We start from the raw sequence: 251,128 nt of genomic DNA, 5'->3' as shown, positions 1-251,128 counted from the left end.
GTGACATTCAAGATTGAGACATAAATCTCAAATCTCTTTTATGTCTAAAAAGACATTATATCTCAGTCAAAAATTGAGATATAAAAGTAGCTACAATGTGTGAATAAATAAACCTATAGGCCTACCGACCACTTCTGAATGCCACTGGGACATTAATGGTTAGATCAAAATATAAATATATAAATACATATCGACCAAACCCAAATCAACTTAGTTTAAGTTCTTTTAAAAATCAACCCCTCAACATGGTGGAATCCTTGGTCGAAGGAGAACATGTTCTCCCAATATTCATGTTAAATTAGCAGATGATTGTTCACTAATGTTTTCTGTTGCACAAGGTTTTTATACATTTATATTGTATTTATTTAATTAAGATTTTTGTATGTTATAATAATAATTATTTACTATTTATTTATAAAATGAGTTGTAGAACAACCATATTGTGTGGATAAGGCAAATGTATAAAATATAAACTATATAAATTATAATAATTAAATCCTTTTATTTATTTAATTTTGTCTCCCCAGTGCTACATATACTATGATACATCCTTAGCCCCAAATGTACTGATAATATAAAAACTGTATTAACCACCCTTAAATCACTGGCAAAGTGGTATAAAAAAGGGTCACCTTCAATTATTATTTCAATTTCAGTCTCTCTAAAAATAGATTGTTTATTTATTAGGCTGAAATGTTTGAGCTTGTGTGGTGGTATGTTTGAAGTTGGAACTCTGGCTCTCACATATACTCTTTTTCTCACTCTGTGCTGATGATGAGGGGCTTCTTTTCTGTGAAGTGTGCTGAACACGGCATGTTTCATTGTTTCAGCGTAATCCTCACAGACTCAGCGCCAGGGTATAAGAGCTGGGAGCACGGTCAGACGCAAACACTCTCAGAGTGAACCCTGGGTACGGACACACACACTCACTGAACACAGGTAAGAAGAATATCCACTCACACATACACATTCAACTATAACCTAACAGCTTGGAGAGTATAATGATTTGCATTACCATAATCAACACCAACACACTTCCCTTTGTCCCTACCACTTTTATTTCCCCCAAAGACCCCTATGTTTTATATAGTTTTTTGTCTTTTTCATTTCCTAAAACACTTCATCCCTATCTTCCATCAAATATTTTAGTGGTCAGCCCTGACATTTCTTTAAATTTCATTTCTCTAAATCTCATTTTTTTCTCTCTCATTTCTGAGCTATATAACATTTATATGAATATTCCTTGTTTTACTTCTCTGTCATTAATTTTACCCCAGGCGCCATGTCTTCCAGTGGAGAAAAAAAGACTGCCTCCCAGACCGACGGCAAGGCAGCTCAGAGCAAGAAGTCTGAGATGGGCATGATGTCCTACAAGGTAAGGCTTTCAGATAAGCATACACATGTGAATGTCTGCTTGGACATCGATTTATAAAATGATAATAATAGGTTTCTCTCTTTCCATTAGATGTATGTGTTCGACCAGGAGAACTTCCAGGGACGCATGATTGAGATTAACGCTGAGTGCATGAATGTTTGTGAAATGGGCATGGAAAGAGTTCGCTCACTACGTGTGGAGTGTGGCCCGTAAGCATCTCTGCATCTATATTAAACATGCATGATTTAGAAACAATAACATATCTCACTCACCTCTTTATGCGCTCTCTGCAGTTTTGTGGGCTTTGAGCAGATGAACTTCTGTGGTGAGATGTACATCCTGGAGAAGGGTGAGTATCCTCGTTGGGATTCTTGGAGCAACTGCCAGAAGAACGACTACCTGCTTTCCTTCAGACCCGTCAGAATGGTGTGTAAATGCTCTCACAACTTTAGGCCCATTACTTGAATGCTTTCACAATGCGTTTATTGCATTTTCTCCTGCAGGACCCTGAGAAGCACAAGATCTGCCTGTATGAGGTGGGCGAGTACAAGGGCCGCAAGATGGAGATCATGGATGATGACGTTCCTAGTCTGTTCTCTTACGGATTCACCGACAGAGTTGGCAGTATCATGGTCAGCTGTGGAACGTAAGTGCACAGTATCTTTAGCCCCTGATGCTTCATTTGATGAAACCTCTGTGCATTTGTGGTGATCCCAAAAACTTGTCAGTACTGACAAACATGGCTGTCAAGAACTTATTAAACTGTAAACTAGAAGCAATACTTAAAAGAGATAATATAGATAGATATAACATTGCACAACAAGATGCTTAAATGCATAATTGAGATACTATTTTGAAAGTTTTAATGTTTTAGTCTTTTTTGTCATTTTTATTAGTTTTTTATGTCTAGTTTTTATTAATTTTTTATTTCATCTATTATTTATTTCATCTAGTTATTTTAGTACATCAGGTTACTAAATGAAAAAGAGTAATTTTGTCTTGGCAACTAGCCGAAATAATATAATTATACTGTAAAAGTATTTTTTTTTATTTATGAAAATCTTATTTTAATCAATTTTGTGTATGATAATAACCCTGATTTAAATATATAAATGAGTTTACGTAGTGTATTATCAAGGGTGTGCAAACTAAAAAAAGCAACATAAAAGTATTTTATTTATTTTTTATTCAATGTTTTTTTATGGTTTTAGCTTATATTTATAGTATCCATTTTCATTTTAGTTAATATAAAAAAATATATAATGTATATCATTGCTCTTTTGTTGTTTATGATTACTTCCATTGTCCTGATTTGTAAGTCGTTTTGGATAAAAGCGTCTGCTAAATGACTAAATGTCTAAATGTAGTTAAAGTTTTCGTAATTTAATTGTGTTTTGTCATTTTAATTATTATTTTTTTTAATGTCTAAAAGTCTTTATTAATTTTATTTTAGTACTAACTAAATTAAAAAGAAAAATTTCGCCTTTGAAACTAGCTGAAATAAAATAACTTTAAATTTGAATAACCCTGTTTTTAGTTTATAATTGAGCTTATGCATAGTACAATATCAAGGGTGCACAAACTAGCCTCTTTGTTTTCTTCAGCTGGGTGGGCTATCAGTACCCTGGATACCGTGGCAGCCAGTTCCTGCTGGAGAAGGGTGAATACAGACACTTTAACGAGTATGGCGCCCGTTGCCCTCAGTTTCAGTCTGTAAGGCGTATCCGTGACATGCAGTGGCACCCACACGGCTGTTACACCATGGCCAGCAAGTGAGGCCCAGACCAGGAGAGGAAGAGGAGAGGTGGAGCAGAGGGAGAGGGGCACAAGAGGAAGGAGAGGAGGAGAGACATCTGAGAGGCTGCATGTTCCCTGTGTTGCTGTTATGAAGGGGCAGATGTTTTCGGGGGGACAGACTCCCTGGCTCACATTGCAGTCTGTGTCTGTCGAGCTGTTAAAGCCCAGCGGTGCTGTGATTCTCCCAGGCCTCTGGGTGTCTCTGTTTGGGACGGAGACACCAATAAAAACACTTCCCTCTTCCTACCTAGTTCCTCTCCTCTCTTTCTCTCCTGCATGGCTTCTTTTTTTTTCATCATTTATTAAATTTTTTTGTCATCTGTTCTTTCCCCGGCTCACATCCCCCTTTCCCCAGGAGGATGGAAAGAGAGAGGGAGAGATAAAGGGATGAGGAGAGGAAAGCTCCTATAAATCTCCCTTTGCCTGCTGTACAGAATCCTGGTCATCTTTTGAATAAAATGCTAAAAGCTTGATACCAAACTTTTGTCTTCGTGAATCTGTCATATAATCGTGGCTGTCAATATAAATCATGAGACTCACAATGAAACTTGCAGTAATAGGAAGAGAAATATGGTGCATTTGTGAAATATAATTTCAGTTTACATGTTTACATAATAACAAAAGATGATGATTGTAACATGATTGTAAAGCACACTGTGCAGAAGAAAAAAATCCCTACTTTCTCTCTGTTCTTATGTGCGTTCATAAATTGTATTAATTTGTATGTGTTATATTTGGCAGTTGGCATAAGACGTTATATTACTAATAACAGTGGTATATGAGAAGTTTAATATCACAGAAAAAAAGTAAAATACTGTATGCCTTTTTCAAAGCTGCTGTGTCTAAAAAGGTGGCATGCTATTTAGATCATGGAGCCACCGGTGGACCCCGTTCATTACTGCATCTAACTGATATAAATATATACTGGAATAGACTGAGGGGAAAATAACGTTTTTGAATTAGTGTTCCCATGAACAGCATGTGAGCTGAATGTTGGCGGTATATCCGTGCATCCATCTGGACTGCTCTGAGTTTACATCACTGATCTATATAGGCTAAATATAACAAATAAAAGTTCATTTGTTTAAATAAATAGGCCTATAGGCGAATAAAACCGCAGTAACACTATTGATGTAGCATGGTCAAAAAATATTAAATCTGTTAGTCTCTGCTAGTCATCACTGGGCATTTTTTAGTTTAGTATAGTCTTCGATATAATAAAGTTTATCACTGTCTGACATTATTCTGAAAATGTTCCTGGAAAGACATGCACGTGATACCACCCTGTCATCAGTTTGAACGGCCAAATCACAGTTGTGATGGCTAAAGAGAGAGAAAAGTAGCCTATACATACTGTAGGCTATTTTACAGAGTGCCTTCTATAGGCTTTCCTCTAATTAGAAACAACGTTTTAAGGACGCTCATGTTGTGAGCTTAAAATAGCTTACATACGTACACCCATGTAGTTCTTTTAAATACACTGAAAACAAGTGCACTTCTGTCATCAAGCAGGAGGCCTCACATTACAACTCGACTCTACATGAAAGACACGTCAGACCATCAAACGTCCAAGGGACCAATGCTGTAAGTGTGCACAAACAAAGAAAACTGAAAAAAGAAAAAGTCTGTCAGTGCAATTCAACAATCCTTCAGTCAGACGATACCAAAGAAGTAAACTGGACACGTCAAATTACCATATCTGAAAGACCAAAAAAAAAAAGTTCTCATGGGTATTGTAATTTTCAAGAAAACGAGGCATAAACAAGTAATTAACAAACTACTGTATTCCAAAGGTTTTTATTAAAAAACACACACACTTTACAAATTCAATACACTCGTAATCAGACAAATATATTTTTGAAACAGTACATTTACAACATTACTCTATTGAAATGAGACACTGCTCTTTTGCTCAATAATTCTTATTTAATAAATAAAATGAATTTTTTTATTTTTTTTTTTACAAATTGTATCTCTTGTGGCATAGGCTATCGAAGACATTCCGATTGCCGCACCATATGTCCCTCTTAGAGTCTCATAATGAAAATAAAGTCTCTCTGTGTGGCTTTCGTCAGCGTGACATCATCCTCACAAACTCTGAAAAATTGAGTGAGGAAGAACAAAACAAAAAAGTAAACAGTAGTTTACAGTAGTTGGAGCAAGTTATTTTATTACTTTACCTTCAAAATCAACAAGTCCGTCCCCGTTGAGGTCAGCATCACGAAGTATATCGTCAATATCCCTGGAATTTAGCTGCTCCCCCATCAGCTTCTTCATGGCTTCTCTCAGTTCTGTGATGCTGATTTGCCCATCTCCATTAGAGTCAAACTGCACAGCAGTAAATTGTCAGTAAGGCCACTGACGGCTGCAATCAGCACAGTGGTACATGTAAGTGTGTGTGTTTACCTCTTTAAAGGCATCTCTCAGCTCCTTGACTCCAATCATGTCTGCTGTCTCTGCCAGCATTTTGGGGCCCATGAGCTCCACAAAGTCTTCAAAGTCAATTTTACCCCCACCTAAAAAATACAATACAGGAATATATGACTTCAAATATATATTTTTTTCTCTTTAATGAAATACAAATGTTTAATATCCATTATCAAAATTTTACATTTTAAAAATCCCATATTTTAAACATGGTCTCAGTGTTTAAACTATAACACAATACGATAATGTTTGGATGAAGGGACACAGATCATAAATGCTCTCTGAAGGATGATGTAACTCACTTATTTGTTGACTCAGTTCAATGAGTTCCATCTCTGTTGGCATGTATCCCATCGTCCGCATGCATTCACCCAGGTCCCTGCAGTTGATGTAGCCCTTGTTCCTATCAAACTCCTTAAAGGCTTCTCTTAGTTCTGCATGAACACAAGGATGGAGGTGATGAAATGCATGAACAGGTTGTTTTCCAATCTGACTCTTATGTGAGGTGTGTGGTTTCTGTGAATACCTTCTATCTCTTCTGGCCGCAGTTCCCTATCCTGTTAAATGAAGACATAAGAAAGATGTTAATCATAGATGCATTTGAAGACATGTCTACGGTGGCCGAGAGAGCTCAACGCGCTGCAATTTAAGAAAACAGTTGCAGTTGCAACTGTTGACAACACGCAACAAGTTGCAGTGTGTTGAACTTATTCGGCAACCGTACATGTCTCTATTTGACATTATCTCAGAATCTGAATCATCAAATAGACTCAAACAAAACGCATGGGTGTGGATGTGCATATGAGAAAGTTTGGCAAAATGCGTATTTGAGGACTAGTAATGTAGTGAAATGGGTAGTCACTAGATTACACTGTGAAAGTTGTCTTGCAACAGCTAAAAGATAAGGAGATTTGGGGGTTTAACTTGAACGCAGGAGAACCCAGAGAAAGACGCAACACATTGTGATGAGAGCGGATGGGGTTAAATATAGTGCCATACATGATTCTCTTTTCCATTTACAGCTTTGTGTACAATACCCAATACCTTATAGCACACACACACACACACACATTCGTATAAACCGGAGGATTACATATGCCACAAATCCAGTGCTAAATCCTTTAGTTAACTGAGTATCCTCACATGTCTTTTTAATACAAAGCATTGTTAAAATGTATCATTCATCTCAACAAGAGACATTTTTATGGATAAAATCATATATTTATATATAAATATTACATAAAATATCAGTGTTGAAAAGAGTTGTGCTGCTTAATTTTTAATTCATATAGATATACTTTTTTGTAAGAATAAAATGTCAAAATATGGGTGAAATAATATTATGTTGTCATTCATTCAGCATAACAGATATGTTTATGTAAAAATGAAGGAGCCCCTCAGATTTGAGGACCAGAAGCAACTGTGTATCTATGAATGTATGTATTTATATGTGACTCTGAAGACTGGAATAATTCCTGCTGAAAATTTCCTGACCTTGGTTAGTATAAGAGATAAAATCATACTTTTCCCCAACTACTGAGTGGTAGCTTAGTTGTATTGCAGCCAATAGGCTTTAACAACAAACCTGCAAACAGCTTTTTTTAACCACTTTGAGGTTGCATAAAGAATTGTATTTCTTTCAACTATCCGCATGATCTTTTACAACACACTAGAAGAGAGAGTGAAATGTGGATGATTCACAATGATAATGAGAAAACTGCTGAAATAGCTCAGATGATCTTTTGGATGAATGCAAGGGGAGAATGTAGATGCTAAAAACTGTGTTTTCAATTTTTCAAAGTACATACGAGCTGTGACTTTGCGAAGCCCTGTCTTAGGAAGATGCATGCTGGTCCAACGATGTTATGCAGCATGGTGCAGTTTTGGACTAGTGCATTCAGAGGCCCCTTAAACTCAGAAGTTACTTCATTTTCTCCATCTGCTGCTCCGAGTGGGCAGGGCCCTGGCACCACTGGCCCAACCCCTTTACCCTCTGCCACACCCTTAGAGTGGGGCCACATTTTACTTGAGACATAGTCTAATTAAGCACAGTTTAGTCAATTTGTTTGTCACGTCCTTAAACTACTGAAGTATTATAATTTTACTGAAATAGTGATTACTATCTTTACAATATATCTAAGTTTTGAAGTATGCTTCCTCTCCCACTCATTTCAATAATATAATTAACACAAACACACAGTTCCCTGATATATAGGCCCTGACCTTTAAATATGTTTATCTTACCTTCTTCATTTTGCTTTTCATTGATGGTTTAGTGCAATTTCCCATGCTTTAGTCCTCAGTGAAGATTCCCACCTCTCCTCTTCTGCCCTTTTTATGTAATTAATTTATCGAGTGGACTGACAATACAACACTCACCTGCTTCCAGATTAAGCTACTTAAAGTTCACATTGTTTAGTTTCTAAAAACTAATGTATCTATAAATCTTTACATTCTTTCTCATCTCAGACCCTTCTCTTATAACTATCAGACAAAGCAAAATACAAATAACACTAATGTTTCATATTTTTACCTATTCGTGTCATCTTCATATCTTGCTTAATCAATCTCTACGTCTCTCCCTCTCTTCCCTATCCACTCACTTTCCTAACAGATAGCGGTCCTTGCGAAGGATTTCATTTGCAAGCTAAAAGAGAGGGATGCAGAGTAGGAGGGGGCGGTAAGGGAGGGTGAGAATTAGACGAGAAGATGAGAAGCTTTTTTAATCCACTTCTCTATTTCAGATTAAAGTCAGAGAGCCATGGGATGATGTACAGAGAGTGAGAAAAAGAGAACAAGGATATTCGAGGAGAAGCAAACAAGTGCAAGAAAGAGCAGTGGTCGATTAATCTGCGACATTTATTCATTTTGCTAATATTTTTCAGTGACTAATATTTTTCTTTTTCAGAGAGTTTGAAGTACATATTGTGCAAAATAAGTGTGCATTTAATTCACAATGTATTGCTAAGCATTGAAATAACATTAAATTATAACATTTAAAAAATTATGTTGTATATATGCTTTGATGTGGCAAAATAATGATGACATTATTTTAAACAAAGAAAACAAAGAAAATTCTCTTATCAAATAATATTGTGTGACTGTTCATACAGACTCCCTTTGTGTTGATATGTTCCAGCACAAGATGCTAATCTCAAAATCAGGCTTTTTTTCACCATTATTAGAGCAAAACAAAGACAAACCAAATACTAAGACATTCTGAAACTCACGTTAATTTTTTCAGCAGAACAATTTATTTAAATTTTTGTAGTATAAATTGCGTTAATTTTTCTTAGTTGTCTCAGATATTACAGGTAGGCCATTAAGAAAGTGTTCTTAGCTTCTTAGTAAAATTATTATGACGAAGATTACAGAGAAATAGGAATGAAGAATACAGGAGGTTTAAAAAAAGAAATTGATTATGTCTTTTCATTACTGAGGTTGAAGTTGTGTGCACGTGTGATAATCCTGGACTAATCAGAACACACCTTTGGGCAGATGAACAGAGAACCGCTCTTTAATCCGCACTCATATTTTAGTAAATCCCAGTGACATTGCCCTGCGTTTCCAGCCTGTCAGAACTATAATCTACTCTAATCCACACACATACATGTTCAAGTATTAAAATGTTTTTCTGTGCCAACATTATGGTTTGCTGTTTTTAAAAAAGATCAACAAATAGATTAACGCTATTATTTATTGTATAATAATAACCATCATGATGCAAGTGTGGTGTGTATGAGGAGGAATTTGTTTAACTCTGCATTTTTGGGCCAACATGACAGATTAGAATCAAATCAGACGAGGTCACTCTATGAGCAGCAGAGCATTGTGTTCACAGTGTGTGTAGTGACAGAGAGACATGTCAGGACAATTTGGTTTGTTTTAGATCAAGGGTCTTAAAAGTAGTGGCCACTAGGAGGTACTGTCAGTCAGCAAAAAAAAATTTAAATATTATTTTATTTTAATAAAATAATAAAACCCGTTTTTATATATTTTATATATTTAATTTGGCAAACAATAAGTTGCATTTATAACACACATCACAAATGGGTCTTTACATGTACATGAAAATCTAAATATGAATTTATGTTTTAGAAAGTGGATGTCTCGCTATCATCTTTTTGGGGGGTCCATGGCATCAAATAGTTTCAAAGCTCCTTTCCTAAACTACTATCATTAAAGCTGTGTTAATAGCATGGTTATATATAAAAAAAGAAAAAACACCTTCATTTGTTGCCACATTTCAACTAGCCCGAGATGATAAAAAAATCCTAGCTATCAACCTCTCTGTAGTTTGAGAGTCTTGTTTTTGTTGTCTGACATATGTGTAGTGGGGACTTAATTTATTATTAAATCGATTTCGGTGGAGGGTAACATATCCAGTTCAAATCTCCAGCTTTATTCACTGACTTAAAGATAACCAGATATCAGACTAGTCAAACTAAACTATGTGTTAACTCTTATATCAAACAATACCCATTCTCAGGTGACTAATGGATAACTAATGGATAGAGTTTCAGTGAATGCTCTAATGATAATTACCGTGCAAATGTTCATTTTTAATACAATATAACCTATAATAATTCATTTTTTTATTTGTACTTTTGATTTCATGTAGGTATAAGCAATAAAAGATGTTAATACACAGCTTAGGCAATGACTCAGTGAATGCATCATACTAAATTAGTGTGTAGCTATCTATGTCTCCAAGCAAATTAAATAATTATGACAATACAAGCAATGATCCCTCTTCCAGAAAGGTGAGTGGGCAAGATTGGGTTTCTAGTGTGCTCACTGCTGGTGATTCAAGCTCAATATCAAGTGATTAGCACTGGATGCAAGTGTAGGAATGCAACACCACAAGGCTAAGATCAGGTCATGAGCCGATGAACCACAAAAGGACAGATGTGCTTGTTAGGACAGCTCCTTAACCTGTTATCTCATGCCTGAAAGTCACCTAACCACCTATCTGCTAATGAAGTTAAGTCCCTCTGGGACACCCAGAACATTAACATCATATATTTAAAAAGCATATACTGTAGAAAAAAATCATATACTGTTTTCCCAGGCAAACAAAAAAATTTACTTCATTTGTTAACATCTAAATTAACTGGTTTCATTCAATAAAAAATATGACTGAATAGTAAACTAAATTATAGTATCATTAAGACTGAAATATGAAATAAAATTAAATAACCAAAACATGTAAACAAAAGATAGAAATGCTGTAACTAACTGAAGAAAGTATAACTAAAACTCCAGTAAGTTTAACTTAAAATTTTTTTTTTAAAAATTACTAAATGACTAAAATAAAACTTATATAACACTAATAACACTAAAATAGCACTGTTTACTTAATCAGCCTGACTTTGCTCCAGTGAAATTATTTTAAATGATAGTTTGACTTGGAAAACATCAGTTAAACTACACCTAGATAACACGATGCTGTATTTTTAAAAACATTTGTACATTGCATTCACAATTAGAATCATCCAAGCGTACCATACAGGTGAAATTTACAGCTAAAAGGAGGTTGTGTTTTCTCTGTTGCGTCTCCACAATGCAGTACACATTAGACTTTCATCCAGTGTTGAGTGTTTTAAATATTTGATGAAAACATATTTTTTCTCTGGCTTTTGCATCAATGTAATTTTATTAACCAGGGTGTTCTCTTGTTAGTTTAAAACGATTAGATCGTTTTATGTTTTTAGACTGTCCAGCACTTTGGTCAGCAGCTGCAGTTTTAAATGCACTTTAGAAATAAAAAATGCCTTGCCTTGCCTTGCCTAGTAATATATCATGATGGATATGATACCATTTAATCAAAATAAATGTTGGGTCTGACTCTGAGCTTCCAGAATTTCAAGTTTGTGATCAACAGTTCCTCTTACAGTGAGTGTCACTTAGAATAGAAAAGAAATGAGTTGGCGGAGCTCAACAAGGGATCGTCCGTTTCATGTATCAACAAAGTTACCTAACAGAGCAGGCACAAGGAATACCCATGAGACTAAAGACCTGCTATGGGCCTTCAGTAGTCTGATGTATACCACTCGAGTTCTATTAAGTATATAAGAAATTTTGGTTGTAATATCACAACAAAGAATGTGAAAAAAAGAAGGTCGTTTTGGATCACAGTGAGACAGCTATAGGTAGAAGGGCAGGAAATGGCAGCATCTTTATGTGATATGAATTGTGCCCAGCTTGTGTACTCTTACTTGGCCAAAAACAGAATCCACGATGGTTCTGAGGTCGAGTTCCTCCTTTTCCTTCGGTTCCCCAGTCTTAGCAGGCTCCTCCTCTTCTTCCTCCTCACCATCTCCACTTCTGCTGGGTGGATGGAGGGGCTGATTCTTTCTCTGTCCCATTTTAGGTCTTAAATTACTGTTAAATACCTCCACAACACCCATTTCAACTTGCTTCCTTTGTTTCTCCACCTTCTTCTTGATTGCGGCCTGGACCTGTCAGAAGACACAGGAGATCAGCCATCCTAAACCAAGCTGATGATTAATCAGCAACCGGGGACATTTACATTGCTAATTATAACAATAATTGCATGGGAGTGAAGGACACATAAGGTTTGATCGGAGTAGTGAAGAGTGAAATAAGAGTAGTCAAGATGGACACTTCTGACCTCTCGAAGTAGAACAGATAGTTCAAGACGTTATTGACACTCGCTGTGTTGCTGATAAACATGATATGTTGCTTTTATATGAAAACAAATATGATGTACAAGACGAGATAGTGTGACCAGCCCTTCAGCTAATCAAATTTGACTGTGATGTTGACGATAGAAAAAACATGCTTCACAACAAATCATTATACTAATCATCCAGTAAAATTACATATTAAACTTTAATCTTAACAGTTAAGCGTAATTACAGTCTAAATCTGCACTGCTAAAATAATGATTGTTTTCAAAAAGGTTTACTGAACAATGTCTTCTATTGGTTGGAGAAACAGATGGCCCCACCCCCAAATTTATGTCATTTTGCCAGACTGGTCAGAGCGCTAAAAAAAAAAATAATAACCCCGGGCCAATGCTCTGATGGTGTCAGAGTGTACACTTTTCATGGAAATCATTCTACCAATGGTTTAGGTATAATTGTTTGTGCATATTAACCTGGGATAAAGTAAAACATTACAAAAATGACTCACGTTGCCTTTTAAGCAGATTATATTAAGAAATTAATATTTTAAAGACAAATGTCTATAAAATGCAAATAGAAGCACATGCATACACATCCCATACCTGTTTGGCTGTTCTCTCCGGTGGAGCACTCATGCCGCTCGTACTATCTGCCCCTCCTGCTGATCCTTCTCGAATAATCATGAACATCCCTGCAACAATGGCACGCTCTCTCTTTCTCTTCCTCTTCTTTCTCTCTCTCTCTCTCTCTCTCTCACACACACACACAGTAAGACAACACCTTATTTACCCCTCCCAGTATGAGCCTATCTGAAGATTCTTCCGTGCAATTACAATTGTTACTCTCCTGTGAATTTTTCAGAACAGTTTTCAGTAACTCAAGCTGAATGAGGAAGACGTGGCAAATGTGGTAATTGTTCTTTAAAAACCAAAAGAAATCAATTTGAACCTCTTTCTGCTTTTTCACATCTTTCAGTCTATACTGATCCCTCTCTCTCTCTCTCTCTCTCTCTCTCTCTCTGTCAGATTCTAGCATCTGCTCCTCTCTACAAGTCCACAGAATGTCATCCTTCTCCCTGCCCATGTGTGTTTTATCCAGGAGGGCAAAGAAAGACTGAAGGATACCGTGTCTGCTTTTTGGCCTTCTAACATTCAGGAGGTGACACTCTATCCATCTGATACCTCTCTCCTTATCTTTCGTTTGCCCTTTTCTGTCTGAGATGCAGACTGTCTAAAGTGCATTGGATTGGTAAGATAAGGGGTTTCTGTATCAGCAGTAAAAAAGCAACAAAGGATATATGAAATCTCTCTCTAACACACACACACACACGCACAAACACACATTGTTTATGTGGTTTACGGGGGCTCTCCATAGGACAAATGGTTTTATACTGTACAAACTGTATTTTCTATTTCCTAAACCAAACCCTACCCATCACAGAAAAGTACTGGCATATTTTGAATATCCCATAAACCATGTATTCAAGCTCTCTCTCTCTCTCTCTCTCTCTCTCTCTCTCTCTCTCTCACACACACACACACACACAAACAACCTATACAATGTATCTGCTGTGCTTATAGAAATAGACTATCAGCTATTTTTAAAAGCTATTTTATTTATCTGTCACATTACCAAAAATTATGATGAAGATTAACAGAAAATTAAGACTTTGGAATCTATAAATTAAGTATTTAAACAAAAACAAAAAAAAAGCAAATAGGTGCTCTGAATCTCTGTGAAACTGCTTTGACACATTGTATAATGCGATATAGAAATAGAGGTGAATTGACTTGATTAAATTATTTTTACATTTATTTTAGTATTATTATTGTAGAACAAACATCAAAAATAATCCATGGTTGTTTGTGCAGTGATCTCTGTTTCAGTCATCCTGAAATCTAAACCTGGATCTGTTTTTATCTGATGCCACAACAATCAGCCTCTATTTCTTATGATTCTGTTACTGAAGTAATGTGGAAGCTTACTTTTAAACAAGCTTTCGACATGTCTAAGCAGAAACGTTTCATAGGTGAAAATTTCATTAAAGTTGCATACATGTGACTGAAATGTGTCTGACTGAAATGTTAATTTACACTAGAACCTTTAAATGCGTTTAACTTAAAATTCCTAAAATGCAATTAATTTGGGATTATGCCAGGTTATGTGGTGTGGCAGTAATAGGATTTATATATATATAAATCTGCAATCTAATTGCAGATTTGTATGGGACATAAACCATGGTGACCTCATTGCAGACAGTTTATATGCCCACATTTGTGGTCCCAGCCTTATTTAAACATTAATCTGATCGGATCAGTACATTGAAATGTATTTCCCAACACAACCACTCTGCTCAATTTACCTTAAACTTAATATTTAAGCAGATTCAATGATTATAGCATGAAATCTTTTCTCTTTCTGTCAACTCCACCTGATGTATAATTTATGGATAAAGAGCTACACTCAGCCAGGGAGGAAGAGAAAGCTCAGTAATGGAAAATGAAAGAGAAGTAAAAAACAGGAGTATTTGTACATCAGACATGATGAACACAGGGTGAGGGGAGAAGAGAGGATGCAATTTACTGACGACAATACCGAAATGTAAAACTGCAGGATTGAGTAACAACTCCTTCTGTATTTTACAAAGATATCTAATTGCAATCTATCAAATGTTAGGGAAAACATATGAGGAGAGAGGGATATAAAGGGAGAAATAGAGACTGAAAGGGTAGGGAAAGGGGTAATTGGATATAAATAACAAATAAGAGAAATTAGATCTTGTAAAGAAGACGGGATCTATTCCTTATTGATGATCAGTCATATTCAATGCCGTATGAGCACATTTTGTGCTGCTGCTAACCATATAATGTTTTCTGTTATAGGACCCTGCTATAATAATCTGTTTGATAAAGTTTATACTACAAATACTGTTGAAGCCTGCTATAAAGGATTTCATATAATTCATTTTTATCCATTTCTCTTATTGAAGACAACCATGCACATTTCATAAATAGAGTACAAAGACTTCAAGTACGTATCTGTCCCAAAAAACAAGATTTTAGTGTGTGCAACTCCAAAGCTCTTGACATTTTTTGGCAGTATGAAATGAAAATTATAAAATTTTATCATTTATAATGTGATGCACTGATATTGTATAATTAAAAAAATAATAATATTGAATTTTAATTGCTAATAATAATAATAATAATAATAATAATAATAATAATAATAATAGCAGTGTCCGACGGTTTGCATCAGGGCAGGACTGGGACACAATTTTAGGCCGGGAAATCTCACACTCATCCAGGCCACACAGAAGAAAAGGGGCCAAAATGGTACCTTTTGGGGGACAATTATCTAATTCTAATTAATTTCAGTTTTGTTCCTTTTATATGAAAATAAATAGGATGAACGACACTCAAAATGCTTGCTATTTGATTCTATTTGAAAGTTTATTTATCATCCATTTTTACCTTAATACAAGCATGTATTTTAGATTTTTATAGAAATATGACAATCACATTTCCCACACAGAGATCGTATTGTCATTGTGTTTGGGAAAATTCGTGCATAATTAAAATACATAATTACATGGAACCATATAAAAAATGTTTAAAAAAAAAACACACACAAACACAATACATTTTAGAAGAAAACGCAGCATCACAGTTATCTGAGCCAAAAAACATTAAGTGGTGTCTTCAGTCAGTCGTTTCCCATTATGCTTTTGGTCGCTCGACTGCATGAAATGACACATCCGCCTCGCCGTCGCGAGAGTTTTTTGGCGCACGTCGGTCGTAACTCGTAATCTTTCTGGCAGATTTTGCTCAAACCTAACGGTTGTTTAATTCATGTGTTATCAGTTCTGTTTTGTCATTGGTTATTGACTTGATAGTTCTCAGGTGCGTCTTGTTTGCTCATTAGTCTCATATAGCCCTCATGTTACCTTTGTCTGTGTAACCTCTGTTGGTAAATCCTTGTTCATGGTTTGAGACAAATCAAGTCTAGTCTTTGTGTTTGTGTGTGCGTGCGTGTGTGTGTGTGTGTGTGTGTGTGTGTGTGTGTGTTGTTTTTAATAAAATGCAAATGGGTTCTACTACAACTTGCCTTCAATGGCAAAAATAAAACTTTCGAAGCACTGTTTTATGTCCTTTTCATAGAAAGCACCATACACAGTTTCTTAAAGATATGACAAAAATAATAACAACTGATTGGATTATTTTCTTTTGTGTCATGTTCAGGGCTAGAGATTATATCTTGCCCCAGACATGCTTGACAGATGAACTGTCTCGTTTAGATGAATTAAACATCAGAGGGCAGTCCAACTCTCTCAAGATCACTTCTCCTGCTGATTCATTACTATGAGAGCAGTAAATGTGCTCATGTACTGCATGCTTTCTAGTTTTTGAGTTAATCTCTCTTGTTACAATTCAGATAATCCCTCTGTACAAAAACAGAGAAAAAAAGATTTTACTCAACACAGCTAGACATCGTTTCAAATATAGTGCAAAAGCTGGTGGATCTCTTTGTTCTCTCTTTTTTTTCTCTGCCATAGTATATTTTGATTATATGTTTCCCATGTTGCACTTTTATTGTCTACCTCATCCAGTAATATAAATTATTACACCAATATGTAATGCGGCTGCTGCACAAATGACCCTGGTTGTGGAGTAAACAAGCACTCTTATCTGAATGTTTTTCTGTTGGACTTGTGTAGGCCCAAGGTGTTTTTTCACTTTCTCTTCTGTTAAAAGCAGTTAAATTATTAGGCAGTGTCTTGTGCACAATGTGCAATTACACAAATAAAACAATGTTTTTTCCCCCTGATTTTTTATGTAGTGACAACTGAGACATGCTCTGGGTATATATTTTTCTTTCTTGGTTTTATTCCCTGATGTAATGTATGTTGCAAAGTGAATGAAAGTAAAAGTTTTACGCAAGTTCATTTCATTCTTACCGGAAAGAGTTCCATGTATTTATTTAAAATCAACACTTCTTTTATAAAGAATACTGCTTTCCCACATAATGCAGTGAAGCAGACCGTGCATAGAATGAATAATCGATTCTCGAAGCATCAATATCAACCGATTCAGCACCACCGCCATGGACAGCACCTGGTAACGTCGCAGTACTGTAGTAGTAACGTCCACATACTGTACATTATTGTTTCTCCACTATGCCCTGCCTTTCTGATTTTACAAAGCTCATCATTCTGATTGGCCAGCTATCCAGTGTGTTGTGATTGGCCGAATGCCTCAAGCGTGTGACGGAAATGTTACGCCCCTTGTCATGCTGTGATGCATGTTGCGGTCAGAACACCGGTGTCACAAGACAAAAACAATAAAACCAATTACAAAAGAGCCATTTGTTGCATTCAGTGGTGACATAATTACGGATTATAATGACTTGTACTGTTTTTTTATGCATTGTGTTGCATCGCTCCACGTAAATATAAAACTAACACAAATGTCTGCATTTGTGATCAGAGAAATGACAAACAACAAGCTCTACTCTACTCTACACTACTCAAAACTCGCATTTGAATCATCAGTGGCAAATCCTTTAAATTTGTAAAAGTACTTACAGACTGTGTTTCAGAACATCTGGCTTTGTAGTCTTCTCTCCCAGGATCAGTAAACAGTCCTCCATAAAATGTGCTGCTCACACCTGAATATTTGGGTTGAACAGTTCTGGAACAGTGTTGTAAATACAACTAACTACTGATTTCTAGTTGTGTCCTCTTTCGGAAACAAAGTATTTTCACTTTAACAACGAAACAGCATCTCCAAAACATGGCACCGGCGGCAACTGCGAGAACCAAAGTTACGCCTTCTGTCATTGCATGAATATTTGGGTGGTGTTATGCAAATCTTCCCACATCGTGACATAGACGTGTGGGGGCATGTTTAAACGAGGCGTTTTAGGAGGGCGAGGATGAATCTCTCTCATCTATTCATGGACAGCTTGTAACACTCCAAAGAGAATTATATAGAATTATAGAATATAGTTAGAAACACGCCTAGAACAGCTATACCTTTAGCTAAACATATACCTTTAGAGTCTTTGTAGTGAGCTAAGAGACAAACGCAGCACAAAACTGATGTAAAGAATTTGACTCCGTAGCTATATTTCCCTCTTAGTCTTTCTGAAGCATGGCATAAATGTGCCATAGCCTTAATACATTATCACCAATTCCGAAAGGAAAATAAAATGTATTTACGCTGGGCTCCAAAAGTCTAATATCAGTGAAAATGCTCAGTTTGTATTTTATTTAATACAAAAGATTTCATTACAAATTATTTTTATCAGAATAACCCAGTCAAAAGTCGAGTTGCAAAAATTCATTTACATGAATTTCAGAATATCCTAAAATTCAGTTTGTTTCAAAGGAAGAAGTACTCTTGACTAGATGCATGAACTCCAGGGCCCGTATTCATAAAGAATCCTCTCAGAAAACTCTTAATTTAGCTTAAAAACTTTTACGTAGGAGTCTTAGCTTAAGAGCGATTCGGAACCATAGACAGTAAAAGAAGATTTTTAGCACTTCCGTTTCTGACGCGCAGACTCAAACTAAGCTTGATGACATCAGCAACCTGTCTGACAGATGTAAATCTTCTAGTAGCTGTGCGTGAAAACTGCCATCGTTAATCTTGCAGAGACGGCGAGCTTGAGCGGGGAGTTCTTTGGCGTGAGTGAGCAGGATTAAGTATTCTGATTAATTATTTTGTATAGTATTTTAAAATGTAACGCCAGTACGCCATATTAAGTTTGCCTGCGAGCTTCTCCTCCTGTCTGTACGGTAATTTCTCTACTGTGCGACAGAGAGTCGAGTGGTTATGACGCAATCGTTAGCCTATTTTTACAAAAACTGTTTCTACGGGGCCATAATGTAACATAAAAGGTAATGGAGCCCTTTATACATTGTCGTGTATCATTAGAAATAAATAATGGACAAACGGAGTTTTTAAATGACTCAGATGTAAAGTTATTCGCTGTCAAAGTGACGCCAAAATGAATGGGAGTCAATTGGATGCTAACGCAAGTGAAATTCTGCTACAAGATGGCGGCACGCGGCCGACTTCAACTTCCTTCCCGCCTGTTTGGGACCAATCTGAGAGCAACTCTGAGTAAGGAAAAGACAAAAACTTTCATCTTAGTGAGGAGGCGGGGTTGACCCCGTTGCTATGCATGACACAATCTTTTGAAGACTGTGATTGGTTGGTTGTCCAAGAAGGAAAAAAAGAGTGATTTTAAGTATAGGGTCTACTCTAATTCTCACTTTGAATTTACATGCGTAATTTTTCCTATTTGACCGTTCTCTCTCTCACACACACACACACACACACAAACACACACACACACACACACATTATATGTGTGTATAAATCCTTTTTTTATTTACCATGCTTTTAATTTCCTATAAGGTATTTGATTGGCTTAGAATGATAAAAATTGTTCCACTCTTTCCAATTACAGTGATTGCTGTCCTGTTTAAGTGGCGGTTTGAATGTTGGTTTTAATGTATTGTTGGGGATTGCCCCACTGAATGCTGGTTAATATTTATTGACCGCTGCAGAACTCTTGTCAAGGAGTCGGAGTCATCATATTCATTTTGATGATTTATTGCACAAGATGTGACCTAACACACATGTTCGTGTATTTGAGGTAGTTTCTGAAATAAATAAAACAACAGATATAAATACTCATTGTTCACATATTACCAATAACTCAACATATAACAAACTCTATAATAAAAAACTGTCAAATGCGCTGATATGTAGAATATTAACTGAGAAATGTATCACCAATATATCTGTGAGAATAATCTGCTTAGTAAAATTACAACAACGAAATATAAAACATATATAGAAATGAGAATGTATCATTAATACAGAAGTTAGTAATAATAGCTGCTGGAAGGTATTATCACCATGAAATGTTACACTTCAATGTAATAAAATTGTTAACATGAACAATGCACGCTAGCGGGCTAAACCGCTCGTTAAACAGGATCAAATTACACTCAAAAAGATCGCTAAACATCAATAACATCATAAACACTGTTAAAGTTAACACGATTGTGGTATACTGTAATAATCTAGGTAATTACCAATATATACTGAAGTAACTTACTTTATCACACACTTTCCTTGCACATAAACGCTGCACCTGAGTGAGAGCGCGCGGCGCGACTGCCGTGCTGAAGCAACAGTGAATAACCGGTCACGCTTCAACCGTACATACTATGAATACTGCACTACGTTATTTACGCAAGTCATTACTGAAATATAACACAGATCGCAACTCTTAAACTTAAAAGGAAAGAATTCACAACATGTATCAAACATGGAATCAAAACCAAGAAGTGCGAGAAAGCCAAACTGGACAGAGGAACAGTGTTTACTGTTAGCCCAGTTAGTGGATGAACACAAGGCCATTCTTAAAGGAAAATTTGGGCCGGGTGTCACAGCAAGGGACAAGAAGCAGACATGGGAGCGTATAGCACAAACTATTAATGGTTCATTCCCCTGCTTGTGCGCACCTATAAGCCTGCTATATTCATAAATGCAGTTTTTTGAGCCTGCAGGGTGGGAATGTCCAGTGGAAACGAAATGAACTGCGACACAATAAGATGTTCTGGAAGTGCTGTAATTGTTTGTGTGATCACTCTGCTTACAGAAGGTTGTGACGGACCCAAATCATCACTATTGCATTGTTGCATTTTCCCAGTTGCCAAATATCGTAATGCAGTGATTACTTTAATTTCTGGTGCTATGGCATTTCTGCGCTGTGTCGGAGATGTTAGCACGTCTCTAATAAGATCAGTCACAAACACGACCCCTGCATGATCTAATCTATAGCGTCATCCATTGTCTGCAACACATTTCTTCTGCCTCTTCGTCTTTCTGCCATTTTCTCCCCTGCTAAAGAAACTCTTAAGCCTCTTAAAAGTCCTCATCTGTGCTGCTAACAAGTTTGACCTTAAGACCTCTTTTAAGGGTTAAGATGCTTTCTGAATTCCTTTTTTCTTTACTAGGATTTTTTCTTTAATTTTAAGAGTAAAAGCCCACATGTCTAAGAATTTTCTTAGATTTTTGTCACTAGGAGCTACTTTTTGCATTAAGATTCTTTATGAATACGGGCCCATATTTTAAAAACCTGATGACTGTGTGTTTTTATCTCCCCCTAGTGGAGGATCAAATTCAATGCTTACTTGCATTCCAGCACTAATAGTTATGTTGAAATTAAGGCATTCCCTTCATTTCACAGTATATAAACACAAACCAAAGAGAAAATAAGCGAAAATAATGAGAGGTAACAGAAGTGGAGGAAAAAACAGCTTGGGAAAAACCAGACTCAGGTGGAACAGATCTCCTGAGGCCTAAGTAAACGAACATGGCGTAATACTGATCGAGGTGGGAAAGGAAGAGTTGTTTATCCAGCAGGTTGATACATGAAGGTATGCTAAATGTCTCAATATAAAATACTAGTTAATCACTCATAAAATAATCTTCTTCAAATTCATAAAAAGAACAGTTCTATTAGCTGACAATCAGAACATTTATGCTGAGTCTATGTGTCCGTTATGACACACTATGTCTGAAGACCGAACTTGATTTTGATAAATACTGAAGAAAATATATCACTTAAATTGCATCAATATTGAACTAGTGGTAATTTGCTATTATTAGAAGCTATCTCTAATATAATCCCCAGATTTAGTAGTAACCTAACTTAAACACCAACTAAGCCAAGATTTAGGGTTACATTATTTTACATCACTGAACTGAAAGTCCTAATGCATTTAGTTGGGTTCAGTGATGTTGATTTATTTAGTATGTTTCTCTTATAGATGTACTTAACATTTTCCACTCTAATAATACTGTACAGACTGGAAAGCATTACATATCAAAAGCACCAGAGAAAGTGCAATTCACTGGTTAAACACTGAAAACAAATTCCATTTTGTTTTGAAAATTCGGTATTGTGCAAGTTCCACTGACCAAATATAAGATTGGAAATTAGTTTGAGTGTGTCAGAGACAGAACCAAAACATCTCAACAAAATAATTCAGATCAAGGACCTGCTGCCTGAGATTTCACAACTTTCCACTGGAGGTTATTTGAGATCACAAATGAAATATAAAATATAAAATAGTGATTTATAAAAAAATTCTAAAACAAGCTAAATTAACTTGAATTCAAATCAGCATTAAGACTTAACTTTTCAGAAAATATCTTGAATTATTATTTCAAATGATTAATTTTTTTTTCAATTCAATAATTTCAATTAAAGTGACATGACATGTAGCCAAGTTTGATCTCCCATACTCGGGATTTGTGCTCTGCATTTAATTCAACCATGTGCACACTCACAGCAGTTGGGAATAAACACACACACACTGGGGGCAGCCATTTTTTTCTCCGGCACCCAGGGGTCTCACCTCAGTCGTGGCACTGAGGGTGGAAGAGAGTGCTGGTCATTAACTTACCACTCCTACAATTCCTGCCAGTACCCAGACTCGAAACTGCAACCTTTGAGTTTCAACTCTGACTCTCTAACCATTAGTCTCCTCCAAGTCTACTCTTAATTCAAGATATATTCTTTGAAAACAAAGATGAATCTTTTCTTAATTCATTTTTGTTAGAATTTTCTTATATAAAAGATCTTAAAATGTTTTACTGGAAAAGTTACAATATACTGATCAAGAAATGATTTGTTGCAGTACAGAAAAAGGTCTTAAAATAGGATGAAACAGAACAGGCTTTTGTACAGTACAAGAAATATAAACATAAATGTGGAATGTTTTAATGAAAATCCCCCCACCCCTTCAAAAAAAGCATAAACTTTAGCCATTCTATGTATTCATGTATTTATTCACAACTTGGAGCCCAAGACCGGTTTCCCACTGAAGCTAAGCAGGGCTGAGCCTGGTCAGTACCTGGATGGGAGACCTCCTGAGAAAACTAGGTTGCAGCTGAAAGAGGTGCTAGTGAGGCCAGCAGGGGGTGCTCACCCTGTGGTCTGTGTGGGTCCTAGCGCCCCAGTGTGGTGATGGGGACACTATAATGTCAACAAGCACCGTCCTTCGGATGAGACGTTAAACCGAGGTCCTGACTCTCTGTGGTCAGTAAAAATCCCAGGATGTCTTTCGAAAAGAGTAGAGGTGTGACCTCGGCATCCTGGCTAAATTCGCCCATTGGCCTCTGACCATCATGGCCTCCTAACAATCCCCATATCTGCTGATTGGCTTCATCACTCTGTCTCCTCTCCACCAGTGAGCTGGTGTGTGGTGGGGGTTCTGGCGCACTATGGCTGCCGTCGCATCATCCAGGTGGATGCTGCACACTGGTGGTGGATGAGGAGATACCCCTGACAATGTAAGTGCTTTGAGTGCCTAGAAAAGCGCTATATAAATGTAATGAATTATTATTATTATTTATTTATCTCTTAACAGTTGATCAGAATGGTTCAGACTGCAAAGACATGTTGACTGGACAGTCACTGGCTTTTCCACACTGTGATGATGTTATCAGTGAGAATGAAGCAATGAAAGATGCTGACATGGTAAAAAGAGAAAGACAACATGTTATACTGAATGTAAGTACAACTTCTGTTTGTTGGAACAGTTGTAAACGTCATATGGGGAAGATTCCAGATCGGCCCGTCTGAGCTCTCGTTTTCTCAAAGGCAGAGCAGGACACCCAGGGCTTGGTTTACACCAGTCTATGGTTTACACTTATCGAAATAACTAGCCACTGGGGGACCATAGGCAGGCTAGGTGAACTCATATTAATGTTAAAAAAACCTCATCAAGTGAAATTTTCATGTCATGGGACCTTTAATACTAAGTTAATGACTTGGTGTATTGAATGGTACATAAAAATATGATTGCAAGGTTTATCTAAAGCAAGTGCATGATAACTAAATTCATTTATATGTGACACATAGAAAGGTGATGCAAATTTCCCAATATCATAATTAAGCAAAAAAGTCTCATTAAAAGATTTAAGAGCTTTATTGGTTTATTAATGCCTTTTCAATTCAATTTGTAAGTTATAATATGTTCAAAAATACTCAAATAATTATGAATGCAAAGGACAGGGTGACAAACAATAAAGCTTTAATGTTCTTTGGGACAATATGTATTCATAAGAAGACCCAGTTCTCCCTGTTGACCTGAAACAGCACAAATATGCTCACTCTATCCCTCGATTTTGAAGATCAAACTCAATTTTTTTAAAGACATAAAAAATATATGAAACATACATTTTACATGACTTCTATTTAATATATTGTTTTGAAAATTTTACTTAAATTATTTAGAGAAGTCTGGTGTTGAGATATTTGTTCATAAATGAATGAATTATTCCAATGGTAGCCGTCACAGTCAGGAATAACAGGGCACACAACACAGAATAAAACCCTGGCAACCTAGAAACAAAGACAAGAATAGACTGTAATGTGTTATGACTTGACTTTACAGAATATAATGCCATATATATACAGTACAGACCAAAAGTTTGGACACACCTTCTCATTCAAAGAGTTTTCTTTATTTTTATGACTATGAAAATTGTAGAGTCGCACTGAAGGCATCAAGGGCTATTTGACCAAGAAGGAGAGTGATGGGGTGCTCATGAAAATAAAGAAAACTCTTTGAATGAGAAGGTGTGTCCAAACTTTTGGTCTGTACTGTGTGTGTGTGTATATATATATATATATATATATATAATAACTTGTTTTGATTATCACCTTTTCTTGCTTTCACAGATATAGCCAGTAAAGTACATCTCTCTGCTCACAATATATAGAAGTCCTCCAAGAGAAGCAAGTACTGTGAAAAGGGAAGAAATTATCTCTTTAGAAGCTATAAAATGGTTCCTCATTTTTACTTGTCCACCATAAATATTGTATTACTATATCATTGTTATAGATATAAGTATAGAAGTATACTACATAACATACCTTCATTGCAAAAGATGCCAGAGATCCACAATACCACCAAGAAAATTGAATACATCTCTACGCTATTCTGGCTAAAGAAATAGTGGAGGGACACATTTTTTTATATTTTATATATGACTTGTTTGTACAGGTTCATTCAAGTTATGATTATCTTTGACAACTTGCCAAGTTAGATTTTTTTTTTTTTACATTACATATGTATGATTTTTAATGAAATAAAAGAATGAAGTTTGTGAAGTTCTTACTGTGCACGAAATGTCCTTTCAAACTCAGGTGGTCCAGTAACAGTGGGCGGCATAATTTTATGTTTCATCCTTGACCACCCCACACGTCTTGCCTGAAACGCTACAGAAATTCAACCACTATTATTATTCGTTTTACCACAGACTTTGCTACAAAGTAGACTTATAATTATGTATCTTTAATATCACTTAAAGTGTAGTATTGCCTTGATAATCATAAACATTTATAACCTTTTTGATTTATGATTTATTAACTGTTATCTTGAAATACTTCACTTTGGCCTTAATCAAATGTTATTTTAGTAAACCTTGACCTGATTACACAATGGTAGGGTTTTGGCAGGGTTTGTGAAAAACAAGAGATCATTATGTTCTACGGAGATCTGTCATTGTCATCTTTCCAGCATTTAAAATGTATCTTATTTACCCATTTATCAAATGTAACACATTATAGTTGAATCCTAAATAAAAAGTTTTTACAGCCTGATGCTTAAAAAAATACCTTCAACAAAGGCTATAGGCTATATTAAATCAAAATAGTTCTTTAAAAAAGTACAAATGGATTAAATAAACATAGAAACTGATCAGAATAAACTATCATATGACATCAAAGATTGATCTTTCCAAAGTAAATGTAGTAAATTTACTGTAGTAAATGTCAAACAAACAAAAACACTTTGCTGAACCTTTGAGATTTTAAAAGTGTATATTTTTTAAAGTACTGGATTGAACAGAGCAGTTAGCAGTGCAGTGACTGAACGCTTGTAATTTTAGATGGAGCAGAAGAAGATGAGTTTAACTTACCCAGGTGGAGAGCAGACAGTAACGAGACTGCTGCGAGGAGAACTGGCAGATCCGAAGACATATTTGTGCTGATATGGTCTGATACAACTCCTGTTTAGACAACGCCTCGCCACAAAGTTGTGAAATTAGGTCTGTTAACGTTACCTAAATCCGCCAATATACTGCACCTTCTGTTTTGAAGATCAGGAAGTACCGGTCTAATGTTTACACTGGGTGTATCGTGTCATACTACGCATACAGGTTCTCCAGCTATTCCACCGTTCAAGTCAAATAACAGTAACGTTAGCCTACAAGTTGGGAATGACGTATGTCTCGTGTGCTTTTGAACTAAAGCCCCACAAAAGTTCGATACAACTAAATTTACAAAACTACACACTACTTTTTTAGGTAGTCTCTCCTTTTCCATAGGCAGGAGTGGAAGTTTCGAGTGCCCCCCCCCCCCCCCCCCAAAAAAAAAAAAACCCCCACTGGCGCTGCGTGTTCAGCTCCTCCAGCTTCCACCCCACTTCCCTTTAACTCCCGTAACCTTATTTACCTCCAAATCTACTTACCCTGTCTCACACTATACTCATCCACATCTTCTACCTTTCTCTACAAGCCTAAATACATATTAATCCTATATTCTCTTCATTAAACCAGTATTATTCAAAAACTGAAACAACACATTAACCATACTATTTCCTATATCTGAGTCAAATATATTCTTTAATGTTAACTCTTTCCCTTCATTCTTCCATAATTCTTCTCTTAACACTTCTCTTTCTTCATCATACCCATTACAATTAATAATCACATGTTCTACAGTTTCACTCTGTCCACATTTCTCACACAAACCTGTTGGATGCTTAGATATTAAGTGTAATGTTTTATTCAAACCGGTATGTCCCACCCTTAGTCTTGTAATTATACTTTCCTCCCTTCTATTTCTCCCTCTTTTTCTACCTTTTCCCACTTTCTTTTGTATTGCATATAAATGTCTCCCTTTACTCTCATTATCCCAATATTGTTGCCTCTTTTTACTCATTTTCTCTTTTATTACTGATTTAATTTCTTTTAAACTATGTTGTAACTCAATGTCTACCATCTCTTCATCTACTGCTTGTTTAGCTAATTTATCTGCTTCCTCATTGTCTTTAATTCCCACATGCGCTGGGACCCACATAAACTGTACCTCTATTTTAATTTGGTTCAATTCAAAGAGATTTTGAAGAATTTCCATGATTAAATCTGGTCTTGATTCTGACTTTTGATTATCAATACTAATTATTGCTGAATAAGAATCTGAACATATGACTGCATTTTGAATTTTCCTTTCCTTAATTATTTGTACTCCTAGCAGAATAGCCATCAACTCACCTGTATACACCGACAAATGATCACTAATTCTAGCTTTTTTCTTCACCATTAACTTTGGCACATTGACTGCCACTCCTATTCTACTTCCTTTTTTTAGAAGCATCTGTGTATATCTGTATATTATCTCCATACTTTATTCTTAAATACTCATTTGCTCTCATAACTTCCATCTCATTATTTCCTTCATTCTGTCTTATCTTCAGTAATGTTAAATCTACTACCGGCTGAGGAATAATCCATATAGGAGTATGCATATATGTTACTCTTGGTACACATCTATAATTGTCTATCCCCATCTCCTTAATATCTTCTTCTACCACCCACCCAAAACTCTTATGTTTCTTCATTCCTTGTTCCCAACATTTTCCTAATATTTTCCTTGTTGGATGTACCTCATTCTGACTATTAAGATTTGTCCAATACACAGCCATTAACTGTTGTCTTCTAATATTAAGCGGCATTTCATTTATCTCTATTTGCATTGCTGCTATAGGTGTTGTTGGATATGCTCCACAGCAAATTCTCAATGCCTGTGCTTGAATTCTATCCAATTTCTCTAACTGTGACTTTGCTGCCAACCCATATGCTATACTTCCATAATCTAGTACAGATCTTATCATTGCTATATAAACTGTTTGAAGTGCCCCTCTATCTGCTCCCCACTCTTGTCCTGCCATACATTTCATTATATTTAACACTCTTTTACACCTATTCACTATCTTATCAATATGTTCTTTCCATGTAAGTCTAGTATCTAGCCACATTCCCAAGAATCTAACTGATGTTACTCGTGCCATATTCCTGTTATATATCCTTAACTTCCATTCATTACCTACTTTCTTGTTGGAAAATATTATAACTTGTGACTTCTCCACCGATAGCTTAAATCCCCACTTATATGACCATTTAACTACCTCATCCACAGCCTTCTGCATTTTCCCCATAATGAACTTATTGTTTCTCCCTCTGAACCACAAAGCCCCATCATCTGCAAACAGTGATCTACCAACACTCCTATCCACCTTACTAAATATATCATTTATCATTATTATAAAAAGTACTGGACTTATCACACTTCCCTGAGGAGTACCATTTTCTATTATTCCTGGAGATGATATAGTATCTCCTACTCTCACCCTTATTACTCTTTGCTTAAGAAAGTCATTAACCCAATTAAACATTCTTCCCCCTACCCCCATCTCTTCCAACTTAATCATCAGACCCTCCCTCCATAACATATCATAGGCTTTTTCAATATCAAGAAACACAGCAATTACTGATTCTTTATTTGACAGAGCTTTCTTTATTTCCGCTTCCAAACACATAACCGGATCCATAGTTCCTCTTCCTACCCTGAATCCACTTTGAAAAGGTGTTAATTTTCCTTCTTTTTCCAAAAAATATACTAACCTATCCATTATCATTCTCTCCATCACTTTACCTACATGAGAAGTAAGGGCTATTGGCCTATAGCTAGCCGGATTACTTGGATCCTTCCCTGGTTTCTTTATTGGCAATATCAATGCTTCTTTCCAACTTTGCGGTAGCACCCCCATTTCCCACACTTTATTATAGAATTCTAACATTACTCTCAACGATTCCTCACTTAACTGCTTGATCATATAATAGCTGATTTTATCTTGCCCTGGAGTAGTTTCTCTCATTCTCCTCAGCGCTCGCTTTAGTTCCGACATTTCAAACGGGACATCCATCATATCATCTCTTTTCTGTCTTTTTCCCAATAGATGAGGATGCTCTCGTAATACTTCCTCCCTCTCCCTCTTAAACTCTTCAGTCAGATTTTCCGTACTGTTTACTTTTATAAATGTATTACAAAACATTTCTGCTTTCTCACAGTTTTCTATTGCTGTAACTTCCCCTTCATTTAAAACAGGATATTCCATATCTTTCCTTATTCCATTCATCCTTCTGATCATACTCCATACTTCTCCTATTGGTGTACTTCTCCCTATTCTATCACAGAAATTTCTCCAATGTTGTCTTTTTGCCCTTCTTACCACCTCTTTAACCTTTGCTTGTTCTCTCTTATATTCGATTAAATCTGTATAATTATGCATTCTTCTTGCCTTCTTGTATGCTCTCCTTTTCCTTCTAATAGCTTCATCACACTCCTTATTCCACCATGGTACCATTTTTGTCTTTCTTCTTCCTTTACCCTTAGGAATATTACTTACTGCTGCGTTTTTCATAACTCCTATAATTTTCTCATTTATAGCTTCTATATCATCTACCCTTCTTATTTCATTTATGTCTAAACCCTCCTCCAGTGGCGGATGCAGAACGTGACAGATGGGTGGGCCTAGATTAAGTCGAGGTGGGCCTGAATTTATGGGTGTTCCGAAATCAAGGCTGGGTTTCCCGATAACGGTTGTTTCTTAGCGCGAAGACTCTAAAGGGGGCCACACACCGGACGCGCAGCTCAGCGCCGCGCCGCGCCACGTCTAGGACAACGCTCACCTGAAAATCCGATAACATCAGCAATTTTCTGATTTCTGTAAATAAATATAAAACTAAATGTATATTGCAGCACATGGTAAAGTCCGTATATACATTAACTACGATTTGAGACACATAAATGTAAACACGGTCCTGAGCCGTTGCTGGGCATTATATTATATATTTATTTACAGAAATCAGAAAATTGCTGATGTTATCGGATTTTCAGGTGAGCGTTGTCCTAGACGTGGCGCGGCGCGGCGCTGAGCTGCGCGTCCGGTGTGTGGCCCTCTTTAGGAAGCTGATATATCTTCTTATGTGCGATGTTACCGGGTGCTGTCCGTGGCGATGGTGCTGAATTGGTTGATATCGATGGCTCGAGAATCAATTATTCTCTCGTGCAGGGGCTTTTTATGTAAGAAAGCGGTGTTCTTTATAAAAGAAGCGCTTCAGAAATAGTTGAAATTTCATTTATTAGGACTCATGGGATATTATAAAAAATAATCCAAACTATAATAGCCTAGCCTACATATTTTTAAATTGTATCATATATTGCTGCCATAATAACCCATAATAACCCAATAAACCCAATTTGTATGTGCTTTCGTCTCTTTCCCATTTTTGTTCGCTGAGGTGGAGCTGCGATTAAATTTTGTTCTTGTAAATACTTTACAGCATTTCAATAATAATAAAAGTGTACATCTTACGTATGGTGCTCGGCAGTGATCAAAAAGGATTTTAACAGTGTATTTTGAATTTCTTCTTGTAAACTCAGAGATGTGGATTCAGACGGCAATTAAATCACCACACGACCTGTTTGTCAAAAAACAGTAGGTACTAATTTGGACAGGGATTTTTATTGCGGGTTGGGTGAGAAAAGACACTGATATTATGGATTCGGACGGCACTAAAATCACCGACTTACTGCTGTAAATGTTTAAAATACCGTATGAGCCCATGAGAAACAATATTAGCATCTGAATAGGACTTGACTGACAGTAGCCTATGCTTTCACTGACCTTTAAAAGCGCTTTTTAATTAAATTAAATTAATTAAATGTTAATTAAATTTGTTTTTATTAATTAATTAATAATTCCCATTTTTTTTTGTTGTGGTGAAGCTGCAATGAAATATTGTTCTTGTAAATACTTTCCAGCATTTCAGTAAAAAAAAAAAAAAGTGTAGCCTAAATAATAAGGTTTCGGGAAACGCTGAAACCTTGAGTCCTCTGACGTTACAAGGTGCTGTAGCCATTAAAGAAAACGTATTTAGGTTAATATATATGTTCAATATTATAATATACGTTTTTATTTATTTAATCTATGGTTATGAAAAGTGAACACTGAACAGCATTATAAGAGGCGCAATATGACATGGTCAGACATGATTATGACCACTTCATAGGTTTGTTTTGTAGAAAGACTTTCTTTAAAGTGAATTTCGTTTTGTATAAATTGTATCTTAATTTTAATCAATTTTTCATCAACCAATTGCAGATATAAAAACAAGCAAATATAACAGACAATAATCATGGAGGCGCCTGCGCGGTCACTTGCATTGCACGTTAACTGGAGCGCATCTCATCCTAACTTAACGAAACTCAGTGTATGCCTCACACAGACATGAGAAATACATCAAATGCACAAAGCTTGAAATGTCTTTAAACGAAATAATTCAAAACGAAAAAAAAAATTAAGGTTATAACATGGTGTTATTCAAAAAACGTTTTCCACTTGTCTAGTTCAGGGTGCTTGCAAGAAAAGTTCTCAAAGTGATTATAGCTGAAAGCTGCTCGGGAATTCTTTTCTCATTAGAATCATACTGTAACGCAATGAAACATTCAAACTGCTTTATAATGGTAAAAAAAAATGTTTATTAGCCTACTTATTTTGTAATTTAAATTTAATCTACTGTCAAAACTGAGCTAAATACATAAGCCTATATAACATAGGCTATGGCTACCGAGCCAGGAACATATAATTCACAAAAAGGCAACATTGTGATAGTGCATAGGGAAGATCAATTAGAGAGCACGTAGCTCTAACAAAATAACAAAAAAACAACCACAACATAACACTCTATTCATTGAACATTTAAAGTAATGACATGTTAACTGAACGAATATTTAGGCCCTGAACAAGAGGCTGAGGTCAACCCCCACTACACGTTTAGCTTTCTAAAAAAGCAACATTATTTGAGCTCAGAGGCTCAAAGTAGCCTACTTAATAGTCTCATCCTGCTATCAAGCCACGGCCTACATGTAAAGAAAACCATGGCCTATACCTTACCCGGCTACACAAGGCGGAGTCGCCTGGGTTTTGAATTAAAGATGCTTATGATCTCGTCATAATCCAGTGTTTCTGTCAGTTCTCTTTCAAAGGATAACAGGGTCAAATTGTTCAAGCGTTCAGTCACCATTGATGCTCTCAACCGAGTGTTGATCCTGTGAGTAGCGGAGAAAAGTCTTTCAACACTGCAGGACGTCATGGGTAGTGTGATGATGGCCCTTAACAGACGGTTCATTCCGGGGAAAATATCAGCAGCGCAGGCATCCAACAATTCAATTAGTGAGGGCATTTTGTCTTTGTCAGCTTTGCCCTTGATGAATTGGGTAAAAAAGGCAAATTCCGCATCACAGACTGTTATCCCATACAAGCTGCAAGGAGATTTGATCAGTTCTTGTGTGCCAAAAGTGGTGGATCCTGGGATGAGGGCAGCTGAAGCTCGCATTATTCCGTAGGTGTCGTCTTTAAATCGGCTGTTCAATTCAGCCATCTCGTTATCCAGAATACAGTTCCAGAGTGCTCTCAGATCACCATTATTTTTGATAGCGGATGTTTTTCCCAATGTTGTGGTGACAATAGACTGACTAAACTTTGCAGGCAGCTTTCGCTCACGAGACATTATCAGATCCCAGCATGCTATCTCGTATTTATCCATCAACTCCTCTGTCAATCTGAGAACTTTGTCAAAGTCACCATCTGAATCATCTCGAAAAGTGGCAAGGGTGGCTTTCAATGTTTCAATTAAGGAGATGCAGTCTGTCACGCAGATTGCTGGACTTTGCAGCCCCTTTGTGGCAAAATCGCTGCACTGAAACAACTTGCAAAACACAACAAGCATGAAAATGAACTTTTTTGTTTGCATCTGTTGTAATAGGTTATCTGCATCTAGTTTTGTCTGTCCACTTGTCTCAGAATACTCAGCAAGAGTCTCAAGTAACACGTCTAGCATTTCTAAAACTTTATGAACAGATCCTGATTTAGAGCTCCACCTGGTGTCACATGACCTTTCCAGTTCCTTACATGGGCGTTCTGGATGCATTTCCTTCTGAAGTTCCACAAACCGAGCGTGCCTCTGGGCCCCAGTGAAGAAGTTGTGTATCTGATTGCTGACAGTGAAAAAAGTACTGACGTGTCCAGATGATTCCGCAGCAGCACAAAGCTCTAAATTCAGTCTGTGGGAATTACAGTGTACATACACAGCTTTGGGAAATGTCTTTTTCAAGATAGATTGAACGCCTCCTCTGTGCCCAGACATGACCGATGCCCCATCAAAACAGAACCCGACACAGAGAGAAGGGTCCAAACCAAGTGGTTCTAGAATTTCAAGGATCCTCTGCGATATTCCTTGAGCAGACAGGTCAGCTGTTTTGACAAAGCCCAGCGCTCGTTCTTTGATTGTCCCACTATGGATAAATCGAACACAGACAGCAACTAGCTCGCGTTTCGAAACATCTTTAAACTCATCTGCAAGTATGGCAAAATATGTGGGCCTAGGCTGTTCTTGCATCTCCGTTTTTATCTTCCTGAGTAGAAGTGAAGCGGCAGCCTCAAGCAGCTCGTCCTGAATGTGGTGGGACATGAGTGTAGCATTTCGTGGCAGTTCAACAAGTTTTTTTTTTATTTCTGGGTCGTACTTCGATATAAACTCGAATAGCTCCAAAAAATTCCCCTTGTTTAACGCTTCCTGAGTTTCCCGGTGCCCTCTCAGGGGTATCTCCATTTTGGCACACTGCATGACAACATCCAGCACAACTTTGACGTGCTGTCGATTACGTTCAATGAACGAAATGGAATCTCCGTGCATCTGATTTAATACAGTACCGCTGCCTTGTTGCGCATGACTTTGTTTGTAGGAGAGTAATTTTACAAGTGCAGAAGCATGTAGCTTGCTAGACTGATGCTTCTCACAGACCTGGCCGATACGTTTCCAATTTTTGAAACCCTCTTTAGTAAAAGTCCCCTCAGTGTGCTGTTCAGGAAAATGCCGACAGGCTTTACAAAAAATCAGGTCTTTCGACTGGCTATATTCAATCCAGTTGAACCTTTCATACCACTTGGCGTTGAAGCTTCGATATTTCCCATCAATTATGGTACTCGGGAATGCCTGTAGATGAGGTTGGGTAGCAGGTTCCCCCAGAGCTGACAGATCCGACGGTGCAATTAAGTGTAGCATTGATCGTAGATTAGCCATAGGCAGATCTGCTTGCCGGTTAGCATCAGTGGAGGTCGTCGGTTCGGAGTTAATCTCCGCTCCATTCTCAGAGCCAGTGGTTGTTCCATTACGATCCACAGATTGGTCCTCCAAATAATTATTAATCTCAATACGAGGTTTTTTAAAAAAATGAGTGAGAGTAACTTGTTTGGCCATACTAAGAAAAATCAAGATACCGTACACTTCTAGCGAACGTTATAACCGTTGGTTGTTCGCGTCATAGATGGTTCGCGCCAGATTACAATAGAGCGCGCTACGATGTTGCATTGACCAATGAAAACAAGTCACCAACACACTTAAATATTAAATAGTTATCAGGCTTACTTATAATTTTACTGTTTTAACATAACATGTTATAGATGAAATACACCACATAAAGTAGTATCCATATTTAACAATACAGAGTAGTATTTTATTTATTTTTTTATTTCTGATTGGGCGGGCCAGCTGTCAATGTGGGCGGGCCCAGGCCCGTCCAGGCCCGCCCACAGCTCCGCGCCTGCCCTCCTCCACCCTTTTCACATATTCAGTCCAGTTAGCTTTTTCATACTTCCATCTCCCTTCTCTTCTCTCACTTCTTTCTACACAATTATTCATATTGGTACACATTTCAATCAAAATAGGAAAGTGGTCACTACCTATAGTACATTTCCTTAATACCCTCCAGTTAATTATTCCCCCTAACCTACTTTTTACAAGAGATAAATCCAACACCGCTTCTTGACCTGTTCTCATGTCTACTCGTGTACCTCCCCTATCATTCATACAGATCAAATTCATCTCATCCATCAATTCTTCAACCACCTTCCCATTTCTGTCAGTTACACTTCCTCCCCACATACTACTATGGGCATTGAAGTCCCCACACCATATCACCCTCTCTCTACTTTGCCCTTCTATCTCCAGCATATCTTCCAATGTCATTTGTCTACATGGATTATAAAAATTTATTATTACAACACTCTTATCATCCTTCCATACCTCCACCACCACATATTCCATTTCTCTTCCTTTCCCCACCATTCTATACTGTATTTCAGATTTAATGAAAGTAACACACCCACCACCATTTCCCTCTTCCCGATCTCTTCTCACAGAAACATACCCTTTAATTACAAAATCAAATTTAGGTTTCAGCCAATACTCTTGTACACATATCACATCTGGCTTTTCCTCCATCTTATTTAGATAACCCTTAAATTCCAGTCCATTAGCCACCAAACTCCTAGCATTCCATTGTAAAATTACTAACATCAAAATTATTGTCCATCCCATGATTCTTGACTAGGCTGTACTTCTAAAGTTAGACCATCTCTAACCATTTCCCATGTTAGCCCTTTGATATCCAGGAACCGCTCTGCTGCTCTCACTATTATCTGTATCTTTTCTGTTCTTCTTTCAGTCTGCGCTGAACAATTTATGACCTCTGCCATGAATAACACAAAACTCTTTTTACTTACTGTCATTGTGTCATCCGATTTTTCCCTTTCCTTTTCTTCATTTCTGATTTGATCTTTCCACATCTCCTTCTCCTCACTCTCTTTCTTTTTCCTTGAGTCTACTTTTTTAACTGCTTCCGCATATGACAGCTTATTTCCATCTCTTTCCTTCTGAATTTCTACTGCTCTCTTTCTCACTTTACATCCTCCATATGCCACATTATGGGCTCCTCCACAATTACAACATTTTGCCTCCACACCTCTTCCACATTTTCCGTACTCATGTTCTTCCCCACAGTGTGCACATCTCTTTTTGGCTCTGCATACACTCGCAATATGACCATATCTCTGGCAGTTATAGCATCTCAGCGGAGCACGCACATATTCTCTCACCCGAAAGCTAACATATCCAATCATCACTTTACTTGGTAGCATTCCTCCACTTTCAAAACGCAACATTACAGAAAGACTTTCTTCCTTATTCCCTTCCCTATTCCTTTGCAATCGTTTTGCTTCAATTACATTTCCTCCTTTAATATTTATCATCAACTCTACCATAGTGACATCCAATGCTACCCCTGTAATTACTCCACATACCCATGATTTTCCACCTGTTTGATTACAACTTGAAATCACTTGTTTACACACAACCTTCATTTTCATCACCTTATCCCTCTGCTCCTCATTATCACAAATCACCAATAATGCTCCATCCTGAAGTACTCTTGCACCCCTAATCTCTCCTGATTGTTTCCTCAACTCCTTTGTTAACTCAATTGGGTTTACCCCTTTTACTCCTTGTCCCTCTTTAAATCTTACAATCATTTTTACTTCCTCTCTCCTTTCACTTATTACCCCCCTTTCACTATCCTCATCTGTACCTACTGAATCATCTTCATTATCTTTCTTCCTCTTATTATTTGCTTTTTCAACACTTTTTATTCTCCCTCCGTCCACTTGTGTCCAACCCATCTCATCACTTTCATCTTCAATCTCTTATTCATCAATTCTAGCTCTTGTTTCTGATCCAGCCTCCTCTTTTTTCTTTTTCCTCGATTTCCCCATCGTATTCTTCTTATTTCAGCAATTTTTATACTTAAAGCAATTCAGTATAATTTATTTCAAACACTCACGACGGTTGCAAACACAAGTTAGTCTAACTTCCGTTTCCGGTCCGTTCTTGCCGCCCTCTTCCACCTTCATCAGCACCCTATGGTCAGCACTGGGCGCGATAAAGCGACGGTTGCGTTGCGAATCATTTGAATTTGGCTTCAGTACGTCATAGGTAGAGCGAGGCAGCAGTTTACTGTTGGGGATTTTTGCATAGACAGTAAAGAAAAGCATCGTGGTGACATTGTCAGAGTGTTTTAGCAGGGTTTTGTCCACATTAGCTAAAAAAAAATATATTTTTTCTCGGGTTTCCAACCCTAGTTTTGAAGAAGACTCAAATCAGTGAATCATTTTTGACTAGTTGATAGAAAAGTATCGTCCAAATGAACCGATTCGTTCAAATGATTCGGATTTTCTTACGCTATTTCTTTTACTATGTGGAGCACCAATTATTTTACTGTCTATGTGGAGCACCAATGGAAATCTGTGCTGATGATGTCAGACTGTTCGCCGGGAACTGTCATCTCTGCCCTGCTGAAGCTTCCGTGACAGGAAAATACAGAAGCAGAATATTATCTCTCTGATAAACAACAGAGGAAGCGCAATCATGGACAGCGATGATGACAACATAGAGGAAATGGTGGAAGGTACGACAAACGTTGCGTGAATTTGTTTTTGTCGTCTTCTCGGGTGTCGGGCTGCACTGTCTCATTCCGCCGAGGATTAGCCTACCGATAGCTTTCCTTCGTACAAAAGCTAAAGCACCTAAAGCCCGTAAGCTTTGGAATTTTTAAATCCTCCAGATGACAGTGAGTGTTACTTCGGCTTTTGACTACAATTCTACAATTCTGTCTGAAGTCTCATCATGAACTGAGATAGTATAAAAACTGGAAGAATAAACGTTGTTAGACTAATTGATTTCTCTTGAAATATCTTTCATTTTATTTCATTCTCTGACACTCTGTACTATATATAATCTTTATGGTAGCATGTAAATGTTCTATATATAAGTTAGATTTGCAATTGGATGAACATTAGTGTGGTTGAAGCCACGTGGTTAAAACGTGGGGTGCTGCTGATACAAAAGTTGTAAAATGCACATTCTTAGCTCTGGTATAACCACTATACCCAGGTCCTCCGTCAATTTGTGTACTATTACTTTGTTTTAAAAGTTTTTGCTAAATGTCAAGTATCTTAACAGCTGATTTTATCAACATGGTCCATTAAATTGGTTTTATTGTTGGGTAGTGAGTGGTTACTTATTCATCAGTATATTACTTGGCTTATCTCTGATTAGGACCACTGGATGAGGATGACCAGCCTCATGGTTTCTGCACTGTGACTTACTCCTCCAGCGACAGATTTGAGGGACACTTTGTTCATGGGGAGAAAAATGGAAAAGGAAAATTCTTCTTTTTTGATGGCAGGTTTGAGACTTTATGTTGGCACCATTGATAAGCATATTATAGATTTCCAGCATATGTTTTAATAATGGAATTTTATTCACTGTTGATTAGACTGAGATTTCATAATTTAACTCTCAAGGCAGGGTTTTCGTTTTATTCATATGAATGGATTGCAAGATAGGTCTTGGCGAACTAGTTTTGCTATGCTGCTGCTACTGCTGACATTAGTAAAAGGTTACTGTTGAAACATCCTCAATATTATAGGCATTGGGATACATGATGTTGCAAGGTAAACTGTAGCAGATCTAGACATGTGGTGCTGGGGAGGAGGAAGAATAATGAAAATTCCCAATGCCCACAGTACTGATCTGTACCAGGTCGAGATGGAAATAAATAAGATATAGATGGGAAAATTAGATTGATTGACTGCACTTCCATATTAGGTGCATCAATCAGCTGCTCCAAGGAATTTTATGATTGAACTATGTATATATAATTTAGAATCATATCACTGGAGTCACGTTCATTCAAATGCACATGCAGACACATGCACCATCAACAGTCAGAGATGTCATTAACTTGCTTATTTTCTTTTTCCCCAATTTATTCGCTTCTTTGGGGTCTTATTTTTTTATACCCTTACATACTAAAAAGCTAATTTTGATTATTTTGATTATAGCAGATAAAGGTGATTATATTTCACCGAAATAACACATTTTTTATTTCCTTTATAGTAGGTTGGAGGGTTTCTATGTGGATGATGCTTTGCAGGGCCAGGGCATTTATACTTACGAGGATGGGGGAGCATTACATGGGACTTACGTAGATGGCGAGCTCAGTGGACCTGCTCAAGAGTTCAATCCAGAAGGTCAGCTGGTCTTCAGGGGCCAGTACAAGGACAACATTCACTATGGCATGTGCTGGATCTACTACCCGGTGTGTTTTACACAACATCAAGCACTTATCACAAGTTAAACTCAATCAACAGCATTTTGCACCAACATATTGAACTCTGATCATGGACAGTCTATTGAAAATGTCCAGGTTTATGTGTAAGTTATATTTTATTCTCTGCCATCTAAAGGATGGTGCCTGTGTGGTTGGGCAAGTGAATGAAGATGGAGAGATGACTGGAAAGTCTGTGGCTTATGTTTATCCTGATGGGCGTACAGCTCTGTATGGCTCCTTTGTTGATGGAGAACTGATTGAGGCCCAACTTGCCACTCTTACCACCCAAGAGAACAGCCGACCACACTTCACTGTTGATCCAGATAGTATGTTCATTTTTATTTTTTTAGTTTTATTTGCAAGACTTCATTTAAAGCAATGTAAAAGACCCAGATCAGTAAAAGTTGCTTGCTATCATATTTGTTGTAGATTAATCTTTCTTTTTCTTGTAGGTCCTGTTTACTGCTACGATAAATCCACCTTGTCATGTATCGCTGGTCATAAACTGTTGCCTGACCCCTACGAAAGTCAACGGTTGGTGCATGCTGTCATCCACCATGTAAACCTCAATCTATAAAATCTCGTTTTGAACAGAAAACATATATTTGTTTTTTCCAGTGACGGATTGTCCTGCTATTACGTTGGGGAGATTCTGTTGGTTCTCTAGGCTTAATACAGTATTTATCATGTCATCATTTTGTTGATGCAAGCTGAAAGGTGGTTTTCTTTATGTTTAACAGTGTGTATGTTGGACAGTCACTTATTTCCGGAGCTGGAGAAGGGCTGTTTACAAAAATTGAGGCTGAGGCTAACACAGTGATGGCTTTTTATAATGGTGTTCGCATTACACATATAGAGGTTTGTCTGTTTGCATTTTACATTATTCAAGGCCAGAATGTAATGATGTTTTTAATTTTTTAAGGATGCACTGTTCTAAATTGTTTTTCTTTAAATCTGTTTGTATTTAATTGAACAGGTGGACAGTCGTGACTGGTCCCTGAATGGGAACACTATTTCATTGGATGAGGACACTGTGATTGATGTTCCGGAACCTTTCAATCTGACGAAGAATTATTGTGCATCTCTAGGTCACAAGGCCAATCACTCCTTCACTCCCAATTGCAAATATGATCCGTGAGTGTAAATGTATATTTTAGAAATATACAGAAGCATCTTGCTTTTGTTTCATAGTAGCATTTTGTTGGATATTTCAATATAAAAAATCTTATTGTTATTTTTAATTCTTATTCTTATGGTTTTTACCTGTCAAGGTACATCCATCCTCGTTTTGGGCAAATAAAATGCATCCGAACAATCCGTGCTGTGGAGAAAGATGAAGAACTCACCGTTGCATATGGTTATGACCATGAGCCATCAGGGAAGTCTGGTCCAGAGGCACCAGAATGGTATAGAAAGCAACTGCTGGAGTTTCAGCAGAGGGAGTATGGAAAAGATGCTGAAGAGACCTGCTAAGACTCCTCTCACCAAAGCTGTCCTGAAAAAACATGATCTCCCATCCCAGCCTTTAGCTACCACCAGAAACTCTAACTTTGTTCTTTAACCTTCTTGCAGCTAATGCCAACATCTAATCACTCTTGAACTGATTTCTGGCATTCTCATCAGTTTACAAGGATTGTAAATGTGAAACCCTCACTCAGATCACTGAGCAAACTGTGGAAGGACTAGTATGTGTGTCAGTTGCTGACTGATTTAGTTGCACTACAAGAATACAGAGACTGAAAAATAGGAAGTGATTTTAAATGAATTTTGATGGAAATCCATAAAGTGGAGTTGAGTTTTAAAGACTTTTGTCACTATTTCTCGACTTGATGTATACAACCTCTTTCCCACAACTTGTGAAAACTATGCAGTATTAAACCAGTATAGTCTCTAGAATTATTGTTGTTTAAACCATTTTATTGGATTATTATTATTATTATTTTTGCATGTACGAACAGCTACAGTTACGTTTAAATAGGCTCAGTATTACACTGTCAAAACTGTTTATTTATATGATTTTTTTTCCAAGAAAAACTGAAAAATGTACACCACTAAAAGAAAGTTAAGCAAGGTGTATATGTTGGGAAAAGACTGAACAGAATGTACAGTATTTGAGAAAAAGGCACAAAGTTAAGAAAAATCTTTCTACTGAACTGAACTTCAGCCTTTGATATGCAAAAGCTATAGACAAAGATTTATCAATAAAAACTCCAGCATAGAGCACAATTTTACGAATGTTTTCTGGTGTTCTCAGCTACAATATAATGATAAAGTTTAGAAAATACGAATCGCATTTCTCTAAGCCAGAATGGAGTAATGATTAAGTAATTGTGTCAACACTGTAAATATCCACAGTGTGGGGGCGTGGTCATCGTGCTGCACCTGCGCGCGCGTCAGGTAAATGAGTGACGCTGGGTTTCACCGCTTTTTTCCAAACATAAGCGGCCCGGAAGTGACGGGAAAAACGGCATAGGTAAATTCTACATTCAATCTAATGTATAGGACTTATACACCACTTTATACGTATAAGCATAGCTTAATTATAGCGTTTAGTTAAATTTAGTTGTGTAAAGTGGTTTTGTAGTTTCAGAATCAACGCACAAAACGTGGGAAGCGGTCGTGACGGTTTCTAGTCAGTAAGTTAGATGTTTGAAAGGATACAGCTCCGTTCAGAGACAAAACAGTGAAGATTTACTCGTTTTTAAATGATAGCCTAAATACATTCCCTTCTCTTTGATACTTTTCTCTCCGCTGAAGGCCTGAGATGGACCGTTACAGGTATTTCATCTTCAATCAGAAGAGTGTGGTTGTCCTCGGCATCCTTCAGGTGGCGTGCTCGGGGCTTTGCGTGGTTTGCGGCTTTATGGACGCAGTCTTCCGCAAGAGCACTACTCTGAGTGAAACTAGAGCTCCACTCTGGGCTGGACTGGTAAAAACCTTAAAACTATTTAAATGCCTTCTCCGTGCACCATCCTAGTTCGACAGTTAGCAAATTGGGACAATCTCAAAGTCACTTAGAAATAATATGGCACTTATGTTTCAAGAATAAAATTCACTCCTGTATCCCATATTAAAACAGACCACATTTATCTATTTTATCATGTTAACATGATACTTGTTAACATGCACTGTTACTTGCAGTGATGCTGTCAAACTTAATAATGCAGATTTTTTTATAATGGAAGATTCTACACAATAATAATAAAGAGGGTTAGGCCTAGGTGTCACACTTGACCTGTATTCATCCTGTTGTAGCATCTTTGTGCACTGAGAGATGGTGATTCTACTGGGCCCCTAACAGGATGGGTGTTAGAAAAAATAAGAGATTGTACGAAAAATACTTATGCATTCAATAACAAAGTTATTGCATTCCCCTGAAAAACTGTGCATGCTTTCACAAATGCCCTGAAATATAGTTTTTCCTACCACCTCATATTATGTCCATTACAAAGGTTTTCGAGCAAAAAAAGCAAAAAAGTTTCTTAAGGGAATGCAAAAGTTTTGTGAGAAAAATACAAAAGCATTGAAATGTTTTTTTACCCATCTCATTTTACCATCATCCTTGAGGGGCTCCATATGATTCTGTAAAGCTCATTTCACTTTTTCCTCTTCTTTCAGATTATGGCTTCCCCTGGTGTGCTTGCTCTCTTTGCATCCCAGAAAAAAAACCCAATTTTGGTAGTTTCTTATTTCTCTAATCCAAAGTTTTTTTCCTAACTTTCTACCTGTTGATATTAACAAGCTCTCATTAATACCTTTAGGTAAATGTCATGATCGCATCATCTGTGATGTCGCTTTTTGCTGTATTGATTGTCTTCGTTTATTCTTGCGTCACTCTAATCTATGGCGAAGAGGATGATGAGATCTTCCATCCCCATCCTATCCCTGAAGTGGTACAGTCAAACCCAATCATGTTTACTTTCCCATCTGTTATACTCTCAGCTTAAAATATTGAAGTATTTGATAAAGCTGTGTCCTGTGTAGAGGGTTGTCCTCAGCCGGATGGTGAAAGGAGCAAACAGCATCCTTCTGGTGGCCTGCATGGGGTCCTTGCTCTTTTCTTCTCTCATTGCATATGTTGGCTGCCGCAGTCTGCCACTTTGTGGCTGCTTCGACTCCTCAAATGGCATGGTGGGTGTGATCTGTTGTAACATAAGAAAACTTCGGTATTTTAAAGTTAGTATACAGAAAACAATATTGAGCTGTTAATTACTGCATGGTTGTGTATTTTACAGGAGTTTCTAGTTCCTCAGAATGACCCTGTTATTCCAACTGAACTTGTATGCTCTTGGCAAGGTACGTGAGAGATGTGTTGTTGGAGTGGGTTTGTAAACAGAGATAAGAAAATCATATTTCATAAGTCATCTGCTATACGAGCCACAATGTTTGCCATTATGATGATGTTAGTGAGGATGTGGCTGACTAATGAGATTTTATTTTGCCTCATGCAGATGATGAGCGAATCTTTAACTCCCCCATGTCATTCATGGATCGCTGTCCTGAACAGGAACCGCAAGACCTCTCCATGCTTCCACCATATAGCAGACTAGCTTAGTAATTGATTAGTTTTTTGGTGTGTGTGTGTGCCTGGGGAAAATATGAAATATTGTGAAATATAGTTCATTAATTTTTCCCATAAATATTTCATCAAGCCTGCTTGTTTCAAATCAACTTAAATGTATTCTTGATGTTAAAGTTATCAGTGCCATATTTTATATTATCTTCCAGTGTGTGTGTGTGTGTGTTTTCTTAAGGCACATGCCTTGGCTTTATATTTTTACATGATAGACTGATATATTTGCACACATAAACCTGTATGTATATATTTTTACAATAAACAATTCTGTTTAAATCTTTATGAATTTACAAACCATTGCATTTCAGTGGATGTTCAGTAAGGCATAATGTACATCCAACCGGTTGTTATCGCAGAATAACCCTGAACAGAGTGATCAGGACCCTGACGTGAAGTGTGCTTTGTGTAATCCTTCTTATTACACGGCTACTTACCACATAAGTAAATAATTAGATGCAATAATTAGAAGCTTCTGTTAAGACAGCAGTTGTGAGCAAGTGGCAAAACCAAACTATACGTACATTTAAGGGAAAAGATGCAGTCATACAACTTATTGCACAAATAAGTAATTAACATAAGGCGATAAAAGATTTAAGACGAAAATGTTTTAAAATCTTACCAGTTTGTTAGTTTTCTTATAATCCATTAAAGCGTATAAAACAATCGTAGCAAAATGGCAGCAGTTCCGTTTGTATGAAACGAGAGAGTGAGTCCGCGATACCAGGATGACATAATTAAATAATTGTGCACCATTTTAAACAGAGTTTAAATATTTTATTAGCTAAACAAACGCAAAGCTTCCACCAAGAAAAAACAGTTCCTAGCAAGAGTATAGCGCCGACTTCAGTTACCTGGATGAGCCTTTGTTATAGCTTTTACCGGTTGTTATCGAGGGATAACATATCTTGGAATGTTGCAACTGACCAATCAAAATCAAGTATTCCACAGAGCCGTGTAATAAGAAGATTATATAACATCACAAGGGACAGTATCATTATTGCAGTGTCATTACTTTAAAGTTTCTAGTTTCTGAACATTATTGAGTTTCCATATGCACTCTTTAATGAGACAAAGCACAATACCCATCAGCTGAAATTCATAGATGTGGTACTTTTATTTTTAGTAAAACACTGAAACAGTTCAAACCAAAACCGCAACAAGCATTGCTTTCTTTTACACTTCTTTGATTATAGTGGATTGATGCCGTGTTTATTTTCTCAAAACTATTTCACTCCAACTCACTGACCAACATTAAAGTCATGAGTTATATCAGACAAATGACAAGTAAAGATATGTTGTGCATGCTTGAGTTCTGGCACTGATTGCAAGGTGTTATTTTATCAACTGCTGACTCCTGAAACTATGAATTGGCTCATACATTTGGTTGCAAATATGCATAATTATCCCAAGAATAATTATCAATTACATACAATAAAAATGTAACACTTAATCTTCCATATATTTCCTGCATTTGGAATTTTCAAGCTGTAACATTTTTGAGGATTTTTTAGATCTGATAATATTTTACATTGTTTACAGTGTTATTAATGTGTTCATGAAGACAGAAAAAATACAGAATTAAATTCTGAAGGACACTTGAAATGGTGAAAAGAGAAAAATCTTTACAGACAACAATGAAGAGAATCCAGACCAAAAGTGTGTTTTTATCAAGACCAATTCAGCATGAACCTACAAAAATCATGAATGATCATGATGTTTGTCAGATAAATAAGATATCAACCAGCACCCAGGGTCAAAACATTAAGCACAAATAGACAAGTCTTAATATGCATTTAAACATTTAAAAAGCCATCATCAACCATGCACAATACCCTCAACAAATCACATGCTCCCCTACTATTGTACCCGCATCAAACAATGCAAAGCATAACCTAACCAAGCCCTTTACCATCCTACTTAAAAAAAATAAAAATAATCAGAAATTATATGCAAAACCAATTTTTGGCAATTTCCCTTAAAAGAAATAAAGAATGTCATGCCTGAGCTTCTGTCATGCACTCCACAGGACCAGCTGTGGTTACATAATGACATGAGTGAATATTCCCTGTTATGGATTCAACTGCACTCTGCATATCAGTGTTGGAAAGAGGATAGCCAAAGGGAAAGACAATTTAGTCATTAGCAGATCTATGTATTTGTACTGACAGATTACACACTGAAACAGAAATTGATATCAAACCTTCTAATCAGATTTATGCCATGCACAGAGCAATGCCATGAATAATATGAGGTACTCATACTAATCTGCGATTATACACTACAGATCACTTTCATTTTGCCTAACAAAGCAGTACTACACACAAAACCTGACTGTAGACACTGAAGTAAATATTGTCAGCAAATTCTTGTCCCTTTTTACCTAACTTACCTACATCTCAACATGATTCACAGGAAGGACTGGTTATCATGCATAACCCAGATGTTTTTACAATAGATTTTATTCAGATGAATGACTGCTAGGAAAAAATAAATTGGCAAAAATAAAACGATGGCGGTGGACTAGGACTGGCTTTTTTAGAAAGGCAAGGATATCAGCTTTATTTTTCTTTACAATTCATCTCTCGTTTTGTGTAAAACCTATTAGCAGCACAAATAAATAACCTGCATTTAGCATGTGTGGCTTACGTAGAATGAGAGAACATACAAACAGATTCCCCTGGGAGACTGAAGTGATTTAACAGAACAGTTTATCTAATTGTGGCAAAAAAATTCACCAATTCACCTACAGGATTGCATAACTGGCTAAAACTAGTAGGCAAATGTAGTGAGTGTTTGGCAGTGGCATACGATATGAGCTAGACAGAATGACACATAACGGATAAGCTTGTAAATGTAAGACAGATGGGCCTACATGCAACTTCTGAAAGTTTGAGTGGTGGAAGAATGTTTTTTCCCTTTAAAATTGCCAGATTCTGCACATCAGATACAAAAAGAAATCTTGAGAATACATGTTCCTGTGTCCACAACCCTGGACCTTCACAGATAACACAAAAGCACCTCTGAATCTGCTTCTTTAAAAGGTGCTTTTCCTTTGTCACCTCCATCCTGTAAAGTGGTGACTCTTTCATTACCTCAACATCCACAGCCCCAAGTTCCCCTGTCCTCTTCGTCCTGCCTCCTGAGAGTGACAGTATCTCCTGAACTGCACGGTGGTTGGCTTAACACCAGCGGCTTCTGAGATTTCAGCTTGTGCGCCACTGTCATAAAAATGGCTTCCACGTGGTCACTATTATTCCGACCGCCGTCATCGTTTCCATAGGGGTTCTTGGCAGAGGTCTCGAACAGAGGCATCGAGTGTGCATCGGCAAACTGCTGTGCTACATCTGTGCTTACTTGAGCAGCATGGCGCAGGTCGCATTTGTTGCCAACCAAGATCCTGGGCACCTCTTGACCCAGGGCATGCTGACGGCACTCCTCGATCCACAATGGAAGGCTTCGGAAACTAGCGGCATTGGTGACGTCATAGACAAACACCACAGCGTGGACGTTACGGTAGTAGTGCTGCACCATACTCTTTCGGAAGCGCTCCTGGCCTGCGGTGTCCCACAACTGGACCTGGAAGAAGGGAGAGCTATTAGCAGTCAACTTATATCATACCATACCATACATATTAGTTCTTTCAACATTGCAGGAGAATGTGTGTTCATACATAAATGACAAACACAGTGAGGTATTATGATGAAAGTGTGGGGGTTGTGTGCATGTGAGTTTTTGGAAATGTAAATTTAGTTACATACTAAGGCTTACTATGACCAATGCAATGGTGTACAACAATAAGGAGCCTAACCCTGCATTACACCGGCCATTTCTTCAACCTTATAAAGCTTATTGTATATGTAGATTTTCAACGAGATCAAAACTGAAAAACATATTGTACACAATCTAGTACATGCATTCTGCCCACTTATTAATAGTTCATATTCACAACTGATGTTTACACACATTTTAAGTATTCTGCTATATTGCTATAAAAATATTACTGATTTAATTATTTACATGGCAGGCTTTCAGAATTTCGTCTTTCCTTTTAGCCATATAAATAACAACATCTAACCAACATGCATAGTTTTCTCACTTTGTGCCTCTGAATAAAACCATACTCGATGGACCATGGGGTATCACAGCCAAATGTATCAAATATGGTATAAAACACAAACTTTTTCATATGTCTTTAATCTAAAGTTTCAATAAACTGTTCTATTTTAAAATATTCTGGCTATTATTTCATGTGTCAGGATTTACAGGATGACATAAACACACATTGGAGTCATTTTACAATATAACCTCCTAAAATCAGAAGCATCCTCACCTTGATTTTCTCTCCGTCTATTTCAATAACCTTTTCCCGAAAATCCACCCCGATGGTGGCCTCAGTCTTGTCTGGAAACTTGCCCGCACAGAATCTATAGGTGAGGCAAGTCTTGCCAACTCCAGAGTCTCCGATCACGATGATCTTAAAGATTCGGGTCCGTGGGGGAGGCAGAGATGAGCAGGTCAAAGATGAGCTAAATTCAAAGGAGGACTCGATATCTGCCATGCTGGCTTCCTGTAGACAAACAAGTGCCTCTAGGAATGGCACAGTGCAAATGTACTGATGCTAACGGGTCAAACAAATGACTCAAACGCAGGCTGTTTATCATCCGGTCCTTCACCTCAAGCTTCATGTACAAAAATCAGAGATTCAAACGCCGGGGGCTGTATTTGACGTGTTGACCGGTAGTCTCCGCATTTTGCTGATGCATTCCTGGCGGAGTCTTCCTACACTGTTTGGGTCTGTACGTACGACGTTGACACAACTGTAATCTCGCGATAAGTCACATAACACTGAGCGCGTTATGGTTGGTAACGTTACTTCCAAACAATACACAGAAAAGGCCATTAACAAAACTGAAACTTACCACTGCAAACGGAGCACACACACACACACACACACACACACACACACACTCTAACTAAATAAATATGGAAGTCATTATATTCTAACATATTATGTTGTATAATAAAGGGAGGATGGAAGTTTTTACTGCTTTCCAGTGATAGTTGTGCTTTTAATATGACAGGAGAATTGCACTAAAAATATTTTAGTCGAGTTTGTTTACTGATTTGTTCCCTTAAAAGCTTTGTTAAAACACCGGTTCGTTCACGAAATAAACCTCACTATAATAGTCATGTGTGACTTAAAGTAAACAGTGCAATGACACTTATCAAAGTCCAACTCTAGATTTACTTTAGTGGACGACTGCGGAAAATGTTGGTAAGTTCTCATACTGTGTGACTGCTTTAAAACAGCAGTAACACTCATTATAAATATATATTTTCAGTATGTTCGTAAATTTGTATGTATTATACATATGTAATTGTGTCAGTGAATGGTAATGTGCAGAATTAAATGATGTTTTGTCAGTTTTCTCAGTGTCTGGAGATCATGTAGATTTAATGTGCTGCTGATAAACAGGTACATCAAGGTGTTGAGCTGGAAACGCCTCCCTCAGGACTTGAGAGAGAGTTTAATACTCTTTTTAATTCTGATGCTCTGCAATTTCTCTCTGAACTCATCTCTGTCTTCCAAGCAGAGGTTGACAAGGTAGGCTATGGGAAACCACTTGAATTTACATATCATTTATATTAGGTTTTAACCCCATAAAGCCTATTAAGGAAACCCAAATTACTTATTTAGGCTAGCCATAACAATGTTTGCTTGTTTGTTTGTTTATTTTTTGGACGAGTATTCATCAAAAGACGTCATCATCTCTCCTTTGCAAGGTTTTGAATCTACGAGTTCTCCGGAAAGTTCAGTTGGATCTGACTGGAGAGTTGCCAGGCTTTCTAAAGTACACAGCTCACATCCGAAATGATCCCAGCTGGAGAGTGAGTCCAGTTCCAGACCGATTACACTGCAGACATGTAGACGTTGGTGACCTTTCACCCTGTGATGCACAACGACTCATCAAAGGACTCAAATCTACTGCCCAAGGGTTACAGGTAGGACTTAGTTGTGCAAATAAGATGACATACACTGACATTTCTGGTTGTAATAGTATTATTGTTCTTTTCTGTTGTAGATCGATTTTGATGATGGGAACTGTCCAACATATCGCAATCAAATAAAGGGCATTTACAATGTTTATCAGGCTGTGCACAACAGGTTTCAGGGTGAGTCTTATGATTCTAACGTCTGCTAATTGTTTTGTCAGAAGTGTAATTAATTAAATATTCTTTATCAAAAGAATCCCATTAGAGATATATTCCTTTTGTATAGATGTACCACCCATTTCTCAGGCTCCAGTGCTGATGCTCCGCCCTCGAGCATGGAACATGGTGGAGCACAATATGATGGTATAGATCTGTAGTGAGCTGGTCTTATGCATTTTTGTTTGTTTGCCCTAACCATGTGTTGGTTTGTTTGTAATGGTCTAGTTTCACATTTCACCTTATAATGATTTAATGATCTATTGTAAGGTTTTGCTTGTTTTAAATCTCATTTTATTTTAAAGGAGTGGCTATAAGTGATTATAATTTTATTAAATTTTTTAGCTCTCTTAATAATAACATTTCATAATAAAACTCTTGACATTTATGTTATTGCTCTTTACTCTTAATTTATGTCAGTAGTTGTCTCATTTGTGTCTGATTATATAGCTCCAAATTGTTTGGAGAAACATCTGATTGAGACTAAAATGCTTTAACTGTAAATGAGCTAATCCTGAGTAGTAAAATATCCTTTTTGGTAGTTTGAAGCAAATGAACATCTGTTTCTCTGTAGGTGAATGGTCGAGAGGTTCCAGGTCCACTGTTTGATTTTGGTCTGCTGATGTTTCATAATGCAAAACTACTTCTTCAAAACCAGAGTGGCCCTTTTTTCTACTTGTCCAAGGTCAGTGTCAGATCACGTTACTCTGTTTACCAGAACAGAACGTCAATGTAGAATCAAACATATTCTAAAGACTCTTCATGTTTTGTTGTGCAGGTTGAAAGCTACATGGAGGCCAGACTCTGGAGTCAGATTTTTTTCTGGACTGAGAAGAAGGTGCGAGTGTTGACAGAGATTACACACAATCCTGCTGCAGTTTTGACTGGCATGAATTTGATTTCTAATGTATTCTGAAATGTTTTGTAGCTTGGCCTGCCAGCGGGCTGTATAAAGGCCACCGTGTTGATCGAGTGTGTCCTGGCATCGTTCGAGATGGAGGAGATTTTGTACGAGCTCAAGGAGCACTCTGCTGGTCTAAACTGTGGCATCTGGGATTACTCCGCTTCCTTTGTCAACAAATTCGGTCAGCGCATACATTTTCTGTGATTTTGACTAGTAGTAGTTTGACTCAGTCAAATTCCTTGTTAGTGACGATGGTTTGATTTCTAGGTCATCGAGCTGATTTCCTCCTCCCTGATCGCAGTAAGTATGTGGATATGGAGAAGCGGTTCCTGCACAGCTACATGGATCTTCTGGTGCAGACGTGTCACCGCAGGGGTGCCCTAGCAACAGGTGGCATGGCAGCATTGCTGTTGCCTAGAGAAAAAGAGAGTGACCTCTACAAGACTGTACTCAGAACTGTCACCAGGCAAGACACAACCAGAGCAAATGAAAGCTGTGATTTGAATCCAACCCATATTCGCAATCAAAATATAGTGGCACATGCTTTGTAAATCCTAAAATGGCATAAAACATTCAATAAACTTAATTGTTTTTGCATTTAATCTAAATATCATACATTTTCATTAATGCTGTAATAAGGCGGCATCACTATTGCTATCGACAAAATTTAGGGTTGGGGATTTGAACAACTCCATGACCCTAAGTATTAAAATTTGACCTGTAGTTCTGCACCAATATATATTATGAACTTTAAATCTTGCACCATTCTGGCTGACAAATGTTGCCTTACATACAATAAAAGTAGCCCATGTTCAAACGCTTTGCTAACTTTCCCATTATGTTATGACAACATTATACATGATTAATATATTACAAGAAAAACTTTCTATGAATGAAGTTATAAATAACATTTTAATGCAAATGTTTTGATTATGAAAGACCAGATGACTTTGAACAAATGTTCTATTAATGTTACTGGAAAAATGTTTGTAACTTTGAGAGAAGTGGTATGGTGCATGGGTATGCACCAAATTCACCACAGATTGTACTTTAGTTAATTGACTGACAAGTTTTTCTTGGCTCACTGTCATCTTAGTCATTTTTTCATATTTATATTATTGACCAAATCAAAGACATACATCCATACAGCTCAACCATGTATGGTTCTGTATTTATTTTCCATACAAATGCTCATTCTTGTTTTGTTTTAGACTTAAATTACTGGAGATCAAGGCAGGAGTTGATGGGTTCATGGTCTACGACATGGACCTGATTGAGCCCATGCAAAAAGTAAGTGTCTCATTTCGGTCTAGTCATTGATAGACTAACCCCATCACAGCACTTGCATATATACATATGAAAACGTATTTTCTCTCTCGCACACAGCTGTTTCAGCTTCACTCTCATGGTCAGAATCAACTCCTGCAGCTGCGTGAAGACATCACTGTGACCCCTGAAGACTTGCTCACTATGCCTCCAGTCAGTTGAACTCCATCACTGCAAATCATATCAACATTTTAACGTGTGGTGAGTGAAAATGCTGTGGCCTTTGTATTGTGTGCTTTATATCTCTGTAGGGAGGAGTAACACTTTACGGACTGAGGTATAACATTGCTGTAGGAATCCTCTTCATTGAAGCCTGGCTTTCAGGTGCAAAACTTTTTCACATATATGATCTTTTAAACAACACTTTTATGTTATGTGATGAATGGAGGTTTTTTTAATATTAACTTTGTACCACAGGTAGAGGTCATTTCTTCTATCTGGGGAAGGTTGAGGACTCGGCAACAGCAGAGATATCCAGATCTCAGGTTGGTCCATAACACTGTCCAGCTCTCATGCTGCAATGCAATATTATCTCTTACTTTAAAAGGCTGTTTGTCAGGTTTGGCAGTGGATCCGGCACCAAGTGAGACTGGAGGATGATGGGGCAGCAGTGACCCGAGCTCTTGTCAGCAGTTTGGCTGAAGGTTTGACAGAAGATCTGAAGGCAGCCATATATTGCCAAACAAGCAGGTAGAGAATGCCGTACAGACAATTCATATATTGATAGAGAAAACATTTGTTGCAATGTGCACTTCAACAAGAAATAGTGACCAGAAAATGAAGTGGGATTCCCACAACAAAAGACCATGCATTACAGTGGTTACAGGATGTCCTTGGAAACGGTATTTAGAAATCATTGTTCAATATATTAGAAAATACCTCAATTACAATATATAAAAAATTTGAACATATTTCCTCCTTTTATAATATAAAAATACAAAATATCTGAGTAGTAGTTTACATTGTAAATCTGTTACAGAGCTGTGGGACCTCTGTGATTGCTCAAGAACACACATTGAGAAATACCGACCTTTTCTCTATTTCCACTCTTTTTAGGGACAAAAAGAGGTTGATGACTGCTGTGTCCATGTTTATAGAAATAGTGCAGAAGAATGATTTCCCAGAGTTCCTCACCACATACCTTAACCTGGACCACACTTTCCTCAGCTCTCAGAGCCAACATGAGAACGGACAGACAGACACGGTGCCCAAAGCCAGACTCTAGCCTGCCGAAATGAATTACTTCTACATCACAAGCAAAATAATACAATCATGAACGCTTTTTGTCTTAAGATTTGTTAACTCACAAACTCTCTATACCAAATTTTAGACAAATAATTATGAAGATGGTTTATGAGAGTAAAAAAAAAAAAAAAAAAAGGACAGGAAATTTACTTCAGTTTACCTATAGCACAGTGATTCTCAACCAGGATACCTCAAGATGACTTAAAGCCAAAATATACCAATAAGGCAAAACCAAATTCTGGTGTTCTGTATTTAAGAGATGACACTGTCACATCTTAGTGTACAACCACATGTGGAAATTAAAGAACAAAAAGAGAAGTACATCGGAGTCATGTTATTTAGTTTTATTTGTAACTGTGTGAGTGTCAAATGATTAGACGTTCTCAGAATTCAGACAGAGCTATGTTTGATGGAGTCTTGTATTATGGTGGAAAAAAAAAAAAGTTTGAAACCAGCAGAGGAACCTAAACAATGAGTGGGAGGAATAAAAAGCCAAACAAACCCAACAGAAACACAGTCACAGTAAAGGTCCTACAGGTCATACAGAAGCCACTGCCACCTTGAAGAAATTCACTGAAAAACCAATAGGCAGCACAGGATGAAAGAGGGAAAAATAATAATAATAATAAAAAAAGAGATGCACATCTGCCTCTCCTCAGCAACCGAGGTGACCTTTCAATCGACTGTGTTAGCTTATTAGCTGAACATCAGTGTCTCCTCCCAACAGACATGGAGGGTTTCGACTGTTGGCTCCCCCTGGTGGCTGATCCTGGAACTGTTAAATCACTGCCAGACACTCCCCACACCCCCAACTCCCCTTCCAAGGAAACCTGGCAACAGGTGCCGTCATCTGCATCTAAAGGTTCGCCCCACAGGTTTGGCACACAACCACGCAAGTAAAACCAGGACCAAAAGTATTGCTCCTCCTGATATTATTCGGCTCTTTAATATTGTCTTATATAAATTACTCTTAAAAACATGAGAAGCGAGATGCATGTGTCTGATAAACAGGAATTAGGCCCAATGAGTTCACTGTGACCATCTTGATCAATCTTTCGCTTTAATACCCTTTATTCTGTTCTAGCATAAGAGATGCCATTGGCCGTATTTAAAAAAAACAAAGACAAAAGCAAAACAACAAGATAGAAAGGAAAAAAATAGTAAAACGGGTTTTCCCCTATTGCTCACTTGCTTCTGTGAGTGGAAGTGAAGGCAGAAGGTAACCATGGTCTCATTAGTGCAGTAGAGTCTCAACCTCAGTGGGGCGTCTGGTCTCAAAATGCTGACGGCCATAAAACGGCCACCCTGCTCCCTTCCTGAAGTGCTCACATCTCATTGGGCATCTCCTCGTGGTCGCAGGAGGACAGGTCTCCATTGGTGGTCACCGCAGTGTTGTCTTGGTAACCGGGGGGCATGAAGGCTAAAGCATAGGGATAGATACCATGGCAAGACGCACGGTACGATTCAAGATTTTTCTCCTGCTGCGAACCCAGACTGCCATCCCTCAAAGCCTGGAGCACCTCGGTACACGTCTAATATTCACACATACAAATATGAGATATGTAGCATCATGTGTTTCATGAGAAATATCACTAATTTTACAGAGTTCTGTTTATGGTGTAATTACCTGAATGGTTCTGCCTGTTAGGGACTCGTTCAAAGAGGTAGCCAGCTCAGCAGCCGTCCCGTCAGAGGAGGGGTCCAGAAAGACCATCATCTTAGCAGCTGCATACAACAAAAAGGCAGATGCTAAATGAAAGCTAAAAAAATTCAGCAGCACACTCATACTAAAAAGGTTTCACAGCAACAAAGCAATTCATTTCTGGTCACATGAGCAAAAGTGGCCGTTGGTGTAGTTCAAATTTATGAGCAGAGTTGTGATTGAACAATCACCAAAGAGTGACGGTCTGATACAGGAACCCACTGGAAACACCAAAGAACAAACAACAGCACAATGAGACTGTGACATCCAGTGATTTAACTGTTGCAGGTATGAACAATACTTTAATGGTGGAACAATTTAATCTCTTGATTAAATATCTCGTTTGGGTAATATTTTATGCCAAAATATCTATTAAAAATGCACATTGCAAAATATGCTACTGTGCAATTTTATTTAATTGCATTAAAGTATATAAATAAAGATAAACATAAAAGGCAAAAAATCGTATTTTTTTACTCTATTATTGTATTTAACTGATCAAAAATTCTATAACAAATGTTGTGAAATATTACTACAATTTAAATGTTTTCTAATTTAATTTATTGAAATAAATATTCTCTCTCTCTCTCTCTCTCTATATATATATATATATATATATATATATATATATATATATTTGTTTTTTTAGTAGTTTGTGTGCTTTGGGAATCATATTTTTTTCCAAGCAAAGACAAAATGCTGCATTTATCTTTGTGAAACTGAAATAATACACTAAAATAATATACTAATATAGCACTTGCATATTATTGCTCTTTTGTTGGTTTTGATCGCTTCTCTTGTACTCATTTGTAAGTAATTTGGATAAAAGCGTCTGCTAAATGGCAAAATTTTTATATAATGTAAATGTAAATAACAAAACTCAACTGAAATTTTAAAACAAGCCCCAAATCAAATAAATAAAAATAAAAGACATCCCTTGATATAAACAAACTAAGGCTTTGTCTGTGCTCTTTCCATTTAAAATTAGAGGCAATCACTGCATTTTAATCATGATCCAAACAAAGATGCTGCATACATGCAACATGAGAAGTTACATTGTATAATTTCAAATTTTGAAGCAAAAACAAAAAAAATATCTGCATGAAAAAATAAGGCAGATAAGCTGAATGAGACGCAGATTCACTCTCTGCCAGCAGGTGGCACTTTTTTTTGCTGTAAACAAAGCAGCGCTGCACTTATGAACTTTAATATCCATTATACAGAGGCAAGATGAAAAGTAAAAATACCATCTAAACTTTTCTAAAGACAGTAAGTTCCCCTCAGACATAAATTCATGAATCGCATTTTGTTTAGCATCTCAACCGATTTGAATCACATATTTTAATCGATTTTCAACCAGCTCGCGGTTCATTATTACATACCTATCAGCTATCGATGATATCGAGAGGATTTGGTGTTTGCAAATAATGAATTAAATTATTACCATTACTAGGGCTGTCGCAGTTAAGAAGTTTCTCCTGCGGTTATTATGGGTGGCTCAATAGCGCGATATGCGGTATTACCGCCGTTTTTTTTTTTTTTTAAGATACCTAATTTATCCTGATTTTGCTGCATACAAAGCTCTATCGTTGAGTTATAAAGCATATATTGTTGCTTTTTTAACTTACAGAGAGACACGTTTTAAAACATTTTTGTTTATTGTTAAATGCCAAACAGCAACAAGAACATTCGTTTTCCAATAATTTTTTTTAAAGAAATCAAAGAATTCTAACATGTATTACACGTATTTGCGCGTGACTGCAGCAGAAATCTAGACTGATTATCGCGCCACCACTGGTCCACCAGGACAGTGGATTCGCGTTGGAGTCTATGCACTCCTCAAGCAGAAAGCGTGTGAGCTCGTTATCTGCTCACGCTCTCTTGGGTATGGGCACTGACGCGGAGGTTGTCCGTGACTTCAGGCCTGTTACTTTTACGGCTGTATTTTACAGATTTCGCAAAGGTTTCAGCTACTCCTAACTGTCGGCCAGTCTCAGCTGTTCTTTTTGATGTTGCTCCGCGATCTGATGCTTAAGGGGACAGCTGCGCTGGATGACAGGGGACACTCTAAAACGCTTACTGTGAAAAACGGTATAAATAAATATTAACAGACCAAACTCACTAAAAATCATACTAATAAAGTATACCATCTATAAAAAATCAGATGAGCCCTGAATATGAATGCAAATCGTTTAATAACACGTTAAGCCTTTTTCTCTATATTCGCTGGCTCGCCCTTTTCCTTGGGTTGAAAGCCAAAATGTTCCCAAACTGGTGACGTAACATTAGGTTTTGGGACGAGATTGAGCGCCTTCCATCGATTCAGCCGACCTATTCAAAACAAACGAAGCACCATAAAGGTACAAAGACTCGCGAGAAAGAGACAGTCGTAACCATACTGTATCATTAATTTATTTAACATTGAATGCACAGTGACAAATTGAAAAAACAAGAAGGCCACAGCCTCATAAAAAAAAAAAAAACTGAACACTGCGGTTTCTGCGGTTGCTATCTTTCCTCTGCGGTTTGCTTGTCAATAGCGCGGTATTACAATATTGCGGTTATCGCGACAGCCCTAACCATTACTATTATTATTACGGTACTTTTATTATTAAATTTATAGGTCTACTACAATTCATCTCCCCTGCAATAATTTCATAGCTCATTACCACACAACTGATGTGCAGATAATAAATTATTAAATTAGCTTACTCCTCTGCTTCAACTGTGTGATACCCTCACAAGGGGCGACCAAAATGTCTGACAAGTTGCACGAGCCAAAATTCGGTTCAAAATCAAACAAAGATCGCACAGTGTATGTCCGGCTTTAGACAGAGCTGTTACCAAACAGCAATGAAAAACAATGAAAAGGGAGAATGTGAGCGCTGTGTGTGGCCATTCTCAGCACCGTCAAAATAAAAGTGTGCCTCGAACACATTGGCCAAACAGAAAAACTTATTGGCCGATGCTGATATTTGAAAAAAACTAAATTTTGGCCTTGGTTATACATCATCGACCACTAGTCTATAGTAGTTTCCAAAATTCATTAACATCATAAAGTGGGTACCTGCAACTCTGTGTGGTATTGAGTTTGCATGTTTGCTCAGGAAGTTCTTGTTGAAAGTCTTGGGGTCACTCTCTCCGAACAGTTTTGTGATCTCCTGCTTCAGAACTGTCTGCACAGCCTTCGACATGTCCTTACTGTCCGACACTGAAAACAGATACAAATCTAAGTGTTCTTGTATGTTTTTTGTCCCATGTGAGAAAAGTAAATTAGTATTTACTTTATGTACCTCCTTTGAAGAATCGCACTAAACACTGGTGGAGCCAGGGGTGGTCAGGGTCCAATGAGTAAGCTCTCTTCACCGATTGCAGCATCAAAAGATACTTCTCTACAAACCCAAACACACATTATGAGTTTTAAATCACACATCCTAACATTATGAATCACTATGTTAAAGTTCATAAGTACGCTCACCTTTCCTGAGGTAGATCTCAAAGGCCAGCAGGTGTGTCTCTATTTTATTCTTTACTAAGTTCTTCAGAGGAGTCAGAAACTTAACTGCTTCTTCTAGAGGATTCTCAACCTACAGACAGAAAGAAGCACATTCTGATGAACAATCCAAATACTTTATTCTCTAAATATATGTGGCTTTGTCAACATATGCACCTTTGCCAGTTTTTCTGGTATGAGCTCCTCTTTAGGTCCTCCAATCTCCTCCTCATCCTCTTCTTTTTTCTTCTTTTGGTTCTTTAGCTGTTTCTCCTTCTCAGCATTTTTCTTTTCCTCCTCTAACTGGGCTTTCTTTTGGGCACGTCTCTGTTTGTTGCGCAATTTCTTCAGCTCCTTGTCTGTTAGGTTGGCTACAGAATAAACAATTGTTAATAAAACAAAACTCACCTCACTTTTCTGTTATTCTTTTTTCAAAAATCAGGGATGGACCTTTAAAGTTTGAATGTGTTTTGTATACATGACTAGAGATGTACCGATTGCAATTTTCTTGGCCGATTCGGATTTTCAATTTTTTTTTTAAGTGTGACCTGCCGATAGCGATTTTTGCTGATTGCAATTAATTATTTTTTGAACATACAAATTTGAAATGTTGCAATAAGAAAAATGCAATGATACTTTTAAATAAGAAACCAAACCACCAGTAGGTGGCGGCCAAAGACCAAAGTTTTAATAAGCGAGTCATTCATTCAGTCATTCATTCAATTGATTCATTCAAAAACAACTCAAATGACTCTTTATGAATGGGTTACTGAATCACTGACTCACTCAATTCATTCAAAAACATGGATTCATTCAGTAACGAAACTACAGTTCTGCTGTGGCTTTAATTTGTAATTATTTTAGTTTGTGAAACAGAGCAAAACCAGTCATCATTGTCTAAATGTAATTCACTTAATTTGAACTTTTAACTATTATTGTAGAAAATTAATGTCACATTGCAATCCTGCTGATATTCCGAGGAAACATCTTTGTAGTGTAATGTTGTTTACCTATATCATTATAATATATATATATATATATATTTTTACTGCAATATGCTCAGTATGTTATGCGAGTTACTTTGTGTGTGCGATTACGCTCATTTGTTTTGATTAATGCACAAGTCTGTCTCTCTCACTCAGACAGGCTGAGCAAACCTTATCAGTCGCTGTTTACACTCTTGCACTGAATGAAATAAAATCTGAATAATTCTCACGTGAAATTTTTTGGTGGCCAAGTTTCAACACTTACCCAGTTATTTTTGTTACTAATGTTATATAATCAAACTGTTTATTCTGTCAGGCAAGTGAAATTCTCTCTCACTTGCCACTTTAAAAAAAACTACTTGTCCCAGCCAAACGTTAATTGAGCCCTTTGGTTCCCCCACGTTTTACTTTGGTCCTGCACGCATTACAAATTGCGAACATTGTGTCTTCTTCACTCACAGTTAAGAACTTCTATGGTAACAAAATATTATCATGTGGATGTGAGCGTAGTTGTGGCATCAAAATGGACCGGCTCAGAATCAGCAAGATGTGAGACTGACCGACCGGTTACCGGTCCGGGCCGATAATGCAGAAAATCGGCTGATTCCGGTCCCTGGCCGGTCAATCGGTGCATCTCTATGCATGATGATACCATTGTCAGCCTGTGACTCCTTGTTGTCATCGGAGAGTGGATTATCATGAAGGCTGAGGTACATGTCGATGGCTGTACGTGCTGCCTTGAAGTAGAAAGGGTGCATGCGCAACACATCCTCTAGTTTGAGCAAATCCACGTAAGAACGCAACGTCATTTTCCGCATACAGTATGTGTGGAAGTCAAACTGGTCATCTGTTATTTCCACAAAATGCTGTGAGTGACAAAAGAAAGTGTCCAAATATTTCAGTGTTTGGTAAATCCATTCTACTTTGAACTCTAAACTAGCATTGTGCTAACCTACAGATTTAGCATTGAGGTATTTTACCCTTATGTCAGTTTGCTTACTACAGTTGAAATAAACATCTGATAGTGTCTAATTCTGCAAGACTTACCCTCTCAATTTCATGGCACTTCTTCAGCGCCTCTCCATATTTGTTCAAGGACTTGTAGGCCAGAGCACATTCTGTCTGGAACCACATGCACTGCATCTCATTCAGATTCTCTACTGCAGAAGTTCCTTCCTGAAGGTGATAAAGATTGGATACACTCAGACTGACACTCTAGCAGACCAATCACAGTGCCTGCGATCCGCGTAGAATTGACACGCGGTTCGATTTTTGGAGAGGTGCATGTCAGGCTACAGTGTAGGTTTGATGCAGAAGTATAAATTGGGCTTGAGTTTTTGCACATTAGACTTCGAAACACTGAGTCGGTACTTTGCATGACTTTTCAATGCAGGAAATTTTCATTTGAAAGTGAACTAATCCTTTAAGTGTGTTCCCACAAGTGTATGACCTTCGCTATACTAACCCGTGTGAACTTAGAACACATTTCTTCAGCGTCTTTGATAAGTCCAGCCTTGAGCAAATACTTGGCACACTTGGAGTTGATGAAGCGGTCAGCAGTGTCCAGAGCCTGGGCCTCATCCATCCAGCGAGCTGCTTCACGGATGTTACCTGCATGCTTTCAAGAGAACAAGGCATGGAACATAAACTCAGGTTCTCTCAAGTCTATCTTTTTTTGTTTTAGTTTTATGTTTCAATGACCTGAGCTGAGTGTGTTTACCTTGTATATCTTCGCCTTGATGAGGAAGAGCTCTATGAGGGTGGGGGTGCTTTCAATGGCTGTGTTGATGTATTCGAGGGCAAGAGTCTGTTTGTCGATATAGTTGAAATGCTGGGCCAGGAAATACTGAACCCACAGTAAAGTAGTGGGCGGCTCTGTTTTCCCATCATCTACAAATTCAGCATCACACGTCCTCAGTGAGAACTTTGGCACCATTACTGCAACTGCTATGTCATTAAAATCTGTTTACATGTACTCACCATTTTGGTTGAACATTTTACAAGCTCTCAAACTTTTTTCATAGCCCACAACTAATTCCTCAATTATAGCTACCTGCAGAAGACAGGAAAATGATATAAAAATGAGGTGTCTTTTCTTATATGTTTAAGTCCAGAAGAAACCTCTACACAATTTCCTGGTCACATCGCCCCATCTCACCTTGTCTTTAAGGTGGTAGAGTGATTTCAGTGTGGTAAAGACAGGCGGGCATCCTTTGCTGAAGTTCAACCTCAGGAAGCGATCCAAACACTCTCTAAACTTCTCACCTGCGAGAGCCAAATGCGGTCACATACACAGACACATTATGAGAGCATAACAGCCCTTTTGATTTGACAAGACTGGAGCTGACCTGTGAGGAAGTTGAGAGGAAGTCTTCTTGGCACCAGGCCTTTAGGATACTTAACCCAGGCATCTTCATAGATTTTCTGCTTCTCCTCGACACTCTCTGAAAGCAGCATGACACAGAATAAGGGATTAGTAGAAATTAAACTCATCCGAGATTTGTGTCCAGATAAATGTATATTTACTTGGTTTGAGTGCTTTTTCTAGCCCTTGATAATAGCTCCAGTTCTCAGGGTTTCTCTCCAGCAGTCGGTGGTAGACCTCCGTAGCTTCACCAGCCCGATCTAGCTTGAGAAGCAGCTCTCCTGCACACATATACATATGTTGCTTTAAAGAAACTACAACAGCAGACGATAATGAAGTTCACGCCACACAAAGATTTTAATGCAGAAAATATACAATTAATATTAAAATTCGGTTATTTTGTTTAAATAAAAAAATAAAAAAAACTACCTCAGGTCAGCATTTTTTTTTTCAGACACATGAAAACTGGCAGTACAGACATACAAATTTTTATAAAAGAGAACCATTTTAAATAAATGCTATTCATATACTAATTTTATCCTACAAACGTACCAGTTTGCACACAAACATTCAGCAGCAAAAAACTCTTTTCAATGTTAAAAATAATAAATGTTTCTTGAGCACCAAATCAGTAAATGCAGCTTTGGTGAGCATTAGAGTCTTTCAAAAACATTATAAAATATTACCCACCCCGAACCTTTGAGCGGTAGCTAAATAAATAAATAACATTTAAATGGTGTAAGCAAATGTAGCATCACAATACAAAATGTTCAGCATTAAAATAGGAATATTCATTCTGAGATTTGTTAAGATTTAACAGTGTTATTAAATGAGTGTTTGTTTTAAATATCAAGCAAGCATTAGATTTAAAAAAACAAAAAAAGAGAGCATCCATCAATAATCATGCATTCAGATGGAAAAAACAGAAATCCTCTAATTTCTGCTGATAACCAATATATACATATATGCGTATAAAAAAAACACCTCGTGTCTCCTCTACAGCCAGTTTGTCACAGATCTGTTTTTCATAGTTGGTCAGGTGATCGAGGGCTTCTTTGTTTAACCCGGCCTCCCTCAACAGCTGATTCTGATAAAGCAACAGCTCACTGTATTCGTAATCCACTTTATCTGGAGATGTCTGAAAGACAATGAACAACGAAACTCAGTGGCATCAAAAACAAACCCTTGGTGGTATCCACTACTGGGCTATCTGCAACAATAAACTTGGTGTAGATTACAACTGACAGGAAGCAGTGCAAAAAATACCTGTTGTGTTTTGCGGAATTCCTCCACGATCTTAGCCGCCATCTCATAATCTTCCAGAAGGTGGTACGCGATGGCATAACCGATCCAGGACGCTCTTTGAGCCGGCCGCAACTGCAGTAACTGGTACCTAGTCTCCTGTGATAGAGAAAATGTTACAAATGATATTATGACCATAAAAATGAGTGAAAGGATGACTTAAGTTTTGGAATAAAAACTGTATTTTAACTGGCCTGTTCCATGGAACATTATTTCCTAACAGATGGAAGCACTTGCATTCAAAATAACTTACCCTGTAACCTTCGAGGTCTCTCATTTGGATCTGCAGCAGTGAGAGATCTCTGAGGATTTGCAGATTGTCTTTGTCCCATTTAAGAGCATTCCTGTAGCACTTGATGGCCTCGTCGTACTTCTTATCCGAGCGCTGAAGCAAACCATACACGTGCCAACCTGAAGAAGAGTTAAGGACTGGAAACAGCACTGTGCCTAGAGCTGTACGATTTGGCGGGAAAATAATCTAATTACTGTTTTTCTAATAATCTAATAATCAAACATACTATTTTATCTTCGGCTGCGATTTACAGTCGTGGCCAAAAGTTTTGAGAATTACATAAATATTGGAAATTGGAAAAGTTGCTGCTTAAGATTTTATAATAGCAATTTGCATATACTCCAGAATGTTATGAAGAGTGATCAGATGAATTGCATAGTCCTTCTTTGCCATAAAAAATTAACTTAATCCCCAAAAAAACCTTTCCACTGCATTTCATTGCTGTCATTAAAGGACCTGCTGAGATCATTTCAGTAATCGTCTTGTTAACTCAGGTGAGAATGTTGACGAGCACAAGGCTGGAGATCATTATGTCAGGCTGATTGGGTTAGAATGGCAGACTTGACTTGTTAAAAGTAGGGTGATGCTTGAAATCATTGTTCTTCCATTGTTAACCATGGTGACCTGCAAAGAAACGCATGCAGCCATCATGGCGTTGCATAAAAATGGCTTCACAGGCAAGGATATTGTGGCTACTAAGATTGCACCTAAATCAACAATTTATAGGATCATCAAGAACTTCAAGGAAAGAGGTTCAATTCTTGTAAAGAAGGCTTCAGGGCGTCCAAGAAAGTCCAGCAAGCGCCAGGATGGTCTCCTAAAGAGGATTCAGCTTCAGATCGGAGTGCCACCAGTGCAGAGCTTGCTCAGGAATGGCAGCAGGCAGGTGTGAGCGCATCTGCACGCACAGTGAGGCGAAGACTTTTGGAAGATGGCCTGGTGTCAAGAAGGGCAGCAAAGAAGCCACTTCTCTCCAAAAAAAAACATCAGGGACAGATTGATCTTCTGCAGAAAGTATAGTGAATGGACTGCTGAGGACTGGGGCAAAGTCATATTCTCCGATGAAGCCCCTTTCCGATTGTTTGGGGCATCTGGAAAAAGGCTTGTCCGGAGAAGAAAAGGTGAGCGCTACCATCAGTCCTGTGTCATGCCAACAGTAAAACATCCTGACACCATTCATGTTTGGGGTTGCTTCTCATCCAAGGGAGTGGGCTCACTCACAATTCTGCCCAAAAACACAGCCATGAATAAAGAATGATACCAAAACACCCTCCAACAGCAACTTCTTACAACAATCCAACAACAGTTTGGTGAAGAACAATGCATTTTCCAGCACGATGGAGCACCGTGCCATAAGGCAAAAGTGATAACTAAGTGTCTCGGGGACCAGAATGTTGAAATTTTGGGTCCATGGCCTGGAAACTCCCCAGATCTTAATCCCATTGAGAACTTGTGGTCAGTTCTCAAGAGGCGGGTGGACAAACAAAAACCCACTAATTCTGACAAACTCCAAGAAGTGATTATGAAAGAATGGGTTGCTATCAGTCAGGATTTGGCCCAGAAGTTGATTGAGAGCATGCCCAGTCGAATTGCAAAGGTCCTGAAAAAGAAGGGCCAACACTGCAAATACTGACTCTTTGCATAAATATCATGTAATTGTCGATAAAAGCCTTTGAAATGTATGAAGTGCTTGTAATTATATTTCAGTACATCATAGAAACAACTGAAACAAAGATCTAAAAGCAGTTTAGCAGCAAACTTTTTGAAAACTAATATTTATGTAATTCTCAAAACTTTTGGCCACGACTGTAAAGGGGACATTGGATGCAAAATTCACTTTTACATGGTTTTTGCATTTAAATGTGTCTTGGCAGTGTGTGGACACAAGCACCATACAATAATAAAAATCCATTCACTCCTTGTTTTTTTAATCCCCAAGAAACCAAAACAGTCTCAATTATCAAGCGGTTTCGATTTTCTAAGCAGTATGACGGTAAAGCACCACTAGACTATAATTAACTATAAATGTTCTGTAAAAACAATGAACAGCTGCTTTCAGCCTGATGTCACCATGATGCAAACATGAAATATTATACACACAGTAGTAGTTCTTTACAGGTTTTCATTTGATTGCGCTGCTTTTCAATTGTTTTTTCTATACAAAAATGGATGTGTTTGGCTGTTACGCTCATGTCTCATGCATTAAACAGCTTTCTAAAAACACGGCGCTCAAGTTAAAAGATGTTCAACTCCCATCTTCCTGCAGTTTTTCCTATTCCACTGCCCGCGTTGCATCTTTGTCAAGGTGCATTGTGTGTGAATGGTACCTAATGATAAATTTACAGAGCGCTTCCCACGTGAGAGGTTAATCATGCGTGCCGACATGCTGTTAACATGTTTGCTGTTTACTGTTAACATTGGCATATTGTTATCTGTGCCATACAGTTGACAGACATCTGAAATTAAGAGTAAAAAAATACCTTAAACTGGGAGTCAATGAGTAACAGTGGAGTACAAGTGTTAATGTGTGCACAGAAACGACTGCTTATTTTGACAAAACTGTTTATGAATCTACTAACAGAGGAAAAACTGTTAAGGATACAGACATGACTTTTCAGATCATTTCGTAAGCCACGTCGCACTAGCTCATATGCCTCCTCCTTTCGGCCCAAGCAGTTCAGAGTCAGTCCTTTCATTGCAAGGGTCTCTGTGGGATGGAAAAAAAAAGATCATTATGTGCCCAACAAATTGAATTAGTCAAAATGTTGAAAAACTATAGCAATGAATGTCTGAGGAAGGTCTAACCTCCATGTTCAGCGAACTTTGGGTTGGACAGGATCTGTTTGCAAAACTTGAGCCCATTTCTGTATTGCTTGTGTTCGTAGCATCTCTGCAAGACATAAAATGGAAAAACCATGCTGATAATAACAACACTTTCACTGCACATTAGGCAAAGTTAAGTAGGGTTAAGGTGCATGGATAACAATGTACATCTTCCGAACACTTCAAATCACATTCAAACCACACAGAAATAAGTGAGGCACATCACGATTCCAAATATAAAATTAGGAAACTCAGCACCTCAGCACTCTGTAAAAGACGACACAAAGGCAAAAATAGTTCATGAACTCCAGCAAAGACTTGAGCTGGATAAACAAGATATCAATGCCAGAAAATAATCTGATGCATCTTTTGTTGCAAGTTTCCCCTTGAAGGTCTGCTGCTTAAGGCTGGAATACACTACATGACTTTTAAAATATGAACAGATTTAAAAATACTGGGCACCATACACTTACCGACTTTGCAAACAGTCACAGAAGAGAAACTGGCCAAGACAGAGGATCACACACTACCAGACTTTCAAGTCAAAACATGTCTGATATCCTCCACCTGAATGGAATCATTGTCTGAAGCTAAAAAGAAGAGTCTGACTACCGTAGACTGTGATTTTCTGTCAACCCCAATCGGCAGACTGGCTCTGACTTTCAGTAACTAGCGTCAATTTCAGACTGTAAATTGGGGGAAAGATTGTGTGTAGTGTATTCCAGCCTTTTCTCATGTAACTCTTATTAAAGTAGTTCTCAATGCTGCTGAAACGCCTGTGGCAGGCAAAAAAAAAAAAAGGCTAAGATGGTGAGATGTTGATTACAAAATTCCAATCTACTTTGGTCACCACAACAGTTTAGACATCCCAGGAGAGCTGTCTGCCAAATATTAACATAACAGTAACATGAAGGAATGCCCTCTGGCATAATCATGGTTAATGGACAGACCTCTTTAAGCTCTGCTGTTGGCATTGTTATCATGACTGAAAAGTAATGTGAGAGTCTAAGAAAATTAGATCAAAATAAGGTCTTCTAGCAACTCAAGCTCCCTCACTGTGACAGAACAAAAAGATATGTTAGAAAACACAAATAAACCATCGTCAGATGACTTTTTTGTCTAACTCTGTATCCTGGAATAACAAAAATCAGGACTGTCTCACAATCAGTAAAACAACCATTTGGGGCTGTTTCTTGAGTGCTGAGTCACTACAACCTAAAAACTACTTCTTAAAGCACAAAGATTTTCATGACAATAAAAGTTCATCATCTGGATGTTTAAAACTATTTCTATTTGTTCTCTGTCAGAGTAGTCATCAGAGTAGAAAGCAGAACTGCCCAGAAACATGAACATAAATGTTGTCTAGGCAGACAGCTAACCAGGTTTTGAGACACAGCCAACCTGTCAAGCAAGTCAGTTTCCCACAGCACATTCTCTTTTGGTTTCTGTGTGAATCTTAAAGGGTAAGTTCACCTGAGAATGAAAATTTGTCCATCTTCTACTCACCCTCGAGGCATAATAGGTGTGTATGACTTTCCTCTTTCAGAATAATCTAATCAGAGTTATATTAAAAGTTGTCCTTGCTCTTCCAAGCCTTTCAATGGGGGTAAGCGGGTGTTTGTTCTCAACAGTTCAGAATATGTGAAATAAAGTGCACACGTGTGTAATAAAACGTCCCTCACACAGCTCCGGGAGGTGAATAAAGGCCCCATGTAGGCAATCCATGCATTTTTGTAAGATAAATATCTAGATTTCAAACGTAATAAATTTTTTTTTCCTCACTTCTGCTGACTGTGGGGAACTGGAAGACATGCAGGCGGAGGTAATAGCTCGTAAGCGCTGCATGGTTAGTGATGAGCGTGGAGAGAGAACAAAAAAAAACCGCCAGTCACGAAATAGAAGCACAAAACGAGGATTTGTAAAGAAAAAAGTCGAAGGATTTCGAAATAAGCCAAGAGGAGACCTACAGAGGAGACCTGGTCCTACATTTCCCAGAGGTGCGTGCGACGCATTCGTCTTCCAACTTCCGCATCCCACAGTCAGCAGATGTTAGAAAAGTGTTTATTACGTTTGAAATCTGGATATTTATCTGACGAAAACATATGGATTTGCTACAGGGAGCCTTGATTCACCCCCCAGAGCCGTGTGAGAGACGTTTATGTTTTTACAGATGCACACACTTTATTTCACGTCTTCTGAACTGTTGACAACAAACACCCGCTTACCCCCACTGAAAGACTTGGAAGACCAAGGACAACTTTTAATATAACTCTGATTAGATTATTCTGAAAGAGGAAAGTCACACACACCTAAGATCCCTGGAGGGTGAGAAGTTTAATTCAAGGGTGAACTAACCATTTAAAAGGAAACTTGATTCTTAATCTATTAAACCTGTATTTTGTGGATTAATCTTATTAAAAACCCTGTGAAATCACAGTTTTGCAGCTTTTGGTAAATGCATTTGCTACACGGTATTGTGTCTACTATGTTGTGGTACTATGTTGACAAATTTAAGGTTCAACCATTATTAAATATCAGTAACAGTAACACTGTTAAACACAATATATCCAGTATATCAAGTACATAATATCAATATTAATTGATTCATCTTGCATTACACCTACTTCTGTCCAATCAAAAACATGTCCCTCCCTCGACACGACTAAGAAATCCTGATTCATGAACTAAAATTTATATTTTCAAATGTGTATATAATGTACTTATGGTTAATGTTAGTGCATGATTTCTCCAGTTAGGATCTGACAGCAGATTTGAGGGGTAGCGTTCGGGTACTAATTAAAATGTCTATGCACAATAATGGTGTATTTAAAATCGTGTTTTTCCAATAAAGCTTGCATAACAAATCTGTAAACGACACACTGCCTTCGTATGTTTCATACTCTGCTTTTATTTTGAGGTTAGGGTTGCTTTAAATGGATCAACTTTCATCTCGTTCACTTGTACTGTGACTAATCGATTCAACCCCGTGTTTTGACATTACTTACTGCACGAAACCCTCTAACAACACCTTAATTAGCATTGTTTAATGTTTATTCCGTCCAAACAGCTATCAAATCACCGATCTTTAGCCGTTCTGTGTCGGGCAAGTTCATCTGCTCTCAAAGTGCGTGAACGTGCACGAGCTAATAGTCATGTTACGAGTATTAAAGCAATACTAATGCTCTCTGTTAGCTTGCAGAGACTCTCGGTATGTTTCTCTTTAGGTCAGTGGAGAGAGGTCCTGGCTAAAATAGGAAGGGGGTTGACACACGCTGCGTTCTATTATTAACAGTCCAGCGTTCGTTTGCAGATATATTTCCACAACTTACCAATATTCTCTTAAAGAGAGCGTTCTCCTTCGGCGGCAGAGTTACCGAGGGCATGCTTCGTCTTCTTCTCAAGTACTGATCACCGTTACTTTGTTCTGATCATGAATCGGAATCCGCGATCCTCTGCCCGGATTGTCTGCCGTATCGTAGTAGCTCCCCGAACTTCGCTGTCTGGGGCTTCTCGCCTTCACGTGGTGACAGCAGGCCCCCCTTCAGATCCAAAATGGCGACGCTGCTTCTCCCCGGGTCAAGCGGTGAACTGCGCATGCGCCGAGTGTGCGCTGTTTCCGAGGTGGATGAAGCAGTGAAAATTAACTTTTTGTATGTATGTATATATATATATATATATATATATATATATATATATATATATATATATATATATATATATATATATATATATATATATATTATACATTTGTAAAGTCTTGTGGGAGCAATGCTTCTGAAGCAATATGTTAAAGACAGCATATTTATAGGAGATATAAACACAACTGTACTAATGAACATACATGAATGAATGTACTTATTAACTGATGAAACAGCTACTTATAAAAGCCAATCGATGACAAATATGTATAAACCGTAGTAAAACTTGGAGTATTTGTGGAAATTACTGTTAAAAAATAAAGTAAAGGAGGTTATGTGGCTTTACATGGTATATATTCAGTTTAAAGTGTGTTAGAGAGATATCATTTAGAGATTATTCATGTTGTTCTGTTCAACAGAAAACAAGAGAAAAATTTAATTGTATATACACAAATATTTTTGAGTGGAAAATTTAAAAGGATTTTTTGATTTTATAGATTCAGGATAATTGTAATATATTAATGTTAGGTAAAAAATTTTTTGCCTGAATGCACTGTAAGTCGCTTTAGATAAAAGCGTCTGCTAAATGCATTTATTTATTTATTTATTTAATGTATTATTCAAATAAGAAACAAAGATGATAAATGTATTTTTTCATAGACATTTTTTATTGTTTTGGAGTTTTTAATTTATCTTTGTCCAGGAGACCAAAGACTAAAGCATCTATTTAGAGAACATTGTCAATAAAAAAATAAAACCTTTAATGTTTTTCAAGAATATGGAGTTTTTGATTAATTATTGAATGGTTGTATGTTCACTCGCGTGTGTTTCATTCGTTCGTGATCGATTACTCTACTTGCCACTAGGCCAGCCGTTCCAGGAGCCAGGGAAACTAATCGAGCAAGGATCGCATTTTGTCTTGGAGAGAAACGCTGTCAAAATGCCTCTTGGTCGGTTATTGTTGCGGACTTCAACTGTCAATAAGAGTGAGTAGTACAACAATGCGGATTATATTTGACGTACATTATAGTCTCAGTACATTTCCTCGGTACAATTGTTTATTAGCCTCATGTAAGTTAGCAAAGCAAGATGGCCTGACCTTGCTTAGCATAGCAACACAGCAGCTCATACATTAGTTTGATCGCACGTACGAGTTACTTATATGTTACAGGCATTTATTTACAGTTTTAGTAAACATTTGTAATCTCCATATATTATGTTTTAATTACCATTTTCAGTGTTTGTGATTTACATCCAATGACACTTAAAATATTTTTTTAAATATCTTAATAATTGTTACATTAATACTTATTACATCTAAAAAAAAAAAATTTGAATATTGTGCATAATAACATTTTAAATATTTGGAAAACTGCCACCAGTGGGTTAATAAATGAATTCATATACAAACTATCAAGTTAAAAGTATCCAAAACTGTCCAATAAATCAAGCATTGTTTTAATTATAAACGCTCTCTTTTCAGTGGTTAGCAGAAATTCCTTTATAGCTTCCAAACCGGATCCGTCCAAGCCAAACATGCTGAGAGTAGGCCTGGCATTTGGGAGCACTGCTGTCTTGTGGGCATTGGTAACTCACTTTGAATGATCTCTCCAACATATGCACAAACTTCTTTTTTTATTTTTCTAAACACACTCTCTGTTCCCCACCAGCTGTTTAAACAGCACCGCACTGATGTGCATGAGTACAAAACACGGAACGGGTTACAGTAATTCTCCAGGACATGTGAGTAAAACCATTATCATATTTTTAGTCAGTGTTTGTGTCATTTGCACATTTTGTTAAGAGATGCCATGCTAATGATGTAATGGTAACTGTTTGTGTCCTTTGTAGGGCAACGATTGCTCTGTGCTTTGTGGATCTTCTGTTTTTCCTGTTTCCTCTGCTTTTGAATGATGTACAATAATGTTTATTAAAGATGTGTATATACAACTTGCCTCTAGTCACTCTCTCTTGACTCCAGCAAACATGAGTTGCCGAGATATAAATATTGTTAAATATACAGTTAATCTTTGTTCCCTTTAATTTAGACTAATGATGTGGTTTATAAGCAAAACAATTACAGAATCATTCTTGAACTTTGTCTATCCTAATTAATAAAATACAACTTTCAAATCAGATTTTGAAGCCAACATTCAGTGTCGACAAACCAGTGATGTTCCAAGATTAAATTTTTAATATTTAAGAGACAGGTTTATGTATTTAGGAGAAACAAGTTGACGATTTGAGTAAAAAGATTACATTAGGAATTTCTGGCATTACCTTCATACAGTGGAGAGCATGCATGGACACAAAACAGTGAGTATGTTAGGTGTAAATCATTGGCCAGAGAGCTCTGGAGAATGTCCTGTCTTATTAATCACTGCAGCTTTTCCCCACACAGAAAAACATACTGTATATACATACTATTAAACAGAATAGTATAAAAATTCGACTACAGCTAACAGGTTGTTACACAGAAACCATTCTGCAAATCCAGTCATGAAACCTAGAAAACAACTGTTAGAAATGTTTCCTATTAGGTTGCCACACAAACACCCTGTAAAAGTTACTGCAACGTAAGATTTGGGATAGAAATAAACGGGAACCACTAACAGAAAAATGTAGTGTAGCCTATTGTAATTTCTGGCACCATGAAAAATCTATGAAAACTGGGATCGTCCTGTGGCACTTTAATTTAATTAAGATGTTTTTTGCAACGTAAGTAGCATAAATTAAACAAATAATACAGGTAAAAACGACTATTTGAGTGAATATAAAGACACTTGCTTAGAAGGCAGTGCCAGGGACTCCCAGCAGAGGGAGGATTTAGTCGAGCGGTTCTTCCTCCCCTCATGTCCCCTCCTCTCCTTCAGCTGTCTCCGCTCTTCAGTCATTCATTGCTCCTCCGTCGGACTCTCAGTTTGGACGATGTTTGGGTGCAGAGCAGCCTGGCAGAGGTGTTTGCCTCTAGCGCGACAGTCCCTGTCCCGCGCACACCTCGACAGAGATGGTGAGCACCATCTTATCCGTCTCATAAAGTTTCATTTTTCCTAGAAATCATGTATTTTTCCAGTGCGTTTTTGGCTTTCGCGATCTGTTAATTGTGATATTTCACACATTCCGATGTTGTCTACAATGAAAATGTGCTTGAGCGGGATGATACTGTACAAAAACGACATGTTTTGGGACAGGTTACATTTAGTTTCGGGTTAAGGGGACATGAAGGTCAGTCTCAACATCGGATCCTGTTGGTGCTCCACATTTTTTAAATGGCTTTCGAGAAGACGCTCACGTTTTTAGGTTCCTCCAGAGGTTTCACGCCTACTATACTCAAACATATTCGCATTCATCTGCAGGGAACACCATGTACACTTCTCAAACCGCAGCCTGGCACCAAGAACACAAAAATGTAGCCATCTTGGCCATTGCAGATCTGCACTAATAGTCATTTTGCAGAGCTTTATTTTTGAAGAAAAAAAAATACCTTGACCATTCCTGTGCATTTTAAACATTGTGAAAAGTTAGTTGTGGACTCTTGGACGTGATTCGATTAATGTTTGCTCTTTCAAATTCATTCTGTCGTCACTAAATGGATTATGAAACACAAAATTGCGTAATAGGGAATCGGGTGAAATTTGACATCATGGTGTAAGCACTCGTACTGCTTGACTTGTGACCTTCAATGTTCTCAGGGTGCTATAGTATGTTTCCACGAACAGCTCACGTGGTTGTTTACGTGGTCGAGCTATAGACGCAGGCAGTGGCTGCTGTATACATTTAATCCTCGAAATTTACTCTATTTTCATGCTACTAGTACTTTTAAGATACTAGTATCCATTCTATTAGTTACTAATATTAGTTTTAAGCTACATACAGACATCAACTATTCAGGTCTGACTAGTATGTATTGCAGTGGTGACAAGTACTTATTAGATACTAGTAATTAACAAAAAGGCTAAAGTTTTGTGTGCTAGCTCATGCTTTAAAAAAAATTCACTTATGTGTTTTTCGCTCATGGATTTGAGTTTTTCTACCTTAGGCTTCTAAACATTTGCATTTCTTATTACATTTTATTTAGCACTGGCCTTTCAATCTCACAAACCCCGGCAGTTCCTTTATGTACCCTTGGGGGTTAGTAATAGACCCCTGTTGGGAAACCCTGGTTGTTTTAATAAACGTGCAAACATTCTTGAAGCCAAACATTTGTCTGCCCTGACAGTGCTGTGTTTGATTGTATTGGATAACTGAATGTGAAAATCTAGGTTAGGATGTTTGTAGTTAATGAGAATATGACATGAAAATGTTGAAATAAGCATCGATATAATCACACTGTCTTTCCTGTTCAATAAATAGCTCCTCAAATAGCCATGAGAGGATGGACGACATGCCTACACTTATGGCCTTTTATTGTAATTCTAGTTCACTCAGCCGTTCCAGATTTGCTGGTTATTTGGAGTAAAAAGTTCATGGGTTTCAACAGACATGAGGTTGAGTAAATGTTCTAAATGGTGAACTTTGAATATAGTGTTGTAAAATATATATATATATATATATTATTGGACAACTTGTGGAATGAAATAAATGTAATTGACTGCAAACAGAGCATTTTTGGTAACTAAACATTTTTTTTTAGTTAATTTCTTCATTTTTTTTACTCTGCATCCACACCACTAGATGTCAGTATAAGACTAAGATGACTACCTTCTTTTCATTTTGTGTGATATAAGAGTTTACTTTCATAATTTATCTCTTATTTGCTGTTGTTAAATGGTATTATGTAAATATAGGAATTATATCGGCCAGTTTCATCCTAAACTAAATATTGTCATCAGCCTTTGACATTGAAAAAGTTATGTTGGTTCCTAGCAGTCTAACCGAGCACATATCCTTTTCTGTTTGCTTCACCCATTGACTCATGGGAAAGATTAACAAATTAGCTGGTATAAATAACACTGAGGTGTCTAGAAGCTGTTTAATCTAGCTGGGCACAAGTGATTGGATTATCTTAAGAAGAGTATTGAAGTTACTACTTAACAAATCTACAAAGTTTGTGTCAGAGTGATCTTTGCCCTCCTGTCCTGATTGGACTGCACTGATGGTTTTCTAAATTTAAGTTGCTCCCTGCCCTCTAACTTCTTTTAGGACAAGGAACTGTCAGCACTGAGGAGAATTTTGATAGTCATGGAAGCATAGTATATAAAGCGAAATATTTGGTGATATAAAAGCAATCATCTAGGTAAGGAAATAATGCGTACATCTTTTTATGTATTGAGGAATCAATTGACTGATGTGTATACGTTTATATAAACCCTTAACTGTTGCAGTAACACTCGAGTCCACTTAGTAATTCACATGCTGAGTATAAAATGCTGTTCACTTAAGATTATCTTCACCATGTTTCTGATTCATGGAAATGCAAAAACACATGATTTCTTACATAGTTGCCTCACACATCCAGAATCTTGGTCTTACTCCTCTGTTCTCTGTGCAGTAGTTCCACGGAGGCTCATGTCGTCGGTTCCTGGTGGCTCTGGTCAGAATATCTTTTATGTCGTCCTCTGCGGTGGAGCCTTCGCAGGTGCCTTGGCATATGTAAGTCTGATTAAAACTCAAACCATTGATGTTATAGTTTGATGTCAGGTCACTTGTTGAATTAATTAATGTCTTTCTTGAATTCTGTGATAGGCTTACAAAACAGTTTCAGCAGACCAAGCACGTTTTGTTGATCGTGTTTCTGAAATTAATGCTCGTCCCAAGTCTGACTGGAAACCCAAAGCATGGCCCCCTAAGGGTAAGTCTCACCTATGGTCTGGTTAAACAGTGTTAATGTTGTTATTTAGTCACTTTTACTCACATCTTGTGGTCAGCACCGTAATGCCAGACAGCTAATTAAATAACTGTCAAATCCAAGCGTTTCTGACACTTCTGCATCTGAGCCAAAAATATTAAACGGTCTTATCTAAATAACAGCAGCATTAAAAAGCTGTCTAATTTAAGTATTATAAAAAAAGGGATATTATGTGTTGTAATGCGGTCTGATATGAGGGGGTTTGTACAGCAGCTTCAGGATTTAATAACATTTCATATTCGCAGTGTGCCATCATTTAATATTTTTGTTGTTGTTGTTGTTTTTTAGGTGGGGAGAATGGCGATGGTGAGTTCATGAGTGATCTTTTTATGTCATAATCTGTCCACGAAGTGCAATAATATATAACTTTATGATATTTAAATGGACTAATTATAGTTCTGTTTCTTAAATATCTGAGTAGCATCTGTTTGTTTTAAAACCAGTAGGATGCATTTAGTGAATTGTGTTAAAATTAACTTATGCTTTAACTTGCATGATCTGAACTCTGCATAAAAAGTATTTTTGGGTGTTATTTCCGTGTAAACTCAAACTCTATTATAGCTTTGGTTTCAGAAAGGTCAAAGGGTAACTAAATAATGACGCCTGCTACTTTTCAGTCTCCTCCCATTCAGTCCCATTCCTCCCTGATTGTTAGCTGATAACACTGGACAAAAAATGATTATTGGCAAATAGGTCATGATCAGTTCTGATTAATGTTTGCTATATGCCATGGGATTGTTTTTACAAAGACCCTCTAATGATGCTATAATGGGCAGATATTGGTAGAATTATGGCTAAACTGCAATGCCAAATGCTTGTTTATAAAGACCCTAGATGTTCCACAGACTGGAACTGAAAAGTGAGCTAAACAAGTGCGCTAAAAAGCTAAAAAAAAAAAAGTGAGCTAAATTTTAATGAAACCGCATTCCTGTAGAGTGTGGTACTTACAATGCCAAGGTTCAATTCGTGAGGGAAATTAAGAGCTGATAAAATGGATACCTTGCATGCAATCACTTTGAATAAAGGCATCTCCAAAATGCATAAATGTAAATATAAGATTGGGTTAAGTAGTTGTTCTCATGTTACCCTTCTCTAACACACCAAGAGACCCTGATCCTATTTGTCAGAAATCCTGTTAATCAGAACTGGGTGCCTTTCTCTTTGACACTGTCACTTTCCTCTTAAATAAACTCCATCTGCACCCCTGTGCACTCCCATTCTCTCACAAAACCCTTTTTCCCAAATTACTTACCTGGGATTCTCTATTAATGACTGCAGTCAGGTCCAGTTTGATACTGTGGTCTTTCAAATGCCATAAAATAAAAAAAACTAAGAAATCATAATATTGAACAACGAACTCAAAACCTTACCTAATCTCTTTCCTAATGTTCCTGTTCTCTTTGTTCTGACTCTTTCCAGAATAAACTAATTTGGACAATGGGGCTGGTGACCTATAGTCTTCATTCAGAACTTTTTGGATGATTCTCTCCTGAGCTGATTTCCTTATGATTCCTGTTTTTTCCATTGAACTGATATTTTTCATTCAATTGTCTTTCAAACACTCATTTAAAAGTTAACTGTGGTGTAATACAGTAGAAATTGAAAGACATGTAAAAGAATACTTCCCTGTTCCCTCTGTGAGTTAACTATTTAAACACGCACTACAAAGCCCCTTTGGTTGTTATTCAGTTTTGCTGGAATTCACAGAGTTGCTGGTACTGCTAACTTTGAACAGATGGTAAGGCTCAACCATCTTTGTATTCCCTCACCTCACCTGTCCTCCCAGCCCCTTTCTCCCTGTTGTTTCTCTTCAGTTTTTCTTTTCACCCTCCCTCCTCATTCTTGGGTTTTGCATGCTGCCTGCAGTGATCGGGTTATGTGTGATTTTATATTCCCTGTTTACCCATTTGTGGGAGCTCTCAGGAGGTTTGTAAGATGGATGCTGTGGGTGAGAGAATTTGAAGGCTTGGCAGCAAGTGTAAATGCTTTAAATATGGATGTTCTTAGCTGCACTTATGTTCTTAGGTAACTAGCATAAATTAAATCCAGTTAAATTAATACTATTATAATATACCTACAAACTAAATAAATTACCATTAATATTTATATAATAAAAAAAAATATTTTAGTAATAATTATAGTTTCTCACATTAGTAAAAACCATTATTAATTTTTATATTGTTTTATATTTCTTCTGGAAATAATTGCAGTTAGTACAGTTCTCAAAAGATTTATTAATGAATATTAGGAAAGTAATATTATAGTTATTGGTGATTATAGTACCACCTTACAAAAACTGTCAAGGTATAACACTCCTGAATCAAAAGTTATATTTTCCACGATCTATAATAACGTCTTTGTATTCATAAATGAAAAATCTGTTTTTAGAATTTTATTTCAGTGGAATACTTAATTTCAGTATATAATTTATTTATTTCAGTGTAATATGTAATAAATGGTAATAATTATTTATTTTTATGATAAAAATGATAATAAATTATGAGAAAAAAAGTTATTCTCTAATTTATAAAAACATCATGTTAGTAGTATTTGAACTTAGTTACTTTATGACAGGATGATTTGAATTACTGCACCATGCTAATTTTTTAAAATTTTTATAATTAAATAATTATAAAATAATGCATTTTTATTTTTTATTTTGATCGCAAAATATGCTTTTTAAAAATAAAAATAAGAAACGTATAGTCCTAAAATGGGTTTAATTTTTTTTTTTTTATATAATTTCGTATAATCTCAACCCAGTCATTTTTATGTGAGATTTAAAAGTAAGTATGAGTGTGCTAAAGATGCCTTATTTTTCTTTCTTCTCTGTTGTATGTTTAGAAGAAGCTGGCGCAGAGGAAGGTGAGGTGGCAGAAACTGTAGAGAGTGCAGCTGAGGAGGATGTTCCTGCTGAGGCACCTGAGGTCTTGCTGGAAGCAGCTGAGGCCACTAGAGGGAAGACAGGAACTCTTGAGACGGTTGTGGAGAAGGTGGCCGAGAAGGTCGCAGAGACTGCAGAGGTGGTAGCTGAGGTGGCCGGGCTCGTTGCTGAGACAGCAGAGGAGGTGGCAGCAGTGGCAGAGGAAGTGCAGAAGGTAGCAGAGGAAGTAGAAGCAGCAGCAGAGGCTGTCGAAGCTCCTGTTATCCAAGCTGAAGAGCCGGCGTCAGAGAGCGACGGTACGCCACCAGCCTCCAAAGATGAGGCAGAAGCAGAGGCCTCTGGTACAGAGTCCTAAATGGCTCACTGGTACTCAAACACTCACCCACATACACACACAAGATATGGAAGACTCAAATGTTTTGTATATCCGAACCTGTTAACCTTACATCCAAAGAAGAACATAATTAGGCACATAAAATTTAGAGATATTTTATTGCTTGAATCCTGCAGGTCTCTCTATCGATCTTAATTTTTCTTCCCTAACAAGTAGATTCCTTAGTCATAAACTGAAGTTTTAAGGTGCTCGCAGACACATGAGCTAAATTATAGTGTTATGTAGTTATCTGTATCGTCCTCATCATATTGTATTTCCTTTGGTTGCATCAGTGTTATACAACAGGATTTGATGGTTGCTTTGCAACACAGCTTATTGTGTATATTTTTGCTATATTCCTGGATTTTGCTGGAAATATTTGAAAATTATATAAATACATTTTAACTTGAAAAAGTTATAAATTATAAGTTTTTCAAGTGTAGATTACTGTAGAAACCACTGTGAGAATTCAAAGTTGCTGCTTTTTGTTACACGTGACCAAACATTTCAATAGACACACTTCAGACCGTCTACTCGTGTTCTTATAATTTCTTACTCTTATCTTTACTCCCAAATCTGAGCTAGCCTCCTTTAGCCTCTGTTCTGACTTACTTCCTATTTGAGAAACAACTGCATGCAAAGACACCAAAAAGCAAATGTTCTTCTGTACGTAGTTATTTGTTGTTTTATAATAACAGTAATAGTTCAGTTATGAAATTTTGGATTTGTCAGAAAGTATTTCTCTGCCAGATATCACTTAGTTGTTACAAGCCAGTTAATATTGTGAAACTGTGAGTGTTTTGCTTCCCAGCATCTAGGTCAGTTGTGTTTCTGTATTAGTTTTCCCTTTGTACTCCTCTGTATGACTGAACTGAGAGAACTTACTAAGACGGTCAAGTGTGTGTGTTCAATGAATTTGCTCATTTACTTGGAAAAATGCAGTCATGTAATAAAATGGATTCAAAGCCATTTAATAAAATTAATAAAATGAAATTGATAAAAATCAAAAAGATATTCTGTGTTTAATTTTTTTTTTCCAGAAAACACAACAAACTGAAATATTACATCATAAATACTGACAAGTTCATCCTCTGTTTTTAAAGGTAATGTTTTAAAATGCTGAATTTAGTGCAAAAGTCATTGGTGTTCTTGTGATAGTTATTCTTGTGGTGTGTCCCTTTCTAGGTGATATTTGGCAGTTAAGCCTTCATGTATGTTCTGAATGAATGGAAACCCCTAAATGAAGCTGCATGCTGTGAACATGCATAATGATACTCGCTGAAAATCTCTTACATTCTGTCAAATACAAAGATACACATAGATCATACCTGAATGTGCTAAACTTTGCTTCAGCTACTTAAGCATGTTTCTCTGTTGTTATAACTATCACTATCCTGATTTTTTTTTTTTTTTTAAATATAGTACAATATATATTTTATAATTGAAATTTGATAGTTTTATCAAATTTGATGTTCGGAAACGTAAACCTTTCTATTGTATAATAATTGTATTTTAAAATATATTATGTAATGTTTCACAATATAAATTTTTACTGTTCTCAAATCAAATAAATGCAGTCTTTATGAGTACAAAAGACTTCTTTCCAAGACATTAAGAACTCTTACTGACCCCAAAACTTTGAAATTTACTGTATATTGATATGAGATTTTCATTCTTGTTTTGTCTTTTTCTCAGTTGGGAGCAGTCAGATGTTCTGGGATAGTAAACCGATTCCCTGATAAAGAATTAGTGATGTGCCTTGCCTTCCCCTTTCCCTATTTCCTTGACCCAATGGATTTCAGTAATCCTTACACTGGGCCCAGAATGCTGTTTTTCTTCTGACTCATCCCAAAGTACAACTCTCTTTCCACTTACATGCTTTCCACTGGAGAGTGGTTACTACATGTGAACTTTCACTTCACTCCGATGTGCCACATACAAGTTTGTGACCTATCTTTATACACTTTTTAAATCGAACTCCACTCTTTTTGAGTCAACATTGGAGCCTATATTGTAGTGAACCCTACCTCAAACAACACATTAATTGGAGATGTCTTGGATTTGCCATGTCAATAGTTACAATACCAGCAGGGCTAAACATTAACCACAAACATTGTCATTTCTGCATGCTGACCACCAGTGTCTTTTGGTTAGACTTCAGGTTCTCCTCTATCTTCAATATATGCTATTTTTCATTTGCATTATTTATGAGTTAACACTTTTTTTTTTTGTACCTCTCTACTGCAGCTTGAAAAGACAGTGTTCTCCTTTAACCAGTATTATTGTAACCAACTACATTACCAATGTGACATGAATAAGTCAAAAAACAACTGACAAACAGATTACTTGTATCAATATTATCAATACAACAATAAGCCATGTTACAAGTCGCATTCCAGTATTATTTTTTAAAGGCTGACATTACAATATTAACCAAAAGGTAAACCCCACTGCTGCATCATTTGCCGTAGTTTCCTGTTCTTTCATAGTTTTTCACCATCACCAAACCTATTTTGAAAAAGTTACACTTTCTTTGATGTTACAGTTTTGATGCTCATTTGATTTTAAGATTTTAGAATGTTAGACAGACATACTATATCGAGCCAGAAGGAAAATTAAGGTCAGAAAAAAAACTTACCTAACAATTTTGTCTCTTATTTCCTTCATGTTTCAAAAGGGACCTTTATAATGTGAATATGAGAAGATATTGTAAAGTATGGTTCAGTATAAAGGAAGTGTTCACAGGTTCTTTTTCGTTTTTGTTTTAAGGGTTGGATGTAATACACATTCATGTGCTCTCTTTGAAGTTTCACCTTTCACTGTAGGCCCTAACTAGGTTTTTTTTCAACTGTGAATTTGTCAAAGAAAAATAAAGAGTTGAAAAACATTTCCGTGTGATCAGGGGCAGATTTAGTGAATTGGGGCCCTATACATTTGTACACATTTACCCAGATAAACCTCGAAACTTTGTTTTGATGCTTGCTGAAGAAATAGTTGTATCCAGTGTTTCTACATTTTCCATGCACATGTTATGATGGATTTCTGTCATGAAATAGCAATTGATTTACGGTCGAGATAAACCTCACAATTGAGCCTTTAAGCCGTTATTTTTTTTTTTTTTTTTTTTCAGTCAGAAGTATAAATTACTATTTTAATTTAAAATGGGGTTATGTGGTGGATTGGTCTGAACAAAAATTTCAGACTGAATTAATGAAAATGAAACTGAAAAAAAGTAATGACTATACAAGCCTAAGGATTATATGAACCAAAAATAGTAACTGCTTATGTGTCGTCTACTTGGAACCTATTTCTAAATGAGTAAATTGCTTTTAAAACAAAAATTTTTATAATAGCCTATGCAATGTTGCTCAATATTTAATTACAGCTTCAGATGCATAATATTTTCATTCCTACGAGCAGGATACACAAGAAGCTTGTTCAACGCTAAATGTGCATCTCGTGTATGAAAAGCATTTTATGAGGCCATTGGCTTTTGGGGTCCCAAAGCAGTCACCGACCTTTGACAAATGGGTAAGTCCAGCCTATTTTATTATCAAGCGCTTAGGTGCAGGTTTCTCTGTTAATAAGTTGCAAGATTGGATTTGGAAATTACCCTATTTTAGTAAATTCTTCAGGATAGTAATAAAGATTTTAATTTGAGGTTACGAATGTACAGATTGCCATTTCAATGTCTGTACTTCATTATTTATATTATATCCTTCATAAACATTTGCTAATTTAAGCATAGTATTAGGATATAATTGATTGTGATAGTATTATAAATAGGTTATGTCATGATCACTAGCCTATTTTTTGTTTTTAAATTGAGCTAGCTATCGTCTTCGCGCACTCGCGCCTGACAAGGGTGTGTGTGACGTCACTTCCGGTTGCTGCGCAGTTCGTCAGTCTGTCGGTCTGTTGGATCCTGAGGCCCGAAACCAGCAACGCTCAACATTACCTACTACACCAACGCAGCCTGACAAATTTGATTTCTTTTTATATTTTACATTGACCAAATAGGCTTCTGTGTATCGCCTGTGTGCGTGCTTTTTATCAGCGTGCAGTTTACGCACGTTGACCCGCTTTATCGTCAGCCAGATAATCTGTCATTAGCATGATTAGCATGCTAACCTTATGACAGAGTGCACTTGACTGTCTTGAGGTGCACCAAACGACAAGAAATCGCCACAAACGGTGAGAAATATACTATTTTCCCATGCATACATACATACATACATACATACATTTGAGGTTAAAGTTAATTAATTTAGATGTAATTAGAAGGCATGTGGGACGCGGCTGTTTATACAGCAGGCGTTTGTTTATCGATCTAATAATTCGTGTCAGATACAGTTTTTGCAAAAGGTAATAATTTCTTTGTGATTTCCTTTCTTTGCATGGTTGCTACTTAAAATTTGATGCACTCCTTTTTTTAAATAAGTTGATTCCATGTTATTGCTGGAGAATGGTGGCGCTATTTGAATGTCAATAATAACTAGAGTCTATCAGTCTTGTGTCAGTGTTTACATTTTGTTATACTTGATGGAAAATTGTGATAAAGGGCAACATAGTTGAGAAAAATATATGCAAAGACGGGGCATAAAATCGGCACAACCCTTAGTGTTTTTTCTATTGAGAAAAAAACTAAAACAGCGAATATGACTGGGCTGAGATCACTTTTGCGAACAGGATACAGGCCTCTTCCGTTTTCTTGTTTTGTTTCTGCGTGAGTGTGTGTGCATCTGTTTTTGCCTGAAGCTCCGCTTGTGATCTTTCAAGAAATTTGCCCTGCAATAAAAGGCAGACGATATCAGTACCCTCTTGGCCTAATGGTTTATCTGAACAGTGTGTTGAGGGAAGTTCTGAATATTTTCAGAGATAAGCACAATGTGTTTCACACTGTATTTACCAGTGGGGGTTTTTGTTTTTCATCCCTCAGGCTGAGGTCACTCAAGGTCATCAGTAGGGACGAAGTGGATAAGTGCGGTTCTGACACAGAGGAATGAGTCATGACCACTGTGGTGATTGTAGATGGTGGAGGGAATATATTGGAGTATGTCACTGGAGATGAGGAAGCTCAGCAGGTGAAGTCTGCACTTGTACAACATATAAACTGTCATAATAGAACTGCAACTGAGCTAAAATCTACATTTCAAGGAAATGTAAAATGTTTTTTTTTTACCAGCAGGTTTGTCATGATGGGATGGAGGCTGATGAAGAGAAGGACTGTCCTGCAGTTATAGTGGAGCAAGTGAATAGCGCTGATGTGGAGCAGTGTTATGCTGCTCAGGTGTTAGTCTATGATGATCAGAATACCTACCTAGTGCAGGATGTGGCTGAGGAACAAGTCGTGGAGACTGAGTTGCAGGAGATGGCAGCAGGTAAGCAAAAATTTTCACAGTTGTCAGACGGTTTTATTTCCACGCAAGGAAAATGTTGTATTTTGCATTTGCATGAAAGAGCAATCAGTGAGGTCAACCTGTGGCACTTGCTTTTGTGTGCGCGCGTGTGTGTGTGTGTAACTAAACAATAAACCTAAGCTTGAAAACCCAGAAAAGCATGATTGCATTGATTTTGAATCGACATGTTTACCACCAAACATGATTTCCAAGTATGCCCTATTTTTTATTTTAGCAGCAGGAACAGCTAAAGAGGGACATCTTGTGGCGTTTTTGTGGAAATAATAAAAGATACAAATTAGAAAAACAAAAGCATATCTTATAATTTGTAGGATAAGTACACTTGAAACACTTGGGAAAAGGGGAAATGGGTTATACAAACGCTAATCTGGATGTAAACAAAGTTTTCTAATACTTGTGTTTGTTCTCTGTGCTCAAAGACGCTAAATAATTGACTGCTCAGAATAGTAAGTACCTTTTTAAAACGCAGGCTCATATATAGTTGCATTGTCTTCATTGTAACCAAAGACGGAGAAATATGGTTAAATATTGCTATAATATTGGCGAGGAGATTATTGCAGCTGGGATGAGTACTCAGTTTAAATGTATCTAAACCATGATCTAAACACCAGTTCGCTTCTCTCGGCAAAGCTAGTAAACAATCAAAAAAGAAAAAGAAAACCTCGCTCATCACGTGATTTGAGGTAATGCGCGCTCCCGCCTGGTGTGAAGGATGCCAAAGCGTTTGACGACCAGGAAGTGAAGAAAAGCTGTCGTTTAACCCGTGCGCCAAGTAATACGAAGTATTTTCTTGCTATATTGTTTTAGTGAGACTTTTATTCTGTGTTTGTAGAGTAATATTTGCTATTGGTGTTGTGTGTATTTAAAATGGTTCGTTTACTCTGTTATAATTAATTCTTAGCGGATTGATGCTGATTGTTGGATCAAGGAAGTGTGTTTGTTTTCTTTTTTTGCGTCTTAGACACGCTGAGTCTTATAGTGTTTATAACGGGGCTCACTGTTTAACAGGGTTTCGTTGTAGAGCTTGAGGTTTTCAATGTTTTGTAGCAGCCGTTTATTTTTTTCTTGGCTTTGTTTAAATCAGCTAAAGGTTCTTCTCTTTATTGATGTCTTTTCTAGATTTAACGAAGACGATAATGAATGACAAATTTGTTGCGGTATATTTTGAAGTATAACGGGTGCGGGATTTCATTTTTAAATTAAAATCGTCATGGAAGAAAATTTAATTGACAGCTTTTGGTTTCCTTACTCGAGATTGTTTCAGTAAACTTATGTAACGTGTGGTTTTATAATGTCTCGCTATATTTTCTTTAAGGTAGAAAACGTCAAGTACTTTCGCTTGGAACAATATATCAAATATATGATTAAAAATACGCTTTTCCTTTTCGAAGTTTAGGGCGGAAATGTAGTTATATGCGTTGTAGGTCGTTGAGTGACAGGACTCCTGGCCAATGAGCGCTTAGTATTGTTTCGGAAGCTGCAGTGTAGCCAATGAACACATCGAAATAGACACATATTTTTCTTTACCGCCAATTTATTAGTTTATGTACTGGAACATGTTTATGAACGCAGAATGCTCTTTTAATCAGAAGCAAACTCAAGTTCAAATTTTCTATATCAGTTTTTGGTCTTTAAGAAATAGCAAAAGGATTTCTTGCTTTAGAATAGTGTATTTAAATTATTATATTTATTATATTAAATTGTGCAAAAAAATATTTTTTTCTCTTTCTTAGTGGAGGTCTCTGTGCATGATAAAACTATTGAAGCAGCTGAAGCTTTGCTGCACATGGATTCACCAGCCAGCTTGCAGGGGGATCGCAGCACAGGTGAGATTTACATCTACACATGCACTGCATGCTGCAATACAGGCTGAACTTAAGTTACTACTACTTACTCTGAATATCAAATTTGTATGAAGAGTAAAATTAACAGTAGATGTCAATCTCTGCAGAGGAGCTATTATCTGAGATGGAGGTGGAAGTGACATCAGAGGATATGGGACCTGTTGCCAAGGATATTGTTGTCCTGCAGGAGACTGATTTACTGAAGAAGAAAAAGAGAGGTGAACCACATTTCCTATTACTCAAAAAAATGAACTACAGATATGTTTGGAAACTAATGCATGATTATAGTACAATTGCTTTGCTTAAAGTTCGCTTTCACCTCAATTTCTTAATTACATTACCTAAGCGGAAAAGTTAGCTAAGCATAGTTTAAAAACTGTGTAATTTTCTAGAAGAGATTCATTTGTTTGCTGTGATCTTCTTCAGCAGGACGAAAACCCAGAACGCCAAGGAGTTTCTGTGATGGTTCTCTGGATGTGGTCTATAAGAGGAAATCAAAAGACAGCAAGGGTGAGTGTTTCTGTTTGTTTATTTGTGCAAGAGAATTTTATTTTCTGGTGCCATAAATTTTAAGTCCGTCTCTTACAGGCTCAACTACTTACCTGTGGGAGTTCCTGTTGGACCTTCTGCAGGACAAGGAAACCTGTCCAAAGTACATTAAGTGGACTCAGAAAGATAAGGGCATATTCAAGCTTGTGGACTCCAAAGCGGTGTCTAAATTATGGGGGAGACATAAGAATAAACCTGACATGAACTATGAGACAATGGGGAGAGCACTCCGGTAATGTCTGTTGTTAAATTAAATTATTTGTAAACTTGAAAATGTGCTTGGAATCTTGATTTATCTTTTTTTCTACTTCTTTGCTTTTATTTATTTATTGTAGGTATTACTATCAAAGGGGCATTTTATCAAAAGTGGAAGGCCAAAGACTTGTGTATCAGTTTAAGGAGATGCCCAAAGACATTGTTTTCATAGATGATGACAACATGGATGACAGCATTGATGAAGGAAAGAGAGAGAGCCCAGCTGCATCCAATCGCAGCAATCCAAAAGGCAAAGGGACGCTGGTCTCTCCCTCTTCTGCTGCACCTAAAATCATCAATCTAAGCTCAGGACAAGATGCCTTTATGACTGTGCAGCAGTCGCCAGACAACATAGCAACATCCTCTGGGTATTATATCAAAATGTCTTTTTATTCATTGCTAATTGCTTCTTTCATACGGCCCTATAGTGTTTAAACTTTACCCCTAACCTTTACACGTATCCAAATGCTTTTTTGGTTGTTTTCAGGACAATGAGGCTTGCCATGCAGGTTCCTGTACTCATGACAACACAGGGTCAGAAAATCTCCACAGTAACTGTCAACTCTCCCACCGTCCGCTCGCCGATCTTCCCTGTGCCCAACTCAGTTGCTGGGGCTAACAGCGCAGGCAAAGTGGTTCTCCAGGCCGTTCCAACGCTAGTGCCTGCTCGTGGCCAAAGCGGAGAAAGAATCACCTTGCAGCTCATCACCCTTCCCACCATGCCTGGCAAACCCGGCACTCCCATCACTCTGAGTACATTCTCCCCTTTCACTGTGTCTACCAGCAACGCCCAAGTCCTGAAGCTCGCCGTCCCCTCCAACATCACCACCACTGCCTCCACAGCTCCTGTAACAGTGGTGACCTCGCAGCCGGGAGTGAACGTGGTGCCGAACGTACAGCCAGCGATGTCTTTACAGGATGTGACTATTATTAAGGTTGAATCTCCTGAGGTATCTGTGGATCAGACAGTTAACAGGGCTGCAGAGAACACACCGAGCACACAGATGAACCCCACGACCACACAGAGCTGAGTAAACATCACTGGAACCAACATCAGCGCTTGTGAAACAGATGCACATAAAACAAGTGATGTGAAGAGTGGCTGGCTCTTATGTGAAACTGAAGAAACCAGCACTACAGCTCAGATGCTTGTTCATGTCCAACACTATAACCCACGGTGGTTTGTCTAGCCTGAGCCTGGATTAGATGTCAGATGGCCTTTCTTCCTTCTTTCATTTCTTAAATGTATCTATTCAAATCACTCTTTGTTATAGCATACCATCTGTGCTGTGATGCTGTAGGAACGAACCTCACTTGGTGCTAAAGACTGAAAGGAAGTCATATGGGTGAAGAGAAACAGCCAAGATTTTGATCACCTGGTAATTTGGAGCATAAAAGAATCTGTGCATAGACATACCATTGCGGTAGTTATTGATAATAAAACAAGCAGCCTTAGGTCAGCTTTTTTCTCCTAAATCATTACTGAAAGTAATTGATTGCGCTTTTTGTGTAAATATGAGATTTTTTTTTTTTTTACCAGGTTTTTTTTTTTTTTACAGTTTAAAGGAAACTTTTCTGAAGGACATTCAAATGTTTTTCCTGTCATTTCAGATTTTTTAAATAATTTTCTTTGTGCATTTATCATTGTATGTTTTCATGTATCATGCATTCACTGCTTTGTATTTTGCAGATCTTTTTTTTCACATGTACAAAAATGGGAAAGAATGTCTTATACAGTATATTGAATATTCAATATATGAAGCATATATTTTGTTGTATTCTTACCCTAAAAATGTATCCAAGTAGATTTAAATATAGAGAAATATACAAACAACTGGTTCAGTTTTTTTTTATTATTATTATTTTACTAGAAATGACAGTAAATGTGATCTTGATTGATAGATTTTAAAAACCTCTATCCAGTCATTACCATGACACATGGAAAAATCATGGAAGCTTATTGGTCTAAATGTGGGAAACTTGTCTTCATGGTGTGAAGTTTGATCTTAGTCATTTCAGTTCAATTTTGGTCCAGTATGAAACCATATTTCACAACCCAAAGAATCTACAATCCTGCACACAAACCTTCCCTACATATACAGTTTGATGTTCTACTGTAGAGACTTTATTAGTCTCTGTGGAATGTACTAGGATTACTGCAGAGCTATACCGCTTTTAAGCTTTACCGAATTTTTCAGACTATTAAGTCGCACCTGCGTATAAGTCGCATCAGTCCAAAAATATGCCATGATGACAAAAAAACAAAAACAAAACATAAGTCGCACTGGACTACAAGTCGCATTTATTTAGAACCAAGGACCAAGAGAAAACATTACCATCAACAGCCGCGAGAGGGCGCTCTACGCTACTCCAAGGTAGGCTACAGGAGCACTGAGCAGTATAGAGCGCCCTCTGGCGGCTGTAGCCGGTAATGTTTTCTCTTGGTTCTTTTCTTTCCGTTTATTTCTCTTGATACATGTCAAATTAATTTAGATAAATAAGTCGGCACCTGACTATAAGTCGCAGGACCAGCCAAACTATGAAAAAAAGTGTGACTTATAGTCCGGGAAATACGGGTAAAGCTATATTTCAGAGGGATCCAGACGAGAATAGATTGGCTTTGAAGGATGACAGTCTTTGCATTCAGATTATGAAAGATTTCACCATTAAAGGATGGATTTAGAAGGCTGCAAGAATAATTTAAATAATTGTAAAAAAAAATGACAATGTTTAAAATACAAAAGTTGTGTAGGTCATTAAAACAAAAATCCACGCTATGTAACTTTTCGCCATCTAGAGGTTGAAGCATTAAACTACAGGTTACATGCGGAGGAACATCTGTTAATTATGTTAGTTGTGCTTCGACTCCTCTCCGCTAGACTGTTCGGATGAATCTGATCGTTTGAGGACCATGGTTACAAATGATTGTGAGTGTCACTAACATCGAAACTCTTGAAAGAAAGATGGATATCAGAGAAATATATCGTATGAGAAAGTAAGCAGCTTATGAGCCTCTTTTATTTACTTGTGAAAACTTTTTTTAATATAACGTTACAAAGGTTAGACAACGCTGACATTTGATACGAGTTTATATCCGGTTAAGGTAAAACGATGGACGCGTATTTATAGGCTAATGACTCGAAAACATTGTTTCGTAAACCTAGCAAGTGCACACCAAAGGGGATGCTAGGCAAAATATGTTGTTCCATGTGTTATGAGCACTGTGGCTTTTTACTTGTAAACTCTTTAGTTCGAGGTTTTGTTGTTATGGCTTCATGCTCCCAGGGCAAATAACAGCTTGTAGTAGCAGCACCCTGCTGTTTTAACTTTTTTGATAAACATGACTGAAGTATGCAGTTTATACGTGTATTTAAATCGAATTCATGTTTTTCTACCCTTTACCCTGCAAGCAAATAAAGATGAAACGAGACAAATATATTCTTATAGTTGAAATCAAAGCAGATTTTTTAAACCAGTACACTTTTGCTTATCATTATAGAAAGAGATCACACAATTTGAATACACTGTGATATATTTTGATTACCGGTCAGTGGCAAACATATCAATGATTACAGTGTTACTAAAAGAAAAAAAGTAAAGTCAATATAAATATAAAATATTTACACTTGTGCAGCCTTTTAATCGAGAATGTGCATCTTCCTGAGATCATCCTTTAGCACTTAAATTACAATATATTGCACAACCTCTTCTTAAACAATTAGAGTATAATAATAGTGAATCTCCTTCAATGATATTAAGAATAGAAGTGCATTAAGACCTACATCAGCAAGTAAAAATAAGGTATGTGTAAATAAAATAAGTTACAATCATTGAAATAATGCATTCAGACAAACACACACACAATAGGAATGTCCTAAGCTATTCTGGATATTATTGGATATGAAGGCTGGGAGCATTAATGATTGACAGCTACATGAGCCTATGAGGCCGCTGACTAAAGCTTAAGTCACACACCAGTGACAAATGATCAGAGGGATAATGATACGACGGAAGCCGGTCCGGCCCGATCTGCTCTTCGTTCGGTATCCTCAGCACAGCATCCACCTGGAAAGCTCTTTCCGAGTACCAAATGTAGTCCAAAGTAGAGCGGCTCTCTCCGCTGGGCCGGATCTTCCAGCTGGTGTAAGGCGGCTCTGTGTTCCCGTCCTCACTCAGACACTTATAAGCGCTGTCTAACCCCAGAGAAGAAGACAGAAAGCGCCTGTACACTTCCTCACTTGGTTCTGCATTAAAATCCCCACATACCACCAACGGAATACCCTCTTCGCTTTCCCAAACCCTGGTCCGGTTTTCATCATCCATCTCTGTGTGTGACCGTGTGGTTAGGTCCCAGAGCTGCTGGAGGAGATGAGCCCCCTGTGCGCTACGAAACGACTCCCAGCCGGTCCGAGCTTTCAGGTGTGTTACTGCCACACAGAAGACTTGACCTGTGAGCCTGCAGCGAAGTGTAGCCACGACGGCCACCTGGTTGGTTTTGAGCATCATGACAGAGAGTCTAAGGTGAGTAGTGTGGAGCAGCTGGAAGCGATGTCGGTGGAAAAACAGAGCACAGCCATCAGGGCCATTGTTATTGTGAACGTCTAGGCAGGGGGAGCATGGCTTGGGGCAGAAGCTGCTCTGGTAGCCCAAGCTGGCGAGCACAGGCTGGAAGGTGTCAAAATAATGGTCCACTTCCTGTAGACACAGTACATCTGGCCTGTAGGTAAGGATCTCTTCCAGTATAAGATACTTCCTCTCTGACCAGTTCAATGCCTCCATCGGACAGCGCACAAAACAGTCCTTGCCTTCGCCCAGAGCTGCAGATACACAAGAAAAATAAAAAATTGTTTACATCAATGTACTGAGCACAATATGGTAGCACTGCAGTTAAAGGTGATGTCTTTAGTCCTAGATTCATATAAAGATACATTTATTAAAAAAAAAAAAAAAAAGGATTTTACAAAATGTAAAGCCTAATACAGTTTATTAGCTTCAGAGATTTTTAAATCAATCATTTAAAAATTATTACATAATTTGACTCTCATTCTAAACACACATGTGTCACGTGTGCTGATTGTAAAGTGCACGACAAAGAGGGAAGCTCCAAAATAAGTATTTACTATAAATTCATGAGTAAGCAACACAGAAATATCACTGGAGCGAGACAGCACAACAATAGAATACAGAATAGACAGCAGAAAACTGAACAACACAGGGAGTATATATATACTGGGTAAATTAACAAGTAACCAAGGCAACTAATGACAAAAACAGAAACTAGGGAGATGAGAACTAAACAGGGCAGGAGAACATGCTTTTAGAGAAAAGTTTTTTTTTCTGTTTTACAATATTTGTTTTACAATATATACAGTGGCAATATAAAGGTATATTATTTAATTTAGAGAAAACATATCACGTTTATTTTTCTCACACAGTGTAATGAGTCTTTACACATGCAAATACGTATATAGCTGACAATTAGGAAGCTGGTAGTATTAAAAAGCATAAAACCCCTGTATTAAGTTACCCCTGTGAGTCAACGATGAATCAAATACATGACATAAGCAGACAGACTCTGTACCTTGTGCTAAGATGTTCCACTGCATGATGCGGATGGGTGTGTTCTGCAGTGAGCAGGCTCTGGTCATAACAAAGTCTCGGTGCATTCGAGGAGGCCTGTTCCTTAAAACCTCCTCGCATTCACGCAGCAGAGCGTCCGGGTCAGCCTGCTCATACTCATAGTCGTCAGCATCCACGTGTGGGTCTGTCAGCGCAGCGCTGCTCAGAGTCTGGGCCAGAGTACTGAAGAGTCTACTGCTGCTGCTGCTTCCCATCTGACACACTGCACACACACATCACAAAACATGAATACACAGAAATTTTTTAAAAACTTTACAGATTTATAATGATTATTGGATGTTTATTAATATATATATATATATACATATATGTTTGCGTGTGTGTGTGTGTGTTTGTGTATAGCAAGTCAAAACAGAAAAGGTTTTTCCATGTTTTTAATTTTTGCAGTTCACTTTAAGTGAATTTTACAAATATTGCACATAAAATCAAATGAGGGCATAAAAGCTGCATGTAAAATACGTATGAGATTTAAAGCCATTATATGCCTTCAGGTTCTTTTTTTAAAAAAAGTCTTATATTAATCTACTTCATGCTTCTTTTAATTATATTGTCCGATTAGACCTTATTTTAATTTCTGTTGATGCTGTTCACAAGGTGAAATGATTGTGTATTCTAGACATGGCTGTCACTTGTGCACAGTATGAAAGATGACACAACATACTTTATACAGAAGAAACAACAGCCAGTGAAGATGTAAATAGTAGCGGTACAGCATACTGTGTATGAAAATGTAAACAATAGTATGACAGCACATGGTAGCTGTTTAAAGTGCAAATGAATTAGGTCTTAAGTACTGTCTGTTGTTAATGTCTATTACTAAAATAAAGTATAATAAAATAAAAAATAAAAACTAGAAAGAACAACAAACTTGTGAATCTAGAAACAACATTATTTGGTTATTATTTGATACCTCACAGCGTATTGTGAGTGTAATGTTGAAAAGTATTTCTCCCTTTAAAGCACTGATAAGTTCACAAGGGACATGTCTCTTATGCTTCAGCATCTGTCTGGGCTTGTTCTGAGTCTTTAGAAGAGGTTTAACCAGATATGAATCACCTATTAACATTCTTGCATGAGTGTGTGCATGTTTCTTGACTTTGATTAACCTCTTTAGCCTCTCAATTTAATAGTGAAGTGACATTCAGCCAAGTATGGTGACCCATACTCAGAATTTGTGCTCTGCATTTAACCCATCCGAAATGCACACACACAGAGCAGTGAACACACACACACTGTGAGCACACACCCGGAGCAGTGGGCAGCCATTTATGCTGCGGCACCTGGGGAGCAGTTGGGGGTTCGATGCCTTGCTCAAGGGCACCTAAGTCGTGGTATTGAAGGTGGAGAGAGAACTGTACATGCACTCCCCCCACCCACAATTCCTGCCGGCCCGGGACTCGAACTCACAACCTTTCGATTGGGAGTCCGACATTAGGCCACGACTTCCCTGTAACCTTGATGGATACAAAGATGTGTGAATGCTAGTTTACCGCTATGTAAATTATTCATCATGTTAGCAGACAATGGGTTAACTGCAGCCATGGAAACTGCTGTGTACTGTCTGTCATGACAACTCACAGATGCAATATCGAGAACAAACAGTGCCACAGGAAACACTCATTTCCTTGTGGACAGAAAACAGGAACCTTTATTAGTGCTGTTTGCATTAGAAAACACTGTTACTATTGCTTATACTTATTATATATAAACCTTATACTAACTTGTTCTAGACATGAATGACAACTCATATTACTCAAAATAATAATAGATAACTCATATTCTAGTAACTGCACAACCATACTAAAACCCCTCAGAACACATTAGAAATAACCAAAACCAGTAGGAATTTTGCATTCCTGTCATCTTAATTTTACATTTACATTAATGTTCAAACTTTTTACAAATAAATTAAGGAAGGGGGGGGGCAATAAATATATTTTATTTTAAATGTAAAATAAAGATATGTTGCAAAAGAAAATGTGTTCAACAAAAATATTAAGCATCACAACATTGAAAATGAAAAGAAAAGCAAATCTACATATTAGAATGATTTCTGAAGGATCATGTGACACTTAAGACAGGAGTAATAATGCTGAAAATTATGCACTGCTATCAAAGATAAAAATATATATTTTAAAAAATCTATTAAAATAGAAAACAGTTATTTTAAATTGTAATACTATTTCACATTATTACTGTTTTTTGATTTATTTCGATCAAATAAATGCATCCCTCTTGAGCATGAGATATCTTTAATAAACATTAAAAAACTGTCAAACATTTGAACGTTAGTTTAAATAAAATGAATATTTAGGAGTAAATCGGATCATATAAATTTTGACTTAAATGTTTATTGCCAGACACAGCTTTTGATTTATTAATCTTACGCAAATCATCTGATTCCATCTTGTTCCACTTCTGTTGTCTCCTATACCTCCTCAAGAATACTACATCCACTGCATCCAAGAACTCTACATCCAGCCTCTCTCTCTTTCAATTTGTCTTTGGTTATGTCGTCATTAATTTAAAAAGAAGAATCTCAAAACTGACAAGTAAAGATTTTCCATTTATTGAAGTGCTGAATACTCAAGGCTAGTCACTGCTTTGTAATCATTTAAACCACAGAGTACCCATGCAATTTAAACCAACCAGTTTTATAAGTCACATGCAACTCTTAGCATCATATTTGTCATCTTGTCTAAGTTTAAACTCACCATCTCTAGACATTCACTTTTATTTAATCAATGACTCTTCATGGATTATAGCCTGTATGATCACTTCTCAAACATTTAGATCTTATATACATTTAAAAAATGTAAAGTTTTTTTTTAAATACCTCTTATTATATCCTGTATGTCTCTGATGCAGGTGAACTAAAGTCACAAACTTTGAGGGACTTCAGGACTAATCCAGTGTTGATCCAGTGTCCGGTCAGTAGGTTAGTGTACGACAGAGAGATAACACTAACATTCACCCATTGAGCTCTTATGCATTCGTATGTGAAGATTCTGGGTGCTGTTGATGTGATAGTGTGTTTGTATCTATGTGCGTTTTCCTGCACAAAGGGGTTCCTGAATGAACCAGTGTGTCTGTACTTCCCCTACCATTCATTCTGCACAATGACTCATTTACAAAAGTCACGAGAGGGATTCGAATCATGCCAGTGCATAACATGTGCACACACACATGGTTATACACAGTGAAGAGAACAATTCAGCCCTAATTTAATATATGGTTTAAGAAGACAGTGTGGCTTATTAGTCTGGAATGTAATAAAGCTCACAATTTTTCACTAACTCTTTACAATAAAGTTCATTCATTGTATATTATGATCCTGAACAAAACTGATCTTGAACATAACTAAATAATTTCTGAATAATCTAATATTCAATGTCTGGGTACAGTTTTTTTTTAAGAAATTAAAACTTTTATTCAATGCGGCTTTAAATAAAGATCAAAATTGACAATCAGTTCTATTTTAAATAAATGTTGTAAAACTTTCATCAAAGAATCCTGAACAAAATTGATCTTAGCTACTACAAAATTACTAACCAGCACTATTAATAATAATAATATTATATAAACATATATATATACACAGTTATTTTAACTGCCTTTGTGAACATGAGAGACTTCTTTCTTACTGACCCTAAACTATAAAATATTAAAAATATTAAATCATTTTATGCATCATGAAAAATCATAAAGTAACAATGAATAATAGTATTTTAATAAATCAATATTTAGCTAGACTAACAAATGCTGTAAGGAATATTGTTAATTTTTAATTGCATTAATAACTATTGTAAAAAAAATTATAAACTCAAAACCATCACCATCACCCAAAACCAACAAACAAAATAGTCCATTTGGAGCATGAGATTATAAGGCCTTATTACACAACTGACACACATCACTGAACTCTCTCCCTAAGCTCTGACATTTAGCACTTCATTTGACACAGAAGTTTATGAAGCGAAACTTCATATTTGCCTGTTCAGACTTGTATACATACTTCAATCTAGAGATGTAATATTAGGCTTCAGTCTTCTGTTGTTTAATGACAGTTTATTGCATTTTTTTAAGTATCGTGAAGGTGTTTTGTGTTTGCATGAATGACTCTGTGCACCTTGTGATGAGCTTTGATTCTTCAAGTGGCTTTCTCTTTTACCACCTGCATTATTATGGTGGTTGTCAGTGTGTTAAATATACAAATAGATTTTAATAGAAGTGTGTTTTGTTGAATTTACTGGCTTACATTCAGATTTTTCTTGTTTGTAAATTACAGTTTTATACTTTAAAATTTATTCCACAGCAGAGGACGAGTTGGTAAATCTATAAGATAGCATATTTAAATCAGATAACATAGAAAAAGGTTCAGTTTGGGGATTGAACCGTTAGGGGGCTATTCAAAGTGTGTACTGTTCACTGACCTTTAGCAGGACTATCAAGTTACCTTGAAGGCACATTAGAATAGATCTAAGTAGAGAACACCGAACTAACCCAAGCAAACAATGTTAAGAAAAACTAAATATAATAATGTATGAAAATTACCCTAACCTTCAGAACTGATTTTCTCAAAACAGTATGAAATTCTAATGACTCTAGTAGTTTGGTTGTTCCTAACTAGAAATATAAATATTAGATGAAAGGCCCACACTAAATAAGAAATGATGCCTTGACAAATAAATGAATACAATTTTAGTTGAAGTACTAAAATTACTAAAGCTGAAATAAAAATAAATTAAAGCTGAATAGAAATGTTTTTTAAAAAAACTAAAGAATTACAAATGCACATAATGTAAACTAAAATTAAAAAAATAAAATATAAAAATAAAGCTTAATTCCAAAATAAATATTATAATAGTATAAATGGTTTGAGAATTAAAAATAAATAAATAAAAACAAATTGAACAAAAAAGATAATAAAAATCCCTTTAAATAAACAAAATCAGAAAACACAGTTATTAGGGATCTGCTATGGGAAACTGCAATATGTTTCCACACCTCAAAGGGTGAATGACAAGTCATCACTCTCCCTCTTAGTTACTGTACACGAGCCATCTGTTATAGCACGAGAAACACCCTAAAAACTGAATTTGACTCGAAGACTGTCTCAGAATGTTCCGAGTCAACTATCTAGGTAAAGAGCAGGGGCGTCACTAGACCCTTTTTTCATTTTTTTATCGCTTCAGTCCCCTTTAAAAAAAACTCATTTGAAACGGCGGCAAGCTGCGTCAAGTTTCGGCTCCTCCCCTTATTTGAGTCTGCTTGGAGTTAGCGCATTTTTCAATCTTCAGTGGCGCCGACCAGAGCGAACATCAGAGAGCACAAGGTGTGTGTCGTGTGTGCGTGCATTTATTGATAGATTGCTATGATATTACATCTGCATCGGTGCAGTCCTTTGTCATAAATGCATTGCAGTTTACATAATGTAATGTTACTGGAGCATTGGGAGCAACACGGGACGGTTCGGTTTCTCATCCAATACCAATACGTTTCGCTGCGTTCACCTTCAGCCTATCACACAGTGTGATAGTTGTTTTTTATTCCTACAAAAATGAAGCGATTAACACCCATGAAAACATACTTTAGAAAACGATCATGATTTATTTTATTTATTTACTTTTTAAACTTTAAAACATATTATTTTGTATTTTGGCATTACATTATGCTGCCATGCACAGAAATGATTAAAGACACACATCATTATCTGAAAGCACAATATGGCCCAGAGAGAGAACATCATTATTATTTTGGAGTTTTTTTGTTTTGTATTAATAAATATAGTTTTGTATTAAGTAATAATGAATCAGGAGGAGTGTACATACATATATTAGAGTAAGAGTAAAAGGGATTTGTGATTTTTTTAAAGTACTTGATTTATAGAAGTGGCAAATTGATAATTCATGTTGTTATTTTTAATAAATAGAAATAAATATAGAACAGATTAATCATATTGCCAATAGACAGTTACATTAAAACACGTTTAGCTGGTTAGTTAAATGATTTGAAATTAAATAGATTTTCACGGGGTGACTTGGTGAATAACCAACCGTATTGTTGATTACAAAGGCTAAAAAGCTTAAAAAATAAAATAATTTATATTTCATTGTTGATGGACTTAGTTACCTAGCTTTCCTGGTAGCTTTGTCTGAGAAAATGATTCATAAATCAACCTATCAGTTGACCCTATGTTTACTTTCTTCACTGACAGACAAAAATAAAAAGCCTATATCAGTCAAAGCTCAGCTTTCATCATACCCTCATTGGGGGCTGAGCCCCCCTAAAATGAAAATCCTAGAATCGCCCCTGGTAAAGAGCTCAACTCGGTTAATAAAACACAACCATGATCTTAGTAAGGCAAAAGAATATGCGATGAAATCTTAAATTACCTTGTAAAGAACCGAGCAGGAGGGGTGATGAGTTGGACCTGGTTGGAGGAGGATGAATTACGCTGGTGTGGAAGAGTCGTGACCTCGGAAGGCAGCTGTTCTTCAGCGGACCGTGTTTCTTTGGATGTGCCCCCAGTGATGATAGACAGACTGCGGCCAGTTCTCGGCGAAGCAGCGATGAACAGCGCCTGGTCGGATACATTGTTCGTCTTCGGTTGACAGTCCTTCGAAACAGCAGTTTAAACTGATAACCCAAACTTTGGCTTTAAGTATGGCTAACGAAGAAATACGTTTTTTACGATTTTTGGGCACTACTTAGACATGTTTCGTTGTCTATATGGAAAAAAGCCGGTATAAGTGTCATCATATTCCAGGGTGACACGTGTACTATATCTTGATAGGGGAGTTCAGTAGATTAGGTTTTTATGCACGAATAAAATTCCATAAAATATTAAGTTATTCTGTATATGAAATATTAAGACTACATCTGGGATGCCAACATTTCAAACAAATCCAAAACGTATATGGAAAAAATACAAAATAGCAATATGTTTTTGCGAGATATTCACCTACACGACAGTGAATGGTTTATTCCTTCCGTCAACGAAAGGACATCCATCCAGTGCTTCTTTTGAAATAAAATCCGGACAATGGGAGGGGCTTGGCGCTTATTCCCGCCAATTAGAGTCGAACGTTCTAAGACGTATGGAAATTACAATATCACGTCATCATTGACGTACATTGTATGATTTTCCAAGCTCAAACGCACATTCCTTATTTGGTTAAATGATTTTCTAGTAATCCTGGTATATAAGAAATAATCGTAGCCTCTTAGAGACGTCTATGACTGAACAGACATAATTACATCTTAAAGAAAGGCTGTCGTTCTGTTAAAATAGGTACATTTTAAAAGTGTGTGCACTGTATATGTATTGATATTGTACGTTATATGAGGGACAGATTGCTGTATGATACAAATAATGCATAAGCATAGTAACATTACATAACATGTACTGATCACATGAGTGTTCACAAGCTCAACAACTGCTCTACACTTTTGTGTAAATAGTGGTTCTCTTACGAGAGCTCTCTCGTACTGCGTCTTAGCTAAGACGCTACGGGAAAAGTCTCTTTTCACGAAATACTGAAGCAAAAAATTATCCTTAATTTTGTATTTTTGTAAAGCGCATTTGCAGCAGTACACAGCCATAGGCGAGACGGCTCGTTCGCTCATTGGCTTGTTCTGCGGCAACTGCACAGCCTATCGAGCGCGGGCTGATGCAACATCAGACTTCGCGCCCTTCTTGCCACTTCCCGCCGAAACGGGTGTGGCCCAACCTATAAAAGGAGCTCGAAAAGGCTGACTCACCTGATTTTTCATCTCTTCAGCGAAGCTCACGCATCGCTGGATCACGGAGGAAGCAAGCGCCGTCTGAGAAAGCACATCAGCAGGACGAGCCATTCTGAAGCTGCTGGCATCGCCGCCTTCCACTGCCGTTCCTGCGCCTATATCCTTTCAATTCTGTTATATCCAAGCTGTTCTTTATGTGTGTGTGTGTGTTCGCCCTGCGACACACACTCGTAAAAGAGCTCGCGTCTTTTTTAAGATGCCTTCCTGCGGCTCGTCAGAGCCCCACTCAGCGAGGGAGACCGGTACGTCATCTGTGTCTCCTGCCTGGGTGAAGATCATGCAGCGCTCGCGCTCGCTGACGGCGGATGCCCCCACTGCGAGCTGTTGCCATGGTGACTCTGAGGACTCGCCTGGCCTTTTTCTCTGAGCCTGCATTCTCCGCTGCGCTGAGGCGCCGTAAAAGCATCGCTTCCAGCGGATTCCGGAACCGTCTTCAGCTCAACCGAGCTCGCCGGTTCGCCCTGCTTCACCGCCCCCCCCCCTGCATCGCTTCCCGGTGGGCAGCGCCCGCTGTTTGCCGGCGCGTCGTCCGAGGAAGTCGATCTCAGGGCCGCGTCGGGGGAAGAGGACACACGCTCTCTGCTAGCTTCGGGCAGTGAGGGCTGGGCGAGCTCCGACGATCTCGCGCCTTCTGCTCAGAAGCCCAGCAGACGAGCTGACATCGAGAAGGAGCCGGGGCGAATGCTTGTGTTGGCCGCGATGAGTCTCGGCCGCGAGTGGTTTGCACCAGCGCCCCCCCTCTCGTTCCCGGCTGGATGGTATTTCCCTTTCGGATGAGCGTACTTCTCAAAGCCCGCCTCATTTCTTCCTGAGCTTCACGAAGAGGTGGCGAAGGCTTGGAACGCTCCATATTCAGCGCGAACTCGTTCGTCTGTCTCACTAGCATTCTCCACACTGATGATGCTAAAAACAGGAACTACCACTCACTTCCGCCGGTGGAACAGGCGATAGCGACGCACCTTTGTCCACCCTCTGCTGGACGGCGGCAAAAGCGGTGTTGCCATCTAAAGCCTGCTGTGTGACGCTGCATCGGCACTACTAACGATGGCTGCTTCATCGAAGCGCAGGTGTACGAGTTCCGCTGTGGCCGAGCTCTCACCCAAGCGCGCCGCTGTTTCAGTTCCAGGAATTGTGACTGTCTCAGCGTTTTCTGCAATGCGCAAGCCTGCACAGTTGCCCGCTTGCCTGCACACAAAAGCCGTTATCACAACAGCTTCAGCAACGCAGCTCGAGACCCCCGTTCTCGGTCTACCGGCCGTCGCCCCGCCCCGCGGGGACCGCGGCAGAGGATTACAGTGAGGCCGGGAGCCCCGAAGCCATCCTAGGAAAGCCATCTACGCATGCTGCATGACGCTGCGTCGGCACTACACACGATGGCTGCTTCATCGAAGCGCCGGTGTACGAGTTCCGCTTTGGCCGGGCTCTCACCTAAGTGTGCCGCTGTTTCAGTTCCAGAGATTGTGACTGTTTCAGCGTTTTTTGCAATGCGCAAGCCTGTACGGTTGCCCGCTTGCCTGCACACGAAAACCGTTATCACGGCTACCCAGATATTTCCCGAAAAAGGTGTAATTTCTGGTGTCCCGGCCACGGCCGATGGTGCTATAAATGTAGTGACGATGCCCACTGCTCAGTGCCCATCTCCACATATAAGCACAGCCCTTCACACAGGGCTCGCGCCCATAAAAGCGACTCAAGTCGATCACGCGCACTACATAGTAGACGTGCCCACTCCTCAGTGCCCACAATCACTATGTCACACGCGTCATGTGGTTTCTGTAAAAACGAAACCCGTGCACGTTCGTCCGGCCACGGCCGATGGTGCTATAAATGTAGTGACGATGCCCACTCCTCAGTGCCCATCTCCACATGTAAGCACAGCCCTGCACACAGGGCCTGCGCCCATAAAAGCGACTCAAGTCGATCGCGCACACTGCATAGTAAGCATGCCCACCCCTCAGTGCCCACAATTACTATGTCACACGCGTCATGTGGTTTCTGTAAAAAACAAAACCCGTGCACGCTCGTCCGGCCATGGCCGATGGTGCTATAAATGCAGTGACGATGCCCACTCCTCAGTGCCCATCTCCACATGTAAGCACAGCCCTGCACACAGGGCTCGCGCACATAAGATCGACACAGATCGGTCGAGCGCGCCGCATAGTAAACGTGCTTACTCCCCAGTGCCCACATACACTATGTCACATACGGCGCGTGGCTTCTGTAAAAACGAGGCCCGTGCACGTACGCTCTGCACAGGCAGACAGCGAGTTGAAAGTGGTAAATGTGCACATATGCAGCCCACAGTTACTCGCAGACATATCGAGTCCCACGGGACCTGCTCAGCCTTCCCCCAGTCGGTTTAGCGCCGGGACGGGGTCGAGGAGGAGCGATCTGCCCGCTGTGATCAGCGCGCTCCCCGCCTCAAATGCGCAGCACACCCGAGCGCCGCCGTTGCCCGGTCAACAGAGCGCGCTTCGCATCCAGCCCTTAGCCATTCATGCAGATGCATGGTCAGCGCTTCCAGGGGTTTCAGATTGGGTGCTAGGCATTATAAAGAGAGGCTACTCGCTACAGTTTTTTTCGACGCCCTCCGCGCTTTTCGGCACGCATCGAAACTACGGTCAAAACATAAGTAGCACACATACTTCGGGCCGAAATATCAAAACTGTTGAGCAAAGGGGCTGTAGAGCCTGTGTCTCAAGCTCAAAGCGAGGGGGGGGGGCTGTACAGCAGATACTTTCTGGTGCCCAAGAGAGACGGGGGTCTCAGGCCCATACTGGATCTAAGACAGCTGAACATTTTGAAACTGCGTTTCATCAATGCCTACGACCAGGAAACTCCTCACGCAGATTCGCAGAGGGGACTGGTTCATGTCAATAGATCTGAGGGACGCGTATTTTCAAATACAGATAGCGTCAAACCACAGGCGATATTTGAGATTCGCCTTCGAGGGCCAGGCATACCAGTTTACAGTCCTCCGTGGCTCCTCGTACGTTTACGAGGTGCATGGATGCATCGCTCGCTCCTCTCAGACTCAGAGGCATACGAGTGCTGAATTATTTGGACGACTGGCTGGTTCTGGCCCAATGAGCGGAGCTCGTGGACCACAGGGCCGTTTTACTCGATCACCTCGAGAAGCTCGGCCTCAGTGTCAATTGGGCGAAGAGTTCGCTGAACCCCAGTCAGACGATCCTGTTTCTGGGTATAGTTCTGAGCTCGTGTTCCATGACGGTGCGGCTGTCACCACAGCGCGCGATGGGCATTCAGCGCGCAGCGAGTTCTTTCCGCTGCGACGCGACCGTGTCGCTCAAACACTGTCAAAAGATGCTGGGTCTCATGGCCTCAGCATCTCCGGTTCTGCGGCTGGGCCTGCTCCGCATGCGCCCCCTGCAGTTCTGGCTGAAGGCTCGGGTGCCGCGCAGAGCGTGGGCGTCTGGCCGGCTGCATTTCAAGGTCGATCAGAGCTGTGTTGCGGCTCTAGCACCTTGGACAGCGAACGGCTGGTACCGATCAGGTGTAAGCCTGGGGACTTCTCCAAGTGTGAAAATGGTGTCGACGGACGCCTCCACTTCGGGATGGGGAGCGCTGCTCGAAGGCAGACCGTCTCACTGAGAGCAGTGCATGTGCCTGGACTGCAGAATCTGGGTCCAGACAGGCTGTCCAGAGGCAATGTTCCTACGGGCGAATGGTCTCTACACCCGCAAACAGTCCGGCTGTTGTGGGAGAGTTTTGGCATGGCGGAGGTGGACCTCTTTGCGTCCCACGAAAACGCTCACTGCCCCGCGTTCTTTTCCAAGAACGAAAGCGCGCTGTCATGGAGATGGCCGTGCTGCCCGCTTTATGCGTTCCCTCCCGTCTCCCTCCTTCCGCAGGTGATAGAACGGGTGAGAGAAACGAGATGTTCAATACTGCTTGTAGCACCTCTTTGGAAGAACCAACCATGGTTCCCAGATTTGATGCAGTTAGCAGATGTCGCCCGTGGCCGGTACCGTTGAGGAGGGACCTCCTCTCGCAGGCCAGGGGCTCGATTTGGCACCCTCAACCGGAGTTGTGGTCCCTCCATGTGTGGGCGCTCAACGGTTACCCGCTGATCTCGCAGTGGGAGTGCTAAATACCATCACTCAGGCTAGAGCTCCGTCGACACGACGTCTGTATGCCTCGAAGTGGTCTGTGTTCTCCAGCTGGTGCACAGCTCGAGGTTATTCACCCCTTAGTTGTGAGGTGACGGAGGTCCTCTCCTTCCTACAGGAGCTGTTGGATAAGGGCAGAGCCCCATCCATGCTCAAAGTTTATGTGGCGGCCATCGCGGCGTTTTCTGAAACGGCGTCCGGTCAGTCAATAGGAAGGAACGATTTAGTCATCCGGTTCCTCAGAGGAGCTAGGAGGCTGAATCCTCCCAGACCTCCGTCAGTCCCTATGTGGGACCTCGCGGCGGTTTTGGAGGCCTTGAAGGGTCCCCCTTTTGAGCCTATCCAATCGGTTAGCCTTCAGCATCTGTCGTTCAAGACAGTATTCTTGTTGGCTCTCGCTTCTGTGAAGCGTGAGGGTGATTTGCACGCGCTCTCGGTGAGCCAGTCGTGCTTGGAGTTTGGGCCCAATGACTCAAGGGTCATACTCAAACCTAGGCACGGTTATGTGCCGAAATCCCTCAACACACCGTTTCGGGCTCAGGTTATTGCCCTGTCTGCCCTGCCGGTGTCAGGGGAGGATGGAGACTCGAGTCTTCTTTGCCCTGTCAGGGTTTTAAGAGCTTATGTGTCTCGCTCTGCTGCCTTTCGGCAGACGGGATCTCCTTGCAGGATATATGTATGGCGGCAGGTTGGGCCTCGCCGTCTACATTTATCAGGTTCTATAACCTGGAGGTCCCCGCCTTGCAAGCAAGGCTGTTGTGGGTATAGTCGAATCAGGGCCCTGAGGGGAATTCTGAGTTCACGAGCGCTATGTGCTGCCGACTGTTATATGGGCAGTATTGCGTAAGACCCGCATTGCCACATTGGTCAGGCCTTGCCTCGGCTGTGTGATGTCATATTGCCGCATCTACGGATGCTGCTAGATATAGGACGGAGGGCTTTTTCCCTTTTCTGTCCTGGACTCTCTGTGAGTCCCTCAGCTGACTGTGCACTGTAAATCCTGGGCGTTGCTTCAGGTTTATCGGTGTGTGATCCCTGCGCGCACAGCGTTTTACATTGGGTTCCCGTAGCGTCTTAGTGGGGTACGAGCCTGGGGACTTCTCCAAGTGTGAAAATGGTGTCGACGGACGCCTCCACTTCGGGATGGGGAGCGCTGCTCGAAGGCAGACCGTCTCACTGAGAGCAGTGCATGTGCCTGGACTGCAGAATCTGGGTCCAGACAGGCTGTCCAGAGGCAATGTTCCTACGGGCGAATGGTCTCTACACCCGCAAACAGTCCGGCTGTTGTGGGAGAGTTTTGGCATGGCGGAGGTGGACCTCTTTGCGTCCCACGAAAACGCTCACTGCCCCGCGTTCTTTTCCAAGAACGAAAGCGCGCTGTCATGGAGATGGCCGTGCTGCCCGCTTTATGCGTTCCCTCCCGTCTCCCTCCTTCCGCAGGTGATAGAACGGGTGAGAGAAACGAGATGTTCAATACTGCTTGTAGCACCTCTTTGGAAGAACCAACCATGGTTCCCAGATTTGATGCAGTTAGCAGATGTCGCCCGTGGCCGGTACCGTTGAGGAGGGACCTCCTCTCGCAGGCCAGGGGCTCGATTTGGCACCCTCAACCGGAGTTGTGGTCCCTCCATGTGTGGGCGCTCAACGGTTACCCGCTGATCTCGCAGTGGGAGTGCTAAATACCATCACTCAGGCTAGAGCTCCGTCGACACGACGTCTGTATGCCTCGAAGTGGTCTGTGTTCTCCAGCTGGTGCACAGCTCGAGGTTATTCACCCCTTAGTTGTGAGGTGACGGAGGTCCTCTCCTTCCTACAGGAGCTGTTGGATAAGGGCAGAGCCCCATCCATGCTCAAAGTTTATGTGGCGGCCATCGCGGCGTTTTCTGAAACGGCGTCCGGTCAGTCAATAGGAAGGAACGATTTAGTCATCCGGTTCCTCAGAGGAGCTAGGAGGCTGAATCCTCCCAGACCTCCGTCAGTCCCTATGTGGGACCTCGCGGCGGTTTTGGAGGCCTTGAAGGGTCCCCCTTTTGAGCCTATCCAATCGGTTAGCCTTCAGCATCTGTCGTTCAAGACAGTATTCTTGTTGGCTCTCGCTTCTGTGAAGCGTGAGGGTGATTTGCACGCGCTCTCGGTGAGCCAGTCGTGCTTGGAGTTTGGGCCCAATGACTCAAGGGTCATACTCAAACCTAGGCACGGTTATGTGCCGAAATCCCTCAACACACCGTTTCGGGCTCAGGTTATTGCCCTGTCTGCCCTGCCGGTGTCAGGGGAGGATGGAGACTCGAGTCTTCTTTGCCCTGTCAGGGTTTTAAGAGCTTATGTGTCTCGCTCTGCTGCCTTTCGGCAGACGGGATCTCCTTGCAGGATATATGTATGGCGGCAGGTTGGGCCTCGCCGTCTACATTTATCAGGTTCTATAACCTGGAGGTCCCCGCCTTGCAAGCAAGGCTGTTGTGGGTATAGTCGAATCAGGGCCCTGAGGGGAATTCTGAGTTCACGAGCGCTATGCGCTGCCGACTGTTATATGGGCAGTATTGCGTAAGACCCGCATTGCCACATTGGTCAGGCCTTGCCTCGGCTGTGTGATGTCATATTGCCGCATCTACGGATGCTGCTAGATATAGGACGGAGGGCTTTTTCCCTTTTCTGTCCTGGACTCTCTGTGAGTCCCTCAGCTGACTGTGCACTGTAAATCCTGGGCGTTGCTTCAGGTTTATTGGTGTGTGATCCCTGCGCGCACAGCGTTTTACATTGGGTTCCCGTAGCGTCTTAGTTAAGACGCAGTACGAGAGAGCTCTCGTAAGAGAACGTACTTGGTTACTAAACGTAACCTCGGTTCTCTCTAGAAGAGCGAACGAGTACTGCGTTCTCTGCCGTGCGCACGATTCACACTGGTTCGCTTCGGCGATGAAATAAATCAGGTGAGTCAGCCTTTTCGAGCTCCTTTTATAGGTTGGGCCACACCCGTTTCGGCGGGAAGTGGCAAGAAGGGCGCGAAGCGTCCTTATTGGTCTGATGTTGCATCAGCCCGCGCTCGATAGGCTGTGCAGTTGCCGCAGAATAAGCCAATGAGCGAACGAGCCGTCTCGCCTATGGCTGTGTACTGCTGCAAATGCGCTTTACAAAAATACAAAATTAAGGATAATTTTTTGCTTCAGTATTTCGTGAAAAGAGACTTTTCCCGTAGCGTCTTAGCTAAGACGCAGTACTCGTTCGCTCTTCTAGAGAGAACCGAGGTTACGTTTAGTAACCGAGTACGTTTTACCCATTAACCTATATTGATTAGATGATTACAGCAGCTGTGATTGGCTGCTATTTTTGGACAAAATTATACCTGGAAAGGAGGGTTTCACAGATGTCCAATAACAGCATGTTTCAACAAGACAAGGTCTATTAAACCTTTGAACCATAATACAAGATTAGATTATGGGAATAGTAAATAAACAATAGAAATGGGGGGGTCATTGACAGAACAATCTTGTAGAAGATCAAAAGTCATTTGTGACTAACAACATAGTGTACAACGTGGCTATAAGTCCCTTGGGGTAAAAGGTCTTTCTGATTATTGGGGGCCTAAGACTGAGGTAAAAGTTGCAAAATACTTGAAGTGAGAAAGTATTTTCCTTTAATTTATAAGGAATAAATTTGAGTGTTGAGTGTCGTTTATTTCTTGTAAGTCTGTTCATCTTTCTACATGTTCCTTGCCTTGTTTTGCTCTAATACTGTTGTGGTGGATCTGTAAACACAGGGCTAATGGGGACTATTTGATATAATATGAAGCAAATAGAATGCTCAATCAGGGTGATTCAGAACTGGTTATCATATTCACTTCATCAAAATATTTCATGTGGAAAATAAAATCTGTTGATTGATTTTATGTGAAAGGCATTTATTCAATTAAAATATTAAATTTTATTCTTGAACAAATCTGATGAGCAAATAACACATCTGATGAGTGTTATTTTAGTATTATTTATATACGGCAGTATTATATATTATATATATATATTTTTATATTTAAAATTTATTATTTATATTTTCATATAAAATGTTTGTAAATACAGGTTATTGGGGGCCATTTTTATAAAATGTATACAAAACAAATAAAACGTTCAATCAGGATGATCCAGAATTGGTCTCATTTCAAGCAGCCTGATCTGCAAAAATGAGGAATCCTGTGAAAAGACTGTCTGTCCAGTATGGATCAAAAAACAGTCCATTTTGTTCTGAATAAAAGATCTGAAGCCAGACCTGGTCTCCTTTTTGCAGTCTAAGTATTGTTGATCCTGAGGCCACATCATAGTTTCCTGTGTTGGCATCAAATGTTTTGATCTTGTACTGGCCATTCTGGACAAGCCCGATTGCCAGATGTTTGTTTGCCATCGTGATGTCATATGTGAAGTAATACACACCAGGAATCGAACAGTTAAACTTGCCACTGGTGACATTGTAATGGTTACCCTCGTTCATTAAAATACGTTTAAAACGAATGGGCGTGTGTTCCTTGGGATAGCTCTTGGTTACCGCTACTGAGAAAGCAGATCGTGCCTCTGCTCCACAGTCACAGCCTCCAGCAGCGCCCGTTTCCCCCACATCTCCCATCTCTCCTTTAATCCCAGGAACTCCAGACACACCAGGTGCCCCTCGTACCCCCTTAAGGCCCCGTGGTCCTGCCTTCCCAACAAGTCCTGGGCGTCCTTGTGGTCCATATTTTCCAGGGTTCCCAGGACGACCCTGTTCACCTGACATTTGAGAATAAAATTCACAAATGTATTTAGTGTATTTAAATTAGTTTTTATTTATTTTGCAGACAGATTGTATCATGTATTATGAAACAACTTGCCCATTTTATTTTCATTTTTTGTCCAAATGTGATTTCATATATATTAAAAAAAACAATTTTTAATGACAACATACTTTAATATAATATTCAATAGAAATAACGTATATTTTAATATTTTGAATGTTATTTTTCATAAATGGCATTATAACTGCAACAGACATGTTCATATGCTTTACCTTTGTCTCCCTTCTCTCCCCTGTCACCATCCTTCCTATCCTGACCATCAGCACCTGGCATCCCCATCTTGCCTACGTTACCACTGGGACCTGCTGCACCTGGACTCCCTTGAGGACCCTTAGGGCCCGGCAAACTGCAGCTAAGCTGTGATGAATAGATAGTAAAGTTGCGTCCCTTCTTGGACGAGTCTGCAGTCAGCACAGAGAACAGAGACAGCAGGCAAACAGCCAGTAACTGATGCATGATACAGCTGTGCCTGCAAACAGAGCAGATGGGGCCAGATTTTTTGTTGTAGGGAATTTCCATGAATTTCCTGTATATATACATATACAGAAGTCATTCACAGAGATAAGCACCATAAATCACATTATATACATGCAGGTTATAACTTGACTTAGGTCTATTGGTGAACAGTTTTATTTAGGTAGTAAATGTAAGTAACAACCACAGAACACATTTATACAACACATTTAAAGCATGCATTAGAAAAACAATCCTCACCCGAGGAATGAGAAGTCTAGCAGCTCTTTTGGCAAAGTCAAAATCAGAATATAAACAAGATTTTGAATCGCGTTGTGTCTTACATGTCCTCCACACAACTTTGCAAGCAAACACCCAGTTTTAGCATGGACATGCTCTGCCAGATAGTTCATCCATGATGTAACTGAACAAACTGGGGGAGGGGATTCGTTTGAAAATTCATCAGACTGTTAAACTGTAGTTCTGCAGCCAACAAATCAATTAAAAAACAGCTTTATATTATACAAACTACAGCCATGTGAAATGTGCTCGTTTACATCAAACTCACTCTTAACATTTCTGTGTATTTGCAATGATTTGGATTACATGTTGCTTAGAAAAAACCATAAGACGAAACATAGCCATGTTCAGGTTTGAATATGTTTAATGTCAACCACTAGTCAGATTATTTTCATTATGAGTCTATTTTAATAACTTGAACATATTTGACAATTGAATATATCTGTTAAATCAAAACAGATGATTCACCAAACATAACCCATTTGTGATTTATGGGGGACTTTATTATCAAAAGACTAATAAAACCATGTACTGTAAAAAAAAAATAAAAAAAAAAACACACGTTATGAAAACATTGAGAAAATACAGCTGATTTATTTTCTACTATAATCTGCACAGATTTATATAAAGTATAAAGATGTTAAAACAGAAGGATCTAACAGACTGTCATGTTAATAATATGGAATGTTTCCCATTATTTGCTCAACAGTGGTCTTTTCGTAACACATTCAACAGTAAGATTTTACAAAAACTGTGACTATGCCATCGCTTTAGCTGGTCACAAAACACATTTATTTTTTCATTCACTTCCCCAAGAAAGGGGCCATGGGGTCATCGGGCCGGTAACGTTTCATGTGGAAGGCTTCCATCTCCTCCTCTGTGGGTTCATGCACTTCTTTTAAGCTGTTGTACGGCCGCTTCCTCTCGTCGAGCTGCATAATTACAGCCACCTGCTTCAGCCTCTGCTCCTCCGCACTCAATGCCTGCACAAAAAGACACAATATTTTCTTTTACAACAGGCTTTGTAGAACACAGATATGAAGATACAAATTTGTGTGGCAGGAACGGCTCATCCACCTTCTTCAGCTTTTCTGTCTTTTTTGCTTCGTCGTCCTCGTCACTGCTGTCAGAATCTCTATGTTTCTTGCTCTTTTTCTTCTTTTTCTTGTCTTTCATTTTTTCCTGGTGCATCTGTGCATAAAAAACATATTAGTGTAATACAATCATCTACCTTCCATGTTCTTCCATTGAAATCATATCACAAAAAATAAAAGTTGCTGTAAAATGTACCTGTAAAAGAGTCTTTGGTTCTTTACTCGTTTGGGCCTCCTCTCCATCATCTTCAAATGGAATACAAGAATTGCTCTGAAAAAAAGGAGACAATTTGTTTTTAGAAGAGATTTGTGTTGGATAAATATATAAGAATAGATAAATGTAAAAAACAACTTGTGCATTGTATTATAATAAAATAAAACAAGAAAATTAATAATATTAAATAAATGCTTTGATAGATAATAAAAAAAATAAAAAAAACAGATTTTTGCTGCCTGTATTAGTAAGCCATGCATCACATTATTTGCCAGTGCAGTGGATAAATTTGTTTCGCACCACTACTTTCTTGCCAGCTTCTCCTGTACAGTAACTTTGCTTCACCATCGAGTGGCAGCATTTGTAACCCCAAAGGCCATCTTTCCAATACGATCCCCAGATACACTGCAAAACCAAAGGAACACATCTTTAACATTCATAAAACTAATCTATTATTATTATGCAACTTGTCAGGTTATGTAGCACTTCCATTAGTGCCAGCAATCTAACCGTGTGGTTATTAATGAGCACATCCTCCTCGTATTTGGAACAGGCCACAGCCTTCTCCTGTCCTTTCAACACAGCCCCGTGACGAGAATACTCCACATACTCCTCTGTCTGAGCCAGCAGAAGCTCTCGTGGAGGGGCGTCCAAGTGTTCCTGCCCACCATACTGCAGAAAAGTGCGACATGAAGCCATCAGTACACCGAGCAGGGGATGAAGGACGTTTTGCTGCATGTAAAAAAAAAAAAAAGAAGATTCTACACCGTACCCTTTCCAAAATACTCTCTTTCTGTTTCTCTTTGAATTCATCCTTTTTGACTCTGTAGGACTGATGCAGAAGCTCCAGCTTGGTGGGATCTGCCTGGAGGTGCACTTCAGATCCCTTCTCATAGGCTTCCCAAGCAAAGACTTCAGAGAAGACACACAAAACAATGTTAGACCAACAGGAACTGAGAGTCTGGAGCCCACATTTAACGTCAGGTAGAAAGGAGTTTATGTAGGAGTTGACAAAGACTACTCACGCTGTGTCTGGGCCATGGAAATGGTGTCTCCAGAGTAGCGCACAAAGTTGTCTCCAGCATAGCCCACCCTGCCAAACCAAACACATCCTTTTAAAGACAGACAGAGACAACTACAGATAGAGACACTCAAAGACTGTGTGATTCAGTGTGATGACTTGAAATGTAGTAAGCATAAGAACATCCGCTTTCTTGGCATTTAGCAGGCTTTGTTCATCTACTTAATTAGATCAACTTATGCCTTGATTAGTAGTGAACAATGTGTGTTGTAACCCCTACTTAGTACACATTCTGCAAGCTTTCTGCAAGAAGCCTGTAACTTCCCAACGTTTCCCTTGATTGCATGCACAGAAAATGAGAAAAGCACCTACTCTTCTGGAGTCTTTCCAGCGTTGGAGTATGGGTTCTCTCTCATAGCTCGAGTCTTGGGATCGTAGTATGCTGAATTTGGATCCAGATTCCTGAGATACTGTAAAATAAGTTGGGAAAAACATGATACAGCAGACTGTGGTAAAAATATTCATGTGTAATCTTATGCTACTGTAAATCCTGATGATAAAGACCATAGGATTTTATAAGTGTGACTTTATTAACGCAGCTGCCAATCAATCAATCAATCAATAAAATGCACATATTTCTAGAAAAACAAGTAGCGTCATGCCTTTAAGTAACATTGATTGGTTTGCAAAAGCTCGAGTTATTTTCACCTTAGCGATGTCCTCCCGGATTCTCAAATTTCTAACTGTGATTCGTCTCTTGGAATCAAAGTTTTGTCCAGGCATGTCAAAGTCATCAACATATTTGTCGTCATCCTCATCTTCACTGCTGTGGTCCTGGACAGGGTGAGGAAAAAACTTGAATTGAGTGAGTGAAGTGGCTTTATGATTTGAGTTTTATTTTATAGTCTACAAATTGCATAAAGATTCATCTGAATATAACAGTTACCTGTGCTGCATCATCGATAAGATGCCTCCTCGAGTTCTAGATAAAAGACATACTGTTTAGTAACACCAAGGTAATACATAATAGGTTGTGACAAACATATACCATTTTTAGAAATCGCACAGCTAGAAGAGGAATCTAGAAAAATACCAAGAAAAAGATTTCATTTTGAATACTTACAGCTTGATCTATTAATTTACCAGAAGCTAACTCCTCCTGGAGTTTCTGAGCTTTGAGAGTACGCTTAGCCTGTTACAAAAAAAATATTTAAATTAGACATGCTTTACCTATACAGTAAAAAATCCTTCCAACAAAATGACAGTGATCACATGTCAAAAGTGGTCTTCGCTGAGAATAGCTTAGCTGTATAATAAAATAAACATAAATACACATAAATATCCAACAACATGACTTACCAGATCAACTTTTGCATATTCCTCTACAATTCGCGTGTGCTCATCAGGATCATAGCCATTCCAGCGATCTCTCTTTCCATCATAATCCATTGAGAGCTGGATCTGTTCATGCTCATCTGGTGCCAAGCCTGTGCCAGAAAACTTTGCTCCAACTTTTCTGGGTCTCTATCAAAATCATTTTTTTGCACACATTGTAATCAAAAATTAAAATGCAGGTTTTATTTCTAAAATCAATAACGATCAAAAGTTTGGGGTCCGTAAGATTTTTGAATGTTTCTAAAAGGAGTCTCTTATGCGAATCATGGCTGCATTTCTTTGATCAAAAAAACAACAACAACAAAAAAAAAAACAAGAGTAAACATTTTTTGTACAAATATTTACAATTTAAATAACATTTAAATTTTCTATATTAAAGTATTTTCAAATTGTCATTTATTCCTGTGATGGAAAAGCTGAAGTTTCAGCATCACTACTCCAGTCTTCAGTGTCACATGATCCTTTAGAAATCATTCTAATATGCTGATTTGGTGCTGATTTCTTATTATTATCAATGCTGATATATATATAGAGGTGGGTAGTAACGAGTTAAATTTACTTCGTTACATTTACTTGAGCAATTTTTTGGGGTAACTAATACTTTTCGGAGTATATTTAAAGATGGATACTTTATACTCTTACTTGAGTACATTTTGGGGAAAAATCTGTACTTTTACTTCGTTACTGTGGGCGACGCTGCTCTCGTTACTTTATCTTAATGCAATAAATGTTATAAATGCTTCAGTTTATTCCAAACGCGCCGTCTACTTTTCTCTGGGCAATGAGCGATTCCCACTCGCGAATGATTCATTCTTTTGAGTCAATTCTGTTCAAAGGCTTGATCAAACCAATTGGCAAAAGGGTGAATTGGTTCATGAATCAGTTTGAATGATTCGTTCAGTTCCCTGCCGCACGCGCTGAGCGTCTGAAGCGGTTCACTCGGAGTTGTAACGTTTAACATCAGCAGCGTTGAAAACATGGCTGGAACTGCACTGAATTGAAAGCAAATCTGCAAAGGTTATTATTTGCTTGCGATGGAGATCCTTATTAGATGAACACCGCGTGTGCTGTCTACTGTTTAACAGGTAATAACTTGGGCTACATTCGATTACAGTGCACAATACCTCTGACATTAGTTTGTTGTACGTGTGTGGCTTATAACAGAGGGGAACCAAGTTGAATGCAGCTTCCAAAAGACAAAAAATAGCCGATTAAGATTTTATTAATTTTAATACAATCACACGGTGCGAGTACGTTCAGCAAGTCATATCATCAGCTGCTAAATTCAGATCTGTGATTGCTTGCTGGCGCTGAGCCAGAGATAGATGCGTTTATACAGCGCTGCGCATTATAACCAATCACACAAGATTCTTTTGAGCTTATTAAAGCATTGGCCAATCAGAGGTGTTCAGATGAGTCATCGCTGAAATACCGGTGCTTCCTTCACTCGCTCACTGACTGAATACCTCTTTCTGGCAAATTCTCTCACCAGAAACAACAAAGTGCAGATGTGTGTACGAATCTTTAATTAAGATATTGATTTCACAGTGTTAACAGTTTCAGTGATTTTAATGGGAGTTTCTGAGAGTGATTGAACTCTAGACTGTCAGTGAAAATTATCTTTAATAATGTAAATGTTATTTGCTCTCTTTCTGAACAATGAAAGATTAGTAGCAATATTTATATCACATTAACTTTCAATGTTAAATTCACATTTAATATAAAGTCAGTCTTATTAAAAATATGTTATGGCATGACACCTATATCTGTTACTTAAGTAAACAGACAGGGTTTTATAATAAATTAGATAAATTGGAGTAAAGGCTGATGAAATATATACATTTATACACGCACACATACATTACATACATTTTATCTATATATCTAAATAAAAATAGGCTCAGTATATATCACCCAAAGTAACTAGTAACTAACTACTTGAGTAGATTTTTTATCCGATACTCTTTTACTCTTACTCAAGTAACTATTTAAGACTAGTACTTTTACTTTAACTTGAGTAAATATTTCTAGAAGTACTTTTACTTTTACTTGAGTACAGTTTTTGGGTACTCTACCCACCTCTGTATATATGTATATATATATATAGTAAATTCTTTGCTGAATAAAAAGTGCAAAAGAACAGCATTTATTTGAAACAGTAATCTTTTATAACATTAATGAATTTACTGTCACTTTTGATCAATATAATGCATCCGTGCAGAATAAAAGCATTACTTTCTTTAAAATATAACTTACTGAGTCCAAACCTTTGAACAGTAGTATATACTGCACAGTATTAGATCAAAATAGTATGATCGTATAATAGAAAGAACATTAATAACATACAACAACGCCATCATAACACATTTTATGAACTAGTTACCTCCATACAGTCCTTCTTCTTATGAGTCATGGCACCACAGTTTTCACATGCTCCTTTTCTGTATTTTGTGCTGACTGATTTCTAGTTGACAGGGAGGCAATGAAAAAGGGTTTAGACACTAAATCACTTTTTATAACATATGACTATTTGGGTAGAGGTAGTGCTTACTTCTTGAACACCTCTTTTGTACCAATCTCCGATGGGTGTAAACTGTTTCTCGTTCTCTGTCTGGGGTCTCTGGTGCTTGAGGGTGGGTCTCTTTGATGGGTCGATGTACCAAGGAACAGATGAGATGTACTGGGGAATATGAGGGTTGATATCCCTGGTAACAAAATATTACGATCAGGGGAATCGTTACGGCATATATGATAAAAACATTAATACCTTTTTTTATTACAGTATTTATATTTATGAATGAACAGTTATGTGTTATGTTCGTCTGCTCAACATACTTTCCCTCCTCGTCAACTTCAGCCGGAGCATTTCCTAACTTTCTCTGTTCTTCCAGCTCTTTTTTCTTCCTCCAGTCTTCTCGGGTCATTTTCTTCGGCTCTTCGAGATCTACGATCCCCTCCGACACTTTAACGTTGCCCTCCTCCTTTGACATCATCTTCAGCTAACCTTACACCTAACAGTTACATACAAAGAGATCACGATCGGAGATTCAAGACATCAATTCGAAACAAATCATTCGGAATGTGAAACACACACACAAACACAGAAATCTAACGATAATAATTATCATTATTACATTAAAAAAATGATAAAATAAATAAATAAATAAAAATCTGCTGACAGAGTAGAAATGCATAATTAACATAGAAACCAGACGGTTACGATATCTTAACGTTAAGTATTATTTACAGCAACTTTTGTATTTGACGTTGATTTAACTTGAAAAGTGATAGCCAGTATCGCTCATACGTCAGGTTTTAAGTAAATAAGCTACTTATTTACCTGCTGTTTGGTGAAATTAAAAAAAGCGATCATAAATGTTTTCCACCTTGATCTGTAGGACGCTCGAGAGTTGTTTACAAGCGTGTTACACGGGGACGACTTCCGGGTGACGTCTTCTTCGCTATGACGTCCTGCATGTATTTGTCTGAGTGTCGCCCTCAGCTGGACTGAAGAACGTAGATTGACTTCAATTCAATTCAATTCAATTCAAGTTTATTTGTATAGCGCTTTTTACAATACAAATCGTTACAAAGCAACTTTACAGAAAATTATGTTTCTACAATATTTAGTAGTAGCTAGTAGTTTGTGCACGTTTGACAGGATTTTAGAAAAATAAAAATAATAATAATAATACAAGAGGTAGTCAGCTAGATGATGAACTATCAATATTATTAATTAATAGTAATTATATGATGCAGTCACACATGTAGCAATAATTGTTAGTTCTGTTTGTTGATTCAAGGTTAGCGTCATCTGGGGTCCTCTGAGGGTCAGCATCATCTCTTCTCAGGTGTTCTGGATCCAGACTGGAGCTTGTGTAACTCCTAGTACATCCCGTGGCAAAACATAGAAACAAAATAGAGACATCATTAGCATAGCTGCTGAAACTGAAGTAAAATTAGTTTAACCCAAGCTAAAGAATAAAAATGCAGATGCAACTACACTCACAATTTAAGAGATACATTATTCGAATGCTTGGCGAAAGAGATGCGTTTTTAATCTAGATTTAAACAGAGAGAGTGTGTCTGAACCCCGAACATTATCAGGAAGGCTATTCCAGAGTTTGGGAGCCAAATGTGAAAAAGCTCTACCTCCTTTAGTGGACTTTGCTATCCTAGGAACTACCAAAAGTCCAGCGTTTTGTGACCTTAGGGTGCGTGATGGGTTGTAGCGTGGTAGAAGGCTAGTTAGGTACGCAGGAGCTAAACCATTTAGGGCCTTATAGGTAAGTAATGATAATTTGTAACTGATACGGAACTTAATAGGTAGCCAGTGCAGAGACTGTAAAATTGGGGTAATATGATCATATTTTCTTGACCTGGTAAGGACCTATTTTGGACTACCAGTAGCTTGTTTATTGACGAAGCAGGACAACCACCTAGAAGTGCATTACAATAGTCCAGTCTAGAGGTCATGAATGCATGAACTAGCTTTTCTGCATCAGAAACAGATAACATGTTTCGTAGCTTGGCAATGTTTCTAAGATGGAAGAATGCAGTTTTTGTAACATTGGAAATATGATTTTCAAAAGACAAATTGCTGTCTAATATAACACCCAGATTTCTGACTGTAGAGGAAGTAACAGTACATCCGTCTAGTTGCAGATTGTAATCTACAAGATTCTGTGTGGTGTTTTTTGGTCCAATAATTAATATCTCTGTCTTATCCGAATTTAATTGGAGAAAATTATTTGTCATCCAATCTTTTACATTTTTAACACACTCTGTTAGCTTAGATAATTGGGAAGTTTCATCTGGTCTCGTTGAGATATATAGCTGAGTATCATCAGCATAACAGTGGAAGCTAATTCCGTATTTTCTAATAATATTACCAAAGGGCAACATGTATATTGAAAATAGAAGGGGACCTAGGACGGATCCTTGTGGCACTCCATATTTTACTGATGATAAATGAGATGACACCCCATTTAAGTAAACAAAATGGTAGCGATCGGACAGGTAGGATCTAAACCATCTTTGTACCTTCGGCTACAGGTAACAGCTCTTTTAGTAATTTAGTGGGTACAGGATCTAATAAACATGTTGTTGGTTTAGATACAGTGATAAGTTTATTTAGCTCTTCCTGTCCTATATTTGTAAAGCACTGCAGTTTATCTTTGGGTGCGATGGATGAAACTGAAGTGTTAGACGCTGTAGAATCTACATTCGCTATTGTATTTCTAATGTTATCTATTTTATCAGTGAAGAAATTCATAAAGTCATTACTATTTAACGTTGGTGGAATATTTGAATCAGGTGGCGTCTGGTAATTTGTTAATTTAGCCACTGTGCTAAATAAAAACCTTGGATTGTTTTGGTTATTTTCAATGAGTTTGTGGAAATGCTCTGCCCTAGCAGTTTTTAGAGCCTGTCTATAGCTGGACATACTGTTTTTCCATGCAATTTTAAAAACTTCCAAGTTAGTTTTTCTCCATTTGCGTTCAAGACTACGAGTTACTTGTTTGAGAGAGTGAGTATTACTGTTATACCATGGCACAATACGTTTTTCTCTAACCTTTTTCAATTTGATGGGGGCAACAGCTTCTAATGTATTAGAGAAAATAGTGCCCATGTTGTCAGTAATTTCGTCTAATTCATGTGTATTTTTGGGTACAAATAGCAGTTGAGATAGATCAGGCAGGTTATTTGCGAATCTGTCTTTGGTGGCTGGAACAATAGTTCTGCCCAGACGGTAACGCTGAGACATATAGTTAATATCAGTTATACGCAGCATGCACGACACAAGGAAATGGTCTGTAATATCATCACTTTGGGGTACAATATCTATAGCAGTAAGATCGATTCCATGCGATATAATTAGATCTAGTGTATGATTAAAACGATGAGTGGGCCCGGTGACATTTTGCTTGACTCCAAAGGAGTTTATTAGGTCAGTAAACGCAAGTCCTAATGTATCATTTGCATTATCAACGTGAATATTAAAATCTCCCATGATTAGCGCCTTATCAACTGTAACTAGAAGGTCTGAGAGGAAATCTGCAAATTCTTTTAGGAATTCTGTATACGGCCCTGGTGGTCTATACACAGTAGCCAGAGCAAGAGATACATTAGACTTCTTTTGCATGTCTGACAGTGTAACATTTAGCAGAAGTATTTCAAAAGAGTTAAACCTGTATCCTGTTTTCTGGGTAACATTGAGAATATCACTATATATTGTTGCAACACCTACGCCACGACCAGTCTGACGGGGCTCATGCTTATAACAGTAGTTTGGTGGAGTAGACTCATTTAGACCAAAATAATCATTTGGTTTTAGCCAGGTTTCAGTCAAGCAGAGTACATCAAAACTATTATCTGTGATCATTTCATTTACAATAACTGCTTTGGGTGTGAGTGATCTAATATTTATGAGCCCAAACTTTAAAAATTGTTTTTGTTCATTTACTTTACATTTTTCTGGTTTAATTATGATAAGATTTTTTCTAGATCCTACATTATATTTTGACCTCACTATTCGGGGAACAGACACAGTCTTAATAGTTTTTACAGCGCACGTACTTTTATCATTTAAGCGGGTGGAACAAAACTCATCATAATAGTTATTAGAGAATTGTCTTACTAGTCACATGGAGCGAAGTGTCCTGGAGACTTCTAGACTCTTATGCTGGATTGAAGGATTACTGTGGCCAAGACTGGAAATTTACAGCCGGACCCTCACACTTCTAGTGAACTGAGCAGTGGGAGTTATTTCAGAAACCTGTTTGAGGAAGTTTAACATTTTCACATGGTACTATTTATTCTTCATTATTACAAATGCTGTATAAGGGTATAAGAAATCCATGCTATTCCTCCGTGGATGAGAACAGCCCATATTACCAAATTACACTTTTTTATTTAGCTTAAAAGAATTTAGCAGATTAGTGATTTAGCACTTACTCTTATCCAAAGTGAAATACAAATGTGGAAATCACAATGGGTATGGATACAGATAAACATAAAAATAAAGTAACACCAGAAAAAAAACCCAACCTACAAAATAATGCAGAATCTTACCACATTGTTTGTAGATTTTAGGTCTTTTTAAAAAGAATTTTTTTTGGTTGAGAGTGATTTGAAATTACTACTAGAAGCACATAAACTTGTCTGTACGTACACACACTCAAATAGTAAAAAATTAATTTAAATTAAAAATTTTAAATTAATATAATGTACCATAATGTTTAGTATCATGCACAGTATTTGAACACATGATGTTTCTTGTGAATAATGGAGAATCAGCAAGGCTGTGAACTCATCAGGAGAATGCAGAGATGGCACTTTGTTAACTCAATACTAAACTCTCCCACCCATTTAAATATAACCCTGGTGCAGTAACTGAAACTCTGTTGGACAGAGATAGGAAATTGTGAGCTATTGACTAATAGTCCATTGTCTGGTCAGACAATGATAGTGGTTTCCTGAGCTGTTACTCACATGAGATGACAGAAATACAGACACCCTAATGACAAAATTCAATACAGATAGATAGTTTTCGGACATTTGAAATTGTTAATTTCGTCATTTTTTCCTGTTATGCTGTCATATATTAAGTGTGATGGTTTATACAGACTCATTGCATGTGTGTGTAACGTTATTGAAAGCATCAATGTTTCAATGTTAGACAGTTAGACATTCTTAATTCAATGCTTAGATATTGATCACTAAATAATGACTCGTTGAAAACAAGCAAAACAAAGGGACAGTTGCTGTGCAGTGCTAACACTGAAGTCTTATTTTTTTTCTTCCATTTGTAGCTTCAGTAATGTTTTTTTCCTCTGTAAGTCATTGCTTGGTGCTCAGAGAGCGTCGTGGCCACCGGTGAGTTTGTGGAAGAGCTCCTGGTTCAGTGTGTCACTTTGCTGTTGGGAGCGAGTGGACATGAAGATGTATCCTCCAATGTACTCGTGCACAACCTTACAGTCTGCGTTCACGCAGCTGAATGCTATGTTAATGTTTCCGTCGAATTCAATCGCCATCTAGAATAGAGACAGGTGTTGATGATATAAATGACTGAATTTCTAAGTGAAAAGTGTATTATATAAGATGTGTCATAGCACATACACTACCATTCAAAAAGTTTTTAAAGCCGTAGGTAAGATGTTTCTCACCAAGGCTGCGTTTATTTGATCAAAAATACAGTAAAAACTAATTTTATGAAATATTATTACAATTTATAATTACTGTCTTTATTTTTTATTTTTTTTAATATATTTAATTTTTTTTATTTATTCCTGTAAGGTCAAAGCTGAATTTTCAGCATCATTACTCCAGTCTTCATTGTCACATTATCCATCAGAAAAAATCTGAATATGATTCATTGGTGCTCAAGAAACAATTCTTCTAATTATCAATGTTAAAAAACAGTTGAGCTGCTTCCTATTTGTTGAGTATGTTTTACTGACCCAAACTTTTGAACAGTACGTCAGGGACAAATTGCGTAGGGCAAGAATAAAGGCTCCTTCATTTAAATGAAATGTATCACACAGTTATTATCATTTTTATCATACTTTTATTGAAACCTACCTGTCGTATATCCCAATTGACATTCCACTGTCTCATATTATTATAACGCCAAGTCTTCACCACATCTCCGATTCCCAGGTCTATACGGATCAGACGGTTGTTAGCGATGCCCAGAACTTCGTCCTTACGACTGCCCTTAAACCTGAGAAACAACTGTACTGTGAAGCTTGATCACCTTCGATTACTATTATAAAATAATCTTTTGTGTTTCCACATACCATAGTATACCTGCTACAAGTGCATGTAAGCTTGTTTAAAAGGTACATCATGAGCTGACCATGTTTTTGTGCCTCTAGGGTTAGTCTTTTTACCTGACCATGAAGTAGGAAGTTCCAAAATCAGGCAGAGCTTGCCAGATCTGCAGGAACCTCAAGATGGCAGACGTCAAAGAGAGCTGGGCGACATTCTGATAGGCCTCCAGGATACGAGGGGTTAACTGAAAAGAACAAGAAGAGGTGAAGGCTTCACAAACACTGAATAGATGAAGTGAAACAAACATTGCAATGCATTGTACAATATGAAATAACTTACAAGTTTCATGGTCACTCTACCTGTTTGGGCTTGTATTTCTTATGGTATCTGGGTGAGACGAGGCCGAGTGTGTTGATGCTGTCGTCAGTTTGTGCAACAGGAGCTGCAGAGTTGGAACGCTGCATTGAAAGGAACGTCTGGATGTTCTTTACTTCATTCTGATACGAGATGTCCAATAACTTCAGGCCTTTGGATGCCAGCTTACAGGCGGCCATCCACTGAGAATACTGCTTCTCCTGATTCAGTATAGGGCAGGTGGGAACAGAAAAATGATTTTTGTTAAAAATAGACAATTTGTTTTTAATCTTGAATCCTTTTTTTTGGGTCAGATTATTACTTTTTTAAAAGAAATTAATACTTTCGTTCAACAAGGATGCATTAAAAGTATCAACAGTGGCATTAAATACTTTTACATTGCAACAAAAATGTCTATATATCGAATATTTCTGTTTATCAAGGAATACTAAAAATGTATCATGGTTTCCACATAAAATATTAAGCATCACAATATATTTGCAATACTAAAAAAAGCAGGAGATCAACATTTTAGAATGATTTTTGAAAGATCATGTGACACTGAAGACTGGAATAATATTTGCTTAAAATTCAGAATTTCCATAACAGGAATACATTATTTTTAAAAGATATATTAAAATATAGGTCCAACTTTATTTTAAGTGCCCTTAACTACTATGAACTAACATCAAAACATAAGTACAATGTATTTACTGTGTTCATATTCTTTTGCAAAGCACTTTTGCTGCTATTGAAGTGGAATATTAATATAAAGTGGGACCAAAGTATAAAACAACTATCTGAAAATGAAATAACATTTCACGGTATTACAGTTTTTGCTGTTTTTTGATCAAATAAATGCTTTTTCATTTTTCATTTACAAAATGAATGTTACCGACAATTACATACATTTTCACATCGCAAGTAGATTTCATTCATGCCTTCTGGTGCAGGAATGAGGAGTCTGATACAGAACTTCTGGCCTGCTACACTGACATCTGGGGCAACCTCACAGCCTAAAGAGAAGCAGATGTGTTTCAGATAACATTGCCTAGACTGATGAGTGTGTACTTTGGTTTCTGCCTTGATTGAGGTGTGAAAGCATATTCACATGTTGTGCAAGCACAGTGCAGAAATGACTCAATGAAACATACATATATGCATACATAAGGACCAAAGCAAAATCTTTTTTTTTTCCATAAGACTTGAAGTATTACTTATCCAACTTAGTTTTTGTTCTCTTTTTCTACTGCAGCATGTTCAGTTCACTCAATCACTTTTATCTGATTCTCTCATGTAGCAACATTTCAATATTGGGTTAAAATAAAATAAAATAAAAATGACCTTTCAGGTTCAGCTGTTGAATGGGCTCTCCAAAGCGGTCCTCATTGCTTTTATAATAGGAGATCGATGTGTCCTGAAATTTGCACCAGTATTGCTTATAACCCTTGAGAGTTAGTCTCTTAGGCCTGCAGGGTGGAAAATAATTAATTATCAAATGATTATGCACTTAAATTTTTTTTTTTTTTTTTTAAGTTGTTAATAAAACAAAGATTTTTGGAGTACATTTTACAAGAAAAAACTATTTTTACTATTTTTCTGCTTAAAATGTTCAAATCATATCCAAATTGTTTCTGAAATTGACTAGGGATTTATGAGTGAAAACTGATTCTAAACCAACAAAAAAAAAAAAAAAGGAAAGAACCTTACCGAAAAATTTTCAAATAGTCATTCAGCTCTGGAGCGGTCAGGTTTTCCTGTGAAAGTAAATCCGATTTTTACTGAAAGTACTTCTGATACCTTTGAATCTGTCTCTGCATCTCGGCAATTCAGTCTCCATGTCCCTTTTTTCTGCTCTGTTAATACAGAGAATGTGTCTCTCACCAGCATGTCTGTGCTGTTGCTATCTCCCACCATCTTGACCTCCAGGGATTTCAGGGCAGACTCCAAGTCATCCGTCCCTTGACAGGAAGAGACCATGTCCTGAGACAAGGACAGTTTTCCTATGTGGTACTGAATAAGAAAGTGGGAAAGAGAGGTAAATGCCTTAGTGTATAATCCTTTAATGCTAACATTAATTTTACTGATCTGTTTTATAGTTTTCACGGCAGTATTATTTGTTAGGTTTTCTACCTGCAGGGCGCCAAACAGCATCATTTCCTCTTCTGTGCAGTCTATGTCCTCCAAAAGTATAGCCCAGCGAGCTTGTTCATACAACTGCGTCAAACGCACTGCATCATACTACAGCAAAGAGAGAATCGATTTTAATTTCTTGACTCTTAGAAAACTTTGTCCTTTGTCCACACATGGCCGAACCAAACAGCCCTACCTTGGGATCCATATCATGGAAAGTGTAGTATTTGAAACGAAGCCATAGTTTGTCATTCTCTTGTATTCCCTGCTGCATTAGTGAACGAGATGAATCCAGCCACCTCAAGGAAACAGAAGAGCATTTATATTAAGGATGAAATGTGGATTATGATTTTTTTTAAAGTCTGTGTTTGTTTCTCTGCTGTACCTGGTGTGAATGTGTGTTTTGTCCACCACACTGGCTGGCCGGTAGAGTTTAGCGATGGCTTCAGGAGCAGGTGAGGGCAAGCTGACAGAAAGCATTTTATACACAGCCTCGGTCTTCGGAGAGTCAGCAAAATGAGCCGGCATGCCATTGTACAGAGCTTGAACAGAGCCTACGCCCAGATAAAATCCACTTTAAACTAAAATACTGTGACCACAGTGATAACTGTGTGTTATTATTATTACATTTAGGCCTACATGTATGCCGTTCCAGTTTGGAACTGGAAAATTCAAAACTCACCTTTGAAATCAAAGGAATAAACTACATTTTAAAATGTATTAAAACAGTTTTTTTAAATTGAAACAAAAAAAAATTAGTTTTTACTGTATGTTCAGTAAAAATATATTTTTGATCAAGTCGATGCAGCCTTGATGTGCACGCACTCTTGCTGACTCCAGTGACTTTTATTAAAAGCTTCTTTAATGTGTTATTTTGCACACCTGCGGTTAGAGGAACATCTGTAAGATCATACAGTTCTTCTGAAGAATCTTTGTCTTTCTTTTTCTTTTTCTCCTCAACAGGGCGGAGCAAGGAGAGCTCCTCTGGGTGACGTAAATCTGAAAGCAAGAAAGATTCGTTTTGGAAGTGGAAACCTGAAACTTAGTAACAGATTGCATATAGAGGGGGTGCTGGATTCAGTCTTGATCCTTCACTTACTGAGAACCCTGCAGATGCCCATGACTGTGCGAAATACAGGACTGGAGAAACAGGCTCGCATTTTCAGCGTCACCCCGTTCGGCAAGCCCAGTCGCAGAGCCTTGTGCTGTGGGGTGAAGACGAGGCGAGCGTCTGCGTGGACCCCACATTTGTCCAGTGTCCAACCGGTCCTCAGCAACCACTGCTGCTTCTGCTCCCACCACAGAGCATGATCGGACCAGTCCTTCTTCAGATCTAGAAATAAGACACAGGAACATTTCACAGGGTGAATAAAGATTTAGGAACCATACTTAATTCTAATCAGTTAACACAAATATGGGAAAAATTGTTGTGTTGTTGACAAAAAAAAAATGAAATGGATCTTTTTATTAGCAAATATAATATAAAAGCATCTTGAGCATGACTCACTGGTCTGCTCAACTAATTTGAGAATAACTCCTCCAATGTGCAGGTCAGAGGTCACACTGATTTGGATGGGCGGGGCATCAGGACCAAGATCCTCCACTGTGACTGTAAGGTCCCACGCTGCCATTCTACAGCAGAGAGATCCCACAAATATGGTAAAAATGAGGTTTAATCAAACATAAGCTAATTGAACATCGTGTACTAGAAGTATCAAATTATTATCCTAGTTAAGTTTAGAAGCTGATACTTCCCGTTTCTATGAATCACATGGAACCACATTTCCTCTTTTGGTCAAGCATCTAATCCATGAGTGCATGTAATGGGGTGTGTTGGGTTATATTGGGCGTGTGTGGGATAATTCTGAATACTTAACTGAAACTAAAAACTGGAATGGAGCCAAACTCAAGAAACATAATAAAATAATACTGAACAACTCAACTTCATGTCTTTTTAAACTGTGACATAAATGTAATTTAAACCCCACAATAAAATATGTTTACGTAGACACAATAACACCTAGACACCTTTAGATAATATACAGTTTATATAAATAAAATGCTTTAGATGTAATTCAAAAACCTTAATATTGAATTATATTGTAAACTTCTATTTTAAATGATCAACCATTTGTTCATGATTACGAATTAAAGTGACTTATTTAAGTTAAACTGTTATCATTTTAAATTACTCATTATTAATAGCTAAAAAATTAAATGAAAAAAAAAAAAGAATTTTGTTACCTTTTCTCGTTTCTCTGGATTAGCTGATGATAGTGTCTCCCTCTTGTGCGGTCAGTTAAATGCTGGTAGGTCTTTTTAAGAGATACACAGACAATCACACACTAATATGGACAAGACCACTCTGCTGCCTAAAATCAGTTGTGGTTTTTCGTGGTATGTCAGAGCTGACACAAAGGGTGTTCCTCTTTTGTTAGCTTCCGTGTTACAGATCTGTGTTGTTTTCACACTAAATGTGCTTTTGCACGAGACAACAAAAACTCAGGCACTTAGAATCATATGATCGTTATAAATACTGCAGAGACAGCTGAGTGTAGGAATTATGTACTGATGTTTTCACAGTGTTAAATGGTGCTATACTCAAATTATTGATTTTATTAGTTGAAACAATATAAAAGAGAGGCACTTTTTATTTAGAAAACATCACACAAAAGAAGAAAAAAGAAAGATGTAAACTTAAAAATCCCATTTTATCTTCATCTAAATACGTTTTATATTAACTGAGAGTAAAGATTTGTATGAATTATGAAATATTATTGAATTTTAAAATTATTGTCTTCTATTATAATATATTTTTAAAACGTAATTGATTCCTGTGATGGAAAAGCTGAATTTTCAGAAACCATTACTCCAGTCTTCACGATATAACTAATACCAATAAAAAAAAGTTTAAGAAACTAAAAATACTGACCAGCAAATAAATTCGTATAAATTTGAATCCAAAACCAGGACGTTCATAAAACGTCATGGTCAATTGTGTCAAACCCAAATTATTAGCAATGAGACATCTTGACTAAAACATAGCTCTTTCGCCGTTTTGCCGCTAGATGTCAGTAAAGGCTGAATGATGTTGATCCGGGACAGTCCAAATAATAGAAGCGCTTGCGATTGAGTTCATGGACCCCTGCATCATACGGTTGAGTATTAACTTCACTATTGAGATTTAAAGAAAAATCTGTAAAACTGCTTATTACAACTAACTCCAAATCGAAACAAATATAAAATAAAGGCGCAGACGGAAGACATTCGTGCTTTAAACTTTAAATCTGCCAGCTGTCAAGACAGACCAGACTATGGCGTTTCAAGTGTCAAACTTGCTGCTCGTGTTTCGCTCTCTAAAAGCGTTGGGTTGATATCCAGCGCTGGAGACAGATGACCGAGTCATCTCAGTTTCATCAGCAGACTTGCACATCGCTTCTCTCATGCTCTCTGCTGCGCGGGCACAGGCTCTGAGAGTATCAAAGTGCTGCCCTCCCCGGGGGTCTTACGTAGCCTAAAGCAGACAGGTGGCAGAAGGTTTCGCCGCGTCACCAGGGTTGTTGTAGGCACCGTGGGGGTCTCGGCTGCGGTACTGGCCTCACTGAGCACGAGCACGAGCACGCTGCACGCCATGAGCGCGCGTCCCGAGCTGAACCTGGATTCTGAGAGCAGCGACTGGAAAGAGGCGAAGAGTGAGTCCCTTCAGTCCCTAGAGAGTGTCCCGCTGTCCAGCACACACTTCACTGACAGAGAACCAGAAATATAATTTAACTGGAATAATTAAGAAATATATATTTCTGCCATCAGGCTGATCTGACTCTTCTGTCACTTCGAGACTCTAATTTTCAAATAACTGTACACTGTCTATCTGTCTGTCTATCTATCTATCTATCTATCTATCTATCTATCTATCTATCTATCTATCTATCTATCTATCTATCAGAATCTTTTAATTTATCAATCAATATCATCAGACTGAGCCCTGACATTTCTAAATAAAAATAAAATGACTAGTTTTTCTTTTTATTCATTCCTCATATTTATTTTTGGTAGAAAAGCTTTGCTCCATGGATAAGGAGAAGAGGAGGGAAATGTACAGGATTGATTTAATACCTCTGCAGAAGATTTCCATCTGTAGTCCCTCAGGTGAACAAAACGGACTAAAACACAAATCATGTATAGAAATCCGAAAAGTGAGTCTTTTTGTTTAAATCCTAAAACTATGAACAGATTGTTGTATGAAGAGCAACTTTTATAGGGGTTGCTTGGTGTACTGTCTGTCACATGTTAACATTACTGTGTGCTTCCTCTTCAGTGACTCCTCTTGTAAGCCTCGGTACAAAGTCAGTGAAGAGCTGAATAAGAAAATATCCCTCTTCAGTGGTGACATCACAAAGCTGGAGATCAACGCAGTCGCCAACACAGGTGAAAATTAAAGTACAGGAAAACTCATAGTCTACATTACCTGGTCTGCCAAACCATTTGATTGTTTCCCAAGAGCGCTTTTGCCCAGCCATATATCATAAATTTAAAACATAGATTCAGCAGTTTATTGTTAAGATTGTAAGCCCTTGTACAGAGCAAAAAACAAACAAACAAAAAATTCTCATCTATATTGCTCTTTTTTTCCAGTACTATTTTAATAAAAGTTGCCATTTAGAAAGAGCAGAAATCATCAGCAGTCCTCATCTGTAGACGTCTTGTCACTAGGTGGAGATAGAGCTTACTGTCTGTGTAGTATCCAGTCGGTCCCTATGTAGACACACCTGAAGGTTTCATAACATTCATCTGCATTTGCCAGTTCGTTCTTGGCAGTTACAGAACAAAGTGACTTTCAGGAACTTCCAAGCTTTTCACATTTGCATCCTTTAAATAGCTAAAGAGACCAGTCAAGCACTAAAATGACAGACTAAAAACTCTCTCAGTTGCATCTTAGTGAAGCTGCACCTGCAAGCTCTAGTCGGAATTGCTATATTTAATTTTGCCAAAGGAAACAAGGTTGTGAGAGACAGATTTACAGCATATTCAGTGGGCTATACTGTTGTGTACTTTGTTGTCAGTTGTTCAATACTGAAGTACATCATTCCAAAATATTGGTGGTAAAAAATTAGCTGTGAACTAAGACTTTAGGACTATCAGTCTTGTTTTCAGTCATGTTAAAATAAATATGTCGTCTGCCCTGACTAAGGTCCATTTTAGGACAGGAAATGAATCATTTTGATAATTAATATACTGCTGTTAGAGACAGCATATTCTAGGTATTTAGCATATTGACATTAGCATATTCATACAGTGTTAGTAGAGTGCTCAGGTTTATTATTTCTCCATCATCAGCTCTAAGCTGCCATAAAGCAAAGCAATGACTGGTTAATGTTTTAGCAATCATATTACTGCAGAACCTTATGCTTAGCTAGTCGGCCTAATGGAGCTCATTGAAACCGTATGTAGAGAGATCATTTTCAGACTTGTTCAGGGCATGAGCAGAAAGAGAAGAAGTGGGTGAGGAGAAAAAGAAGCTGAAAAGGCAAAGGACTAAGAGTGTGCATGGAGAGAAAGAGAGGAGTTTGTCAGAGAGGGCATTGATTCATCTCTGCCAGTTGACGCATTGATCGACTTGCCGTAGGTCCTGGTGTAAAAGCGTGATGATTAACAGACTGTCATGTGGTCATTAATTTAGAGGTTCGAGTGAACTTCCCAGGGACTGCTAAGTGTGCATCTCACTTACCCAAGTGAGTGCAAGCATGTCGTTTAATAGATTTTGCAGGTATAACAACTAACTGAGACTTGTCATGGCACTTGTATACTGTTGTTGTTCTCTTGTTGGTCTGATTGCTTCTATTGTTCTCATTTGTAAGTCACTTTGGATAAAAGCATCTGCTAAATTATTAAATGTAAATGTAACCAAAGACTATAGAATACCCAAGATGTGTCACTTGTATAGTTTTTTGTTTAGAATGGGGGAAAATGCAATGCTCAATATGGCCACTCTATTAATAAAAGCCCCACCTTTTGAGTAAAAGATGCCATCACTAATCGTTAAAGTCATCGGGTCACTGTAGCGGCCGTCAGAAATCCCAGTTGCTATAGAAACAGTCGGCATTCTGCAACACACACTTAGGACTGCGCATGTGGACTAGCTGGCTAGCTAGCCTGAAAAATAAGCTTCTTCTTTTTAAAATGCAAATAAACAACATTTATGAGACAGCTGTTGTCAGATTTAATTGGTGATTTCAAATATGAAATTTAATTGTAAGCCTAGTGAACAGTTTTGAAGAATTTTATGTAAGCCCATTCAAAGAAATAGGAGTTGCACTCGCATGCCTGAGAGGCGTTTCAAAGATTACCGGTGAGTGAAATGACTTGCCTGAGTCCAGTTCACTCAGAAAATATATGGGCCTAGTTTTAAGAATGATGTCATTGTACAAAGGCCTATTTATTACAGTTTTAACAAACTAATTTAATGTGATGCATACTTGTCGGTCATACATAAATGAAAGATTTCTGCACAAAAACTGCATCTATTAAATTTTATTTCAATGTGAAGAAAATGTGAAGAATATTATGCATGTACTGTTCAAAGAAAACCACCATTACCTTTTTTTATAGTGTTATAATTCTGGGATAATGCATTTTACCAGTCATCTTACAAATGTTACAGTGCAGTGATTTTTTTGATTCTATTTATCTTTACATTTTAATCTGCAGACGCAGCCAACCAGGGTGAGCAAGATTTTTGGCAAAGGGGCCATATTGGGTTTTAAATGGAGGGTGCAATTATCTTAGATGATGCAATCCTCTTGTATTCTAAAAGCTAAGAATAGTCTATGTACTCATCTTAATAAATGACACACAATTTTCTGAAGTATGTCTTGCTAATGGGGCCATTCAATAAAAAATAGACAATTTTCACTAGGCATTATTCAATGTTTATTTGACTTCCCTCTACTTTCCTGAGAGTTTATGATACATATTTACAAAATATTAAACTAAGAGCCTTAGCCTCTTAGAAACATTATAGCTATCCTAGGTGTGTTTCACAGAGGAATTGTTATCAAGAGAAAAGTGTCATGCTTGTGTGCATATTATAGAAAACTGTCATGAAAAAACATAATTTTAAGTTAGGTGCTGAGCAGTTGCCCGGATCCAACAAGTGTCACATAATGTAGTGTTTCATAACCCTGGTCCTGAATCCCTCCATTGACTGTATGTTTTGTAAGCCTTATCTGACATTCCCATTTTAAGTCCTTGAGTCTTTACTAAAGCGTGGGTGTCTTGAATGCAGGTGTGTTTGATTAGGGAGACATCCAAAATGTGCAGTGTTGGATGTAATCCACAACCAGGGTTGGGTAACAGGCCTGTGCTTTATTGAAAGGTATCACTGATTAGCAAGTAGCACCAAGCAACAGCTTTCCTTTCAACAGAATATAGCACTGGAGACCAATCATCTCCAACAGGCAGTTAGATGTTTGCTGGCACCTTTCAAAGTAGAGTGAGAGAACACGCTCATAGTTGCCATATTGGGTGAACGGAGTAAATTATTGGGCAAGTTGTGCAGGTTTAAATCTCTGATTGAGTATTTTGGTTTAGATCCTTTGTTGAATGCTTGTGGAGGCTTGTTAGGTGCTACTGAGCGATAAAAGAGCTTTCTAATGACAATATTTCAGGGTAATTTACCTGGATTAAACCACGTCGAGGGCCAAAGTTTGCCCGTGTGTTTGCTAGACTCTTACGGTGGTCAGAATTGAACAACCGTTGAACTGAGCAAAAACGTACAAACTTTGAGAACTCAGTCAGTGGGGAGAGTGATGGAGAGGTGGGCTGGAGTGGGGAGGACTGTTTGTCTGTTGTTCTCAATAAAGATTGGATTTACAATAACATTGCTTCCACCCCTGTCCTCTCTCTCCTCCCTCTCACAGCATTTTACAGCTCTTGGCTCCTGGATCTGCCCTATAAAACACTGTAAACATAAAATCCACAAGCACTTAGAAACTGTCCTTCCCAGAGCAGGGGTGGAGGGAGGGATAAACATCCTTTTTACGTCAATCCACCCATCCGTCTAGTTAGTGCGAGAGGATATACTGTCCTGTATTGGTTTATTAAGTTGCATTACATTGTGAACAATGTATTGTGATTAGGTTTGGAAGAAAAACCACATGCCCTTTGTCTGTTTTAAAACTGAAAAGTATACAAAAAGAATTCATATATATATAGTTATTGTTATTATTATTAGGGTAAGGTTATGATGTAGGATCATTACCTTGAAACAGAAACAGTGTTGTTTTATGAAGATTATTTGGAGTGTTGCCTCACAATGTTTGCTCATGGGAGAAATTGCATTCACCCTCCATGTTTATTCATATTCTGCTGGGTATTAAAAACAAGTGTCAGTGTTTGGAGTTACAGATAAGCGATATTGCAGACACCGATACAGAAACGATCCCAGATAAGAGTGACACCATGCAGTATAGATTAAAATGGAACTAAGAGTTTGTAATAAATCTCTTAAAAATAGAAAAAATTTAACTGGATGGATTTGATTGAATTTCTGTATTATAAAAAGCAGCAAAAGAAAGTGGAGGGCACTGTGGATGGGCTTAAGGTTACTAGTTATTTAAAAAACTATGGAAACTATTAACTATTTGACTGACTATGGAATAATCTAGAAAGCCCCAAGATCTGTGGCACAGAACTCTATCTTTACCCTTAGCCCGAAAAAAATAGCCCCACAGACAGGGGCTGGCTGAGGATGAGAATGAAGGGACTAATGCTGCATTTCTGCCTGCGCAGTTTAGCCTTCACTGCCGGGAAAGACGGTATTCATAATTCACACTGATATGTCTTCCTTTCACAGAAAGCTAGTGATATTCACACAGCTTTAGCAGGGAGTGTGGATAGCGCCACACAGCCATGTGTAAAATGTGTAGACATCTCTGAAAATGCAGCTTATTTGTCAAAGAGCATAAGCCATCAAATCTGTTATCTGTTACAAATGAAGCTCAGCATCCTTAGCTGGTGGTTCAGACCCCTCTCACCACCATAGGCGAATTTAAAATGAGTTCACACTGAGAAATCTCACATCTCTCAACATATGCCACATTGTTGCTAATTGGAAATCAAGCTTGTTGGAGGGAAATTGTCACACATGCAACCCTAATAAATTAATTCTGTCTGCGTCAGTGCAATGGCTTTTCTTTTATAAAGCGTTTTAGCCAATTTAATTTGGTTTGTTGAATACTGCGGCACTTTGAAAGAAGAAAAAAGGTTTAAACATATAGATATAAATTGAATGAGAACTGTTCATATATTTTGGAACGTCCAAAATTCCCAAATGTAGATTGAATTGATTGTGATTGAATTCTGTTTGATGCCCAAGGCTTTGGAATCAGCTTTCAGTTACTGGACCTTTAATGATTAATGATTTAGGAAAAAAAAAAGAAAAAAAAAAAGATCTAAGCATGTTTGCAGAATGGCAGCCTCATAGCAGTTATTTTAGGCCTTGTTAAAAGCCTCCCACCTATACCATTCTCTCACAATCAATCGCCACTTTAGCTCCAATGAAGGAATGTGAAATTGGCGGTCTCCTCTTAGTCTAATTAGTCTAATTGACCCAATGTGGTAAATGCAGGGAAAAGAGGCATGTGGTTCATCAGGGACAACGTCTGAGAGCTGCAGCTGCTGTTTGGATAGGTGCAATTGCTTAGTGTAATCGCAATTCTCAGTTTGGTTTCGCTAGAGACAATGTGAAAGACGCTGTGAAGACTCAGGTGTACATTCTCAGGATTTGATTTACCAGTAATTGGAACTTGTCAGACTCTCAAGTTAATTGTTGGGTATAGTGAAGTTGGCCTTTTTAACTGGTAATTTTAGTGACAAAATCTAATTTCAGATACTCTTTACCTTTTGTGGATCATTATCAGGGGCGTCGGACTGGGGGTAAAACCAGTACTGATTACTAGAGAGGGCCCTTGAAAAGTCTGGAATATATATTTTCGGGGGGGGGGGGGGGGGTTAGGACTCATTATAGATACTGTAACTGTGGATTCCTCTATATGTCAATGTCTACAACTGTCTTCAGCTGTCCTCATGCATAATACTACTCAATAATTTGATGTTGCTGTGAACTGTAAATCGCTATGAAAGAAAGTGCTGTTTTCCAATTATCTAGAATTATATTAATCTGAGAAATGGGTTGCGGAACAGGAGCAAATAACTAATTGAACTATGTTGTCTGAGAAACTGTGCTGAGGACACAGCATGTGCTTTTACGCACACATTAAGCTATTGAAGAGCTTGTGTTTAAAGGCCATTCTTTCCTGGATACTGTATACCACTCTTCCCCCCTCATTATATTGATCTTTACATTGCTTACACAGGCATTACTACGCTCTCCAGATTGGAGGCATGTTTGCTCTTAAATAGACACTAGGAAATTGGATAATAATTTTTTTCTTATTCACTTTTCCAGCGGACGAGCGTGCACCATATATGCCTATTAATGCCACGATGGTGATTTTATCTAAATTGTTTAGCTTTACAAGGTATTTTGTCGCATACATGATGTGTGAATTTGTTATTATTTTAAAAGTACATGGAAAATGTTTTCTTGAAATATAAATGATATATTTCTATAGCTTCTCATTGACTTCATACACACTTACAATGTATTTCATCACAACCTTTAATAATACATATATCAATGAAAAAGATAACAAGCTTTATTTACTATTCATCATGATGTATATCTGTATCTATAAGGAGAGAAAGATGTGATTTACATAGACTACTTTTTGAATAGTTCACTTTTAAAATGCTTCAGAAAAGGCTGGAAAATTGCAGATCCGGTACGGATATCCATTTAGTGTTCCTAACTTGCTACTCTCCTTGCTAATGCTGCATTTAAGTCACACAAAGTCACTGTGAAAAAAAGATTGGATTGTCTTTAATCAGTTAAAGACCTTTGTTCTCTCTCTTCCTTCTTTGCCCACACAAAAGATGCAGAGGTTCACAGTGTTACTTGTTTTATAAATCCCTGATTTCTGTTTTTCCTGCACTTCTGGGGTGTAGATACACACACTGTTTCACACACAAAGATTGTAAAGAGATGACACGTAAATGTTGTCGGATTTTTTTCTAGTTATCTTATCTACTAGATTTAGTGTCCTTGATATTTTCTGGTATGTTCTGTATCAACAAGCCCTGCCCTAAATTGACTGCATTATCTATGTCAGCCTGTCAGTTTGGGTTCGTTCATCAGTTAGTTTTGCCCCCATCATGATTGTCTTAAAGTGCCTCTTTCTATTTAGTTTTAAATGACCTTTTTTTTTTAAGTCATTTCTTTTTGTCATAATTAAAATACATGTCTGTTTTTAAGCAGGTAAAACTACTGAGGTTATAAATTTAGTTTGACTGTTCTTGAAACCTTCAAGTGGTGAAGGGACAATGTTGTTTTTTCTTTTTCCTTTTTCAGACATAAGATATCCACTTTTTCACTCTCTTATTTTTTTTTGACAAATTTTCTTTGTGAACATGAAACCTTTTTCTGCGCCTTCATCTCTTTCCTTTTGTCTCCTTCTACCCCACTTTTCTCACTCTCATTAAAAGAAAAGAAACCCAGTAGCAATTTGAGGTCTTCCATTGTCAAAACCATTATCACCATTGTCAGCTCTCTTGGTTGGGAACAAAGTCCTCGTGCTGCGTGCAAAAGAAATAGAGAGAATAAAGGAAAAGCCCATAAAAAGAGGGAGAGAGAACTGAGAATTTGAATTTGAATAACACACCCCAAAAATATTTATTTTTCTTGTTGTCGTTATCAGTATTCCCCAGAATGGAAAGACATTAGTTTTCCCCAGTGCATATATACGCAGTAAAGTCTATTTAAATCTATATGAACCTGGTCCCAGAACTCATCATCATCATGCTAACCTTTAAAATTAGCTAGTTATATGACACTGATAATCACTGGTACTAAGATGCAAGAACAGCTTCAATTATCATCTGAATATTGGATGAAATCAACACCAAGAGTAGTATCCCTGGCACCTTCTGACTATTGGTATTTTAAGCATGTTCCAGAGGGGTTTCAACCATTAAGAACATTGTTTTGAAAACAGACTAAAGGAGGCACAAAGGGTACTTTGGAATAGGGGTGTGCCGAATGGAAACCTGCTCCATTCACGTATCAGGAGGTGTTCCTTTCTGAACATTTTTACGTAACCATGTTATTGTTTTGCATCATTTATGTAGAGTTTCTGCAGAACAGTCCATATAGTTTTTTAACACCTGATTTTGAATAGTAAATCATATTCATTCTTGTACATGGAGTAACATCACTAAATTACCAATTTCACTTAGCAGAATTCAGATTTTGGTTTTAAGTGTCTTCACATTAAAAAGCACTCCAGTGGTGTGAAATCTATGCTATTTTAAGTATAAATATTTAGACTTAAAAAAAATCTAGTCCTCTATCCAGTTATAAATTTTTGTGTATGATAGATGGGGGGGGAATGGTCCCCTTAGAATCGGCACACCCCTACTTTAGAACTTAGGGAAAAGAACCCTTACCCAACTGCTTTACCTGATAACAGAAACAGGATCGGCAGGGGGCTATAAAAAAGGCTATCACGTGTATGAATAATCTATGTCTGGTATTCCCCTTTCTCTGTACCCTCGATTTGTTCCATAGCCTGGATTTCCTGTGTGGTTCAGGGTGCTCCTATATAGGGTTGCATTATTAGAGGGAAAGATAGTATGAATGTATGTCATATCCTCAACTTTTGCCTTGGGCTGCAAAGGCTGTTGGGCAGACATTGGTGTCATTTGAAAGCCATGAGCTCTGATTTCTAAGATGGACGTGTCTTTTATAGTTCCAGACTCAACATAGTCATCAAAATGTTTGCTGGCACCTCGTGATCCAACAACATCTCTGCCGTATATAGAATGGTCACCTGGCGCAGGGTAACCCGCACGGTGTCCGTACCAGCAGAAGATGGCAAAAATTAAGAACAAAGAAACCAGTGCTGTTGCACCTCCAATAATTCCAGCAAGTGGTAGGGCTGACAGTTGGTCAGTTCCTTGATCACTGTCCTGGTCTGAAATAGACTGCTCTTGGGGATCTGTCTCTGTTTTGGCACAAGCAGGGTGCTCATGCTCTGAGTTTGTGTTTATGTTTAAATCCCCAGTTGCTGTAAAAGAGGTTCTTTTACCATTGTTTCCAGATAGAGGCACCAAGCAGATAATGTAACTTGACTGGGGCTGTAGTTGCGTAAGTAAATACTCACGGCGATCCCCTGGCACAAGTGTTTCTGTGATTGACCCCATTGCGGGACTGTTGCCTAGTCGCAACCAGGAAAGTCTGAAGGAGGGGACTAGCTGTGAAGCCTGCCAAGTAATGTGGACAGTCTCTGGTGTGAGAGGTTTTACACTGATTAGTAATGATTTACCTGTAACCCCATTTCCACCTCCAAGACTGTCCTGGCTAATATCGGAATACTTGTGTCCTGGTCGTTTGAATCTGAGGGTAAAGAGTGAACCCTGCGGAAGTGGAGGGGTTGTTGTAGCTGGTGCCTGTGTTGGAAAATAGCCTTTCTCCTTTGGTCCATCATTTCCAACCATTCCTCCCGCAGAATCTGCGCTGACATCGCAATCTTCCAATTGACTTGTAAGGTCCCTTAGTGTCATGCCTCTTAGTTTCTCTGGTCCATGGCAAGTTAAACCTCGCACAGTCACAGATGAACCTCGCTCATGCAACCAGTCATGAAGCCAGCGGAGGTTACAGCCACAGTACCAGGGATTTCCTCTGACAAGTAATTGTGAAAGGCTGTCCAGGTCCTTGAATAAACCTCTCGGAAGAGTCGTCAAATTGTTACCTGATAGGTCCAGTTTCTGTAGCCTTCGCATGCCATCCAAGGAGCTTCGAGGCATGTGAGCTATGGCATTGTCCTGTAGATAAAGTCGAAGGAGATGCATACTTGGAAGGTTTAATGGTGGTGCCTGGAGCGAATTACGAACCAGAGAGAGCTCTGTGAGGTTAGACAGCCGGGAGAACGTATCATCTGCAATACGTTGATTTGCCAGCAGATTTCCATCAAGGAAGAGACGTCTTAGAGAGGAGAGACCTCGAAATGCATGTGTTGGAATAGTTGAAATGCGATTGTCGTCTAAGCGGAGTTCCTCAAGTGATGCAGGGAGTCCTGATGGTATACTCGAGAGGTGGTTTCGTGACAAAAAAAGAAGACGCAGCCTTGGATTGTTTGCAAATGCTTTGTCTTCTATGCTTACGGTTGAAACAGAATTGTCATCCATGTGAAGCTTCTCCAGCAGGGGTAGCCGTGCAAGAGCGGAACGGGGTAAAGTTCGTATATTGTTGTCCTGTAGATGAAGTTCTCGTAGTGATGGAGGCAGATGTGTTGGAAAATCGTCAAGTTCATTATCATAAAGGTAAACTACTCTCACAGTCAGTCGTCGCTCTAAAGTTGTTGGTAACCCAGCATTGTCTATACGGTTGTTTTGCAGATACAGCACAGCTGCTGTTAATGGTAATGGTGGGATGATACTCAAGCCACGGTCATTGCAGTAAATGAAGCCATCATCACACCTGCAAGCTGAGGGGCATGGCACATCTCCCTGAAGCTCCGCCTCCCCGAGAGCTGCCTCAGCGGCGGCAGCTGTGGCTGCAGCAAACTCGAGGACTTCAACCAATAATGTTAGGCATAGGAGAAGTAGGAACAACCAATCACGGAGTTCAACTAGGCTCTCTGTGGCCATAATTCCAGGCAATGTACCCCACTCTCTCTGCAGAGGTAATTTAACCCAATGTCTCAAGTCAGTATTCTTGGTCAGTGTAGTTTTGAAAATGCAGGTTTTTCTTGCCCTTCTTTACTTGCAATCACAAGCCCTGTGGGAAATATAGAAAATATTTTGTCTAAGAATTTTTCAAAATAGAGAGGTTACATTTGGTTTAGAGTTCAGTGCAATTATCCAAATATCTGTTATACAAAAAATGTTATGAATTTTACAGGAATTATGCTTAAATGTGAAAAACATTGCAAGGTGGTAAAAGGTTAGTAAGCAAGATCAGAGAAAATCAGTCAAGCTGAATGGCTTTCTATTTAACCTTACAGAACAACTGACAGATAGGGATCATTAGACATAACATTAGAATAAAAAAGGATTGGAAGACAATGGCAAATGGATTGCGGTGGAGCTATATTGATAAATAGTGTGGAAAGCATTGAATGTAACGATTACATTGCCACATTATACACTGAAAATTGTAGGTGTGAGGTGGTTGTTCTGAACTTATATTAAAATGTTATTGACATTTGAGTTCCTAGAAAAACAATTACAGGTTTATACCTGGATTGACCTTAAGTCTTATTATAAATCAAATGTTACAGTGAACTGTGTTTGAATAAATTACTAATAAAAAAATTTCTGAAGTTTTTGAAAGTTCACGGTCGGGTCAGATAGAGTCCTCGTTTTCGGTCTGATTTGCAATTGAGATTTAGATGAAAACCACAGACGTTTACAACAAATTGACATGCATAATGGATGCTGGTTGTTATTGTTTTGAAAATAGCATGAATTATTCAGAGAGTCTACATAGAATACCCAACAGAGATTTCACTCTGTTTAACTAATCATTGACTATATGTCTGGGGATTGTGAATTTCCTGTGTATGTACTGTCTACAAGGTTTGTCTGTGACTCTTATCAATGTTAAACAGAGGAAGGAATTTTAGCAAGAAATTCTTTTTAATTTGTTTTAATGATAATAATTGAATATCTAGCCTGTAGATTAAGGTCTTTAATGTATCAAAAGGAAAAAATATAAATTCAGTATTATTTCTACAAAAAAAACCTGTCACACTTGTATTCCAGGAAAAAAAATTGTTTTAATTACATTGTAGTTGTGTAATTTCCAGCTTGTCGCATATTTTCTTTTTGTAAAGAAAATTGTTTTTTGCCCATTAAAATGTTTATGCACAATTTTGAGACATTAACATACTCCGATGTGACTAATTCAAAATGTACTTGTTTTTGTGTGTATTTATGTGTGAAGGGATGGTGTGCATTGCTCTCTTCTGGGTACTCATTCTTTTGCTGCCTGCCATCCTATGGGATTGAACTCAAGGTTGTTTGTGTTGCAGGCCAGGCCAGATAGGAGTTGGTTGGCTGACTCTTGGTTACAAACAGTGCTAGCATAGCACCCATGAAAAAAATGGATAATTGAGGTTAAGAGAGGGAAATTTGGAAGAAAATAGACTGCTTGTATTGGAATTTATTTCATTTTATTGGAAACACTTTCATCTTTTTGCTTTGACTACAGTAGTCAACATTTGAAGTGGATCAAAAAAGTTAATCAAAGTTGTCCTAAGACAAGAAAGGGTATTGTTTTGGGACAACTTTGATGAAAGGTTTTGATCCTCTCCAAATGTTTACTACCGTACAGACAATGTTTATAACAATCTAGTTAGACGAATCTATTTTTCTTATGTTTTTTTTTTGTTTTTTAAATCAGATATCATTGTTGTCACTCTGGCCTCGTTTACACTGCCAGTTAAATGTGACCCAATTCTGAGTTTTGCTCATACTGTATGTGACACAGATCGGATCTGTTCTATGACAGTGTAAACAGGAAAAAAGCGCATGCATTCAGATATTTTGAGATTGGTTTCAGGCCCCATTCATATCTGGAAATAAATCAGATATAAATCAGAGATATGTGCCAATGCGACTGTCATGTAAACAGGCAGATCTGATTTTCTGAGGCATTGCATTCTGTACGTCATTGAAACTGCAACAATTTAGTACTTCTCCGCAGTTTAACGACGTCATATGTGATCTCAGCTGTCAAATGACTGTAAATACACACAGGCTATTTTGAGCTACAAAAAAAATAAAATAAAAAATAATAATAATTATTTGCACATTTTCTCCGCTCGCTTCTCGGGCTGAATGTCATCCGAGGTGCGAGCATATAATGGCGCTTCTGACAGCGCACGATCCCAATAAATACACAAATATACAGAATTACAGTATTTCAGAACTCACGCAGACATAATCTGCTCTGTCTTAAGTGAACGCTTGGGGAACTGTTGGGGGAAAACATCTGATGTGTAACATTATATTAGATCCATGCATTACGGTATAGGACATCTGTATCATTATCACAATGTTAATCTAACAATAAAAGAGGGCATCGCTCGCTGCACTTCATTGAACTGCTTTCGTAGTTTTACTAATCAATTTATTTGTAATGACACACGTTATTTTTACATTTGATCGTTTTTTTGTACATGAATGCTTTAGTTTAGATATAAAATGATAAAGGTAATGCATTTTTTGTATCTTTCTAGGCTACTTGTACTGTTTTTTTTTTGCATCTCTTCTTATTTATAATAGCAAAGATAATTTAAAAATAGCTGTATTGTAATAACATGCCTTTATGCTAAAGTCATTTTTTTTATACGTTTAGCAAAAGCTAGTATAAAATAGCAACTTTCTGTGAAAGTGCATAATTGTTGTGTTTGGGGCTGTCAGAGTGACCGCGAGAAGCTCCATCTCTAATTGCTGCACAGTTTGAAACGTGTGTAGGCAAGTCTACCTTCTCTCTGTTCTTCATCTCTTGTCTGTTTCTCTATCCTTCATTCAAATGTTTCTATGATCTGAAGGTTTTCATCATGGCCATCACCATAACCGCCCACTGTGCATCTGTTATCTCTTATAATCTCTTCTTATACTCTTCTTTAATCGTACTGTTTTTTCCCCCCTTTTCCTTTATATCCTGCTGATCCTCCTGTGACAATCTTGAATTTTCATTCTGCCTAAATCTGCTTTTTTGATCCTTCTCTTGAGTCTTTATTTCTTTATTTTCGTTTCGTGTCTACTTCAATTCTGTTGTCAATATGAAATGATTTTGTTCTGCCGCATAATCTTTTTTTATCCAGCCACACAACTATTTACACATTTTCATGCTGTATTCATATTGTATTATTTACAACAGAAATAAAAATGACCGTTCTTACCATCTAGCAAGTATCCCACATTATCCTTTGGATGGTAGTTCTTAGCAATTTAAAGAGTTTCAACAGTGACAATTGTCCTCTTAATTCAAGATAAGAAATTGATCAAGGGCTGAAGGTCCTTCAGCTTAAGTGACCAATGAAAATTGCATTTACTATAGGATTCCTATGAATTGTAGGCACTGAAATAAGAAAAACCCTGGGAATTTTTTCCAGTGTCAATCAATAGAAGCAGCCAAAAATTTCATCACTTCTGTACAACAAGAGTATATCCGAAGCGATGATGTGTATTGAAGTTGAAGTGTGTCCCTTCAAAATTGACATCATGATGATTGTGTTTTCTTGAATGAGGATTGACAGAACACGGGGATGTTGTAATCCCTCATCTTTGAGACCGTGTTACCTGTGAAGAAAAAAAATTGCAGTGAATTAGAGTGCCAGAACAGGAAAGAATACTTTTATATTCAGTGTGTCATTTTCTCTTTAAACTTGGCTCGACCTAAAAAGAACTATATTTCAAAGAATATCAACTCTGAAAATGGTGAAGTCAAGTTCAGTGTGCAGAATTAAGTGGAAAATCTCTTTTACATACTTCTCTAAGCCATAGCCAGGACCAAAATTGCAGAAGTCAAGGCACACACATGTTGTTGCAAACTGGGTCACATTGTTGACATGACTGATGTAGGGCAAGAAATGATGGGTGACTATTCTGACTCTGTATTAGGTAAAGACTGACCACCAGATTTTTCCTACCAGATTTTTGAGACCAAGTTTTTTTTAGGTGAGTCTGAAATTATACAGTGTATTTTTTCATAGATTTAGATCGCTTTGAGTGTTTGCAGTTTATGTGTTCTAAAACTACTGCTTTGGGACTGAGACTCTGAACCAGCAACTGTTAACTCTCTTTGTATCATAGTGTGCTGAATCTGTTTAAATTCCCAAGCTTGACGTTGTTGATTTGTGTTTGTGATGTTAAAAGTCTCCTCTGGGTCCCACTGGCTCCCAGTCTAATTGCCTTTTCACGGTCCATTCAGAGATTGGGAGTGATCAGAAACATTATTGCAGAAATTTAATGCACCATGTGGATGTAGCAGCCTGGTGAAGATGGATCATCAGAGGCCCATAGTACCACGTGTGTGAGGAGACAGGGAGCATTTCCAAAGCACACAGCCTAATGTAAAGGGAATTGAGGAGAGAAGGAGTAATAAAGACAAAGAAGGCTAATTAAAATCAATGAACGTATAGGGGAATTTTCGCCAATCAATGCTCTTAGATGGTCGAAAAAACCTAATGCATACTGAGGCAGATGCCTTAAATGTCTAGCGGGTGTAAAACCATACAAATACACAGCACGTTTCCCTTCCCTGTTCACCTTTCTCACTTTGCCTCTCTCTCGTTTGGTATAATTTGACAGTCACATTAGGGAAGAGATTATGATGAGAAATTATAAGAGGTTATATCAGTGCTGCTGTCATGCTCGCACTGACCTCCATCCCTAGACGTGCTTGAGTAAATGCTGAAAATGGACAGTAATAATGTTCACCTGGAGTAGGGTGGTGCAGTTCCACTGTTCCAGGTTTGTTAATATTGCTGATGGTACAGATGTCCTCCATCTTAAAGTTATTAGAATGATGGCAGATCTGTGCTTTTATTTGTATGCCCTTGCATGTTTGAGGGTGATTGCATGTGTTCATGTGCATGCATATGTGTACAAGCTCGTGTCAAACATTTTTACCATCCTGTGCACGTAACCTGTCCATCTATGCCTTTCAATTTCTCATTTGCGGAGAAAGGGAGAGAGAATGGAAAAGAGAGAGAAGGGCAGATGGAGGAGGAAAGGTAAGAAGGAAGATTGATGAACCTATTGGAATCAAATTTGGTGGCAGAAATGACTGTCAGGCCCAGTATCCAGAACAACACATATTCACAGCACTGACACAAAAACAGACTCGCTGGGCTTTGTCTTAGGATCACGAAGGAGCATGAAATCTTAATGGTTTCTCTTGTTCCTCACACAGCTTTGTCATAAAATATTACTCAAGTACATCATGAAAAATTGATTCCCCAGCAAATCCAGTTTATCATTAATTCACAACAAGCACTGATAAATAACGTTGTTGTATTGGCAGGCTAACAATGTAAAGAAATGTAGAGCTTTGTGTTAGTGCTGCATTTGTTTACACTACAAAAATACGTCGACGTGCGTGAAATGCGTCGACGCGTCACACTGTTTACATCTCGGTAATGGCATACTGGGAATGGAGAAAGTTGCATTCTATCACAAAAACAGAGACCACTGTTATCAAAAGTATGGGAATACTTTAAACAGAGGCCAAATAAAATGGCCCTTTGTTCCCTTTGTAAAACCGATATGGTGTACAATGGCAGCACAGCTGCAATGCATGAGCACCTCAGAGGAAAACATCCTGGCGCTCTCCGGTGTTACGGTTTAACTGGTTACCGTGTGATCTGGTGACCAACTTCCTGGTTCAGGTCTCTGCTGCAGATGTGATGGAACAAACTGATGTGATATTATTAAGGGTCTAATAAACGCAGACTTGCTCATTGCATGATTCTGATATTCTTGTAAAGATTACAAGTTATTGGTATGATCACCCGTAGCGGCTGAAGTAAGGACAAAATAAAAAATTAAGTCTTTTTTGGCGCGTAACGTTGTTACGGGAAAGGATGAAGCTGATTGGTTAGTTCTTGTCACATGACCCGCGGTGCGCTTGCGGCATTCTGAAAAGTTAAGATGTTTTTAACTCTAACTCGATGCATACCGCGTGCCTACATTGGAAATAACAAACTTGAGGGCGCAAAAGACGCGATATGTGAATGGCCCCTTAAAAGACAGCGCGCCGCAAGACAACAGTCACAAACCACCGAGCTACCCCGAATCAGCTCCAGATCTCTGGAAACCATGCTAAACCATAGCAGAACCCTGACTACATTTTATGGTTTGTGATGCTAAAGAACATTTCATGACGTCTCAGACAACTGTAAATTTGTGGCTACTGTGGTTTAATTATAAGCTCTATCGTAAACTCATATTTACCATAGTAAAATTATTTTCTTTGCCTCTTTATTTTTGTATACTGTAAAAACTAAAACCACATTGGTTGAAAATGAATAAAGGTTGAAATATTATATTCAAAGTTGTACTTATATTTTTTGTAAAGTTATCCAAAGTATTCATTAGCTAATCAAAAAAAGAACATTAGATTAATTATTTATTGTAATATAAATAATCGTTAGAGTAGTCAACTAATCGAAAAAATAATCGTTAGATTAGTCGACAGAAAAAATAATCGTTAGTTGAAGCTCTACTTTGTGTTACTGTATGGTCCCTTGCACATAAGAGCAGTAAACTTGGTTAATATGACATGATTGGTATAGGGCCATTATGGTATTTTACGGAACAGTGAGTGACTGTATGTGACTTACATTGGGGCTATGAAGATAGACGCCTTAACAGCAGAGCATTTGCCGGAGGGCATAATTGTGTGTCAGGATATTTTTCAGTTCCCATATCAGCACATGCCTGTGAAACTAGTGCACTAGGCCTCCAGTCTACAGTGTTGTAATGATAGTCCACAGCGCAGTTCCCTTTTAAAAAAGGTTTGTCAATGGGACTCTAAATATATATATATAAGTGCTAGAGATGTTTTGTCAGTGGCATACAAACACCTTGATGAGGTGCCAAGGTACCCTTCTTCTTTCTTTTTCTTTTTTTGCAGTCCACTGATGTTTCAGATCTTTAACTGCCAGTGGCTCTGCAAAGCTGAAAGGTAATATGTGTGTGTGTGTGTGTGTGTGTGTGTATTTTGCTCTCTTAAGATCTGATGATAATTAGCTAAAGGTAATCAGGGGTAATTCAGCAACGGGAGTGAAAATGGCAGGAGACGAAGGGATGTGACCAGCCTCTCAACACACACCCACACACTGCTGCCTTTTAGTATGAACAACCAGGAGCAAAGAGAGAGAGAAGCAGGGATGAAGGGTAAGTGTGACAGGGATGCGTCGATGAGCAGAGAGGGGAACGCACCTTGTTTGTTCCCATATCCCCATTTTCCCTTCTTATTCCAATGTGCTTTCTCTCTCTCTCTCTTGGCTCCAGTCCTCTTGGATGTTCACCAGTGCATTTACTGTAATCTGTGAACCATTAATGCATAAATGCCTATACTGATTTATGTCCTTATTAAATTCAGTGTTTGTGCACTGAACAGAGCCAGTAGCTTGTGAATGTGATAAAGATGCACTAAAGTGGCACAGAGTGAGAGAGCAAGAGAGAGAACTAAACCATTAAAATAACAAAACCTTGAATGTATATTCAAAGGCTAAAGGCTTATTTAAAAAGCATACCTAAAGCTGGTCGCATCATAGTCATAGTCAAAGTATGATAGGAATGCAGAGACAAAGACAGATAGTGGAACTTAAACTAAGGCATTCATGTTTATATTTATGGGTTTTTCTGTGACATGAAAATATTCAATATTCAAATTATATTTCAGTTTATGCTGATGTGTTTTGAGTGACATGCCACTGTTTTCAGAATTCTTTGCCTTTATGCATGATGCCAAGATGTCAGCATGACTGTACTGTAATTCATAAGGTGCAAAGAAAATACATGAATGAACTTGAATGCCTATGAAGTGGAGAATGAATTAGCTTTATTTACCTTTTCTTAATCATGAAAGATTGAGTCAAATGTGGCACCTTGATGGGGGTGCATTTGGATTTGTACATCTGCACCTGCAACATATGAATGAACCTCTATTCCTAATTTAAACTCTGAAAGTGTAAGCTGCAAATCTCATCTGTCAATAAAATGTGTACTAAGCAGTCATCTCAATAATAATTTGAATGGGCAAGACTTAATTTTCCTGACTGTGAAGTTTATCAGAGCATTTTAAGATCCTTGGTTTGATGAGAAATATGCTCCTGTATTGTTTGTTTATTGTTTTCTGAAAACACAAAATAAGATTATGGTTATGAATCACCTTATATATTACATTTTGCTACTGAAATTATTTATATATTTTTTTAATCTTCTTTCTACATTTCACCACTCATCTTTTTCTCTCTCGTGGTCCCTATGAACAGGTACATGCTAAATCACATTTTTATTCACCAGTCTTTTAGTCTATTTTCCTCTTTCAGATTCATCCTTCTTTTATTCTTTAGAGGAAGTGGTATTATTGCCATCAAATTTCTAAGATTGCTTTGTATAATGTTAACTTTTCTTGAGGTGAGAATATCATCAATAAGGTAAATATATGACATACATTTGTCATTGTCGCTACCTCCAGCCATTTTCCTTTCTGTCTTCTCATTTGTTTACATTAATTCATTTTGTTTCCAAATCTCCCTTCCCATTTGAGATCCCAATGTTTTTATACCAATATACAATCCACCCTTCAAGCTAGATGAGATGGGCTTTTATTAGAATTATACTTAAACAGTGACATAAATACGTAAATCACTTTCTGTTGAAGTAACACTGATGCAATTCAACTAGCTCCACTTTCTCTTTCAAATAGCATTTCTCTCTTGCATGACCATGTCACTCCTATTTCTCCTTTTCCCTTTCCTTCTCTTTATCTTATGCTGCCAGTTTTTTTGTAAATAATGCAGTCACTGGAAATAAGCAGACAATTTAAGTGCTGTATACTTTACTGCTCGCTTTCTCTCTGCCTTGAAGCACGCGCACACACACACACACATAGACACAGACAATCACATACAAACAACCAATCATACCTCTTTTGCTGTCCCTCAGCCAGTGCTTATATACATCAAACAAACACTCAAAATCAGAGCATGCACACAGGAAGAAAGTAATTAGGTTTGTCTGAATTTGACTTAATGTGGGTAAATTTCTCTTATCAGTATTTCACATAACAAGAAAGAGCAAAATGTCATAATAAACATCCCCCACTGTGTGGTGAATAAAAAGTGCCACTTTTTATATAAAGACAATTCATGCATTTAGGTCAGTGAACAAAGTTGCCCACATGTTTGACAAACCCCACTCAACGAGCAGAGAGTGAAACGAACCATGTTCAGAAACTATCTCTACTAAGCTGAGCAGTGTTTGGCTTCCTATGGGAGGCCTGTGCACTTGTTTTTTTTATAGCACATTTAGAGCCAAACTGCAAGGCACCATGCTGTGCGTGAACACATACAGGCATTTATCCGTTCTTCCTGCACTACACTGTATCATTTTAAGTAACTGAGCACAAATACAAAAAAGTTGTAGCTCTACTTGAATGGGTCTCTCTGCATGTAAATTATAAATGAGCTGTAATGATTTAACACGCTTGTGTTTGATAAGCTATGTAAATTCAATGAAGGCTGCAGGGTTTAAATGGACATGCTTTCAATCAAAGCACAGTCTATATGCATGCTTTATGTCAGTTGTGGCATAGAACACAAGAACTCAATTTATTAACATGCACCATGCTAAAAGCAGCACTTCAAAACTAGTTGCATTATCAAAGACTGTTTCAGAGCTTGCAGCTTGTTTTTGCATGGAATAATAAAATCCATCTATTCAGACTGTTCCGGGACCCTTTCAGACCTTGTCCAATTATCTAGAGCCACATTCACTTAATTCATAGCGCCTCCATTTCATTGATTCTAGAGCTATACAAGCAACTCTTTGAGACCCATTTTACCTATAAACTCTGCCTGCCCCAGACACAATCTCCTCTATCATACTTTCTTTCAGACAACGCTGTCTTTTCTTGACTTGTTCACGGCAGGCGAGACACATCTAGAGATCTGTGTCTAACAGAAGAGCATTTTATTGAGGCAAAATAAAAAATTACTTTGTGTCAATGACCAAAACGGCCACATTGATTAATAAATGACACTGACGTAGGTCCTGTGTCTATGACAACTGGCCTGGCAGAGGATAAGACAAAACACTTATTGTTGTGTGACTGCTGTTCCCTCTCCAGAGAGCAAGAGTAGTCTGACTGCATTTCCACCCTTAAAAAGGGCCTTACTAAGAGCTCAGAGCTCTCTTGAGCTGTGCATCAATCTCCTTACTGTAATATATAATGAATCAATAACTTACAAGTTATGATTCAGCTGGAGTCTTTTATAAGATTGGAGTAAGTGGATTAAAAGAAGAGTATTGGTGTCATAACCTTGTTCAGATTTCTCAGATTTTCCAGAAGTGGTTTGATTGTGGTCATTGATGTTGTGTAGACATTCAGTTTCTGGCATCATGAAAAGAAAGTGCTTAATAAAAGGGGCAAAACTGAAAATACTTGATGTAGTGCAACATGTTTGACATGTTATGCTCGTGTTGCCTATATTAAAAGGGAATGAGAGGGATTATTTAAAATGTGAATCACCAAATGTACCACTGTTTATTTAATTTGTATCTTTGTTGTATTTATTTGTCATATTGTTTGTAATGGTTTTTATTTTATCACTGACGGTTTACTTGCTTTCAATAATTTTCTGAAGATTTGTTTTACTTTCATTAGTTAATCTACTATTAGTTTTTGCTGTAGCACCAAAATTGTTGTAGAGAATTATGACAATTCAGTGGTTTGTTAATAATGGTAACAAGCATTATTTTCAGCAAAAAAACATTATATCTTAATATGTTTTGTTAATTTTTGAAAAAATATTATTGATATTTCATGATGATGAGCATATTACCCATCCCTAACCACAGATAAATTGTACAGAATAATTCTCACCAAAAATTGTACAGATACTTTTCAACGAGTCAGATCACCACCATGCATGTATGCATTGCAAGCAGCAATAATTTTCAAAAGCTGCAAAGCACAATTTGTAACTGTGTTATTGAGAGCACTGAGAAAAAGCTCCAGATTACAAGTGTTTGGTAATGCTAGGGAGTCTGGGGAATCAAGAGTGAGATTATTACAGCTGCCAGGCTAGAAAACATGAGTGAACACTTTATTATTGCAGTTTTAGAAGTACTTGCATATTAAATGGCTACTCTAACACCATCCCAAAGAACTGCGTGATTGTTCCTGCTCTGAATGTAGAGTCAGGGTGAGACAAAGTGTTACTTGTGTGTTGTTCGCCATTTTGTTCTACAAACAACAACAACAACAAAATTTGTGGTACCCAATATCTGATAGAATATAAGTTGCTCTAGCAACAGTAATGCTCAGTCTGTCGGCCAGCCTCAGACCATTCACCAGTAAGAGGCACATCTCACTTTTTCCTCTATTTTCTACTACCATGCAGTTTTTGTGTGCAATGTGTCTTAGATGTTTTGATGCAAACCACAGTGGCTTTGACAAAACAATTAATTAGAAAGCCTGTTGTAAATGATTTATAGTGAACTAGCTGCATTAAAAATTACCATGTAGAAAGCTAATAGCTTGTGTCTAATTGTCTGTGTATTCAATTTTTCACTATTGTTAACAATCATTTACCTGTATTGTAAGCGACTTACACCTGTGTTCCTATAAATTTTTTGGCCGATATATGTAAACATATATAGAAAAGTCAGTTGTGAAGCTGCTTTATCCTTATTGTAATTTGTAGTGCTGTTTTTGTCATGCAACCCACTGCAGAGTGACCCCACTGACACACACGCCACTCTCACTGGCCCAACTGTGAATTATAAAACAACTAGAGCCTGCTGCCAATGATTTTTACAAATATTTTAAGCTGTATCTGCAGTGAAAACAAAAACAAATCACTATACCTGAAAATACAGAGAATTTATATCTTAAACTTTGTGTTTGGTTTCTTAAATGTAAATTATGTTACGATCACATTTTCTCATATGTTTGTTTTGTTTATTTTCAGATGGTTGCAAAAAAAAACAAAAAAACTTTTAGACCATAACCAGATTTAATCTCTTGTGAGTTTTTTCTTACTGAGCTGTGTTGCTCTCTGCCTCTTGCTCTCTTTCATTGCTCATCTGCATTGACCACCATGTTAATCTGCGTTGGAGTTCATATACTCTGTAGTCTGTGTAATCTGCCATGTGTAAATGGAGTTGGGTATGAAGTACTGTGCTAATCCCAAATGTCTCACTCTTGATGTGGTTCATGTGGTGTTTTTGTGACCAAAAGATGGACTTTGGTGGATCACATGAGCTGCTTGAATTTGACAATTTTCTTTCATTAATGTTTATTTTTTTGATGGATAGATAATTTTTATGCAATAAAAATATTAATGCATAGCTCAAAGGTGCTCTTTTAAAAGAAAAATAGAGTAAGCATAGTTGTGGTGGTATTCTTATAATTAAAATTATTTTAGGTTTGATGGGCTTGTGTTTGATGTGGGGTGTGTGTGTGTGTGTGTGTGCATGATGCAGGCCTTGCTTGCTTTTCTCATGCAGTGTAAAGGCCTTTCTATATGGAGCATGTAAAAGCTAAGCGAATATCGGACGTGATGATGCACTGCAATAAAACAATAGATATCTATGGATGCTTCAACATAGACTGCGAACATTCGTGCACCGACAATGCGATTTTTATTCTAACCAGTCTGACGAATCTTTTCATTTTCGCAAAGCGAAAACACAGGCCATCCAATGAGATTTGATCTAGGATCACGTGACCGGAGCAGCTGCTGTTGCATAAAAAGGCAAGAGTGGTGGCGCTTTTTTGAAAACCAGTGTAAACAAACACAGAAGAAGAGTATCCTGGATAAGAGAAGAGAGTGGATGCTGAGTGCTTGTTATCGTTAGTATTTGAGAACAGATTTATTCTCACATGTTCTTTATACAGAGTAACATTTCTATTAATTGGCCACTGAATTATGTGATACGTTGAGCACTGTCCGTTTTCTTCATCATGTGTGAGACTTATAAGTCAGAGCATGTTTTCTCTTTTGAAATATGAAAGCAAATAGACATATGATAATGACGATATATTTTCTGTATGTGCTTTGTATGCAGTTCATGGTATTTTTATAGCAATAGAGAATGTTTATGACAAATATTAGCAGGGTAGTGTTATTAAACATATAAAGAGTGGATGTGTGCTTATTAATCAAATAAACTAGACCTATAGATCACTTTAATTACAAGCACTCGATGGTGGTTTAAAGTGGATAAGAAAATACATAAAAAAATTACATAGATTTTCAAGCGTAGCTTGATGCTAATTGTACTTCAGATTATATTTTAAGATGTAGTCTATTCTTGTAAGCATTATAGATAGTTGGTTCCTGGTGTGGAACCTTGTTTATCTTAATTTAATTCTGTATATTGAGCAGCAGATGATGTTGAATCCATTTACAAAATACATATCTATAAGGAAAAATGGGTCGGCGCAGGTGTGAATTAGCAGAAGACGAACAATCGTTTCGGGTTCAGTTTGAAAGCACCGTTGGTTCGCCTCGCTTTTCCGCATCACGCTCAGTGTGGAAAGGCCTTAAAGCATGTTTGTTACATACTGTTTTGGCATGGCTATGGTGACATTGCTGGGGACTCTACAAAACCCCCACTGTTTCCTGGCTGTCATCAACAGGGCAGGGAAATAAAAGATGAGAAATAAAGAAATATGATAAAATATAGAAGTATTGCCTCCATGATAACACACAGACAGACACACACACACACAAAGAGAGAGAGAGAGAGAGACACGCTCCCTCCCTCACTGCACTTACAGAAATCAAGATGATTTCCCTGAAGATTTACAGAAGAGTGCCTTTGGCTTTCATAAATAAGATGCAACCCAAAACTGCTTTTCCCTCTTTATTTTTCTGTCTTTCTTTCTTTGCACAGATGTCTTATTGAAAGTCTAGATAGACATAAAAGAAGGCCTTTACTGTGAACGTTAAATTTAAACAACAGGATATATCCATAGAAAAACTGTAACTGTAAGTAAAACTGTAAGTAAGTCATAGCTCAAGCATCATGTTCTCATTTACAACCTTTATAAAATGCGATCTGATTTACCTATCAGTTGAAATCATTCGGTGTAGGACAGTGTCCGTTATCTGTGCCATAACAATGTATTTTAAATGCCAATAATATTAGATGTTCTACTGTATTGCATTGTCTTTATGTCGATTATGGGAGAATACAGTGCAAATACACGCACAGAGACGGATGCACTAACAGTTATAGTCCTGAACTCCTGTGCAAACTCTGCACCAGGTTTTAAAGTACAAAAACAAATGCAAATCTTTACCAGATGGTATAGTTGCAGTATTTAAATAGCTATCACAAGCAAACAAGCGCATTACGGCACTATACACAGTCGCACGCGTTTAATAACAGGTCATTAAAATATATGAATGAGAGTCCCAATGCAAGATCTTATTTCAAAGCGCCTGCATTTAAATCCATGTGGCATCCGCCTCAGCCTGATAAAATAGGCGCTTAAGAGCAGACAATGAACGAAAATTAGAGGGCTACGCATTCAGCCAGAATATATCAGTATCTGAACAGCGCTTATAATGTGTATAAAAACATATTTATTTTGCCTCATTTCAGTTGAGGTCAGAGTAGAGCAGACCAGAAAATAAATGTACCTCAGCAATCTCAGACTGACCGTTGGTAACAAGTAGCTCAGATGAAGAATTGTTTAGAGCAACATACCTCAGTCTGGGTAAACGGCATCTTTCCTTCGTTTAAATTCTGCGAAATATTTATTGTTTTGTTTTCTAGGGCACGTTTTCTTTCCCCCAAAGGTCTTGACTTGTCCAGTTCTCTGTGTTTTTAACCGCCTCAATCTTCAGTCAGTGAGGCGCGCTGTGACCGTCGCGCGCGCTCGGACTCTCTCTCTCCTGTCACTCAGGGCGACGCGCCTCGCGCGCTCTCCCTTTCGCGCCACTCCACCCCTTCATCTCCTCAGCGGAGTAACGTGTGTTTTTGTTTTGTTTGACATAGATCATTTTACGAGCAAAACAACATCCTTCCTTCAACAGGATATTGTCTTATATATTACATTAAGGCCTATGTAAAATGTCGAAATATTATGCGAACAGTAAATGTGTGTATGTTAGGGTATAGCCTATATAAATTAATATCCGACTGTTCTATGAACATTAATTTTTAATAACTAAATATAAAAACCCTTAACAGTAAGGTTCAAACTTTAATTTTCACCACATCTGACAAAGATACACTTGAGATAATACATTTTCATCAGGTAGTCTAAAAGTTAGCTATTGCATTTTCTTTAGCAGGCATCTTGGTGTTTGATCACTCACATGCATAAACCATGTAACCTTGGATTTCTAAATAAAATCACCAGCCAACTGGTATCTTGAATAATTTTATGCACTCACTAAAGCCAGTTTTTATTCCCATTAGCTGCTTGCAGAGTATTATCAATGTATAATTAATGAAATGTTTAATTTTTTTATTGAAACTTTGATTCACCTTTTCAATAATGTGATTGTGTACAGCATTATCAGTGTTGTTGTTGTTTTTTTTTGTGGTTTTGACATAAAATTTTAATGCTGTAGTTTGTAGTTTGCTGTAAGGGTTTCCCGACTTCAAGTGACTGTAAGGCAGTGTGCATGTCCTGAGCTATCAGTGCACTGAACTATGAGTTGGATTGACTTTGACTTGCATGTAATTGTATAGAGTAAATAAAATGTTTATGAAGCTGTCCACCTGAGAGGAGTTTTGTGTAATGTACAGTAGATGTTTGTGTGTTTATGAATGCGATAGTGCACAAGCCAACGTGTCTGCAGGGTTCTGGAGTGTCAGACATTAAGGACATCTGTTCAGACATACACAACGTCTCTCTCTCACTGGTTTCACCACCTCTCCTTGGTGCCAGGCTATTTCAGAAACAGACTTCCGTTCCAAACATTTGACCATCACCTTTTCTGAATAATCACGCTTGATGTGGTATGACTAATAAATGCATGCAGTAAATACTTATTTACAATACTTTAGTTTTTATTATATTATATAAGGCTGTCGATGTTAATTGGGTGTGATTAAAATAATGCATTAAAATGTTTAATGCATTTAACACACCCCACCATGGCCCAAACTGGTTTGTCATCTTATTGTTCATTGCAGACAGTTTCTAACGAGCATGATGCAGGACAAAGACTAACTGCACGAGGGAGGGTGTCAGAATGAAGTTATATGCCCCTAAAATTCAAGATGTGAGTGCAAAACGTGGCCCTGTATGTTTTTTTATTTTTATTTTTTATATTTATATCATATGATATAACAATATCACAAGTGCTGGTTTTTTTTTTCTTGAATATCTACATGATTGCAAAAGTGATATTATACAATAGTTCAGCAATCAAAGTTAATATTGTGTTTAAATTTTAGGCACAGTATTGTCTTTATTGTCTGTTTTTCTAATTTTCACCAACGAAAATCCATGAATACATACATATTATCATTATTTACGCAATGTTGAATCAAAATTATCTTTTTTTTTAAGTTTATTTTTGTGATGTCTATTCAACATTGCAATTGGAATGGCTTTTCTTTTCAATTAATTTAATTGGCACACTATATAATAAATACTTTACAGCTCTATATTATGTTATACTTTTAAACTTTTTTTTTTTTACTTATGATTTTCAAGCCATTAAAAATGTTTAATCATGTTTAAACCTTTTTCAGAAAAAAATAATGAATTCATTCTAAAACGCAAAAACCCACTCTCAATTGGTCTCTGTCTTGTGTATTGTTGAGCAAACTCATGCTGTGCTGTTTTCTTGAAGGAAAAAATACTTTTTTTTCACTTTTGTTCTTTTCATCTTTTCATTTAATGTTTTCATATTCTTGATCCCTCTATACCTCCCGGCTTCTATATCTCTTGTTCTCTGTTTGCCTCTCCTCCATGTCCATCTCTCCTCTTACCCCCAACCTTCTGTTGAACTTTTTTTGATTCTCAACTACTCATCCAGTTGTTTTTCTTTTTTCTAATCTCTCTCTGTGATCCTAATGCACACGTAAACTCTCATCATTGCCGTACATTTAAAACTCTTTTGAACCAGGAGAAACTGCTGTATCTGTTAGGAGAACACAAGATCCGCTGTGTGTTTGCTGCTCAATATGTGTCTGCCTATCACTAGAAAGAGAAAACACTCAACCTGCCCTGATCTGGTGTGTCCAGCACATGTAGATTATGTTATGCCATATTACTGTATTATATTACTTAGATGTATAATTTGCCTCTGTAAATCTAATACTTTATCTAATTTTATTTCTAACATATACACTTACATACACTAACTATTTTTGCACTACATGCTTAATACTTTTTATATATTTTTATTATTACTATTATTCTTTTTCTTTCTGTTAATACATATGTGCACTATTTGTAAGCAGCCCAGCTGCAACTGCTTTGGCAATACAAATGTACAGTTTTTGTCATGCCAATAAAGCTCACTTAAATTAAATTGAAAATATTGCCTCTTGCTGTGTGCTTTGCAGTGTCGAATTGACACTAAGAATGAGCACAGTATTTTTGTTTACAATCCCAACCTCTGTATTGATGTTCATGGACATTGTTTTCGTAGATCCACTTCATCCTGCCTGAAAGCAATTGTTACAGTTCTGAATAAGAAGATTGCATTTTGTGAACATTCCCACATACAATCTCATCAAGTCAGTATGCCTCACAGAGTCGTGTGTGTGTGTGTGTGTGTGTGTGTGTGTGCGTGTGCGTGTGTGTGTGGGTGTGTGTGTGTGTGTGTGAACATTATCATCTCTATGGTACTACTGTCACCCTTCCCCTGGGTAAGACACTGCACACAGGGTTTAAGCAGATGGCAAATCTCTCTCCCTGGGGTATCAACTTACAGCCTTCGCTCATTCTTTCTTCCACTGTTTTGCTCTCTGTGCATATCTGATCCCTATTTTTCTTCTCACTGGTATTTTTTTATCTGACAGACAGAACTGAGAGGGACATCCACTTGCAAATGACATCTGTCCTGCCCTGTCTCTCCTGTCTCTCTCATCTCGTCTGTCTCCATCTTTCCTCCTTTGCCCTCCCTGTGTAATTAACTAGGTTTCAGTAACAAACCTTTGGGCTTTGGGGTTGCTATGGTTACCTCTCTCTCTCTCTCTCTCTCTCTCTCTCTCCTTACTGATTTCTATTTGTCAGTCTATCTCCGTTGTTAAATTGTGTGTGTGCATGTTTGTCCTTTCTTCAGAGGCTGTGTCTATTTGTTTGAAAAAAATGTGTTTGTCTTGGCCTACATTAACTCCATCTGGTAAATTATTTGTTGGCTCATAAGCTCATCACTTATCATGCGGTTTAATGTCCATGTGCAGAGGTGTAATGAATTTTAAATGGGAAAAAATAATCAGCAATCTTATTGCTCATTTGTGTTTTAACTTCACTGTCTGATCATGAAACAATGTTGTCTCAGTGCTGCATTGTTGTGCAACTGCCTTGTACCCGATGCAAATTTTTCAGTATATTTATATTTCATTCAGGTCTCGTAATGAAAAATTAGCTCTGCATCTACAAGTTTAATTTGTACAACTGGATAAAGGCTTTTGTTTCACCTATGACACAGGTTCAAGAACCTGGTTTTTATTGAATTGATGGAAATGTCAATTAGCACTTTGAATGACCAGGCTCACGACTTTATTTTGCTTAGTTTACTAAGCAAGCAGAAAACTGTAAGGGACATAAAGCACATCTATGCAGTCTGACAAAGGAGCTTATCCTCTATCTGAATGAATTATTGCACATTTAAAGGGTTCATATAGTGAAAAATATTATATTATACACTACCATCTCTTAAAACAAATTCATATTTTTTGTTGGCAAGAACACAGTAAATAACACAGTAAAGATATTTATAATTATTGCAGAACAACTGATGATATTAAGAAATTTAGTTGTGCACCAAATCAGCTTTACCACCACAGGAATTCACAAGTTTTTTTACACTGATTTTTGGTTAAATGAACTTTTTTTCAAGAACATAACGTTTTTGATTGGTAGTGTATTAATATAGAGTTCTTGAATTAATTCTCATACTTCTAACCTCTGATTGAATTTGTATCGTCAGCCACCAGCAAGACATTAACTTGGTTTTAAGTTGCTGTTTTTTCTTGCTGTAATGTCTCTGACATCTTCCCTGAAGAGTGCTCGGTTTTCTTTTTGTTGTTTCAGCTAACAAGACACTTCTGGGTGGTGAAGGAGGTGAGTCAATTCTCCCCCCCCCCTCTTTTTCAGAGGCTGAATGAGACAAATCTAGACACAGCTCAAGAGGGAAAAGACATTAGAGGAGAGAAGCATTGGAGAGGTGAGAGGAATTAGAAGGTGAAAGAGAGCAAGTGAGAATCAGCAGGTGGAAACAAAGGTGAGAGAGCGAGAACGTATGTGTGTGATGGGAACTGTTGTCAGCCTGAGGCTTAGCACTTTTCAGAATTTGAACAGACGATCTCTGATAGCTCCTTGAGTGAGAACAGAGGCACTATTTGAGGAGCAAAAGAGCGATTAGAGAACCAGTGAGATGAAATGAGTGCTAAACTCTTAAACCTTCTCTGATAGAGCTGCCCTTCCCTCCCAATGCGCACACAGACATGCCCCAACATCGACTAGAGAAAAACAATTCATCAACAGATTATGAATAAAACGTTGGAATTAAAGAGAGACTGTGCTTTTTTAAAACTGTTTGCTTACTGTGATTTATTAAGAAGTATTTTGATCTGACAAGATGGTACATCATCTCAGGAATACAGTAAAGCCTTCAGATTTCTCCCATCTATCTGTACATACACAAATACACCAAACAGTGAGCTTCTTCGGCATTGCAGCTTGACAAACAGTTAAGTCTTAACTAATATTTAAAGGACAGAAAAGTACCATGCTGCCATGATGTTTTGGATATGGTGTCATGGTAATTCTATGTATTTTTGTATGTTTCATGATAGATTTTGTAGTATTGTTTGTAAGTACAATCAGGAAAATGCTGTCATTGTTAGACATCGAACATATAAACTACAGCCCATCAAATAAGTTGTTTTCTCCAGAGGATCTGTAAACATCTGCAATTATTTCCGATTGCACTTTTAGTCATTAGTTATGGGCCTGTAATGTTCCGGCTCCCGAGAGGCTCTAAATAACAAATGTGTTACATGAAACAACTGTTTTTCCAATAGACTGTGCACAGTATGAAACCACCTCTAACCTTAAATAGCAACAGTAGAAACAATCTCATATCAGCACACCCTTTTCAACCAGGCTAGCTGCTAAACCATCTTGACGGTATTAAAGGGATCATATGACATTGCTAAAAAGAACATTATTTGGTGTATTTGGTGTAATGCAATGTGTTTATGCGGTTTAATTTTCAAAAAACACATTATTTACCACATACTGTACATTATTGTATCGCCTCTATGCCCCGCCCTTCTGAAATGCATACATTTTTACAAAGCTCATTGTTCTGAAAAAAGCAAGGTGTGCTCTGATTGGCCAGTTATCCAGTGCGTTGTGATTTGCCGAATGCCTTAAGCGTGTGACGGAAATGTTACGCCCCTTAACATACTGTGCCATCTCCCAGACCAGCAGCTTGAAACTCAGTCCAGCTGCTCTGCTCGTGCACATCCCATCATCAGTTCTCTTTTAGCAGTTCAGTCAATGTACTGTTAGACTAAGAAGATCCAGTTAAATAGAAAGATTTGTTTGCGATCCGGACATCACTAGACGAGACAAAACCAATAAAACCCATTACAAACTAGGCATTTGTTGCATCCAGTGGGGCCATAATTACTGATTATAATAACTTATACTGTTGCGTATAGTGCTGCGTAAACATAAAGCCATGTCTGCATTTGTTATCGGAGAAACAACAAACAACAAGCGCTACTCTACACTGCTCAAAACTTGTGTTTGAATCATCATTGGCAAATAATTTAAATATAAAAAACTTACTTACAGGCTGTGAGTCACAAGCGCCAGACTGTACTTGCAAAGTTGGAACTGCCCCACTTTATAGAAACAGCCACACTGTAGGCTACTAACAGCGAGAATAAAAGTTATGCCTTCTTTCTTTGCATAAACATTTGTGCGGTGCTATGCAAATCTTCCCACATTGTGATGTAGACATGTGGAGGTGTGTTAGAACGAGCCATTTTAGGAGGGAGTGGACAAGTCCTAACTTCTTTGCAACTTTACAGATCTTCTCTATGCAAAAAAGGAAAAAAGGAAAAATGTAAATTACATCATATGACCCCTCATATGAGAACTCAAAATTCTCTTATCACTTACACGCACTAATGTCATTCCAAACTTAAATTCATTCCTTTCTTCTGTAGAACACAAAAAATTTGTGACCCTGGAGCACAAAACGTACTCGGTTACTAAACGTAACCTCGGTTCTCTCTAGAAGAGCGAACGAGTACTGCGTCTTAGCTAAGACGCTACGGGAAAAGTCTCTTTTCACGAAATACTGAAGCAAAAAATTATCCTTAATTTTGTATTTTTGTAAAGCGCATTTGCAGCAGTACACAGCCATAGGCGAGACGGCTCGTTCGCTCATTGGCTTGTTCTGCGGCAACTGCACAGCCTATCGAGCGCGGGCTGATGCAACATCAGACCAATAAGGGCGCTTCGCGCCCTTCTTGCCACTTCCCGCCGAAACGGGTGTGGCCCAACCTATAAAAGGAGCTCGAAAAGGCTGACTCACCTGATTTATTTCATCGCCGAAGCGAACCAGAGTGAATCGTGCGCACGGCAGAGAACGCAGTACTCGTTCGCTCTTCTAGAGAGAACCGAGGTTACGTTTAGTAACCGAGTACGTTCTCTTACGAGAGCTCTCTCGTACTGCGTCTTAGCTAAGACGCTACGGGAACCCAATGTAAAACGCCGTGCGCGCAGGGATCACACACCAATAAACCTGAAGCAACGCCCAGGATTTACAGTGCACAGTCACCTGAGGGACTCACAGAGAGTCCAGGACAGAAAAGGGAAAAAGCCCTCCGTCCCATATCTAGCAGCATCCGTAGATGCGGCAATATGACGTCACACAGCCGAGGCAAGGCCTGACCAATGTGGCAATGCGGGTCTTACGCAATACTGCCCATATAACAGTCGGCAGCGCATAGCGCTCGTGAACTCAGAATTCCCCTCAGGGCCCTGATTCGCCTATACCGACAGCAGCCTTGCTTGCAAGGCGGGAACCTCCAGGTTATAGAACCTGATAAATGTAGACGGCGAGGCCCAACCTGCCGCCATACATATATCCTGCAAGGAGATCCCAGTAGACCACGCCCACGACGAGGCGATGCCTCTTGTGGAGTGTGCTCTGACACCCAACGGGCACTGAAGGCCCCTGGAAGCGTAAGCTAACGCTATGGCGTCAACTATCCATCTGGATAGAGTCTGTCTCGAAACAGCCATTCCCTTGGAACGCCCACCGAACGAGACAAATAGCTGCTCCGTCTGCCGAAAGGCAGCAGAGCGAGACACATAAGCTCTTAAAACCCTGACAGGGCAAAGAAGACTCGAGTCTCCATCCTCCCCTGACACCGGCAGGGCAGACAGGGCAATAACCTGAGCCCGAAACGGTGTGTTGAGGGATTTCGGCACATAACCGTGCCTAGGTTTGAGTATGACTCTTGAGTCATTGGGCCCAAACTCCAAGCACGACTGGCTCACCGAGAGCGCGTGCAAATCACCCACACACTTCACAGAAGCGAGAGCCAACAAGAATACTGTCTTGAACGACAGATGCTGAAGGCTAATCGATTGGATAGGCTTGAAAGGGGGACCTTTCAAGGCCTCCAAAACCGCCGCGAGGTCCCACATAGGGACTGACGGAGGTCTGGGAGGATTCAGCCTCCTAGCTCCTCTGAGGAACCGGATGACTAAATCATTCCTTCCTATTGACTGACCGGACGCCGTTTCAGAAAACGCCGCGATGGCAGCCACATAAACTTTGAGCGTGGATGGGGCTCTGCCCTTATCCAACAGCTCCTGAAGGAAGGAGAGGACCTCCGTCACCTCACAACTAAGGGGTGAATAACCTCGAGCTGTGCACCAGCTGGAGAACACCGACGACTTCGAGGCATACAGACGTCGTGTCGACGGAGCTCTAGCCTGAGTGATGGTATTTAGCACTCTCACTGCGAGATCAGCGGGTAACCATTGAGTGCCCATACATAGAGGGACCACAACTCCGGTTGAGGGTGCCAAATCGAGCCCCTGGCCTGCGAGAGGAGGTCTCTCCTCAATGGTACCGGCCACGGGGCGACATCTGCTAACTGCATCAAATCTGGGAACCATGGTTGGTTCTTCCAAAGAGGTGCTACAAGCAGTATTGAACATCTCGTTTCTCTCACCCGTTCTATCACCTGCGGAAGGAGGGAGACGGGAGGGAACGCATAAAGCGGGCAGCACGGCCATCTCCGTGACAGCGCGCTTTCGTTCTTGGAAAAGAACGCGGGGCAGTGAGCGTCTTCGTGGGACGCAAAGAGGTCCACCTCCGCCATGCCAAATCTCTGCCACAACAGCCGGACTGTTTGCGGGTGTAGAGACCATTCGCCCGTAGGAACATTGCCTCTGGACAGCCTGTCTGGACCCAGATTCTGCAGTCCAGGCACATGCACTGCTCTCAGCGAGCACACGTTGCGCTGAGCCCAAATCAGGAGGCGTTCCGTCAGCCTGCACAGGTTTCGGGACCCGAGACCGACCTGGCGATTTATGTAGGACACCACGGACATGTTGTCCGAACGGACTATGACGTGGTGATCCTTGATATGGGGACAAAAGCGCGTCAGCGCGTTCTCCACTGCCAGCATTTCCAGGCAGTTGATATGATGGAGCTTTTCCCATTCTGACCATAGGCCAAAGGACGGTCTGCCTTCGAGCAGCGCTCCCCATCCCGAAGTGGAGGCGTCCGTCGACACCATTTTCACACTCGGGGAAGTCCCCAGGCTTACACCTGATCGGTACCAGCCGTTCGCTGTCCAAGGTGCTAGAGCCGCAACACAGCTCTGATCGACCTTGAAATGCAGCCGGCCAGACGCCCACGCTCTGCGCGGCACCCGAGCCTTCAGCCAGAACTGCAGGGGGCGCATGCGGAGCAGGCCCAGCCGCAGAACCGGAGATGCTGAGGCCATGAAACCCAGCATCTTTTGACAGTGTTTGAGCGACACAGTCGCGCCACAGCGGAAAGAACTCGCTGCACGCTGAATGCCCATCGCGCGCTGTGGTGACAGCCGCGCCGTCATGGAACACGAGTTCAGAACTATACCCAGAAACAGGATCGTCTGACTGGGGTTCAGCGAACTCTTCACCCAATTGACACTGAGGCCGAGCTTCTCGAGGTGATCGAGTAAAACGGCTCTGTGGTCCATGAGCTCCGCTCATGATCGGGCCAGAACCAGCCAGTCGTCCAAATAATTCAGCACTCGTGTGCCTCTGAGTCTAAGAGGAGCGAGCGCTGCATCCATGCACCTCGTAAACGTACGAGGAGCTACGGACAAGCCGAATGGCAGGACTGCAAACTGGTATGCCTGGCCCTCGAAGGCGAATCTCAAATATCGCCTGTGGTTTGACGCTATCTGTATTTGAAAATACGCGTCCTTCAGATCTATTGACATGAACCAGTCCCCTCTGCGAATCTGCGCGAGGAGCTTCCTGGTCGTGAGCATTTTGAAACTGCGTTTCATCAATGCCTGTTCAGCTGTCTTAGATCCAGTATGGGCCGGAGACCCCCGTCTCTCTTGGGCACCAGAAAGTATCTGCTGTACAGCCCCCCCTCGCTTTGAGACACAGGCTCTACAGCCCCTTTGCTCAACAGTTTTGATATTTCGGCCCGAAGTATGTGTGCTACTTCTGTTTTGACCGTAGTTTCGACGCGCGCTGAAAAGCACGGTGGGCGTCGAGAAAACTGTAGCGTGTAGCCTCTCTTTATAATGCCTAGCACCCAATCCGAAACCCCTGGAAGCACTGACCATGCATTTGCATGAATGGCTAAGGGCTGGATGCGAAACGCGCTCTGTTGACTGGGCAACGGCAGCGCTCGAGTGTGCTGCGCATCTGAGGCGGGGAGCGCGCTGATCACAGCGGGCAGATCGCTCTTCCTCGACCCCGTTCCGGCGCTTAACCGACTGGAGGGAGGCTGAGCGGGTCCCGTGGGACTCGATATATCTGCGAGTAACCGTGGGCTGCATGTGTGCACTTTTACCACTTTAAACTCGCTGTCTGCCTGTGCAGAATGTACGTGCACGGGCCTCGTTTTTACAGAAGCCCCGCGCCGTATGTGACATAGTGTATGTGGGCACTGGGAAGTGGGCACGTTTACTATGCGGCGCGCTCGACCGATCTGTGTCGATCTTATGTGCGCTAGCCCTGTGTGCAGGGCTGTGCTTATATGTGGAGATGGGCACTGGGTAGTGGGCATCGTCACTGCATTTATAGCACCATCGGCCGTGGCCGGACGAGCATGCACGGGTTTCGTTTTTACAGAAACCACATGACGCGTGTGACATAGTAATTGTGGGCACTGAGGGGTGGGCACGTTTACTATGCAGTGTGCGCGACCGACTTGAGTCGACATTATGGGCGCAGGCCCTGTGTGCAGGGCTGTGCTTACATGTGGAGATGGGCACTGAGGAGTGGGCATCGTCACTACATTTATAGCACCATCGGCCGTGGCCGGACGAACGTGCACGGGTTTCGTTTTTACAGAAAACACATGACGCGTGTGACATAGTGATTGTGGGCACTGAGGAGTGGGCACGTCTACTATGTAGTGCGCGTGATCGACTTGAGTCGCTTTTATAGGCGCGAGCCCTGTGTGAAGGGCTGTGCTTATATGTGGAGATGGGCACTAAGCAGTGGGCATCGTCACTACATTTATAGCACCATCGGCCGTGGCCGGGACACCAGAAATTACACCTTTTTCGGGAAATATCTGGGTAGCCGTGATAACGGTTTTCGTGTGCAGGCAAGCGGGCAACCGTACAGGCTTGCGCATTGCAAACAACGCTGAAACAGTCACAATCTCTGGAAACTGAAACAGCGGCGCGCTTAGGTGAGAGCCCGGCCGCAGCGGAACTCGTACACTGGCGCTTCGATGAAGCAGCCATCGTGTGTAGTGCCGACGCAGCGTCATGCAGCATGCGTAGATGGCTTTCCCAGGATGGCTTCGGGGCTCCCGGCCTCACCGTAATCCTCTGCCGCGGTCCCCGCGGCGCGGGGCGACGGCCAGTAGAGCGAGAACGGGGGTCTCGAGCTGCGTTGCTGAAGCTGTTGTGATAACGGCTTTTGTGTGCAGGCAAGCGGGCAACTGTGCAGGCTTGCGCATTGCAGAAAACGCTGAGACAGTCACAATTCCTGGAACTGAAACAGCGGCGCGCTTGGGTGAGAGCTCGGCCACAGCGGAACTCGTACACCTGCGCTTCGATGAAGCAGCCATCGTTAGTAGCGCCGACGCAGCGTCACACAGGAGGCTTTAGATGGCAACACCGCTTTTGCCGCCGTCCAGCAGAGGGCGGACAAAGGTGCGTCGCTATCGCCTGTTCCACCGGCGGAAGTGAGTGGTAGTTCCTGTTTTTAGCATCATCAGTGTGGAGAATGCTAGTGAGACAGACGAACGAGTTCGTGCTGAATATGGAGCGTTCCAAGCCTTCGCCACCTCTTCGTGAAGCTCAGGAAGAAATGAGGCGGGCTTTGAGAAGTACGCTCATCCGAAAGGGAAATACCATCCAGCCGGGAACGAGAGGGGGGGGGGCGCTGGTGCAAACCACTCGCGGCCGAGACTCATCGCGGCCAACACGATCATTCGCCCCGGCTCCTTCTCGATGTCAGCTCGTCTGCTGGGCTTCTGAGCAGAAGGCGCGAGATCCTCGGAGCTCGCCCAGCCCTCACTGCCCGAAGCTAGCAGAGAGCGCGTGTCCTCTTCCCCCGACGCGGCCCTGAGATCGACTTCCTCGGACGACGCGCCGGCAAACAGCGGGCGCTGCCCACCGGGAAGCGATGCAGGGGGGGCCGGTGAAGCAGGGCGAACCGGCGAGCTCGGTTGAGCTGAAGACGGTTCCGGAATCCGCTGGAAGCGATGCTTTTACGGCGCCTCAGCGCAGCGGAGAATGCAGGCTCAGAGAAAAAGGCCAGGCGAGTCCTCAGAGTCACCATGGCAACAGCTCGCAGTGGGGGCATCCGCCGTCAGCGAGCGAGCGCTGCATGATCTTCACCCAGGCAGGAGACACAGATGACGTACCGGTCTCCCTCGCTGAGTGGGGCTCTGACGAGCCGCAGGAAGGCATCTTAAAAAAGACGCGAGCTCTTTTACGAGTGTGTGTCGCAGGGCGAACACACACACACATAAAGAACAGCTTGTATATAACAGGATTGAAAGGATATAGGCGCCGGATAGCGCAGCAGGAACGGCAATGGAAGGCGGCGATGCCAGCAGCTTCAGAATGGCTCGTCCTGCTGATGTGCTTTCTCAGACGGCGCTTGCTTCCTCCGTGATCCAGCGATGCGTGAGCTTCGCTGAAGAGATGAAAAATCAGGTGAGTCAGCCTTTTCGAGCTCCTTTTATAGGTTGGGCCACACCCGTTTCGGCGGGAAGTGGCAAGAAGGGCGCGAAGCGCCCTTATTGGTCTGATGTTGCATCAGCCCGCGCTCGATAGGCTGTGCAGTTGCCGCAGAACAAGCCAATGAGCGAACGAGCCGTCTCGCCTATGGCTGTGTACTGCTGCAAATGCGCTTTACAAAAATACAAAATTAAGGATAATTTTTTGCTTCAGTATTTCGTGAAAAGAGACTTTTCCCGTAGCGTCTTAGCTAAGACGCAGTACGAGAGAGCTCTCGTAAGAGAACCAGTCTTAAGTAGCACAGGTATATTTGTAGCAATAGCCAAAAATAAATTGGATGGGTCAAAATGATTGATTTTTATTTTATGCCCAAAATCATTAGGATATTAAGTAAAGATCATGTTCCATTAAGATATTTTGTAAATTTCCTACTGTAAATGTTTTAAAACTTAATTTTTGATTAGTAATATGCATTGCTAAGAACTACATTTGAACTCTCATTTTTTTGTGTCCTAAGTTTTTCAAAAATTGACCCTTATGACTGGTTTTGTGCTCCAGGGTCAAAATTTCCCTACATCTTATACAATGCAAATCAAACCTTGTTTGGACCCCAGTGCTCTTCAGAAGATTGTCATTTGTGTTCCATAGAAGAAAGTCATACATGTTTGGAAATAAATGGAGGCAAGTAAATGATGACACAATTTTCATTTTTGGGTGAGCTATTCCTTTAGGACAGCATTTAAAAATAAAACACACTTCTCTGGAATGCTTTTTCCTAACTGGCTCTTTTTCTTTTCACACAAATAAAATAGGGTAATATGTGATAAAAAAAAAAACATTTAATTTATTTGGTACCAAGATAATGTTATCACAAAGTGATAGTAAGAAAGATAGATAAAAAAGTAAAGATTCTTGTAAATTAAATTATGAACCTTTTAAAAATAAACTGCAATATTTCACACAACAAACAGACTAGCTGTCATATGTGACACTATAAATGAGTGTTGATTGGAAATGCAAATACTGTCAATAGCTATGATAATTGTACATATTTAATTTTGTTTTCATAATGTCAAACTTATTACACACCTGAAATGTGTTATGCCAAATCTAATGTACATTACCATTCAGAAGTTGTTTTTTTTTTGTTTGTTTTTTTTTTTTTTTTAATAAATCAATTCAGTTTTATTCAGAATGGATGCATTAAATTGATCACAAGGTGACAGTTAATACATTTATCATATTAAAATATAATATTTGAATAGAAATGCTATTCATTTTGAATTTACTGTTAATCAAAGAATATATCACAGTTTCTACAAGGAATATTAAGCAGCACAACTGTTTTCAACATTAATAATAATAAATGTTTACTGATTAGCAAATCAGCATATTAGAATGATTTCTGATGGATCATCTGATGCTGAAGACGCTTTTGTGAGAATAAGATACTTCTTTTGAAAACGTTAAAAAATATAACCCACTCTAGACTTTTGAATAGAAATGATAGTGTAGATACCCTGTCTGTTTGAGAGGTGTGTGTGCATTTTGAAAATTTACGGTAGTAGTCTGCTATGCAAATAAATAGTAATGTCCAACTGTTGACTCAGTATTTGCGCGTATGCATGTGAATGTAAGCGTGTGCAGCTCTTGCTCTCTGCCCGTGTTAAGTGCCTGCCCGTTAGCTAATCAATACCAGTGATAAATCTGCACTTGAGAATCCTACTCATCAGAACCTCATCTCACACATAAACACAAATTCAGAAGTGTGCACTGCTGTATATTGACCTGTTTTTTTATGCAGTTCCTCAAACACAAATGGCAGATGCGATTGATTTAGCCTTGACCTTCACCTCCCTTATTTTAAACCTCACTGTCAGTTCGTGCCTCTGTGTGTCTTCCATCTCCCTTTCACTCTCTCTGTTTTGCTCCTCACCCATCCTTCTGTCTCTCTGCCCTACACCATCACCTCTTCTCCTCACTCCTAACACTCAACACCTCTTTTCTCTTTATTTCTGTTGTCAGTATGCAAACACATTGGTTTCCTCACACTCGCACTCCCTCCCTCTCTTTTTGTTGGCTCCACTCCTGAGGTTCGTTAAGGCAAACCTGGGTGATAATTAGGCAGGGACAAACTATACATCAGAGAGGACACAGCCTCAGAGCATTGCATATAGAAAGAGAGATGAGGGGTTAGCCTCTGCCTGTTTTCTGTTTAAAGCAGGAAAAGCACTAAAGCTGAGAGTGCAAGAACAAGAGGATGTATTTAAAACAACAGAAGAGAGAATTAAGAAAAGATGGATGAGTTAGGATGTGTCATATAGTGGTATATAGTTTGTTTTGGATACTGTTTTAAAAACTTTAGCACCATTCGTTCTCAGTCAGCATTTTTGATGCACTGCTAAAACCATATAAATTAAAGGGATAGTTCTCCCCAAAATTTGAATGTATTTATTAATTCATTACTCACCCTCAAGTCGTTCCAAACCTGTAAGACATTTGTTTGTTTTCTTCTGGAACACAATTTAGGGTCTTGCGGTATGAGGGTGAGAAATTAACGACAGAATTTTCATTTTTTGGTGAACTAAGTATTTTTTTTTCTTTTTCAGTGTTAATATCTAAAAACCCTTAAAAAATTGAAATTATAAGACGACTTTTTTCAGATAATATATCTTAAATTGTTTATTTTTATTACCTCACTGGCGAATTGTTTAGAGCATAAACCTCACTAAAGAAACTGAAAGGAAGAAACATGGTAAAGGAAAGTGCATAAGGAAGGAAAAAGAGAGGCTGTGAGCGATGGAAATAATTCATGCTGGATTTTCTACTTTCATGGTCAAATGGATCATACTTGGAAATGGCACACATAACTATAGGCGATCAAAATTTTCTGTTCATTACAGCGGGAGACATCAGATGCTCAGAGCTGAGAGAGCTCCAGATTGTAATAAAGGACACAGTAACATTAGAGTCTCTTTGGGGGTTTTGTTGCATTTGTGGTTTAATGTTGCGTTTTGGCATATGGCTTCTGTTTGGGAGATTTCTTTGCCCTGTCTTTAGCAACCTGGAAAGCCACCCATGGATAAGTATTAATTGATTGTTTTATTTTTTGAGAGAATGTGTTTGCTCTGTCTTCCACTTGGCACTGAGCGTAATGTTGGTATTCTGGTTGAAAACACAGCACGCTGGGCAAGTGTTTAGAGAGAGATAGTGCTTTGGTGTCTAGGGATTTGTGACATGGGCAAGCAGATGTGCCAGATCCAATCAAATGCTCTTACTAATGGCTGCCATGGTGACCAGCTCAGCCAATAAAAGGGTGTGTTTCAATAACACTTGTTAGTGCTGCTCAGTCCAGGACAAACTGATTTAATGCTAAATTGAACCGTTAACGAATGCTTTTGTATGCAGGAATTTTGTGTGTGCTGCAGATGCATTTATGTTTGCATGCATGTGGTTAGATGTTGCATGGGGTTGCATCTGAAGAGCACACGTGAATGAGGAAAAAATATTAATATAGGAACATATTATGTTTTTCCGTGTCACAACCCCCCTGTCAGGTAAGCAAGAAGCCAATTAGCACCTGCTAACAAGATGTCTGTGTAATATAAAAAGTGTGTGTGCACGCGTGTTTCAGTAACACAGGAAGGCAAACTATTCCCAACAGGCATACCTTGTCGCCACATTCACATCTTTTGCCTTATTCCTTCCTCTCATCCTCCTTTCCTCCGCTCCAAAGCCCTGACTACAACTTCCCTCCATCTGTCCCTCTGTCTCTCTCTCTTTTTTCCTCATCTTTCTACTCACTTCACTATCTCTATGGTATTTCTCTATATATATTCCCTATCTTTCTATCTTTTTATCACTCTATCTCTCGCTCCTATGGATTCTGAGCACATATCAGCAAAAGTGCCAGGGTGCTGAAAACCCTCCAGTTAAACTGTTATGGTCCTCAGATTGCTGCCTTCAGTGCTATAAGAAATCAGATTTTTTTGTGTGTCCTCAAATGATAAATGGGGGTTGGGTCTGTTAAAAACAAAACAAAAAACTGAAAACAAAAAACAAAATAATATGCATTACAGTGTTTATCTAGTGGAGATTAATTTTACTATGGATCTTCTAATTTTGGTTATCTGGACTTTCAGTGAAGTCAAACATAAGTCAAACAATTCATTCTTCAAAAAAATATTGTAATTTGTCTTATGGGTTTGGGACGACAGTGCAAACATTTAATTTTTAGAGTTAATTGACAGTGTTTCTCCAGGGGAGAGTGGGGTAAGATGTGTCTCTGGGTAAACTGTATCGCCCCCACCTTAATTAAGTGAACTGCATAATTGTTGTCTATTATGCAATATTTTTAGGAAAAGCTATGCAATGTTAAAACATATTTATCCAGGTTTAGAAATATATATTGTGCATGTTGGTAAACTGCAATGAAAAAAAATATTTGGCTATATATATATATATATATATATATATATATATATAGTGTAAATGAGAAACGTATATAATCATAACCTAACCCTAACAGAAAAGGCATATAAACATCAGTCTGAAATGTTTTGAACTCTGATGTAGGATGATGAATTCAGAATCATTTGGTAGAATTAAACCTGGTCAACTTTTCCAGTACACTGGATGGATAAGGGGAAGAGCAAACCTTGCTTGTGTTATGCTTTATCGCTTCAAAGTCAGAGCCATACTTTTGTAGAAACTAAACTAAACATAAAGTACATTTTTTTTCAAGGTTTTTCATTTCCAGTCTTAGGATTGTAAGCAGGTGCTGTGCAACCTCTGTAGGGAAATGTTAAGCAGTCGCGTACATGTTGCATGCTGCCATATGAATAAATGAATAAACCATCAACACAAACCTTTTTGCCTATCACCCCCCCCCCATCCATCTCCCTCTCTTTCACTCTTCCAGAGAGTGTTCTGTAATTACGTAGTCAGACAGTGTTTACAGAAGCAAGCGCACTTTAATTTATTCGCACACTTAGCAGTAATTTCCTTGTCTAATTTATGATCCCCCCCACCGTACCTTGCTGTTCAGAGACAGAGATGCACACGCTGCTGATTCTCCAGCCACCAACCCCCCATCCCAACAACACTCACACATACATACATTTGCCTCACACTCTAGCCTATCCTCTTTGTTAAAATGTACTTTATCTTTAGTTAATTTTTCTCTCCAAGTTTGTGTTTTTCTTTCTCATCACTCTCTTTGTACTGTACTGTAGGGGAATTTACAGTTAAAACCCAAGGACCAGATATGTCGCAATGAAGACCAGGAGTCAGAGATGAGTTCAATTAATAATAATAATTTTACTTGAAGAAAATAGTTTGCAATTTCATCAGCAGAAGTCAACTTCAATACTCACGACGGAGTTCGTAGGCCGCTCCCTACAACTCAAAATCAACCACAGTTATACCCTGACAAAGGATACTAATTGCGTCAATACATAAGTCAACAAAATTCTGATTGGTTCCAAAACCTAGATAAACTCTCCAAAGACGTATATTATTTTTTACCCACTTTTATAGAGCATCATGAAGATGTGGGTTAGAATACATTCCCTATGTCTCTCTAACTAGATTTTTATATTTTCTTTCTTACATTTGTATATGCAAAACTGGCTGATACAAATACTTGGGTGTTCAGCCAATCCCCAAGTGTCATATCTGGGTTTTAAATATGGCTCAGGTCACTCCTTTAGTGGAAATCTTTGAGATTTTTTCACCCATTATGTCATCTAACAGATTATGAACACAATGATAATTTAGAAAAGTAATAGCAAACCTCTCCTCAACATGATTTAAGATTTGAGTTGTCAAGAAGAGTTTAAAGGGATAGTTCACCTCAAAATTAAAATTCTGTCATCATTTACTCACCCTCATGTTGTTCATATCTCATATCTCTTTACAATACATCAATAAAACTCAGCAAAAATGTATTTTAAAATGCCTTGATCTTTGTGGCGAGTCCCTCGTTACTTCCACTAAGACCGGTCAGTGGGTGTGGTTGGAGGGCTCAACAACAGAATTGTGTACACCTGTTCCTTGCCTATAAAGTTTCAACTCTGTTTGGTGTGGTTTGGACTCCCGGGTGTTTGGTTTTGCTTTGTTTTATTTTTATGTTATGATTAGTTTAGCGGGGTTCTGTCAGACGCTTGGACCATTCGTTTGTTTGACGGAATAGTGTTTTGGTTTGTTAATTTCTTACTTATCAATAAATATCTTTGTTGCAACCACCCAACCTGACTATGTCCTCCTCATTTTTCTCGGCTTTGAGCCGGTCGTGACATCTTGGATCTTTTAATTTTTTGTTACCTGGCCTTTCAATGAACTACAGGTAACTACAGGTTTCATTAAAAAATTATTGTAATTTGTCTTATGTATTTGGGATGACAGTGCAAACATGCTTTTTTTTTTTACTTTTTAAGCATTTACTGTAAATACTTTATTCTGTCCCAGCGTAATATCCAGAGACAATTATAAGTATAGCTTATGCTGTAAATACTATGTTTCCGTGGTGCAATGAAAACTCCCCTATTGTTGTTCTACACAACAACACTCACTCAACCAATGGCATGAGTTGGGGGTGGGGCTATCATATTGTACAATCAATGATTGATGAGGGCGTATTTGGAAACCTTTTTTGAAAACAAAGTTTGTTTTTGCAGTTCCGTTTGGTGGCACAGAAATTATATGTGGAAAGCATTCCTAACTACAGGCAAAAGCCCCTCAATAAAATCTGAGATTTGAGAGTTTGTATAGAGTATTGTCATGTTTTGACTGCCTGAGCTGCAGTTTGCACACGTGCTTGCACATCTGTTGCTTGTTGAATGAGGATAGTTTGTGTCTTATAAGAAAACAGAAGTATAGTAATAACACATGTGCTCCCAGGTTGAGGGGCTGACTAGAAACCCAGTGGATCTCATGGGTGTGTGAAAGGCAGAATGTGCATCTCCTGTTAGTCCCTAAGTCCACCTGTGTACCAATACATTCTTGACTAGGGACGCAACCATACAAAACAACCATTGCTAGGGAGGAGAAAGAGAAAAGAGAAGCATATTTATCAATACATACACATACACATACTCTTCCTGAGCCTTCATTTCCCTTTGTGGCCAATTAACTCTAATTAAAATGCACACAGGCCAATGGAACACCCACCCTTCTCTCCTATTATCCAACTAATCCCTTTTCTCTATCTCTCCCACTCTATCCATTGTTTGCTCATAGACTGGATGAAAAACAAGGTTCAATTACTTAATTATACTTATTAAACAATCCAGTGAAATATACTGTACGTTTACAATAACCTTAAATTCCAGACTGTTATTTGGAATTAATTTTGGGCCGCAGCTTTCTCAAAATTAAAGCATTTTCTTGTGAAAACTGATCAGATGAATGAAAAATGAAAGGAGAGAAAACTACTTGCGGGCCGTCGTGCTTGATTGGCCGGTGACTGCTGGTTCATTGTAACTCAACTGTCAAGCAGATCTGAATTTGAGAAAAAGGAGAGAAACACACAAAGTGAGTCAAACACCTTCAGACCTTTCAGATGATAAGCAGTCCGTATTAGCTGGCTGCCTTTTTTAAATTGACGCACCTGCTTCCCTGATGCAGAATGGGGATATAGTTGTGCATGGTGACTATTTCTCCAGGGAGTTTGGTGGGAGAGTCCAGGGCCTCCCTTTGTGCACGTGAACAGTGAGTGAACAGCGAGACTAGCAGAAAGACAGACAACCTTTCACTGAGAGGGAGAGAGAGGAGGAAAGAGAAAGTGAGCAGGCAGGAGGAAGGAGGGAAGAAGGGGGAACAAACAGAGGAGTGATTTAGAGCTCGATAATAGCAAGGTTGGAGTAGATTCATCGATACGTTATGGGTGTTGTCAGGTTTTGGTATAGGAGCTGTGTGGGCAGAAAGAACAGTGTGTTTTCACAGGATCAGGAAGCTATGAAGAAATAAAATGCTTTCGAAGAGGCTGTACGACCACATGCACACTGATACTGTGACCCAGCATTTATTAGAGTACAAAGCCACAAAAAGTAGTGAAATACGATACATAAATAATCTTAAATAATAATAATAAAATAATTAATAAAATTAATAATTCAATAAAATATGCAACGCGTAAATAAAAACAAGGGGCAATAAAATACTAATACAGTAATTTATATAAAAAATTAGCTATTTAAATATGAATGTATTTTTAAATAAATTAATAAATATAAATTCTTGGTTTGTTGTTTTAGTATTTTGTTGGCCCTTATTAATTTTAGATACAGCTATGTATGATTATTATTAAAAAACACCAAATCACTTGTTGCTGAATAAATTATATATAGTTTTATCATTTATATATAAAATAAATCAAATAAATTAAATTAAATAAATGTATAATTTATGCATTTAGCAGATGCTTTTTATCCAAAGCGACTTACAGTGCATTACAGTGCAACACGTGTTCCCTGGGAATCGAACCCACAACCTTGCGCTGCTAACATACAAGTGTTTCTTTATATGTATGTCAGGTTTCAACACAAATGTTAAATAATAATAATAAAAAAAGTAATTTCTTTATTTTTAATTTTGCGTTGAAACCCTGACATGCATAAGTACACAGACACACTACTTGTTGTATGAAAGGTAACTCATCCAATTAACAGCTTTAATTATCCATTTCAGTAAACATTGTTTAACTACAAAGTTCTGAATCTATTGTGCTACACTCTAACTCTAACACTACATTGTAAGAGTGCTTGTGTGGGTTTGTTTTAGAGAGCAAACAGGAGCGACAGAGGAAGAGTTGAGCAGTGCGATATCTGAACCTCCCACCAGGTTTTCGCAGTTTGCTTTAACCTCCAGCTGCACCTGTGTCTGCAGTGATTATGTCATCCTGTCTCTCTTTCTGGATTCTACACCCGCTTTAGCAGATCATGCTCTGCCACAAACATGACAACACTTTTTGATACTGTACTTCCAGTCAAACATATGCCCAATGTTCTCTGTCGTTTTTTTTCCTTTCCTATCCATTGTTTCCTATTGCACTTCATACGCGAGTGTCAGCAAGTCAGGATGTGTTTCAGTGTGAGTTATGTCTCTGCCCAGCTTGATGTATGATGGTGCTGCTGGACTAAACAAACAGAGGTGGATCGATGCTGTAAACACTGCGGAGTGCAGCGGTAAATAAACGCAGCCGGACAGCACGCAGCGCAGAGAGGTGTCGTGGAGGGATGTGGGGGGTGGATAGATGAGCGAAAGAGGAGTGGGAGTGTAACTGATGGTGAGCTGCTGGACGTCCAAAGGACAAGCGGGGCAAAGGGGAGAGAGTGAGGACATGCCACAGATGTGACACACGAGGACACGAGACATTGAGAGGACAGATGGATGAATGTTTTAGACAGAAAAGGAGGACAAGGGAAATGGACATGATGTCTAAGGTTGAGCTGAGTGTCAATGGGACGAGGAAACAGGAAATTGAGATGAGAGGGTGCAGGGTCGAGACAAGTGGGGCTTTAGTAATTGAGAAATAGACAGATGGCAGAGATGGGACCAACAAAAAGAAAGTGCAGTTTGTGCAAGTGAAGAGGAGAGCTAATCGAAATCTAGACATAATGAATAAACGAGTTTGTGACACATGAGGGGTTCTTCAGCTTTCTCCTATAAAGGCATTACTAAAGCAAATACTGTTATTATTATTATTTTAATTTGGTAGCATTTAGGTGTAAAACAATTGCAGTCTAGACATATTTAATTGACACATCTAGTTATACAGACTTAGAAAACTGCATTTCATTTAAACACTTACATTTTAGATTTAAAAGTAAAAAAAAATCTACTTTGGAATGCATAAAATCGATAAATTTGATGCTTTGAGCTGTTTCCTGATATTAACGTATACCATGGAAACCATAGCATCTGCCAACATTTATTAGTATCAGTAAACAGTGGTAACATGCCAGTAAAAAGATTGTGTAATCATTTACACAGTTTGAAGCTGATTCCATATGAACTCTTATATTTATTTTTAATAATTGCAGTCACTATGGTATAGTGCCAGAAACTGTGGTTACCATGGTAAGATATTAAACCCTCTCAATGCACATCACCCTCATCAGTACAGCAGTTACTGTGAAGAGATATCTTTATGTTGTGAGAAGAAACAAGCCAAAAGACCCTCCCAAGAGCAATCTGTTTTTTTTTCTTTCTTTCTGTGAGTAGATCACACTGAAATACAAAGGCCAAGTTCTGTTAAAACCAATATCTCTAAAATTGATATGAAATATCAATACTAACACAACTATGAAATGTAACTTTTTTTGCTTTTGAGGGTAAACTGGGTAATTTATAGTGCTTTGACAGGTTCAAAAAATATATATTTTTGCATTTAGTAGACCTAAATTCCAAATTATACATTTTCGTTTACTATAATTTCAGAATTATTAATACTATAAATTCAGGGTTTTGACCTTTTTAAACTAATGATTTAAATTAAAAGATGGAAATCTGACCATATATTTAGATGAATCAGTTGTCTCAATATAACAATCTAACTGCACAGATGTGCACACTAAACAAAGTGAATTTTCTCTTGTCCATTTAAGTTACAGAAAGGAAGTATTTGCATTTTAAAAATATATTTCAAAGAAAGATTGGATTTAAAAAAAATGAAGAAGAAGAAGTCTCTTATGCCCCAGGGCTATATTTGATCAAAAATACAATAAAACATTTGAAATATTATTACAATTTAAAATAACTTTTTCCCATTCTAATATAAATAGATTTTTTTTATAGATTTTTTTTCCTGTGATGGTATTGTAAATGTAATTATTGTCACTTTTGATAAATGTAATGAATACTTGCTTAATGGAAAAAATCTTTGAACAGTATCATGAACAAATTTGTGTTTTAGAAACAAAAACAGATAGATAAAAGGGAGGTGTAAAAACAAGAAGTTATAGTTATGAAACACATTCAAATATTTTTTTGATATTTTTGTATGACTTCTGTCTGTTTTTGGCTTTACAGATATTATTCACAACGTGGGGCCAATAGTCCATGAGAGAGAGATGAGAAACTGTTATTATAACTGTCTGCAAACAGCAACTAAGAACCACCTGCAGACTGTGGTGAGGGTCTCAACACACACACTCATAATAGATTCAGACGTGATGTCTCGGCTACTTGAATATGATGCATAGCTACTTGTATGCAATTTTAACGGCCCACCGCAATGATAAACTCTCACCTTATCACTCATATCTCACAGCTGCGTCATGGTATGAGAATCCAGTCATAACATAGCGCATAACTCGCACTCCACTAGTGCTAACAATTTTATAAGAATCTACTAAAACAGTTGAGAGTCGTTTCAGCTTTATTTCTTTCAGAGATTGATTTATTGAAGACAGGTTATTGCATGTATAAAATATTTTAACAATGCACCAGCAAAGATAAAAATACACACAGGCACAGCTTATATCTACTGTTCAGGTTCTTAGGAAGGAGTGAGTGAGTGCATCATAACATATCATGGGGACTTCCTGTTTATCTTTATTGAACTGGTGTTCACTGTAAAAAAAGAACTTTAACCAAGTGTTGTGTTCTTAAGAATAGACAAAACAAACAGATAGCTCATAATTTATACCCTCATGTCATTTCCTGTGATATTTTTGTTGTATTTTTTACTGTATATACTTTTATTGTGTTTATCAGTATTTTAAGATTTAAGAATTTTGTTATGTGCTTTTGTCATTTTTATTCATCTTTGTATTGCTATGTATACGTAATACCATTTTATTCCAGTTATAGTTTTAGTAATTTTAGTACTTCACCTTATTTCAGGTTGGTTTGCCAAGCCAACATTTCCGATTTTCGTTTAATTTTTCTAATACTTGTATTTTATTTCAAACTGGTCATTTTAGCCCTGTATCATTTTTCCATGGAACACAAAAGTTGTTGTTGTGGTAAATGTTCTGGCTGCTCTTCCGTGTGTTGTAAGGGCATGGAGACAGGTGATAATTGAGCTCAAATGTGAACTTAAAAGTATCGTTACAAATACTTTGATAGCTTTTGAACAGAATGCAGCAAATGCAACAGTCTTATTTTGTTATTTTAATGCTCAATATCCCCCCAATCCCCACTAACTTTCATTGTATAGAAAAGTGTCAGCCAGGACTCAGCAATTTAGATCATTTTATGTTCCACAGAAGAAAGTAAGTCATTCAAGGTTTGGGAGAACATGGAGGAGAGTAAATGACAGAAAATGCATTCCCTTATTTGATTTCAAAGTGCTATCCATATGAGCTGGGGTTTGCAAGACACAAAGTGGTTCCTTTGCAGCAAATGCTTTTAAAAACACTAACAATCGTCTGTGACTCGATCCATTTGTTTTAAAGTAAAGCTTTTGTTTTTAAGGCCCTTAATTCTGGGACACAACTGACTCGTTGTCATTAGTAATGGATTGTATCTTTAATGGGTTGTAATTAATCAATTTTCAATCACCTTCCCTTGTAAAAGCTGTTGTTTTGTTGTGGTTTTGTACTAATAGGTGCAACAATAAGCGCTTTGTAAACCTTAATTTATTTTATAATAATACAACACATTTATTTAAAGAAGCATTGACTGGTTCATACATGGACAATAAAACTATTCTTCACTCTTTTAATTACATAACACTGAAGTCTTTATTTCTTTTTATGTCTTTTATGGTGATGTCTAGGCTTTTCCCTTCATCTCTACTGGAGTGTACAGTAGGGCAATCACAGCGTTTTTTGTTTTTTTCTCATTCGATGTTTATGTTTCATCTTTAATTGCTTTGTCTTACATCAATTATTTATATTTATATGCCCTTTGTATTCATAGTCTATAACTGACTGTATGTAATTGAAAACAGGTTGGTTGATTTAGAGTTTTCAATGGGCTCATTTATTATTAAAACTGGATCATTCATTAACCGCATTTATGAGCGTACTTCATTCCCTGTGTTTATGATGCTCTATCAAACCTAATCAATGGTACGTTTATGAACCTCAGCTATGCCGTGACCTACGTGCTCATGCATGTGTTCTTACTTGTGGTTTTTGTAGTAGGAACCTCATTTGAGGAATTCTGGGAGTGGATATCACTTGCAGTAGTATGAGGGATTTTCAGATTAAGGGTGGATTTAGACGGTCAGATTAGGAGAGATCAGGTGCGAGAGCATGTCACTGTGATTATAATCCCCCTTCTTAGCTATACGTGTCAAGATTAAACTCAGAAATGAACCGGCAAACAGCTTCAGTTCGAAAACAGCCACCATCAGTAATACATTTTCAAGTCTTTAAGCAGAAAATATGGTGTCATGCATCGGCAGAATTGTGAGTTCTCACAAGGTGTGAATATGGTGATGTCTGATGCCTCTTGGTTAATTATAAAAATTACACCATTGCAATCCAAGTAATGTGTATATGTATAATAATATCAAGGTTTTTTAAATTTACTTTGTGCTGGGGCTGTCAGTTTAATTCACCAATGCCTGAAAAACAGAAATGTGATGGCCAAAATCTGTCTGCACATGCATAGATTTAAAGAACATTTCAAATATTTATTAATAAGATAATATTTTCACCTTTTGTAAATGTTTATTCAGTGCTTTCATCTGCCACAATAATGTCTTTGAAATATCTATTTGGGTGCCATTAATTGTGATTATTTTAGTTTGTCAATCAGCGTATTTTATTTAAGCCCTTTTTAATCATCATAATTTAAACGTTAATCGATTGAAAGTCCTAGTATAAATGATGTGCATTGTGTTCATGGGTTGGATGATGTGTGTGCTGCAGGATATCCCCCGATCAAGCAGTCGAAGTTGCTCTGAGAACAGTGAGAGAATACCTGGAGCAAAAACCACGAGAAGGTGTGTGTGTGTGTGTCCTTTCCCTGTTGGTGTTCTTTTCTTGCCATTGTTGTAACTGTTCAAAGAGGAACACACCGTAGCAAACAGATGGTGGCTGCGTAGGGAGTTACTTTTCTGAGTCAGCATGCACACGCACACAAATATAACCTTGCAGTTTTAATTGGTTCCTAACGGATCTTGTGTAGGCTTCACATAACAGCACAAATACAACAAATCAACAAACATATTGACACAATCTCTGGCCCCTGTGACTCAGTGTGAGTCCAGAGTAAATTTAACAGGAAATGAGCCATCAGGGTGTCTTTGACAAAACTTTTGCACATCTCATACTGCAGTCTCTCTCTCTCTCTCTTGCTTCCCTGGTCACATCTGGGTCTTTTTCCCCCTCTGTCATCTCTCACTGATCTGTCTTTCCTGTCCTGAGCTTTCATCCCACTCTGCGCTGCGTGCTTAGTTGCTCTTCATTACAGTTTGCATATATTTTTGTGAGGGGTAATGAAAAAATAACGGCAAAAGGTCACATAAAAGAAGGCGGTGCCTTCACGTCGATGTGATTGGCTGATTACCCTGTCAATTTGATAACGCCCACCTATCATGATCGCAGCCAGTCTGTGAATAGACCTGAATGCGTCAGGCTAGTATGGACTGACTAATTAATTACAGAGTGAACAACTCACCCACTTGGACAAAACCACTCATGTCTGGATCAAAATCAACTTGAAATGATGATGAAGACATGTGAGTGAGCCATTTTTTAGTGAACACTTAGCTTAGTAAAATTAAATTTGCACATCCATTTAACCTTTATTTCACCTGCGGTGTTTACTGAGGATTTGTTCTTTTGTTTTGGAAAGAAGGCAACTAGTAATAATAACAAACAGCACAAAATATGCACTTTTTTAAAACAAAAACTTGACTTTGATATAATTTAGTGTTACATTCTGTGTTATTGTTAATATAGTATGCAAATATAAACAAACAAAATATTATAGTATTATTTTCTCATTGATAGTGTATGGTAAATAGTTTGCCATATGCTTTTAGCCCAGAAACCAAACCAAAGATTTAACCTCGTCATTTCTGTAGTGCATTTACATATGTGCATGTTTATAATGTTACAATTGCTTTGGCAGTGTAAAGCTTCATTTTGAATCATAATCAGACAGACGAAGCGACACAGGATGAGTGAGCCAGAAAAGGGAATGAAAAAAGACAATGCTTCGAGACTAAAGAGAGAAAAATGAGAGTGAGAGAGATTTCAGTGGCAGAGTAGGAGTGCTAGCTGGATGCAATGATGTGTTACAGGAACATGATTAGAAGCAGGAACAGCCCACCTGCCCTCACCACTGTTGTCATGGAGATGGAGGTTCTAGGATGCTGGCACGGATCTCGATGTATTCTTTTTATGTTGTTGCTTGCCATGAAGCATTTGGGACTGGAGCTGGGGTTCTGTCAAGGACAGTTAGGTCACTGGCACTGTGCCTCTCCGGCTAGAAAGACTCAGATAGTAGAATATGCTAAGTGATTGCACCCAAGTGGTCTTTTTCAGAAGACTGAGAAGGTTACAGGTGAAAAATGAAATGTGAATTGGATAAATGAACATTTTTCTTCAGTTATATGGAATAAAAGTGCAATTCACGCCACAGAAAATAATCTCAGTTTAAAAAACAAACACTTTAACAGAAATTCACTTGTAATGGAGTTCTAGAAGATGTGCAGTTGTTGTTGTTTTTTGTTATTTAGTTTCATAATCACTTTTATTTCATTTTCCTATATTCACATTTGTATTATTAGGATTAAGTTTTTGATATATTATCACAGGTACATTCTTCTCAAGTATTGTCGGTTTCTGCAGTAGCAGAATCAGAGCTTGAATGTGAGATTCTCTGTGGTCATTTATTTTTTATTTCCTGTCTCTTTTTCTGTTTTAATCTGCTGTCAGCTGGACTGGGTGATCTTCTGTGTGTTTCTGAAGTCTGACAAAGAGCTCTATGAAACAGTGTTGCCTGCATGCTTCCCACAAGGTCTTTCATCACACACATGCACACTAACAGATACACATGCTTGTTGGGTTTTCATGTTTTATTGGGACTTTCCATAGATGTGACTTTTATACTGTACAGACTGTATACTCCATCCCCTAAAACTAACCCTGACAGAAAACTTCCAGCATTTTTACATTTCAAACATAAAAACAAAAAGCACATCATTTAGTATGATTTAAAATCTGTTTTCCAGAACCAAAAATTGTCTCCACAAGGTCAAAAAAGTTATATTTTACTATCCTTTTACTATCCAATGTAAGGTTTACCTAGACCACAGATCTCTCTCTCTCTCTCTCTCTCTCTCTCTCACCCTTATACTTTTAATGAAGTCTTCCAAACATTATTCATTAACTTTTGCATTTTAACATTGATTTGATTTCTTTACGAAATAGCAGACATTTATAACTGTTTAAAATTCATAACCACCCTTGATCATTTATGCTTTCTAAGCAAACCGTACTCAGTGGTTGTGCACTTTATCAATATGTACATTTCACAAATCTTAATAATTTGAGTATTTTTCACCTCAAAGTCTTTCATCTATCCCTCCCGCAGTGAGCAGACAAGTCATTGGTGATGCTGACTGTGACGTCGATGTATTAGTGTTTGTTTTTTCTGTGTTCTGGGACACAGGGTGCAACTAGTGCAATTTAAAGTTGTTCTTATGTGATAGCTGTACGTGTGTAGCTTGCGCTGATAACAGACCAACACTGACTACATTAGTATTTTTAATAGAAGAAGTGTATACCTTGTTAAAATAAATAAATTAAAAACCAGCAGACTGACTAATTTGGTTTTTCATATCACTAAATATTAAACACCCTCAGCCATATTGACTGGTACTATTATTTGCACCTTTTTTAAAATGTAGCATGAATTGCTGCATGAATGTTGCATGAGCGATCCTTGCTCTAATAATCACAGTTTTGATATTATTGAGATCTCAAACAGTAGCCAAACTCCTAACAGTAGTGTTCATGCAAATGTCTGGTACTGTATGTGTGTGTGCTGTGCTCTGTTAGACCTGTTTTTTCACCTCCAGGGTTACCGCCAAAGAGCAAATTATGAGAGGATGGCATAGTTGCTGTGGAAACGCCACACAATCTGCTTTTCCGTCACATCACTGTCTCGCTTTTACCTGATGCAGCCCCTACAAACAACAACAACAACAACAGCTGCCTGACACCTGATTTATTCATCTCACCAAACCAGTGCTCCACGGAATTCAGTGATTGCTATTAGCTTCCTGTGGGGAGTCATATTGCTATTGTATTTGTGTTAATATTAATAACAATGTGGGATTACAAGTGGTAGTTCACCCCAAAAATTACACATGGATAGCATTTCTTTCTCCCGTTTTTCTTATTTTACATTTTTTTTGTCTGTACTGTGGAAGTGAGTGGGGTCCAAGTGAGTGGGGCATGACCATTTATGTCTCAAATTCTGTTTCTTTCAAATCTATTTATGACTTACTCTTATTATTACTCCTTCCTGGAACAATTTTCCACAGTTGTATGATTTGCACTAAATTAGCTTTGAAATTATAAAATGTATCATATGTGAATATTGTTTATAGAGTTATAGAATAAAAATTGAATGAAGGCAAAGGAAGAAAAGGAGCATGTCAATGGTTGTAACACAACCTTTAATGAAAGTGCACTATTTGTACTTCTTCAGTGTACTTTCTGTCTTCCAGTATGATAAAAGACCCTCATTAAAGTCAACTCCTCTCTCTGAACTAATGGCTGGGGCTGCTCTTAATGCAGCTTTCATTAATTACACCGTAAGCCTTCAAGTTTATTGTATTATGTCAGCAATTTGATTTAGAATAGATGAAATCTTTTAAAGTATTGATGCAAATTGATTGTCAAATTCCCCGAGAAGAACTCTTAATTGTTTTGTGACATTTTTCTCCCACTCGTTTCGTACGATACGTTTCAAGCATCTTTCATAGCACTTTCCAAAAAAAGATGAGTCTTCTTTCATCTCAACATGCTGCTATATCTGTGAAAGAAAGGAGAGTGTGAGGGAGGCAGATGAAAAAGAGAGAGAGGGAAAAATGAGTTTAATAAATTCATCTGAAGCAATTTTCATTTTTTAATAAGCGACATTCAGCTCAGATACTGTCATCAGGCGAGCTTCTCCAAATAGAGAGCGGAGGAGTAAAGAGAGAGAGAGGAAGAGCTCAGCAGAGTAATTATCTTAAATCCAGACTTCATCACCGTCCCATCAGCACTTCTCTCTTCCTTTTCTCCCTCTTGCAATCCAGCTCTGTGTCCCTCTCTAGATCTTTGTAAAGTGGTGGCTATTTAATTTGCTGGATTGGCACAGTGAAAGCACCAGTGTGGGGCTGCTACTGAAATAGTAACCCTTCAGTGATGATTACACTGGAGTGCGTCGTATACGCCAGCAGCAGAAACACGCCGAGATGAGAGCTCCTCTTCTCTTTTTTGCTACTCTCTCGCCTTATCTCTCTTTCCCATGCCCTCGTGCACTGGTTTTCGATGATCCTATCATGTCTCTCTCTCTGGTTCCCTCCAGCTGTGTATCGCCAGACTCATAACCCCAGATTCTGCCAGTTAAACGGAGCTCGCTATCACTCGCAGCCCTGCCATTTCATCCTGGTGCTCTGCCGCAGTTTATAGCCACTTCAGTCTGGTTTAATCTTGTAGGTGCAGCCATGGCTTTTTGAGCCAAGTGGATTTGAATGTGACTTCCCAAATAGTTTATTTATTTATTTTTATTATTAAGTTACCAGGTTAAAAAAAAGAAAAAAAAAACCTGGGCCTATGTCTCTACATTTTGGTCTAACCAAGTTGTAGTTGCTTAGCTTTTTTTTTTTATCCACCCTCATGTTGATCCAAAAGCACAGGATTTTTTTTCTTTCCTCATTGAACTCAAAAGTTCATTAAAATGTCAACGCTAATGCATTCCAGACAATGAGAAGTTGCATTTTTGTTCAGTTTATTTAATATAATCCTGCATAAATGTGTGTGTGTGTGTGTGTACAAGCAGCATGCTCTGTTCTCGCCCCTCTGGCCTGAGCTGGCTGTGTAGTTCATCATTAACATTTACTTTTTTTTAAAACATTCTTAAAATTCAATATACTTGTTTGGCTGCTATTTTGGTCTTTGAGATATTGCAAAAGTTTTATACTTAGTTCAGCACCTTTGGTCTTGACCGTTCCCTGCTTAGTCAAGTAACAAAGTTGTAAATGAGTGATGACAATTTATAGATCAAACTGGAAGGCTAGTTCACCATGAGATCCCTTTGGAACTTCTTAAGGGTTTTTAAGAATCCCTGTTTTTGATTTATGAGTGCAGTAAGGTCTGTGGGTAGCATTACTTGAAGAGATTTTTACATTTTGTTCTATAAATTATACACAGTCACATAACTCTGTAAGCTGCTAGATAAGGATCAGAAAGTGACTCATAAAGGTTGAATTTCTTTCAGTATTTAACACTACAAACTGAAACTCTACCACAAATGCACATACTGTTTTGGGACGAGCTCCATCAAAATAAAAATTAATAAAGAGCATTTTTAAGAGAGTGAACTTGGTTATCAGGAAACTCATTCCTCATTCTCAACTCAAGCTACATTCAGACCATATTTTTAGTTTATTAACCCACATTTAGTTTATTTTTTAGTAGGAAAAAAAACAGTATGGTTTTTTTTTTTATGCTCCTGGCTAGTTTAAATGTTATTGTTAAATCATATGTTTACTTAAGGTATCAATGGCATTATATGTGTTCGATACTTATAATATAATACAATATCATTACGACACCAAAGGCAAAAAGTGTAGATGAAATGCTCTAGAATAGTTCTAGTGTAAAATGCAGTGTGATTGTGTGATTACAGCCCCCACAAGCTCCAGGGCCTCTATGTATATATGAAGACAGCAAGCTACTAAGTTGCTAAAAAAAAAAAATTGTTATTTGCATTTTGATCATGCATTGAGAGAACAGATACCGCATCACATCGAGAGAGCGGGTGAGCAGGTAAATGAGAGCGAGCGAGAGTGCTGAAAGCGTCGGATGGGGTCAGCAGGAGTTGGTTGCTGATGTTTATGGATGCTGGAGGAGACGCTGGCGTGGGGGGCTGCTTGTGAAATGAAAATGGATCTTTAGCAGAACCCAGGACACTCTGCTGCCCCTCAAGATCAATTCACTGATTTACTAGCTGAAAGCCTGTCAGCTTTAAACTCGGGTAGAGGAGAGGATGTGGGGGTGACGGAGCCTTGAAGGAGCGATCAGGACTTTCAGTAGAGTCACATATGAAGTTTCAAATGCACTAGAATTTGCTCACATCTCAGAGGAGCAGCATGAAGGTGGTTTTAGGTGGCAGCTCTTTTGTGCATAAATGAATCCTTTAATTAAATACGCTGTTTACTTTTGTTCTTCTCCAGTAAGCACTGCGGCTGCAAAACACATTGTGAGGGAATTATTTTTCGTGAAGTGTCAGTGAAGCTTCATCTCCTGCAGAGCGTCTGCAGCCTGTGTGTGTGTCTGTGTATCTACTAAAATATTAAAGATGTTTACTGTATTGTATGAGAGAGGTGATATCATCTCTCTGTCAGACAAATGTGTAGGATATATTTAATTTAATATTCCTAATATAATATTTAACAATTGCAAGTCCCCAGAGCACATGGAGTAGTTAAAATAACATTATAGTTTGTTTACAGCATTACTCTGCAGCAACATGGTGCTGAGCTTTATTTTCTCAATAGTATTCACCTAAAGAAATGTTCTTAATAATAACTGCTTTTCACACAGAATGCGTTGTTTCCACCAGACATGCAGCGCAACTGAACAGAAAAAAAGTTTGTTTAAATTCCTGTTCACATCCAAATTAACTATTAGCTACAAGCATCTCAAAACACCTGTCTGGAAGTTTGAAGTATATCTAGTAAGCGCTTGATTAGCTGCTTCAGGTGTGTTTGATCAGGGTTTGAACTAGGGGTCTCCAAACTCGGTCCTGGAGGGCCGGTGTCCTGCAGAGTATAGCTCCAACTTTCCCCAACACACCTGCCTGGAGGTTTCTAGTATGCTTAGTAAGACCATGATTAGCTGGTTCAGGTGTGTTTAATTAGGGTTGGAGACCCATGATAAACTCTCCAGTTTGGTGACCCCTGCTCTAGGCTACTTTAACTTTGAGTGCTGCTTGGCTGTCTGTGTCTTTGTTGTCTATCGGCCAGAGAAAAAAATTTGTGATTTGTGAAAAAAAGTGATCATAGCCTACTATTTTGATTTAGGCTATATCAATAAAAGGCATTGTGTCAGTTGCTGTGTACAAACCATAAATGTTGCATTTGCTATTAAAAAAATACTAGATTACTAGTTAGATGGAGCATGAGTGCTTAGCGTGATAATGGAACAGCGGGACATTTGTGGGCAATATATGATTGCCTATTCGCTCCATTATAAAATGATCCATTGTTTCTTTATCCTGTTTGGTTCTATTTTTGTCATAGATCTTGTATTTGTACAATGCTCTGAGTCTGCCCATACTGAATGCACTACCACCAGTGATGGATCGTTTCAAGCATTCGCAATTATTTTGACTCGCTTGCATTTTTTCCATGCCATTCTTCTCTGGTTTTGAGGCTAACCTTGTTTTGCATAATTGAGCTACCTTACCAGCTTTCATGGTATGCACTTTATATAGCCTACATTCGTTAGGAAGTTTATGCTAATGTTTTTCTTAAAATGTTAGTTGTGCTGTCATTATGTTGGATTTGGCCTAAAGCAGTATTCACTAAGTGCCTTGTTTCACCAGGAAAAAATGCATGTCAGATTGCTAGACTAAATAAGAAAAATACTAGAAGAAAAATAAGTTTCAGTTAAGAATGTAAATCGTGTGTGTGTGTGTGTGTGTGTGTGTGTGTGTTGTTCATATCCAAATATGATTTAAATAGAGGGTGTGTGTGCATGTGTGAGTGGACAGTGTCTGAGTGCTCTCCTCTCACCTACCTTGATTTTATTTTATTTTTATTTTGAATGTTTAATGTATTAAAAGGGCCAGGGTAATGAATTATAATCTTTAATGCAGAGAGCGATCGATACCTCCACAAAATAAATCAGCTTTTTACTGAGAGCGTCAAAGCCTTTAATACACTGGGGGAGAAACAAGTGAGAGAGGGAGAGGGGGAGAGCGCACCAGGGAGGGGAGCATGACAGGAGCTGTTGATGGAAGGAGAAAGCAGGAACGAATGGGGTTAGATGACAGTGCTTCAGAAAGATACTATCACCGGTGACCATATTTCAGATGATCCCCACAAAGTCTTAGTATCTTCAACAAACTCCAGGGAGTAAGGAGGTCGCATCTCATCTTGTAATAGCTGTATACGATCTGTTGCATATAAATATGTGGTGGCTTTGTTTTAAGGACTCTATTGCAGCAGCAAACAGCCCATGAGATCTCATAATTATCATTCTCCTCTCAAACTCTCTGGGGGTCTTCTAATTTTAGCCGAAATTCTAACAACTTCACAATTGCTTTTCTTTGTTCAGCTGAAAAAATAGTGTTTTTTGCATCTTTGAGACAATTAATTTATTTAAAGTGCATCGTCTAAACATTCTGAATGCAGAATCTTTAAGACATTCCCTGAAATGTTGTCTATTGGATGACAATCTCTAAACTGTGCATCGTGGTGCTCAGTATATCATCAATTCATCGACGAAAAGGTCTGCGGACTGACGCATTTTGATTAATGTTGCCATGACAACTGCATAATTCATGAATTGTATTAGCGTTCCATTTGTCGTTTTTGAGTTATGATTCACCCCAGCCAAGGATTGTCAAAAAAAAAAAATCTTTAGCCACACCCACGTTGTTTTAAGACCCCCATCATCTTCTGCCTCCTTCCTAAATGTCAAAGTCTCCAAAGTGTCAGCTTTTTTTCCAAACGAGACAGCATGAATTAATCTGCTCTCATAAATATCTTTTTAGCATCAGCTTGTATAAGACACTCTCATAATTATACAGACAAAAAGGCACCAGCACACCAACCACTGGGCATTACAGTGTCTCATCTGGGTGAGGATAAGAACTACAACCCCATCCACTTTATAAATAAGTACAATAATTTAGTATAATATTTCATAAAAGTCATGATATTCGCATCTCTATAAATATATGGAGTATTTTAATGATGGATGCATCATACATATGTGTTTAAATTCATTTAATTGTTTTCCCACAATAAATGTATTGGACCAATACATATAGTAAGTGTATACTATATGCTTTATGGGTATTTTGTATATAAAATGTTTAAAAACCAAGACATAAAGTTAAATGAGCATTAACAAATTGTGATTGCTTTATGCTTGTTTGTTTTCTGTGTCTTGTGGCTTGTCAAAACTGGAGTGAAAATCTAAAGGAGAGAGACAAAAGATGTAGTTAATGTTTTTGGGCATTCTTAAAATAAATCAAGACAGATCCAATAATTAAAAGGAACTGAATTAGTCTTGCTATATATTCAAACTAATTTAAAGCAAACATTACTTTTCTTGAAATGTAGTATTTTATCCATCAAAAATATTAATTAGCCCCCAAATACGTTCAAATTAAATGTATTAATATAAACTGTTTTTATATTGATTTAATATAGTTTTGAAAGACGATCTTTATCCTTATTACAATTGAACCCATTATTTAATTTCTGGACTGTATTTTAGTTTACCTTGAGTAGTTTGATTATGTTTAAATTGTAAGCGCAATTTCCAATAACCTAATGTGTCTAGCTTCTACAAGTGTACAGATGAATCAATGACAAAAATATCCACCAGTTCAAAACCACTGCTGAAGACTGACCTTCTGTTCCAGATGATACACGGCTGACATCAGAGTGTGCAGGAGAGATGTTCTCCTCACTATCAACTAAAACACACATACAGATATTATACTCAACAAAAAAACTAATGCAAATGCATGTTATATACAACCTTAAGGAAATTTCATTTCCTTCTACCCTATCTAGTTCATATCTTCTACCCTTCTTACCTCTCCCCTCTGAACTAGGGCTGTCCTGGCTGGGTGTAGGGCTGCCGTCATGTTCCCAGAGGGCCGTGGCACCTGTTTGGGAAGAGCGCAGACGGATGCGAGGCTGTACGCGCTGGTCTCCTGGGCTGAAGGACTGTGATGTTCCTCCTCTGCCCCTGCCGAGAGCCCAGCCGTGCCGGGAGCCCAGCTTGCGCCGACCACTCCGCAGATTATGTTTGGGTTGGTCTTCTTCAGCCAGAGATGAGATTCTCCTTAATGAACTCGGAGAGACTGGAGCACTGATGGGATCCTGCTCATGAACTGAGGGGTGAAACAGTGAAGAGAGTACTTTGTAAAAGACAACATATTTTTATTCTCTTTCTGTTGAGGTGAAGGTATTTATGGATGAATCTTGCAAACCTAACGATTAAGGGTTTTTTTGCACTGTGACATTATTTTCAAAATTATAACGCACATTATCCCCCCAAATTCTCATTATTCTAAATTGAAAAATATGAAATAATATAAATATATACTATATAAACAATTAAAAAAAACAAATACAATAAATGAAATATCTTATTTAAATGAACACATTCTTAATACTGTATTTGTTGTGCTGCCTTTAATTTATGCTGAAAAGATATGCTGTTTACAAAAAAATGTAATCCAGATACATTACCATATGAGAATTTGAGGTGAAATGTGCTTTGTTGTCAAGAAAAAAGTTACAAAGCAAAAATAAATAAAAAACTACAAATACAAAGAAAATAAAAATAAATAAAGGAGCTAAAATAATTTTTAAAACAATTTTTTATGACTTTCACACATAAACTGGTATGATACTGATTTAAATATATGGAATATTTATATATTTTTCAAAATACAGAACTTTTTTTATGAAAACAACAAAGGAAAATGGAAGCATACTGGATCTATTCTAAAAATGACAAATTACCTTATTTGCTCAAAATAAAACGGCAATATACACCTATATTATGTATCTACAATATACACCTGTATTACAGTATTTATATTACTATAAATCTCGTATCAGTAGATTTAGTATTATCATATCTAGTATACTAGTATTTATATTACCATAAATCTCAATGCTGCATGCACTCTGTGCAGTATTCATTTGATCTGCAAATTCCATTCCACTGTTCCACATAAACACTGAATTACTACGTCTGGTTGTGATCCAAGGGAATGGCATAATGTGGAAGGGTAACAGCATCATTCATTGTTATGGGCTTTTGGGGACCTTTTTGTGTTTTACAGAGTCCAAGGAACCCTGCAGCCTTTACTTACTGGCACTCTCTTACGCTCTGTGGTACAATACATCTAATGTTATTACACCAGCCATACAGCTCTGCAGTCTCACCAGGTGCTGAAGCTGAAGAGATGGGAGCACCGTCTACAGGATCCACGAGGTTCTCTATACTGCCAGCAGCAATAAACTGAGCACGGCCTTCTTTGCTTCCACCTTTAGGTTTTATCAGCTTCTTCATGCGGTCTGCTATCCAGTTTGACTTCCTGAAGACACAAGAGAATTAGCAGGTGACTGAAAAGTGGCGAGTATGATTCAGATAAGTGAAGAACGACAGGATGTCAAGATGAAAGAGAGCATACAGTGAATAAAGCAACAAGTCCATGGTGAAAAGGTCTGCTAGAGACAGATGTTAAAGCCTGACTAACTTTGGTTGTTTGGGTGGACTCATGACAGGCAGACCAGGCTCCAAAACACGATACTGATCCATTATCTTATCCACCAGCTTCTGCTTCTCCCTGCGCAGCTCGTTGAGCTTGTCACTGAGGTGGAGAGCGATGGACAGATGGGAGAGAACAACATGATGCAGGAGGTACACAGCTGAACGGTCTACATGGTGCATGTGGAAGAAGTGGATAAAAGTGAGCTGCAAATGTGTGTTTGTTCTTACAGGTACTCTCTCTGTTGGTTGTGGTGCTGGTCTCGGCTCTCCAGGTTGCTCTCCAGTAGGGCCTTGTTATCTTTGGCCAGATTCTGGTTCTGCTCTACGAGATGTCGGTTCTCCTCCTCCAAGTTCACCTTCAACTGGGTTAGGAGCTATAGCAAACATACAAATAAATCATAATGAATCATACTATAAATAAAAATAATTATTAAACTTTTTTTGTAGTTAACGTGATTAATCGGTATAACTTTTGGTATAATGAAATGCATAATAAAACCACAAACTTTGAACCTGTTAATAAAGTTATTAAAAATATTAAATTATGCGATAAAATAAATTATACACAACAAAATTTAAAATCTCTAATAATTTGACATTTAAAGACATCTCATGAATATACAGTACAGACCAAAAGTTTGGACACATTACTATTTTTAATGTTTTTGAAAGAAGTTTCTTCTGCTCATCAAGCCTGCATTTATTTGATAAAAAATACAGAAAAAAACAGTGATATTGTGAAATATTATTACAACTTAAAATAATAGTTTTCTATTTGAATATACTTTAAAAAAATAATTTATTCCTGTGATGCAAAGCTGAATTTTCAGCATCATTACTCCAGCCTTCAGTGTCACATGTAACATCCAGTCTATCTCATGATCATTTAGAAATCATTCTAATATTCTGATTTATTATGAGTGTTGGAAACAGTTCTGCTGTCTCATATATTTGATAAATAAAAGGTTAAAAAGAACTGCATTTATTAAAAAAAAAAAATTATTCTGATAATATATATTCTAATAATATATTTTCTTTACTATCACTTTTTATCAATTTAACACATCCTTGATGAATAAAAGTATTGATTTTATTTAAAAATAAATAAATAAATTACTGACCCAAAATTACTGAGCAGTAGTGTATATTGTTATTACAAAATATTTATATTTGAAAAACATAGCTTCTTTTTTTTTTTTTTTTTACTTTTTATTCATCAAAGTATCCTAAAAAAGTATCACATGTTCTGAAAAAATATTAAGCAGCAGAACTGTTTCCAACTTTGATAATGAATCATCATATTAGAATAATTTCTAAAGGATCATGTGATAATGATCCGAAAAATTCAGCTTTGCATCACAGAAATAAATGATAATTTAAAGTATAATAAATTTAAAAACAATTATTTTAAATTGTAATAATATATCACAATATTAAATTTTTTTCTGTATTTTTGATCGAATAAATGCAGGCTTGATGAGCAGAAGAAACTTCTTTCAAAAACATTAAAAATAGTAATGTTTCCAAACTTTTGGTCTGCACTGTATATATAATTTATACTGTATATATTCAGACACAACTGTCATAATTTGCATTGTGCTCAGACCTGGTACTGGCTGCTGAGACGGACACTGTTGAGATCCAGCTGCTGGTTCTGCTCTTTAAGAGCGCTGAGTTCTCCCTCCAGTCTGGTCCGCTCAAGCTGAGCCGTACTCAACTCTGCCCGCAGAACTGAACTCTGAGCCAGCAGCTCGGACTGCATCTGAACCCACTCCTTCTGCAGGTTCTGATATCTACAGATCGAACAGGTCAATTAAACTAAACTACACATCTAATGAAGGTCATATTTTACTCCCAAAAGAAATAAAGAAGGTTTAAAGAAAGCTTAATGCTAATGGTTTTTGGCATTTGTGATTATATTATGTAAATGATTTAAAGTACATCTTATGTAGGCTTCATTGTCTTTTTTCTTCTTGCTTAATATTTCTCTGGATTCTGAAGTTAAGCCCAGACATGCTTTTGTGAGTCCGTCTATACAACCATTTGTCCATTCATCTAGACGAGTGAACAAAGCGTCAATCTACACTAGCACAGTTATCTAACTAACTGAACATACTGAATAAAAGTAAACTGCCTCCTGCTGGGTTATGTAAAAATTTGTATTTTATCCCGTTCACCAAGGCAACCAGCTTTACAAATATTTTTCACAGGTCGTCAAGCCATGGCAACAACTATTGCACACTGGGCTATGAAATGACTCATGGTCTTGTGAGACTTTGGTGGGGCTTACTGTCACCACAGTGAGTGAGGAGCAGTTTGTGGTGGGTGGTATCATCACTTCCTCTCTCATTCCTATGAATCTGCTACGCTGTAACTGTAACAAGCCAGTGTTGTGGTCACCGCAATTATGACTTTTTCTCACCTTTCATTGTCCATTTTCAGTCTCTCCAGCTCTTTCTGGCTCTCCACCTGCCCTTGTGTCACTTTCTCCATTTTTTGTCTCTCCACACGTATCGATTCCTCTGCCTCCTCCAACTTTGCTTTTTGCTCCAACAGCTCCTTATATCTAGACAAGTACGGTATATATAACATTTTATGCATTTTACAATGGAAGATATTTATACAAGATTATTTTGTTTATTTCGTCTACTGTAAATTCATGTTTTAATTTCATGTGATGTTAAACTAATATGGAACAACAATTACTTTAACAACAATAAACCAAAACTATAGTTATGTTTATATTTACATCATTTTTATTAAAACCAAAGTCTTAAGTTTTTTTTATTATTATGTGTAAAAGTTTTATGTGTAATAAAAAAAAAGTGTGGATGTGGTGTGTTACTGTATGTTTCATTTTAGGGATATTAGTTAATACTTTATTTGGAATCTACATTTGTTATCTAAATAATCTAAATAATTATTTATTTGATTATATATAAATGATTAATTATTTAATATTAAATAAATAATTCAATTAAACTTGTCTAAGACACTGTACCTGGCCTCAGTGTCTTTATATTGAGCTTCTAGACTGCGACTGCTGCTTTTCAGTTGACTGTGTTTGGCCAACAACTCTTCTAACTCCGCCTCCTGTCTCTGTTGCAGAGCTGTCAGTCTCTCATGATCCCGCCTTGCAGCCTCTAGACGCATCACTGACTCCTCCTTCTCCTTGAGCCACACCCTTGATTCTGCCTCCAGAGCCACACAGCGCAGTTCGCTCTCAGTGCAACGTGTCAACACTGCCGCATGTTCGGAGCTCAGAGATGCCTGTTCCACCTGAGTGAGAGGAAATAGGGTCAAATAAAGAAGATACAGTGGGTATCGAAAATAATCAATCACTTTTAAAATAATCACATTTTGCTGCAGCCAGACACAGTTTTTGCTTGATCTAGCTGTATTTACTTATAACATCCAAGTGAAAGATATAACACCAACATGTCAGAAAAAAGAAAAAAACTGATTCACTGAGTTGGAAAAATGATCACCCTCTTGTGTCAATATTCAGTTGAGGCCCCTTTTGCTTTAATTAAAGTCTGTTGGCATATGTCTCTAAAAACTTTGATGCTGGCCGTTTGTGGAGTCATTCCACAGATTTTCAATGGGGTTTAAGTCTGAGCTCTGACTTGGTCATGCAAGGACATTCACCTTTTTCTCCTTCAACCACTGTGTGCTCAGTTCTGCTGTGTGCTTTGGGTCATTGTCATGTCGGAAGATAAATCTTCTTCCCACTGACAATATATCCTTCACTTGGATGTTATAAGTAACGCTGAGTAAATGCAGCTGGATAAAATAAAAACTTCATTTCAGGCTGCAAAGCACCAAAATGTGATTATTTTAAGCTGGGGGGTGATTCTTTTATATTCCCACTGTATAATGAGAGTGTGGTCATTCAGGTCGAAAATAATCTGTTTATGAAAAGCCTGTATAATTTAAAGTGGTGTAGTTTTATGCTCCATCAATGGTATGATTGAAATCCACCCACTACAGATCTAATATAGATTGAAACAAATGTCAGTTTCTAAAATACCCTGGTCTTTATTTCAGTGTCAAGGGCCCTTTTAGAGACCAGCAACCCACACTCAATCAAGCACTCACCTGTAGTTTGGTGTTGAGGGCCTGTAATTTAGCACAGTTCTCTTGCAGCGAGATGGAGTGGCGCTGCAGGGCGTCCAACTGCTCTCTGAGCTGAGCACAGGCTGACTGAGACTGAGTCAGCTGAGACAGCAACACCTCCCGCTCTCGCTGCAGCACTGCATTCTGGGAAACAACCAGAGGCATGGAGTTCAGCATAAAATGTTGATAGCCATTCAATTTGAATGTAATCAGAATCCCTGGACAGCGTTAATGATGTTTAAATAAAGACATACAAGAAGTTGCCTTGCGGGGCCCAAAACTTAATAACATTTCAGTGTGTTTTGCCTTTTATCTCACCTCCCTTTCTGTGTTTATCAGTCTTTGACTCAACGCCTCCTGGCTGCCAGTGCCAATCTCTGCCGTTGTGTGTGGTTGTTTGTTCCTTGTGTTTTCTGAATCTTCTGCTGCATAGATAGAGTCTGTAGGCCCCAAGCTCTGGTTTTGGTTAACCTTATCTACAATACTGACAGTGGCCTCCTGGGAGCTTTCTGACAGCAGTGGAGACTGTCTGTTTGATTCACAACCCTCAATCCACTGTGTGTGCGAGTCAGGAGGTGAAAAAGAAACCTCTGGAGGTGATTGTTGCTGTTGTGTAGCTGCCATTTCAAGCTTGGTCTCCAGCTCTTCAAGTGTTCGGTTTAGCTGTGCGATTTGATTGGATAACTCTCGGGACTGGGCACTCTCATTAGCCAGATCCTGGATGTGAGTGAGATATTTAAGTTAGACAACTGCTGTACCTTACTAGCTTTATCCAGAACCAAACATGTGACTCTTAAGGAAAACCTGAGCAATAACAGCTTTCATTAATCTCACAAATATGCATTTTCAGCACAGCTGTCCAGGGAGGGGAAATCTAATTGCATTGAGGATTTTTAGATAAAAAAAAAGCAGCTAGAAAACAATTTTCTGGTTGAATGGAAATATTCAAAGAGGCCCATTTTGCAAGATCTCAGCTCGGTGGGACCTCGAGGCAAACATAACTGCAGAAATATGGTGTACTGAAGCGCTATAGTAATTGCTTTTATCATTCAGATATTGCTAACAAACACGCTGAATACTGCACAGACCTTTGTTAGAGAGTCAATCTGGACCTTTTTCTCAGTGTTGAGTGTACAGAGCTGCAGATTCTCCTTCTGCAGCTCCTCGAACTGGGCAGATGTCTCTTTGAGCTGAGAAATCTCCTGACACATGCGTCTGTGGGCACATGACAGATGTAGTGGATGATACACATAATGTTCTTATGCCATACTATTTATTTCATAAGATCAGTAATAAGGACTTTGACAAAGGGATCTGTGAGAATTAAATAGTTCACAAAATGAAAATATATTCATTAAATTCTCGTCATTGTGTTGTTTCATTTGTTGTTCCAAAGAGATTAAAAACACCAAAAAGGCATCATAAAAATTTCATAAAGGTGATCCATACAACTAGTGCACTATATTCCAGGTTTTCTGAAGCAGTATGATGTGTAAGCAACAGATAAATACGAACCCATGCTGTTAGAGACTTAAAGCTGCAGTGGAAGATTATCAGTAGTGAGTAACTACTTGAACTTATATATAGTGCACAAGTCATACGGACTACATTCACTGTGTCTGGTCATTTTTGGAGCTTGTTAGAACAAGGTCACTCTGATATGACAAGACATGACATTCATCGACAAGTTACATTGGTAAGATTTTTCAAATAAATCTCTTGTGATAGCCGATGCTGCATTTATTTGTTTAAAAAAACAGTAAAATAGTAATATTGTGAACTGTTTTCTAATATGCTGTTTTGATGATAAAGAAACATTTATTTTTATTATCAATGTTCAAAATAGTTGTGCTGATTAATATTTTGTGGAAACTTTAATATATAAATTTCATTGATAAACAGAAAGATAAAAAGAACAGCATTTATTGGAAATATATATATTTTTTGTAACAGTGTAAAGGTTTTTACTATCATGACATGAAAGTGAGTAAATAATGAAACAATACTGTTTTTTGGTTACATATTTCAAGTGCTGAGGTCCTTTTGCCTGTACCTGTTTTGTGCCTCTAGGCTGCAGGCTCGCTGGTTTCCATGCTCTAGAGCAGATGTTGTGCTTTCCAGCTGCTGTCTAAGTCTGATCATTTCTCGCTCTCGTTGTCGTAGCTCACGCCGCTGACTGTCCAGCTCTGCCTGACACGACTCCTTCTCCTGTTCGAGTCGCATGACTTCAAGCAGCGCTTCTTCCCGTCCTCGAGTCAAAGACTCCATCTCCATGCCAGATTCTTGCAGCTCAGTTTGTAGCTCCTCTTCATGCCGCCTGGCAGACTCTAAGGTCCGTCCCAATCTTTCCAGGTCTGCCTTAAGGTTTTGGTTGGTCAGCTCCAACTGATCACCCTATAACATATAGTTTGTTTAGCTCAGTCAATAAATAGAAAACATTAACTACTCTTCAGATTTGAAGGAATAGTTGACCTAAAATTTTTAATTCTGCATTAATTTACTTAATGCCTGTATCTATATATGCTGTTAATACTCCTTGAAATACACAAGGAATTTTTTACATTTCTCTTTTCCATTTAATGGAAGTGAATGCAGAATAGAGTGTACAAAGGCAAAGAAAAGCTGTCACTTCAGATCAATTTAATGCCTCCTTGCTGAATAAAAGTATTAATTTCTTTCAAAGCAAACGTCTTACTGACATAAAAGTAATCTATATGACTTGTATGCTAAATTGAAAAGCTTTTGAAGCTTGTATATGTATTTTATTTGAAATTTAAATGGTTTCTGCACTGAAAATATTCCTTTTAACACAACTTTCAAATCAACATATACGGTATAAAGTTGGCATATCATGTCCAGTCATGAGACAAGAACCAATGGCATTACTGACGTTAAACATGGCACGAGGCATCTTGATGCTCCAAAGTTTGAATATGCAAATGAGAATTAAGAGATGTAAATTTGTAACTAACATTTTTGACTGTTTCTCACACAGATCCATTTAATATAGCACATATGGACTAATGCATTCATATTAACTACTTTTATGGTGTTTTTTTATCTTTTGGGGGCTTTAGTTCTTCAGTTCTCATTCACTTTAACTGTATGTATTTTCCTCTGCTTTCCACAAAAGAGAGCATGTGATTTTGGACAACATGAGGGTGAGTAGATGATAACAGAACTTCACATTTTCTGTGAACTACCACTTTCAAGAGCAATTATCATCTATTGGTGTCTCATTACTGTTACCCATTCTGATTCTCTGCCCACTGTGGTTTTTGATATCTACTCATTGTTGCAGCATAATTTTAATGTAGGCACTATTAATCTCAATGTTTCCCCAGCCATGTAATCCATATCTTGTAGCACAGCAAAAGGGCGAACAATTAACCCGCCTCACCTTGCGTACTGCAGCCCTGAGCGAGTCTACAGTGCCTCTGAGTGTCTCTCTCTCCCTCTCCAAGGCTGTCCTCTCTCCCTCTAATTGAGCTATCACTGTGGCCTGCATCTTCTGAAACTCCACCTGACTGCGCAGATGCATCACTTCCTCCTCCTGCTGCATAGATTCACCCTGCAGAACCTGACAAATAAACATATTAAGTGGTTATTAAGCACACGCTTTTATCCAAAGCCTATCAAAGTGAAATGCTGTGCTTAAAGGCACAATGGTGATGATTCAAAGATCATTCCTTGAGGAAATCAGGCTGGCATCTCTTCAATTACAATTCCAGATCATTATGCCATATGATACAGTGGAAAAAGTTGTCACTGTGAGAAATAGTCCTTGTTTTACACGGGTCTAGTAAACATATTGAATGTCTCTCTTAATTGCTAGTGGCAGGGAGTTGCGTTTTTACTTGGTGAGTCATTGGCGTTATCGACTGGACCGTTATCTGGCTTTGACTGGACGTTGAAGGAGTTTGTGCAATGATGTAGTAATTAGGTTTTTCTGTGTCTTTACCTCTATTTGTTTCCTAGCCTCCATGAGGCACTCTGCTGCCTTCTTCAGCCGCTGATTCTCAGCCTCCAGGAAAACTAGTTTATGTTCAGCCTCCAAGACCTTCTTACTCTGTTCTGCCAGTTTGGAGCGCAAATCCTGGGCTAAAGTGGTCTGTCTGTCAGCCTCTTCCAGGGCCTGCTGAAGCTGGTTATGCAGGGCGAGGGTTTCCTGGGAGAATTTATCTTCTTCTGTCTTCTGGGATTCTGTGCTGTACGTCTGAGATGCCTCTTCTGTGATGTCTTTCTTCCTTTCAATTTCTTTCTCACCCTCAGCCTCTCCTCTCTCTTTGTTGTTCATTTCATCTATAACCTTCTTTTTTCTCTCGCTGAGGATTACGACGCTCCCCTCTCCCCCCTCTCCATCTTCTCTCTGGGCTTTTATTACGTCTTCTTTTCCATCTTGTTTCTCTCCTCTCGTGTCATTTCCCTCGCATTCCCCTCTTGGGATTATTGGCTTTTTCCCTTCTTTTCCCTCAGAGGCTGTTCTATTTTCCTCTAGGTCTTTCCGTTGCTGTTTTGTCCTCAGCTCTTCAAGATTTATCTTCAAGCTGCTATTTTCATTCTTCAGACACTCCATCTAACAGTTGAAAGAGAAATGACAGGCCCTGATTCAAAGAGTTGAGACGAGGACAAAATGACAGTAGATAAAACACTTAGAATAACTGTCTTTAAATCCATCTAAAGGGCCCAACCTCCTTGAGGGTGCTTTGAAGCTTTTGTGAGAGTTGGTCCATGCTTCTCTGGAGCTCTTCAGTCATGTCAGGGGAGATGACCTGCTGAGCCTACAAGAGAGACGGGAAACCTGACAATTTACAAGAATCCATTTGTAGCCTGAGTATTATAATGTCAAAGCATCCACTGACCTCTCGTTCGGCTTGCAGGAGCTCCAGTCGTCTCTTCAGTTCAGCATTCTCATTTTCAGCTCCTAGAAGCCTCAGAGAGGAAGCCTCGTTTACCTCCTCACTGAGAGGCTTCAGATCTAAACGATAGTAAGAGAAACACATGCACATGTTATTTCATGTTATGCCTTATTGTTCCTTTACAACAAGGCAAAAGTCACTCTCCAAAACCTTCATCATCTCTGTAACTGCTGAGGCCACTGCAACTTTAAAGAAGCAGCTGATCACTTATACTGATCTTATCCTTGAGCTCTTAACCACCCCGCACCTTTAAACTAATGCACTTTCCACACAACAACTCGTATAAAAAAAACACTTCTTCTCTGCATTTCTCCTCTTCTCTCTTCTCGCTTTCTAATCCAGTTTTCAAAAAAACTGGCATTGTATATTATGAATATTGTTGGCTCCTTGACAAACTACTTTTTTTTCTTTCTTTTTTCTTTTTACATCACTCTAGACAAAAGCATCTGCTAAATGCGTATGTGACCCTGGACCACAAAACCTAAGTGGCATCATCTGAAAGCTGAATAAATATGCTTTCCATTGATGTATGGTTTATTAGGATCAGACAATATTTGGCCGAGATACATCTATTTGAAAATCTGGAATCTGAGGATGAAAAAAAAATCTAAATACTGAGAAAACTGCCTTTGAAGTTGCCCAAATGAAGTTCTTAGCAATGCATATTACTACGTAATCAAAAAATGATATTTTATATATTTATGGTAGGAAATTAAAAAAATATTTTCATGGAACATAATTTTTACTCAATATCCTAATGATTTTTGGCATAAAATAATTTTCAATAATCGATCATTTTGACCGTTTTTTTGGCTATTTCTAAAAATATACCCCAGTGTCTTGACACTGGTTTTGTGCTCCAGGGTACATGTTATTAAATGAATAGTTCAACCCCCAAAAAATATTCTGCCATAATTTACAATCATGTCATTCCAAACCCATAAGACTTTGGTTAATCTTTGAAACACAAATTAAGATATTTTAATGCATTCTTAAAGCTTTTTGTTCTTCCATTGAAGGTTTAGGTAAATAAAATTTAGAAAGGTGTCGCAAAATGAACCCATATGAGTTTAATCTTAATCTAGCCTTGTGAAGAGATATGATATTCTAGGTTTCGTTTACTTGTACTTTCAGTTGAGGGAAATACCTCTCAGTATTCATTAAAATACCTTCGACCAAAGTCTTATGGGTTTGGAATAACATGAGGGTGAGTAAATGATCACAGAGTTTTCATTTTTGGATGAGCTATTCCTTTAAGGATTAGTTTACTCAAAAATGAAATTTCTGATGTCAACTCATGAGAAGCAGGGAAGGATGTTGCTGCTTCTCTTTACCACACAATGAAAATACGGATGAACATTGTCAAGCTTCAAAAAGATGAAAAAATCAACATGAAAGTGTTATTTATAAAAATCTTTGGAGCTTAGCACTGTCTGCTACCCTTCGTGTTCATTGTATGGAAAGAGTTTCCAGAACAATGCTAATATTTTCCATTTGTGCTTTACAGAATAAAAAAACAACATACAGGTTTGGAAATATATAGGTGTGAGTGAACCTTGACATAATTTGTATTTCTTGGTGAATTATCCTTTAAGATTGGGTGCTTGTGATAGGGAGAAATGTAAATGTATGCATAAATGTATATTCTTCAACACGACAGCTTGCTCTGCATATACATGATTGATATACATATGCATGAAGTCATGAAATCAACCATCTACCGAAGGCAGCGGAGTCAAATATCAAATATCAGAGTATCAAATCATACATAAAACTTACCAATCTCAGGCATGTTAATTTCCTGAACGTCCTCATCTGACTCTAGCTCTGAGTGGAGGAAATGCTGATGTGTCACATTTTGACTGACACCCACAGAATGAACCTGACGCTTGAGATCCACCTGCAGACTCATATTCATCTCCAACAGCTCGTCTACCCTCTGTCTCTCTACATCTCGCTCCTACATAAATGTAATTACATAACCATAAAGATTATGGCTATACATCATACGTTTTAGAAGATTGCAATTCCTTCATATAACTTTCATACATTTTAAAGTAAATTTGAGAAGTTTTCTTCCAGCCCAACTTAATAAATCAAAATTGAGCTCCATAGTGTCAAATGGAAACATGGCAATTAAACACCATGAGTTCATATAGTTATTCATACACCCTCCATATCCACAAGCTTCTGCCTGAGAAGAAGATTCTCCTTCTCCAGTTCCCGCAGAGCAGTGCACCGTGCTCGAGAGTCAGCCAGCTGCTCATCCAGAAGTGCCTTGTTTTCTTGCAGCGAGGCGCAGTACTGCTGCTGCTCCTGTAGGCCCAGAGAAAATCACTGTTCAAGAAACCATTCACTGACTTTCATGCTGTTCCAGACCCAAACCTGACTTACCTTTTCTGTGATGTTTTTTCAGAATGTTCACGCTGCAAACCAGGGACTCTTTATGCATCATGTTTTATGACTGATAACTTAATTTTGAAGCTTTTATTATACAAATTTGATCATTACTAATTAATCAATTAATTAATTAATCTAATATTACTTCAAAATGAAAGCACTCCACTTTGTTAATCCAAATGCAGATAATACACTACCATTGAAATATTTGGGATTTTTTTAAAGCTGTATTTATTGGCTTTTTTATGCCTTTTTTATACAGGAAAGCAATGGATGAAGAGAGGGGAGCAGGATTGGCAAAGGACCTCGAGGCGGGAATCAAACTTGAGTCGCTGTGTATACGGCGATGCAATAACCACATGGCTATTGATACCAACAAGATTTTTTTTCCACAAGAATATTAAGTAGCACAATACATTTTTTGGCAGTAAAAAAAGAAGGGGGAATAATAAGAAATCTTGAGCATGAAATCAACATATTAGAATTATTTCTGAAATATGTGAAGACTGGAGTAATGGCTGCTGATAATTATTTTTAATTGTAATATTCACAATGTTACTGTTTCTACTGTATTTTGATCAAATAAATGTATTATAAATGGAAGTGTCATGCAGGTTTCCTTTTGAGTTCAACTGAAGAAAGTGAGTCTTATGGGTTTGGAACGACATGAGGGTGAGTATATGTATATATCTATTCCTTTAAAAGTAACTTCCTACAATTTAATTTACCTTTATATTCTTTTCTTGCAACTTTCATTTCTCACAACTGATCATTTGCCAGAATACAAGTAGCACAAAATATTACTCCATTTCCAAATTATAGCCCTCCACTTTGTCATTCCTAATTGCAAAACATGATGATTCAACGTGATGTATATCTCCTCCTCTACCTTCAGCTGTGTGCGGTACAGCTCCATGCTGCGGAGCCGATGTGTGCAGTTTTTCAGCTCCGCCTGTAGTTGCTCTACTCTGCCTGCACGCTCACGCAGACAGTCCAGCTCATCCTTCAGACCCCGACTCGCTCGCGCTTCCACCTGCAACGCTCGGTTCTGAGCCAACCAACCATAAGATGGTAGGTCAGTGTCCATTCACATTTATTAATGATCATTATAAAGTGTCTATTATAAGTATAGTGAGCTCACTTCCTTCTGTAGTTTCTTTATTTCTTCCTCCATAGTTTGCATTTCTTGCTTGCAATCCACTAGTTGATCACCTTTATCCTCCCTTTAAGACATCATCATGTGTAAATACATTTAAAGGTGGAGTGTGTGATTTCCGTGTGTCTAGTGTAACATAACAAAATTATAAAAATAATGACTGTTAAACCAATTTTATGTCAGGCTACTTGTGAAGTCCAAACAAAAAAGTGCTGTATTGATATTTTTAACAGTGCTAAAATAACACATGTTACTTTTCATAATTATAATAATAACAGTGACTTGAATAAATTGACGGTTTGAGGACAGAAAGATTGTTTTTGAAACTCTTATGCTCTTCAAGTCTGCATTTATTTGATCACAAATACAGTAAAAACCTTGGTACTGTATATTGTCCACAAATAAAGCATCATGTATGCATTAGCAAATAAACTCACAGTTCCTGTTTGAGTCGGCGCAGTTTGGCTTTGCTGTCTGCCAGCTGCACAGCCAGTCCTTCAGGAAGTCGGTCTCCAAACCCACTCGACATGGTTATATGGGCTGTAGATGATTCCTGCTGCTGACAAAGCTCGGCTATCCTCTGAAAATCAAACAGAGAAACCAAGGCTGAAGAACACCCTTTCTGAACACAACTGTGAATGAATCATATCTAGCCTCACCTACTGTACTTGCACCTGAAAATGTCAGACTGCTAAAATAAATTCTTCTCCCACCTCCAAATGTGTGTCTCGTTGGGCTAGCAGGTTCTGGATCTGTCTGGCCATGGAGCAGAAGAGAGTCTGCAGCTCAGCTCCATTCAGCCCACACATGTCTCCAAATTCCAAAGGAAGCACTGCGTTCGGGTCCTGGGTCACCTGGAACAGGATAGATCATTTGCACACTACACAAATGGCATTAGATTGAAAGTATGTTCGGGATATGTTGAAAATGCACTGACCTCTTGTATGCAAAGTGCAAGCTCTGCTTGTGTATCAATGTGCAAGCACTGAATTTGCTGAATGAACGTTTCTTTCCTTTCACACTGGTGACAATGAGTCATAGGAACAGAGAGAAATGAATCACACACTGCAAGCATCAATATGTTTACATTAGTAACAATTCACTCTAATCAATTAACAGAGCCGAAACTGTCCATTAAAGTTATTAAAAGTGTTTACAGTGTTTTGTTACCTGTACTGCACAGCCAAGCAATAAGAGTAGCAGTCGTCTGAGCTCTGCAACAGCGCCCTCTATTGACAAGGAAACCAACATAACACCAACGCAGCATATTTACTTAAAAATGTGGACTTTTTAACATTTCGTTTGTTTCATAATAATTAGAGAGAATTTTTTTCCTCTTTTCAAATGACAGGCCCGCACCTGTCAGGGGATCTCGACCTAAAACAGCAACATTTGGTAGCGGCATCAGCACCAGCTGCTGTAGATTCTCCTTAAAGAGAAACGCGTGAAAGAAATGACAAGCATTAAAACCTCATTGGTGCTCTGCTGTCACCCCAGACAATGCACAAGTAAGAGGTTTAAGTATGACACGCATTAGAGCATAGAAGAAAAGTTATTCATATGCAGTCATGGCCAAAAGAAAACAATAATGATTGTGGAAAATAGGCTTATTAATCTGCTGCAACTGATATCTCATTCAGTATGACTAATGATCTTGTTATAGCACTGCTAATGCTTTTAAAAAGGACTTACTGTGTACTGTGGCAGTACCATGGTACAGTGATATTTAGGATGGCATTTATTGATTACCAAATGTACATACAGTGGTATTTACACAATTCCAAAAAGTACCAACCGTGGTATTTTTTCATAAGTGTATGTAGAAGTTCACCATCACTGTAAAATGCTTCATTCTTGTAAAAAAACATTCTGGTTTTGTTTAAGTTTTCCATCTACATTCTCATACATGAAGGTGTACCTATCGAAAGGTTACTGCCCCAGAGTATAATACTTACATTTCATTCCAGCCTTATTTCAAATAATGAAAAGGATTTTAAATAGTTCTGTTAACTAAAACTAGAACTGCTTAGTAAACACAATAACTGTGTTTAGTAATCAACACTGCTTCACATAATATTCCTATTATTTTTTCACAGAAATGTATGCATCACCTGCCTATATTTAGTGTAATTTAGTGTAATAGTTTCCTCAAAGAAATCCAACTACTGTGCAGTCTTTTTGCAGCAGGTTCTTTTTTTTTTTTGCTCTCATCTAATTTTTTTTTTTTACAAATTGTCATTTACAAATGCTTTGTGTGAAAAAGCAGCACAAAAAACGTCCACAGTTAGGACATTTGAAACAAGAAGTGAAACCACAGAAGCATAAAAAAAACAAACGTGCTAACTTGGTCCACAGCTACATTACATTTACATTTATTCATTTAGCAGACGCTTTTATCCAAAAGAGCTACAGGGGAGTACATACTCTTCAGCGAGTTAGTGGATTGTCCATTCATACAATATTTACCTGATCTTTACCATCAGGTGCTGGCAGCATTTCGATTTTATTCAGGGCAACATTATGTATTTGATTATGTATTTGTGGAATATACATACACAGATATTTCTCATGTTTACACAGTGATTTGACTGATCTTTTCATTCAATACCTGATAGTATGATCTCAAGTGTCGATTAAGGATGGAAAAGTTCTGCACCCTGAGAATCTTGTCATCACCCACATTGTGGTAGATTTGTTCTGCCTTTGGATTGGGATCACTGATTAAAAAAATAATAAAAACATGTCGCCATTAGCTAAGTCCCTGCTGAACTAGCAATGAATCGTCAGCTTTTTTATTCAAGCTACATTATTCAAAACAAAACAGATTACTTAAATTTTTTAGATGTTCACTTTTTGAGTCTGTCTTACATGATCCTCATGATCTCATTGAGGTAGACTCCATTGGTAAGCTTCAGGTACTGCCTCACGGCATTCTGGGAGATGGAGTTTACTTCCATATATTCCTGAGAGAGTGATCCATTCTCCTCCTCACCAACAATACCCTCAAATAGATGAACCTTACAGACAATGAAAACAATGCCCTGCTCCCATCAAGATGCATTATAAAAACTGATGTCTGAATATAAGATCTGTTCTGTGTTGTAGAGCTTTATTATTCCTGTCTATATGAAGTTTGCTAACGTTATTGGGCGGTTGTCCAAATCCCCTTAAGCAAATTGAAAGTTTCATTTTGACTCTACATTCTAAAGAAATCATTGAGGTATTTTAAGATATCCCTTGCTGTTTAAAATAGCTCTGTTTTAAAACATGGTGGTTGTTTTTAGCTGGTTCAAGCTGGTCAATAGCTCCAAAAACCAGACTGCAAACTTAGTATACTCTTAGCTTTCTTTTGGAACATGTTAGTCAGTTCGGTCCAAGTTGATAGACCATCGTGGACCAACAACTAGCTGACCAAACTTTGTTGGTTCAAGATGGTCTATCAGCTTGGACCAAACTAGCTAAAATGTTCCACAACAAAGCTAAGAGTGTACTAAGTTTTCAGCAGATAAAAGCATGTGTTGACCACTTTTTATTTTTTATTTGTTAATGTTCGATGATTTTACTGTACTTAACATGAATTGATCAAAAATAACTTCTGAAAATTATTTACATTAGCAGAATACGTCTGAACTGGTTTTTAAAGTTTACAAAACTTTTTATCTTACAAAATGAAGATTATCAAAGAACTTTAATTGTTTTTGCTTACCACCTACCCATGTAACAAGTGCACTTCCCATAAATTCTTCTAACATTTCCGTAACTTCTACGTCCATCTTCATGTACTGTACCTGATCTGATTTATTCCTCAAAACACAACGGATTATTTAAATAATAGACTTTACGAGTTCACTCATTATTACCGTAATTCTCTTGACAACAGACTGTCGAGATAAAACTGTTTAACTGTTAACATGTTTGCTTTCTGTGCCTTTTTCCTTCCTTCATTAGTCACACTTCGAAACCACACCGGATCTAAAGTTGCATTGGGTCTGTTGTTCCCCTCTGCGCGTTCTCATGTCAGCATGACGCCCGTGACGCGTGTTTCCACTTTGAACAGAGAGAGACCGCAACTGAAGGGTTGTGTCTAAAAACCTCATAGGCTGCCTATCTAGATTGCATATTTTTTTGCTACATCGATTCATAACTCTCCAGATATACGTTTGTCCAAAAATGCAGTTCGCGCCTCATTACACTTTGAGACACCGCCTATATAGGTGTGTGTGCAGCACAGGAAAATGAAATCTATTCATGTCAATGGAAGTCATCGAAGGTGCTCCTAAAATAAACGATGTAGGTTATAAGCAAGTGCATCTATGCATGGTTTGCAAGGTGACATGGGTGAGATTTTTATCGAACTTGAGAGTGACAGAAAAAGAAAATATAGTTTTTGCCGCTCTCTTATGGTGAAACGGTATAATGTGCTGTCAGGTACTAATATTAACATCTGTTACACCTTTACTGCTTCTTTAAATAAAAAAAATAATAATTATATAATTAATATATATATATATATATATATATATATATATATATATATATATATATATATATATATATATTATCGTCATATATATAAATTATAATATAATAATATAATATGATAATAATAAATTATTATCGTCAACACAATTTTAATATATGCCTATTTGTGTGTGTGTGTGTGTGTAAAAATTCCTGGAATGGCCAATCCACTGAAACAAGTTAAAATTAAATAAGAAATTATTATGATCACTAGTGCAAAACGAACTGCTTTTAATAAACAACTAGGGGCATGACACCGTTGTATTTCTTGTGTTGGTCTAATGTTGTGTATGGGTGCTTTAGCAGCAGTCATAGTATTAACGATCATCAAAGGGATAAAGAGATTTCAGGTGTCCGAACAGCCTGCCGCATTCAGTCAGCGTAGGCTAATCCTTTTCATTTCTCTTTCACTGGCTCTTTGTCTCTCTCACTGCACAGGCAAAAGAAGAGGAAATGTATTTAACACTACACCCTTTCACAAGGGAAGTTAAGATCAGGCTATGTGTGAGGTAAGAAGTGTCCAAATGAAAAAACACATTTCATCGCAAAAGAGAAAAACAAGCACTTGATGAACATCCACGAGATACAATGACCACATGACTTCATAGATCAGTTAAAAACTCAAATCTTTATTTTTCGCTTGTATCTTTTGCAATTTCAACTCTTGATTTTTGTCTATTTAAGCAAAGCATGAAGCAGCAAAACATCTACAGACCGAATGTGATTAAATGTTCTATTTCATTGCCTTCATTTCCTTGGAATTTTCAGCTTTTACTCTTCTTTATACATCTTCACTTTATATATAATTGTCAAAGGGGAATTTTGGTAGTGTCAGGTTTTGCATTAACAGTTTCCAGCGTTTTGAAAGGTTACTGTTTTTTTCCTAAAATGTTTGGGTAACTTGGTGACTTCATTTAACAATATAATGAAGTAACAATGTTACACTTCAATTATTATAATGTATGCCCTTTGGATGATGATAATCAAGGACAGTTAACCCTCATGTGCACATAAGCACACATTATAAACAATAACACTTGGTCTTTTAGACTGTGACTGGCTTTTCTTCCTCTGGCTGTGTGTCCGGGGTCGTAGCAGATGCGTCGCTCACCTGAGTGAACTGGAGGAGCTTTTTCACCTTTTCTTTAGTCTCCAGCAATGTCTCCTTCACTCCTTTCTCCAGGATGTATCCATCTGTCTCGATCTCCACATTCTCCTGTCCAATCACACCCTCCATTGCAGTCTGCAGATAGCGCAGACTCACCAGAATGGCCATCTGAAGGTCCAAGAGATATAGAGATCATAGGTCAAGCTCCTTTAAGACATTTTCCTCAGGTTTTCTCAAATGCCTCTTAAAGAGTCTTCCTAAAGTAATGGTTCAGCCCTAAATGAAAATTCTGTAATTTATAAACTCACATTGTCATTGTGAACCTGTTTGAATTTCTTTCTTCTGCGCAACACTAAAGATGGTATGCTGAAGAACACAGGGGTCCAAAACAGTAACAAAACAAATAAATGCTGAGACATTTAAAAAAAAAAAATCTCATTTTGTGTCCCACAAAAGAAAGAAATTCAAACAGGTTTATGAAGTTGTAAATAATAACCAAATTTGCATTTTTATTGGTTTTAATCCTTTTCAAAACATTTTGTTTCACTTGTATTCACAGTATTATAACTTTTATGTGGCCGGAACAACAACAAACTACAATGGAATTTGTGAAGTAAAAACTTAGGTAGTATGCCACATTAAATATCACACTTTGTAGATAGCAACACAAACCTAGTTTTATTTCCTGGTTCCGGCAGCATTGATTTGTTGTCTATTGAATTAGTGCATGAGAAGTAATGAATCATGCAGTTAGTGTTACAAAAGCTGTGACTGTTATAAAAGCTGAGAGCGTGATGTGGTTTTGGGTGGGAGTTATTTTAATGCTCAAATAATGAATATTGACACCTTTGAGTTCACAACCATACTGCCAGCCGTTCCAGAAGCGTGTCGATATTAACTGAGTGTGTGAACAGTTCGATGTGTTGAGCACATTAGATTATACAATGTGTTATTCAAGGTTTAAAATCATGTGGTTATTTGGGGAAGTCCTCACAAAACATTCATTATGATCCTCTGATGCATTTGACACATATTAAGCCTAAAACATATGTGATAATTTGTTTAAATATCGGATAGTTCAATTACTCTAATATTTAGAAGCTCAGTCTTAAAGGAGATGTATGTAATAATTTTTCTATTTGTCTATTTATACCTTTTTTAAAACATTATTTTGTAGGAATACTGTATTCCATTAGGTGACTAAACATTGCTGATATCACCCAACAGAGATCTTTTGTTATGTCAGTTTGTAAGTTGCCATGTGTTTTGCACTTTATGAGTAAAATAAGTTCTGTCGTTATCGTAATTCGAAAAACATGTCTTGCATTGTTATTCAACATTAATTACAACATTCATTTTTAAGCTGTTGCTTACTAATTTACCATCAATCAGCTCATACCTGGAGAAGGAAATCAAACAGAACACAAGGGCCGATGGTGTTCATTAAACCCATGTAGTAGCTGACAAGGGCCTGGCGGCAACCTCGGCTATACAGGTTCAGCTCTTCAGTCTGGTACTCATAGTTGTAATGGACAGAGTTGTCCCGGAGACTGGACTGGATGCAGGGCCGGGGGGAGGCAGGGTTACAGCAGCTGAATGGGACCCCATCCAACAGATATCGGCCGTCTACGTTACTCCTCACACGACTGTGTTGGGAAAATGGTATAGACAGAAACATAAGACTATATATAATGCAGTTATGAGAATAATAGTCCTAGTTTTGTTACACCATTGATTCTGCAACTGTCTGTATTGACTTTCTGATCAATGCATCAGGCACATTTGGTGATGACATCCTGTTTCAGAACATGACATTCTAAATTCTGATTCACCTTGGACGCTAAGAGAAAGCGTTCTGGAATGTTTTATTTTTTAAATATCTTGCATTGTGTTGACTATTCTCTGATACCTTTGATTCATTCCATTATGAAAAAAAAATTCCCTTCATTCAGGAGAGAGTGTAGGAGCGTGACTTTATCTAGGATTTTTGTGGACTCACTCTTTCACTTCTTTGGATGTGAAGTCCAGGTAGCGGTTGCTGATCCACTGCACCTCAAACCAGTCTCTGTAGTCAGTATTACCACAGCACTGGAACTCAATCTGTAAACGATCAATAGTCTCCTTCTGGAAACAACGGCCTGGTGTGTCTGTATCCTGCAGAGATATGGAACATCAGATACATATTTGAAAGTTCATTAAGAGAAATATGTATGACATGAATTCCATGCAATTCAGTTCAATATTAAATTATTTTATATTCTTTTGATTTTAGACTTTAGTGCATTATGCTCTCCTGACTTTGGAAATACAGTATATGTTGGAGTAAAGTGTTGTCTAGAATACAAATGTCATATTACAGGACTCTGAAATGCCGGATTTATTTATTTATTCATTCATTCGTCAATTTAAATATATCTATAGGACTCTGGAATGTCATATTTATTTATATATTTATTTCAATAAATATTTATAGGACCCTGAAATGACAGATTTATTCAAATAAATAAATATCTAGTATTTCAAAGTCCGAATATGTATGTATATATCTGTATACTGTATAAGTGCTTTGCCTAAATTACTTAATTTAAGTTCAAATGACACCTGATTGCTGTTAAATAATTTTTATGCCCCATTTTGTTCTTTTTGTCTTTCTCTCACCAACCTTGTAGAAGCGGATGCCGTTCTTCAGCCCGATCTTCAGAGACTCCTCGAGGCTGGGCTGCAGGGCGAAGCTCAGAATCATGGCCACAAGCAGCAGGGAGGTGAGGAAGACAGAGAAACAGAAGAACGGTGGAAGAAACGTCTTCCAGCGCGGGAAACGCGAGGGGTCCAGTGAGTCCTGGCAGACTTTACCAGCACAGATGTTGATGCCCACTGATGCTAACCCCACTGCCATCAGCAGATTTGGCACAATGTGGATGTCCATACTGTGCATTACCTGTATAGAGTAAGAAGGGTTGAATATTTGTTTTGTTTTTACATGCATTTAATCAGGCGGCCCAGATTAGTGTTTACTTTCTTTGAATCGTAAATTAATCCAGTATAAGAAAAAAAAGGTTCACTTTCTGTTGACATTTAATTTATGCATGTGGCATACTTTTATCCAAAGTGACGTACATTGGTACACATTTACATTTGAACAATTCTTGCTTTCCCTGGGAATCAAACGTGTAGTGTTGCTAGCACTCTACTCTCTAAGCTAACCATTAAGCAACTTCAATTCTTCCTGTATCTGCTTATTGTCTACAGACATGACCGAAAGTTTTTAGGTTATAGCTATTGGTGTATTATATACAGTAGATCTTATAATTATCCTGCACCTGTGGAAAAGAAGCACTGTGTTTATCCTTAATTTCTTCCCACAATGCTCTTTTCAGTCATTATCAGGTTTCTTTGTGAGGTTTATTGACTTCATTATAGACACAGGCTCAGGTGGTACACACTGCAGGGCATTATCTGAGTGCCAATCCTCAGATTATGTGAGATTATTCCTCTCATCAAGACAAAGCTAAGGCCTTTTACCCTGGTGTTGACAATATAAAGGGTAAATGAAAGTAGTACTTGTTATAGTATTGTAAATATAGTAGGAATTTATTAATTGTGTACAACAAATAATATCTGCAAACCATTAAGGAAATATTACTTAGTAAAACATTTGTTTACTGTACAAAACACAGAGCATTTCTAAAAACTGTTAGGCATGACTGTTACGCAGTGCATTTCTGATTCTGTTTATCCTTTCACATATTTTATAGATCCTAATGGACTATAATGGCTGACACACTGCTCACTGCAATTCATTATGTTTCCATTTATGTTTTTAGCAAACAAGCATGTATCTAGGGAAGCATTAGTACATCACATTCTTTACATTCAGGTCCTATTATGTGCTCTTTAATTAAGAAACGTTTCATTACCTCTGATCTGCGATGTAGCTCAGTTTTGAGGAAGGCTCCCATAGTAAAGGTGATGGCTCCAGAGAACATGGCCACCCATGAAAGCAGCCAGAGACCCTGGGCAAGACGCACCCTCTTTTGGAAGGGGAACTTCATTTTTAACAACACCATGTTGCTTTATAAAGAAGGGTAGGATAGAGGAGAGCGAGAAGAAGAGGAATTCAATAGAGGTCATGCAGTATCAGTATCCAGCACAGCAAATAATCAGTCAATCTCAGGTGAATTCCCATAGTTTCATCAGGTTCTGTTAGCTCTAATAATAATAATAATGTTGTGCCATCCAGTATCACTCGGAAATCACCTCCAAAATACTTTCAATATAACTAATTCAAGGGCGTGGGACAAAACATGGTTTTGATGTTAAATTAAAATGACATTTTAGGTTGTCCCCAAGATCATCTGATTTTAGCCGAAGAAAAATGATTCATTACCTTCAAGAATGTATTTCAGACCCTGAGTCTTCAATATGCCTCCTACAGTTCGGCAGCCATTTTGACTAGGTCTTAAAAATATGATAAAGAGTATTATGTCTTGAGTGTCATAATCTCCTGTCATGTCTGATCCTATTAGATCAATTCCACCAATGAGAATCCAGGCCAGTGTCCTCTAAACAAACCTGCCCTTGGTCAACAAGTCCAGAAGAGTGCCAGAAGGAGGGGTTTGATGCAAAGTGTGCCATTTAATGGACTGAGAAACCATCAAATGAATGGAGAAGAGAACAGGATATGATGCATTTGAACACTGTGAGCCTCAGTGTATAAATAAAAGAAGACTCAAAAATTAGGGCAAAAACACACAAACAGTAATTAAATTCCCAAGATAGCAAAATTAGCAAATTATAACATTTTATATATTTAAACATGTTAGTATATATATAATATATGATAAATGATATAACATGGACCTCTTAATCTACTGTGAGTATACAGAATATAGATGATGTATGACAATATATAACCAGGAATGGTGAAATAAAACTAAGCAGTATTAATTGTCTTATGATATACTGAGAATGTGATGTTTGTTTAATTTGGACTTGAAATCAGCTAAAGCACTTGTTTGATAATTGGACTGTGTTTTATATGGATATAAAGACACGCAGACTAAGAAAGGTAGGAACCATTCCCAAATGTAGAGCAAACTTGCACAAAAGATTTTATTAATACATTTAGAGTAAAAATACAAGGGTATTCTGTATTAAATATATATGGTTATATGGCTTATTTGATTTCTAGCAGAAACTATAACTTATATTCTATACATATACATATAGTTACACATATAGATTTCACAAAAACAACAATTCAAACTTCCCTAGATGTTAATTTATACAATAAATAACCACATGGACATTGTCTCGGTTCATTTAAACATTTCATAGAAGTGCTACTCACTCTCCAGTTCAATTTTTTTTTTTATACAGGCAGACATTGAGCACTCAAAGACAGAAGAATGAGATTGCCATACTTTTGCAAAACAAATTAACAGTAATTTTGGTTTTGTAATAAAATAATACGAATATCAAATTACATCATTTAAGTGCTAACTTTAAATATTTCACAATATTCAGGGCAAAAAGTGCAAACAGGCAGAAAAACACAAATATAGACGATGCCTTTTGCAAATGCACTGAACAATAAATGAAAGCAGGAAACCAGAATACCAGATCGTTTATACATACTTATATTTATTTAGCAATTATACTTGTCAAGCTAGAAATCAAGTGCATTTCTCAACTACCAATAAAGACCCATCAGAGCCACAGTTATTTGCATCCTTGCTGCAATATTGGTAATGGGGGACGTTATTGAAGTTTTTATCCAGTTCCTAATACAGTTTACCAAAAAGATGTCAAATTAAACGTTACTACCTTCCTTCTGTTAAAGTTCTGCTTCTAAGCTATCTTTCCCTTCACCATCATGTGCTGGAGGAGGAATCTGGTTCAAAAACTCATTCAGCATCCTATGAGCTGTAAGATAGCTGACATCAGTGGGCTCTTTCCCCACACTGATGCTTCTCTCTCCACCTGTCTTTCTGCTGAACCTCATCTCATCTAAATTATATGGGTTTGGGGGAATTAAGTGGATCTCTGTGTTCATGGCTAATTGATGCACTTGATGACTTGGGGCCTTTGTATCTGCCATTGTTTTGTGGATTGGCACATCATCATCAAAAGAAAAAGGAAGTTGTGAGTCACTTCCTTTAGCCATGAGTTGCCCTGGCCCTGGCCCTGCCCATGGATCATGATCATGTTTCCAAGGCAGAAAGGCTGTGGCAGGCTGTTGTCTGGCACCTGAGCATGTGGGTCCAGTCTCTGGCCATTTAAATACTTCCTCTTTTCCACCAGATGGTTGGTTGTTTCTTACCTCCTGCCCCCTTTCTGACTGTTCGCTTTCAGGTTGCTGTGAAGATGTTTGAGGGCATAAGAAATGCTCCAGTGCTTCCCGAGAGTCAAAGTGATTTTTCAACAACTCTCTAATGAATGAGGGAACCTAAATAGAGAAAGATGTTAACCTTTAACATTTTTTTTAAACACGTGAATTGGTTTTTTTTTATGTTGAAACAATTCATTAAGCAGACACAACTATAAATAAGCATCCTGGCTGGCTATAACGAAAGCATTGATGTATTTTATTTTTATACGCTTATATATTGCCCCCTCTTCATTCAGGGCAGAAATTGTCGTAGCAATGCTGATTTGCTGAGACTATCCTGAGCTGTGATGTCAAAAGCAGGAGAGCCCTCTTAAAAACAAGCCGCACTTGTAAAAGATCTACTATACTACAATAAAATACCTATGGGTCATTTATAACATTATAGACGTGCATACTGCATACTATATACTATAAGTTATTTAGTGGGGAATTGACTAGTTTGTGCAAAAAAACTGAAGACATGGAGCATCTGTTTGCTGTATCTGTCTGCGGGTGCACTGACATTGACGTTTTCCAGAGTGTTGATGGTCTTCTGAGCAATTTCCAGCTGTTTAGTCACATCTGCAACTCTCTGCATGAGGAACTTCCTCTCTGAGTCCAAGCTGTCTACCTGTCAGAATAAGGTTAAAAAAATACTGCTTAAATGTAACATCAGTAACGGTAGATAGCCCTACAGAAATTTCAGCTGATGTGAGTTTGCATTTTCAAAAGAGGCCAGCTCAAAGGCAAGCAGGTGCTTTAATCAGTAAGCCATAAGGCCTGACAAGAGTACAATCATATTTTACAGGTATGCACTTTGTGTAAGAAAAATGTAAGAAAGGAATTCATGACACAGAGTTTCTTTGTCTTTTCTTTGCCTCCCACAGTTGTGTTTATCTCACCGCAGATTTGAGTTTCTGCTCCAAGACACTGTTTGCCTGCTGAGAAACCGAATAGCTTTCCTGAAGCCTGCAAATGATATATAACAGAGAATGAGAGATGGGTGCTGTCATTCCATGAACTAAAAACAATATGTGTGGAGTTTCTGACCTTCTGTATTTCTCTTTGAAGCTGACTAACTCTGTCTTGGTACACTGCAGTTCTGCCTCCATGTTCTCAATGCATGCCACCGTCTGCAACAGGTTCTCATGCAGCTCTTTGTTGTACTCCTCCAGCATCCTGCAATATATTACAGACCAGTGTGTTTATCTGTCTTTGTCAGGAGGTAAACTGCTGTGTTTCTATAGAAGCTCAGTATCATAAATCATTCGCAAAGAAAAATATCATGACTCTGCTCTGACTGTGTACTGGACAGATGAACAGAGGCAATCGATGGAGCTCAGGCTGGATGGCAGAGTTGAGGAAACCGAGCAGAGTACAATGGAGGAAAGCTCTGGAATAAGACAAAATCAATAGTCTGAAATAACCAATCAGAAAAAGGGGGGAAACACTTACTGAACTCTGTCCACGGAACCGGATGAATCCTAGGGGCAAGAGAGATGAGAGAGGGGGTGAATATAGGACAGAACAGAACAGAAAATAGAAAATTGATTTTTGAAGTGATATGTTCCAGGGAAGACCATTGATTGATGACTCATCTGGTTCAATCATGTTCATCAACAGATATGGACACAATGAAGGGTATCCCTCGTGCTTCCAGCATTAGAGGTTAAACCAAGGCTATAACTAATTTGATCTTTATTTTTATTATCCCTTCATTTTTATCTTTCCGCTCTGTACTAAAATAACACATATGCTTATTTCAACTTACTAGAGAGAATCAGATGTTGACTGCATTGTTCAGAATAAATCATTCACCTCTGTTGTCCCAAGTGTTTGTGGGAGGGGGGGGGGGGGTCTAACAAATATGTTGTTTAATTTATGGAATATATACACAACTGTTCAAACGTTATTCAGATATAATTCTACTATGCGGATTTTTGGTGCTCAACAAACATTTCTTTTTATTATGACATTTAATAATGTTTTGTTGCTTAATATTTTTGTGGAAACTAAAAGTAAAAAAAAAGATAGATAGATAGTAGATAGTACTTTAACTTTTTTATCAGTTTAATGCATCCTTGCTGAATAGAAAAATTGATTTCTTTAAAAAAAAGAATCTTATTGTTCATGCTGATTAGTTTTATTTGTACATTTTGTATTGATTTTTAATTGTATAAATAAATTGTTTATATATATATATATATATATATATATATATATATATATATATATATATATATATATATATATATCTTTTTAATCATATAGATTTTGACTTCGATGTTTATTGTAAAAAAATCTATCAATTTCACAATTGATACAAATCCATCACACATCTAAAATTTGGGTAACAATAATTCCAAACCTCATATTAAATGATTGGAATACAAAACAGTACATTTAATCGTTTATGATGTATTTATTCATTTACTTATTTTAATGTTTTCTAAAGTTTCAAAGTTTAAGGTTCTGGCCCTATTTTGCACCAAACATCATGTTAAACATAAAAACATTAAAATATTTTTAATGGAAACCAAGAAATTGCTTTTTTGGTCTTGTGATGAACTCACCCTGTGTGGTTTGGACTGCCTCCTGTGTCCCATGTGTTTGGGTCTGTCACTTTTCTCTGAACTAGCACTGGTGGATGATTTACTCGACTGAGACTCTGACTCCAGCTCTGCGGCTCGCAAAGGTGGCGGTGACCCCTTCTCCTGTTTAATGTGAAAGTGTCTGGAAGGGCCATGACTACTTTGATGTCGCCCTTTGTGTTTGGAGAGGTTGGTGTGGATAGTTTCTGGGCTGGTGCTGGTGCCATCAGTGAGCATCTGAGAATATTGCCTGTGGTGCTGTTTACCTGAAGCAGCCCCTTGTCTTTCAGCTTTAGAAGGGTGGTGGGGTGGTGGTGGAGGGCTGGTCAGGTTTCGGTTGTGGTATTTGCTCGGTCTCTTATGTGATCGAGAAAGTGAGCTTGAATCATTTTTTTCTGAATCAGGTCTCTCAGTTCTGATGGGCTGCTGTTTTGGTGATGGCACAAAGCTCTCCTGCTTGCCGCTACGGTTCTTGCGCTCTTCATTGGGTGATTTTGGTGGCGTTGATGTGTTTACACCAAAAGAGCTAAGAGCACAGGGACTGATAACCTGCTTGGTGATCTCGTCCAGAAATGCAGAGAACTGTAGCTTCCCTTTCACAAAGTTATCCCCCGCAGCTTCCACAGAGATCTGCTTGGATGTTTCTGTGATGTGCACACTGGTGGAGAGCACCTCCATAGACTTGGCTTTCCTGAAGTTTCCTTCTTTCTGTCCCTCATATTTGTTTTTCAGAATACCTTTGTTGGGTAGCTGAATAGATGAAACAGCCTTCTTGGGAACCCCCTTGCCACTTAGTGTGTTGTCATTATTGCCACCAAAGGCAAGGCTTTGTCCCAGGCTTGCAGTCTTGTAAAGTGGCCCATGATCCATGAAGTGAGATCCTTCGGTGTTATCATGTTTGTGCTGGTTTTGTTGAAGGCCCTCCTCGCTTTTGCTATGGCCCCGGGAGAGTTTTGGCATCTGATGTCCATCCTGAGAACCAGGCAGCAGTTCGTCTACATTTTCTAGGCTGTGGCGGTGCCTCTGATCTCTGTGGTTTTTCCTTCGAACTTCAGGGATGTTGGAGCAGGACAGGGAATGCTGGGGTTTGTGCATGAGATACGTCTCATCATCCAGGCTGGGCCCTGAAGTCCAAGATGCAGAGGAAGAAGTGGAAGAGGAGGAGGAGGAAAGGCTCGAGGAAGACCTTTTAGAGAAGCTGCGATGGTTTCCAGACATTTTAGGGTTTGCGGGATGATAAAAGTGATGCTGGTTGTCGTGGTGACGGGGAGTATGTTTATCACTGTGTTTTCCGTGACCGCTTGAAGAGCTGTGACTGATTTAAAAAGGGGTTACATAATTAAATTAAATTTATATCAATGAAAATAATCTCAACATGTGATCTGTTGTTATATGATTTGTGATCCATTGTTATATATTGACTCATTTACGCAAGCAGTAGGGAGATTTACTTTGTGTTGAATAACAATTTCTCACTTGCAAGACATAAAGCCATAAACTGGGTGGGAATGTAATACCTATTTATATGTTAGTTTTCTGTTACAGGCCACAATGTAAAATTTTCCTACTATAACATATTGTTCTACTAAATGCATTAATTTGTTTTGTTCATTTCCAACTAATATATTTTATTTTATTTTATTTTTTAATATATTTAAATTGAAGTATTTGCCACCAGGCCTGAAAACGAAGTATAAATATTGAAAGGCATTGGGATCTGCTACCCCTGAAACAACTTTTCTATTAAATTTCTATTGAATTAAAAATGGTCAAAGCTAGTTAATTTGACATATCCTCGAGAGAAAGTGTAAACACATACCTGTGTGATCCATGGTGGTGATACTGGTCGTGCTGGTAATGATGGTTGTGAGGATGCTGTTGAGGTATGGGATGGTAATGTTTGTACATTTTCACCTCATCCTCTGAGGAGCCACGCACTGGTGCAAAGTACCTTTCCATCTCTTACACTTGCCACACTATCAGTATTTAGCTGCGTTACACTGTTGATGCCTCCCTTGCAATTGCTGAAAATTATTTTTTTAGCTCTTATTTGGGCATGTAATCCTTGCAGTTTTTTGGGTCTGTTTAAAATTTGTTTTTAAAGTTCCAGTAATCTGAAGAATGAATGATGTTCTAAAGACATGTATTCAAAAGTGCATCCTTTCACAAGCAGATGTTTCTTCTCCTGGCTTGAGCAGCTGAGTGAAACAAGTCTAATGCTGTCAGGGCTTTCAGTCACCCAATACCGATCGGATTCTGATGTAACGACTCCACATTGAAGTCAGTGAAAACACGGGGGAAGAACACAGCTGGAACACAATCGATCAACCTTTGGTGAAAGCACATTGCATGACATGGTAGACTATTTGGGTCACGTACAGAAAATGGTGTGAATGAAATTCATAAGGCTACTCAGTTACATCACAATGGATTTATTGGATGACATATATTTAATGGCATAGGCAAATTGTTCCTTTTCATATGATATCCATGTCGCATCCTACTTAATTTTTAAACAACAATCTATATTTTCCTTTATAATGCATAAGTGTAATTGACATTAGATTCAACTTTATTGTCATTATGCAGAGTACAAGTACAGAGCTAATGAAATGCAGTTAGCATCTAACCAGAAGTAATAGAATATAGTGTTTTACATAAAAGTGCAGAGTAAGTGAAGCTATGATTTACAGAATGTACAATGGAGTTGCTATATACAGTATTGAGCAGAGTAAATACCGAATATAAATAGGAATGCAATGTAGGGATTGTACGTACATTATGAACAGTGGAATGTAGGATTATATATACAGCAGCATATGAAAAGGAATTATATATATTATGAACAGCAGCAACATGAGAACAGTGGTAATAAATACACCTGGATGAGTGTGCAAAAGTATTGTTAAACAATGTATTCTATGCAAAATAACAGTAGTGCAATGATATTTTTATAGAAATAGTTTACTGTGCTTTGTACAGTAACAACTTGGGCGACATGGGCATTTTGTTAATATGACTTCATACATTTATTGAAAAGGCTAAAAATGAATTAAAAAAAGAATTTATGAATTTTTACACCACATAAAATTCACATTGTCCTTGTACAATCAGATGTTAACCTAAAATCATAATTTTGCTTGCAAAAACTTCCCATAAAACATACAAACATCAGTCACCTTCCATTCGTCATGCTCATGTTCAAAACACATGGAATCTGATATTTAAAGACTCAAAAAGACTAAAAAATAAAGACTAATACACTGGCTGAAGGCTTTTTTTCGGGTCATGACTGATAGGATTTAGTCATGGGCAAATGGACTTTACTTAAAGACTGTTACGTGATTATTAGTGTGATGTCGGTGCCATCTAGTGGTTAACTTTCAAATGAAAAAAAAAACCCAGGCCCAAAATATGCAGATCTTTCCACACTTTTCAATTCGTCACATTAAGATCTTAATTAGATTTTAATACGTTTTTACATACCACGTTGTGGCGCAAAATGACAAGATGAAATACAAACGAATAAAACGAGACAAAGTTGTTTTAGTAGTAGGTCGTAAAGTCACTGCATGATGATGACGAATCTGCGAAGTCACTTCAGAAGCTGTCGCACAGATGACGAGAGCCGCCGAGAATAATAAATCATTCGTACGTGCATGTTTTATGAATGAAAAACAAATTGAATCATTTACATACATTTTGGAGATGAAATACTTTAATTTAACTTTGATGATCCCTAAAACGTAAGCTCAAACGGTTGTGTTTATTTAGCGCAGTGTAATATAAACCCGTTTAACAGATTAATTGATGCTTACTAACTGAGCACTGAAAGCTTCGTCACTAAACAGGTTTCTACCGGCCCATTACATGATGAATGTTTAGATATTAACAGGCAATCCACTGGAATTTCGTGTTTTAAAGAGCATGTGAACTGCCCTTCCCCCTCGTCCCGATGTGAACGTCAGCACAAACACCAGAGACGTGCTGAGGGTCGCGTTTGCCCCGCACCCAATCTATCAATGGATTGTGAAGAGTTCCTTCAAAATAGCCACTGCGAATTCTGTTTAAATGTACCTTTATTCATTTAATCGAAAGCGTTTTACAAATCAGAAAAGTACAGCACAAGTAAAGCACTAGGTCAAAACAAAAACAATGGACCGAATCCCTCATTTTTCATGATGGGCTATTTATTTAACCTTCTATCGTATAATGTATATTTCTTGACCTCCAAAAAAGCAGGGTTATTTTCGCATAACTTTCCATCTGGATTAAACTAGAACATTCTGGCATTTAGTTTTTTTTCAAGCCAAAAATTGTTACACGCATGCGCACTGGGGCACTGCAGTAGAAAGAAAAGAAGATCCGTGCACTAAAACCGGTTTTAGTCGGATTGAAAGATGGGGGTTGTGTTATCCATGTTGTATTCATCCGCACTGCGCTTCTGACGTAACTGTTGTTGTTTGAAAAGAACATTTGTGATGATGAATCGCCTTGCGTTTCTGAGTAACGTTAGCTGTGAAAATCTTGATCTGGAAATGGTGGGGAATTTCCTTTAGAAAACTTTCCATGTAATCTGCTTTTAAATGTGGCCAATGTTTGCTTTCTAATTCGGCTTTGTGTCTTATATGAGGTGTTTCCCTTACGAAAAATAACCATGGTTTTATTATAGTAAAACTGTAGTAACCCATGTTTTTTGGCGTGTTACCATTTGCATAACCACAGACTTACTACAAATACCATGGTTAAACTATGGTTAATATAGCAAAACCATGGTTAATTTGATGTTACCATGGTTTAACTACAGTAACCATGGTTTTTGATTTTATTTGTAGTAAAACCGTGGTTAATTTTCGTATACACAATGTATCATAAACCAGGATATTTTGTTTTGATTACATGGTCAATTTCACGTATAACAGTATTCATAAATGTTCATAGAAACATATATTTGGCGGGTCTACTCTATGTATCTTTGAAACAACTCTTAAAAATTGCATTAAAAATTCTTTTGAGAGGAACTATTTTTTAATCACGCGGGGGAAGGAGCTGAAACCGACCGCGTATCTACCGCCTTGGTCTATAAAAACCATGGTCAACCAAAGCACGTCACGACGGGGTGAGGCGCTCAGGCAGGCAGGGCCCGGTGATCTGGTGATGTGATTTCGCTTTATTATATTTTACTTTTCTGAAGATAATTATAGGCACTATTCTTTGTCAACTGTTTCTCTTTCAAGCTTATTCTTACTTTGTTACAGTTGACTATACTAAAGCGTTTTATTAATTACCTTTAACGTGAAGAATATTTAATGAAAGCTTTATTATACATTAAAAGTACTTTTTTTGAAGAAATAGTTGACTAGAAATAGAAGAAATAGTTGACCGTATTGACTTTTTCTAATACGGAAGACAAACTATGAAATAAGCTTTTAAACCTAATAGAATATGTTATGCTGATTTTACTACTAGCTAACGTTTAACCATCTGATTAATAGCTTAAACCAAGCACAGATATGACCATGTTATCCTATTTTATTAAGCTAGTTTTAAATATATTATTCTTTCAAGGAGATTTTTATGAAGTGACGTGACTTAAAAGCGTTTTTTTTTTTCGAATACTTTCTCATTCTTAACGTTAGCAACGCCTTTACAAAATGGCGCTCGCGACGGTTAGCAGATCCAAGATCGCGAGGAGAACAATCCGACAAGATTTAGATAAAAAAAAAAGAAGAAAAAGAGGAGGCATACGTTTCTTTTGTCTGCAAACTATAACAGAACAACCAGTTACCGCTTACTGCTAAGATAAACACCGGACATACAGAAAACTAGTCTTTTTATTTATTTTTCTGAAGATTTTGGAGAAGCCCGTCTCATTGCATTTATTAGTAAGAAACCTGAACATCAAGTGAGCTCATACTTGAAGAAATGGACGATTATAGTTGCAGCTTATTTGTTTCTGAAGATTTTTTATTATAATTTTTTTTTACCGTAAAACCAGTTTTTCGACCATCAATTCATGTAAAAAAAAAAAAAAAAAAAAAGATTTATTCAACTAAGATGACGCACTTCTGAACGACGCACCTAAATGATCGAGTCACGTGTTGCGTAACAGCTGTGAAATTGGAGCGTAGCTTGTTTTTCATTATCCAAAAATATCAGAAGACTGAAGTACGGAGTAAAGGAGAAATGGACTGAGTTTAATTAATCCAGTAACGACCTAGCGCTTAGATGACAACGGATGGAAGAACAGATCGTCAGCAGAGGCCAGGACCAGGGAGAATCAGGACAAGATGGCGGGCCAGGCAGGACCAGAGGGGAACCAGGGGAGGATCAGAGGGCACAGTGCAGGCAACAGCAGCAGTATCCAGATGGGGGAGCCAGATCCACAAGGCAGATTAGCGTCAGAACAACTTACGCCACCAGAGGGAGCTCAGCTGGTCTAGATCAGAGCAAGCCAAAGATGAATGTCCCAACAGCAGCAGAGAAAGAAAGAGGGCTCACAAGCAGAGTATCAGGGGTCTTCGCCATAGCAAAGTCATGAAGAGGGCATTTGGTTTGTATGGGTAGAGGTATCCTGTGTAATATGAAGTCATTTCAGTAGCTTTTGCATTCCAGACCACTTTTGCTCGCAAAGTTCTGTTCTTTCCTTTTCAGGCGTGGTGAGTGACAGTGTTTGAAATTCCGATGTGTCATCTTTCCTGTTGTTGGCCAAGTCTGATGAATGGCGTTAGTGTGCTGTGGAGATGACCGTCCTTAATCGACCACGCCGCCGCTACGTTTTGGTTATAGGCCCGTGGAAAAGTCGTCCCCATATCCGCTTAAATCCATTAGGTCTGTCCTGAGAAGCAATCTACATGCGAAGGGTTTTTCGGAGTTGAAGTTCCCCTGAGTCCGTCCCTACACGACACAACTACCTCTACTGCCACCCCCGCTGCATCAGTCCGACATATGATGCCAGGGCAGCTGCGTATTGCCTGCCGGTAAAATCTTTGACGAGTTCATGCATGAATTTTAATGATATAGCAACAGTGCTTTTATTTAAAAAAAAAAAAAAAAGGAAAAAGCAACACATTCTTTGTTAAAAAAAAAAAAGTGTAAAAGTATTGACATACAGATTTTGCCAATGCAGTTTCTGAGTAGTTACATAATGTTATTGCACAGTGTTTTGGGGGTTTGGGAGGGGCAAATGCGTTTCTCGAGTTCTCTTTCCCACAGGCCCTGGTCACATTAGAGGCGATAGAACGAAAAGGGATTCCAGGATGTTGTGTGGACCCTTTTAAAGTCAAATTGTTGACTCCTGTAACGATTCTTACAAAGCTACAAGGAAAGCCTCTACTTTGATGGGATTTAGGAAGGTACCTCATTGAATTTAAGTCGTGTTTGGAATTGTGAACCATATACGTGCATAAATATATATCGGTATTTAATGTCTGGGATTGTAATGGGCAATGGGGTGGGAGGGGTGTGGGCCGTTAACCCAAATCTTTTCCTAGACTTTGCAGCTTGTGAAAGCGGCTTTATTTAAGGGTGCAGTGGCTTGAATAGCGCTGTATGGGGGAAGGAACCACCAGTGTGTCTGCCAGTGGATGAGTGGCCCTGTTACAAGGCTTCCATGGCAGCTAGACCAGCGTTTACATCTTTGGTAATGCGGCATGGGATCAAACGCTTCCATTTATTTAACACATCATGATGGCACTCTTTTGTCTCATTATTGAATGGTGTATAGATATTGGTTGTATGTATTGATATTGTTTATGGGGTTTGTAGATCTTGGGGGGGATTGCATAATTTTGACTCTTACAGATTGAAACAAACCCTCAAAGAACAAAGCTGGTGGTCCAACCAATATCTGCTCCACCCCCCCCCCCCACTTAAAGAGCAAAGCTACTTCAATAGAGGCCAAGATGCTTTTATCGTTTTCTAATGGCAAGTAATTGGGTATTCATGTAAATGGCATTCATTTGCTTTTGTCTGTCATTGTATTGTACTTGAATACAATTTGATGGCTAAGTGTCTATATGCAGTAATTGTATTAGTTGCTTATTGTTTGGTTAAAATTTTTTATTTTTACGAGCGGGGATGTGTGTAGGCTTTCTTTTCCTCCCCCTTTGCATTTTTCAGTGTGCAGTGTTCCCTGAATGCTTTCAACTGAAGATGTCATCCTAACATTGTATGTAAAGATTTGCTTTCGCATCAATCAACTTCAGCCTCTTTTGGTCACGTAAGGTCACTAAGCAAGCCCATTTGTTCCTAACATTTTTCCATTAATAGTCTGTTACTATTGTTAAGCTGTGTGGTCGAGCACTTATTACAAATTAGCTTTGTAATTTGTATGTAAGTGTACATTCTGTAACTGTTCCCATTTTCAGTTAATAAATGCATAGCTTGTTGTGATTGAAATATTTTGGTATGCATTTTGTTTCTTGGGGTATGTCTGGGGCTTTCTTGGGTATTTCTCTGTGCTTTTTCAGGTGTGAGTGTAAAGCTTGGCGCTTTTTGTAGAGCTTGGATGCCAGGGCTTGATGTCGACTCTGTTCAAGGTGGAGAGGCAGATCAGTCCAGTTCTACTGTACTCAGGTCGAAGGAAGAAAGGCAAAATATACTAATTTAACTTGAAGATATGCTTTATGCATTAAATTGTAGTCTCTTATACATAAGCCTACCCTTTTAATACCTGATTCTTGTAGACTTTGTTTTTACTTGGATATTGGGCTGTTTTGTAAGAGTGGGCAGAGGGGGTCTTTTGTTTTTGCCATTTTTGGTCTTGCAGAATATTACGAAGCCTCGTGAAGAATGCCACTTCATCCGGTCCCACTGAATACTTCGGAAGGCAGGACAATTTGTTGTGCTACAGAAGATTTTCAACTGTACTTTACTTTTAAAATGTTTAATTACCCAGCCACTGCTCTGTGCAACTGTGCAGGGTGAAAGTTGCTTTACAAATGTATAGCAATAGTCTGTTCAGCTGTTGCACAAATGTGCTCCAAACTCCAAATTTAGAGTGGCTGGGAAAAGCTGTGCAACTGTGCAGCTATATTTGGCATTGGCTATATAGCCGAAAGTTTTCTGGAAAATATTTGTTTGGGGTGGGGAGGGCTTTGCACTATTCTTTCTCTTCTGCAGAAATCTCATCAGCCAGCTGTGTGGTGAAAGTTACATGATGTCGTCCTGTGGAGTCTGTAGTTAACAGGTGTCTGAATCTTTAAACTTGATTGTAGAATCCTCATGTAACATTTTGTAATCTTCAGTAACATCAATCACCTATGCTTCAGAAGCGACACTTTTTTTTTTTTTTTTTTTTTTTTTTTTTTTATGCTTCATGCATACATCTCTTAACTCCTTTAGTATTGAAGTCGGTGTGGTGGAAGTGTTTGTGTGTAGAAGCTCTTTGTTTCAGATTACCCGTCTGTCCCCCGCCTTCTCAACTGCATCTGAATGCGAGGCTGTCTGTGAGAGCAGTTGCCCTGGTGAATGTCTTCACTTTAATGAATGGCGATCAAATCCCCCACCATGCGCTTGATCTTTGTCCAATCCTCGGAAGCCCTTCGCTGAAGTCCCCCTGTGTGTCTGCGCGTCTTTCCCGGTTTTCTTTTTTTTTTTCTTTTCTCCAATTCTTCATTTTCTTAGGTCAATTTCACTTAGGGAGCAAAATTGTCTTGTGTCGCCTGGGAGAGCTCTAACCGCCTGATGAAACATCCAGTCGCTCTGATCAACTTCATTCGTCATTTTGCTGCTAATTGAGCATCGCTCTGCTGCTATCTGCTGAGTTAAGTACATGTAGTTGATCTTAATCTTATGTGTGGGTAGAACAAACACTCCCTTTTTAATAAAAATGCATGCACTTAACACTTGCACTAAAAATTCAATCAAATCCAATGTTAGTGTTTGGAATTTGGTACCTTTGGGGAGGGTTGGGGCAACACTTTCTCTCTTTTCAGGTATGCTGTTGCGATGCGTCTAAAATTGAGATCGAGCCGTAACATGGGATTGGATGGATGTGCTTGCGTCAAAGCAATTGCGTAACAAGTATTTGCAATGGATTGTAAATTTATTTAAATTGTATTGGGAAGTGGAGGGAGGGGGGTGTGGTCATGTAAAATTTTTTGCTCTGTTTTTTCATTGCAGCTGTAGACTTGCTAAAACTTTACTCTGAAGAGTTGGGTGTAAAGCGTCAATGGCTGAAGATAAGTTTTTACGAGCACTTTTGCCTTCTAAAGATTGTAAAATGAAAATAGTTCAGGGAGTCTTTGGGGGGGAACGGAAAAACCCTGCGAGCATCTGTCTAGTTACAGGAAAGGTGATTTCCCAAAGGCAGGATTTTGTTCTGGCCATGTTGGTGGGATTTCGAGACGTGGACCGTTGTTTGGTGGTAATTGACATTTGAATTACATTGGTTATGACACTTTGGGGTAGGGCGGGGTGGGGGGGCTCTAAACTCTTCTCTTTCTGTTTCAGCTTTTAAATGGGAACAAGTCACAACTGAATGCAAGTGCAACTTTGTTCAAGACCTCGCTGGTCAGAGATTTGATCTTCCAAGCATATGAAAATTACCGTTACTTCAGTAGTAGCAATGACATTTTGAATGTTTTGAAGAGTTTATCCGGGGATTGGGGGGATACCTGCAGTCTTTGTGTAGTTTCAGGCTAAAGAAGAAGAGCCATAGAAGACCAGAGTGTTGTAGAGCAGCAGGTTTGAGGTTTTTCTTTTCCTGAGGGAATAATCTTAGGATTTTTCCTTCAGGTTTTGCTTTTTTAACCTCATAAGAAAAAAAGCAAAAGACTCCGGTGGAGGCACTCCTGATTCTCAGGACGGGGTTCAATTCCCTGCGGCGTCTTTGCTTTCTAACCTCTGCTCAAGTTATAGTCTTTAGTGTACCCCTAAGTTTAGTTGAGAGAATTTTTTTTTTTCTTATTTTGATAATGGTACTCATTTCCATTTGAGTTTAAATTTGTTTATACTTGTGAAAAAGTTTTGGTAATGGCCCTATGTCACCTTTGTTTTTGTATATACAGGTTCATATCAGTATTTAAGGTATCCTAAATCATGGCTTTGTAAAGTTACATTGACAAGTTATTTAATGCATTTGAACTGTATGGTATTTCTGAAATCCTGCATTCATTTAGTTGTCAGTTTACAGCTACTAGAATAGTTTATGTACCTCATTAGTCTTCGGATGTAACAACAAAGGGTTTCTCTACCAGCAGTTCTCCAGGGTCTGTGTATTGTTGGCTGCTTGTATAGTTGCACCATTTTATGACCTGATGAATTTTCAAATCGTCCACTGAATTGGCATTATCATGCCGTTAAGTCTCAGAACTGAACCTTCATCTGTGTCAGGTTTTAATAAGGATTTTTTTTTTAAATGCATGGATGAGTTTGTTATATAATGCCACCTGTGTTATGGAAATGTTTTGTTAATTTTGTATTGATTGCATTCATCTCATTAAGTAACTTTTTTTTTTTTTACATACAATGATCAAGGTAGTATATTTAGTCCATAGGGACATCGAGTTATTTTATGTAACTTGTGCACGTAACTACTTTAGGTTGAAAAACAACATTTATGTGGAAACTGTACCAGGGACGGGCAGTTTTGACAGTAACCAGACATCTACAATATAATGTGCATGTGTTATGGGGTGACGTGCACTGAGCAACACGATTAGGACCTTTGAGCCAATCTGTCCTTCAGTGTATCTTTTTACATATTATAAAAAGTGGGCTGAAAGTCTCCGTGTTCTCTTTGCACACAGACTAAAGCTGTATGTAAACCACCTTATTCTCTGCAGATAATTAAAGCAATACAAAGACAAAACTCTGGTTTTTCCATTCTCAGTCTCTACAAATGATTGAATTAGAATTTCCACGACACCTGTTTTTCCATTTTGGTTAATAATTTGAGTTCACTTTTGTATGCTCAATTGTGTATGGGTTCATAATACAGATCCACATGGCTGAAAATGATGTTAGTACTCATGTTGATTATTATTACTTGGAAATTGGCTATTATTGTCTTTGAGCCATTTCTTTCCAAAGTTGAGGACGTCACAATGCAAAACAAACTCATCCACTTGGAGTGATAATTGGCCAGGATATTTGTATTATATCGGGGTATTGATAATAGTTCAGGCATTTTTCCTCATAACACTTTTCACCAATTTTTTTTTTTTTTTATTATCTTTTTGTAAAGTTGAGATTTGTCTGAATGTATACCAGTGTGGTTTTATTCATGACCATAACCAGGATTTGAAAATTTGTGAGGTCTCGGTTGGGGTTAAGAATTGTGCTATAATAACCTTTACAAATACAACTCATTATACAGGTGTATCTGAAAAATTAGAATATCATTATGGAAAAGTTCTTTTTTTTGGAAATTAAATAAAACTAAAAGCAAACTTAATTATATTCTAGATTCATTTCACACAAACTGAAATATTTCAAGAGTTTTATTTTAATTCTGATGGTTACGACTTACAGCTTGGGTAAATTCAATATCTCAAAAAAATTGAATATTCAATTTTGAGCTTGATTAGTTTTATTTAGGTTTTATTAATTTTGAGTATAAATACTGGGTACCTCTTGCTCTAGTTTAAAACATGCAACCACAATTATGGGAAATACTATTAACTCGACAGTTGTCCATAAGACAATCATCAACACCTTCTACAAGGAGGGTAAGTCACAGAGGGTCATTGCTGAAAGGGCTGGCTGTTCACAGAGTGCTGTATCAAAATATATTCATAGAAAGTTGCCTGGAAAGAAAAAGTGTGGTAGGAGAAGGTGCACAGGTGAATATTGTCAGTAAAAGCAGATACAAGAACTTGTGAGAGCTTCACAAGGAGTGACTGAAGCTAGAGTCAGCGCATCAAGAGTCACCATACTCAAGACGTCTTCAGGAAACGGGCTACAGCTGTCATATTCCTAGAACCAAGCCACACCTGAACCAGAAAAAAATGTAAGAAACATTTCACCTGGGGTAAGGAGAAAAAGAACTGGACTGTTGCTCAGTGGTCAACAGTACTCTTTTCAGATGACAGTAAATTTAACATTTCATTTGGAAATCAAGGTCTGGAGGAAGACTGGACAGGCACAGAATCAAAGATGCTTAAAGTGTGAAGTTTCTGAAGTCAGAGATGATTTGGGGTGCCATGACATCTCCTGCCGGTGTTGGTGCATTGTTTTTTCAAGTCCAAAGTCAATGCAGCCATCTACCAAGAGATTTGGAGCACTTCATGCTTCGATCTGCTGACAAGCTTTATGGAGATGCTCATTTCATTTTGCAGCAGGACTTTAGCACCTTCCCACAGTGCCAAAACCACTTCCAAGTGGTCTGATGACCATGATATTACTGTGCTTGATTGGCCAGAAAACGCACCTGACCTGAACCGCACAGAGAATCTATGGGGTATTGTGAAGAGGAAGATAAGTAAAATCTGTACTTACAGTACAGAGGAGTTGAAGGCTGGTATCAAAGCAACCTGGGCTTCAATAACACCTCAGCATTGCCACAGGTTGATCGCCTCCATGCCACGCTGCAATGAAGCAGTAATTTGTGCAAAAGGAGCCCTAACCAAGTACTGAGTGCATAATTAAACCTATTAAACATTTTTGAGATACTGAATATTTAATTTTCCTAAGCTGTAAGTTATAAGCATCAGAATTTAAAAAAAACCCTTCAAATATTTCAGTTTGTATGCAATGAATCTAGAATATTATTAAGTTTGCTTTTTTTAATGAGATGACTATGTAGCATGAAAATGTAACTACAATACTGAATGTAATAGAATTCTTCAGGGCTTGTGTTTATTTCATTTTATTCTGTAACCTGCTTGTTTTTTTTTAATGTGGTAGAAAACCAGCAGCAATAACCTGTCTGTGTGGGCTATTTTGACTGCTGTCAGTTTAATTGCAGTGTTTGCTTTATTACCAGATATTATGAAAACAAATACAAACCAAAAAATAAAAGATAAACCGAAATTAGTTAAAATCTTTGATAAATAAGATTAATACAGGTGCATCTCAATAAATTAAAATGTTGTGGAAACGTCTGTTTATTTCAGTAATTAAAATCAAATTGTGAAACTCGTATATAAAATAAATTCAATGCACACAGACTAAAGTAGTTTAAGTCTTTGGTTCTTTTAATTGTGATAATTTTGGCTCACATTTAACAAAAACCCACCAATTCACTATCTCAACAAATTAGAATATGGTGACATGCCAATCAACTTATCAACTCAAAACACCTGCAAAGGTTTCCTGAGCCTTCAAAATGGTCTCTCAGTTTGGTTCACTAGACTACACAATCATGGTGAAGACTGCTGATCTGACAGTTGTCCAGAAGACAATCATTGACACCCTTTATGAGAAGGGTAAGCAACAAACATTCATTGCCAAAGAAGCTGGCTTTTCACAGAGTGCTGTATCCAGGCATGTTAACAGAAAGTTGAGTGAAAGGAAAAAGTGTGGAAAAAAATGATGCACAACCAACCGAAACGCAGCCTTATGAGGATTGTCAAGCAAACTGGATTCAAGAATTTGAGTGAACTTCAGAAGGAATGGACTGAGGCTGGGCTCAAGGCATCAAGAGCCAGCACACACAGAAGTGTCAAGGAATTTGCTGTACCACAGAAAACATCAGAGGCATCTTACCTGGGCTAAGGCGAAGAAGAACTGGACTGTTGCCCAGTGGTCCAAAGTCCTCTTTTCAGATGAGAGCAAGTTTTGTATTTCATTTGGAAACCAAGGTCCTAGAGTCTGTAGGAAGGGTGGAGAAGCTCATAGCCCAAGTTTCTTGAAGTCCAGTGTTACGTGCAATGTCGTGTTTTTTGAAAACCAAAGTCACTGCACCCATTTACCAAGAAATTTTGGAGCACTTCAAATTTTGGAGCATATATATATAAATTAGAAAAATGTTTGGAGCATTTATTTTATTATTATTATTATTAGGGTTAACATATTATTAGGGTTTATTATTTTTTTTAAATGGCCAGCGGCAGACAGTGAATTGATCATAGCGTATATGTTTGATCAATTTAGCCTTCTCAAATCATCATGACTTGCCTAAAATAAAACATAGAAATATATAACAGTTCAATCAGATCACAATGTTAGTTTAAATGTTTAACCAGGATTTTCTTCAACGCAATTTTGTATGATGTGTGAATTATTATTATTAGCTTACTTTTTTTTTTCAGTCTGAGCGCTCGTGGTACTCCCCGTGCGTGCAGCCGTGCACCTGGCGCCACGGACTCGGACGGTTGTGGTAATAATTAACACCGTAAACCGCAACCGTTCATGTGTCCTCATATGAAAAGCATTTTAGGGAGACCCAAAGCGATCGCCTACCTTTGCGTAATGGGTAAGTCCGCCCATGAAAAGGATTCAGGGGGGTCAGTAATCCCTTTGCTTGTTTATAATATTGGGTTGGCTTGTTGGCTCTGAGCAGTTGCGTCCTCTGTTGGTTCGCTATCCGTCCTACAGCAACATCAAAGGCTGGATTGACGGGGAAGGATGTGGTCCTTTTTCGCACGGGATCCTATTAAAGACTTCAATTATGAACTTTTACCCGAAAACCAAGAAAAGTCAGGCATATGGACTCTTAGTCGGGGCAAGCGCAAGGTAATATGATTTGACATTAATATAAAGTATTTAGTAACGCAGTAGGCCGCTGAAGCCTCGGTCTAAAGTTTAGCTACATTCCGCTTAGCATTGCGCAGTAAAGTAAAGGCAAAGAGAGCTCAAAAACACACTGAAATTATTTGTATGGTTATATGTTTTAATAGGCAGGACTCAAAATCATTGGAGACGCATTCGTTTGAATATAAGGACCATTTATAACAGAAACTAGGTTACTTTTGTCATCCTTTTACCACAGAATGTAACATTTATGTGGCCACGTCAACAGAAAACTGCAGACCCATTAAACGGCTGAATTATGATTGTATGACTAAATACAGTCGTTAGTATTCATTTGTTTATGTGTTTCGTTTTATTTTATATGGAGTTTTAAAATGTCATCACTTAATGTATTGTGTATGATTATATAAATTGCTGAGTAAAGCTGCATAGTTTTTATTTACTCTACACGTGTCCTGACAGGCCATATTAATAACTATATCACATGGAATTCACCAGAATCACTTATGTCATATCAATAATTGTCCTGAGTTTACTGGCAGGCATCAGTAACTATCTGATAATCATCTGATCAGCACAGACAGCTCAAACATCAGGGGAGGCTTGTTACTGTGTTGTTGTTGACTAAAGGCTATATATCAGTGGTTTTGTTTATTAGAAGTCTAGTCAATACAATATAATGAGGACAGGACATTCTAGTTTTCCAAATCTAATTGCACTATTCTTCTTTGCCTAATATAGATGAATTGCAACTTAAGTTAACTAGTAACCCCTCTTTATTCCAGACGACTGCTGAGCCAGTGTCAGTCTTCGTGTATGAGGTTTCCCAGGGAACAGAGGAGCAGACGCAGCTGGCTAAGGCAGCTTTCAAACGCACAAAAACTCTCAGACATCCCAACATCTTGTCCTACGTAGATGGGCTTGAGGTAAGGATCTCATGAAATGATGTGTGATGATGACTCTTGAAGCAATGCCTTCTCTTTTCTTCTGGATTATTCAGGTTGGGGTAAGCTTTGTGAATGTAACCTCTTGTCAATTATAGACTTATATTCTAAGAAATATACTTGAATCCCAGTATAAAAATATGTTAGTCACTTTCTGTTATTGGAAGATGTTACACAAACTTTTGACGGTCAAGATTTGTCCTAATTGCAATTATTAAAAATGCATTTTTATTAAAACGCCTGTCTTTTCCTGTTTGACATCAGACAGAGAAAAGCTTGTACATCGTCACAGAGCCGGTGACTCCTCTGGCTGCTCATCTGAAGCTCCAAGCGGAGAAGGGTGGTGCGAGTGATTTAGAGGTATCCTGGGGCCTTCATCAGATTGTGGTGAGTTGTCAAGTAAAGTCACGGACTAAAATGAAATTGTTGTTCATTCATTAGTTAAATTGCTCTGTTTGCTGTCACTCCTTTCCCATTAGAAAGCGCTGAGCTTCTTGGTGAATGATTGCCATCTAAACCATAATAACATGGGCATGTGGGCCGTCTTTGTGGACCGTGCTGGTGAATGGAAACTTGGAGGGTTGGATCATGTGACCTCAGACCAAGGAGACTCCATCTCCTTACCGCCACCTAAAGTGATCAACCCCGACTTAGAGAGATATGACCCTCCAGAGAGTCCTGGCAGTGGTGGAGAAAAATGGTACAGGCAGAAATCTCTTGTTTTCTAGTTCTCTTTATTCATACCCAAACATTTTCTATAGGTTATTACATTTTCTGAAATGCAGAAAATTTTCTGACTTTATTTTCAATCAAGATTTAAAGTGTTTAGTAAAATGCATATTTAATGAGCTGTAGCTTATTGTTGTGTCTGTATGATGTCAGGACAGGGGATGTGTGGCGTCTCGGTTGTCTCATTTGGGAAGTATTTAATGGAAGTTTACCACGTGCCTCCTCCTTACGATCTCTCGGCAAGGTGCCAGATCATTTTTTCTTAGTGTTAACTAATTGTGTCTTAACTAGTTGTGCAGTAACCACTTTCTTTAGTAGTTTTGATTATTACATACAGGATTAAAGCCATTTATCCTCTTTCAAACCACTTTCTTTACTTCTTACAGATTCCAAAGCAGTTAGTGCCGCATTACTGTGAGTTAGTGGGAGCAAACCCAAAGATTCGTCCCAACCCTGCTCGGTTCTTACTGAACTGCAGATCTCCTGGAGGCTTTATGAACAACAGCTTTGTGGAGAGCTGTCTGTTTCTGGAAGAGATACAGGTAAGATACAGATAACAATTATTGGCTGAGCCTATATATATATATATATATATATATATAAATAATTCTAATATGCTGATTTTGGGCTTGAGAGACGTATCTTATTGCCAGTTTTTTAAACGTGTGCTGTTGTATTTTTTTTTTTGACCCTCTTCAAGATTATTTGATAAATAGAAAGCTCCAAAGAACAGCATTTATTGAATAGAAATCTTGTTATAAACATCAATTTGTTGCAGCCTATGAATATTAATCTCTTTAAAAAGTTGCTGACCTCAAATATTTGACCAGTAATTCATATTGATGAATAAGCTGTGATAAATTAATAATTCAGATGTAGAAGTCTAAATGATAAAGTCTTCTTGAAAACAGTATCTAGAATGATTAGGCTATTTTTGTATGTGTTGTGTGTACGGGTGTGTGTTGTTTATAGTAATACGTTGTTATTAAAAATGTAGGTTGGAAGTGTCCCCTAAATGCTTGTTTGTTTGTGTGTTCATGTAGATAAAAGAACCTGCAGAGAAGCAGCAGTTTTTCCAAGATCTGAGTGAGAATCTTGATTCTTTTCCTGAAGATTTCTGTAAACATAAAGTGCTTCCTCAGCTCCTTACAGCCTTCGAGTTTGGCAATGCTGGCGCTGTTGTCCTCACGCCGCTATTTAAGGTGCTAGCCATTTTTGGTATTGCATTAATGCATACCCATTTTGTGTATTATCTTCAGACCATTTCAATCGAAAAGGTACAAGTTTCTTTAATACAGTTCGAATATTTTGTTTGTGTTAGGTAGGGAAGTATTTGTCAGCTGAGGAGTACCAGCAGAAAATCATCCCAGTCATAGTGAAGATGTTCTCCTCTACTGACCGTGCCATGAGGATACGACTGCTACAGCAGGTATACGTCACTTCATTGCTTTATGTAGCTGTCGTAAGAGTTTTCTACATTAGTCTTACCCAAACTGTCATACACACAGTCTCAGTTCTTTTTTCTACTTGTCTCTCTTTTTACCAGATGGAGCAGTTTATTCAGTATTTGAATGAAGCCGCAGTTAACTCACAGATATTTCCACACGTGGTTCATGGCTTCACAGACACGAACCCTGCCATCCGAGAGCAGACTGTAAAGGTATTTGTATGCTCCTCCTCTCCAGTGCTTTGACACTCAGTGTAACCGATAATGGCATATATTTACATTTATGCATTTAGCAAACACTTTTATGCAGAACAATTTACTTTGTATTCAAGCCCATGACCCTAGCATTATAAGCATTATGCACATTACTCTTAAAAGTGTCTTTTAAATGAATTTTCTGTGAATTTCTATTTCTCCCGTAGTCTATGTTGCTGTTGGCCCCTAAATTAAATGAGACCAATTTAAATCAAGAGTTGATGCGTCACTTCGCACGACTGCAGGCCCGGGATGAACAGGGTCCCATCCGCTGCAACACCACTGTTTGCCTGGGCAAAATTGCACCCTACCTCAATGCTGGGGTAACTGCAACTAAAACCAATAATCCTTCACTTGTTCAGGCATATTTCTCTCAATGACTTTTTTTTTTTGTTCTCAGATGCGCCAGCGTGTTTTAATCTCTGCATTCTCACGAGCAACTAAAGACCCGTTTCCTGCCTCACGTGCAGCAGGCGTGCTGGGATTTGCTGCCACCCATCAGTACTATAGTGTGGCAGAAAGCGCCAGTCGGATCCTGCCCACGCTGTGCACACTGACTATGGACCCAGACAAAAACGTCAGAGATCAGGTAAAGAAAATGGATAGCAGAACTGAGGAGCACTTCGACACAGTATCTATTTATATATTCTGTAGTTCTGAATTAATCCATCATTTTTGAAACGGACAATTTCTTAAGTATTTCTGTTCCTGTAGGCATTCAAAGCCATAAAAAGTTTCCTCACTAAGCTGGAGACCGTTTCTGAAGACCCCTCTAAACTAGCTGAAATAGGTATGATGTTTTTATAAGCATATCGGTGATCTGTGCTGGCAAAATAAGTCATAATGAGCAAATGTTCAAAATGATTTTTTTTTTCACAATCTCCATTAGAAAACCTTCAAAATGGACCAAAAAATGACTGCGCTACACGTGTTTCAAGAAGATAGTCGGCAAAGTAAATTTTTAGAAAAATCGAGTTAAAGTCTGTGTAAAGCAATATTAAATGTGTTCCGTGTTTGTCACACCACAGACAAATGTGTTATTAAAAACTGAGCCAAATTTTAATGATAAAAAAAGGGCAAGTAAATAAAATAAGTTATCAAAATCTTGAGGAAATTATCAGTATTCTATACTCTCAAATGCTTAAACCATGTAGTCTCTTTAAGCAGTACATTTCTAATATTTTTAATGTATTTAGAAACAATTCTCTCAATTCCCTTTACACAGGCTTTAAAGTTTTCTAAAGGTTACAAAGCAAAATCCGCTAGCAACGTTGCATATTTTCCTTCACTTCTTAAAAAGTATTATTATATTAATAAACACAATATAGCTGTTTTTGTATCTTTGTTCTTAAAAATTAGAATAAAGATGCAAATAAACAGTAGAACAAACATATAAGAAAAATTAAATAGTGCAATACTTTGTCATCTTGCATATAAACAGAAGCATTCAAGTAAGAAAAACAAATAGGCTAATCAAATGTAAAAATCACTATAGTGTGTTCATTACAAATAAGTTGATTATTAAAACTACAAAAACAGTTCAATCAAGAGCAGCGAGTGATTCCCTCTTTTCTTTTATTGTTAGATTAACATTGAGACAGACGGCATATATATTAAGACCTACTGTAATGCACAGATCCAAATAATGTTACACATCAGATGGTTTTCCCAAACCGTTAACCAAACATTCACTTAAGACATAACAGATTTTTGCGTGAATACTCCAATAACACATATTTTGAAATCGGATTTGTCAGTCAGCTCATTCGTTGTGCTTACATCAGCATGGGTTTGAACATCACATTTCACTGGTTCAGACTCAAACCAAAAATTACATTTTGCACTTTTTTTTTTTTCTTTTAGATTATGTGCATTTAGCCTACAGGTATTGTTCACTCAAAAACGAAAAAATGTCTAGTCTTCCCAAATGAAGGTAATTTAATAAAGAATGTACATTAATATAATGAAATGGTTCAATCGCAGAGAAGGATGTGACTGCATCGGCGCAGACAGGTGGGTCAGCTGCCACATGGGCAGGATGGGCGGTAACCGGGGTCTCCTCTCTCACCTCCAAACTCATCCGAAATGCTCCAGCTGGTTCGGAGGCATCCCCTGCTGAGAACAGCCCCACCCCTCAACCTGCTGCTGGACCAGTACCCACAAATACTGCGAACAAAGGTGTGCAACAAGACAAAAGCTATGTCTCATTTCAAAGGCTGTTCCCACTAGAGGTCACATTTGCTAGATGGATACATCATCATGGATGTCTTTTCTCTGTCATCATTCTCCTCTTTTCGTGTTATCTCCAGAAATGAGAGCACAGATGTCAGGTGCACGTCATGTCCAATCAGAGACATCAAATGAGGAGACAGTGGAGCCAGAAGGGGATCGGTGGGATGATGAAGACTGGGGAAGCCTTGAGGTGAATTAGAATTATTCAAATGATCTAAAGTCACTGTTGCTTTTTCAGTGCATGTCATTTTATAATGTTTAAAGGTATCTTACTCATAAATACTGAGAACTTTGAATAATTCCTTATCTTTGTGCACCCACAGGACCCTGAGAAAGTACAAACAGATCCAGACGATTGGCATTCTGATTGGTCGGCAATGTCCTCAACACAGAAGAAAAGCAATGTAAGTGATTTGCATTGGTGTAGCTTTTCGAATAAAATATCAATTTTATCCTACTGTTCTCTTTAGTGCTATGCTTTGTGTAAATATTGAGGACATATATACAGTAACCACACTTATATTTAGGGGTGCACAATACATATCGGCGATAAATACCCTACTTCTATTTACTACATGGAAATACTTCACAGGTTTTTAACCATATTCATTTGCTATATTAGTGGTTGTCTGAGGTTAGATTTTTCAATGTACTTGTACTATAAACATATTTAAAAAAATCAGAGTATGGGACACCATATGTCACTTTTACTTTAATAGGGCTGATCTACTCTTGTTATGTTTCCATAGGTGGCCCGGAAGTCCTCTGAGGCAGTCAAGAAGCAGAGTTCTGATTGGAGCTCTGGTTGGGATGCCGACGACAGCTGGTCAAATGAGAAAGACGCAGATGGTCAGGGTCAAAGTTCACCAGCTGATGAGGGCTGGGGTAATGACTGGGATGAGGATGGAAATCTGGCTGAGAGTTTCACCCCAACATCTCGAAATAAAGCCTCAACTGGAGCTTCGAAGAGTGCCAGAATAAGCTCTGCGCAGGAAGTGGTATTGGCCAATGATTATAACCGGGATGGAGCAGAAGGAAAATCAACAACATCTGATCTGCTGTCCAGTGTGTCACAACGAAGTACTATGGTAAGGCTCTGGTGGAGGCATTTCCTTTACTTGTAAATTGCTAAAGGTGGTGGAAATCTGGAATTCTGGATTATGGTTCCCTACCAAAGAAGGATGTTTATGTATGATGTTTGATGTTTGTACACAGAAGTCTGATGGCTGGGACGCAGACAGTGCAGGGGACTGGGGAACAGAAGAAAACTGGGAGTCACTGGAGGGAGATCAGGGTCAATGTTTTTTTGTTTTTTTTTTTGTCCAGTTTAGGCATTTAAACCAGCATATTAAAATGCAGATTCATTCTTGTTTTTGCTGTTAGAGAAAATAGAAAGTACATTCCAAATAACAATACTTTGACTTCCCTCAGGTTTAAGTAAAGCAGAATTAGCAAAGAAGAAACGTGAAGAGCGGCGGAAGGAGCTGGAGGCCAAACGGGCAGAGCGCAAGGCGGCAAAGGGTCCTCTCAAACTGGGCGCACGCAAACTGGACTGAGCACTGGAGGTACACCAGATCATTGACTCTTTGAAGACGAAGGGACTGCGAGATTTTAAAGAAACATTCCGTGATGGATTCTCACAGCTGTCTGTACGCTGGGCAATTTGGAAGAACTCAAATTCAGCCATGTCTGCTGACTGAGGAACAGCTAACACATCTTAAACTATGATATTCCTCTCCACAGCACCATGATTGTTATATTACACAATATCATAGTTTAATGAGTGTGCATGAACTCACTGGTTTGATTATTAGGAGTCAAGGGAAATTTGAACCGTATAATCCTAGATATCTTTGTATGTATGTACACTGATTATGCATTATTATGGACCACTTTGCCCTGAATGTAGTCTTTGAGGACAAATGAAAATGGATGATGCAGAGAAACTCAAACATGTTAGCTGTTACTTAAACATGATCCTAGGTGGTACAATGCCATACTTAGTGCATGTGTAAACACAGACAAACATTTTCAAAACAAAGAATTCACTTGACCAAAAACCATTGTAAAATTGTTCTTTCTGTTTGCACAGGACAGGGTGAGGGTTGATGTGCTTTTTATTTCTGGTTCGTGCCTTCTCTTGCATTCCTAGTTGGTGGTACTGCTTATGTTGTAAAATAAACTAATCAACAGAGGATTTTAGTTAATGAGACAGTCTGTGAAATCTGGTGCAATATTTTCAGAAGGGGTAATTAATGTACTGTACACCCAGATGTAAAATCCAACTTCATGTGTATTATAATAAAAGAGGAACAGTCTGTTTTTGTAAATGTGCCGTACAGAATATTGTTGCTAAAAATCGCTATGCTTCACAGAACTTAAGTTGTAACAAAAGTCTCACTAAACTGCCAGAAACACAGTTGCCTTCCAAAAATACTGAAGATGAGGTGCTTGCTTGATTGTTAGTGGTGCGATGTCACCCTGAAAATGCAGATTTAAAGTGACGAATCTAGAAATAAAGGATTTTTAATATAATTGCCCGGCCTGAAAAACCACTGGCTGTGCTAAGCTTTAAAATATTTAATTGGCCGAGTTGTCTATAAAATAATTTCTATATAAAATCTAAAATAAATTATTTAAAAAAAAAACCTTGTGTAGGAATAAGGACTGGGTGAGGGTAAAGTCATGAAATGTTATTGGTTGAAAGGTGTTGGAGCCCAGTTTATTAATTATTAAAATTTATACTATAACCATGTTTATTATAACACTGATTAAAATGGAAAAATAAACATAACTCCCGAAGGAAGGTTTCTTAAATTTAAACTGCTGGACAGTAGAATTAATTCATGCAATCTCATTTCCTTCTCTTTGGCCAGTGCTATATTTGTAAATGTTTAAGAAGTTGTGGCAAAAAACAGTCACAGTATGGTTATTATGTTATCTTCCCTTCTTTATGTAGTTGACTCTTGTCTTAATGGATGTTATTGAAGAGTCATTGTGTTTCTGATTCAGATTTTCTTGTGTAAATGGTAATCTTGCATCACGGAACTACAGAATTAAGTAGCATTTAAGATATGCTAGTATAGTAAAATTCACATTAAGAAATTTACAGAAACACCTAGTATATGATGACAAATATTTAATGGCACAAAAATAGAAACATGGCAGTTTATTTTAGGATTCTTTGGTTAAATATTCAGCTTGCTATTATTGATTATATGGTTATTAAAATACTTGAAATGTTATTAGAAAACCAGTAGAAAGAGAAAAGAGAATTTTTAAAACCCCTTCAGGCAAAGATTTATCAATAGCAAAATGCACTACTGTATCAAACCGAACAGAGCTGTCTACCTAACAGAACAGATGAGATTCTGTTTGAGTGCTGACAATCTCTTATGTTCTGTTTATGAATATTTCCATTTGTGCTCATAAAACTAAGCCTGCCTAATCCAAACATTAAATGTTAAAATGATTTCCATTAAATGCAGTAAACAATTTACAGACTTTAAATATCAAAGGCAATTGTGCTTTCACTTCTTCATTTCCCAGTCTTTACTGTTTCCGTTTGTCTTCTGAACCAAATATGGCCGCAGCAGCAGCAAGAACTCCAAAAGTAGCTGCTGCAGCAAGACCAACACCAACACCAATCTCCACCGCTTTCTGCACCTATGAGAATGGGCAGAAATGATTTAAATTAATTCACTGCATGATAAGAGGAGCACACATCACTGTTCCAGTAACAGAAGCCTTTAGCAACCAGGTGACACTGATATGTGCTGATAATTGTCGCAGAACGTCACCGTTTGTTGAGGCAGTGACACTGCTGGGGTCAGCCGGAGTACTGTATAATGAAGACCAAGGATCCTCAAATCTGGCCCAAAAGATCCACTTTCCTGCAGAGTTTAGCTCTAACCCTAATCAAACACACCTGATCATGCGAATCAATTTTTTTAGGATCATTAGAAAATCACAGCTGAGTTTGATCAGGGCTGGAGCTAAACTCTGCAGTGCATTGTCCCTCCAGGGCAAGATTTGAGGAACCCTGATGTACGTAGACTGTGTAACACACGCACTTAACAGCAGAACAATATTTCATTGATGATAGGTTTAGGTTTACATCGTGGAGTTAATTTGTATAACAACTTAGGCTTCTTCATGTGTTTAATATTTGTTTTGTCCTTTTGTTTGCTTGATCAGCAACATACAATTGCATTAGTATTACACAACATTTAGTGGCACACATGTCTGGGAAAAAAAACAATAACTTGCAAATATGTATAATTGACATTTATTTAAAAATCTGTAAATTATTTATTTAGGTTTTTCTGCCACAATTAGTATAGCTGCACATCACAACTGTCAGAGGAAAGTGACATGTGCCAATGGATTGTGTCAGTGTAACGGACATTAAATACATATTTGAGAAAAGTCAAGGAGCCAAGGAGATACTTGAAAACGAACAAATAAAAAAGTAGCTAGCTGCACACTGAATTCAATGCAGAATGGAAAAGTCCAAAGGAGAACTGAAGATAGCATTGTGTGGAAACGTCTGCTTGCTCGTGTCCATCTGTTTTTAACCCACATGCACCATTTTGCATGATGCAATTTATTTAAAAAAAAAGTTTTTCTAGGCTTTTCCAGTCTGCATTGGATTCAGTGAGCAGCTAGCAACTTTTTTTGTTCGTTATTAAATACATATTTAAAATATGCATTTAAATGTTTAGTAAAAAGTAGGCTATATATAACAAAATGTATAATAAATGTAAATTCATATATGACAACAAATATTAAAACAAATGAAGAATCCTAATGGTAGTTGTAAAAATTAACAGATTTTATTATTTTATTATTATTAACAGATAACACTATATAATTAATCCTATGTTTGACAGAAACGTATCATCAGTTAAATACCATTCTGCTGTTAAGTGCGTGTTACAGTCTACATTATGCATGCCACTCTCCACTGACACGTCAATGAAAACCAGAACTGTCCCTGGATGTGACACGGAGCATAGTGGCATGTGCCAATGGCTTCTGTACAACAGATGCCATGTTACTTAATGTTAATACTTCTGTGATGTTCAAACTGTACCTGGCAGGACTGTGGTTTTCCGTATCTCAACTCCGTAACAAAGTGCTCACAGTTCTCTGTAAAGACACAATATGAAAGTTCTTTTCCTAAAAATCTGTGTGCATCCCGTAGAATCTCTCGAACAGGACGTGGCTCATATTTTTCATCCAGAAGATTGTTGATACAGTATTCATCATTCCCAACTACTTCATAAAGTTCCTCTTTCTTCACTGTGGCTTTTTCACATAATACTGACATCATACTGTAGGGTCCAGGTTGAGCATCTTCAGCTATAGAGAAAGAACAGGACAAGGAAAAACAGTCTGTTTCATGAGACTAAAGGTCAATTCACACCACACAGACAAACACCAACAAACGAGTTGGCCTTTGGATTTAGAATTGTATGTAAAAGAACTGTGTTGACACTGTCCCAAAAGACACGCTGACTGAACAACAAACCCGACCAATGTCGACAGACAAAACCCAACAAAGGTGTTCGCTGGTATTTGTCTGTGCTGTGTTTCAGACTGAATGCAAATTAAGCTCAACAGACCTCATATGAGGCATGTGAAATACTCACAGAGTTGTGCCAGGTGAATCACATAACCTTCACCAACATAAATAGCCCAGTGCTGGTATAAACCTCTGAAGATTTCGATGAGGTCTCCGGGCTCTGGCTTTTTCTCGTACTAGGAAACAACATCAGATGTTGTCGAGAGCCATTTAGACTGACAATAATATCATACTGTTTGACTTAACCAGATAAGATACAATTGCACTTGTGAATAGATAAAAAGAAAACGAAAGTGTGCTCGCTTGAGCTTTTTTGCTCAAGCTATCAAGCTCAAAGAAAAGCTCTTTGGCTTTGAATACAAAATCCTGTTCTATACAGTTTTTGAACACTCGCTTTAATAGACCTTGTGCAATTAACATACATAATACTGTGCAATGGTACCAAATACTCCAGTTTCATCAATAACAAAATCACTATAATGATCTATTCAATGTTAATGTAACATTACAGTCTTTCAGTTCGTTTCAGATTATTAAAATACATTTAGCCTACCTTTGTCGGTGACATGGTAACCCCCAAAAAACTGTTCTTCTTGTTTAAACTCGAATAATCTTATGAGAGACACATAAACCGACATTTAGGCCTAGTTCCACATGATATTAAGATGCTTTTGATATCACAAAATTAATCTTTACACTTACATTAATGCATGGTCTTTATTTAGGCTACCTATGAAATTACTTTTAAATGGCAACAAATGTGCGACATATTCTGGTAATTACATTAATCACGTTTCTATTTAAGGGAATATAATAGGTTGGAGCATCGGGAATAAAAAATCTAACAAAAACAAAAAAAAAAACATCAGGTTGCAGGATCAAGTTGACAAGTAACGTTAGACGTCTTGCAAACAAGCAATCAATCCAGGCTCCCATAGTCTTCATTCCGTAATCGAGATCGTAATTAAACCTGTGGTCTTTAACTAATGAATCATACTTACAAATAATGATGTTTGTGTCCGTGAGCTACGATCCGTGTATGTCTCAAGCAAACATAACATCAATAGACTAAACTAACCAGCTTGGGATATTCCAAAAAAAGCAAGTTAGTAGTAGCCCTTCATTGTCACTAGTCACAAGTACCAGCGAAATTAAATTAGCCATCAACTAGTTATGTGACATACCCGGGTATTTTTGAGGATAACAGAGCGGATAACATCAGCTTTCGGTTCCAAAATCGGAGGTTACTTTCAGGTATGTAAAAGTATAAAAATAGTAACTCGCTCTCTGAACATTACCTGCTCCAGATCAGGTTCTTTTCCAGGGTTAGTTCCAGCGCCTGTGTGATGTGATGACGAGCCCTCAGTGGGCGTGACAGATACATTACGTAGTATCGTGTGTGTGTGTGTGTGTGTGTGTGTGTGTGTGTGTGTGTGTGTGTTAATGATGAAGCGCTAACTAACATCCATAAACTATTTCAAAGGTTGTGGGTAATTTGTATGATTGCTCACCTGTAATTGTTTAGAGTCAGACGTGCATAGTTGACAAAGCATTCCCCTCGAACATAGCAGACATCGTTTATGTACTAAATGCACACTTACTACAAATGGTGAAATGTGAGGGGAGAGTGTCCATTTTTAACCATTTCAGCGTCGTTTCAGTGACAGTTAAGCTCACCTGCATTTGCTCAAATAGCAATAGAAAAACTCCACGATGCTGTTTTTCTGCGTCCTTAGCCCCACATGAGCCAAAAGTGCAAAATAAGTTGATATTCTCAACTAAGCGACGAATCGACGAGTCACTATGGAAACGCAAAGGGACGCTAAGAAAAGTTTCTTTCTTCTTCTTTTGTTCAGTGGTCATACATGCTTAGTGCATAACACTAGGTTGTGCAATATTTTTTTTTCCGTTTAATCTTTGATCCTTGAGAATATGATTTATATAGTTTGCTTGAAGTTAATTATTAAGTCATATCAGATAGCTATGAGATGATAATATAAAATGTAATAAATATATAAAATATAATAAATTAAACATTACCTTGTCATAGTGTTTTATAATTTATACAGATGACTGTTATATATGCCAATAAATAAAATAACCATTTAAGAATGATATATTACCTTATTTATTACTTATATTAAACGTCCTGTTTGCAATAAACTGTATAAAGGAATAACTTGTGGTGCAATTTTAACTGTAATTGAAGTGGTTTGTTCATTCTGAATTGATTTTAAGTATTTATAGGCATGAAAGATACAGTTCTGCAGATGTATGACCAGTTCAGTCCAAATCAATAAAGGTTTGATTGTATTAGAAATTTATAAAAGTTATTGGAAGGTAATTTGAAATGTGTGTGTGTGTGTGTGTATGTATATACAGTACAGACCACAGGTTTCGACACACCTTCTCATTCAAAGAGTTTTCTTTATTTTCATGATTATGAAAATTGTAGAGTCACACTGAAGGCATCAAGGGCTATTTGACCAAGAAGGAGAGTGATGGGGTGCTGCGCCAGATGACCTGGCCTCCACAGTCACCGGACCTGAACCCAATCGAGATGGTTTAGGGATGAGCTGGACCGCAGACTGAAGGCAAAAGGGCCAACAAGTGCTAAGCATCTCTCGGGGAACTCCTTCAAGACTGTTGGAAGACCATTTCAGGTGACTACCTCTTGAAGCTCATCAAGAGAATGCCAAGAGTGTGCAAAGCAGTAATCAAAGCAAAAGGTGGCTACTTTGAAGAACCTAGAATATGACATGTTTTCAATTGTTTCACACTTTTTTGTTATGTATATAATTCCATACATAATTCCACATGTGTTAATTCATAGTTTTGATGCCTTCCGTGTGAATCTACAATTTTCATAGTCATGAAAATAAAGAAAACTCTTTGAATGAGCAGGTGTGTCCAAACTTTTGGTCTGTACTGTGTATATATATACACACACACACTCACTGGCCACTTTATTAGGTACACCTTCCTAGTACCTCTTTGGACCCCCTTTTGCTCTCAGAACTGCCTTAATTCTTCGTGGCATAGATTCAACAAGGTGTTGGAAACATTCCTCAGAGATTTTGGTCCATAGTGACATGATAGCACCATGCAGTTGCTGAAGATTTGTCAGCTGCACATCCATGATGCAAATCTTCCATTCACCACATCCCAAAGTTGCTCTATTGGATTGAGATCTGGTGACTGTGGAGGCCATTTGAGTAAAGTGAACTCATTGTCATGTTTAAGAAACTAGTATCAGATGATTTGAGCTTTGTGACATGGTGCATTATCCTGCTGGAAGTAGGCATCAGAAGAAGATGGGTACAGTGTAGTCATAAAGGGATGGAC

The 251,128-nt window shown here is 38.2% G+C and overlaps 22 protein-coding genes and 1 long non-coding RNA gene across 40 annotated transcripts; 9 read left to right on the top strand and 14 right to left on the bottom strand.

Annotated features, from left to right (window-relative positions):
- The first annotated feature begins 797 nt into the window (after nt 1–797).
- Nucleotides 798–3,652, top strand: crybb1l1 (crystallin, beta B1, like 1). The gene is made up of 6 exons (XM_059522355.1): nt 798–939; nt 1,278–1,375; nt 1,466–1,584; nt 1,669–1,801; nt 1,879–2,021; nt 2,980–3,652. Exons 2-6 carry the CDS (start codon nt 1,283–1,285, stop codon nt 3,149–3,151), a joined length of 660 nt encoding a protein of 219 aa, XP_059378338.1. The 5' UTR covers nt 798–939; nt 1,278–1,282; the 3' UTR covers nt 3,152–3,652.
- Nucleotides 3,653–4,977: 1,325 nt separating this feature from the next.
- LOC132114245 (calcium-binding protein 2-like) lies at nt 4,978–13,426 on the bottom strand. 2 transcript variants are annotated; one of them, XM_059522352.1, is made up of 7 exons: nt 12,852–13,426; nt 11,818–12,060; nt 6,126–6,156; nt 5,902–6,033; nt 5,579–5,688; nt 5,353–5,500; nt 4,982–5,269 (listed from the first exon to the last, which is right to left on the bottom strand). In XM_059522352.1, the coding sequence occupies exons 1-7, from the start codon at nt 12,936–12,938 to the stop codon at nt 5,244–5,246; spliced, it is 777 nt and encodes a 258-aa protein (XP_059378335.1). In that variant the 5' UTR covers nt 12,939–13,426; the 3' UTR covers nt 4,982–5,243. The 2 variants fall into 2 exon arrangements, with proteins under 2 accessions (XP_059378336.1, XP_059378335.1); XM_059522353.1 differs by lacking the exons at nt 11,818–12,060; nt 12,852–13,426 and adding an exon at nt 7,408–7,997 and having other exon boundaries at nt 4,978–5,269.
- A 10,823-nt stretch (nt 13,427–24,249) lies between these two features.
- mgst2 (microsomal glutathione S-transferase 2) lies at nt 24,250–26,551 on the bottom strand. Its single transcript, XM_059522351.1, has 5 exons — nt 26,265–26,551; nt 25,464–25,563; nt 25,219–25,289; nt 25,006–25,087; nt 24,250–24,684 (listed from the first exon to the last, which is right to left on the bottom strand). Exons 1-5 carry the CDS (start codon nt 26,323–26,325, stop codon nt 24,573–24,575), a joined length of 426 nt encoding a protein of 141 aa, XP_059378334.1. The 5' UTR covers nt 26,326–26,551; the 3' UTR covers nt 24,250–24,572.
- Nucleotides 26,552–37,619: 11,068 nt separating this feature from the next.
- Nucleotides 37,620–40,984, top strand: LOC132113782 (histone-lysine N-methyltransferase SETD7-like). 2 transcript variants are annotated; one of them, XM_059521772.1, is made up of 8 exons: nt 37,620–37,770; nt 38,421–38,550; nt 39,264–39,465; nt 39,614–39,803; nt 39,930–40,011; nt 40,218–40,335; nt 40,454–40,611; nt 40,749–40,984. In XM_059521772.1, exons 1-8 carry the CDS (start codon nt 37,731–37,733, stop codon nt 40,948–40,950), a joined length of 1,122 nt encoding a protein of 373 aa, XP_059377755.1. In that variant the 5' UTR covers nt 37,620–37,730; the 3' UTR covers nt 40,951–40,984. The 2 variants fall into 2 exon arrangements, 1 of the variants encoding a protein (XP_059377755.1); XR_009425204.1 differs by lacking the exon at nt 40,749–40,984 and having other exon boundaries at nt 39,930–40,036; nt 40,454–40,573.
- Nucleotides 40,985–41,822: 838 nt separating this feature from the next.
- LOC132113783 (uncharacterized) lies at nt 41,823–44,335 on the top strand. Its single transcript, XM_059521773.1, has 7 exons — nt 41,823–41,950; nt 42,235–42,406; nt 43,096–43,155; nt 43,239–43,370; nt 43,462–43,608; nt 43,713–43,773; nt 43,929–44,335. The coding sequence occupies exons 2-7, from the start codon at nt 42,242–42,244 to the stop codon at nt 44,030–44,032; spliced, it is 669 nt and encodes a 222-aa protein (XP_059377756.1). The 5' UTR covers nt 41,823–41,950; nt 42,235–42,241; the 3' UTR covers nt 44,033–44,335.
- A 1,362-nt stretch (nt 44,336–45,697) lies between these two features.
- Nucleotides 45,698–48,871, bottom strand: rab33ba (RAB33B, member RAS oncogene family a). The gene is made up of 2 exons (XM_059521771.1): nt 48,384–48,871; nt 45,698–47,629 (listed from the first exon to the last, which is right to left on the bottom strand). Exons 1-2 carry the CDS (start codon nt 48,609–48,611, stop codon nt 47,147–47,149), a joined length of 711 nt encoding a protein of 236 aa, XP_059377754.1. The 5' UTR covers nt 48,612–48,871; the 3' UTR covers nt 45,698–47,146.
- Nucleotides 48,872–49,187: 316 nt separating this feature from the next.
- ugl (ureidoglycolate lyase) lies at nt 49,188–53,966 on the top strand. Its single transcript, XM_059521769.1, has 15 exons — nt 49,188–49,328; nt 49,530–49,658; nt 49,838–50,056; nt 50,137–50,227; nt 50,334–50,410; nt 50,838–50,948; nt 51,042–51,101; nt 51,192–51,348; nt 51,435–51,633; nt 52,379–52,457; nt 52,554–52,646; nt 52,745–52,817; nt 52,911–52,978; nt 53,053–53,183; nt 53,550–53,966. The coding sequence occupies exons 1-15, from the start codon at nt 49,323–49,325 to the stop codon at nt 53,716–53,718; spliced, it is 1,662 nt and encodes a 553-aa protein (XP_059377752.1). The 5' UTR covers nt 49,188–49,322; the 3' UTR covers nt 53,719–53,966.
- Nucleotides 53,967–54,069: 103 nt separating this feature from the next.
- LOC132113778 (N-alpha-acetyltransferase 15, NatA auxiliary subunit-like) lies at nt 54,070–70,317 on the bottom strand. Its single transcript, XM_059521767.1, has 20 exons — nt 70,031–70,317; nt 66,684–66,768; nt 66,481–66,585; nt 63,840–63,997; nt 63,551–63,685; nt 63,269–63,422; nt 62,446–62,565; nt 62,268–62,363; nt 62,078–62,184; nt 61,900–61,972; nt 61,640–61,809; nt 61,385–61,537; nt 60,967–61,095; nt 60,572–60,785; nt 59,111–59,304; nt 58,919–59,027; nt 58,734–58,832; nt 58,508–58,651; nt 55,366–55,463; nt 54,070–55,270 (listed from the first exon to the last, which is right to left on the bottom strand). The coding sequence occupies exons 1-20, from the start codon at nt 70,082–70,084 to the stop codon at nt 55,064–55,066; spliced, it is 2,604 nt and encodes an 867-aa protein (XP_059377750.1). The 5' UTR covers nt 70,085–70,317; the 3' UTR covers nt 54,070–55,063.
- An 869-nt stretch (nt 70,318–71,186) lies between these two features.
- ndufc1 (NADH:ubiquinone oxidoreductase subunit C1) lies at nt 71,187–72,289 on the top strand. Its single transcript, XM_059521770.1, has 4 exons — nt 71,187–71,325; nt 71,823–71,926; nt 72,010–72,082; nt 72,191–72,289. Exons 1-3 carry the CDS (start codon nt 71,280–71,282, stop codon nt 72,067–72,069), a joined length of 210 nt encoding a protein of 69 aa, XP_059377753.1. The 5' UTR covers nt 71,187–71,279; the 3' UTR covers nt 72,070–72,082; nt 72,191–72,289.
- An 897-nt stretch (nt 72,290–73,186) lies between these two features.
- Nucleotides 73,187–79,666, top strand: LOC132113776 (protein MGARP-like). 5 transcript variants are annotated; one of them, XM_059521763.1, is made up of 5 exons: nt 73,188–73,349; nt 75,831–75,931; nt 76,025–76,130; nt 76,476–76,493; nt 79,032–79,666. In XM_059521763.1, exons 1-5 carry the CDS (start codon nt 73,268–73,270, stop codon nt 79,424–79,426), a joined length of 702 nt encoding a protein of 233 aa, XP_059377746.1. In that variant the 5' UTR covers nt 73,188–73,267; the 3' UTR covers nt 79,427–79,666. The 5 variants fall into 5 exon arrangements, with proteins under 5 accessions (XP_059377747.1, XP_059377746.1, XP_059377748.1 ...); XM_059521764.1 differs by lacking the exon at nt 76,476–76,493 and having other exon boundaries at nt 73,187–73,349; nt 75,834–75,931; nt 76,025–76,151; nt 79,035–79,666; XM_059521765.1 differs by lacking the exon at nt 76,476–76,493 and having other exon boundaries at nt 73,189–73,349.
- A 3,646-nt stretch (nt 79,667–83,312) lies between these two features.
- Nucleotides 83,313–89,344, top strand: elf2a (E74-like factor 2a (ets domain transcription factor)). Of its 2 annotated transcripts, none has more exons than XM_059521761.1 (9): nt 83,313–83,638; nt 84,384–84,528; nt 84,630–84,825; nt 86,598–86,690; nt 86,816–86,926; nt 87,138–87,218; nt 87,297–87,489; nt 87,593–87,880; nt 88,000–89,344. In XM_059521761.1, exons 2-9 carry the CDS (start codon nt 84,454–84,456, stop codon nt 88,541–88,543), a joined length of 1,581 nt encoding a protein of 526 aa, XP_059377744.1. In that variant the 5' UTR covers nt 83,313–83,638; nt 84,384–84,453; the 3' UTR covers nt 88,544–89,344. The 2 variants fall into 2 exon arrangements, with proteins under 2 accessions (XP_059377744.1, XP_059377743.1); XM_059521760.1 differs by having other exon boundaries at nt 87,135–87,218.
- Nucleotides 89,345–91,057: 1,713 nt separating this feature from the next.
- Nucleotides 91,058–99,835, bottom strand: nocta (nocturnin a). Its single transcript, XM_059521759.1, has 3 exons — nt 99,548–99,835; nt 93,094–93,354; nt 91,058–92,329 (listed from the first exon to the last, which is right to left on the bottom strand). Exons 1-3 carry the CDS (start codon nt 99,747–99,749, stop codon nt 91,443–91,445), a joined length of 1,350 nt encoding a protein of 449 aa, XP_059377742.1. The 5' UTR covers nt 99,750–99,835; the 3' UTR covers nt 91,058–91,442.
- Nucleotides 94,049–94,755, bottom strand: LOC132113774 (uncharacterized). Its single transcript, XR_009425203.1, has 2 exons — nt 94,596–94,755; nt 94,049–94,269 (listed from the first exon to the last, which is right to left on the bottom strand). It is a non-coding gene; the product is annotated as an uncharacterized LOC132113774 (long non-coding RNA).
- Nucleotides 99,836–109,099: 9,264 nt separating the features above from the next.
- LOC132114243 (complement C1q tumor necrosis factor-related protein 2-like) lies at nt 109,100–110,393 on the bottom strand. The gene is made up of 2 exons (XM_059522350.1): nt 110,111–110,393; nt 109,100–109,833 (listed from the first exon to the last, which is right to left on the bottom strand). The coding sequence occupies exons 1-2, from the start codon at nt 110,352–110,354 to the stop codon at nt 109,235–109,237; spliced, it is 843 nt and encodes a 280-aa protein (XP_059378333.1). The 5' UTR covers nt 110,355–110,393; the 3' UTR covers nt 109,100–109,234.
- A 1,048-nt stretch (nt 110,394–111,441) lies between these two features.
- LOC132113772 (pre-mRNA-splicing factor SLU7-like) lies at nt 111,442–117,871 on the bottom strand. Of its 2 annotated transcripts, none has more exons than XM_059521758.1 (16): nt 117,762–117,871; nt 117,211–117,386; nt 116,927–117,080; nt 116,759–116,839; nt 114,340–114,504; nt 114,104–114,172; nt 113,927–113,962; nt 113,689–113,814; nt 113,353–113,450; nt 112,985–113,052; nt 112,732–112,871; nt 112,470–112,631; nt 112,260–112,364; nt 111,942–112,016; nt 111,729–111,842; nt 111,442–111,634 (listed from the first exon to the last, which is right to left on the bottom strand). In XM_059521758.1, exons 2-16 carry the CDS (start codon nt 117,366–117,368, stop codon nt 111,455–111,457), a joined length of 1,731 nt encoding a protein of 576 aa, XP_059377741.1. In that variant the 5' UTR covers nt 117,369–117,386; nt 117,762–117,871; the 3' UTR covers nt 111,442–111,454. The 2 variants fall into 2 exon arrangements, with proteins under 2 accessions (XP_059377741.1, XP_059377740.1); XM_059521757.1 differs by having other exon boundaries at nt 117,716–117,861.
- Nucleotides 117,872–121,111: 3,240 nt separating this feature from the next.
- On the bottom strand, nt 121,112–128,052 carry LOC132113771 (fermitin family homolog 3-like). The gene is made up of 15 exons (XM_059521755.1): nt 127,882–128,052; nt 127,145–127,269; nt 126,737–126,970; nt 126,520–126,636; nt 126,023–126,191; nt 125,834–125,936; nt 125,638–125,745; nt 125,389–125,517; nt 125,215–125,261; nt 124,849–124,973; nt 124,414–124,520; nt 123,510–123,725; nt 123,270–123,394; nt 122,959–123,100; nt 121,112–122,411 (listed from the first exon to the last, which is right to left on the bottom strand). The coding sequence occupies exons 2-15, from the start codon at nt 127,266–127,268 to the stop codon at nt 122,232–122,234; spliced, it is 1,926 nt and encodes a 641-aa protein (XP_059377738.1). The 5' UTR covers nt 127,269; nt 127,882–128,052; the 3' UTR covers nt 121,112–122,231.
- Nucleotides 128,053–129,184: 1,132 nt separating this feature from the next.
- On the top strand, nt 129,185–186,707 carry LOC132114130 (ADP-ribose glycohydrolase MACROD1-like). The gene is made up of 9 exons (XM_059522257.1): nt 129,185–129,329; nt 129,691–129,783; nt 129,952–130,062; nt 159,740–159,769; nt 179,149–179,249; nt 180,842–180,888; nt 181,944–182,019; nt 183,960–184,041; nt 186,604–186,707. Exons 1-9 carry the CDS (start codon nt 129,269–129,271, stop codon nt 186,705–186,707), a joined length of 705 nt encoding a protein of 234 aa, XP_059378240.1. The 5' UTR covers nt 129,185–129,268.
- On the bottom strand, nt 136,783–155,423 carry LOC132113770 (leucine-rich repeat transmembrane protein FLRT1-like). The gene is made up of 3 exons (XM_059521754.1): nt 155,221–155,423; nt 143,664–144,063; nt 136,783–140,530 (listed from the first exon to the last, which is right to left on the bottom strand). Exon 3 carries the CDS (start codon nt 140,398–140,400, stop codon nt 138,256–138,258), a length of 2,145 nt encoding a protein of 714 aa, XP_059377737.1. The 5' UTR covers nt 140,401–140,530; nt 143,664–144,063; nt 155,221–155,423; the 3' UTR covers nt 136,783–138,255.
- A 4,487-nt stretch (nt 186,708–191,194) lies between the features above and the next one.
- On the bottom strand, nt 191,195–210,349 carry LOC132113767 (girdin-like). 4 transcript variants are annotated; one of them, XM_059521751.1, is made up of 29 exons: nt 210,221–210,349; nt 209,229–209,377; nt 208,969–209,077; nt 207,720–207,789; nt 207,531–207,589; nt 207,298–207,381; nt 207,074–207,214; nt 206,798–206,940; nt 206,346–206,427; nt 206,094–206,252; nt 204,974–205,120; nt 204,584–204,764; nt 202,748–202,863; nt 202,577–202,666; nt 201,847–202,461; nt 201,286–201,465; nt 199,939–200,279; nt 198,974–199,100; nt 198,204–198,602; nt 197,868–198,029; nt 196,771–197,048; nt 196,192–196,335; nt 195,376–195,562; nt 193,998–194,143; nt 193,756–193,869; nt 193,442–193,593; nt 192,076–192,375; nt 191,887–191,952; nt 191,195–191,446 (listed from the first exon to the last, which is right to left on the bottom strand). In XM_059521751.1, the coding sequence occupies exons 2-29, from the start codon at nt 209,315–209,317 to the stop codon at nt 191,394–191,396; spliced, it is 4,734 nt and encodes a 1,577-aa protein (XP_059377734.1). In that variant the 5' UTR covers nt 209,318–209,377; nt 210,221–210,349; the 3' UTR covers nt 191,195–191,393. The 4 variants fall into 4 exon arrangements, with proteins under 4 accessions (XP_059377734.1, XP_059377733.1, XP_059377732.1 ...); XM_059521750.1 differs by having other exon boundaries at nt 210,067–210,348; XM_059521749.1 differs by having other exon boundaries at nt 210,074–210,348.
- Nucleotides 210,350–211,490: 1,141 nt separating this feature from the next.
- On the bottom strand, nt 211,491–216,509 carry LOC132113766 (RDS/peripherin-like protein xRDS35). Its single transcript, XM_059521748.1, has 6 exons — nt 216,377–216,509; nt 215,907–216,060; nt 214,652–214,927; nt 213,989–214,143; nt 213,389–213,635; nt 211,491–212,157 (listed from the first exon to the last, which is right to left on the bottom strand). Exons 2-6 carry the CDS (start codon nt 216,054–216,056, stop codon nt 211,927–211,929), a joined length of 1,059 nt encoding a protein of 352 aa, XP_059377731.1. The 5' UTR covers nt 216,057–216,060; nt 216,377–216,509; the 3' UTR covers nt 211,491–211,926.
- Nucleotides 216,510–217,077: 568 nt separating this feature from the next.
- Nucleotides 217,078–222,226, bottom strand: LOC132113769 (uncharacterized). The gene is made up of 6 exons (XM_059521753.1): nt 220,933–222,226; nt 219,815–219,843; nt 219,410–219,538; nt 219,262–219,328; nt 218,883–218,990; nt 217,078–218,437 (listed from the first exon to the last, which is right to left on the bottom strand). Exons 1-6 carry the CDS (start codon nt 222,166–222,168, stop codon nt 217,826–217,828), a joined length of 2,181 nt encoding a protein of 726 aa, XP_059377736.1. The 5' UTR covers nt 222,169–222,226; the 3' UTR covers nt 217,078–217,825.
- Nucleotides 222,227–236,298: 14,072 nt separating this feature from the next.
- On the top strand, nt 236,299–244,526 carry LOC132113764 (N-terminal kinase-like protein). 2 transcript variants are annotated; one of them, XM_059521740.1, is made up of 18 exons: nt 236,299–236,571; nt 237,375–237,515; nt 237,798–237,920; nt 238,013–238,233; nt 238,416–238,506; nt 238,649–238,804; nt 239,306–239,464; nt 239,584–239,691; nt 239,809–239,922; nt 240,132–240,287; nt 240,365–240,553; nt 240,679–240,754; nt 241,948–242,144; nt 242,330–242,386; nt 242,520–242,600; nt 242,946–243,284; nt 243,412–243,490; nt 243,628–244,526. In XM_059521740.1, the coding sequence occupies exons 1-18, from the start codon at nt 236,464–236,466 to the stop codon at nt 243,750–243,752; spliced, it is 2,520 nt and encodes an 839-aa protein (XP_059377723.1). In that variant the 5' UTR covers nt 236,299–236,463; the 3' UTR covers nt 243,753–244,526. The 2 variants fall into 2 exon arrangements, with proteins under 2 accessions (XP_059377723.1, XP_059377722.1); XM_059521739.1 differs by having other exon boundaries at nt 236,300–236,571; nt 241,948–242,142; nt 242,274–242,386.
- A 794-nt stretch (nt 244,527–245,320) lies between these two features.
- Nucleotides 245,321–249,099, bottom strand: LOC132113765 (phospholipase A and acyltransferase 3-like). Of its 6 annotated transcripts, XM_059521744.1 has the most exons (6): nt 248,968–249,099; nt 248,785–248,826; nt 248,337–248,395; nt 247,851–247,959; nt 247,292–247,560; nt 245,321–245,862 (listed from the first exon to the last, which is right to left on the bottom strand). In XM_059521744.1, the coding sequence occupies exons 3-6, from the start codon at nt 248,349–248,351 to the stop codon at nt 245,749–245,751; spliced, it is 507 nt and encodes a 168-aa protein (XP_059377727.1). In that variant the 5' UTR covers nt 248,352–248,395; nt 248,785–248,826; nt 248,968–249,099; the 3' UTR covers nt 245,321–245,748. The 6 variants fall into 6 exon arrangements, with proteins under 6 accessions (XP_059377727.1, XP_059377730.1, XP_059377728.1 ...); XM_059521747.1 differs by lacking the exon at nt 248,785–248,826 and having other exon boundaries at nt 247,851–247,953; nt 248,968–249,091; XM_059521745.1 differs by lacking the exon at nt 248,785–248,826 and having other exon boundaries at nt 248,968–249,089.
- Between the last annotated feature and the right edge of the window lie 2,029 nt (nt 249,100–251,128).

Source organism: Carassius carassius, chromosome 33 (genome assembly GCF_963082965.1).
Source record: "Carassius carassius chromosome 33, fCarCar2.1, whole genome shotgun sequence".
Taxonomy (NCBI): domain Eukaryota; kingdom Metazoa; phylum Chordata; class Actinopteri; order Cypriniformes; family Cyprinidae; genus Carassius; species Carassius carassius.
This window is presented reverse-complemented; position numbering and strand designations above follow the sequence as displayed.

Excerpts from the sequence above, each read along its gene's own strand:
- rab33ba (XM_059521771.1), bottom strand. The coding sequence starts at position 48,611 with ATGGCAGATATCGAGTCCTCCTTTGAATTTAGCTCATCTTTGACCTGC. Across the intron at positions 47,630-48,383 it reads TAGACGGAGAGAAAATCAAG|GTCCAGTTGTGGGACACCGC; the intron begins GTGAGGATGCTT and ends CCCTTCTTCCAG.
- ugl (XM_059521769.1), top strand. Across the intron at positions 49,659-49,837 it reads TCCAAGCAGAGGTTGACAAG|GTTTTGAATCTACGAGTTCT; the intron begins GTAGGCTATGGG and ends CTCCTTTGCAAG. Across the intron at positions 50,228-50,333 it reads TGTGCACAACAGGTTTCAGG|ATGTACCACCCATTTCTCAG; the intron begins GTGAGTCTTATG and ends CCTTTTGTATAG.
- mgst2 (XM_059522351.1), bottom strand. The coding sequence starts at position 26,325 with ATGTCTTCGGATCTGCCAGTTCTCCTCGCAGCAGTCTCGTTACTGTCT. Across the intron at positions 25,564-26,264 it reads ACTGTCTGCTCTCCACCTGG|CGTTTCAGGCAAGACGTGTG; the intron begins GTAAGTTAAACT and ends GAATTTCTGTAG. Across the intron at positions 25,088-25,218 it reads TGGCATCTTTTGCAATGAAG|TACTTGCTTCTCTTGGAGGA; the intron begins GTATGTTATGTA and ends CCCTTTTCACAG.
- LOC132113767 (XM_059521749.1), bottom strand. The coding sequence starts at position 210,139 with ATGAAGATGGACGTAGAAGTTACGGAAATGTTAGAAGAATTTATGGGA. Across the intron at positions 206,941-207,073 it reads AACGAGACACACATTTGGAG|AGGATAGCCGAGCTTTGTCA; the intron begins GTGGGAGAAGAA and ends TTTGATTTTCAG. Across the intron at positions 202,667-202,747 it reads TCCTGCAAGCCGAACGAGAG|GCTCAGCAGGTCATCTCCCC; the intron begins GTCAGTGGATGC and ends TCTCTCTTGTAG.
- LOC132113764 (XM_059521739.1), top strand. The coding sequence starts at position 236,464 with ATGTGGTCCTTTTTCGCACGGGATCCTATTAAAGACTTCAATTATGAA. Across the intron at positions 238,234-238,415 it reads GGCAGTGGTGGAGAAAAATG|GACAGGGGATGTGTGGCGTC; the intron begins GTACAGGCAGAA and ends GTATGATGTCAG. Across the intron at positions 238,805-239,305 it reads TGTTTCTGGAAGAGATACAG|ATAAAAGAACCTGCAGAGAA; the intron begins GTAAGATACAGA and ends GTGTTCATGTAG.
- LOC132113783 (XM_059521773.1), top strand. The coding sequence starts at position 42,242 with ATGGACCGTTACAGGTATTTCATCTTCAATCAGAAGAGTGTGGTTGTC. Across the intron at positions 43,156-43,238 it reads AGAAAAAAAACCCAATTTTG|GTAAATGTCATGATCGCATC; the intron begins GTAGTTTCTTAT and ends TAATACCTTTAG. Across the intron at positions 43,609-43,712 it reads TCGACTCCTCAAATGGCATG|GAGTTTCTAGTTCCTCAGAA; the intron begins GTGGGTGTGATC and ends TGTATTTTACAG.
- LOC132113782 (XM_059521772.1), top strand. The coding sequence starts at position 37,731 with ATGGACAGCGATGATGACAACATAGAGGAAATGGTGGAAG. Across the intron at positions 39,466-39,613 it reads TGTGCTGGATCTACTACCCG|GATGGTGCCTGTGTGGTTGG; the intron begins GTGTGTTTTACA and ends TGCCATCTAAAG. Across the intron at positions 40,012-40,217 it reads GACCCCTACGAAAGTCAACG|TGTGTATGTTGGACAGTCAC; the intron begins GTTGGTGCATGC and ends TATGTTTAACAG.
- ndufc1 (XM_059521770.1), top strand. The coding sequence starts at position 71,280 with ATGCCTCTTGGTCGGTTATTGTTGCGGACTTCAACTGTCAATAAGA. Across the intron at positions 71,326-71,822 it reads GACTTCAACTGTCAATAAGA|TGGTTAGCAGAAATTCCTTT; the intron begins GTGAGTAGTACA and ends CTCTCTTTTCAG. Across the intron at positions 71,927-72,009 it reads CTGCTGTCTTGTGGGCATTG|CTGTTTAAACAGCACCGCAC; the intron begins GTAACTCACTTT and ends GTTCCCCACCAG.
- LOC132113769 (XM_059521753.1), bottom strand. The coding sequence starts at position 222,168 with ATGTCTGGAAACCATCGCAGCTTCTCTAAAAGGTCTTCCTCGAGCCTT. Across the intron at positions 219,844-220,932 it reads GGCAGTCCAAACCACACAGG|GATTCATCCGGTTCCGTGGA; the intron begins GTGAGTTCATCA and ends TCTTGCCCCTAG. Across the intron at positions 219,539-219,814 it reads GGTTCCGTGGACAGAGTTCA|GATGCTGGAGGAGTACAACA; the intron begins GTAAGTGTTTCC and ends AATATATTGCAG.
- LOC132113766 (XM_059521748.1), bottom strand. The coding sequence starts at position 216,056 with ATGGTGTTGTTAAAAATGAAGTTCCCCTTCCAAAAGAGGGTGCGTCTT. Across the intron at positions 214,928-215,906 it reads AGCTACATCGCAGATCAGAG|GTAATGCACAGTATGGACAT; the intron begins GTAATGAAACGT and ends TACTCTATACAG. Across the intron at positions 214,144-214,651 it reads ACGGCATCCGCTTCTACAAG|GATACAGACACACCAGGCCG; the intron begins GTTGGTGAGAGA and ends ATATCTCTGCAG.
- LOC132114243 (XM_059522350.1), bottom strand. The coding sequence starts at position 110,354 with ATGCATCAGTTACTGGCTGTTTGCCTGCTGTCTCTGTTCTCTGTGCTG. Across the intron at positions 109,834-110,110 it reads GGGAGAGAAGGGAGACAAAG|GTGAACAGGGTCGTCCTGGG; the intron begins GTAAAGCATATG and ends CTCAAATGTCAG.
- LOC132113776 (XM_059521763.1), top strand. The coding sequence starts at position 73,268 with ATGTTTGGGTGCAGAGCAGCCTGGCAGAGGTGTTTGCCTCTAGCGCGA. Across the intron at positions 73,350-75,830 it reads CGCACACCTCGACAGAGATG|TAGTTCCACGGAGGCTCATG; the intron begins GTGAGCACCATC and ends TTCTCTGTGCAG. Across the intron at positions 75,932-76,024 it reads TCGCAGGTGCCTTGGCATAT|GCTTACAAAACAGTTTCAGC; the intron begins GTAAGTCTGATT and ends ATTCTGTGATAG.
- crybb1l1 (XM_059522355.1), top strand. The coding sequence starts at position 1,283 with ATGTCTTCCAGTGGAGAAAAAAAGACTGCCTCCCAGACCGACGGCAAG. Across the intron at positions 1,802-1,878 it reads CCTTCAGACCCGTCAGAATG|GACCCTGAGAAGCACAAGAT; the intron begins GTGTGTAAATGC and ends TTTCTCCTGCAG. Across the intron at positions 2,022-2,979 it reads ATCATGGTCAGCTGTGGAAC|CTGGGTGGGCTATCAGTACC; the intron begins GTAAGTGCACAG and ends TGTTTTCTTCAG.
- LOC132113770 (XM_059521754.1), bottom strand. The coding sequence starts at position 140,400 with ATGGCCACAGAGAGCCTAGTTGAACTCCGTGATTGGTTGTTCCTACTT.
- elf2a (XM_059521760.1), top strand. The coding sequence starts at position 84,454 with ATGACCACTGTGGTGATTGTAGATGGTGGAGGGAATATATTGGAGTAT. Across the intron at positions 84,826-86,597 it reads GTTGCAGGAGATGGCAGCAG|TGGAGGTCTCTGTGCATGAT; the intron begins GTAAGCAAAAAT and ends TCTCTTTCTTAG. Across the intron at positions 87,490-87,592 it reads ACAATGGGGAGAGCACTCCG|GTATTACTATCAAAGGGGCA; the intron begins GTAATGTCTGTT and ends TATTTATTGTAG.
- LOC132113778 (XM_059521767.1), bottom strand. The coding sequence starts at position 70,084 with ATGCCCTCGGTAACTCTGCCGCCGAAGGAGAACGCTCTCTTTAAGAGA. Across the intron at positions 62,364-62,445 it reads AGAAAAAGCACTCAAACCAA|AGAGTGTCGAGGAGAAGCAG; the intron begins GTAAATATACAT and ends TGCTGCTTTCAG. Across the intron at positions 60,786-60,966 it reads AGTGCCATGAAATTGAGAGG|CATTTTGTGGAAATAACAGA; the intron begins GTAAGTCTTGCA and ends TGTCACTCACAG.
- LOC132113771 (XM_059521755.1), bottom strand. The coding sequence starts at position 127,268 with ATGGCAGCGTGGGACCTTACAGTCACAGTGGAGGATCTTGGTCCTGAT. Across the intron at positions 126,637-126,736 it reads GGGCATCTGCAGGGTTCTCA|ATTTACGTCACCCAGAGGAG; the intron begins GTAAGTGAAGGA and ends TCTTGCTTTCAG. Across the intron at positions 125,937-126,022 it reads AAAACACACATTCACACCAG|GTGGCTGGATTCATCTCGTT; the intron begins GTACAGCAGAGA and ends TGTTTCCTTGAG.
- LOC132114245 (XM_059522352.1), bottom strand. The coding sequence starts at position 12,938 with ATGTTCATGATTATTCGAGAAGGATCAGCAGGAGGGGCAGATAGTACG. Across the intron at positions 6,157-11,817 it reads TGGATTCTGTTTTTGGCCAA|GATAGGGAACTGCGGCCAGA; the intron begins GTAAGAGTACAC and ends TTCATTTAACAG. Across the intron at positions 6,034-6,125 it reads GCGGCCAGAAGAGATAGAAG|AACTAAGAGAAGCCTTTAAG; the intron begins GTATTCACAGAA and ends GTGTTCATGCAG.
- nocta (XM_059521759.1), bottom strand. The coding sequence starts at position 99,749 with ATGTATCCGACCAGGCGCTGTTCATCGCTGCTTCGCCGAGAACTGGCC. Across the intron at positions 93,355-99,547 it reads CCTGCTCGGTTCTTTACAAG|TGTGTCAGATGGGAAGCAGC; the intron begins GTAATTTAAGAT and ends GTGTGTGTGCAG. Across the intron at positions 92,330-93,093 it reads GTGGAACATCTTAGCACAAG|CTCTGGGCGAAGGCAAGGAC; the intron begins GTACAGAGTCTG and ends GTGTATCTGCAG.
- LOC132114130 (XM_059522257.1), top strand. The coding sequence starts at position 129,269 with ATGAGCGCGCGTCCCGAGCTGAACCTGGATTCTGAGAGCAGCGACTGG. Across the intron at positions 130,063-159,739 it reads CAACGCAGTCGCCAACACAG|CTAACAAGACACTTCTGGGT; the intron begins GTGAAAATTAAA and ends TTGTTGTTTCAG. Across the intron at positions 180,889-181,943 it reads TACAGTAGGGCAATCACAGC|GATATCCCCCGATCAAGCAG; the intron begins GTTTTTTGTTTT and ends TGTGTGCTGCAG.
- LOC132113772 (XM_059521758.1), bottom strand. The coding sequence starts at position 117,368 with ATGATGTCAAAGGAGGAGGGCAACGTTAAAGTGTCGGAGGGGATCGTA. Across the intron at positions 112,632-112,731 it reads AAGAGAGTATTTTGGAAAGG|TATGGTGGGCAGGAACACTT; the intron begins GTACGGTGTAGA and ends ACTTTTCTGCAG. Across the intron at positions 112,017-112,259 it reads AAGCTGGCAAGAAAGTAGTG|AGCAATTCTTGTATTCCATT; the intron begins GTGCGAAACAAA and ends CCTTTTTTTCAG.
- LOC132113765 (XM_059521741.1), bottom strand. The coding sequence starts at position 248,844 with ATGTTATGTTTGCTTGAGACATACACGGATCGTAGCTCACGGACACAA. Across the intron at positions 247,960-248,784 it reads GGACACAAACATCATTATTT|TACGAGAAAAAGCCAGAGCC; the intron begins GTAAGTATGATT and ends GTTGTTTCCTAG. Across the intron at positions 247,561-247,850 it reads GATTCACCTGGCACAACTCT|CTGAAGATGCTCAACCTGGA; the intron begins GTGAGTATTTCA and ends CTTTCTCTATAG.